At 41.4% G+C, this 218332-nt stretch overlaps 5 protein-coding genes across 15 annotated transcripts; 1 reads left to right on the top strand and 4 right to left on the bottom strand.

Moving 5' to 3' along the window:
• Positions 1-5609: 5609 nt before the first annotated feature.
• Positions 5610-40075, bottom strand: CCDC81 (coiled-coil domain containing 81). The gene is made up of 15 exons (XM_087937009.1): positions 39710-40075; positions 34844-34905; positions 32911-33067; positions 29721-29977; positions 28629-28708; positions 27194-27285; positions 25581-25701; positions 21852-21972; positions 19353-19499; positions 17280-17387; positions 15515-15684; positions 13085-13163; positions 8922-9148; positions 6915-7040; positions 5610-5978 (listed from the first exon to the last, which is right to left on the bottom strand). The coding sequence occupies exons 1-15, from the start codon at positions 39786-39788 to the stop codon at positions 5837-5839; spliced, it is 1968 nt and encodes a 655-aa protein (XP_087793135.1). The 5' UTR covers positions 39789-40075; the 3' UTR covers positions 5610-5836.
• A 4292-nt stretch (positions 40076-44367) lies between these two features.
• HIKESHI (heat shock protein nuclear import factor hikeshi) lies at positions 44368-51214 on the bottom strand. Its single transcript, XM_026706812.2, has 5 exons — positions 49931-51214; positions 47067-47304; positions 46280-46431; positions 45651-45769; positions 44368-44613 (listed from the first exon to the last, which is right to left on the bottom strand). Exons 1-5 carry the CDS (start codon positions 49958-49960, stop codon positions 44559-44561), a joined length of 594 nt encoding a protein of 197 aa, XP_026562597.1. The 5' UTR covers positions 49961-51214; the 3' UTR covers positions 44368-44558.
• Positions 51215-51223: 9 nt separating this feature from the next.
• On the bottom strand, positions 51224-73116 carry EED (embryonic ectoderm development). The gene is made up of 12 exons (XM_026706811.2): positions 72723-73116; positions 70235-70387; positions 65844-65936; positions 64447-64512; positions 62650-62775; positions 61399-61480; positions 59800-59891; positions 59434-59567; positions 57492-57597; positions 57070-57228; positions 53637-53710; positions 51224-52498 (listed from the first exon to the last, which is right to left on the bottom strand). Exons 1-12 carry the CDS (start codon positions 73002-73004, stop codon positions 52372-52374), a joined length of 1494 nt encoding a protein of 497 aa, XP_026562596.2. The 5' UTR covers positions 73005-73116; the 3' UTR covers positions 51224-52371.
• Positions 73117-102207: 29091 nt separating this feature from the next.
• PICALM (phosphatidylinositol binding clathrin assembly protein) lies at positions 102208-179698 on the top strand. Of its 9 annotated transcripts, XM_087937007.1 has the most exons (24): positions 102208-102629; positions 125721-125863; positions 128011-128086; positions 129990-130092; positions 131597-131690; positions 134364-134475; positions 137395-137501; positions 142532-142573; positions 144001-144086; positions 145631-145754; positions 148049-148185; positions 149223-149326; positions 154387-154538; positions 154763-154778; positions 156178-156237; positions 161375-161482; positions 162537-162668; positions 162758-162788; positions 163499-163598; positions 165312-165335; positions 168641-168700; positions 169622-169726; positions 176485-176590; positions 178062-178301. In XM_087937007.1, the coding sequence occupies exons 1-23, from the start codon at positions 102500-102502 to the stop codon at positions 176578-176580; spliced, it is 2142 nt and encodes a 713-aa protein (XP_087793133.1). In that variant the 5' UTR covers positions 102208-102499; the 3' UTR covers positions 176581-176590; positions 178062-178301. The 9 variants fall into 9 exon arrangements, with proteins under 9 accessions (XP_087793133.1, XP_087793124.1, XP_087793129.1 ...); XM_087936998.1 differs by lacking the exons at positions 154763-154778; positions 156178-156237 and having other exon boundaries at positions 154387-154533; XM_087937003.1 differs by lacking the exons at positions 154387-154538; positions 154763-154778; positions 156178-156237 and having other exon boundaries at positions 178062-179698.
• A 2919-nt stretch (positions 179699-182617) lies between these two features.
• On the bottom strand, positions 182618-216150 carry CCDC83 (coiled-coil domain containing 83). 3 transcript variants are annotated; one of them, XM_026706801.2, is made up of 11 exons: positions 216042-216150; positions 213510-213636; positions 208525-208609; positions 204634-204802; positions 202394-202561; positions 200033-200124; positions 198290-198358; positions 192718-192839; positions 190253-190317; positions 185653-185831; positions 182618-183049 (listed from the first exon to the last, which is right to left on the bottom strand). In XM_026706801.2, the coding sequence occupies exons 2-11, from the start codon at positions 213605-213607 to the stop codon at positions 182873-182875; spliced, it is 1224 nt and encodes a 407-aa protein (XP_026562586.2). In that variant the 5' UTR covers positions 213608-213636; positions 216042-216150; the 3' UTR covers positions 182618-182872. The 3 variants fall into 3 exon arrangements, with proteins under 3 accessions (XP_026562586.2, XP_087793122.1, XP_087793123.1); XM_087936996.1 differs by having other exon boundaries at positions 213510-213616; positions 216042-216093; XM_087936997.1 differs by lacking the exon at positions 202394-202561 and having other exon boundaries at positions 182744-183049.
• Between the last annotated feature and the right edge of the window lie 2182 nt (positions 216151-218332).

Here is a 218332-nt window from a genome sequence, read left to right as displayed (position 1 = left end):
CCACTTCTCTGGTTGGCTGGACCCCATCAGAGGAAATGTGCCTAGGAAGAAGTTTTCCCCAACCTTGGCAACTTTAGGATGTGTGCACTTCAACTCCCAGAATTCCCCAGCTTGCCAAGGAATTCTGGGAGTTGAAGTCCACAGGCCTTAAAGGTTGCCAAAGTTGGGAGAACCTGCTCTAAAGGAAAAAAAAAAAAACAGCAGATACTTCTGCCAAAGTTAAAAGCTTTATGAACCCTTCTCAGGTGATGCTTCACCGCATTGGTCATTCATCGAAAGTTGGCAGTCATTCTTTCCAATGGATCTTGCTGAACCAGGCCCAAAGTCCATAATATCTAGCTGGTATCATGTATTTAACCATCCTAGGCATGGCTTTTTAAAAGAACTGTTTTTCTTCACTGTTTCACGTGCAGCTAAAGTTATCAGCAAATGGTCTTCCATTTTTGTTCTATTCCTGAAGGCCACAGGAAGTTCAAAATTCATGGAATCATTGTCTGCCTGTATTCTTCACAGCCTTCCTGTGGCAGACGAAAGACTTGAGTTAATTTGTGAGTCAACAGGCTACCTTTCACAGTTAGTAAAACTTCCCGTTGTGGTTGTGCATGCACACATATGGGTGTATCTATCGCTTTTTGGAAGGGACAGTAGTATCAAATAAAAAAGGTACAGAATATACCTCTTTCTTGTGTCACAGGTAGTCCTCAACTACAACCATTGGTTTAGCGACTATTCAAAATTAAAATGGCTCTGAAAAAAAGGGACATGATTGGTCCTCACACGTACAACCTTGGCAGTCACAGAATCAAAATCTGGTTGTTTGACCACCCAAATGAATTTAAGGAGTGTTGCAATTTGCCAGAATGACTTGCCAGAATGACGCAATATTTGTGACTTTCTCAATGGCTGCAGCCATGGCAACAAAGGTTATAAAATTGGGTTTGACTCATTTAACACTACTTAGCAGTGGAAATTCTGTTCCCGATTGTGGTCATAAGTTGAGGACTACCTATATAATAGGCAACCCTTTTCCCTACAGTCTTCTGATTTATTGGATCCATGGAGACAGCAGTAAATTCTTTATTTTCCTGCCGTGAACAGTGGAGTTTGCTTCCCATTGATTCTCAGCTACAACATTAAATCCCAACTTTTACCTCAAAATATCTGGGATCTTCCCTGCTTTACCTCAGTGGGAATGAAGATATTGATGAGCTTTAAAAATCCAAATCGAGCAATGTCCTTTTTACTAAATATATTCAGCAGTTCTGGTGGCGCAGTGGTTAGAATGCAGTATTGCAGGCAAACTCTCCCCAGTCTGGAGTTCAATCCTGACGGGGTTTTAAGGTTGACTCAGCCTTCCATCCTTCCGAGGTCACTAAAATGAGGACCCCAGATTGTTTGGGGTGATATGCTGACTCATGTGAACCGCTCAGAGGGGGGCCATAAAACATTATGAAGCGGTCTATAAGTCTAAATGCTGTTGCTGTTGTTATATTTGTAACTGCTGCTTATTCTTCATATTTAACACCTAGAGCAATTGCATACTTTCTATTTACCAAGCATGTTAAGAAATCTAGAAAAAAAGGGTGGGGGGAGAAAGTCTGTAAGAAAGCACTATAACTTTGGAATCACCTCACAACCATGTCTCCCAAATGGAGGGACAGATTGACTCTATATACCAGAATTTATCTAATTACTAAATTAAGATCTGTGGCGCTAATCTTGCTCGCTCTGAATTTTGATAAGGAAACGAATGGGTTTGAATACTGAGGCCACCCTCAAAGCAATAGTTGATTTCCAGCTCCTTTGAGGAAAGCCTTTGAAGGCCAAAAAATTGGCCTATTTTGTCACTTCCTGTATTTCCGGAAATACAGGAAGTGACAAAATAGGCTAATTTTCCGGCCTGCAAAGCCTGCAGAAGTTTTCCTCCAGCCTTTGGGAGGCCAAAAAAGGCCTCAAACAGGCCAAAAATCAGCTAGGAGGCGCAGTGCAGGCAAGGGGGGAGGATTGCGCATGCATGCGCGGGGTACAGGGGAGCGTGTGCATTGCCTTCTGGGTGCTGGCACATGAGCGTGCACAGGCAAGCAGCCTAAAAAGGTTAGCCACCACTGTCCTAGAAAATGATTCTACTGTTTTATCTGCCGTTGGAGCATAAAGCTCGCTTCTGCCTTCAAAACTGTTGACCATCTTCTCCTGTAACCCTGGAAAGGGGCCCTTATGAGGTGCTACCAGTCAGGACCAGCTGAACCAAGGTTTTTTTAAGGAGGTATTACTCCTCCGGCACTCCTCCTCATTCTAGGATGCCCAGCTCAGCTCCATTTGCAGTGTCCATTATCTCCTGATTGTTTTTATATACTGTCACATAAGTGCAGAGACTTGGTGAGGCGGTCAAGTCTAGTAACCGGGGTGCTATTTTTTATTATTTTTAATTAAGACATCTCCATGATTCTTCCCTCACCTCATATCCTGAACACACATCCAGCCATTTTATTTCAGTAGTCCTCAACTTGCAACGGTTCCTTTGGTGACCATTCAAAGTTACATCAGCACTGAAAAAGTGACTTATGGTGGTTTTGCACACCTACAACTATTGCAGCATCCCCATGATATGTGATCAAAATTCAGATGTTCGGCAACGGATTCATATTTATGATGGTGGCAGTATCCCGAGGTCACATGATCCCCTTTTGCGACCTTCTGACGAACAAAAGTCGTCAACGGGGAAGCCAGATTCGCTGAACAACCATGTGACTCACTTAACAGCCGTGGTAATTCAACTGTACAACTGTGGCAAGAAAGGTTGTAAAATGGTTAAGTTCACTTAACAATGATCTCGCTTAGCAATAGAAGTGTTTGGCTCAATTGTGGCCATACGTCGAGGACTACCTGAACCTTAAATGTTCTTTGTTAATATTCTTGAAAAATAGAATAGAATAACAGAGTTGGAAGGGACCTTGGAGATCTTCTAGTCCAGTGATGGCTAACATTTTTGGGCTCCTGTGCCGCGTGCGCGCTTGCCTGTCGTGTTTGCCTGCTGTTGTCCTGTTTAAGCAGGGGGTTGGACTAGAAGACCTCCAAGGTCCCGTACAATGCTTTGGTTATTCTGACCCAAATGAGCTGCTTGGAGATCTTGCCTTAGGTGACGGAAACCAAACTGAACTTGCTGTGGAAGTTGGATCCTGCACTTCTCCATGATTAATGCACTTTCTAGATATCATAAGGGGCCTTAAGATGCAGGTTAGAGTTAGGCTGTTGGTCTTCAGATCTGCTCAACAATAGGTCTATCAAATACCAGGTTAAGGTTGTCCCACATGCCATTTTCCCAAAGGCAATTGGACTTTCTTGGTTTTCTCCCTGAAAACATTTTGCTTCTCATTCAAGAGGCGTGTTCAGTTCTTCAATTACCGCAAAAAAATATAAATCCTTCCCTTCAGTTAGAACTGAAGAAGCTTCTTGGATGAGAAGTGAAACATTTTCAAGAGGAAAAAAACCAAGAAAGTCCAGTTGTCTTTTGGAAAAGCACAGGTGTATTGAATGTTTGCAATTTAGGCATCAACCCATTATCATTATGCGCTCTGTGTCATCTGCAATCAAACATCTAGAATGTGTGTCCTCACTGGTTAAGCCAAACCGTCCAAAATGAATGTGTTGTTCCTAAATAACTGAGAAAGCACAATATCAATAAATGCCTATGCCAGAGGTCTCCAAACTTGACAACCTTAGGACTTGTGGACTTCAACTCCCAGAAATGGAGAATTCTGGGAGTTGAAGTCCACAACTCTTAAAGTTGCTAAGTTTGGGGACCCCTGGCCTATGCTGTGGGACTTTTGCATTACAGAGAAAAAATGCTGTGTATGTCATGTGATGAAACCCTAGCGTGCTCTTTTGCTCCTGTTAAAATCTACTTCAGCAATGCCCGTGAATCTGGCACTGTTAAAGGTCCCCATTTGGTATGTATTAGCTAAAGCTACAATAAAGATTTCCCCATAATTTAAAAAAATGACTAATTGTCTTATTTTAGCTAAAGCTGTCAGGAGACTATGAGATTCAGCACAGCAATTTCTGTGTGGGACACACGGAAAACAGGAGGAAGCAGCTGTGTATTGGTTTGTATCTTACCTGTATTATTTTTACAAATAACTCAAGGTGGAGAACGCACACATATCCAACACAGTGTCTTCCTTGTATTTTCCCCACAACAACAACCCTGTGAGGTGTGTTGGGCTGAGAGGGAGCGACTGGACCAAAGTCACCCAGCTGGCTTTCATGGCTAAGTCGGGATTAGAACTCATGGCCTCCTAGTGATTGGCCCCATCCATCCTACCGGTTCGGCGAACCAGATGTAAATTTAACATTCAGTTCGTCCAAGCCAGCCTGAACCGGATGAATCCCACCCCTGGATACAATACTTAGAAACAAATATAACAAAGATCTCAGAAAATGTGGCCTGTGGACAGAGGTGGACAAAGCATGAGTGGCTAACATCTGATGACAGGTGGACACACTGGCCTCAACGCTGGACCCGTAAGAAGCAGCAAGTGTAACCATCTCTATCCATGCCGTTTCTTCAAGGGTCCTAAAGTTTTCACCATCGATGGTGCTCCATTTCTCTAACTGGCTACCTGACTATCAAAATCCTCTCTCTTCTCTCAGTCCCAGGTCTTTTGCTGTATTTGAACAACAGATGCTTTAAAACAGCGGTCACCAACTGGTCCATGGCCCGTGGACCACTGGTGGTCCGTGAGAACATTTTGTAGTCTGCAGAAAAATGATTTGCATTTTTTATATTGCACTAAATCAGGGCTCCTCAAACTACGGACCCTGGGACGGATACGTACAATGAACGTTTGTGTTGCTACAGAGAGTCTCCCCCTTTGGGGTCTTTTTGTGCAGGTCGGAGGGGGGGCCACAAGTTCTGACCTGGGGTCTGCTTCAGCCTCCTAGTGTGGGGCTTTAGAGGAAGGCTAGAAGGAAGAGCCACTGGTGGCAAAGGGCTGGAGCGCCTTGTTCCAGTGGGACTGCATTATGGCCTGGAACTGGCTGACCATCTCAGCCCGCTGAGCCTCCAGGCTACTACCTGGCCTTGAACTCCTGCAGGTCTTCCCTCTGCTTGGAAAGCCTATGCTCGTAGTCCTCAGTGAGGTGCTTCTGCTGAGCCTCCTTCTTGCTCAGATCCAATTTGAACCGAGACAGCTTTTTTGCCAACTCTTTCTCGTGGCGGCTGCTTGGCTCCAACAACTGCTTCCTGTTGGGGCGCTAAGGAACACAGGCGGGCAGGCGGGGAGGGGCTGGGAGGGGAGGGGCAAGTAGAGGCCTCGCCGTGAGAGTGACATCAAGTTGGTCATGCCCAGCCAGTCACATGATCATCTATCCACGCCCACCCAACCAGTCGTCAGGCAGATCATACTAGTGATCCGCGGGATTTAAAATTATGAATTTAGTGGTCCCTGAGGTCCAAAAGTTGGGTGAGCCCTGGTTTAAAATACAAACAAACAAAAATGTACAAAAAGACAGTCAGTCCCTGTAAATCAAATATGCCGCCTTCTCATTCCTGCCTGAGCAGATCAACCCGCCCACTTTCTAAAAAGTAATAGATGCATATTTTATGGAATGGGGGGCGGGGGGTAGTTTATTCCATAATACACACTCATACATATGTCTCTTTAATGCAGAAAAACATATTCTTATCACCAGAAAAGAAAAGAAAAATAGACATTTATATCACAGGGCTACAAGAATCAAATCATAAGCACGTTCATACAATCAGCTTTTCTTTAGAAAAAAAAAACAATTTAAAAAGCACTTATAAGAAGAAAAGGCACAAACAAACAGCGCTGCTTCAAACGATTAACCGAGATCCAGGGATATATTTACTGTCTGTCCATATATTGGTTTTCCCAAAATGGTTGAGGCCTTTCTTGCACTGGTAACAACGACGATACCTTGCACACTGATCCAGGAGCATAAGTTTGTCTCCCGCCCTGCCATTCAAGGAGACAGAAATGAGTTTATTTTTTAAACCAGCTTCTTGGGAAGAAAGAACCAATAATTCACTTTTTCTCACTTATATCTTCCAGCTCAAAAATCCAAGGGTTTTTCCCTGAATTTGAGTCAAAGATGGAAGGCTCTGTAAATCGGGAGTCCCCAATCCCCAGACTGTGGGCCCACTCCTGGGCCGTGAGCTGTTGGGAACCAGGCTGCAGAAGCGGTGATTGAGTATGCATGCAAATGGAGTGGCATGCGTGCATGTGCTTGCCTATTGCTTGTGTGGAACTACCATGTTTCCCCGAAAATAAGACCCTGTCTTATATATTTTTTGCCACCAAAAAAGGCACCAGGTCTTATTTTCGGGGGATGTCATCCACTGACTAACTTCACTTGCGCGCATCGCCCCCCAGCCTCCTCAGCCACTTGTGCGCGTTGCCCCCTAGCCCAGCCTCCTTTTTGCTGTCTGAGACCTTCAGGAAATTCTTCTTCTGTGGCCGGCAAGGCTTTCCTGAAGGCCTCGGCAGCCAATAACAGAGCTCTGGATCAATCCAGAGTTTTGTTATCAGCTACAAAGGCCTTCAGGAAAGCCTTGCCGGCTGCAGAAGAAATGAGCCAGCAAGGCAGGTGTTGGGGTGTGTGCAAAACCTGGCTATAACTATCCAAAGATAAGTAGTAGGGCAGCTCCACCACCACCCATTCCCACCCTAGCTTAATTTTTACCCATGCACTCTGGAGTGGGTGGGATCTGAATTAGGGCTTATTTTGGGGTTAGGGCTTATATTGGGTGCACGTATAAAAATCAAGCTAGGACTTACTTTCAGGGTAAGTCCTATTTTCAGGGAAACGGGGTATCTCTTCTCCCCCCCCCACCTGCCACCGGTCTGCAAAGCCAGAAAGGTTGGGGCACTCTGCTCTAGATGGAGGCTTACCGCTGGAAGAGCTTCTCCTCGTAATCTCGCTGTCGCTTCAGCCCTGCGCTTTTTCGCCAGTCCTCTTGAATAGCCAAATTCATCTGGAAGAGCCTCTCCATTCGCTCACCCTTCTCCGCTATCCACCTAGAAGAATATCCAAAGGGTTTTAAGGCGAGGAGAATACGGGTAGTCCTCGAATTAACAACAGTTTGTTTAGTGACTGTTCGAAGTTACAACAGCACTGGAAAAAAAAATGACCTATGACCATTTTTCACGCTTACAATCTCATTGGTCACGTGATGAAAATTCAAATCATTGGCAAACTGGTTCATATCTATGAAGGTTGCAGTGTCCTGGGGTCATGTGATCAATTTTTTGAGACTTTCTGACAATTGGGAATCCAGATTTACTTAACAATCACGCTACTAACGTAACAACTGCAGTGTTTCGCTTAAACAACTGTGGCAAGAAAGGTTCTAAAATGGGGCAAAATTCACTTAACAAATGTCTCACTTAGCAACATAAATTTTAGGCCCGTATTGTCATAATCCATCTGGATTTTGGAGCATGCCCAGGATGGGACACCTTCTTAAGAAGCACAACCACCAAGAAATGGCCACGTAACCTATCAGAGGAGCTGAATTTCTTCAGAAAAGCTTCAGCACATCAGTTAACAGAATAACAGAGTAACAGAGTTGGAAGGGACTTTGGAGGTCTTCTACTCCAACCCCTTGCCTAGGCAGGATACCCTACACCATTTCAGACAATCGGTTATCCAACATCTTTTTAAAAACTTCCAATGTTGGAGCATTCACCACTTTCGGAGGCAAGTTGTTCCACTGATTAATTGTTCTAACTGTCTGGAAATTTCTCCTTAGTTCTAAGTTGCTTCTCTCCTTGATGAGTTTCCACCCGTTGCTCCTTGGCCTACCCTCAAGTGCTTTGGAGAATAGCTTGACTCCCTCTTCTTTGGGGCAGCCCCTGAGATATTGGAAGACTGCTATCATGTCTCCCCTAGTCCTTCTTTTCATCAAACTAGACATACCCAATTCCTGCAACCGTTCATTATATGTTTCAGTCAGGGGTAGGCTTCAAAAATTTCAGCAACTGCTTCTCTGCCCGGTGGCTGGGTGGGCGTGGCCATGGTGGGTGTGGCCTAGTCATCCTCCGGCACCATAGTTGGGGTGGGCATTTTCACCCTCCCCCACGTTGCGGAGGTTTTCATCGAGCCTACAGGAGGGTAAAAATGGCCTCCCCGGGCTTCGGAGGCGCTCTGGAGGCCAGAAACAGGCCCATTTCTGACCTTCTGGAACCTCAAAGTGGCCTGTTTTTCACCCTCCCCATGCTTCCACACAGGCCCTGTACTTACCTGGCATCCAAAACGGGCCGTGTGGGGACTCCTGGGAGGAGTGGAGTGTGGCAGGCAGGGTCAGCCAGGGATGGGATTTAGCGGTTTGCCAAACTGGGCAGAATGTTAGCTAGAGGATCGCTCAAACCCGTGCGAACCAGTAGCAGCCCACCCCTGGTTTTAGCCTTCTAATCATCTTTGTTGCTCTACTCTTCCCTCTTTCCAGAGTCTCAACCGGTGGTGGTATGCTACCAGTTCGGCCCAGTTCTGCCGAGCCAGTAGCAGCGATGAGCAGCGGAGACCGAACCGGTTTTCTCCATCGGTCTGCTGTTGGGCCCACCCGCCCGCCTGTGGTCCCATACTCACCTTTATCCTCTGAATTTGAAGCGCACGTGCTTTGCGTGGCACAGAAGAGTGCCGCGCGGCAGCTGCGGAAGCAAATGGGAGAGTGCAGGCTTGCAGGAGGCAAGTTCGAATGCCTCTATGCCTGCGCAAATGCACTTGCACCTGCGGGCCCACCAAGCCACCAAACCGGTGGTAAAAAATATTTGAATCCCACCACTGGTCTCAACATTTTTTTTATATGTCATGGAGACCAAAACTGGATGCAACATTCCAAGTGTGATCTTATCAAGGCATTATAAAGTGGTATTAACTCTTTACGGTTTCCATCTTACTGTTTCTTAGCTCTCTGAATCATGTCGGTAGCTCTCCTCTGATCCACCAGCTGGTTAAGAATGGCAGTCCTTTTGCGGTCGGCAACTGCTTGCAACTGGTACTTGGAATATTCCCGAGCACGCTTCCTTCTCTCCCCCATTTTCTCCTCATTCATGTCATTCTTCCCAAAAATGATCTCCGTCGAATCAGGTACGTACTCCGGCAAGGGAGCCGGCCTTAATTTTATCTAGGTACAAAAAGGAGGGAGAAATCTAATTTTTTTTTAAAAAGACACTTTGCTCAGAGCAATTCATTCTTAGGAAGGTTGTTTTGTGTACAGGTAGTCCTCAAGTTACGGCCACAATTGAGCCCGAAATTTCTGTTGCTAAGTCATTAAATAATTAAATTAAACTCAATAAATTAAATTGAACTCATTAAATGATTCATTAAATGAATTTTGCCCAGTTTTATGACCATTCTTGCCACAGTGGATAACTGAATCAATGCAGTTGTTAGGTTAGCAACACGGTTGTTAAGTTAATCTGGCTTCCCAATTCTGACCTTTGCTTGTCAGAAGGTCACAAAACGGGATCACATGACCGCGGGTTAGGGCAAACATCATATATAGATGCTGGTTGCTAAGCAGCTGAATTTTGATCACATGACCAGGGGATGTTGTAATGATCATAAGTGAGCAAAATGGTCACAAGTCACTTTTTTCAGAGCCATTGTAACTTCAGTCAGTAAACAAACTGTTGTAAGTTGAGGACTGCCTGTTTAACATCTTTTTCTCCCTGCCCGGAATCCTTGTGGAATGAAGGAGACCAGGGGTGTCAAACTTGATTTCATTGTGAGCCGCATTAGGGTTGTGCAGAGGTGGTATTCAGTAGGTTCTGGCCACTTCTGGAGAACCGGTAGCGGAAATTTTGAGTAGTTCAGAGAACCGGCAAATACCACCTCTGACTGGCCCCGCCTCCATCTATTCTCTGCCTCCTGAATCCCAGCTGATCGGCTGGGTCTTATTTTGTTGCTCTGCACAGGAGAACGGAGCTGGAAAGCAGGTTAGTGGGGTGGGGAGGGAACGGGATTTTGCAGTAACCTTCCCCCAGGAATAGGGTGGAAATGGAGATTTTACAGTATATCCTTCCCCTGCCACACTCACCAAGCAATGCCCACCAAGTCACACCACGCCTACCAAGCCATGCCCTCTGAACCGGTAGTAAAAAAAAATGAATCCCATTACTAGGGTTGTGTTTGACCCGGGGTGTGTGTGTGGCCAGTGTGGGTGTGGCCAGCATGATATCACTCATGTCAGGGCGGGCGCCTGTGGTAGCTCGAGAACTCTGCCAGCGAAAATGGGCTCCCGAGCTCCATTTTCAGCTGTGACGGCCTCCTGCAACCCTCTGCCAGCAAAAACGGAGCTCAGGAGAAACCCTTGCAAGCTCCATTTTAACTGGCAGAGGCACCACAGGCCAGTCTTTCGCTGTTTCAAAGGCGGCCTCGCAGTCCAGATCCAAGCACCCTGTGGGCTGGCTCTGGCTCCGGCCCGCAGGCCCTGAGTTTGACACCCCCAAAGTAGACTATAAATATTGGAAATAAATAAATAAGCCACCATAAAGTTGCAGTCCAGAACATCTGGAAAACCCTAGGCTGATGACGGTATTACAGATATCTTTACAAAGTAAAAAACATCCCATTTTAAAATGAAGCACTTAAACGGGAACATGAAAAAGAAATGTTAAAGATGTAAAGATTATAACTAACATTAATGATAGAGCTGAATTGGAATAGAATAAGTATTTTATTTATTATTGTTATATATATATTTTCTCTTTAAGAATTTAGTGCATATTTCAAGAATGTACCAAGCAGAATTCGACTAGAAGTTATGTGTTATATTGAATGTTAAAATTGTAAAGGCATAAATTGAAGTTTAAGTAAGAGTTGCATGGATAAAAATTAAAAGATACAAAGGTGTCATACTCCAATTAGTAACTACAGGGAAAAAGTTTGTTTAATGAGAAAAGAAAATATGAAATTGAAACAGGACAGACAAAATATAATAACTAGAAAAGTATTGAAACTTAGAAAAAGATATATATACTTGAATTTAGAAAGGAACGAGATAATTAAAAGTAAGATTGCGAAAACTCAGGGAAGGGAAAAATTATTGTGAAAATGTTAAAATAGTAATAAGATATGGAATAGAACACAAAGATGAATATGAAATTGAATTTGTGTCTGTATGGAGAAGTGATAACTCGTGACCATGCTATTCTCAAAAAAAAAAAAAAGAAATTTTACTTGTACTATGTTTTGTGAAAACCCAAATAATTTTTTTATTTAAAAAAATGGGAGAATTTGGAGGTTGGTTTTGTGTAGCAAATATGATTATCTTAAGCAGAGTAATGAAAACATAAGTCTCTTGGAGTCTAGCAGGGTCTACTTCCAGGCAAACTTAATTTGGATTACATTGTAATCTTACACCAAATAAATTGTAATGCCTGCAAATATTTTGATGGTGGAGGCCAAAACAGGCTTTGAAATAGTTTTAAGAACATCTGCCTCCTCTTTTTCTACTGACAGCCTGAATATCTGGGCTGGATCGTGATGGGGCTTCCTTCTAAGATTCGCTAATTAAATTTCCAAGAATTAATTCATCAGCTAGCCTTACCCTCAGAGTCAGCATCCTTCTTGGTTCCACTCTAAAGGAACTTTTAATCAGCAATGGTAAACCTATACAGGTAGTCCTTGACTTACAACAGCGAAAGACAAGGAATAATAGATGGAAACTGAACAAGGAGAGATTTAACCTGGAAATAAGGAGAAACTTTCTGACAGAGAGAACAATCAACCAATGGAACAGAAGTTGCCTTCGGAAGTTATGGGAGCTTCATCACTGGAGGCTTTCAAGAAGAGATTGGACTGCCATTTGTCAGAAATGGTGTAGGCTCTCTCGCTTGGATAGGGGGTTGGACTAGATGACCTACAGGATCCCTCCCAACTTTGATTATCTGTATCTGTCTCTGTGTCCAAAATTTCTGTTGCTCATTGAAACATTTGATAAGTGTGTTTTGCCTCATTTTACGTTCTTGCCACATTTGTTAAGTAAATCACTGCAGTGAAGTTAGTAACACGGTTATTAAGTGCATCTGGTTGACTTTGCTTGTCAGAAAGTCACAAAAGAGGAGCACATAATCCTGGGACACTGAAACCATCATAAATATGAGTCAATTGCATCTGGATTTTGATCATGTGATAATGGAAATGCTGCAACGGTTATAAGCGTGAAGAACGATCACAAGTCAGTATCATTTGTGTTCTGAACTAGGCTTCACAAAATCACGATGTGGACTCTTCATCCTGACAAAAACCCCTTTTATTAGGCTAATGTGAATTCCTATCATTCACATCCAGCAAAGTCCTGGCAAATAGTCTTTCAAGGGTGAATTGCAACCACAGACCTTATCAGGCTTGGAGAGCTGCCAGGCCATTAGCTTCCAAGTGCAATGCTGTACAAGAAAATACTTGGCAAGGAGTCTCTGAGAGTCACCAACAAATCTCCACCCTAATTAAATGAACTAATTGTCTCCTACAAACACCACTCCTCTTTATTCCCTGTGGGAGGGGCCATTCACCATCCATCTGTGACTTTATTCCCAAGTCGCCCTTGTTCTTTAACTGTTCCCTTCTCCTGGCAGCTCTGTGCATGCGCACATCAGGAACAGGCTCCAGCTGTTCTTCAGCCTCACTGATCTCCAACTCCAAAGGCAACTGATAACTGTCAGACAGCCCTGGCCCCATCTCTGCCTCCGACGCAGAGCACTCATCAGAGCCTTCCCCAGACTCCAGGACTGTCCCATGTTCCTCCCCGCAACTCAGTTTGAATGCTCTGATAAATTATCTTTTTCTCTACATTCCACATTCAATCTTCACTAAAGGGAAGAGACCAACCACTTTCTTTTCAGCCACACAACTTATAACTGAACATGAATTATCAGCTGCTTTTATGATTCATTTAGACTGTGATGCTACAGTTGCTTACATAAAAGTTATAGTAATCCCACTAAATTTAATGAGGTGTGGGTGTGGGTGTTAGAAAAGAGACTTCCTTTCATGATCACAAACTCATACACACTTGTTCTGGGTTAAAACTGCTTGCGTTGGCAACTAGCCGATTTACCTGTGTATCAAGGGCCGTCTTATAAGTTTGGTTTTCTTCCAGCTTCTCTCTTAAATACTTTGCTCTTTGGGCAGCTAATCTAGAAAGTAGACAGAAGACTAGGAATCAGTATGATTTCAGTAAGAAATGGGTGGTCATCAACATAGTATGTTTTGATTTTATTTTTAAGTTAGCCGTCACTTATGACCCAGCAGATGTGTTAAGATTGGGTTGCCCAAATCTACAGCCTTTCCTCAGATCTTGAAATCCCCAATTATGTTAATAGCTGAGCTTCTACTGTAAATCACGTTTAGTGAGTCCATTGGTGACTACAACTGGGACCACTAAGTCCGTCCTTAAGCAAAGCAGCCACTAAGCGAGGAAGCACATTAATACAACTGTGCTTACAATTTGATTTCAGCTTCAGAAGGATACGACTCCAAACAACTGGATGAGCCTAAATCAAGGGTGTCAAACTTGTCATTACATGATGTATCACAATGTTTTTCCCCTTCGCTAAACTGGGGGTGGGCGTGGACAGTGCATAATGCATCTGGCCCACGGGCCATGAGTTTGACACCCCTGGGCTAAATGATGAGGAAGATTTCCAGAACTCGACTCATCAGAACACTGGGTAAAAGAGCAACTCTTATAGTCCTTTTCCCCCAATCCCCAATCCTTTCAAATACTCACCCAGTGTTGGGATAATTAACAAAAAGATAAATATTTGTAATCTATTATTCTGATATAATATTTGTATTATATTCATTGGAGAAAAAGGGATCACAAGAGAGTAATCTGATACACAATGGGGAATACACTTTGAAAGGAATGCCCTGTTCCCTAGCTGTGAACTTCTTAATGAAAAAAAAAAGATGTCAGTGTAAAACCAATTAGAGTCTTGTCCGTTTTAGGCAGCAGCTGTGAGCCACCCAGCATTCTAATCAACTAAATATGTCACAGAGCTGAATTTGTTAACTTGGGGTTAGCATTTTGGGGAACTGCTGGAGAAAAGCAACTCAGGAAGAAATAGTTTGTTTAGGCAATTTCTCCACTTGTGAAAAAGAAAAAAAAATGGACCAACATGTATTAACAGAAATACAATAGCAAAAACATGACTGAAAGAGAAAGGTTGCAAACATTAATATAGGACCTCTGGTGGCGCAGTGGTTAGAATGCAGTATTGCAGGCTAATCCTACCCACAGCCTGGAGTTGGATTGCTAGGAGCAATATGATGACTCTGTAAATTGCTCAGACAGTTTTATAAAGCACTATGAAGCAGTGAATAAGTGCTGTAGCTATTGGTAGCGAAGTTATTTTCCCATCCTTGCTGTAACTTCAAACAGTATCTAAAGCAGTCACTAAACAAGGACTGTAAAGTGAAGACATAGCTTGCAATTCTTTACGTTAGGCACTGAAGGGAATAAGGGAATAAGGGAAGATAATAAGGGAATGGAGAAGGAAAAGCACTCTGCATGTTTGAGATAAAGATTGCATTACTACTTCAATGTGTATTCCATGATAGAGCTCAGGTTTTGGTGCTGTACCGCAAGGGTGGGATTCTACTCATTCAGGCCGGTTCGGGAGAACTGGATGCTATGTTTTAATCTGGTTTGCCGAACCGGTATTTCAACCAACTGGCTGGCCCCATCCACCTCACCCCGCCCCACCCAGGAATCTCCACATGGCCCATTTTCGACTGAGGTAAGTGCGGGATCCGCGTGGAGGCTCTGGGAGGGGGAAAAAAACGGGCCTTCTGGAAGTCTGGAAACGGGCCTGTTTCCAGCTTCCAGTGGGCCTCTAGAGCCCAGGGGAGCCTGTTTTTTGCTACATGAGGATACATACAAGGAAGAAGTTGTGGAATGAGCAATCATGAACAATTGAGTGGAAGAAGCTTCCTAAACTGTACATCCCTCTGAATGAGTCCGCTTATAACTCCCATCATCCTTATCCGGTTGAGAATAATGGTAGTCAAATATATCTACAATATTCCAGTCTTTTAGTAGGGCTAATCTAAACAATTCAACTGTGAAATCTGAATCTGAATCACAAGCCCTTCCGACCAGGTGACCCTGTTGATTCTGCAGGACATAATTATGACCATTAGAAGGCACCAGACTGCATTTAAAACTTGGAATCAATAAATACTGAAGAAGGAGTGGGCAGGAGGAGTGGGATTCTACCAGTTCAGCCTGCTTTGGCTGAACCAGTAGCTCCAACGATCAGCTGTTGGGCCCACCCGCCTGCCCAGGCTCTAGACTGTGCTTTATATCCTGTTTTTCAAGCTCAGCTGATTCGCGCGGCAGAACGGATTGCTGCGTGTCAGCTGTTTTAACGCACAGGGATTGCTGGAGAAGGTCAGCAGCAAATGCTCTGTGCGTGCGCAAAGCACACGCTCACTGAACCGGTTGTTACACCGGTTGAATCGCACCCCTGCTCAAAGTTCTCACTCTTCTGCCAGCTGGACTTGCTGCAAGCGGTCAATGAAATCCTGTTCCTGTTTTTGCTTTGCATCTCTGGCTTTTTTGGTCTCCAGCTGTTTGTCCAAGTGCTGGGCATATTCCTCTTGCTTCTCATGAGGGGTAGAACTGGGCGGCCTCTTCTCAAAAATGAAGGACCTCTGAAAAGCAAGCACAAATCTTGACATGAATAAAAGCAACACTGGATCAGTGGGTGTTTAACACAATGGGAAGTGCATGCTGGCCATTATCTGATGCTCATAGAACATAAAATAATAGGTTTAGGGAGGGACCTTGGAGATCTTCTATTCCAACCTCCTACACATGGTAGGAAATCCTATGGTTCTGAGGTAGGCTTCCCCAACGCCACAAAGTCAACTCCTCGTCCTGATAAATCCCTTCTATTGAGTTCACAGTGAATTCCTCTCCAGCAAAGTCCCGGCCAACAATCTTTCAAGATATTTCCCAATTACCGACCTTGGAGAGTTACCAGACCAATATCTTTCAGGTGCCACAACTGTAGCAAGAATGCAGGAACAGATTATTCACTCAAATGAACTAATTGGCTCCTGCAAAACCCCACTCCCCTTTCGGTCCTCTTTTATTCCCTGTGGGAGGGGCCATTCAACATCCATCTGTGGCTTTACTCCCAAGTGGACCCTTGTTCCTTAGAGCTGTTCCCTTTTCCTGGCAGTTCTGCGCATGCGCACATTGGGAACAGGCTCCAGCTGTTCTTCTGCCTCACTAATGTCCGACTCCGAAGGCAGCTGATAACTGGCCCTGGCCCCATCTCTGCCTCCCACGCAGAGCCCTCGTCAGAGCCTTCCCCAGACTCCAGGACTGGCCCGTGTTCCTCCCCAGCCATCTCACTGTCCGAATCTGCTGCCAACTCCACTGGCCGCTGGTGGGCCACAACACCTATACCATTCAGGACAAATGGCTGTCCTGTCCCTTTTTTCTTGAAAACCTCCAGTAAAGGAGCATCCATAACACTAGGAAGCAAGCAATTCCATCAATTAATTGTTCTCACTGTCAGAAAATTTGTTCTTACCTCTACCTTGGATCTCTCTTTAACAAGATTCCACCCATTATTTCTTGTCCTGCCCTCTGGTGCTTTGGAAAATAAGCCAATTTCCTCTTTTCTCTGGCTGTCCCTCAAGCACTGGAAGAGTGTCATCGTAGCATCCCTAGTTCTTCTCTTCAATAGGCTAGCTAGACATACCTAGGTCCCTCAACCATTCATCATACAATTGAGATCATGGGACGCATAGTCAGGGGAGGGCTTGTGGGGGTTCGCAGGGGTTTGGGAGAGCCCATAGTTAAGATTCTCTGCAGTTCGGAGAACCCCCAAATCCCACTCCTGGCTGGCCCTGCCCACCCCTTTCCTCCACGCGGCCAGTTTTGGATGCAAGTAAGTGTAGGGTGCACGTGGAGCTCAGGGAGGGTGAAAAACGGGCCTCCTGGAAGTTCAGGAAGGCTGGAAATGGGCCTGTTTCTGGATTCCAGAGAGCCTCCGGAGCCCAGGGAGGCCATTTTCACCCTCCCAGAGGCTCAAGAAAGCCTCCGGAGCCCAGGGAAGGCAAGAATGCCCCTCCCGGCCATGGTTCAGGAGGCCAACCAGGCCACGCCCACCCAGCAACCAGGCAGAGAACCCTTTGCTAAAAAAATTTAAGCCCCACCCCTGCTTGTAAGTCCAACGGATCCAAAAAGCCTAAGATAGGGAAAAGGGGCAAGCTATAGTTATGGGAGATCTTACAAAAGGTTCCACCAGCTTTTCGTTCTTCTGTTTCCGCATGGCTTCCGCTACGCCCAAGTTATAAGATGCCACTTTCTGATTCTGTTCCCGATTCTGCTCCCTTTTCATCTGTAGTTCGGAAAAAGAATGAAATGCTTCTGAGCAGGAAAGGACAGGAAAGGAGAGAAGAACTGGACCAAATTGGAGAAACCATGATTCAGAATCAATAATGGGTGTCCCATCCTCTGTGAATGGCGCATATCACTCTTGGAAACATCTTCTATACAGGTAGTCCTCAGCATAGCAACATAAACCTTGGGCTCAATTGTGGTTGTGAGACATTTGCTAAAGGAATTTTGCCCCATTTTGCAACCTTTCTTGCCAAGTTGTTAAGTGAATCATTGCAATTGTTGAGTTAGTAACACAGTTGATAAGTGTATCTGGCTTCCCATTAACTTTCCTTGTCAGTTGGTTGCAAAAGGGGATTACGAGACCCCGGGTCACTGCAACAGTCATAAATGTGAGTCAGTTGACAACTGTCTGAATTTTGATCACATGACCTTGGGGATGTTGCAATGGACATAAATGTGAAATACAGTTATCAGTCACTAAATGAACTTGTAGCGTTCGAAATGGACTAAGCCGAAGTCTTCACTCCGGTCCGTCTTTCCAGTGGGAACATGGACTGCTCCTATTGGCTGATGCCGTTTGACAGCTCCCTTTTATAGCCGGCTGTCAAACGGCATCAGCCAATAGGAGCGGTCCATATTCCCACTGGAAACACGGACCGGAGTCCGCCAGCTGGCTGCCTTGTTAGCGCGGAAGCCGCGGCAACCCTTTATTGTCTCAATAAAGTAACAGCTGAAGTTCGCTCCGAGTTTGCCTCAGGTTTTTCCGCCGCTCTACAACAGAACTGTTATAAGTCAAAGACTATCTATATTCACCAGAACTACAGGACTACACAAAGATATCGTTCCAAATGCTTCCGTGAGGCCCAGGATCAGTGGTGGGATTCAAATAATTTAACAACCGGTTGGCCTAGGCTCAGGTTGACTGTTGTGGGAGGCGTGGCCCATCCCCATCCTCCAGCTTTGCCGCATTTGTGGGACAAGCTTCCCATGACAGCCAATCTGACTCCAAGCAAATTGGGAGTTAAATTACCCCTCCCCTATCAAAGTGGATCCCGGGCGCTGTGCTGCTCCATTGCAGTGCAGCGCAGCCCCCAGGATCAGGGGTGAGATTCTACCAGTTCGTACCAGTTTGGACGAACCAAATGGTAAAGTTACAGCTGGTTTGCCAAACTGGTATTTCAACCAACTGGCTGGCCCCTCCCCTCTCCTCCCACCAGGCCCCTCTCAGGACTCTCCATGTGGCCTGTTTTCGATGGAGGCTCTGGGAGGGGGAAAAAATAGGCCTTCTGGAAGTTCAGAACTGGGCCTGTTTCCGGCTTCTGGAGGGCCTTCAGAGGCCAGGGGAGGCTGTTTCCAGCCTTCCTGGAAAAAACTGGAAGTTGCAAAGCAGGCCTATTTCTGGCTTCCGGTGGACCTCCAGAGGCTGGGGGAGGCGGTTTTCGCCCTCCCAAAGCCCTGGGGGAGGCCTCTGTACTCTTGGGAGGGTGAAAATGGCCTCTACTGGGCTCTGGAGGCCCACTGGAAGCCAGAAACAGAAAGTTCCAGGAGGCCCAGCCTACCATGGCCACGCCCACCCAGCAACCGGGGAGTGAATCCCGCCCATGCCCGGGATCCACTTTGATAGCGGGCGGGGGTAGAATGGGGTGTTAATTTAACAACCGGTTCTCTCAAACTGGTGCAAACCGGCTGAAGCCCACCACTGGCCAGGACTATTACCAAAAAAACCATAATAATAATTTGGGGGATTCTTCTTTGGCACAGAATTCTTCTCCTTGACTTCAGACCAACTCATTCAGTCACATGAATGAATACTGACAGACCCGGGATTAGGAAGGGAAGAACAAGAACACGTGAATTGGTCATGAATAAAATGAGCATGGCCCCTTCTAGTTCCCAAAGTCCTGCTTTTCCAGAAAGAAAGCAAATATATATATATATCAATTTTTCAGTCTAGTCCTAATACCAGTTCCTTCTGAAGGGCTTCATGATCTTTTATGGCTTGGTACTGGGCCAGGATGCAGTCGTCTGCTTTTTCCTTCCTTCTTCTTTCTTCCCCCAAGTAGACCGGAATATTCCTCTGAGCACGCTGCATGCATAGGTAGCACATCTCCTGCAGGCACAGAAGGCAAAGAATTTGTAACCTCTATACCCGACTGCCTCTCTACTCCAATTCTACAGAAGAGGGAAAATCTCTGGTTTCAAACATTTGTAACCAAATCTAATCAAGAGATCAAAATCCTCTAAATTGCAATTTAGACATGTTTGTTTTTATTTTTACTTCCATCTGATTGCATGCTTAAGTGGAGGAATAATTAGTCGGAACAGGCTACCTGTAGAGGGAATGGCCTTGAAAGACAGGAGAAAGAGCCAGCCCCAAGGCAATAATTAGATAAGCGGGGCTTGAGCCCAGACCAAGAAAATCAGTCAGGGAAGGGAAAGCATATTCAAAGTTGCAAGATTATGTTACTATCTGTTACAATAAAAATAGTCTTGGCCTATAGGACACAGGTTTCTTAATATGAACTGACACTATGTCTATAGAAAGAGAGAGAACTGACAGATTCCGATCTATAAACAATAAAAAGAAATCCTCACTGCTAATATGTCAATCACTGCCACGAGGGGACCAGATTATTCTATCCAATTTTCCACATAAACACTGGGTGGATAACAAGTGGGTCTGCAAATCAGGACTGGGAGATAGTGAGTTCTAGTCCCACCTTAGGTATAATAGCCAGTTGGGGGCTTGAGATGGTGATTATATTGACATACTTGGTTATTAATATATTAACTGCAGCAAGAATTGTATTTTCCCAAAATTGGAAAAATGAGAAAATTCGCATGGAGGAGGAAGTAATTAAGAAAATAATGGAATGTACAGAAATGAGCAGATTAACATTAACAATTAGAGAGCAAGAAGAAAAAGAGTATTATAAAATATGGGATTTATTCTATCAATGGTTAAATAGAAAAGTAGGAAATTGAAATATATTATTGTAGTAATGATATGCTGTAACTGATTATTTTTAAATAGAATATAACACAAATAAAAATTAGTGAGGATTGAGATGTGCTCTAAAGGATAACATGGAATTGAAATTAAAGTCTAATGATTGTATAGTAATAATATAACATTATATGGAAAGTTAATTAATGCAATATGAAGGTAAATTTAAGAGGAAAAGAAGGTTTTATTTGTTGCTTTATGTATTATGTTTTGCATTTATGATTGTTGTTAAAAATAAAAAACTTTTTAAAAAAGAGAGGTGGTGATTCTAGTCCTGCCTTAAGCATGAAAGCTGGCTGGATAACTGTGCGCCAATCACCAGGAGATGGTGAGTTCTAGTTCCACCTGAGACATGAAAGCCAGTTGTACGACTGTTTTGACCCACGCCCTTTTCCGACAAATCAAACACAATCCAAAAGGAACAGAAACCTTGTAATGCTTTTACAAAATAATTAGCTGTGATAAGCACAAGCCTTGCCAAACTGTGTGAGACTTGCCAAAAGATAACAGACAAGAAATAATTTGCAAGACAAAAATGTTCAAATACAAACTCAGGATACTGGAATATCCACGAGGCTGTAGTTTCAAAACGTCTTTGCCTTCTGCAAAGTACATTCATTTCACAGCTGGCTTTTATCTTCTTGAAGGAGGGGCCATTACCTTGCAGCCTTACTCATGAGTCGCCCCTGCTGTTGTAACTGCTCTTTCCTACGAACAATCCTGCGTGCACACGCACTTGGCCCAGGCTCCTCAGGAACCTCCTCATCGCTGCTGCCAGCCCCCACAATTTCTGAAGGCAGCAGTCCACTCCCTAATGGTCCTGGCCCCTCATCTATGTCCTTGCTCTCCTCAGCTGTCTGCACCTGCTGCCGGCTAACCACAACAATGACTTTGGGTCAGTCCCTCTTACCTCAACTCATGTCACAGGGTTGTAAATATGAGGAAAATAGAAGGAGGAAGGTTTGTTGGATATGTTCACCACCTTGTTTACAAAAATTAATAAAGGAAAGATATTAAATAAAATTGCTGAGTGGTAAGGGTGGCCTCTCATCTCTCACCTCACAATCAGGAGGCTGTGAATTCGATCCTAGGTGGAGGCAGATATTTCTGTCTCTGGGCACAATGAAAATATATCTGCTGAACAAAACTCTGCATTGGTGACAGGAAGGGCATCCAGCCATTAAACACTCTGCCAGCGCCATTCAGTTGCCTAGACTCCACCTTCAAGGGATTATGGGGTGGTTAAAAGATGATGATGTTTAAATAAAATTGGCTGGAGCTCAGAATCATATTTCATTGGCTAAATAATTGTAGAGAATGGTGGGCCAAGAGCCAAGCATGGCTCAGGGATCACAACTGCCCAGTTCTACCTAGTGGCAAACATCATTTTCAGAGTTGTTAAAACTAACCACACAAATAAAATACAAAAAATACAAAAGGAACTACATCTGATACCTGTCCTGCCCTACCATGCTCATCACAAATTGGAGATGAAGTCTGCGATCTGGGGGCAGGAGTTTGGATGCGGTTCACTTCCTGTTCTGACTTCAAGGCATCCGAAGCGGGTGTTGGTTGCCTGCAGAACACAATAGGCAGTGTATGAGTGTGCAATAAAGAGCACAGAGTTTAAAGTTTGCCACTGTTGATGTCAGAGAAGAGCAGGAGAAGCTGGAAGACGGAGTTAAATGTGTCATCAGTTTAGAGACTTCGTGTTGCCAAAAGAGACTCAACGGCACAAAAGACTGTTAGTTGACTAGATTCTTGCGTATAGGCTGGAATAATAAATCCTTTGTGCTTGAACTCAACATATGATCTCGATTCTTTACACCTGTCATTAATCTAGTCAACTGATGGTCAGCATTAAGTCAGTGCTACCTAAGGATCCACGGAGCTGGTTTTGGATCTCTTGTGGCAATGCAAGGACTCTAAACCAATGATGCATTTAACTCCACCTTCCAGAGCTGTATGCACTCGTACAGTTCCCTCACGCTACAGGACACTGTAGATAGTCCTCAGTTTATGACTGGTCATTTAGTCATTTAACCCCATGATCCACATCATAGGTGGTATTCAGCAGGTTCTGACCAGTTCTGGAGAACCGGTAGCAGAAATTTTGAGTAGTTTGGAAAACCGGCAAATACTACCTCTGACTGGAGATTTTACAGTGTCTTTTCTTTTTCCCCTGCTATGACCACCAAGCCATGCCCACAGAACTGGTAGTAAAAAAAATTGAATCCTACCACTGGTCCAAGTCTCAGAAAGCAAGCAATATGGATCCAGGGATTCCATTTTTAATGCACACCTTTTATATTAACTATTGTGCACAAAATGTGGCTTAATCCTTGGTAAATTCCATTGCTGTGCTTTGGTCCTTTACCATCAAATTTAGCAGCCCAGCCTTGGGAGATTCCAGAGGCCTGTAAACAGGGGGACCCAAGATTATTTGTTTGGGGAAAAAGAGGGCTCCAAATGAACTGAAAACTGTTCCCGTGTATAAAGAACGGAAGTGGATTTGGTTTATTTTCACTTCACTCCTCCCTTTCAAAGCGGGTACGATGGCTCAGTAGTTAGAAATGCTGAGCTAGGGAGCTGACAGCCTAGGTTCGAAACCTGAGCTCTGTGCATTGGGGTGAGCTCCTGTTAGTTGCCACAGCTCCTGCCCACACAGCAATTTGAAAGCATGCAATTGTGAGATTACAGGTAGACTGCAATTACAACATGAATGGTGCATTTAGTGCAGTGATAGTGAACCTTTTCAGCACAAAGTGTCCAAACTGGAGCGTGCATGCATGTGTGCATGCTGGAGCACCGGAAACCTGAAGACCAGCTGGCTGGTGCAACGCGTGTCTGGTTTTTTGCCCATTTCTGCCCATTTTGGGACTGTTTTCAGGAGATTTTGGGGGCATTTTAGGCCTGAAAACATCCTGAAAAACAGTCTGAAAATGGCCTGGAAAACGGCCTGAAAACAGCCCCAAAACGACTTAAAAACAGCCCCAAAATGCCCTGGTTTGGAGGCATTTTCCAGGCTGTTTTCCAATGCTTTAACAGCTGCAAAGATCAGCTGGCTGGTGCACATGTGCGTGCCAGAAACCAGGAGAGCAGTTGGCGATGGCGCGCATGCCCACAGAAAGGGCTGCCAGAGATTCACCATCACAGATTTAGTGAGTGTTCAGTGTTATAATAGCACTGAAAAAAGTGACATGAGTTATAAGTCAAGGACTACCTGTAATAGGTACCACTTTGGCAGGAAGGTAACAGCATTCTGTGCAGTGGTGTGTTTCAAAATAATTTTCCTACCACTTTGGAGCTTACTTCAGAGCTTGCATTGCGCATGCATGCTCAGTACTCAAACTCCATCCTTTGAATCAACGCTGGTGAGCTGTGTAGGTGCGCCTATTGCAAGTGCACACCAAACCTGTGAATTGCGCCATGCAGAGCTTAGAGACAGCCCTTCCCTGGTGAGCTGTGCTGTGCTGTTTTTTAGCTCAGCTGAGGCGCGGCAATCTGCTGTGCTGCGCGAATCAGCTGAGCTAATAAACAGCAGAATATAGGAGAGGTGAGAGGTAAGAGCAGGGACAGGTGGGCGGGGCCAGTCAAAATTTTCCCTACCGGTTCTCTGAACCAGTCAAAGTTTTCCCTACCAGCCCACCAGGACCGGTCAGAACCAGCTGAAATCACCTCTGATTCCGTGCATCTTTGGCATATAGCCATCCTGGCCACATGACCATGGAAAATTTCTTCGGACAATGCTGGCTTCCTCGGTCAAGAAACAGAGATGAGCACTGTGCCCTACAGCAGGACATGACTGACAGATAAACCTTTACCTTTTACCTCCCATTAGAAAGCTGTGCCTCTAACTAAAAAAATCCAAGGTGTCCCTACATATTGAATGGCCTGCAAGTCAGCTTTTCAGGGATACCTTCCAACGGACAAAAGATCAACAGCTGGCAGGCTGTGTTACTCAAGATGATCCTCTAAAATATTTAAAAGCCAAGCAGCATACGATATGTTGGCTCAACAATTGCTTGCAATGAGGAGGAAGGATAGAATTCAACTGGACACCATTAATAATGCTAATCACTACCAAACCTGAATTGAAAAGCAACAAATGAAAATGAATTATGCAAGGTGAAATATGTGATTCCAAGCCTTGTCTGTCATATACATATACATAAACATATACATAAACACACACACACACACACACACACACACATACAGATATTCTGTTCCCCATCTTAAATAAAATACAACCTTTTTAATCAGCAGAACCCAAAATCAAAGCTTCGGGTTTTTTTTCCAGCTCAAGAACAAAATCCAGAAGTGGTTTCTCCAAATAGAAACAAAAGTAATTATATTCTTTGCTTTAATCAGAGCAGTCATAGATTGTGGGAATTGAAGAGTTATTCCATTTTGGGGCATAAAGTAATCTTGCTGCCATCAACTTATATAACATCAAAGATCCATTTTTTTTTTCTCCCAAATCTTGTTCCATTAAATCCAAAGAGAAGGCTTTGGTTTTATCTTTATACTAGCTCGATACCTGTGCTTCTCTATGAAACTTTGTGGTCGGGCTTAGTTTTTTGGGGAGGAAAATAAGGGGGCGAGGGAATTCTGCCTCTGCCTACCAACATTCATCAGTATTCATCTGGCTAGCGTCCTGTCTGTGTGTGAGAGAGTTGAGGGCTGTTTGGAAACTGAAACAGCATTTGCTGTGTGAGCAAGAACGAGACAGCAAGGAGCCTGGGCATGGCTTAGCTCAACTGTTCTGAACTAAAGCTGCTTGGTGCTCTGAAATTGAAATTGAAACTGCTCTCCTCTGCTTGTGTTTTGCATTTGGGACAGATTTCTTTTCAGGTGGGGAGGGGGAGTAGAACTCTTTAGCATCAGAGCATGTTAATAATAATAATATAGGAAATACTAATGCTCTGATGGTCATTTTGAAAAATCCTTCCTTAGTGAGCACCTAGAATCCAAGAGGAACATACGTGCCTCCAGCAAGAATTCTTTATGCACAGAGATGGAAGGATGCGTCAATCCTCCAACAGAAAAATGGATGGGAAAAGTGATGGGAGCTAGCAGAGATGGCAAAAATGACTTTTAATTAGAGAAAATAAGATATCCAGCTTTATTTTTTTAAAAAAGAAAAAAGTCTCACCGACGCTTTCAGATTTAAGAACTCACCTTGAAGAAGGTGGCGGTTTGGGCTTCCGGTTTTTCTCGAGTTCCTCGGTTAAACTAATCCCGGACACTTTGGCTGGAAAAATTGCTTGACGGGAGAGAAAGCGTTTGGAGAACGTATTTTCTGTAAATAAAGCAGAGGTTATCTGAGAACTTTAGGACACAACTGCAGGTTGTCAACGGAAGAGCTTTCAAGCCAACCATGGATAATTGTCAATCTTTTCCGAGGACTTTTTAGCTCTAAGAAGCACAGAGATGAAACAAGGATGAGAGCAGAGTCCAAAACAAGTTTTTCTTTTACAGTCTGCCCACAACACCTCTATGTGATTTCCTCTTTTAACTTAAGTCTTCTTCCAACCCAACCAGTGCCAAAGTGGTCCATTCGGGAACGGGTGTTTTGGAACTGGGCTGCCATTTAAAAATTCAAATCTTGTCAAAGTCTCTCAGCATCACTTATTCTCTTCTAGTGCCAGATAACTTCCATCACCCTTCCACAAAAGTGTGTCATTAGAAGGGGACTTCGGGGGCAAACGTTTAGGACTCCCTCAACAAAAATAAGAAAAGGCAGAATTAAAAGAATTAAAATAAGTGGACAGCCACCTAAAAGCACCCTTATTCTCAAGGCCAAACTGCCGGCCTTTCTGATCAACAAGCTCAGCGTCTTAGCCACTGAACAGGGTGCAAAACCCACAGTCAGTAGCTTAGATGATGTTACCTAGTGAGGTAATGAAACAACCAAGCTCAGAGACCAAGGACATCACTTAGTTACACGTATTCTCTTCTAGTGACACTTTATTCTCCTAAGTAGAACAGCATGTTTGGTAACTGAAATATTTCAAATATCTTTTTTTCCCCTTAAAACTTCCAGTAAAAAGAAGAGCACACCAGAACAGGGATGGAAAGATCACTTATTCCTTGCCTTGCATCATGAGCCATGATTTAAGTTAGAAATTATAGAGAATATTCATAGCTTGGGTTGCAGATTTAGGGCAGAGGTCTCCAAACTTGGCAACTTTAAGATTTGTGGACTTCAACAGGCTGAGGAATTCTGGGAGTTGACGTCCACAAGTCTTAAAGTTGTCAAGTTTGGGGACCCCTGATTTAGGCAAAGGTATGTCCTCCAAGTTTGCTGCTCGACTCCCGGATGTTTTGCTACCAAACTAGGTAACATCTTCAGTGGCAGGGGGCGGGGTGAAGTGTCTTGTTTGTTTGTGCAGGTCCTGGGTGGTTGGTTGGTCTTGTGACTGATTGAATCACAAGACTGAATCACAAGGCTGGTTGATTCACAAGGCTGGTTCCGGTCTTGTGACTTCTGATTGGTTGCCGCGAGGTGTGGAATTCCGCGGGTGAGAGGGAGGTCATTCTGTCACGGATTGGTGGTTCAGATGGTCTGCTTCCTTATTGGTTCATATGCTGGCTCAAAGTGAATGTGTTTATTGACTTAGGTTGATGATTTAGGTTTTTCAGAGATTTTACAAGAACTTACTTGATTTTCTCTACAGCCCAGTTCCAAGCAGATCTCAGGAAAAAAAGAGCATCTACACATGCTTATCCTTACTACTTGTGAAGTAAAAAAACAGTAACACAGCTCACAAAAATGTACATTCTCCGCCAACCTTTTTTAGAGCTCTCTTTGTCCAGTTGCTCTGGCTCTTTGCTCGACTTTTCACCTTCTTCAGCAATGGTTTCCATTTCTTTGACCTCAAGCCTACCAGGAAAAAAAAAACACCATGAGTCAATCAAACTAAAAAGGTTCAGGGGATGCTTTGTCTCAAAATACCAGCTCTACAAAATGGACCAGACAAGCAAACTAAAGTTGTGTACGCTAATTTTTCTTTTCACAACCTTTAATCCCTTTATTCGGGAGCTGAATGGAGCTTGAGGATTTACTGGCCAGAGGCTCTTCCTGATGCCTTCTTGGAACGGATGAAAGGACTGAGTTGTAGACTGGAGATGGATGAGGTTGTATCCATCCCAGTGGTGGGATTCAAAAAAATTTTTTTACTACCGGTTCTGTGGGTGTGGCTAGGTGGGCGTGACACGGCTTGGTAGGCATGGCTTGGTGGGCATGTCAGGGGAAGGTTACTGCAAAATCTCCATTTCCTCCCCATCCCACTAACCTGCTTTCCAGCTCCGTTCTTCTGTGCAGGGCAACAAAAGAAGACCCAGCCAATCAGCTGGGACTCGGGAGGCAGGAATAGATAGGGGCGGGGCCAGTCAGAGATGGGATTTGCCGGTTCTCGGAACTACTCAAAATTTCTGCTATTGGTTCTCTAGAACCGGTCAGAACCTGTCAAATACCACCTCTGATCCCTCCCCTCTGTTGAGAAATGGCTGTTCGATGTTGACATAGATGGACTCTTTAACTCCTCTTTCAAACCAGTGGTCGTCTCGGTCCAGAATGTGGACTTTACTGTCTTCAAAAAAGTGGACTTTGTCTTTTAAAAATGCAGACGGCCTGCTGAATCTTGCCCTGATGGGTTTGTTTTCCTATGTTGTGCCATGTGTTTGTGAAGTGATTGTTTTGTTTCCGCAAAGTACAGATCAGCACGTGGCTCACTGCATTCTGCTGCATATACCATGTTGCTCAGTTTCCATCTGGGTGTTTTATCCTTGGGGTGGATAAGCTTTTGACTTACTATATTCTTGTCAAAACTGAAGAGCTTTCTCTCAACAGAGAAGGAAGGTGTGGCATCACATCTGTCTCCTGCCTACGACACAGTCCTTTCAGCAGTTCCAAGAAGGCTACACACCCATTTGCACTACTCAGGGACCCTGAGGATAGAGATAAACCTCCAAGTGGCCTCAACGACCCTCTAAAAGGATGCAAATGACCAGCTGCCTGCAAGGAATATAAATCCTTCCATTCTCCCACCATCCAGTCAGAACTGAAGAAGCTTCTTGGGTGAGAAGTGAAACGTCTTCAAAGAAAAACAAGAAAGTCCAGCTGCCTCTTGGAAAAGCACCTTTGGGACTTGGCTTGCCTGTCTTATTCTGCAGATGAATTTGTAGATTAGAGAATTTGTGGACTGATTATTAAAGCACACCCACCTTGGAAACACTGCAGTGTTGGAAGGGGGAAATGGTGGAGTGTCTTTGGATGACACTACGGAGTCCACAGTTCCTGGCCTCTGTTGAAGAAAAGGAGAATCAACATGGCATCCTGAGAATGATAAAAACTATGGTTAGCCTTACAAGATAGACTAGACTGCAAACGTGACCAGAAGAGCTAATTTTACTTCATTGTAAAGTTACTTTAACAGTGTTGGTACCACTTTATAAGATCGGATGGATAGATGGATATCTATAATCTTCCTCCTTCTAGTATTCATACAGAACAAAAACGCCCATAGCCATCCAGAAACATCACATTCCCACTTTCATTCTCTTTATTTATTTAATTTTTATGGCCATCTATTTCAGGCATGTGAGTTTAGGTAGTAAACAAGTATTGAAAACAATTAAAATATAGTAGAAAAATAAACATATTAGAAAAATTATAACATTGTCTTTATAAACATAACAAACATGCTATGTTAATTTCATTATATTAATTTTATATTTTATTATATCAATTTTTAAAATATATATATTAATGTAATCAATTATACCTAATTGTTAAAAAATGGGATGTGGTAGCTCAGTGGCTAAGCCGCTGAGCTTGTCGATCAGAAAGGTCAGCAGTTCGGTGGTTTGAATCCCCAGTGCTGCGTAACGGAGTGAGCTCCCGTTACTTGTCCCAGTTTCTGCCAACCTAATATTTCAAAAGCATGTAAAAATGCAAGTAGAAAAATAGGGACCATTTTGATGGGAAGGTAACAGCATTCCGTGCACCTTCAGCATTTGGTCATGCCGGCCACATGACCACGGAGACGTCTACGGACAGTGCTGGCTCTTTGGCTTTGTAACAGAGATGCGCACCACCCCCTAGAGCCGGGAATGACTAGCACATATGTGTGAGGGGAACTTTGACCTTTTTAATTGTTACAAAAATGCAAACACAGGCATCTCAGACAGATAGTGGTCCTGATTTGCTTGAACCTATCACTTGGTTATTTTTGTTCCATTGAATTTATCATTAGCAGGTTTTTATTAAGATAGGCCAACAAGTCTTAGGACATAATGAACGCCTAACCAACTTACATTTGTCAGGGCTTTTAAGAGCGTCCCGCTTCCATCCATGGTGTGAAGAAAATCTTTATAAAACTTCATTTTCACCTTGTTATCTCGGACAATCAGGACACCAATCCCTTTGAAAGTGAACTCGACCGTCTGTTTGGTGGCAATGGACCTCGAGAAAGACAGGAGGGTCTCTCGGACACATCCTTCCACCATCTCCCTGTTGAAGGGGCTGTCCAGGGATAACACAATGAAATTCAGCTGGACAATTGGGATATCACCTAGGAAGGTACAGAAGGGAGAAATACTCTATAGGCAAGCTGATAACATAGCAATAGCACTTAGACCACAGGGGTCAAACTCACCACGTCATGTTGCCGTCACATGACGTTTCACGACGTTTTTCCCCTTCGCAGATCTGGGGTGGGCGTGGCCTGCACTTGACACCCCTAACTTAGACTTATATATCACCCTATAATGCTTTACAGCCCTTTATTGGTGGTTTACAGAGTCGGCCTGTCACCCCCAACAATCTGGGTCCTCATTTTACCAATCTCCAAAGAATGGAAGGCTGAGTGAACCTCAAGCCTTCAAGGATCGAACTCCAGGCTGTAGGCAGAGTTAGCCTGGGCTTCGAACATTTTAGCAAAGGGTTCTCTGCCTGGTTGCTGGGTGGGCGTGGCCATAGTGGGCATGGCCTAGTCAGCCTCCAGCACCATGGCAGGGCGGGGGCGTTTTTGCCCTCCCCAGGCTCCTGAGGCTTTCCTTAAGACTCTGGGAGGGTGAAAATGGCCTCTCCAGGCTCCAGAGGCTGTCTGGAAGCCGTAAAGGGGCCCATTTCCAGCCTCCCCAAACTTCTGGGAGGCCTCGACGTGCATCCTGCACTTACCTGCATCCAAAAGGGGCCACGTGAGGACTCTTGGGAGGGGCAGGGCAGGGTGAGCGTTGACAGCCAGGAGTGGGATTTGGGGGTTCTTTGAACTGCACAGAATACTTAGCTAGGGGATCTCCCAAACCCCTGCGAACCCCCAGCAGCCCACCCTTGTTGCAATGCTGCAATGTGCGACCACAGCTCCTTGTTAACTTACAGGAAACATGTTAGCAGAATAACATTAAGATCCCAAAGGTGCTTTTCTTAAATGCAGGTGGGAGTTCTTGGGGGTTTTTTTTCCTTGAAAACATCTCCCTTCTCATCCAAGAAGTTTCTTGGATGGGAAGCGAAACGTTTTCAAGGGGGAAAAAAATTTAGAAAGTTCACCTGCCTTTTGGAAAAGTATCTTTGGGACAATCATGACCTGGATGATTTAGAATCTCCGTAGACAATAATAGCATTAAGGGTTCGTTCACACACTTCTCTCAGCTAGTCTAGTCTACCCAGTTTCTGAATATGGAACCGTGGCAGAATCTTGCTTTTGACTCAGACAAGAAGATATCATGAAACCCTCTTAATACTTTGGCAGCTGACATCATAAATATACCAACACCACATTTGATATTGGAGGATGATCCAGTAGTAGTTCTGGGACCAAGTTTGTAAGCAGTCTAAGCCTGTGTCGAAGGTGTTATTTTCAAAAGGCAACTAGACTGTTTTTTTGAGGAACAATTAGAAGATGTTTCACTTTTTATCCAAGAAGCTTCATCCGTTGTGATGATGGCTGTGTGTGTGTGTGTGGAAGGATACTTATCCTTCCATCCCCCCACCATCACAGCGGATGAAGCTTCTTGGATGAGAAGCGAAATGGCTTCCTGTTCCTCAAAAAAGAAAAAGAAAAACCAATCCAGCTCCCTTTAGAAAAAGCAACTTTGAGACAACTATGATCTGGATGATTGAGAATCTCTATAGATACTGTCAGGCAATTGCGCAGCAGGTATCCAAATGAAGTCGTTGATGCTGAAACGAACTTGTAGTTTTATATAAATAAATATATTTACAGCTATATTTAAGTCAGTCAAGATAGTCAAGGCAAACAGAAGCATAAAATAAATCCCCACAGGAAAATCATTGTGAGGTAAATCATAGAGCACACAGGAGAAAAAGGCGGGAAACAAGGACACTCCCTCTTTTACCCACAACAACCAATCACAGCATAGATTGCCTCACGGAGGAGACAGCTCTTTCTCTCTGACCAGTCAGCTACAACTGCATGTTATGATTCATCGTACCACTCCGCTGTTCGAGCTACTAAATTTAAATATTGTAACGGACACGTAGAGCCTCTGCTGGTGGCAGAGCGATCCAGTCAATTAATAACCATAATGGTATGGAGGAATGACCTTGGGAGACAGAAAAAGGAACCGTAACTTAGTCAACAGGCTGATATGATAAATAAATAATCCTTTTTAAATGATTTATATTGTTCGGTGATTAACTGGATTGCATAAAGCAAAGAGTTTGGATTTGAATGTCTATGGCAGGGGTGTCAAACTCAAGGTCCATGGGCCAGATCTGGCCTGCAGGGTGCTTAAATCTGGCCTGTGGGGTCGGCCTGGAAATATCAAAGGACCAGCTCTCTGGTCAGTTACCTCTGGCAATTAAAACGGCGGGGCCCCTCATGCCTCGTTTTCACCCTCCATGGCCTCCTGCAACACTCTGCCGATCGAAAATGGCCTGAAAACAAGTTGGAAAATAGCCTAAAAACAGGCTGAAAATTGCCCCAAAAGCGGGGTGAAAAATGGGCCCCAAAACAGACTGAAAAACAGCCCCCAAACTGGCTGAAAACAGGCCAAACACAGCCCAAAAATGGGTGAAAAAAACTGGCTGAAAACAAGCTGAAATACACGCTGAAAATGGCCCTAAAACAGCCGGAAGAATGGGCTGAAACAGGCCCCAAAATGGGCCCAAAACTGGTTGAAAATGGGCTGAAAAACGGGCTGAAAACTGACCCCAGCAGAGTGCTTCAGGAGTCCATGGGGGTGAAAACGAGGCACCGGGGGGATCCCTCGCACCCTGTTTTGGCCTGCAGGATGCTGCAAGAGGCATCTGTCCCACCCACCCCCGCCCCCACCTCCCTCCGGCCCATGAAGGAGAACTACAATGCTGATCCGGCCCTCCAAGAAATCCAGTTTGACATCCCTAGTCTATGGAAATGTTCAGTCCTCCAAGTCATGGTTGTCCCGAAGGTGCTTTTTCAAGAGGCAACTGGGCTTCCTGTTTTTTTCTTTGAAGAGATTTAGATTTGAAGGAAGAAGAAAACCTTGAAAGTGAATTTCTCACCCGGAATGCGTATTTTGTTGAATTTTAGTCCGTGGATCTGGGCAAGTTTTTCCGATAGAAGGAAGACAGGCCGCTGAAGGTGGATGGATTTGTTGCTGCCAATGTGCAGTTTCTCTCTAAGGAAGGAGAAGGTCCCAAGTCCAGGAATTTGGACACCCTGCAAAAGAAGACGACCTACGTGAAAAGATGGAACAGCAACACGGTGAAGGCTCCCAACCTACGTTATGCATAGTCCTCGAATTACAACAATTGAGCCCAACCTTTCAGCTGCAAAGCAAGACAGTTGTTAAGTGTATTTTGCCCCATTTTATGACCTTTCTTTCCACAGTTGTTAAGCAAAGCACTGCCATTAAGTGAATCACCACAGTGATTTAGCAAATCTAGCTTTCCCGTTTATTTTTTTCTTTGCCGGAAGCCAGCTGAGAAGGTTACAAATGGTGATCATGTGACCTCAGGACACTGCAACTGTCATCATAAATACAAGTCAGTTGCCAAGCACCCCAATTTTGATCATGTGATCATGGAGATGCTGCAGTGGTTGTAAGTGTGTAAACTGGTCACTTTTTTCAGTGCCTTTGTAACTTTAAATGGCCATTAAATGAATGGTTGCAAGTTAAGGACTATCCATACAGTACAAGCTGAAAGTTACATTATAAATGTTATATTAGGCACAGATGTAACTCAATACACCAGTGTTGTTCCCTATAAACATCAGCAAAATAAGGATATTAACAGTGTTCTGTTGTGAAAATGTAGAGAAAACGTAACATTCGTGAATCAGGCAGCTAAAAAGATAGAATTGGAAGGCTTACGCTTAAGGAACACTGAATCACAGTTAGAACAAAAGAATTTTAATACTGTAACCCAAGCTGAGTCACTGATGAATCTGAATAGAAGTGAAATATTTTTAAGAAAAAAAAATCTTGATTGCTCGGAATGAGAGACCCGGGATGGATGAACTAAGCAAGCCTTTGGTATGAATTAACATGGTTTGCATTTTTATACTCTTAACCCCTTATCTTCCGCCTGAGAGAAGATCTTAAAATCTGTGTGGGAAAGAAAAAGAAAAGAAAGAAAGAAAGAAAGAAAGAAAGAAAGAAAGAAAGAAAGAAAGAAAGAAAGAAAGAAAGAAAGAAAGAAAGAAAGAAAGAAAGAAGAGGAGGAGGGAGGGAGGGAGGGAGGAGGAGGAGGAAGGAAGGAAGGAAGAAAGAACCCTACTTTCAGGATGGAGGGAGGGAGGGAAAAGGAAGAAGGAAGGGAAGGAAGGAAGGAAGGAAGGAAGGAAGGAAGGAAGGAAGGAAGGAAGAAAGAAAGAAAGAAAGAAAGAAAGAAAGAAAGAAAGAAAGAAAGAAAGAAAGAAAGAAAGAAAGAAAGAAAGAACCCTCCTTTTGGGATTGAGGGAGGGAAGGAGAAAGGGAAGGAGGGAGGGAGGGAAGGAAGGAAAAATTGAGAAATAGATGAGATAAATGCTCAGTTTGTCTTTAACTGGTGGTCATATCTCTGGTTTGAAGATACATGAGGCTTCCTACTAGTCTCTAGTAACTCCTATTTCTCTAGGAAGCCAATCACAGTTAACTCTGAGTATGGAATTCCTTACCACCTAATCTTATCAACAAAAGAGTGTTGCCTTCCTATACATTTGATAAAAGAAAATGTCTGGAGTCTTGGTTAAGGCACCTGTCTAGAAAACAAGATTGTGAGTTCAAGCCCACCTGAGCCATAAAAACTAGCCCGTAACTTTGAGGCACTTTCTCTAAGCCAGACTACCTTACAGGGTTGTTGTTGTTGTGGGGAAAATAGGAGGAAGAAGTTATGCTGGATACTTTTGCTGCCTTGAGTTATTTGTAAAAGATAATAAAGGCAGGATACAACCAAAAGTAATACATACCAAGATCTGAAGAGTGCAAGTAGAAAAATGTGCAAAACGTCCTACCTTATTCATTGATAGTTGCTTCTCAACAAACTCAGAAACGGCGTCCCAAATATTAACAACATCTGAAACGTAAAGCACACATATTTTTGAGCACACTTTTTACACAACAATTGAGGAGGAAGCTCAATCCTGGGTAGAAGTTCACTAAACTGATTTATTGCTGGATAGATTTTATTTATATCCATGACAATCAGTCAGACTCTTGATGGTTTATAAGTAGAGGTGGTCCTCGACTTATGACAACATTTGAGCCCAAAATTTCTGTTGTTAAGCAAGACAGTTGTCAACTGAGTTTTGTCCCATTTTACAATTTTTCTTGCCACCGTTGTTAAGTGAGTCACTGCCACGGTTGTTAAGTGAATCCAGCTCCCCCACTGACTTTGCTTGTCAGAAGGTCGCAAAAGTTGATCACATGATCCCGGGACTCTACAACCATCATAAATATGAGTCAATTGCCAAGCGTCCGAATTTTGATCACGTGGCTATGGGGATTCTGCAACGTTCGTAAGTGTGAAAAATAATCATGTTACTTTTTTCAGTGCTGTTGTAACTTTGAACAGTTATTAAATGAACTGTACTAAGTTCAGGACTATCTGTATACATAATGACAACTCAAGACAACATTCATGGCAAAAACAGCATTATAAAAATGCAGCAATCAACCAATTTCTCACTAGTTCTTACTTCTCAATTGCCACCGACCGCATGAAACAATTTAGCATTTAAGTTTCCAGATGGTCAGTCATATGGGAACAATCTCAACTGCACAGGGAGATTATTTCACACAGCAGGGACTGACCCTGAAAAATAAGCCCCTGCAATCCTCACAGGAGGTGAGCTGTTCCAAAGAAAGCCGCCTTTTGCAATTGACCAATAGTTATTTTTGTCAACGCCGATGCTGTTTAAGTGGTCAGTTGTTTGGGGATTGCATCCAAGGCACCCAATTACACTGATACTATCTTTGCTCTCTTTTGCTACAGTTATTGTACTTCTATTTGTGTTCAGACCCAGGCTTTGTTCAAATTAAGAAAACACACGCTGTGTGTAAAAGCAAACCTTTTTTAATGTGACGCTGGGAATTATTTGCATTCCCAGCCAAAATTCATTGTCTGAGATAAGAGCATGACTTTCAGAATTGTAAAAGGCTGCCAAGAAACAGACGTCCACTTCATTAGAAGATCAACTGACAGAAACTCCAGCAAAGACAAACCAGAGTCCACAGGGCTTCGATGAGGAATCAGAATCTAATGAACTTCTTTGCTTCCAGCAAAGAGCACATCACCAAGGGCTGGCTTTTATCCCTTATGGGCAATCACCTCCCAGCCTTACTCCCAAGTCGCTCCTGCTGCTTCAGTTGCTCTTGCCTTCTAGCAGCTCTGTGCACATGCACACTGGGAACAGGCTTCCCTTGTTCCTTTGCCTCGCTGCTGCCAGACTCTGAAAGCTCCAAAAGCAGCATCCCACTCTCAGATAGTCCTGGCTCCATCCCTGCATCAGATGCAGGACCCTCATCTGAGTCCTCACCAGACTCCCTGACTGGTTCCCTTTCGTCCTCACTGTCCGATACCTCTGCCGTCTGCATCAGCTGCCGGCGAACCACAACAATTTGTATTACTTTCTCCAATTATGATTATAAAATATTATCAAATGATTGTCAAATATTCATTATGATTATGGTTCATTGCACAGTCAACCAGATGTTTAGACTGGATTTGGCATTTGACTCCTTTCTCAAGGACCTGAGACAGGTAGCCCTTTTAGACTTATATACGACTTCACGGTGCTTTACAGACCTCTCTAAGCAGTTTTACAGAGTCAGCATATTGCCCCCAACAATCTGGGTCCACATTTTACCCACCTCATTGGAAGAATGAGTCAACCTTGAGCCTGGTGGGATTTGAACTGCCCAATTGCAGGCAGCCGGAAGGCAGGCAGCAGAAGTAGCCTACAGTACTGCACTCTAACCACTGCCCCACAGTGGCTCAGATAGATCTTATTTGATGGTGTCTAAGGCATCACTACACAGGGTATTGGCAGCTCCAGGTAAAGCTACCTTTTGCAATTGGCTGATGTGGAATTTGTCGATGCTGAAGGTGTTCAAGAGGTGTTCCAGAGGTTTTGGGATTGCAACCAAGGTGACAATAAACCCAATAAAGACAGTTTGGAGTAGTGGTTAAGGCACCAGGCTACAGAAAGCACGAGACCGAGAGTTCATGTCCTGCCCTTAGCCATGAAAGCCAGCTGAGTGACTTTGGACTGTAGAGTTGTAATTGCAGGAAAGTCATTATCTTGATGGCAAACCTCAGATAAGGACAAAAGCAAATACAACTCAGGCAAACAAAATGACTAATACAAAGAAGGATTAGAGAGAGGAAGTAAGCACGTGTTAGACTTTGACTAGAGATAATTAGTTGTGTTAATTACTATGCTAAACAGTAACGAAAGTTGAGCAATAACTAAAGTTAACCAATGTTAGAGGATTACTGAAAACGTGTATAAATGCAAGACTAGATTCCAATGAAGTTCATCATGATTCAGTTGATCATGATCAAACACCTCGACTGCCTCGTCATTACAACATTGGACCAATCCCTGTCTCTCAGCCCACCACACAGGGTTGCTGTGTTGAGGAAAATGGGAGGAGGAAGGTGTGCCAGATGTGTTCTCCTCCTTCAGTGTCAGGCCCCTGGTGGAGACTGACTCTGAGGAAGAGGAGGAACAGCCAACAGGGAGTGGGAGTGTGGCTCCAGAGGTGGTGGAGGAGGCTGGGGAAGGGTAGAGGCCGGCTGAGCAGACAGAAGAGGATCCAGGCCCATCCCCTCTCCATCCTAGGTCACGCAGGGAGGAGAGGATCAGGGAAAAGCGAGGTCTACTCAAGAGGAGATTACCATGATCCTCCTCGTGGCTTGCAACTGGGAGCTATGTATATAAGTTTGCAACCGCGCAGTTTGCAACTGCAGGAGTCAATTTAGTGTCCAGCTTGAAAGAGGTTTATCTGTGCTGGCGTTCTTCCCATGGACTTTTCTTGGTTATTTTCCTGGAGTTTATGATTAGTTATCTCAGCTTGCTTCAGAACTCTCATCAATGCGGTTTGTTTTGGTTTTCTGTTTGCCTCATTAGTTACTTTTGTGACTTTAAACTGTGCCAAATAAAACAGGGAAGTTAAGTTGAAGGCCTTGCCGGACTTTAATATATATTTTGGGTTTGGGGTTATTTTGAGAGACTACGGGTCATCACATTCAGTTATTTGTAAAGATAATAAAGGCTGGATACAAATAAACAAAATTAATAAAATATATAAAACCCTCCTTCAAATTAAACTCAACTCCTGGTAAGTATGGCGTGCAGCTATCTACTGAGAAGCCTTTATCTTCCTGCAGTCTAATTTGCAGCCCTGAAATCTCCCTGTTGTCTCCCACCCAATATTATCCAGGACTGACCCTGCTTAGCTTTTCTGAGAGCAGCCAAAATAGCTTGCTGCTGCCATCTAGTGGAAAACTAAGGCAAACTTTCCTGAGTTCTCTGCTTTTCAAGGTACTGAAAGAGGAGAGAGAAATTAAGAAAATTAAACTAGCAGAAGAGATAAAGTAATAATAGCTAAATAGATAAGTACGTAAATATTTTAATAATTTTCATCAAAGACTTATAGCACCAGTAATAGAATAGAATAGAATAGAATAGAATAGAATAGAATAGAATAGAATAGAATAGAATAGAATAGAATAGAATAGAATAGAATAGAATAGAATAGAATTCTTTATTGGCCAACTGTGATTGGACACACAAGGAATTTGTCTTTGGTGCATATGCTGTCAGCACACATAAGAAAAAAATAAAATAAATTCATCAAGAATCATAAGCTACAATGTTTAGTGATAGTCATAGGTTACTCATAAGCAATCAAATCATACTATGGAACAAATAAAATATAAATTGTAAAGATACAAGCAACATGGTTATAGTCATAAGTGGAAAGAGATAGGTACTAGGAAGGATGAGAAGAATACTAGTAATACAGTCTCACTAAGTATTGTGCAAATTAGTTGTTTAGCAGAGTGATGGCATTCAGGAAAACCCCTAACTGGCAATTAGAACCACCATCCAATTCCTTCAGATTTTGGAAAGGAACAAACTTCATCCTTCGCTTAAGCTTGGCTTAAGCAGGCCATGCTTTTACTTTTTACCTGAAGAAATATTTCCATGTCGTATTCTTAGAAACTTCCTGTCATACCAACCTGCCTTCCATCGAGGACCTGTACACAGCACGAGTCAAAAAGAGGACTGTGAAAATGTGTTGAGGACATAAACTGTTTCAATTCCTACCCTTAAAATGACGCTATAGAGCCCTGCACACCAGAACAACTAGACACAAGGACAGTTTTTTCCCCCCAAATGGCATCACTCTGCTAAACAAATAATTCCCTCAACACTGTCCAACTATTTACAAAGTCTGCACTACTATTACTGTTAATCTTCTCTCACTCCTTATCACCCATCGGCTTCCACTTGTGACTGTATGAATCTAACTTTTTGCTTGTATCCTTATGATCTATATTGACTGTCTCATAGTATGATTTGATTGCTGATTGTACCCTATGACTATTATTAAGTGTTGTACTTGATGATTCTTGACTCTTGACGAATGTATCTTTTCTTTTATGTACACTGAGAGCATTTGCACCAGGACAAATTCCTTGTGTGTCCAATCATAGTTGGCCAATAAAGTGTTCTGTTCTATACCGAGAGAGTTAAAAACTAGGGTTTGTTTTTTTTTATAACATATATACCCAGAAAAGGCATTCAAATCCCTGCAGTATTTTTTCTTTTTTTCTTTTTTTTTAATGCAATAATTTAAATGAACTTTACCTTCGGAAGTGAGCTTGGGAAGGGTTATGAATAGGTTCTTGCCCGCCTGGGTGATTGCATTTTGGATCATATCCAACATTTTTGCATCCTCGGCCCCAATTTATCTCAACGAAGTCAAAAAGCCGGGCAGGGATGGAGGCACCGAAGAGGATCCTTTAATTCGCGGAGGGGGGGAAAGTTGCGGTCACATTCTTCTTAAGTTTCGTCTTCCTTGATTTTCTTTTTAAAGCACGGCCTTAGCGAGCTCGCCCCATTTCCCTTCTCTTGCTCTCCTCCTCCCCATCAATGCAAGGAGGGAAACTTCGGTGCCTCGAAGGAGAGAGAAGGGCCGAGAGAGAGAAACTCTGCGAAACGCAGGACATTCACAGCGCCGGGGGAGAGGGAGGGGCTGATGGAAGGGAGGGGAGGGGCTCGTCGCTAGGACGCGCGTTTCCCTCACTCGTTACCAGGAGTGACGTCACAATCGAGGGGGTAGTCGCCCGGCTTTTGTGTGAAGTTGTCCAGCGTGGTTTTTTTAGACGTTCACTTCAAGGCTGGACTGGATGGGATGTTCTCCAGGGCGATCTGGTCCTTCCCGTCTTCCAAAGCAGCTTCTCCACCCAGCTTCTGGTTGTCCCCTCCTTCTGTCTGTCTGCCTATCATCTCTCTCCACCCACCCATCTATCGATCATCTACCTACCTATCATCTATCTATCCATTTATCTACCTACCTACCCACCCATTCCTCCCTCCCTCCCTCCCTCCCTCCCTCCCTCCATCCATCCATCCATCCATCTATCTATCTATCTATCTATCTATCTATCTATCTCCATTTAACATCCTATCATCTATATCCACAGTATCATCTCCTATCTATCTATCTATCTATCTATCTATCTATCTATCTATCTATCTATCATACCTATATCTAATCTATCTATCTCTATTTAACATCCTATCATTTATATCCACAGCATCATCTATCTCTCTTTCTGTCATCTATCTATCTAATCTATTTTCTCTGTCTCTCTCTCATATACACACACACATATACATACATACATATATACATATATATATATATATATATATATATATATATATATATATATATATATATATATACATACATACATATACATACATACATACATACATACATACATACATATATATATATATATATATATATATATATATATATATATATATATAGGAATTCAGTTTTGTTCAGCAGGCTTTCACAGACGAACACAATACAGAAGCCTGATGATGGCAGATGAGATTCTGCCGAAACGTTGCTACAACTTTAAAAGCACAACTACAATGACGTGGGAAAATACCCGAACAAGTACCTGAACAAATACCTGAACAAATACCTGAACAAAGCTGAATACCACACACACACACACACATATATATATATTCTATCCATTATATATATAATCCTATCTATCATCTATATCTAATGTATCCTATCTAATCTATCATCTATCTCTATTTTTCATCCTATCATCTATACCCACAGTATCATCTCTTTCTATCATGTATCTGTCTATCCTTCCTCCCTCTCTCTCCCTCCTTCCCTCCCTCTCTCTCCCCCCTCCATTTATCTAATTTGTTTGTTTGCCATCCACCTCACCTAGAAGCTACTCTGGGCAGCTTGCAAACATTAAAGGGCAATAAATAGTTTTCACATCTAGGAAGACCTAGATGACAGCTTGAATTGGGGACTACTACAGGAGTGTGGCTGTGTTGCTCCATGCAGCAAAAACAAACCCAAAATGATAGTGTTGGGGTACCTTAAAAACTAAAATTGTTATGATACTTTATGTTTTCCTGACCCCAGTTGTGTGGATGACCGAGGTAGATTTTATATGAAAAGTGTGTTTTTAAAGTGCAGCATTTTGCCTGCTCGTTGATTTAATTAGTTGAATGGCAGGGTAATAAAAAACCTGCATAAAATGAGAGTTACCATGGAATATGTGAGATGTAAGTTTATTACAGCCTGGAGAATCCACTGTTTAGGATACGTTTTGATTCTGCCGGCAGAAGCTAGGGCTTCATCATGAATCCTCTTGTGTGGATTCTAATTTATAATCTCTTAAAAGAAAAGTCACTCAGAATTATCTAAAATGAGCAGCCCTATATACTATCTAAATAAATATCTCATTCTGATCCACCTTGGCCCATCATGAACATGGCCAAGGTAGATTTCCCAGTGTAACATGAAGATCTTTTTTTCTGGAATGTTTTTTTCAACTTCCTGGTTTAATCTACACACTTGTCCTTGTACTAGTGGTCTTCTATCCATTAACGAAACCCACATTTTAATTTTTTTTGAGACTAGCCAAGGTTTGCTTGCTGTTGCCATCTGTTGTGACATACCAGCAAACCTAGACTAAGATGCTGATGTTCTCTTCTAAAGAATATTTAACTGGAATTTTAAAAAAAGCCTCTTGTGATTATTGACACTCTCACTATATTTTTATGTTACCAAGAAAACACGGAGCTTAACATAAAGGTAGTTGCTAACAAACTGAAACTTCCAAGTCTTCTTTCAATAGAAACAAGATGAGGGCAGTCATGCATCAGCTCGGTATGAATAAATTAATTGTAATAGGTAACAATTATTTCAGAAAATGGAAACTTGCCCAGACTTTATATGACAAATGAAGTGGAACAAAATATGAGAAATCTAAAATCTAAAATTAGAAACACTAATTTCATAGCTGTTAATTACCTTACCTATTCGTTTTTGTTCCACATACTAGTTTCATCCTCTCTTTAAATCAATTTGATGTGTGTTTCATTAATGAGGATAAATTCTTTGAAATATTCAGATATTCAAGATTAAGCTAAGACCACTACATTTTTGCCCCTCTTGAATTACTCAGATGAGATGACAGTATCAAAATTAGGTGGATGGATAGATAAGATAGACAGGCAAAGCTCTTTATTGTTTGGTTCTGCTGGAAAAAGCACTTAAACTTTTGAGTAACCCTATGCTGCAGATGCAAAAGTTAGGAGACATCACACTGTAGGTTTCAAATTATATTCTTCCATCAGCATCCTGAGTTTAAAAAAGAATACTTGTGTATTTATCTTTATTCGTGATTGCCTATTCCATACATAAAAATAGGGCTGTCCCAAATGATTATAACAGCTTGGCTTTTAAATCTTACCTTCTGATATTCTGTTTTAAAGTGGGGGGATGGACTGAAGAGTAAGATGTGAAAACTTAGCAAGAATTCTCTCCTGCTGCCATTAGTGAAACCTTCCAATGAATCTCAACTTCACTTATGAATTTGAGTGTATGCCAAAAGAATGAGAATTGGAACATTTCAAGAAACAGCAAGGTTTCATTGATAACTCTCAAAGCAACACTGAAGGCAGCTGAATTTAATGTTCAGAATTCAGAAATACATTATTCAGTCCACCCACATTAAAATCTTAAGCGGCAATGAGAAATACATGGCAGGACAGGAGGCTGGTTTGAAAATGAGGCTGGAAAAAAATTTCCTCAAGGATTATAAAAGAGTGGGACAGTATCTAGTCTTCTGCTGTTGATATCCTTCCCTCCTTCATAAAAGCTTCCATGGTGGCTGGGGAATTCTGGGAATTGAAGCCCACAAGTCTTTAAGTTGTCAAGGTTGGACACCCCTGCTCTATAGCTTTTAAGATGCTGGGCCAAATTTATGGACAACAGCTAGAACCTGCTTCACTTTTGAAGAGGCAGAGTGACCTTCATGCAAAGATCAGTTTCCCTGTTCCTCTAATCAAGAGGCACTTTGATGCCCTCTCCTCAGAGAAAATACCCACTGCGTTTTAGAGGTGGCTCCTAGTTGCTCCCCCCAAAACTGAATCAATAGCCATTACACATCAGGCTTCTGCATTGTACGAATAAAACTTGGAGAAATCTTGATCAACAGGTTGAGTCAACAACTGCAGCTTTCTACAATCTCAAAGAGGAAAGAATTTATGGGACAGTTCTCAGATTATCAGCCACTCCTTCAGAGCAGGCTGTACGATAGATGTCCCATTGGCCCATACTCCACCTGTTTATGCTAAAGAAGTATTCAGGTAGAATTACTGTAATCAGGAATATGTAGTCAGAAGGATATATGTTTGTCATGGCCACTGATGAAACTACTTGTCCTGAACATGAAAACCAAAGTAATCAAATCAACTATTGTAAGAAGAATTAGCTGAACGGGACATCTAGAAGTCATACAAGCTATTATACAAAGCATAAACAAACATAGAATAGAATAGAATAGAATAGAATAGAATAGAATAGAATAGAATAGAATAGAATAGAATAGAATAGAATAACAGATTTGGAAGGGACCTTGGAGGTCTTCTAGTCCAACCCCCTGCCTGGGCAGGAAACCCTACACTTCAGACAAATGGTTATCCAACATCTTTTAAAAAAACCTCCAGTGTTGGAGCATTCACAACTTCTGGAGGCAAGTAGTTCCACTGATTAATTGTTCTAACTGTCAGGAAATTTCTCCTTAGTTCTAAGTTGCTTAGATGTTCCATAACAACTTCAGTCTGGGGGGAAAAAAAGCCAAATCAAAATATTTATTCTTGTTAATATTATTGATCATGTTTTCTGTACACATTGTAGTTTTCCCAGGTTATAGTTTTTAACTTGCAAACAGAACATGCTGCAATGATTACTCATTCAGGTTTAATTTTAAATCCAAGTCCCAGAAGTATTACAAAAGCTAAGGTATTTTATTTTTCTCCTCCCTTCATCTCAAATTTAGGCATTCATCCGGATGTCCTTCAGCAGGCTCGGCATATGGCATCTTTTAAGCTCTGTCTGCTTGTTCGAGTGAACTCCCAAGAAACTGACTCGGGATTATGTTTTCCAAAAAAAAGGGTTTTGAGTTAGTCTTCTTTGGAAATTCTCGTACCTGAAAGAAAGGGGGAGAAACAAAAAAATGTGGATAAATTAAAATTTTATAATAAAACTATTTTGTATGTTTCAGTTGGTGGCAATCTCAAGTTAAGGATAATTAACATTCCTCTTTCCAATATCTATGGGGCTGCCACCAAGAAGAGTGGGTCAACCTGTTCTCCAAAGCACCTGAAGGCAGAACAAGAAACAACAGATGGAAACTAATCAAGGAGAGAAGCAACCTAGAACTAAGGAGAAATTTCCAGATAGATAGAACAAATAATCTGTGGAACAACTTGTCTGCAGAAGTTGTGGGTGCACCAACATTGGAGGTTTTAAAGAAGAGATTGAACAATCATTTGTCTGAAATAGCATAGGATTTCCTGCTTGAGCTGGTAATTGGACTAGAGGACCTCTAAGGTCCCTTCCAATTCTGTTATTCTGTAAAAGATTTCTGCTAAGACTTCTCTTAATCTCCAGCACTGAAATTCAATTGCCTACTGCATAGGCAAGCTGATATCATAACAATAGCACATAGACTTATATATCACCCCATAATGCTTTACAATACTCTTGGAAGGATGAAAGGATGAGTCAACCTTGAGCCAGTCAGAATCGAACTGCTGGCAATTGGCAGAATCAGCCTCAATATGATATAATGCTATAATAATAGCAAACCCCCTGGGTATTATTAAGCTAAAAAAATATCCAGTTCCTATCATCATTTCTTGGTGACAAAAATACTAATATGCAATTTAAATGAATTTGTGCAAATCTGCAGAAGAGGATATCCACTATTAAAAAGGGAAAATATATCAGGTATTTTACTTTCCTTTACTTAGGGAGGGAGTGACTTGTCACAACATACTTGCTATCTGCAATCCTAACAGTAAATAGAACTGAAAAATAAAGAGCTCAAGATTTGCTGATACAGAACTTAAAGTTGATCAAACATCAACTCGATTAACCAGATTAATACTCTGTAATTATGATTATTCTGGTTTGTTGCAGGAATGGGAAAACATCTACTGCTTAAGAAATAGTGTATCTTACCATTTCAGAACTACGTTTGCAGGAATAAAAGCTTCTGATGGGTTGGGTCTCATTTGGGCCTGAGTAACAGCAAAGGATGACGCGAAGTTATAAAAATTGTCCAACATCTTTTGAGTGAACTGAAAAAAATAATCAAAACATATTAACAGTTTCAACCTATGAATCATCTCTACTGCAATTCTTAGAACAGACTGAGCGATTTTTAATGTATTTGAACATTGCCATAGGGACTTCTCATGGTTAATAGGAAGAGCAAAACAAAACAAAACACCTTTCAATAATAAAAACAATAATAAACCAAATAATACACGGTAAAAAACCAACAGTAACAGGTAACACCGTCCCTATTCTCAAAATGCTGTTCAAAATATCTTCTGCTCTGTTTTGTTCTGTTCCACCCTGTTCCTTTCCATTCCATTCTATTTTCCACTCTACATTCTATTCCATTTGATTCTATTCTGTTCTGTTCTGTTCCATTTCCTATTCTACATTCTATTGTTCCGTTCTGTTCTGTTCTGCTTTGCTCTGCTCTGTTCTGCTCTGCCAAGGTTCTGGTATTGTTCTAGAAAGTTTTCAGTTTTCTAGAAAACACTGTTTACTGAGAGAGAGAAAACTATACTTGCAATTACCTCCGTGAATGAATTGACCGACGATACGGCAGCACTTGCTATAGGAGTCTGTTGAGCTAAGAGTTCGAGCATCTCCACAGAAATCCCAATCTGGGCCACAGAAGGCATTTGGGGGATAGTCATGGCTCCAAACGGATGCTGACTGCCTTTACCTAAAAGGAGAACACATCACAGCTACCCTAAAGAATTGGTCTGCTTCTCAACGCCAAGAACAGTTCTGAGGTAACCGCAAATATACACAAGACTGTGTGGGAGGGAAACGCATCAGTTACTGTAATGGTACGAAATAAAGAACAATGAAACATTAAAACACAGGTAGTTCTCGACTTAACACCCAGTTCTTATAAAATAACTATCTGAAAACTAAACCTCACTGTCAGGAAGCATACCTAAAAAGTCCCCGTAAAGATGAATATTTAAAAAATAGGAGAAAAAATGCAATCCATTATTTATATTTGCTTTCAATAGAAAATAGAAATAGAATAGAAAAGCGCAAGTAACAAGCCCAAGATTCTAAACCCTAGCAGCTGATACTAAATTAATTTTCATGCAGCTATGTCATGGAACAGGGTTCTGGAGATAAAAACATTGTTTGAAAAAGAAAAATACTCCTCTCTGTGATAGTAAGGATTGGTTTAAAATGGGCTTAAACTTCTTCAGTTAAAAGCACAATACAGGGAAGAATAAGTACAAATGAGTTTTGGAATCTCTCTTGCGTCTCAGATTTCAAGATGTAAATAGGCTAATATTTCTTCTGATCACACACACTTATATTCCGCTCTCTTACCCGATTTTAGACCAGAAATTTTAAAAATGGCACTTGGTTTGTCATTCGTGACAAACCCAAGGAGCTGCCACACGGCCACGCCATTCTCGTCGGGATAGCAGAAGTAGACTGATCCACCCATACCCTCCGGAAAGGGCACAGTTCCCAGCATGAAGACCACCACATGATTGATTTTCTCGTAGTCGGGCAAGTTAAACACAAATTTGTCCTCTGCTACTTGCTGCGCCACTGTTTGAACCTGTAAAAAGAAGTTTGTTTAGAAAATGTATGTGGCTGCCCAATTCATGGTTGACTCCAAACCGTTTACAGAAATAAAACCTTAATACAAAACTCCATAAACCCCCCCATCCTCTGACAACAATAATCAATCAGCTACTTGACAGGCTCCATATCACCCTGGGGGCTCCTGGCCACTTGGCAAAACCATGTCTTCGGGGCCTTTTAAAATGGTGTCAGGGTAGGGTCCCATCTTATTTCCGCAGGTGTTATGTTCCACAGGGAGTGATCCACTACAGAGGAGATTCCCTTTTTTTTGGTCCCACTTGATCAATCTCCCTGAGATAGAGGACCTGTAAAATCCTCCCTGCTCTGGTGGGTCAGGAAGATGTAGTTGGGAAAAGATGGTCCTTGAAATAACCCAACCCAAAGCTATGAAGGGCTTTAAAGATTAAAAAAAAACAGCATCTTGAATTGGACCTGGAAGCAAACTGGTAGCCAATGCGGCTCTCACAGGAGAGGTGATACATGTGCAAATGTGTGAAGAAAAAACATTACTACCAACCTGCCTTCCATCGAGGACTTGTACACTGCACGAGTCAAAAAGAGGGCTGTGAAAATCTCTACAGCCCCTCACATCCCGGACATAAACTGTTTCAACTCCTTCCCTCAAAACGACGCTATAGAGCCCTGCACACCGGAACAACTAGACCAGAGGTCCCCAAACTTGCCAACTTTAAGATTTGTGGACTTCAACTCCCAGAATTCTCCAGCTAGTATAGCTGGCTGGAGACTTCTGGGAGTTGAAGTCCACAAGTCTTCAAGTTGCCAAGTTTGGAGACCACTGAACTAGACACAAGGGGAGTTTTTTCCCAAATGCCATCACTCTGCTAAACGAATAATTCCCTCAACACTGTCAAACTATTTACTAAGTCTGCATTACTATTACTATTAATCCTACCATCCTTCCTATCACCCATCTCCTTCCACTTATGACTATATGACTGTAACCTTGTTGCTTGTATCCTAACGATTTTTATTGACTATTTCCTAGTATGGTTTGATTGCTTATTGGACCCTGTGACTATTATTAAGTGTTGTATCTTATGATTCTTGACTCTTGACGAATGTATCTTTTCTTTTATGTACAATGAGAGCCTATACACCAAGTGTATCCAATCATACTTGGCCAATAAAGAATTCTATTCTATTCTATATCTAGACCTGCATATAACTATGTGGGCTGCCATATTTTGAAACAATTGAAGCTTCCAGATACTTTTCAAGGGCAGCTCCATGTAGAGCATTAAATGGGAACCCGCTTTCCCCCTGAGCAAATGTTTAGACGGGTAACTGGTTCATATCGCAATGCATCGTTTTGTGCAATTTGGTTCATTCCCCGCCCTAGCCTTCTGCACAGAACATTCTGCTCAATGGAATCCATATGTATATATATAGCACCACACTTCTCGATTAGCAGGTTCAGCATCTCTGACATGCTAAGCCACCTGATAAATCAGTCTGACTGATGCCAAAGGTGCTTTTTTCAAGAAGCAACTGGACTTGTTTTTCTTTTGAGGATGTTTTGCTTTTCATCCAAGAAAGTTTCTTCAGTTGCCTCATGAAAAAAGCACCTTTGGGACAACCATGATTGGATGACTGAGAATCTCCATAGATAATCAACCCTACTCATTAAAAAAAAGTGATTTCCACTGAAAATACAATGTATCAAAATGAATGAGGAAAGCACCACTGGAAGTAATGGCCACATCTGCAACGACCACAAGTTGTAGTTCGCTGTTTAGACACGGTTTGTATAGTGAAATTAAAGTAGAATGCAAGCCTTGGGTTCACAACTTGAAAAAGTAGGTTTTGCATGAAAGATTGCAGCCCAACATCCAGTTGCAAATATTGGGCTGCAACCTTTCATGCAAAACCCCAATTTGCAATATAAACTGTGCAAATAGTGGTGAAGGGTGTCATTTTTTAAAATTCATCCCTGAAGGATGAATTTGGACTCGGGTAGCTCTATGAAAAGGCTGAGAGGAAGAGCTGAGAGGAAGCAGGCAGCTTCATGGAGAGCCACAGAAGGATAAAATGAGTATTTTTTTTCTTCTTGAAATAGGAGCCTCATGTCTGATGTACAAGTTTTCCCTCAGAAATAGACAACAATAAGGGGCTGCATGTTTTGAGCTGGTTTTTTTTTAAATCACACTCAGCTGAGGAAGGCATAAGGTCTGTTGAAAACTTCCATAAATGCAATTTTAAGTTTGTAAATTCCCGTCACGAGTTGCACAACACTTCAAACCCACCCCCGCAGTCTACCCCTTCAGGCACCATTTGATGCACTGGGGACTACAGCTCCCAGCAACCCACAATAGCCTCGGCTGCCCAAGGGGTGATGGGAGTTGTAGTTTCAAGACATCAGATCGGCGCCTCGCCATCACCTCGAGCCGCAAACCGCAGGAGGCGATGCCTAGAGTCGCCCCGCACATCGCTCACCATAGAAACCCCAAAGGGCCAGCCGGCCCTCTCGTTTCCATAGTCACCTCTTCTTCTCCTCTCCCCCTCCCCTTCGTTGCCATGGAGTTCCAGGCCAAAGAACCCGCCCACTCCATCCCCCGCGGCCACAGGCGGGAGCCACTCACCAGCCTCCCCGCAACCAAGCAACCAAACATGGCGGCGGCGCCAGCACCTCGGCTTGGTCCTCCGAGGTGGCCTTTCTAGATATCTACAACCCGCCCGGACGAAAACCCCAAGGCCCCTCCGTGACGCCCCCCCACTCCGCCCCAAGAAAGTACATCCGGGGCAGGCGGAAAGAGGACATTTTTAGAAACATAGGTGGTGGCGAAAAGGACTTTATGTCCCAGGATGCAGCGCGGCAGAACAAGTCGGTCCGTTTCTACAGAAATCTCCGCAGCGGAGGCCGAAGAGTCTGTTGGGAAATGTAGGCTACGGTGAAGGATGCGTGCGCGCACGAAAATAATGATATGAAGTTGCTTTGTAAAACTATTTTGCTTTTAAGCTTCGACTTGGGACTTGTAGTTCTTCCTTCCTGCAGAAGAAACTTACGGAATGCAGGTTTATCCCCCTTTCTACTCTCAAGGGAATGCACAAGCTTTCAGATTTCGCAGAATTCTTTAGGTGCACAAAAAGCATCAACACTTGAAGTCTCCACATTTACCCATGTTTTTCCTGTGCCATTAAAATATTTCTGCCTCGGTGAAAGTAGGCTGTCAAAAAGCAGACCTACTGATCCATTTGTTTGTTCATTCTCCTGAAGCAAAATGAAGATAGGGTTTGTGTAAAAAGATAACATCTATGGTATCCTCGACTCACAACCATTCATTTTAGTGACCATTTGGAGTTACAACGGCACTGAAAAAAACATTGACTTATCAAGAGTTTTCACTTCTTGCCATGGCAGCATCCTCATCATCACATGACTAAAATTCAGACACTTATGAGGTAGTGTCCTCACATCATCGCCATTTGTAACCTTCCAAAAGGTAAAGTCAATGGGAGAAGCCAGATTCCCTTAATGACTGCATGATTTATTTAACAACTGCAGTGATTTGCTTAACAACTGTGCTGAGAAAGGTTGTAAAACAAGTCAAAATTCACTTAACTGTCTTGCTTAACAATGGAAATTTTGGGCTCAATTGTAGTCGTTAAATCAAGGACTGCTTGTAGTTAAATGCATTAGAAAAGGTTACCCTAAAACCTAAAAATTGTAGTCTTTTTTCAATTTAATTCCCAATTTAAGCAATAAAGATAATATTTTAATGAATTAATGTTCTGATATATTTGGGCTAACCACACGGCTAGTTTACACTGCTTGTTCTGCTTTATCCACAGCCAAAAAGGTAAAAGAAAAATTGATGTGAATACAAGTGTTCAAAACAAGCCCTTTTAAGATTAAAAATTATACATGCTATTCCAATTTATTTTTATTTAATCGTCAAATTACACACATTCACATTTTCTTCCGGGCAAGTAGCTTATCTTACATGTTATCTGTAACATCTCTCAGCCCAATCAATCTTACAGGGTTGTTGCTGTGGGTGGGGAGGGAGGAGGGAGTTGGAGTAATAAGTGCCATATATTGCATGTATTACATTTGAGTTGCTTGACAAAAATAGAATATAAATATATAGAAAATAGAACCGTACCTCTTATTTTGGGTATCTTCCCAAATATATTGAGAAGTTGATTCCATAGTGCAACTACTAACACAGCTACATCTTTTCTTTCAAGTTCATATGGAAGCTTCAAAACATTTTAAGTTACTTTCATAAATACGTTGCATTTCTGTAAAGTCCTTATCCCTGCTTCCTGATATTTTTTGACAAAATGCACAACTTTCAGAAAAACTGGAGGAGGGAATGAAATAAAGAGGGGCTGCAGGAGAGGAATGAGATAAACCTGATCAGTCCAATCAGTTTGTTTCTACATGCCAATTCATATTAAAATAAAACTCTATCCTTCACATTCATTCCTACAAAAGAAAACTAAATGCTGGAGTCTGTATACATTATAGACAAGTGTGTGTGTATGTGTGTGTGGTTTTTTAAGTCATAAAGGCAAAGAGACATGAGTGGAACCTTGCTAGAATTATGGTAAGCCTGATTCAGTTACAATATCTGACTTTTCAAATAACACAATGTTTTCAAGCAAGTTTTGATCGTTAAAATTAGCTACTTGAAAATAATGAAGCCCACATGTGAAGGAACTGTTGGTAGAATGCTGCATAAAACAATGTTCTCTTTATCTTACCAAATCTGTCTCTGTCATGCACAAACTTTTATCTGTTTTCTTCACAAACATACAAAATAGCAAATATCTATTTAACACAGAGGAAGTTCTCCAGCTTTCAAACACCAAAAGTAAAATATTTTTTTCAAACGTACAAAAATATTTTTTATTAAAAAAAATGATTTTTTAAAAAAAGGACAATGCTACCAAATCAAATGTAACCATCTCTAAGTTCAGCTGTTGACAGAAGCAAGGAAAGATTACTCTGAAAGCATTTCAGCAGGTAAGAAATTATTATGGCAAAAAAGCAGTATGAGTCTCAGGAAGCTGTAACTTATCGAAGTCTGTCCCAGCGCCAAATGCTGGCATCATCACACACAGCTATAAGGATACTACTGTCTCTGCTAAAGCTGGTTTGTCGGATAGCAGCAGCGCACTTTGGATGAGTAAGAGTTGTGCACCTATTAAAGAAATTAAAGTGTTAATTTTCTTTGCAAGAAAGAAAGCATCTTGGACAAGGTAGGAAAGGAGGTAAATGATTTAAACTTCGTTTTAAAAAGTCATCATCCCACCTCACAGAATACTATGCCCACACATCAAGATCTAATGAAGTTTAAAAAATGGATCCTAGTTAAATAACTTCAGACTAAAGAAATGGATTCTTTCAAAAAGAAATATTTCTCCAGGCTAAAAAAAAAGCTGATGCAAGAAAGAATTGGGGGGTGGGAAATACTTCTACCTTGTCGTTTCTGTAATCTAGGCTTAAATTTTTGGAGTTGTGATAAAGGTATGCTCTGGTAAATGACCATGAGAGGCTTACATCAGGTAAATTTATGCCACCTATATAAAGGTACAGGTTCTGAAAATCCTTAATTTTTTACAGGCATGTTAGAAAATCATGAAGTGCTGGTTTTTAATCTGTCAAATATTTGTTTAGAAATTCAGATGCAATAGCCAAAATATACTGTATATTCCCATGCATTCTTGAAGCCCATTCACTAATTTAAACATATGTAAAAGGTGAAAAATCATGAACAAAATCCCATTCCCATTTTACATATGCATAAATGCATTACATATGCATGTATAAAACTGTTTCAATTTAATGGTGCCTTGCTTTAACAGACATTGTTTCCCTCCGTCAACTCATGTCAATTCCCTCCATCAACTCTGTCAACAATGAGAGTTTACTGTACATTCTTAATTGGAAATCAAAGGGAGATCATACATAAATTAAGTTATTAAGGGGTCCAATAGGTGCCTGTATCCCAGCTATTTTATAGTGGTAATCCTAACCCTAACCCTTTCATTTTCAAACAAAAGGCGTACCACTTAATATTTCCAACTGCAATTTTAAACATTACACTATCCCCACAATCCTGTCAGAGCTGAAGCAGCTTCTTGGATGAGAAGCGAAACATCTTCAAAAGAAAAAACAAGTAAGTCCAGTTGCTTCTTGGAAAAAAGGACCTTTGGGGCAACCATGACCTGGGTGATTGAGAATCTCTACTCTTAAACATTCAAATTTAAAAGATTTCTGTGCATGCTTCACAGTGCTTACAAGAACTGCAACAGTACCAAAGATTTATACATACTTACTTTGCTTTATGCGGGTCTTCTACTTCTAAGTCCCATACGTAGAGTTTGCCAACTTGATTGCCCAATGCCAGCATCTGGAAAATACATGCAGTCAATCCTGTACCACAGACACAGGGGTCAAAGAATCTAAAATGCATTGTTCAATATCACAGCCTACTACCATGGGTTAGAGATGTTGTAATTCATATTCACCTCAACAAACATATATTCAAACCCTTCCTATTCAGGCAACTCAAGAAATGCCTGGAGCTTAATTCCTGCCCCAATTAAATTGTTCAAGCTGTATACTACATTTTAGTAATAGAATCATCACTCCACATTTGTGAGTATTTTAGGGTAAGGGCTTTCTCCATGGTCCTGAAGTAAGGTTTAGTAATGTACAGGTAGTTCTCAATTAACCATCTTTCATTTAGTGACCAAAGTTATAGCGGCACTGAAAAAAGTGACCTAGGACCATTTTCCACACAACCATTGCAGCATCTCCATGGTCACATGATCAAAATTTGCATATATTTATGACAGTTGCAGTGTTCCTGGGATTATGTGATCACCTTTCGCGACCATCTGACATAGTCAATGGGAAGGCCAAATGCTCTTAAAATTCGTATTGATAACTGCAGTGATTCACTGAACTGTGGCAAGATAGATTGTAAAATGGGGCAAAAACTTACTTGTCTTGCTTAACAACATAAATCTTGAGCTCAACAACTTTGAACTCTGGTGCTGGAGAAGACTCCTGCAAGACCCTTGGACTGCAAGGCGATCAAACCGGCCAGTCCTAGAGATCAATCCTGACTGGTCTTCAGAAGACCAGATCCTTAAAGACTTTGGCCACCTAATGAGAAGGAAGGACTCACTGGAGAAGAGCCTCATGCTGGAAATCATTGAGGGCAAAAGAAGGGGACAGCAGAGAATGAGGTAGCTGAATGGAGTCACTGAATCAGTCGGTGTGAGCTTAAATGGACTCCAGAAGATTGTAGAGGACAGGAAGGCCTGGAGGAACATTGTCCATGGCACTGCAATGGGTCGGACATGACTTTGCAACTAACAACAAATGGTTGTAAGTTGAGGACAGTCTGTATGAATGAAATTTATGCTGATGCTCTCTCTTCTTCTCTAGCAAGGCTATAAGAATAAAATACCACTGAATATTTTTTATGGAAGTAATTCATAAAACCCTACACCATTGTGGTTTAGGTCACTCTTCCCATTTAGTCATCTCCAAATGTGAAGACTACAGCCTTGAAAATTGTAGCTTAACACATCTGTAACACGCCACATTGCATAAGAGTCTGCAAAGAAGCCGTTGTAATTAACACCACTTTTGGGGTGTGAATATAGTTAAGTTACAGAGGCAGTTCGGTCTAGTGGTTCAGGCACTGGACTAGGAATGAGGAAGCCCGAGTTCTAGATCTGCCATGAGCATGGAAACTGGCTGGGTGACTTTGGGCCAATCACTCTCTCTCGTCCTACGAGTGAAGCAATGGCAAACTGCTTACAAATAGTGTTGCCAAGGAAGCTGTAGAAACTTGTGAAGGCTGACTCAAAGGCTTCCATTATATAAAACTAGGTCATCGTGTACTAATAAGGTCATAGCTTGCTACAGCCAAGCATGTTCTCTATTAAGAACATGTGTAGATTCTCAACTGCAGAAACCATTTACATTGTGTGTGTTCTTTAAAAAAAAAAAGTTTGGAAACCTCTAGCATTCTTCATTCCAGAAAAATTCCATTCCCGTCATGAAAATGTACTGTACTAAGCTTTCTTTTCCATAGTGGAAATACTTATAGTCATCCAAGAGACTGAATTCTTCACGTTAGAAATACATTGCAAACCACAGGATTGGCACAACAGCAAGCATTGCTGACTGGTGAGAATGAAGTCTGACTGAATTATCTCTTGTCTGTGTCCAGTTACCTCTTGAAAAAGCACCTTTGGGATATCTGCCCTGTTGACTTACTGTTCTCATTCCATTGCCGATATTATTTTTATTAAACACTTGAAATTGCTTTTCCTGTTTCCCAGAAAAATAACCTGAATTTACATCAATGAAATTAAAATGATCCCTCCTGCAACTCGCGTTTGGCCCTCGCTTGGCCTCTCATACCTTCCTGGAGCATCCCCGTGTTCCTTACCTGTGGCTCTCACTACGTTCCGCTTAACAACTGTGCCTCTCAGGGTTATGATGGCAATTAGGATGGCTTGGATTTCCGTTGCTATGTGAAGCGGTCACGTGACGTCCCAGTCCCAATGACCATCATAACCTGAAGGCTACCTTTAGTTTCTCATTCACCCGTATCGCCCAGAGGCATTCGGTAACACACCATCTAATCATGACAGGTTCAAAAAACCTGTCTTTTCTTCTCCAGGACCATAGCACATTACAGTTGATGGACGCCATCACTCGCCCCATTTCTCCCATTCAACGTTAATCCTTATACATTTAATCCCCATGAACCCTTCATACACTCAAGCTGCTTCACAATACCTTACCGTCAATTAAAAAAATACTTATTTGGTCTTTTTAGTTGCCAGCAGAAAAGGATTGGGGAAAGTAAGGCATTCCTGAAATGCTTCAGATAATTGCTAGGCAGCCGAAGCTGTTGGCGCGCAAGATTATTACTGGAGAGCATGATTGATGACTCTTGGCTATGGATGTGTCCCATTGGAGAATATACATCCAGGGGGTGGGGGGAAAACCAGGGTCAAGGGAAAAATAAATGATGTGTCTTAGTGTTGGCTGCACCCAGGTAATGCCGACATAGTCACTCCTAATAAATCTTTTTTTTTTTTTTACTTTGAGAGATGCGGCTAGAGACTTGATTTGAATGGAGGTGGATTTGTCGGAGCCCTGGGTTGCTCCTTATACAGATAGTTCTCGACCTACAACAGTTTGTTTAGTGACTGTTCAAAGTGAACTGTTCAACTTGTGCAAAACCCACATAACTGGTTTATATCAATCTGAACAATGTGCACCTGTTCACACGTTCCACATTCCGTTTTTAAAATATAGGTAGTCCTCAACTTAAAACAGTTCGTTTAGTGACCAAAGTTACAATGGCACTGAAAAAAGTGGCTTATGGCTGTTTTTCACACTTATGACTGTTGCAGCATCTCCATGGTCACATTACTGAAATTCAGGCGCAACTGACTCGTATTTATGATGGTCGCAATGTCCCAGGGTCATGTGATCACCTTTTGTGACCTTCTGACCAGCAAAGGCAACGAGGGAGCCAGATTCACATCCCCACCGTGTTACCAATGTTAACAAGTGCAATGATTCACTTAACAATTGTGGCAAGAAAGGTCATACAGTGGGGCAAAACTCACTTAACAAATGTTTCGCTTAGCAACAGGAATCTGGGGCTCAATTGTGGTTGCAAGTTGAGGACTACTTGTACTATTCTACTGCTCAATCGTATATGATTTTTACCTTTTGCCAGAAATCCATAGAAAACCTCATATACCAAATATCACATTGACTATAATCAAATCGCCCTAAAATAGTCACATTTGACTCGCTGGGCTTAATTTTATCTATGTTGTCTTCCATTTTGCCTGGTTTCCAGCATACAATGGCATTTTCACAAGACTGCAGAGAGAAATAGGGAGGAAAAAAGCAATATTAGTGACAAAAACGTTCTCACTAACCCAAACTGCAGCTAAGATGAAATGTTTAACCTAATATTCTGTTGACAACTGTGTTTTATTTTGGAAAGAAATAACAACAGGGCATGGATCTATACTCTACAATTTATTTACCTCAGACAGTAAACTGTTTTTAAGCTGCCTTCCAGATATTAAAACATGCCTAATGAAAACCAAACAAAAGTAATTTTGAAATGCAAGAAATACCTTGGAAAGGATCAGATCACCCAGCCATCGCACACAGTCTACATAATTTCTATGTATGTCTCTTGTAGAGAAGTCAGGAAAATGAATCTTTTGAGAAACAAAGGGCCTGCAGACAAAAGAAGGGAGACATGAAAAAACAGGAAAAATTGGGAGAAGAGGTCTGCACTGAATGCAACAATTACCGGTATGTTTAAATACAATTATTATTGGTCTCTGATTAAACACAGTACATACAGGTAGTCCTCAACTTACAACAGTTCATTTAGTGACCATTCAAAGTTACAATGGTACTGTGAAAAAGTGGCTTTCACCCTTACCACTCTTGCAGCATCCCCATGATCCCCTTATTGAAATTCAGATGTTGGCAACTGACTCATATTTATGATGGTTGCAGTGGGCCGGGGTCATGTGATCATCTTCTGATAAAGTCAGTGAGGAAGTCGGATTCCCTTAGCAATCGTGTTACTAACTTCACAACTGCAGTGATTCACTTAACAACTTTGGCAAGGAAGATTGTAAAATGGGGCAAAAATCACTTAACAACTCTCGCTTAGCAACAGAAATGTTGGGCTCAATTGTGGTCATATGTCAAGAACTACCCGTAATGTATAAAAACAAAGCAAACATTGGTGCAATTCCTCTTATGCCCCAGGTTCGGTGATGCTATTCTAGTTTCTTGAATATCTAAGAAAAGTGATACGTCAGAAGAAAAGTATAAGTAAGTTGAATGCACTAGCAATGAAATACTTAAGTGATCTTCAGGAAGCGGTTAAGGACTTTAAAAAACAAAAGGTAATGTAAAGTACGTGATAGAAATAAGGATACTTGGAAATGACGAAAAGGCATGGAGAGACAAAGAATGGTATTGATAAATTAGTCTTTTGTCTTTTTTTCCCCTTATTTTTTTCCACGACTTCTTACTCCTTTTCTGTCTCTGCATAACACTGCTTGCCCCCAAAGGCAACACGCAATGCGTATATATTTATACATGGAATACAGTTTCCTTTACATATGAGCTAAGGGATTGATTTAAGGATTAAACGAAAGTATAAAAACCACCACCACATTATTTTTGCTGGTTTTTAATGCTGATATTGACTTATAAAGCTTTGCCCTTTCAGTGTTTCAGCATAGGACATTTCTATAAAAATTCTACAAAAGGTGACATACAACCAAATAAAATGAAATACAGATGCAAACGTCTGAATCCTACGCACATCATACTAGTATAAATCCACTGAATTCTCCTCCGATTCCCCAACAACCACACCCCCGTAAGAAACGTTGAGCAGAGAGAGAGTGTTTGATCCAGATCAAACCAATGTACTTCTGTGGCTGTCATTGGATAAGAACTGTGGACGTCCTTACTCCTAATCCAGCCCCTTAACGGGGGTGGGCTGCTGGGGGTTCGCGAGAGCCCCTAGATAAGACTCTGTGCAGAGAACCCCCAAATCTCACTCCTGGCTGGCCCCGCCCACCCCTCTCCTCCCAGGAGTCCCCACGCAGCCCGTTTTCGATGCAGGTAAGTGCAGGGCGCATGCAGAGGCTTGGGGAGGGCGAAAAACGGGCCTCCTGGAAGTTCAGGAAGGCCGGAAATGGGCCTGTTTCCATCTTCCAGAGTCTCCGGAGCCCGGGGAGGCCATTTTCGCCCTCCCAAGGCTCAAGGGAAGTCTCCGGAGCCCAGGGAGGGCAAAAATGACCCCGCCACCTGGCGTGGTGCAGGAGGCCAACTAGGCCACACCCACCATGGCCACACCACCGAGCAACCAGGCAGAGAACTTTGAAGCTCACCCCTGCCCTTAACCATTACACCACATGGACTCTTAGTTTTGATATTAACTCGTTCCTAAATCCATGCCCTTACCAGTTTTAGATTGGAGGATACATGATTTCCTAAGGAGACTTTGAGACTCAAAAGGGAAGCATAACACTGGGTTCTTACCTATTCGTTTTATTGGGGTTGTACTCATAGGATTCTTTGATGGCATTTATCATTCTCTTTGAGTTGATGCGCCAGAGCTTTAGAGAGTGATCCATGCCACAGGACATTATCTTTTCCCCAAGCAGGTCATAATCCTGTATGCAAAACACACAAAATCACAGCTTTTAAGTTTTGCATCTAATATGCAAAGCAAAGCAAAACAGCACCTCCGAAAACACTCTCCTCTCCAAATAAACCTCATCACAAAGTGTTCGTAATTGTTTTTAAGTTTTCTAAAGTTTATAAAGTTTGATTTTCTGTAGAAAAAACAAGGTCAAAGTGATTTCCAAAAGAGTTTCTCAAACCACGTAACAATATTGGACTTACAGCACTTAAAACTTCATCTCTGTGTCCTTCAACCCCTCCAAATATCGCAACCAAAGTGTCTGTCTGAATGTTCCATAATCGGAGCGCATGATCTAGTAAAATACAAGAAACCAGATTAGATTGTGCAACCCATACCTAACTCACCATTAACATATTTCTCATTTATAACTACTGTACATATTATAGTGAACTACATCAAAGATTACTTAGAGATGACAGAGAGATATAAATGCTTAATGAAAAGAAATAGGCCCAGATCTCACATCAAGCATTTATGCTGCCAAAGAGCTTCCATCTAAGGGTCTGTCTGTCTGTCTGTCTGTCTGTCTGTCTCTTCAGGCTTATTTAATAACCATAGTTTACTTCTTTAAAAAAAAAAACTTCAATGGTATAAATCTTCAGTGCAGCTACAAGAAGAAAGCATCTGTTATCTCTTGGAAAATAAAGCAAGCTTTTCAATAATTTCAAGTTTGACTTTGAAAAAAAAAATGTATCATTTGCTGTAAACACACAAGATTCCAGGCTGTAGTTTGAGTCTATCTTATTTCACTAGCCTAAAGGACAGCAACCGACAGCTCTCCTGATATTGCAGAGTGCATATCCCAGCATCCCCCAGCAGTGACCCTGCTTCCTAGAAAAATGTAAACAAGCAACATTTGGAGTAGCCTTGCAGAACATGTGGTCTGCTGGTGGGGTTTTAAAAACGTCAGTAAATTCACTGCCACCCCTAAAGATGCACTAATGAGTGCCTCTAATACCTCAAGGCCCCACCACTGCCAGCCCCAGCATTACTGCCATTACCCTAGCCACCAAACAACTGATTGGAGTGCCAGGTATTCTTCTGTGGCTCATAGTGACTTTTCATTTACCAAGGTGGCCTTTTCTCTTTTACAAGCTGTGCAGGCCTAGAATAACGACGTTTGTGTAATAAACCATAGTCTGCCCATAGCTCACAATAGGAAACAAAATAATAAACATTAAAGGGTAACATTGTTTTCTTGTGCCTTGTGATCAAGAAATCCACATTCTTTGTAAACTGATAAATTTCAAACTGTCTTTAAACTGTTGCTGATCTTTGTAGTGTTATTAAACTACTTTGTAGTGTTATTAAACTATAGGGTAATTAAACTAAGGGTTATTAAACCAGAACAAAGTAGAAGTGGGACATATCTATGTCAAATGAGAAAACATTCTTTCAACAATTTCACACTTTCAGTATAATGAACCTGGCAGTCAATTACATTTTAAAGGTACCCAATAATCTTGCAATACAATCTTTTATTGGATTAAACTAATTTCAAAGTCATCAGAAGCATACTGTTCTTGAAAATCCTTAACCAATATTTTGTTATAACTGAATCTTCTGTTTTCTCAAGTTCTAACCAATAATAAATCTCTCTCTTAACAGCACTCTTTATAAAACAATGGATAATATGCTTTTTCTAATACAGTCTCTATCCACCATTAAAGGTTTATAACTTTTTAACATGATGCGTCCTTCATTTCACAGCCATCCTTGTTCTTCTTGCTGGTACAAAAAAAGGGCCACTAATACAGTGTATTACTAATAAAAACTGTTTAAAAAATGTATTCTTCTACCTTTGCTAACAGACAAAAGAAGATTTGGATCCCTTGGGTGAAATTTCAATTCATTTATTGCATTTCCGTGGCCCACATAGTGCTGCAATAAAATTCAGAGATTAGTTTCCTTGATGCAACACACAATCCTGACATATCCCGTGCCAGAATTTTAATGCAACTAGACCAACCAGTACAGATAGTCCTTGATTTATGACTGTTCAAAGTTATGACAGGTTTCCCTGGGGATACTTATGACCTGGTTCAGAAGTTCCAATAGTCAGCCCCGCCCCCCCACACACACATTGGACACTCAACAACAGGCCTGAATTTACAGTTGTTTGCAGCATCCCAGTAACATGACCACATCTTAACAAATGATTTGCCAAGAACCAGCACATATTTCAGCAAAAATGGCCCATAGTAAACCATTGGTTCACTTAATGATTGTGGTAACTACTTTAACCGTGCTTCAAAAAAGGTATAAAATAAGGTCAGTCATGACTATCACAAATTATGACATTATGACACTGCACAAGTCAAAAAGAGGGCTGTGAAAATCTCTACAGCCCCTCACATCCCAGACATAAACTGTTTCAACTCCTTCCCTCAAAACAATGCTATAGAGCACTGCACACCAGAACAACTAGACACAAGGACAGTTTTTTCCCAAATGCCATCCCTCTGCTAAACAAATAATTCCCTCAACACTGTCCAACTATTTACTAAGTCTGCACTAGTATTACTATTAATCTTCTCATCACTCCTTATCACCCATCCCCTCCCACTTGTGACTGTATGACTGTAACTTTGTCGCTTGTATCCTTACGAGTTTTATTGAGTGTTTCCTAGTATGATTTGATTGCTTATTGTACCCTGTGACTATCATTAAGTGTTGAACCTTATGATTCTTGACTCTTGACGAATGTCTCTTTTCTTTTTTATGTACACTGACAGCATTTGCACCAAGACAAATTCCTTGCATGTCCAATTACACTTGGCCAATAAAGAATTCTATTCTATTCTATTCTATTCTATTCTATTCTATTCTATTCTATTCTATTCTATTCTATTCTATTCGTAACTCAAGGATTATCTGTAATTAATCTTTAAGTGTTTAAGACAGGATTATTTCACAGATTTTCCTGGAGAGGCTGAACTTCTTTGCATGCTAAGCATGACCTCTCTGGTCCCCATCTCACCCTACATATTTTCTACTTAGATGCCGGAGGCAATATTTGAACCTCATATTTACCTCTGGGATCAACTCACCTTTATACACTGCATCGTAATGGGGTTAATTATTCGAATAATGCCTCGGGAGCCAGCCACTGCCAGAAGAGGATGGCTTGTATTGCTGTCATAAGTCCACGCACAAGTATAAAAGTTTTCATCTGCCTGAAGCATATAGTTAAGTACAGTGCACACAACTGCGGACTTTCCACCGACGGGGATAGAAAAATGCTTGCACAATTTAAGACACTCATTTGGGAAAAGTGGCAATTTAAAAAGTATGTTAGGGATAGTTTATTCCTTCAACCGTTTGCACAAATGATTGGCTATTTGACATAAAAATCAGTTATGAGCCAAAGGACGATTATGTTCAGTATGTGCAGCAGCCATTAAAACATTAACAGCCCGCAGCTCTACAGCAGCTTTCTCTGGCTTAGTTCTCTCTAGATGTTTTTGGAGAACATTTCCCATAAATTCCCTGCATAGTTACTGACTCGCTGCAAGGACACCAGATGGAGGCGGCTATTCCAGGGAGCTAAAAGGGGAGGCAGAGGAGTCCATATGAGGTCAAGGGAATGGATAAAATCTGGAGGCAGCAGAGGCTGGAAATTGCAAAACAGCTATTCAACCGTTCCCTTGGTGTCATTTCAATCCTTCTGAAACCCGTTTCTCTAAATCGCAGTCCTGATCCCGTTCTTGACTATAGCTCCTACTAGCCGTGCTTCCACTCTCAGAACTCTGAAATACAGAGGGGTTCATCACATACTCCAATCTGTAGTATTAGTTTTTAGGCCAGCCTTTCCCCATTTGGGAAATTGACATGCAGATCTTAAGCTCCCACAATTACACCTGGCACAGCAACTCTGCATGGAATAACAGAGTTGGAAGGGACCTCTGTCTTCTATTCCAGCATTCCCCAACTGGGTTGGCAGCCCGGGGTGGGGGGTGGGGGGAGGGGGAAGGTGTTGTTCTATTGTTTTGACATCCTGGGTCTTGTGCTGTAATCTCCTGGGTCGTTACTCAGGTCGTTACAACACAGGGGGCTGATAGACACGCAGACAATACCTCAGCCACACATGTCCTTACGAAAAAGCCAGACAATCTGCAAACATCCACTCCATCAACCAATCAAGAAATTACAACACAGCCAACCTCCCCACCAGTTTCTAGGGAGGTTGGCTTTGCTCGCACAAGCACAAAGCCGAAAGCACCAGCCTGAAGATGGCGAGTGGGACCTCGTCGAAACATCACCAAGATGCACTCAATCTTACACAGGAAAAGACCCAAACACGCCAAGACATAGATACATACACACACACACACACACACACACACACACACACACACACTTACATATATGGCAAAGCATTCAAAATACTTAAATAGCATCTTGAATACAGAACAAGTGATATAGCCTATTTCTGATTGTTTATATACCCTTATCACTACTACAGTCTACAGAACCTAATGAAATGACCCTTTCTTCCAGGTGGTTTCAGAGAGTGTGATGTGCTGAAAACCACCCTAGGAGACCATACCAGGAAACTGCAGTGATGCTGTCATCAATCCCTTTGGAACCACAACTGATGCAAAGGAAACTATGAGTCATGGAAAAATGAGAAAAGGGGACAAAAGGGGGAAAGAAAACCGACATCATTATGTAGTTGGGCCTAATATGCAATAAGATCCAAAATCCCATAGGACAGAACATTTTAGTTCACCCCCTCTGGAGATTTTTTTTTTTTTTAAATCAACAGATCTTGTGAAAAAGATTTTAAAAAGAGAGAAATATGTCTCCCCAAAAACAGTTCTAGAAATGTATGTAATAAAGGATACATCAGCATCCACATACGATTGCAATAACCGTATTTCTCCTTGGGAATGGCATTCATATAAAGTTACCTGCAGATGGACAAAACACAAGAGGTCAAAGCGAAGCCCTTCCATACCAAAGTCGAAAACTTTGAAGTTAACTTTTCTCAGCAGCAGGAAGGAAATAAACAGTACACAAACAGCTTAATTTAAACAGGCCCACAATGTCATAGGTCCAGCCATAATCTATTTCACCTGTTGCAGATCTGCTTCGGCTCTATCGATGTAATCTTGAATATCTATGTGTGTATGGATGCATACGTTTAACAACAGATACAATATAAGTCTTCGAGGAGCCAAGCAAACCTATGATCCTGCAAAATTATATCATACAGTATAATAAAAAAACACAGAAAATCAACTAAAACAAGACAGCCAATTTGGTCTAGCGTAGGGATCGGCAACCTTAAACACTCAAAGAGCCATTTGGACCCGTTTCCCACAGAAAACACTGGGAGCCACAAAGGTCCTAACAGGAAGCCCCCCTGTTCAATTCTAGAGCCAATAGGAAGTCCGGTGCCCCCACCATAGAGTCTCCTCCTAGTGCGGCGTCCTTTTTCCTCTACTTGTCCTAACCAAAAGCCGTATCAATTGTGGAGCCGACTGGAAAACCTGCCCCTTGCCATAGAGTCTCCTCCTGGCACGCCGTGCTTCCCCCCGCCCAAAAAACCCGGAAGCTCCTCTCAAAATTGTGGTGCTGCAGAGGGATAAAAGTGCCTCATGAGGCTCCAGAGCTGCGGGTTGCTGACTCCTGGTCTAGCGGTTAAAACACCAGATACATTTGCTGCCTTGAGTTACTTGTAAAAATAATTTTAAAAGATGGGATTCAAATAAATAACAAGTCACAATTCAATCAGCTTATTTTTAAACTCCGGTGAAATTCTCTGCTCCCCACATCCCAAGTGGAACGAAGTCCACTGCTTTTCATTTAAAAGCCTATGCTTCCGAGGCACATAGCACAGGCTTCAGGCAGCAACCTACTGCTGCCTCAACTCATCACAAGTTCCAAGAGTCAACTCATAAATTCAAAAGCACTGTTCAACTTTTCCCAAAAAAACGGCACTCTATAATCTTCAAAAGTGGGACAGCAGACCCCCAGGAAGCAAAAAGAAAAGAAGCTGTGGAGTTTGTTGTGCTCTCTGAGCTTGGTTGTTTGCTTGCAGATGTTTCATTACCTAACCAGGTAACATTACTGCAAGTGAGTGTGGGGTTTGCTGCTAGCTGATGTTACCTAGTTCAGTAATGAAACATCTGCAAGCACACAATTGTTCTCAGAGAGTACCAAGTTCCACCCTAAGCTATAGATAATCTATTATATTGGAAAGAAAGATGCCCAAAATGAGTTTTAAGAAGCTACTTACTCGGTTGCTGCCAACAGTGGCGAATACCAGAGGATCGCCTTCCTTGCTGTGCCAATTAAACTGCACCCCAAATAACGGTTGGCTGTGATCCTCCTGAAAAGGAAACCGAAAGACAAGTTCAAACCATAGCATTTCATCCAGTATTAAAACCAGTTCAGCAGGGACATAAATAGGCTTAACAAAATTATTGTACAGGTTATAACCATTATTTTTTGTCGAGCTATAACCATTTTTCAGGAACCCTTCAAAATTATGACAGTGCAGAACAAGGGGGACTTATGACCAGTCCTTGGTGTCTGGCTGTTGCAATGTCGCAATTACGTCATTATCATGAGCTGCGGCCACATGATTACCATTTGTGACCTTTCCTGTTGGCTTCCCACAAAGTCCTGTAAGTCGCTCCTACTACATTTTCTCCCAAGAAGCCCCACTATGGAGTACTGGATCCCAGGGACTTCATACTCCATAGTATACTTCTGCCCATTCCTGCTCCGTAACTGCTCCCATTGGCCTTCCCACACTCCTTATTGTCCAACTTTGCCCTTCACAGGCTTGTTTACCCTGAGTAGTGTTTCCCTGCAGTACCCATCACCAACCCTGCCCTTCCATCCACATCCCTTTCCCACTGGCCTGCTTGTACAGGACTCCCATCCCATGAGCACCTCCCTTAACAACCTGTGTGGTGTCTGGGTTATGACAGCAACCAGGACTCCTGGGATTGCGTCATTTCAAGTCATACTTTAAAACCGCATTTCTTAGTGACCGAAATTCATTTTCTGATCTCTTTTTTAATAACGTTCCATAATATAAAAAAGATACCTCATCCCACGAATGGCATGAATGGCCTAATACTGAACGGCCACCTATAGTTACAAAATGACTAATCTACCGAAGTAAAAACTTGTGAGCCCTTCCCCAAAGTGTTAAGATGGAAAGGTGCATTATCAGAGGGAGAACGCTAGAATTTGCTTTCCTTCCAGACACCCGTCAAATCATCTTTAGATCTGAATCCAGAGGCAGGAAGATTTGGGTTGTCTCTGGGGCATTTGGCAATATTAACAAATGTGTCCCGAGCATAAAATGGTCAAAAAGTCATGGCTAATCATCCACTGGCTTTTACACTGATGTACACTTATTCCTAAAAAGCTGGAAGCATTCCCACTACTTCTAAATGTTAGGGCTTGATAACCATCAATTAATACCGATGTTCACAAACAAAGGACCTCTATCAATTTCCACCGTCCTCCAACTTAACAGCTTTTATAAAACAGTGCCTAAATTGCACTTCTTACACCATTTGGAAGCACTTCAAATTTAAATAAAGAACTAGTGGCAGTCAATGCAACTGATAGAATAGCATCATGCCCTGCAAGAACTTAAGCACTTAACATTTTTTTTAGGAATTTCCTTCCAATGGAGGAGGAACTAATTAAGAAAATAATGGAATGTGCAGAAATGAGTAATTAACATTAGCAATTAAAGAGCAAGAAAAGGAGTATTATAAGATACTGAGAAAGTGAAAAAAGAAGCATGAAGAAACAGCTTGGGAGTATTTGGATTATTTGGTGATCTCTGGATTTTTGGTTATTGCATCTGAATGACTAAAATCAATCGGGTGGTTGTTTAAAAGTGTTTAAAATGGCACTACTTATAGAAGAACTGAAAACGGAACTTAAAAAGTACAAAGAAGATGCACAAGAAGGGAGAGGTTCTTTTGGCTTCGTATTTCAATTCTTAGAAATGGAGATTTGGAACTATGAGAAACAACAAGAAATGCCTGCAGAACAAGAAGATTGGGATAAAGAAAAAGCCATCTTTAATGAACAAGTAATTTTATGTGGGGGAACAAAAGGAAAGGGGGAAAAGAGAATGAAAAGTTTAAGATTTGAAAAAACAACCAAGAAAAGGAAGAATAGTTTGAAAAATAAGTATAATATTAGATAGAAACAGAAGAGAGGAATACAGAAGAAAGAATTAGAAGTAGAGAGACAAGGGGGTAAAAAGGGGAGGGAGAAGAAGAAAGGGAAGAAGGAAAGGAAAAGAAGTTATAAAGGACAGAAACAAGATATGGAGAAACAGGGCCTATTTAGAGATAATGGATGAAAATTTAATTGAAAAAAGGATTCTGCAAACGTACATAAGATAGTATTGTTATATTAGAAATAAAAATAATTTTAGAAAATATGAAACAATGTATGATTAAAATGATGGATAAAGTAGTTATTGTAATCTAGTGAAATGTTTGTTATTAAATAAATGAAATAAAATGACTGAGAGAATTGAATTAGGAAAGGATGGGAACATTTTAATTATTTAATGTTTTATAAAATATAAGGGAAGAGAAATAGGGGAAAATATAAAATTAATTACGGAAAGCTTATGAGTGTTCCCAAGGAAGTATGATATTTAATTGAAAAGAAATGTTAAAGATGTTAAGATTTTAATGAATATTAATTATAGGACTGAATTGGAAGGGAATGAGTGTTTTAATTACATATATTTATAATCACTTTTTAAGAATATAGTGTGTATTTTAAGAATGTACCAAGCAGAATTCAATTGGAAGTTATGTATTATATTGAATGTTATAACCTCAAGGTATATATTGAAGCTTAAATAAGAGTTGAATGGATAAAATTAAAAGATATAAAGGTGTCATACTCCAATTAGTAACTACAGGAGAAAATTTGTTTAATGAGAAAAGAAAATATGAAATTGAAACAGGACAGACAAAAGTATAAATACAATGATTTGAATTGAGATAATTAAAATAAAATTGAGAAAATTAAGAGGAGAAAAACTATGTAGAAAATGTAAAACAGTAATAAGATATGGAAAAGAACATAAAAGTGAGCATGAAATTGAGTTTCTGTCTGTATGAAGAAGTGTAACCCAGGACCATGCTATTTTCAAAAAAAGATGTTTTATTTGTATTATGTTTTTGTATGTGTGTGTGAAAACCCAAATAAAATTTTCAAAAAGATAAATAAATAAAGTTACAGTGGCACTGAAAAACTACTTACATTTGGGTATGTTAAGTTTGCTTGCACTTAACAATCATGACAGCATTCCCCAAGTCATGTGACCAAAATTCAGGCGCTTGGCAACCAGCATGTATTTATGATGATTTCAGCATCCTGGAGTCGTGACACTCAGTAAGGGAAGCTAGATTTGCTGAACAAGCACCTGATTCAGTTAATTGCAATTATTTGCTTAACAGCCCTAACAAGAAAGGTTATAAACTTGGGTGTAACTCGCTTAACAACCACCTTGTTTAGCAACAAAATTTATGGTTTAAATTGTGGTCATAAGTCAAGGACTAATAGTATTTGGATGAAAGACAACTAGGGGATAACAAGGTAGCAGCCTTTTTGGAGACAAAGAAAAGCAGTAGTGAGCCAATTCCAAACTCTATATATATGTTCCTGAAATGCCAGAGGCAAAGTCATCTTTAGGGCATTTTCATATTATATATAAAAAAAATTAGGTAGCATTTCAGAAACAGGAAGGAAAGGTTTAAGAAAGGGAGGCTAAAATGAAAAGAGTGGGTGCTGAATTCAACAACTGAGTCTAGAAACAACTCCAGAATCTGTTTTGATTAAATATCTTTTATCCAAAATAAAAACAACTGCTTTAGCTTTTGTATTGTGAATGGGGGCTATGCTTCTACAGTCCTCGCTAAGAGCATGTCATGAAGTAAACCCAAGTTGTAATGTTCAGCTGCTGTTCTTAGCCATTGCCCCAAAAGAAAGTGCACCCTTCAATTTCCTGTCAACAGCTAAAATACAATTTCCTGTTGTTCCAGTTATATCTAGGTATGCCTTCCGTAAAAGTAAGTGCATCTGAACTTGTAACAAAGATATTTAAAAAAACTATGAAGAGAGATGGATTTCCTGAAAATGTAACAATAATGTGCGACAACTAACTTTAGTATGTGGGAGGATGTATCTTGAACAACCTTATTATCTCACAAAGAGAATGCACTATGAGTACACTAAAAAATTTTAAAAAGATTTTCCTATTTTGGGGAACAAGAAGCTGCTTTCTACCAAGTCGGACCAGTATACATTTTAAGGAGGTGTGGGAGAATCAAAGCCCTGTTTTGTGGTGATAAGGCTGACCCTCTGAAGTGACTTTCTGTTCATTTGTTTCCAAGATTGCCTGTCATCCAGAAAAGAAGCTCAATATGGAACTTTTCAAGAGAGCTTCGGCAAGATCTGATGCTGTACATTACTTTTGAGCTTTTACCTGTCTCAGGATTTTTGTATTTATTGTGTTTTTATATCTTGTTAACCATCGAAATATGTTGTGGCATGCAAATTTGATTAAAAAATAAACAATATTTAATCAGGCATCAGCAAACACCATGGAATACTTAAGCCTGGAAATACCTTGAGGCTGTTCACACACTTAAATGAATATTTGCATTTCTTTGACTTCCATTTTCCTTTTCCCCAACTTTTCCTTCCTGGAGCATTCGGAGTGTTCGTAGGAGTATCAGGGCGTTCAGTATTAGTACCACTCTCTATACTAACAGCATCATCCTGGAAACAAAAAACAAGATGCATTTCATAACTAACCAAAACCAGCAAGAGCAATGTCTGAATTGCAAAAATTTTCCAGAATGATTGGAAAAACACAAGTTTCTGAATAGTTTAGCTAAGAGTATTCTACAAACAACAGATATTCAGCCTTTTATAATCCTGCTTTGGCATTTATAAACAAACAACTAAAAATAATAATGTACCCAGTAGGGACTAGCATGTTTGCAAATAGGCACTTTTTGTTTAATTTTATAAAACTGTCATTATGGCACGTGGAAGTTTAAGCAATAAATTCTAGCATCTTTTTCAGACTCTGGGCACCAAGCTTTGGTAGAAAATAAAAACAATGGATGGCTTTGCTAGAAAATATGCAGCAAGAAAGAAAAACTAGGCAAAAGATTTCCTTTTTAAAAATATATTTTAGGAGAAAATATTTGAGGGAGATTCATTACGCTGATAAAAGTGTTCTTTTTAATTAGTGATGCCCTTGTGGTGGGCAGTGTTTTTCAAACTAGGCAAATTTGAGATGTCGGACTTCAATTCCCAGAATTCCCCAGCCAACATGGAAGGCTAGGGAATACTGGGGGTTAAACTGTACACATCTTCAAATTGCCAAGTTTGAAAAACACGGATGGTGAGTCACATTTGTTCATGAGCAAAACTAGCACATCTTACATTGTATACTTAAAATTCTCTGTTGTGTCAACCAATTAAAAAAAACTTCAGAATCCTTCTGGAAAAAGGAAGAAAAAGAACACTTTACAGAAGAAAATCTATAATCTTAGGTAACCTCACACAAGAAAAACTGCTCTTCCCCAATCCTTCTCAATATTGGCCAATAAATTGGTTTGACTGGGTGGCTAAACTCTCACTAGGGCAGAAACCCTCTGTCTGGGGAGTGCTACCTCTGAATTCAAGAATGACCATTTATGCTTGAATATTCTGACAATAGAATAGAGACAAATTAAGAAGCTTATCGCTGACATGTTTATTTTCTATTTCAATAATTTAATTTTGACATAGTCTTATTACCTATGAAAATAATATCTATTACCAGGCAATGCCCATTGTCCCCACGTGATAACTTAACGGAGGATTATATTTCAACATACCTGATGGAGCACAGCTAGTCCCCTTCCAAACTGGTGCTTCCAGACCCATCATCCCCAATCATCACGTGCAAATGATTATAGGAACTGCAACTCTGCAACTTTAATGTCCACAGTCAAGATACAAGTAATCCTCAATTTACAACCTCAATTGAGCCCAACATTTATGTTGTTGAGAAATGTGTTAAATGAGTTTTGCCCCATTTTATGACTTTGCCTGCTAGATTTGTTAAGTGAATTGCTGCAGTTGTTGAATTAGTAAGCCGGTTAAGTGAATCTGGCTTCCTTCCCCATTGGCTTTGCTTGTCAGAAGGTTGCAAAAAGTGATCACATGACTCCGTCATCATAAATATGAACCAGATGCCGAGTTTGATCACATGACCATGGGGATGCTGCAATGGTTGTAACTGTGAAAAATGGTCATAAGTCACTTTTTTCAGAGCCGTTTTAACTCATTACTAAATGAACTGTTGTAAATCAAGGACTACCTGTATTTGAGGAATGGGGTTAGAGTTGCACTTTAACTCTGCAATCATATCATCCCCAGATTATATAAAAAGGCTGGGAATGATAGGATTACAGTTCCACCTCTTTTTCCAGCCCTATCATCCCCAGCCAACATAACAAGGCAGGGAATGATGGGATGTATAGTTCCACCTTCTTTTTCCAACCCTACCAACACTATAAGGCTGGGAATGATAGGGTTACATTTCCATCTTCTCTTTCTAGCCCTATCATCCCCACAATCCCATCACAAGGCTGGGAATGATGGGATTTACCGATCAACCTTCTCTTTCCAATCCTATCAACCCCACCAACACAATGAGGCTGGGAATGATGGGAATTACACTTCCATCTTCTTTTTCCAGCCCTATAATCCCCAGCCAACATAACAAGGCTGGGAATGATGGGATTACAATCCCGTCATTCTCTTTCCAGCCCTATCAACCCCACAAGCCCATCACAAGGCTGGGGATAATGAAGTTGGAAGTCCCTTTTTCCCTCTCCTGGTCTATCATCCCCAGAGCTGGGGGCGGGAATGATGGGAATTGGCAGCCCCATCTCTCTGAGGGGCTAGAAGGGCTGTCCCCAGCACCCACGCCCCCATGGTTGCTAGGAGACGCGCTAGGCCCGGGCCTCGACCACCTTCGACCTTCCCAAGGAGGCCGGGAAGGCGAAAAGCCCCGTGGCGGCGGCCATCCGACTTTCTCGCAGGGGCCGCTCACATTTTCGTCTCCCGAGAGGTCACCGGGGTTGCTGTTCTCGTCGCTGCTGAGCTTCTGCTTCTTGGTCGGCATCTCTGTTGCCGCCGCCGCCGCCCCCGCCGCCGCCGTTGTTGTTTCGGGCGCCTCGTTTCTCCCGCCGGTTCCACGCCTCCTCTCAGACATCTTCCCCGCCGCTCGCGCCTGACCGTAAAGCGCGGACGAGGACCGCGCCGAGGCAAAAAGACCTGCCGGGCGCGCTAGTACGGTGGTTCTTCCGCCGTAAAGCGCAAACGGCTTTCGCATCTTCTGCCGTCGCAAAATCAACCCCACTCTCTCCCAATCCCACCCCTAAAAATAAAAGCCACGCCGTCGGAAAATAGCCAAAGCGGCCCCCGTGCGCAGGCGCAGCGACCGCAAGTTGGCGGGCCGCCAAGTGTCCGCGTCCTGTTTTTTTTTTTTTTCCTTCCCCCGATGTAGGTTTTGGGGGACGGGCTGCTTTCAAAGAAAGCGTTTATTTGGGGGCTCAGAAGGAACAAACCCTGTATTTGTCAGTTTTAGGAACTGATTTTTGGAAGGAATGTTTAAAAAACATGCAAACCTTAGGATAGCGATAAGGATAGATAGAATAGGAATAGAATAGAAATAGGAATACAGGTGAAACTCGAAAAATTAGAATATCATGCAAAAGTTCATTTATTTCAGTAGAGTTTCATCTGTAGAATGAGAATAGAACAGAACAGAGAATAATGAGTAGAATAGGAATAGGGAATAGGATAGAATAGAATAGGAATAAGAACAGAATAGAAAATAGAATTGGGAATAAAACAAGAATAGGGGATAGCATAGAATAGGAATTAGAATAGAATAGAAAAGAGAATAGAGAATAGAATAGGAATAAGAATAGAATAGAAAATAGAACAGGGAACAGAATAGGAATAAGGAATAGAATAGGAATTAGAATAGAGAATAGAATAGGAATAGGGAATAGGATAGACTAGGAATAAGAATAGAATAGAAAATAGAATAGATTAGGGAACAGAATAGAGAATAGAATAGGAATAGGGAACAGGATAGAATAGGAATTAGAATAGAATAGAATTCTTTATTGGCCAATTGTGATTGTGTTGGAAGAAATATCCTTGTAGGTTCAGTTCCCAGTGCAGAAAAAGACACTGGAAACATGGATGCTGTTTGGAAGGTTTAATGGTGGGCAGGAACACATGGCTTAGAGCTCCAAAGTGAAAAGGATGATCACATGCGTCAAGGTGTTGAGTGAAGGTAAAGAAGGGAGGGCTGAGATGCTGAGAGACCCTTAGTTTTATACCCTCTGTTGGGCCCCACCTTAGTGTTTCCTGTTCTTGTGTAAGAAATGCATCCCATTGGCTGTAAGACTCCCAGGAGCGATGGGGGGGGGTGTTCTTAGCTGGACCACATGGTTTCACCATAGTGGTGGCTGATGCAAACTTACCAGGCCAGGTGGTGAGATGGGTAGAGGGTTTTGTTATGTAGAATACTCTGGCCCAGGTCTTAATGGCCCACCCATTAACAAAGGGGGGGGGGAGGGGTTGAGCTGCCGCTGAGGTGGGTTTCTGCATCTGAGTTTCTACTTCCCTTTTAGGGAAATATTCTGCCTTTTTAATATTTCCTAGGATATTTCATTTTTTTTAGGAGAGGGATGGGTGCTAACTTCCTACAATTGGACACACAAGGAATTTGTCTTTGGTGCATAGGCTCTCAGTGTACATAAAAATACATTCATCAAGAATAATAAGATGCAACAGAGTGTCGCAAGTGCAATGAAGTAAGGATCTAAATCTAATCTCACAGGTTTATTTATGATATATTTATGTATTATCACACTTATAGTTGTGAGGAAAATGCAGTAGGAGGAAGGAGTATGTTCACTGCCTTCAATTATTTATAAAAATAATAAAGAGGAGATCTAAATAAATAAACTCTGATTGATAGAAACCTTGAAATTATGCAATTAGAGACAATAATTAAGGATACCGTGAACTATAAGAAGGATCAATCCATTTTGGGGTACCCAAAGCTAACAGATCCCATGAGAAACACTCAGTTGTTTGGGGCACATGATGATGTTGCCCTGGAAAGACTTTAAATTAATGTAGCTAAGTTTAAATTCAACCTTAGTGAAGAAAGCCTTTGAATGTTGTTCCAGTATGCGTGGAAAGTGGCACAAAACAAAAAAGGCTTTAGAGATAGTCCTTGATTTATGACTCTTTGCTTAGTGACCATTCGAAGCTCCAGTGGACCTACCTGGGTGGTACTTACAACCTGGATTCGAAGTGCCAACAGTTGCACCTCCTGTGATGTGACCCCACTTTGGGTGCTTAATCATTTGCAGCATCCTGCAGTCATGTGGCTGCATTTTACAATGGTTTTGCCAAAAATCAGCCTTTGCTACTGGCTTTTGGGGAAACCTCCCCATAGCAAACCATTGGTTTGCTTAATATTTAACCACAATATTTGCTTAACAACTGTGGCATTCACTTTACCACTGCAAAAAAAAAGGTTATGAAATCAAGTCACTCATGTGACCAGCTTGCTTTACTACTATCATGAGTTACAACGACTCCATTATGGCTCTAATTTATCCCTTTTTTAAGGAGCTGTGGTGGCACAGTGATTAGAATGCAGCATTGCAGGCAAATTCCATTCACTGCCAGGAATTCAATCCTCACCGGCTCAAGATGGACTCAGCCTTCCATCTTTGCAAGGTCGGTAAAATGAGGATTCAAATTGTTGGAGGCAATAGGTTGACTCTTTAAACCAGGGGTCGCCAACCTTTTGGACTTCAGGGATCACCAAACTCATAATTTTAAATCCCGCAGACTATTAATATGAATTTTGACTGATGGTGGCTTGCTGACGTTTTCCCAGGGTCTCTGAAGAAAGCAACAGAGACCCTGGGAAAATCCCCAAAAAAGTCTGCAGGAAAATTCCCCACCCTGTTTTCCTACCGATCGATCATTGTTTATTTGGGATCGCAGGATACCGTCTCCAGCTCCGTTCTCAGCGGGGGAGAGAGAGACTTTTGGCTTCATGCGAGGAAAGCAGCAGAAGCAACAGAAGTCTTTCTTTCTCTCCCCCAAACTCCTCCCGAAATGAGTCTTTGTGAGACTTCTTGTGCCGGCTCAGCCTCTTGGAGCAGGAGGCCTTGCAGGGTCCCAAAGACTCATTTCAGGCAGAGTTTTGGGGAGAGAAAGAAAGACTTTTGCTGCTTTCCTTGCGTTCAGCCAAAATGAAGCGTTCAGCCAGAAGAAGAAAGAAGCAGCCGGTGGCCAGGCAAGGCACGTGGGGTGAGTTCCCCTCCCCGCCCTTCCCCCCTTCCCTCACTACCTCATGTTGCTTGCAATACAAGCAACACAAGCCTTGTGCTCCCGCGGGTCATGTGGGCAGCACAGCCCTATGTTCCCTCAGAGCCTAGATTAATTGCTTTGGGGGTAACATTTCTCTGCAGACCATCAAAATTTTCTCACAGACCTCCAGTGGTCCCTGGCCCATTGGTTGGTGACCCCCGCTTTAAACCACTTAAAAATGGCTGTAAAGCACCGTGAAGCGGCATATAATTCTAAGTGCTATTGCTATAATTTGTCTACTATATTCATTTAGTGGTAGCTGGGCTTCCAGGCACAGGCCTATATGAGTAGAGCAAGAGATGAGTGATGCTAGATGTCCCTTACTGAGAAAAATCTCTGCGACGTTTCTTGCCTGTGGCAAAAGACAAGATGTGCGAGACGTTATGTACTGAGAGCAACTGGTTTGGCCTGCATTGAAAATGTGGCAGTGGTAGCCTCCATTACACCTGAGGGCAGCAAGTTTTAACCAATGGGCTTAAATAGATGCCACACATTATCTCCCTGTTCCCCTCATCATTATCCTCAAGCCCCCAGCATTCGCTATCTTAAAAGAAAGTGTCATAACAATGAGTTCCTTCTTGCTCTGGGCTATAGTTTGCAGCAGAACCTGACAAGGCATTGTTTAGATTCACAACAATGGTAAGGAAGCTTGGGCATGTCTTGTGCAGACCTTGGCACATAACCAGCAGCGCTGGTCTTCCTGCATCAACATTGTTTGAAATAATTTGGTTATAATAAAACCTCAGGGGAGAGCCACAGAATTCAATTCAACATTCCACAAGTGTAATTTTTTGCTCAGCAATAAACACGGCCGATGCACATATCGCCAAGCATAATCAGTCAAAAAAATGTTTCAGGCAGATGTTTCTGTCTTTCCTTCCTCAAACAGAAGAAGATGGCATAGCCCTTTATGGATCACTGACTTGTCGTGGCAAAAGGCGCTTTGCCCAGCTAAATGAAGCTGTGAGCTATGCCAATCAAAACGGACAAGTCATCGTGGAATGTTCTGACAAAATACAGTCCACTGGAGAAGGAAATGGCAGCCCACTCCAGGATCCTTGCCAAGAAAACCGCATGGAGAGGACCAAAATGCTAACATGAACATGAATTTGGGCAAAACGTGGGAGAGGAGTGGAAGACAGAGGGGCCTGGCATGCTATAGCGATGGGGTCGCTAAGAATCAGACATGACTTAGCGACTGAACAACAAGAAGGTGTGGTACAGATGCCGGCTATAGACTATCCTTTGCATTTTCTATATATAATAAAATCCCCATATAGCTGCACATTTTTGGACTTATCACATGACCACTGGTAGATCTCGACCTACAGTGGTTCATTCAACAACCACTCCAAGTTACAGTGGCACTGAACAAAGAGAATTACGACCAGCCCCCAAAGTTATAGTTCTTGCAGTGGCCGCCGTGGTAATGTGATCAAAACTTGGATGCTTGTCAGACTGCCCTCAGTTATGACCTCAGGGGCACTGCGACTCTCCCCATCTGCCTATAACCCCCTTCTATGCCTATACAGATTCCCAGTCATCCAGGTCATGGTTGCCCCAAAGGTGTTTTTTCAAAAGGCAACTGGACTTCCTTTGTTTTTTCCTTGAAGATGTTTTGCTTCTCATCCAAGAAGCTGAAGAAGCTTCTCAACCAAGAACTAATGTTTTTTTCCAGTTTTGGTCTCCACGATGTAAAAAAGATGTTGAGACTCTAGAAAGAGTACAGTAGAAGAGCAACAAAGATGATTAGGGGACTGGAGGCTAAAACGTATAAAGAGCAGTTGCTGGAACTGCGTATGTCTCGTTTGATGACAAGAAGGACTAGGGGTGACATGATAGTGTTCCAATATCTCAGAGGTTGCCACAAAGAGGGAGTCAAGCTATTCCCCAAAGCAGTGGCCCCCAACCTTTTTTGAACCAAGGACCGGTTTCACAATTATTTATTCTTCCACGGACTGGTACCTGAGTAACGTGAGACTCCACCGCCATCGGGACAGCTTTTCGTTTGAAGCCGCCCCCCCTTCGACAAAACTAAGACGCGAGCACCCAAACACCGCTTTCCAACCGAAAACCTGGAAGCAATCAAAAACCCGGAAGTGCCATTGAAACAAGATGGCGGCGCCCAAGCTTTGTGGCCCAGTAAAAAACGATCTACGGACCGGTACCGGTCCAGGGACCGGTGGTTGGGGACCCCTGCTCCAAAGCACCTGTAAAGATAAAGGTTCCCCTCACAGATACGTGCTAGTCATTTCCGGCTCTAGGGGGCGGTGGTCATCTCTGTTACAAAGCCAAAGAACCAGTGCTGTCCAAAGACATCTCTGTGGTCATGTGGCCAGCATGACTGAATGCCAAAGGCTTACAGAACACTGTTACCTTCCCACCAAAGGCGGTCCCTATTTTTCTACTTGCATTTTTTAGGTGCTTTCGAACTGCTAGGTTGGCAGAAGCTGGGACAAGTAACGGGAGCTCACTCCGTTACATGGCGCTAGGCATTTGAACCGCCGAACTGCCGACCTTTCTGATCAACAAGCTCAGCATCTTAGCCACTGAATCCCTAAAGCACCTGAGTGTAGGACAAGAAGCAATGGGTGGAAACTAATCAAAGAGAGAAGCAACTTAGAACTAAGGAGAAATTTCCTGACAGTTAGAACAATTAATCAGTGGAACAGCTTCCCTGCAGAAGTTGTAAATGCTTCAACACTGGAAGTTTTTAAGAAGAGATTGGACAACCATTTGTCTCAAGTGGTGTAGGGTTTCCTGCCTAAGCAGGGGGCTGGACTAGAAGACCTCCAAGGTCCCTCTCAACTCTGTTATTCTATTTTATTGTATTCCTATTCCTATTCTATTCTACTCTATTCAAGCTTCTTTGATAAGAAACAAAATATCTTCAAGGAAAAAGAACATAGAAAGTCCAGTTGCCTTTTGAAAAACACCTTTGGGACACCTTCTATGCTTATTTGGTCACCTGTACTCTGCATCCTTTAGCACCTGAGCTGACTTTTACCATCTTCTTGCTCCTTGCTATGCTAACCAAGGATTCCCAGCCTAGCCCTTCACAAGGCCACATCAGGGTTTCTTCTGTAATGGAATGTGTGAATGGCCTTGTGGGATAAGGAAAAGAAAAGCTGCCTAGGAAGTCATCAGATAAGAGAGGTGGGGCCCCAAATGGATTAACAGTCAGAGGAAGAAATTTAGGAAACACCCTAACCTAACCTGATTAGATTAAAAGTAGCAACGGTAAGTTTGCATCATCAGACTTAAAAGATTCTTTAAATGTAGCCTTACAATAAAATAGAATTAGCTCATCTAAATTATGTTTCCTGTGTGATTTATCCAATAGGACTGACATCAATTTTGCACTTCTCAAGTTTGGATGATTCTTATTTTCATTGGGGGTTTTTTGGCTTATAAAAACAGTTCAACAAAAAAAATCTCCAGCACAATTATTGATGGGCTGACATTTGAGAGATAGATTACCATCAGCTGGCATCTTACAAAACACACAAGATGATCAAAGAAGTGTTTATAAAACACTGAAAGAAACATGCTGGAATGTGAAAACCCACCCAAGTTGTAGACAATCATCGCATTCCTAGATCTACGCTCTACACATCCGCAGAGGGAATAGTTTATAGAAGGATTCAAAGGGATTTAAAGAAATAGGTGAAAAAAAACACTTATCTCTGATCAAGTGCAATGAAGAAACTATAACTGGTGCAAAAATAAGAATAAATATATATATCTGGATTTAGATATGCCATCAAGAGGTAGAGTTGTTTGAAAACCAGGCCAATATGTGGATTTTTTCTGATTCTTGTGTAAAAAAATGAACTTGTACTTCTTGGGAACATCCAGAAATTGAAACTGTTATATAGATAGAAAGGTAGCTTTGTGAAGACTAGGCAAGGGATCCTTTATGCTTGCAGTAAAACTTAAGATATCCTATTTGTGCTGTTTTTCTTTCTTCTGTTTGTTGTGAGGCAACAAAACGTAGGACAATGAAATTTCTGTTCAGAGTTTAGCAACGTTAATTCAATGCCAGAAAAATAAACACAGATGGCTGATGCTTCATTTAGCATCTTTATAAACATAATAAGTAGATTTTAGATACCGGTTGTAGATTTCTCCAACATGGAGCAAACTCAGATAGAAACATGTTGCAAGTAACTTCAGTAGCAACTCAGGAACTCAGAAATAGACATAAGTTTCACTTTAGTTCAGCAGGCAAACAAGCAAGCAAGTTAGTTAATTTCATCTTCGGTAGACTCAGAGCTTAACATAGCTTCAGAGCTTAATATAGAGCCACGCCTAGGCTACTTCTAGTTTCAGTTTCCAGCCTAGGCTTTTATCTGGTTTCAATTTCCAAATTGTCTTCACTGGCTGACCTTGTTATCATGCTCTGTTCCAGTTCATGAATACACTCTGACAATTTCCACTTGCTGAGGAGCAGCCAAAGATAAAACTTTAGGCTGAAGAGATAGAATAAAGATATACAAGTAGTCTTCAATTTACAACCATTCATTTAATAATAATCATCATCATCTTCATTGTATGTATATTCACAGTATACACATACAACGAAAATCACATAACACCCAGACCCAACACGCACACACACATGACAATTCCCAAACTCACCCCCACCCCTCAAAATTCTCCACCCCCTAAAAATACATAAGCATCCACACAACAGACCAAGTGATACCGTCTAACAGCTCACTGATGGTGCTCCTTAAGTTCATTGTTAAGTGCTGTTGGAAGAAATATCCTTCTGGGTTCAGTTCCAAGTTGGGGGAAAGACACTGGAAACACGGAGACTGTTTAGAAAGATGGTTTAATGGTGGGCAGGATCAGATGGCCTGGAGCTCCAAAGTGAAAAGAATCATAAAGGTTACATGCTTCAAGGTGAAGGAAAAGAAGGAAGGCTGATATGCTGAGTGTGCCTGGGTTTTATACCCTCTGTTGGGATTTGAATTTGAGCTTGTATTCTGATTGGTTGTCAGATGCAGGGGCAACACTATAGGATGTCCTGAGTCCCAGGCTTGGTTGAGCCTTGCTGGATCATGATGTAATGAAAGGGCTTTGGGCAATTCCTATAGCTCTACCTGGAGATCTTTGTTATGTAAAATAGGCTGGCCTAGGCTAGACTAGTGGCCCATTAGCAAAGGTGGTGGGGTTGAGTTTCTACTCTTTTTAGGGAAAATATCCTGCCTTTTAAAATATTTCCTAGGATATTTCATTTTTCTAGGAAAGAGGTGGGTGATAACTTCCTACAGTGCAACAATTATAGCTCTGGGATAAAAACTATTCAGAAAACGTGGTCTGAGTTTTAATTGTTCTATTCAGTGACCATTCAAAGTTGCAACGGCTTTGTAAGTAACTTGTGATCGATTTTCACACTGACAACCATTGCAATATCCCAACAGCCACATGATCAAAAGTTAGATGCTTGGCAACTGGCACATATTTATGACGGTTGCAGCATTCCAGGTTCATGTGATCCGCTTTTGCGACCTTCTGACAAGCAAAGTCAACAGAGAAGCCAGAGAATTCCCTTAACAACCAGGTTACTAACTTAACTGCAGTGATTTGCGTAACAACTGTGGCATGAAAGGTCTCAAAACAGGGCAAAACTCAATAACTGCCTTGATTAGCGACAGAAATTTCACGCTCAATTGTGATCATAAATTAAGTTCACTACCTAGACTGTATGTCTTAATTAGAATTTGTCATCTTAGGAGTATAGGAAGTTATCACTCACCCCTCTCCTGGAAAATTGAAATAGCCTAGGAGATATTAAAAGGGCAGAATATTTCCTCTAAAAAGAGTAGAAAGTCAGAAGCAGAAACTCACCCCCACCTTCGTTAATGGGTGGGACATTAAGGCCTGGACCAGAATACTTTACATAACAAAGATCTCCAGGTAAAGCTATAGCAATTGCCAAAACCCCTTTTAAGGGCATAATCATCCAGCAAGGCTCAACCAAGCCTGGAAGTCAGGACAGCCTACAGAGTTGCCCCAGCATGGAGCAATGGGGGTCTGACAACCAATCAGAATACAAGCTCCAATTCAAATCCTGACAGAGGGTATAAAACCCAGGCACCCTCAGCACCTCAGTCCTTTTTTCTTGATCTCTTCCTTCACCTTGAAGCATGTGATCATCCTTCCTTTTCACTCTGGAGCTCCAGGCCATGTGGTCCTGTTTACCATTAAACCTTCCAAAGAAGCCTCCATGTTTCCAGTGTCTTTTTCCCCCACTTGGAACTGGACCCAGAAGGATATTTCTCCCGACAGGAGTAATTTTGGAACCATCTGGCAATTAAAAAAAAAAAAAAAGTTGTACTTAATACCTCCTTTTTCCCTACAAGGCCCACTCCAAGGCACAATTAAAACAGGATATAAATATTAAACCTCCAGGTTTTGCCTGGAAAATATTTATCGAGAGGCCTCTTTGTAAAGAATGGAAGCAATAACATAGTAATTTGAGGTCTTGATCTCCTTCGGATGTGATTCAGAAAGAGACACATTAATTGCCCAGCTGCTCCGCTGCAATTTGTAAACTGCTACCTTCCTTCTCAAATCTTCTTCGTTGGAGGTCTGCAACGCCTTTTCAGAATCTTATCTTTTCTCGAGATAGAGGGGTGGTTTTTTTAGTGGTTTTTTTTTTTAGTGTTTATTTGATTTGTCAATTGCTTACAAGATACAGGTATAAATAAATATAGTTTTGAATACATGAGATAGATACTTATCAGAAAAATAAAAGAAACAATAGGACAGGGATGGTAGGCACCATTTGTGTGCTTATGCACGCCCCTTACAGACCTCTTAGGAAAGGGGTGAAGTCAACAGTAGACAGTCTAAGGTTAAAGTTTTTGGGGTTCGGGGAAGAAACTACAGAGTCAGGGTAGAGTATTCCAAACATTGTATATCAAACATTGTATTTCCGCTACAGGTAGTCCTCGATTTAAGACCACAATTGAGCCCAAGATTTTTTGTTGCTAAGCGAGATGTTTGTTAAGCAAGTTTTGCCCCATTGTATGACTTTTCTTCCCACCGTTGCTAAGTGAATCCCTGCAGTTGTTAAGTTGGCAATTTTGGAAGAAATATCCTTCTGGGTTCAGTTCCAAGTGGGGGGGAAAAGACACTAGAAACATGGAGGCTGTTTGGAAAGTTTTATGGTAGACAGGACCGCGTGGCCTGGAGCTCCACAGTGAAAAGGAAGGATGATCACATGCTTCAGGGTGAAGGAGGAGATCAAGAAAGGAGGGGGGGAAAAGGATTGAGGTGATGAGAGTGCCTGAGTTTTATACCCTCTGTTGGGATTCGAATTTGAACTTGTATTCTGATTGGTTGTCAGACTCCCAGAGGTAGCTGTCCTGAGTTCCAGGCTTGGTTGAGCCTTTCTGGATGATTATGCCCTTAAAAGGGGTTTTGGCAATTGCTATAGCTTTACCTGGAGATCTTTGTTATGTAAAGTATTCTGGTCCACGCCTTGATGGCCCACCCATTAACAAAGGTGGGGGTAAGTTTCTGCTTCTGAGGTGAGTTTCTGCTTCTAAGTTTCTACTCTTTTTAGAGGAAATATTCTGCCTTTTTAATATTTCCTAGGCTATTTCTATTTTCTAGCAGAGGGGTGGGTGCTAACTTCCTACAGTAACATGGTGGTTAAGGGAATCTGGCTTTCCTGTTGACTTTGCTCATCAGAAGATGGCCGAAGGTGACCTTGGGACACTGCAACGGACATAAATACGAGTCTGTTGCCAAGCATCTGAATTTTGATCATGTGACAACAGTTATAATATGAAAAACAGTCATAAATCACTTTTTTCAGTGCCCTTGTAACTACGAACGGTCACTAAATGAACTGTTGTAAGTTGAGGGCTACCTGAGGTCAAAGATGCTACTCTTCTTTACTCTTCTTCACGCAATGGCTGATGGCACCCAGCTCCTTATTATCAGAGCTTGGCTGTCTCTGACTATGAAGACTCTTCCAATATTTTGTTCCCTCATGATCAAATTGTATGTTTCTGTCTATCCCCAAAAGCTGACACAATGTCCACATGGTGCAAAGGGAAACAGCACATCTCTGCAAATCTGAGTACCGGCTTATACAAATAGTCCTTGAATAATGGCCAATCGCTTAGTGTCCAAAGTTACAACTGACCCAAGAAAAGGGGTCTTTTTGACCTGGATATGAATTTCCAAGGGTGGTTTCTGCAGTTATGAGATTGACTTTGGGCATTCAGCAACATGGCCGGATTGACAGGTGTTTGCAGCATCCCACGGTCATGTGACCAGCAGTGGGATTCCATTTTGTTTTTAACTACCAGTTCTGTGGGCGTGGCTTGGTGGGCATAGCAGGGGAAGGATACTGCAAAATCCCCATTCCCTCCCCACCCCACTAACCTGCTTTCCAGCTCCGTTCTCCTGTGCAGGGCAACCAAAGAAGACCCAGCCGATCAGCTGGGACTCGGGAGGCAGAGAATAGATGGGGGTGGGGCCAGTCAGAGGTGGGATTTGCCGGTTCTCCCAACTACTCAAAATTTCCGCTACCGGTTCTCCAGAACCTGTCGGAACGTGCTGAATACCACCTCTGCATGTGATCACGTTGCATGATGCCTTTGGCGAAAACTGACAGCTGCTTCCGTTTTTTGGCGAAACCATGCCCACCGCAAACCATTGGTTTGCTCTAACAATGATGCCATTTGCTTAATCACTGCCACAGAAAATGTAAAACCAGGTCAGTCATGTGATCAACGACTGTCATAAGAGTAGGCTCCGTTACCGTCATACGTGTGAGACTACCTGTGTGCAGTTGTTTAAAGATGCAAAATAAAAAAAAACCGAATGTATTTATTTATATATCACATTTTGAGGCTGCCAATTTCACTCTCACTGTAACCATAGCAGAAAAAAAAAATGACCCTCCCCAAATTTAATAAGTACTGTATAGTATGTCCTTGGACAGAAATATAGCTTTCCTACATTTTTATGTAGCTAAGAATCTTTCGCTTCTTGATTTTAGAATTATTCCTCATTGCAGAATATTTTTCCCCATTCAAATGTTTCTGATTCTTAGAGATTGTTTGGTCAAGTGACAAGTCCCTGCAGTTTTCTTGGCAAGGTTTTTCAGAAGTGGTTTGCCATTGCCTCCTTCCTCGAGCTGACAATGACTGGCTCAAGGTCACCCAGCTGGCTTTGTGCTTAAGGTAGAACTAGAATTCACAGTCTCCCTGTTTCTAGTCTGATGCCCTAATCCAGGCATCTCCAAACTTGACAACTTTGAGACTTGTGGACTTCAATTCTCCAGCCAATGTGGCTGGCTGAGGAATTCTGGGAGTTGAAGTCCACAAGTCTTAAAGTTGCCAAGTTTGGAGACCTCTGCCTTAACCACTAAACCAAACTGGCTGAATTCTTGGTATTATCTCAATTTGGTTTTCTTCCTCTGAACATTTCATGACCTGACTCATTCATTCATTCATTCATTCATTTATTCATTCATTCATTCATTAGATGTGAGTTGACTTTTTCACCATTTCATCTGTGGCTTCTGTTTTCTAGATATGATATGAGCAATTTTTGAGGGATGCTATTTATTGGTCTCCCAGATCTTGCTTGACTTCCATGTTTCTGTGTAATTTCCGCTTCTCGCTGTTTGTCTCAGCTGAAATTTCTGGCTGGAAGCATTAGAGGTTTTTTCAAGATTGGTACAGGTGAATTATTTTCATTATTAAATGGCCTGAAAATAAAGAAGCCAACAGGGAGGATGCATTTTCAAATTTACCCAGCATGGCACTTTGATAGCTTAGCTTGGCAAAGCTAATTATTTCACAGGACAAGAACGCTCAGCATAATATTTTGAGGCACGGCATTGAGGTGAAATAAGGCCACTATGATGTAAATAAAGAGCTGTCAACTCATAAAATATTTCTGTGGTCTTTAGAGTTGGCAACAGAAAGGGAGGGGAGAAAGGGGTTTGAGAGAGCAATGCGGCAGCTTGGAAATTGACAGTGCATTCCATAAATAGTTTTCCAAAGATAGTAACTAGGTGACTGAAGTTTCTACTGTGCAAAATTCTAACTGGAGAACATGATTGATGACTCTTGGCTATGGATATGTCCCATTGGAGAATATGAATTATGATACGCCAGAGGGGTGGGGGGAAACCAGGGTCAAGGGTGACAGTGAATTATGTGTCTCAGAGTCAGCTACACCCGGGCAGTGCTGGACATGTTAACTTCCAATAAATCCTTTTGAAGTTTTGAAAGTTTGGCTTGAGACTCATTATTTAATTGGGTGTAACTGCCGGAATCCTGACAAGAGCAATATTGGAATTTTCACAGCCTTCTGGTGCCATGTAAACACCCACTGAGGAAAGACTAAGAAATTAGGTATTCTTAAGTGAACGGCTTTTTCGTAATTCTAATCCTAATGTAATGTCATGTGGAAGTGGTGGCAGTCCCTATGGGGTCTTCATTGTGTGCCTGTGGGAATCTTCATCATTGGGTCTACTAGCCCAAATAAGAATAAGTTATAGCAGAACAGAATCATAGAATTGGACCTTGGAGGTCTTCTAGAACAATCCCCTGCTCAAATAAGATACCCTATACCAGTGATGGCTAACCATTTAGGGCTCCTGTGCCGAAAAATGGGCCTGTTTTGTCACTTCCGCCATTTCTGGAAATACAGGAAGTGATGAAACAGGCCTGTTTTTCGGCCTCCAAAGGCTGCAGAGGCTTCCCTCCAGCCTTTGGGAGGCCGAAAAAGGCCTCAAACGGGTCAAAAATCAGCTGGCAGGCACACACATTTGCAGTGAGGTAAGTTTGGCTGGGGCTCGCATGCCTGCACAAATGGCTCTGCGTGCCACCTGTGGCATGCGTGCCATAGGTTCACCATCCCAGCCCTATCCCATTTCAGACAAGTGGCTGTCAATCCTCTTCTTAAAAACTTCCAATGATGGAGCACCCATTATAACTTCTGGAGGCAAGCTGTTCCACTGATTAATTTTTCTCATTGTCAGGAAATCACTCCTTGTTTCTAGTTTCAATCTCTCTTTGATAAGCTTCCGCCCATTTCTTCTTGTCCTGACCTCAGGTGCTTTGGAGAATAGGTCAATCCCATCTCTGTAGTAGTCCATCCAATATTGGGAGACAGTTTTGAAAGTAGGCAGAATGTATCCTTAGAAAAATCAATAAAGTCCACCTTCCTTTAAATTTCAGAGCCGTGGAAATCGTGACAATCTTGAACATAAGGACAGGATATTGTTAGAAGAAAATTCTGTGTCATGCCTTGGTAGAGTTGGACTCTGAGGGAGAGGAGGAACAGCTGACAGGGAGTGGAGGTGTGGCTGCGGAGCTTGTGGAGGAGGCTGGGAAATGGCAGAGGCCGGCTAGGCAATCAGAGGAAGAACCAGGCCCATCGTTTCTTCATCCTAGGACAAACAGGGAGGAACGGAGAAGAGAACAACTTGCCTTGTGAGAGAGGAGGTGGCCATGATCCTCCTCATTGGTTACACCTGGGGAGATGAGTATATAAGAGAAACGGTTAAAACACAGGTTGCCAGAAGCAAACGTGTTTTATTTTGGTTTGAAGTTATCTTGGTTGGCATCCTTCCAACAGACTGTGCCTTGTTATCTCCTTGAATTTGGTAAATACTTATCCTATTCCGTTGTGGACATTTCATCATTGTAGTTTGTTAGGTTTTTTATTTCACCTTTATCTGCTCATTAAATTCAGACTGTATTGCTTTCTTTTGAAGACTATTTTTGAGTACGTTTTCTCTCCAAGTGAGTATTATTGAACAATGGGGCCAAGTTGGAGGCATTTATTTACATTTTGGATTTTGTTATGTTTGTGTTACACTCTGGGTCATCACAATCTGATTTTGTTCTAGGTAACGTTCAAAGAACACAGGGAAACTGTGGTTTGAACAGGGATCAAGCCATTCAAGCTACAGGTAGTCCTTGACTTACAACGGTTCGTTTAGTGATCGTTCAAAGTTACAACAGCACTGAACAAAGTGACTTATGACCATTTTTCAGACTTATGACTGTTGAAGCATCCCTACAGTCACGTGAATAGAATTCATACTCTTGGCAACTGACCAGAGGTGGGATTCTACCGGTTCGAACTGGTTCTATAGAACCGGTTGTCATGATTCTGCGCAGTTCGGAGAACCAAGAAATCATGCCCCTGGCTGACCCCGCCCCTCTCCGTCTACCTCTCCCCTCCCCGACCGTTCAGTCCTTATTGTGCATGTTCCGATGATCAGCTGTGCCGGGATCCCCCATGCTGCCTTACTGCTTTGCCCAGGAGGCTGCCCTGAGGCCCAGGAAGCAAAAAGGGGCATGCGGGGGGTGGGGTGGGGGCAAGGGGGTACTGCGTGCCCCCCTGCATTCCATTTTTTGCCTTCCTGGACCCCAGGGAAGCATTCTGGGAGCAAAAACGCCCCCCTCCCCAGGAGGTTTCCCTGAGGCCTAAATGGCAAAAAAAAGGCGGAGCTGCAAAAAAAAAAAGGCCATGCCCATCCAGTCACATGGTCACGCCCACCTAGTCACGCCCACCTAGCCATGCCCACAGAACCAGCTGTTAAAAAATTTGAATCCCACCCCTGCAACTGACTCCTATTTATGACGATCGCAGCATCCCGGGGTCATGTGATCCCCCTTTTGCGACCTTCTGACAAGCAAAGTCAATGGGAAAGCAGATTCACTTAACAATCATGTTATTAACTTAATAACTACAGTGATTCACTTACAAATATGGCAAGAAAAGCTGTAAAATGAGGCTAAATTCACTTAATGACTCGCGTAGCAACAAAAATTTTGGGCTCAGTTGTGGTCGTAAGTCAAGGTCTATTATATGAGACAGTTTGTATGTGTGTTGTGATCTGGTGGGTATGCTAAGGAAGCAGGAGACTTCTGCTCTGGACTACCCATAGCTGAGAAACCTGTACACATAGTCCTTGACTTACAACCATAATTGGGCCCGAGAGATTTGTTAAGTGAGTTTTGTCACATTTTACGGCCTTTCTTGCCACCGTTTGTTAAGTGAATCACTGCAGTTGTGAAGTTGGTAACAAGGCTGTTAAGTGAATTTGGTTTCCCCATTGATTTTGCTGATCAGAAAGCTGATCACATGATTCCTGGATATGGCAACCATCATAAATATGAACCAGTTGTGAAGCATCCGAATTTTGATCAGGCGACTATGGGGATGCTGGAGTGAAAAACAGTCATAAGTCACTTTTTTCAGTGTTGTCATAACTTTGAACAATTGAACAATTGACTAAATGAATTGTTGTATGTCGATGGCTACCTGTAAACCATTTTTGCAATCTGTTCAACTTGGTGTTGTTGTTGAGTACATGCATTATATTTCACCAGCAAAGAGGCCCAGCCAGGGTTTTGATAGTTGAAAATTAAAGAAGTGTTTTCCAGCACAGAAACAGCAGCTCTAAATCGTTTCTGCCTTTTTAATTTTGCAGAGTAAATGTTGGGCCACATCTTGATGGGAAAAGAACATACCCAGTTCAACATCCTCAAATGACAGGGTTGATTTAGGTGAAATCAGAAACAAAGGCAACAAGATATAATCCAAGAGAGAACAGATGCTCTTTTTTTTATCCTGTCCTAATGCCACTTGGTTTTAGGGATTTCCTCGTATATATATATATATTTAGAACTCCTGCCTTAATTTCTTTGTATAATTCTTAGGATCAAACTGCATGCGTTCTACAGAATGGCAAGGATCCAGCGGCCATCTTTAATCCTGTCCTTGGCAGAGTGATGCTACTGTCACCCTTGCAATTCTCATTAAGTTGAAAGAAAAAAGGAAAACAGGAAACCAAGGTTATTACAGAATATTTGCCAGCACTGGAATGTAGTCCATTCTGTGGGAGGAAATATAGCAGACTTGCTTCATAGGCCAGCAAGTTTGCAGAGTGTCAAGGATTAGGAAACGGGACATCACACTTTTATAATGGCTAGGGAAACCAGGAAATTGCATCCTACTAGAAATAATGAGAAATAAGGTGCTTTATTTGCACATTATGTAAGTGATAGAAAATAATACGAAAGCTCCAAAGTGTTCTGCAATGTTTTGGTACGTCAGTAGTGTACAGCACGACTCTGAAAAACTGTAAAACAAAAATTTCCATTAGATGAGAACATATGCAGCTCAGCATTGAACTGGGGAGTCCTTGATGCTCTCTGAGCTTGGTTGTTTGCTTGCAGACATTTCATTACCTCCCTAGGTAATATTCCCAGTGTGTGTGGATGTGCAGTTTGCTCTTTGTTTATATACAATAGTTCGTCCTGCCAGTGTCAATGGGGTGTGGTTTTCTCCTTAGTGGTTCCTTGAGAAGGATGCTTTTTTCTGCTTGATTGCTGGTCTGGTGTTAACCTACTACAACCCAATCAACAGAAGCTAGGAAAAGGATAACACTACCATACACTAAAACACTTCAGAACTACCACCTATCAAACTACCATCAGACACACAGCATTATCCTAGCATATAAACCAACTGCAGATAATGGAATGGAATGGAATGGAATAGAATAGAATAGAATAGAATAGAATAGAATAGAATAGAATAGAATAGAATAGAATAGAATAGAATTCTTTTATTGGCCAAGTGTGATTAGACACACAAGGGATTTGTCTTGGTGCAAATGCTCTCAGTGTACATAAAAGATACATTTGTCAAGAGTCAAGAATCATAAGGTACAACACTTAATAATAGTCATAGGGTACAATAAGCAATCAAATCATACTAGGAAACAGTCAATATAAATTATGAGGATACAAGCAACAAGTTAGTCTTACAGTCATAAGTGGGAGGGGATGAGTAATTAGGAGTGATGAGAAGATTACTAGTAATAGTAGTGCAGACTTTGTAAATAGTTGAACAGTGTTGAGGGAATTATTTGTTTAGCAGAGTGATGGTTTTCGGGGGAAAACTGTCCTTGTGTCTAGTTGTTCTGGTGTGCAGTGCTCTATAGCGTCGTTTTGAGGGAAGGAGTTGAAACAGTTTATGGCCAGGATGTGAGGGTTGTGTAGATATTTTCACAGCCCGCTTTTTGACTCGTGCAGTATACAGGTCCTCGATGGAAGGCAGGTTGGTACGACAGGAAGTTTCTGAGAATACGACATGGAAATATTTCTTCAGGTAAAAACATGGCCTGCTTAAGCCAAGCTTAAACCAAGGATGAGGTTTGTTCCTTTTCAAAATCTGTGGAAATTGGATTGGCTCTAATTGCCAATTAGGGGTTAGGGTAAATATTTTCACTCCAAATAATTTCAATCCAAGACTTACAACCAATCATTGGACAGCCATGTGTTCGGAAAGTTACAAAATCTCCTGCTTGAGCAGGGAGTTAGACTAGAAGACCTCCAAGGTCCCTTCCAACTCTGTCTTTCTGTTATTCTGTTATTTAGTAACTGTATCAAGTTGCAACAGCACTAAGAAAAGTGACTTATGTCCATTTTTCACACTCGCAGCATCTCTGTGATCACATGATCAGAATTCAGAGGCTTGACAACTGACTCATATTTATGACGGTTGCAGTGTCCCGGGATCATGGGATCCCCTTTCATGACCTTCTGACAAGTAAAGTCAATGGGGATGCCAGATCCACTTGACAACCGTGTTACTAACTTAACTCAGACTTTGAACTCAGAATAACTTGGTTGTCCCTTCTAATTCTGATTGTCTGTTCTCTGAATGTACACTAATCGGCATATGTTAAAATAGCAACAGCACTTAGACCGCTTCACATTGCTTTACAGCCCTCTCTAAGTGGTTTACAGAGTCAGCCTCTTGCCCCCAAACAATTTGGGTCCTCATTTTACCCACCTCGGAAGGATGGAAGGCTGAGTCAAACCTTGAGCCTGGTGGGGTTTGAACTGCCAAATTGTAGGCAGCTGGCTAGAGCAGAAGTAGCTTGCAATTCTGCACTCTAACCACTGCGCCACAGAGGCTCATGAAATGTTGTTGCATACAGCTCTCAAAGGGTCTCCACCTCTAAAATACTCTAGATCAGGGGTCCCCAACCACCGGGCCCTGGACCAGTATTGGTCCGTGGAACATTTTCTACCAGGCCGCCAGTTTGCTGGGCGCTGCCATCTTGTTTTGATGAGAAAGTGCTTCCGGTGAGCTTTTCCGGTTGGAAAGTGGCGTTTGGGTCCTGAAGGAATCCTCGCGCCTTAGTTTCATCGAAGTGGGGGCGGCTTCAAACGAAACTAAGGTGCGAGGATTCTTTCAGCACCCAAGGCAAGGCGAGCCGAGCAACTGTCCCGAAGCCCATCGACAAAGGTACAAAGGAGGAGTTGAAGGTGGCGGGGAGAAGCAGGGGACGGCTAGCTGGCCGGTCGCTCGGCTCTCCTTGCCATGCATGCTGATGCCGGTACCGGGCCGCGGATCATTTTGTGATGCCGGTTCCAGGCCGTGGCACAAAAAAGGTTGGGGGCCACTGCTCTAGATAAACATGACATCACTGTCAGCCCTGAAGCCATATTGGAGCATCTTCAGCTCTCCTGGGCTCCATATTGGGCTGTGATGGCCTCCTGCAACCTTCTGCCAGCAAAAACGGAGCCCGGGATGGCTGTCATGGATGAAAATGGAGCCTCAATGAATGACATTGAGTTGGCCATGCCCACCCTGACCATGCCCCCCCTTCCCCACCGAGGTCAAACACAACCCTGATGCAGCCCTCAAGGAAAATGAGTTTAACACCCGACTTAGAACTAGAGAAAAAAGTTTATTTCAAACACCAAAACTCGGCCTCTAGAACAGGAATTCTGGATCTTTTAAGTACAGTAACAGGTTCTGTTACCTGAAAATTTTTGAAAACTGACATTATAACTTAAAACACTGAGGGATTGTATAATCTCTTCCCCACACCAGGAGGAAGTCAAACTGGCCTTTTTCTTTTAGTTACGTCTCATGTTTTTAAAACAGACAATCAAGTTCTATGGTTTCATAGGAAGGTGCAAAGGAGACGGAGGAGGGTTTGAGATGGCCAGAAGAGGGTGACACAATATCCTAACTACGTCACAATATCCTAACTATGTCACCTAACTAGGTCACTTTGGGAGGGGACTAGAGAAAATGGCTTCCAATACTTGAAAATGAAAGAAAGCAATGTGGTTTGCATGGTTATGAATATATGTATGTATGTATGTATGTATGTATGTATGTATGGTATTCAGCTTTGTTTGGGTATTTTCCCACGTCATTGTAGTTGTGCTTTTAAAGTTGTAGCAACGTTTCGGCAGAATCTCATCTGCCATCATCAGGCTTCTGTATTGTGTTCGTCTGTGACATATATATTTATATATATATATGTATATGTATATGTATATATGTATATATATACATATATATACTGCAGCTGCATCACTACCCACTTCAAACCCCTCCGAGCCATACATGAAGCAAACCGACACCCACTATGAAGATGCAGCACGACCACAAACTCAAAGCCAAACAGCAAGATCACAGCTCACCAACTCAAATCCCCCAGCAACTAAGAATAACCTGAGCACAACCAAGCCCCCACCTGAACAGAACACGCCTCCAGCCAATCAGAAAACGACCAACCCCCCAACCAATCAGAACACAGCCAACCCCCCTACCAATGAGAACACACCCCCACCCAATCAGAACACAGCCAAGCCCCCACCCAATCAAGTCACACCCCCACTAGCAGTTAAAAGGAAGAAGCAGCTGCAATCTCACATCACTCTGAGGAAGCACAGAGCCGAAGACAGAAGCCTGAAGATGATGAATGAGACTTCATCAAAACGTTGCCTAGATACTTCGAATCTTACGCGGGAGAAAACCTGAACAACCAAAGATACACACACACACACACACACACACGTATGTATGTATGTATGTATGTATGTATATGTATGTGTATGTGTATGTGTATATGTGTATATATATATATATATATATATATATATATATATATATATATATATATATATATATATATATATATCTTCCCCACCCCTCCAGTTGCAACTAAATTGGTTCAAAATCAGAAGGAAAATGACTCAATTTGTCTGCTATAACATCTAAATTGTCTGCTATAACATCTAAATTGTCTGCTATAACATTTTGCCTGTCAACAACTTCTTCAGCCTCAACCACAATAACACACGGGCAAACCAATACAAACTCAAGGTAAATCGCTCCAAACTCGATGGCAGAAAATACAACTTCAGCAACAGAGTGGTCAACGCCTGGAACGCCTTCCCTGACTCCATTGTTACAGCCTCAACCCCTCGCAGCTTCAACCTCAAACTGTCTACCATGGACCTCACCCCATTCCTATGAGGTCCTTAAAGGGGCCGTGCATAAGCGCACCAGCGTGCCTACCATCCCTGTCTTACTGTCCCCATTTATCTGTATTTACTCCCTTGTTGATATTTGTACTTGTTATCTTGTACATTTGACAAAATAAAAAATAAATAAAATTTAATGGCAACAGTGGTCGTAAGAAAGGCAGAATGAGGGACAAAGCAGAGCTGCTTCCAAAATGGAGTATAAACTTAGGCAGAAATGCCCTTCAGAGCCTACAATCTCTTGCACACAAAAAGATATTCGAAGAAATTTTAGCCACATCTTAGTCCTTGTGACCTAGTTTTCGCTGTCTAGAATTTCCCACTGGGGCTATTAAGGAAGAGTGCGGTTGTTCTGCCAGAAAAAAGTTACAGTACATTGTGTGAGTCAACTCCAAGCATAGATCAGTTTTAAGTCCAGAGATGAACTTTTTATTACTATATAATGAATTTATAGCAACAGGGGTCACGTTTAAAACATGGGAAGCTACTAATACTACTCCTCATATTACTAGGATGTTATTTGGCATGATTCTTAGGCTTTTTTCATGGAGGGAATATGAGCTAATTCGTCTTTTCCAAAATGTAGACTTTTGGAGAGTCAGTTTGGTCTAGTGGTTAGGTTAGAGCATGAGGCTACAAACCAGGAGACTGTGAGTTCTAGCCCCTCCTTAGCCATAAAAGCCTGCTGTGTGATTTGAGGTCAGTCAGCAGGAGACTGTGAGTTCTAGGCCTGCCTTAGGCATGACTTTTAGCCAGTCACCAGTTCTAGTCCTGCCTCAGGCCTGAAAGACAGCTGGGTGACTTGATGTTAATCACCAGGAGACTGTGAGTTCTAGTCCTGCCTCAGCCTTGAAAGACAGCTGGGTGATTGTGGACCAATCACCAGAGACTGTGAGTTCTAGTCCTGCCTCAGCCTTGAAAGACAGCTGGGTGATTGTGGACCAATCACCAGGAGACTGTGAGTTCTAGTCCTGCCTCAGGCTTGAAAGCCAGCTGGGTGATTTTAGGCCAATCACCAGGAGACTGTGAGTTCTAGTCCTGCTTCAGGCTTGAAAGACAGCTGGGTGATTTTGGGCCAATCACCAGGAGACTGTGAGTTCTAGTCCTGCTTCAGGCTTGAAAGACAGCTGGGTGATTTTAGGCCAATCACCAGGAGACTGTGAGTTCTAGTCAAGCCTCAGGCTTGAAAGACAGCTGCGTGATTTTGGGCCAATGACCTTGGGACATTGCAGCCATCATAACTATGAACCAGTTGCCAAGCATCTGAATTTTAATCATGTGACCAGGGGGTTCTAGAACAGTCATTGAATGTGAAAAACAGTCAGTGCCGTTGTAACTTCGAACGGTCACCAATGAATGGTTGTAAAGTCGAGTGCACTGTGCTATAAAAGATGATTCTTTTCGTCCATGCAGCCAGCCAGAAGTCTTTGGTCCCAGGTGACCCGATAGCTTCCCATTTAAATTCTGAATCAGTGCAGTTGAATTATGGATATGTCACTTGGGGCTGCTGACAGCATGTTTTGTTTCTGACTCAAAGCCTCTCCCAACAGCCCTTTTCAAAGCAACCTCTGAAGAGATGTTTTCCATCCCTTCTTCTGCACAATCCAGATGTTCTCTCAAAAGTTACCGCTTCGGTTGTGGAGAAGTGACATTTTCCATAACGCTTGGATGGTAGTTTCTTCTTGCTCTGAAATACAAGGTAGTCCTGGATGTACAACAGCTCGTTTAGTGACCGTTCGAAGTTCCAATAGCCCTGGGGGGAAAAAATGACTGTTTTTCACACTTACAACCATTGTAGCATCCCCATGGTGGTGTGATCAAAATTCAGTCGTTTGGCAACTTGGTTCTTATTTATGATGGTTGCAGTGTCCAAGGGTCACATAGTCACCTTTTGGGACCTTGTGACAAGGAAAATCAATGGGGAAGCCAGATTCACTTAACAATGGTATTACTTACTTAACAGTGGCAGTGATTCACTTAACAACTGCAAGAAAGATTGTAAAATGGGGTAAAATTCACTGAATAACGGTCTGTCTTAGCAACAAAAATTCTGGGCTCAATGGTGGTCATAAGTAGAGGACTGTCTGCAGAGATGATATTCAGCCGGTTCTAGAGAATCAGTACTGGAAAGTTTGAGTAGTTCGGAAAACTGGCAAATACCACTTCTGACTGGCCCCGCCCCCATCTATTCTCTGCCTCCCGAGTCCCAGCTGATTGGCTGGGTCTTCTTTGGTTGCCCTGCGCAGGAGAACGGAGCTGGAAAGCAGGTTAGTGGGGTGGGGAAGGAATCAGGATTTTGCAATAACCTTCCCCCAGGAGTGGTGAGGGGATGGAGAGTTTGTAATATCCTTCCCCTGCCACACCCACCAAGCCACACCCACAGAACCAGTAGTAAAAAATTTTGAATCCCACCACTGATTGTATGGCTACTCCATACAGCTCTCTATCTATGCATTAGAATCCTTTTAAATTCCAGATATCTGATGTATTAGGCATTCTTGAAACATCTATCCAGCAAAGATGGAAATATAATTCTGGACCAGAGATGTTTGTTTTGAGCAAGATGTTTTATCATATTTCCTGGTTCTTGTTTTTGAAAGAAATGCAAACCCAAGGTCAAAACCCATTGCTCCGGTTCATCTAACTCCTTTGTCAGGATGCTTAGCTTAAGCTCTGATAAAGCCAATATATTTTGCTCTGCACATCCTATTTAAAAACATAGGTTTGGTTAAAATGACTTTTTTATCTGCCAAATATTGCATTTTCCTCCTCTTTTTTGCTTTTTTCATAATATTAGGACACGTTTTGTAGGCCTGTTGATAGCTAAGAATCTGCTGGCAAGCACTCAGCTTTCCCTCCTAATATAAAAGATAAAATCAGCCATTCCATTTCATTTTAAAACAAATTTGAAAGACTTATCTAGCAATAGATATGTCCAATAGAATAGAATCATATATTGGTCGCTCTGAGGTGAAGGTAGTGAGATTTTAAAGTTTACTTACTTATGCTAAAAATAAATATGAAATAAATCTTGTTCTTCTGACTAAATAGACCTAGATTGGCCATATGACTCGTTTACAAGGATCTTATAGGATCAAAGCCCATGCAAGTTTTTTTTACCATGTATGTCTGGAGTCATGCTTCAAGCAAAGCCATAATGTGCTTGGGTTGGCTTTGTTTTTACATAATGTGCAAGCATATTCAATTGCAGCTTGTTGTCAATCTATGATTTTTGGATCAGCCATTTGTATGGAACAAACCATCATAGCTTTTCAAACAAACCACGATTGAAGCATGATTACTGTTATTATTACGGTACTTTCACAGTTAACTAGTCTGTCTGAATAGTGTGACATCCCTCTTTATTTATGCTAATATTTTTGCTTGATGCAAGTCAAGACTTCAGCTGTAACATTTTTATGTTTGGGATGCACTTGAAATTTTCAAGTAGGTTTTTAAAATATTCAAAATATATTTGCATTGAGAGATCTTTCTGGTTTTTTTAAAAAAAGTTGTTTCATTTTCCTGAAAAATTAAGCGAATAGCCGGCTGTATAATGAAATTTAGAATTAAAGATGACATTTTATTTTATACTGCAAGATGGGGAGGACTTAAATATGACAAATAAATAAATGAATAAATAAGATGCCCTATGTTTAGTCTTTGAATGAAGTCATATCCAAATATTATCAACATAACAATAATGGCTTTTCCCAGTGCTGCCCATTTTAAAATCCCAGCATAACTTTATTTTTTTTATCTACATGCAGCATTCATGGGCTTAATCACAAAGTTGTGATTTATGTTCTACCAGGAGGAAGTGAACATTAACTAGCAATAACCATAAGACAATAATTGCAGATGAAAGTTAAAGGGTGGTTTAAATAACTTTTCCCTTTCCCCCAATTTAAATGGGTCGGATTGTTCATTTTTTTTAACAAACCCATACATAAACCCATGGTACACATAATTTATGCTAACATGATCAATCAATCACAGCTGATTTGCACGACGCATAAGAAATAAACCATGGTTTCAAAAGTGCACTTTATAGAATCTGCTTGTTTCTACTGTAGAAAGTTAGCATCTACCCCTTCTAGAAGAATGAAATATTTTGGGAAATATTAAAAAAGGCAGAATATTATATTTCCCCAAAAGGAGAAACACGGTCTTGGAAAGCAGCCACCTTTCTTAATAGCCCCAGCAGGACTGGGCCAGCAAATCTACAAGACAAAAAAACCTTCAGCTCCAGGGTGACGGGATTAAGACATGACCCAAGGACATAATAGGGTTAGCCCTCAACCATCTAGCAGCAGAGCTCACCACATGGCACAACAAGCCCATTCATTGCATCACCCAGCAAGCTTCAACCAAGCCTGGAACTCAGACAGCCTACAAAGTTAACAGTGACCCTCTACAACAACCAATAGAATACATTTCTTGCACAGGAACAGGAAGCTCAAGAGCTAGGCCCAACAGAGGGTATAAATAACCCTCACTCTCCACTCCATGTAGTAAGCTGCCCAGGACCTCAAACCCAGTTTAGTTCACCACTAAACATCTTTCCAATCAGCCTCCATGTTTCCAGTGTTTTTCTCCCCACTTGGAACTGAACCAGACGGCCTTTTCTTCTAACGCTGCTAAAATCTACGCTATAATTCATGGCTACACATCATCTGATCTCTTCCTAATGAGAGATTATTATTCCTAATAATAACATTGTCAAGAACTGTTTTGTCGGAATAACACTGGGAGGGAAGAGACATAAGACTGCTGGACCAAAACCACTGTGGATTAGGCTGAAGCCAAAGCAAATAGGAAAAAATGTTATTTAGCTTTCAATGGTCATATTTTTCTGATGTCTTTTCTCCTCTCTCTCTCTCTTGACCAGCAGATAACTGGGAAAAATATCTCGCCAGAAACCTGCTTGTAGTAACTATATAGTCCAGTGTTCCTTAATCTCAGCAATTTTAAATTGTATGGACTTCGACTCCCAGAATTCAGCAAAATGATAAAGGTCCTGCACAAAATCAGAAACGTTCCTTCTCAATTACTTCTGAAGTGAGCACAACCCTAACATAATTCTTCCTTAGCCTGAAACTTAGCCAAGTCTTATCAACCTTGATTGGCAGATCCCCAGTGTCACAGATGGAAGTTTTTCATATCACCTGCTACCTTAATTCTTTTTAAACTAGAGATTCTGGGAGTTTCGTTCTGGAATCATGCCCGTGCCAAGCAGGTGCTTTGAGCTGTGGCCAATCTGCAATAAAATTCGAAGACTGAAATCTGACAGACAATATCTTGATGTGCGTAAATTGGCAGGATAAACCTAGGAATGGTTATACGCACTATTTGCATGGGACTACTAAGACTACATACACAAAAACACCCACGCTGCCAAATAAAACAGCAGGATGTAAAATTGAAATTTGTTTCCCGTGTAAGGAGGACTTCGATCTTCCATAATATAAATGTAAATCTATATAAATTTTAGGTTGGGAATTTGGGAATGGAATTAAAGATATATCCAGGACATATTGCCCTCAACACACATCTGTATCTATGAAAATCTTTCTACAGTATCAGGAAAAGTTTAAAAATGGCAGAGGACCTCAAAACAAGTAATCCTCAACTTACAACAGTTCATTTAAGGACCATTCGAAGTTACAACAGCACTGGAAAAAATGACTTATCACCGTTTTTCACACTTATGACCTTTGTAGCATCCCGACGATCATGTGATCAAAAAAAAATCAGACACTTGGCAACCGATTCATATTTATGACGGTTGTAGTGTCCTGGGGTCACATGATCCCCTTTTGTGACCTTCTGACAAGCGAAGTCAATGGGGAAGCCAGATTCCCTTAATCACCACGTTACCAGCTGCAGTGATTCACTTAATAAATGTGGCAAGCTAGGTTGTAAAATGGGGCAAAACTCACTTAACAACTCACAATTAGCAACAGAAATGTTGGGTTCAATTGTGGTCATAAGTCAAGAACTCCCTGTACTACATTTAATAGTGACTGGAAATCCTTCTGAACTTTTTGCTGAAAAACATGGAATGTATGATTTAGGAATTTCCTGATTAAAAGGGTAGATTATGGAAAGAAACTTATATGGAACCTTAAAGAGATAAGAATTAAATATAAATGTACATATTATTGCTGTTAAGATTAGAAACTACTTATTCATTATTCTTTCCCCCCTTTTTTCCTACTTCTTTTTACTGAACAAACTTTCCTTTTTTACTTTTAATTTAATATACAAGTACAAATTAATTTGATGAATGTATTTTATTTTTTTCTTTATGTACATTGAGAGCTTATGCACCAAAGACAAATTCCTTGTGTGTCCTATCACACTTGGCCAATAAAGAATTCTATTCTATTCTATTCTATTCTATTCTATTCTATTCTATTCTTTTCTATTCTATTCTCTTCTCTTCTCTTCTATTCCATTCTCTTCTTATTCCTATTCTATTCTTTTCTATTCTAATGAAACGGACGATAGATAGAACCAGCTCGTTCTCTTCCTGAAGTTTTCCTAGTAATGCTAAAGAAGTGATTTCCTATGTCTATTCTGAAAAATTTTCTTACAATCTTTTCCTGCCTCCCTGGCATTTCCCCGTGGTCTCTCGTTCAAATACAAAACAGATCAGATTCTTCTAGAGATCAGCCAACTTTGTGCCAGAGGCCTCAGGGCATGATTAAAAATGGATGGGAATTCTCTGAAGGAACCTTGCAGCCTGAACATCAAAAGTATATCTTTATCTCAGGAAACTCCCTTTAGGACTGCAGCAACTGGTGGAAAAACCATGTCTTTGCTTCATACAATGTGAACGATGCGCTCCTGTTCACACATTCCACATTTCGACCATTTTTAAAATACCTGTAGTCCTCCACTTATGAACGGTTCATTTAGTGACCAAAGTTACATAAAGCATTAAAAAAGTGACTTGTGACGCTTTTTCACAATTACGACCAACGGAGCAGCCCCATGATCCAGCTGATCAAAACGCAGACACTTGGCAATTGACTCATATTTATGATGGTTGCAGCATCCCCAGGATTATGTGATCCCCTTTTGTGACCTTCTGACAAGCCACAGTCAATGGGGAAGCCAGATTCACTTAACAACCATGTTACCAACTCAGCAATCACAATGATTCACTTAACGACTGTGGCGAGAAGAGTTGTAAAAAGGAGGCAAAATCCACTTCGCTGCCTCGCTTAACAACATAAATGTTGGGCGGGCTTAGTTGTGGTCGTTAAAGTCGAGGACTACCTGCAGTGGGGGGGGAAAAAGACACCAAAGCACCCACGGAAGGGAACGGTCCACGAGAGATTTCCCCTCCCGCTCCCACCCCTCAGGAATGCCGGTGACGTCATCGCCCATGATAGAAGATGCGGGGGAGGGAGGGGGGAAGAAGACCGGGCGGAGGAAAAGGAAAAAAAAAAAAACGCAGCGCCCTCGACCGATTGCGTCACCGCATTCTTCCTTGTGACGCAGCACCGGCTGGGCGGCGGCGAGGAAAAGGGGCGTGGCGCGAGGGGTTAAAAAAAAAAAAGCATGACGGTACATCACGTGCAAGGGGCGTCAGGGGTGTGTGGCCCCGCCACCTCCACCCCACTCTCTGCTCTCAAGGTGGAGCGCGTCACGTGGCATAGATTTTTTTTAAAAAAAGAGAGAGACAGGCCCCGTTTAAAGAGAATGGTGTCTGTCACGTGATCCGGGCGTCCCGGAAAGACCTCGGAGGCGGCTTCTTCGGCGACCATTTTCCCGCGCGTGTGGCGTCGGCGTCTGAGGGGGATTGGGAAAAGGCGACGCCCCCTCGGGCGGGAGCGGAGGCGGCCTTCTCCCGGGTGATAAGCCCGGCCCTTCCGGAAGGCGGAGCTCGCAGTCGGGCGTCTAAGGGCTGGGTGGCGGCGTGAGGGCCGGTCGGCCGGGGCTGCCCGCCCTCCTTTTTTTCCTCCTCCTCCCTCCTCCTTTCCTCTTTCCCATCCCCGCTTCCCCGCCAGGATCAGCCGCGGCCGCGCAAGGGAGCTGGGCAACCATGTCGGGGCAGAGCCTGACCGATCGCATCACGGCGGCGCAGCACAGCGTGACGGGCTCGGCCGTCTCGAAGACCGTCTGTAAGGCCACCACGCACGAGGTGATGGGCCCCAAGAAGAAGCACCTCGACTGTGAGTCCGACGCCGCCGCCGCCGCCTCCCTCTTCTCGGGGCTGCCCTTTTCCCCTCCGGCCGAGCCTCCTTCACGGCTTTTCTTTCCCCCGCTTAGGGTCGGGCGGGGCGGGGCGGGGGGGAAGGAAGGGACGCCTCCTCGGCGGGCCCTTTTGGGGCGATGGAGCCCCTCTTTCCCTCAGGGCTCCTCCCGCGCCCTCGTCGCGGTGAACGACGGAGGGTGGCAAACTTTCTTAGGGCAGCCCTTGTCAAGCCCTCTGGATTTCTTTTCCTCCCTTCCTATCCGCCTTCTCTTTCATTCCCCCCCCCCCCTCAAACTCTTGAAGGAATTTGCCTTGGAAAAAGCGTAGCGTTCCTGTTTGATTTGGCCGCAAGGAATGAGGCCCCTTCGTTAAGGCATTATTTCAAAATAATAATTAATAATGATGATGATGATGTACTTGGTTGATACCTAGGATGCCGTATCAACCATTGGCACCAGTCAGTGGTATTTGTGATGCATTTTTGAATGTTCAGTTGAGTTTCACGGTTAATGAAGTAAATCATCATCATCATCTTACCTACATTGATACCTAAGATGCTAGCATCAATCCATTACTGCCAGTCAGTTATATTTGTGATACATTTTTCAATGTTCAGTTGACTGAGTTTCAGGTTTAATGAATAAAAGTTTGTGTAATAAAATGTTCAGTTGATTTTCATGTTTAATTAATCAAAGTATAATTATCATGAAGTAATGATATTTGTGATACGTTTTTTAAATGTTCAGTTGACAGTTTCACGTTTAATGAATAAAAGAATAATAAAAAGCCCTTTAAAACAATTCAGCACCATTAGGCTGATTAAGTCCCTTTCTGATGCCAAGCTGTTCCTTGAGCTTTCTGTGGGTTTTCCTTCCCTGCTTGACGGGGCTGCCTTTTAATTTTGGCTTTTAAATGAATTTTCCCTGTGCTTTCCTCCCCTCTTCTCCTCCTTAATGTCTGAAATCTGCATTTTTGTGGCAGCTTCTGCCACAGAGTTTGTAACTTAATCCTGCACCACCACCTCTGAGTTTTAACTGATTCAGAAGTTTTACCTCCTTTCAACTGTTCTTTTGATCTATTTGTAGGTATGCAGGTGTGGTCCTTGACTTATAACAGTTTGTTTAATGACTGTTTGAAGTTTACAACGGCACTGAAAGAAGTGACTTATCACTGTTTTTCACCCTGAACCACCACCGTGGTGTCCCCATGGTTATGGGATTAAAATTCACAAAAACACTTGACAACTGACTCTTATTTATGATGGTTGTTGTATCTCGGGGTCATGTGATCCCCTTTTGTAGCCTTCAGACAAGTAAAGTCAACTGGGAAGCCAGTTTGACTTAACAACCATGTGACTAACTTAACAACTGCACTGATTCACTTAATGGTAGCAAGAAAAGTAGTAAAATGGATCAAAATTCACTTAACAGAAATTTTGGGCTTGATTGAGGTCATAAGTTGAGGATCACCTTTACAGAGTTACCTGACTGCGAGATGGGCTGCCTATAAATTTAATAAATATTGTGGGAAGTTTAACCATTCTTTCCCTCCCTTCCACAATTTTAGTTTAGTCTTGGTTGTTTGTGAAAGTTGAGAAGCTGAAACCACTTTTCTGGTTTTGCCCTGGTCCCGCCTTCCGCACAATAGGTATAAATTTCAATTGGGTGTCTCTAACTCTTAACTGCAAAGGCAGTATAAATGATAATTTAAAATTTAAGAGATTAAGCAGTAGTAGTAGGAAGCCAACAGTAGTAATTCTTCACCTATTAGCAAGACTTTTGCTTTCCTCTGAATTGAATATTTTACTGAAATATTTAGTAGTTTTTAATGAAGTCATGTGGAGGGATTTGGTCTATGTATTGGGTATCCATTAACAATGAGAGGAAGGCTTTTTGACGTTGTGTGATGATCCTTGTTGTTGCCTGTATTGCCCCTCAAGAGTTTTAATACAAAAATGTCTTTGTTTCCCTTTTCATGCCATTTCATAACCTAGGCTGCATTGCAACATTATGATAATTTCATTTACAGCACTCTCAATTTAACAAGTGATACTAGATAGATTTAAGGGCTTCTTCCTGTTAATATGTGGGATCTGCTAAATGGGTTACATGTGACAGGGAAAGCTAACATTCAGTAAAACCACAGTTTATTGACTGACTTTTCTGGCTTAAAATTGGGACCATGGCTGTCACAAACTTGCATGAAATTGCCTTGTGGTGTTACATAAAGTAGATCTTTGATTCTGAGAACTTAATTGTAATTCTGAACCATCTCTCCAGCATTTTTTGCTCAATTTTTAATCTAGATCAAACTTGAATGATTTCATATGATTAATTTTCCACAGATTCCATGTCTGTTCATTATAGTTCAATGACCCCAAACATGTTATTTCCTTCACTTTCTTTTGGTTCCTTGCTCCATATAAAATGTCTGAAAAATGAGGAGAAATAGCATTTCTGGCAAATAAAATATTTTGACCTGTTTCAGGGTTTTAAAAAATATTTATTAGATATAATTGTTAGTAAATGTTCTTAGGTGTTGGCTTAAAGTAGTGTTTCGCAACCTCAGCAACTTCAAAATGTGTGGATTTCAATTCCCAGAATTCCCTAGCCTGCAAGGCTGACTGAGGAATTCTGGGAGTGGAAACCTGCACATCTTTTTGCTGAGGTCAAAAAACACTGCTTTAAATAATTATTGGAAAAGTCTGTTACCATTGTGTACTTTCGTGTGGGACTTAAGAATCTCAGTTTTATGTACACTTGAACACTAGGCACATTTTCTGAAAAGAAAGCACTCAATACCTGTGTTGAACACAGTTCTTTAGTCAGAAAGAGCTGAGGGTTTTTTTTTCCTGCACTACCTTCATTATTTTGAACCATAATTTAGAGCTTTTTGCCTTGAGAAGAATACATTGATTGCTCTCCTCAGGATCCAGTGATAGGGAACTGAGCCTAATGTTTTGTGTTTGACTAATTCATTAAGGTAGCAAAGAAGCAAATTTTGCTGTAGCTAGGAATAATGAAAGCAATCACTTCAGATTTCTTACATGCCACAATATTTATGAGGAAGGCTAGATTTTGTTAATGCATGTGGTCTTACAACCCTACGTAATGCCAGAAAGGAACTTTCAGCTAAGTCAGATTGGCAAGCAAGTTAATAGAACAGTCGGACCTTTACCATATAATTTGGCCTATTGAAGCATTGAAAGCTATTTCTGCCATTTATTCAAGATGCAGTTACATATATCTTCTAAAGATTTGGATTTCTTGTTTTTAATCTGCCAAGTGGTTCTATTCTTAAGAAAGAGTTCAGAATGCTTAGCCCCTTAATCCCCATTGAACTGTTCCCACCTATCATCCATAACTAACTGATGAACATAATATAGTTGGAAGGGATTTTCTAGTCCAACCCCCTATTCAAACAGGAAACCATCGCAGACAAATGGTTGTCTAATTTCTTCTTAAAAACTTCCAGTGATGGAGCACCCACAACTTCTGAAGGCAAGCCATTCCACTGGTTCATTGTTCTCACTGTCAGGAAATTTATCTTTAGTTCTAGGTTGGTTCACTAGACATACCCAATTCTTGCACCCATTCCTGCAATTGGGCTAATAAGGTCTTGGCTACTTTATTATATAAACAAAAGCCTGGATTCAACATTTTCTCTGCTAAACTTTAGATATAATTTTCAGCTTTATGCCTTATCACTTCCCAAGCTAATATGGTATAGTGGTCGAAGTATCATAGAGAAAGTTTGAGTTGTTCACTGTAACAGAAGTTGTGTTCTTACATTAATTACAATGGGGAAAATCTAGGGTTTTTTTTTTAACATAGGTTAAATTTATGCTGCGTCTATAAGATTCAGGGAGAAAACACCTGGAATTTTGAGTGCTGCAGCCTTCAAATGCTTGATTGCATCTGTCCTTCCTGTGATTTGCCTAGTTGTTTTCTGTGAGCAGCATCTGTATACTAAATCCTTTAACTGACATTTATTTGACACTAGGAACACTGCAGCTTCCCAGTAATGCTTTTACCATACACTCTGCTGTCTCTTTGGAATCCCAGGGCTGAAAAATCCCCTGCTATGCTATTTTATAATTCCCAACACTCATTCTTTTTTTTAATAACTCAACTCATTAATATAATAAACATAACTATAGCGGCTCTGTATGCTCACATTATTGTAATCTCAGTTATAATTGTCTTGTGGGTTGGACTTGAACAAAATCTCAGTCTGGACATGATAATCTCATGGAGACAGGGCTGTAGGAGATGACCAGGTGGAGCCTGAGGGAGGGGTCAAGCACATTATCAGTCTCAAGGCCTTTCTACCCACATGAGATCTAAGTCCAGATAACCTTGAATTCTTTTGATTCTTATCTAGTGCCAATTTTTTTTTTACTATTAGTTCAGATTCCTGTGTGTTGCCAATAAACCTGTTTTTATTTGAACCTGCCTTGGTTCCCGATTTCCTGTGCTTGACAGAGGCTTTGGCTGAGACAATTGCATTGGCAAGATCCTACCATTTGTCTCACAGGGCTTTTCTACAATGAAGGCCAGATTTGAACCGTGCAATTTGGTTGCAGCTACTGAAGTCTAGATGGATTGTATGAAGTGAGACCTCACACTAAAGTGTGCAGAATGATTCTGAAGTTATCATTTTTCCATTTAGTGATTCTGAAGCTTTCTAGAAGGCTTATAAAAACTGTTGTGCATTTTTAAGCAGCTTTCAGAGTTTCATGATGGTTTTGGGCTTGAAGATGCCAGCATGTACTTTAGCCAAAATGCCGCTTCACTGCTGAGATCTTAATTATTCTTGTATTTATTACAGGTAGTCCTTGATTTACAACCACAATTGACCCCAAAATTTCTATAGCCTAGCAAATTTTGCCCAATTTTACAACCTCTCTTGCCACAGTTAAGTTAGTAACATCATTGTTAAATGAATCTGGCTTCCCCATTGACTTTGCTTGTCAGAAGGGGAATCACGTGACTGTGGGACACTCCTCTTCTTCTTCTTCTTTTTCTTCAGCGTTTGTCTCGCGCTCGGGCGAGGTCCGCTAATGTCCTAACTCCAACCATTATAAATACATGCCAGTTGTCAAGCATCTGAATTTTAATCACATGACCACAGGCATGCTGTTACTGTCGTAAGTGTGAAAATGCTCAAGTCATTTCTTTCAGTAGGATTGTAACTGTGAACGGTCAAATGGTGGTAAGTTGAGGACTATTTATAGTGATGCTATGTGAAATATGGTTTATTGTTCTGTGGAGCCAATGTCATTATTCAGGTCAAGAATGATCTAGGATATCCCAGTTGGTGTATCTTTTGCATAAAACTTGGTGCTTTGCATATCCCCAAAATTCCATCTTCATCTGTTGCTTAAAGCAATATTTCTCAACTTGCCAGCTTTAAGATGTGTGGACTTCAACTCCCAGAATTTCCCAGCTATACTTTGAATTTTCCAGGTGTTTTTCTGTATTGCTTTTATATTTGCATTATCTTATAGCTTCGTGGTAATTTTGTAAACTACCCTGTTTATTCATGGCGGGTGGCATATATATCCAATTAATACATGCATTCTTTCTCCGCATCAGGATTATACCGTAGTTAATCAGTTTCTAACTGGTATTGCACACCTAAGTGCTTAGGTGCTGTGTTAAACATTTCCCTAAACGAGGTCATGTAAAAAAAATTGCAAGCTTGAATTTTTTTTTAGATTGACAATAGTGCCTTTCAAATGAACTCACTTGGGGGTTGAAATAATTTGGAACAAAGTTATTGCAGTTGAATTACCTTGTTTTGAAGACTTATTTACAGATTTGGGTTGCAATTTGTTTTAGAAATTCTGAAACAATTCTCTACAAATTTTACAAATTTAGCTTAGCAAATTTTACTTTATCACTTTAACTTGTGTTGTCACAGAAACCAATTTATTTCATGGGAGGCTGATTTCAATGAATATTTGGGTTGTTTATTGATGCTGGACAAACAGCTGAACAGTCAACACCACTTTCTCATCCTAAGTAGGAATAAAAATAGCCACCTGGTATTTTTATGTGTGCCTATACAGCCATGTGGAAATCTGTTTGCAGATTAAATGTTCTGACTGAATGTTAAATTTTAGTAACCACACTGTTACATGAACAGCTGTCTGTAGTATAATCATTCCACCTCGCCCTTATACATTATGTGGGGTGCTTCTTATTTCCAACCTTAACATTAAAATTTTGTCCTGCTTAAAACCTTCCTTTTATTCTAAAATAGCTAATTTTAGAATGGTCTGTGTTTTTCATAAAATAGCAACTGTCTGAATTCAAAATTGGTTTTGTGGCATTAATAGCAAGTGACTAAAATACCTTTCTCATGTGTTTTAGATTACAACTCCTTTCATGTATTATCAATGCTGCCTGGCATTTATGGAGACTTTACTGTAGTCCTGATATCTTAATTGGATGAGATTGGTATATTTGTGTTAAAAAGGAATCTCAGTTAAAGGGACTTGCATACTATGGTTTTCCTATTATGCCAGAAGCAGATGTGCTTGAGTTTAAGGATTGACCAGCATTATTGCTGTCATACAGAAATCTTGAGCAGAGACATTGATATCATTTTTATCATAATGTACCTGCTGAATAAAGAAGTGTAATAAAAAAATACTAATCCTTCTTTGAACTTTAGGATGACACATTAGCTTTCACATGGATGGAAAGTCCAGCTTGGCAATCTTGAGGGAGAATGTATATGACTTATTTATATTTATTTAATTTGTATTCTGCCTTTATTATTTTTGTAAAAAACTTGAGGTTGTGAACATATCCAATCCACATTCCTCCTATTTTCCCACGTGGAGATGTCCACATGGCCGCACGACAGATCTCCTCCAAGGGTACTTGGGTTGCCCAGGCAGCCGAAGTGGCCGCGTTTCTGGTAGAGTGCACTGTCAGACCTCGAGGAACCGGAAGGGCCGCAGCTTGGTAGGCCTGCTCAATGCAAGATCTGACCCACCTTGCTAATAGTAGGAGAAGAGGCCTTGTGCCCCAAGTGAGAAGGGAAAAGGAAACAAACATGGTTTCTGACTTCCTGAAGGAGGAAGTGCACTTCATGTATATTCTAAGAGCCCTACCTACGTCTAGCGAGTGCCACTGCTGCTCTAAGTCATGGTGCAGGAGGGGGCAGAAGCCAGGCAACATAATATCCTGGGACCTGTAAAACAGGTGTTAACCCTTGGAATAAATGAGGGGTCCAGACTGAGGACAACCCTATCATCGTGAAAGGTCCTGTCTGATGAAAAGAGCAGTGAGCTCGGATACCCGCCTGGCTGAAGTGATGGAAATGGGGAACACTACCTTCAGAGTCAGGAAACGGAGAGACAATGTTCTAAGGGATTCAAAAGGGGGCTTTGTAAGGGCATAAAGGACCACATGAAGATCCCAGGAAGGATACCTGTGAACCACCGGAGGGTGCAGGTTGGAAGTCCCTTTCGAAAACCTCCTGACTGAAGGGTGATGGGATAAGGAAGGAAGCAAACCACATGAAAGAACCGAGGAGAGGGCCTCAACCTGCCTGCGTAAGGTGTTGGGGGCCAAACCTTTCTCCAGATCATGCTGAAGGTATCTAAGAACCTCTGCCAACTGGGCTAAAGCGGGAGAGAGAGACCTTCCCTAAGGCACCATCGGGAAGGGCCGGCCAGGTGGCATCATAGATGCTCCTTGTGGGAGGTTTGCAAGATGCCAGGATAGTGATGATGATCCTTTCAGGAAGATCAGCCACCTCTAGTGCCACATGGTCAGCTTGAGCCACCAGGGCTCCGGGTGGAGCAGAATCCCCTGATGAAGGGAGATTAGATGGGCTGGGATACTCCAAGGAGAAGACACCTGATAGGTTGACCAGGTCCGCAAACCAGGGCGTCCTTGGCCAATAGGGTGTCAGGAGGAGCTCCGCTCGTTCCTCCAACATCTTCCGAATTACTGCCGGAATTATGGGAGCGGGGGAAAGGCATAGAGGAGACTTTTGGGCCATCTGCACCGAAGGGCATTGGTCCCCTCCACTCCCTGGCAAGGAAACCTGTTGAAGAATCTGGTGACCTGGGCAATTTGAGGAGTGGAGAAGATCCACCTCCGGCATTCCGAATCTGAGGGAAAGGTCCCTGAATAGAAAAGAAGGAATAGACCATTCTGCCTGGTCAACTAGGCTCCTGCTGAGCCAGTCGGCCTGGGAATTGTTGATCCCGAAGAAGTGGTCCGCCGAGATCGACAACAGGTGTTGCTCTGCCCATAACCCCAACCGTAGAGCCTCTCCCGTGAGGGCTCTGGACCTCGTCCCCCCTGCCGGTTGACATGAGCCATGGTGGCCATGTTGTCCATAAGGACTAGAACATGAGAGCCGGTCACTGAGTGCCTGAAATGCTTGAGAGCTAGAAAAATGGCTCTGAGCTCTAGCCAATTTATGGGAAGGGCTTGCTCTGACCTGGACCAAGGTTCTGAGCTATCTGGCCCTGCATATGGGAACCCAGGAGGCTGGCATTGGTGGTTATCACTAGCCTGTCTGGGACCCTGAAAAGGAGTCCCTTCCAGATTAACGGGGAACACCACCAATTGAGAGATCTCTGGATTTGTGGCGGGAGCGGGGTCTTAATGGATAAGTGGCTGGTTCCTGCTCGTTGGTAGGGAAGCAGGAACCATTAGAGTGGACAGGAGTGGAAAAATCCGTGGCTCTGGAGATATGACAGGGTAATTTGCAGATCCCGATGGGCTGCATGGATGAAGGAGGACAGAATCAAAATGTCCAAGTAGCACTGGATTCTCACTGGAACAGAAAGCAGAGATGCCATCAGTGCTGCCAGAACCTTTGTGAAGACCCTTGAAGCCGGTTAGAGGCCGAAGGGAAGTGCTCGATACTGGTAATGGGTATTCTGATAATAGAAACGGAAAAACTGGCAATGATGAGGCCAAATGGGGATGTGGAGGTAAGCCTCCATGAGATCAGTGGAAGATGTCTGCATTTTAAATAGCCTGTATTTTACAAATTGGATGAGAAATTTTAGATCCAGGATGGTTCGCTACTCCCCCGAGGCTTTGGGAACAATGAAAGGCGAGAATAAAGCCCATGTCCCCATTGAGGGGCGGGGGGAAACAGGTTTGAATAGCTCGGATTTCAAGAAGGAGTTGAATGGCCTGATTCATGAGGTCTTGCCTTGAAATGTCCCAAGAGACAGGACAGATCAAAATTGGGGGGGGGGTGCATTAGGAGGTCCAGTTGTAATCCTGACCTAATAGTGCTGAGCACGCAGGCATCCGTCGTTGACTCCTCCCATTTGGAGGCAAAGAAGGCTAAGCGACCTCCGATGGGTGGAGAGAACGAGGGACTACTTAGAGTGACGGCAGGAACAACCCCCACCCTCCCAAAAGGGCTGTTTACCAGTATAAGGAGCTGGGCAATAGTCGGCTCTCTTCCCAGAGGAAGAGAGAAGTTTACGTTTATCTCTGGTTTCGATGAAATAAGGTTCCAGAGCATCGCCAAAAAGCTTATCACCTGAATGGAACTGAAACCAGCTTCCATTTACGGCGTGACTCCACCTGCCAATTTCTGAGCCATAACAGTCTTCTTGCTGCTACTGAAGATGCCATGTCCCTAGATGCAAATTTGGCAGAATTGAGAATGGCATCTGCAGTGAATTCCGCCACTGCGATAATCTTATTAAGCCCTTGGTGAGACCGAAGGTCAGATGTAAGCAATCTAATCTGGAGTTGGTGCAGCCACCGTATGGATGCCCACGTGAGAGTGCCAGAAAATGGGAACGAGGCCAGAACTGGAATGTCAACAGAAGACACTGCCAGGGAATTGTCCAGGGCTGCGCTGATGTTGTAGAAATGCTTATCCAGAGAAGATGGGTGAGGACCTGCCGAAGGGGAAGCGCACTGTTCCTTGACCATGTCCAGGAACAAAGTGGGAGAAGGCAAAACCCCTACATGCACTAGAGGCTTGGAGAAGAATGAGTCTCCCTGGCTAGAGGGAATTCCTTGTGGCTCAGGAGCCACTTCCTCTGGCGACAGCTTGGCAGTGACCAAGGCCATGCTGAGTAATGGCCTGAAGAGAGAAGGACTGAAGACCAATGCAGAGGATGTCTGCTCTGGGCGAGAGTCCTCTTCCTCTGAAAGATTTTGGTCAAAGGTCTCGCCCTCTTCACGTTCTGAACGAGAGGAGTAACTATGTTCAGATGGTGAAGCCCTTCCCTCCTCATCAACCTCCTCCCATTCTAGTAGAGAAGAATGGACCCTGAGGTCCTGGGGCCTGTGTCAATCAGGGTGATGAAGCAACGTATAGATTGAGAAGGGAGAAGGGCCTGAACCCTTTCTGGAGGTCGAAGGATTTGCTTGAAGCCTTCAGCCAATGCCAGCCTAATGGCCAAAGAGACAACATCTTGGATATCCCCTGGTCTATGCTCAAAGATAGGGGCAGAAGGCCGAAGGCCCACTGCTGAGGGAGTGAAAGTGGCTTCAGGCCTAGATTGAGAAGAGGTTCAAGGCCTGGAGAGAGGGGGAGGAGCATAGGGCCCAGAAGCCTGTTGGAAATAAGGCCCAGATCTGCTTAGATCCTGAGGATCATTGTACTGCAAAAGCCTCAGGAGACAGGCTCATAGATAACTTCTCCTCCCCTGGGAGGGCTTGGCTGGTGCCCACAGGTATCACCTGAAACATGCTGTAGTTGCACTCCCTTCTGTTGAATAGTTCTGTTGAACTGCCTCTCTAAGGCTGCATGTCTGCACTTTTCTGCCCTCAACTCAGCCTGAGTTGCCTCCTTAGGGGCTAGAGCCTTAGCTCTGATTTTAGCAGCCCCCCGGACTGATTGGGTGCGTTGCCTACAACTTTTTCTCTTATTGGCTTAAGAGACTGTTCCACTTGGGGGTGGGGGGGACTCTGCCTGACCCTTATCTTGCTCCATTTGAAGAATAAAGGCTCTTATGATGGAAAGAAACTGTAAATTTTTTGTATTAAGCCCCATAGGGTATAAATTGGCCCCCAGGCTTACAAAATGGCCTCTCACCTTGTGGTGGAAGGCTTCAATCCAAGATGGCCACTGACTATGGGAAACAGGCGCTGAGATCGAAGAATTTCTCCTTAGGCGATAAAGAGCCCCGAGTGAAGTCAGCAAAGGAAAGGGCAGCCTCTGGCCACACGATCAGCTGGCTGACGCTGGTATTGGTTTGCCGATCGCTTTTTACGACCGCTCAAACTGCAGGTGTGGGGAAGGTCTACAGACGCTGCCCAGCTTGCCTGAACACTGCTCCCAATGTTGCAGGAGAGAGAGAGCCCTGCTCTCCTGGAAGAGCAGCTGCCCAGATCCTGGGAGCTGCTGAAGTGAGGGGAAAAGGTACTAAAGATCGCTGGGGAGTGCTATCTACAGAACCTCAGCTGGCTGAAGCTGTTATCGGTTTGCCAATTGCTTTTTATGACCGCTCAAACCGCAGGCGTGGGGGAGGTCTACAGACGCTGCCCAACTTGCCTGAACAGCGCTCTGGCAACGCTACTCCCAACCTTACTTGAAATGAGGAAAAATGGCACTGAAGATGGCTGGTGGGTGTTATCTAATAGAAGCTTTCAGAGACACAGCTACTGACTGAAAGGAGCTGAGTCAAAAGCTGAGGTCTCTTCCGAGGCTGGCTTTTATATTTTAGTACAGACTCAGCTAAATGACATCATAGGAAGGAGTCAACCCATCCTGGGCTCTCAATGCAGCATGGAGGAGAATGAGTTATCTTCCAATTACTTCTCCAATACCACTTCTAGGTAATCTGATCAGTCTTGTTTCAGTGAGAGCTCTAGGTTTTTAAAGATGATTGATCACTGGTGCTATCTTTGGAATTTGGAATAAAGCATGGATCAGCAACCAGGTACTATGTGCTATGAGTTCTGCCGTACTCCTAAATAATGCTCAAAAATAAAATAGAAACATTTTAATGTCACAAATCTCAAGGAATTGCCAGCACTATTATAACATTAATTCCACCAAATATTAGGAATGAGATGTTGAGTTATGTTGAGTCCTGATGTTTTAAACGGGTGTGGGGAATAGATATGCTATCTTACAGTAAGCAGCAAAGGCTACTTTATGATAGCATATTTATCTCCCCCCACCATTTCTACTGGGAAAGATTGCTGAGCGTCCTAAAATATTAAGTATTGGAAATATATGAAACATTTATCTCCAGTTAGTCACGTTCACAAAGCATACTAACTAACCAACCTCCCTCCCTCCCTCATACAAACCTCTATTAATTCTGCTCCTCTATATGAGACACACTGATCTGTCTCATCCTTTGACCTTGGCTCTGTTTATGGAGTTAGATGCCCCTATAGTGTTATCTTATCTCTAAACTAGTTAGTGTTAGTTACTGACAGCTGTGACCTTGGAGAGACCATATACCATAGAATAATTTTAGCTCTGCCTATTTTAAAACAAAATGTTTTATATCTTAAAAATCAACAAATAATGCTTTTATTTACTCTGTTTAAGAAGCCTAACACAAATGTACCAAGATGGTGTAACTCTGTGATACCCACAATAATGGAGCAATATCATACATAATGTGCTGTGAATCCATATGCATCTTTTAGATTATAAACATGTTTCAGGCTAAGCACATTTATGATTGCCACTTTGATATAATTCCAGTTCCTGTTATAGAACAAAGCAGGATAGGTTTGTTTCAAAATATATAGTCAAATTTAATCTCTTTGACTCTTTCTAATGATAGTTTGATTCCAGCTATACTTATGGATTGCAGTTTTATTTGCCAAATATTGTTCCAGCTAGTTCATATTTCAGTAATCCTCATGAAAATAAAATTCTAGGATTCTGTTTCAAAACTAATAACAGGGAGGGAAATATGTGGGTTTAAGTTGACATGCTGTGTAGCAGCCATTTAAATAAAACCTGCTTGTCTCATAAACCATATAGACTGTAAAAATATATTCTTTGGTACTATTCCGGATACTTATAAGTAACCTTGAAATATATCCATACTAACTACAATACAGAAGAGACTTAATTTGCAGTGAGCTAAATTGATACCCATACTCTTTCCAAAGAGGTAGTTAGCTATTATTTCTCATAATCTATCGGTCTGTTTTTGGACAGTAGGTTGAGATAAAGTACTTGGTGGTTTGCTAGGTTTTTTTACATGTATATTCAGTCTGTGCTAAAAGTTTCAGAAAGCTCAGCTGAGGCTCAGATGACACACATTTGAGTCTGTCTGGAAATTCATTTCTCAGGCACATGGGTGAATTGCTGATTACAGTGGGTTTTCCCCCCATAATTATGTCTACAGCTTTTTTGTGTTTAATGCAAATTGGGATTACTGATGAGATGCTGGTTATCTCTTGAGAAAAGATTCAGAACATGTTATTCTGTTGATTATTTGTGATGTAAACTGATGTAGAATATGATAAAGCTAACAATACAATTGATATTTGGGGTGCTTCTTGTCAAACAGATCTGAAATGCAAATGGGTTTTCCCCTGGCATAAAGAACAGTTGAGAGAGATGAGGGACTGAAACTGGCTATCTCCAATTGGAAAAGCAGGAAAGTACTTTTTGATATTTGCATATAAAATGAAGAAATGTAAAAACTAGTTAAAGCCAGTTCATCATGTGCTTTCTAGTAAGCAGTTCACAGTGGGAAAGGTTACCTGAGAACTAACTGCAAACAACTGAGCCAATGCCTCATTCCCTTTCAAAATTGTATTTACATTTCCTGCTCAAGAAGATGGAAGCATCAGGAGTGGTCAGTGCACAAATGTGGTGTTTTCACAACTGTGCTTGTAAGACTGGCTGTTGAGTGCAAAAAAGTATCACTTGCTAGGACCAGTACATAATTGTGCATAACATTGTAGAAAACATGAATTGGTGAGTTGGTTATGTTCATATTTTTCAGTGGTGATTTATTAAGCTATTCCTGTAAAAATAACATGAACTTAATACAGGATATTGCATCAGTGAGAGGTCATTTGTCACATTCTTTTTAGTTTTATTAAAGTTCTTGAATGAGAGCTTGGCTAATATTCTTCTATCATTGACCCTTGGCTCTACAAGATATTTAAAGAACAAATGGAACAAATGAAAAAAAAATGGAATTAGGTTTTCCCAGAAAAGGACATGAATCTGAAGAACAGCAGTGGAAATGTCAGGAGATCTGAAACAGTAGCTACAAAATATATTTCCTGTTACAGCTTAACTTTCTCAGTTTCAGAGCTTCATAGTTTTAAGTTGGCCTCTATCATTAATCCTAGGTAGCATTACAGTCCCATTGCAATTTATGTCAATGAAATGATGCAATTAATGTGTTTCTTTCATGATATTGAATACTATCTAAAGATCGAAGATAGTTCATATAGACTTGTATATCTTCAGTTTAATAATATTTCAGTTATTTCAACAATGCGATAGTATTTAAGCCTTGACAATTTCTTGGTTGACTTGACCCTGTGCCATGAGGGTTTTATGGATGACAACCAGTAAACCAGTTTCTTGAATTAAATCAGGGAACTTATTGCTAACCATGCAGCTTACAGTCCAGGGGTGTTACTTTGAGATTTGCCCATAACTGCTTGCATTAGCATATGAAATAGTGCAGAGTAGGTTATTGCCTGCTTTGGATAAACCTATATCAAAAACTTTGGAAACAGACAGTTTTTAATAAAGGCATTTGGGTTGCCTCCGATTTATGGATCACAACTCTTTATCAGTGAATTGATTATAATAGCTAAATGGAGTCTCTTACATTCAGAGATGGTGTGAGTACCTGGGAAAAGTAAGTGCAGTAAACAAATCAAGGTTGGCAACTGGCTACTTAGTGAAAGAGAACAGGGATGTGGTTCTTGCTTTAATAATGCATTCAGAGCATCTGCAGTAGAGATGGGCAACCTTAAGTCTGTTGGGACACGCTTCTAAATAAGATTTTTGGCCAGCTGAAGACCACAAGATTTCCACCTACAGTAGTAAACTAGAGACCATTGCTTTATGAATGCCTGAAGTCAACGCAGTAACAATCCTCTATGCTGCCCATATTTTATTTCCCTGTAAGTTCATAATTGAGCACACCCCTTCCCACTGATGCCCATCAGATAAATGCCTCCATTTAGGAAAATTCATGCTGCAATAAATGCATTTTAAGCTGCTTTGCAATTTTGCTGCAGTACATCAAAATGGCTGGGAATCCAGTGGAACAAGTAAGAATACACATTTAGGTCTCTTAAAGTGCATTGGTCCTCTGTGAGGCTCCTATAATATCCTCCTCTTACAGCAGCAGTACAGCAGCAGTATAGCATTGCAGTGATAGGAATTTGAATTTGAATCTAGATTTGGCAGATCTTAGTATGGTACGGTGCCCATTGTGCACTTAGAAGGCCATTGCATGCCCCCCCTCCATGAGGCTCTGCCACTTGGGCACATACATACTTAAAGCAATAAACCAAACTAGATAGTAAATTTAAGGAGATCAGAGGCAGCATTATTTGTGGAAGCTGCCCTCCTAGGAATAGCTTTGCACCCATCAAAGTTTCCACATTTAGCTTTGCAGTAATTAGCAAAAGCAGCTCTGTTTTAGAAGGCCTTTGGGTCTTGATGGATGGAAATGATTGATGCCAGATATGTAGATCTGTTGCAATATTCATATAAACAACCCTGTTGTACTTTACAAGAATCTTTGATGTACAACCTCATTTGAGCCCCAAATTTCTGTTACTAAGCAAGACAATTATTAAGTTTTGCCCCATTTTACAACCTTTCTGGCTATAGTTATTAAATGAACAACTGCAGTACTTAATAATATGGTTAAGTGAATTGGCTTCTCAATTGACTTTGACAGAAGGTTGCAAAAAGTAATTATGTGATCCCAGGACAGTGCAGCCATCAATTAATATATGCCAGTTGCTAAGTTGGTCTGAATTTTGATTGCATAACTACAGGGATGCTGCAGTGATTGTAAGTGTGAAAAACAAGTCACTTTTTTCAGGGTCGTAACTTTGAATGGCCACTGAATGAATTGTTGTAAGTTGGGGATTACCTGTATTTCTCTATTGACCTTATTATTTGGGCCCCACCTAAGACTTGAACCATTTACAAATTTTAGCGATAAGTAATAAATAAAAGCAAACATCAGATCTTGTACTCGATACAGTGAAGACTATTTAATGTGCCTGCTGAGAATGTGCAGGATGATAATTAGCAGAAAGGTTATAATTATAACTAAGGCCTTCATTCCCTCTTTTTTAATAACAGGAAGAAAATGTAACTTTGATCAGCTACACGCTTTGACATCTTAAGCTTCTGGTGCTTTTAGAACTTGATTTCCAAACTTGTATTGTCTCTTAATACTTCATTTGTCAGAATGTTTTTCTCATCTATCGATATAAGATTTAATCTGAGGATATATCCGGTGACATCACTTTATAGGGAATGTGTATTGTTGTTATTTGCAACATGCTGCTGAAATACTAAACTGTCAGGATTCCTTTCTTTTTCCTTTATATTTCTGTTTTGGGATTATTTTTCTTACTAGTGGGCATATTGAAAATACTGTTAAAGGGATTGGAATACAGTGACACAGTTGATAGATCACATACATCACAACTTTGTTGTATATTAATAACAGGAAAGTGCCTTCCCAAGGGCCATTACTTCTTTTATGTGTCCCCAAAACAGAATTAGCCACACTTGGTAATTTTATTTTAGGATGCTTTGAACTCCCAAGATCCCTGGTTTGTGCAAAATTGGCATTGTGGTTTAAATTCTAGTTTATAAACAAATCCATATTTAAGGCTGGTTTCTCTAGTATTTTATTATACTTTTCCTTTACATGATAATTCCTGCTTCCTATCTAATGACAAATAGGAATGTCAAGAAAATGTACATTATAATTTGAGGATAGAAAGATAATCACATTGCCTGTTGCCATTTTATTTTAAAAGAAAAGAATTCTTACATGCAGCATAACAAAGCTGGTGATTTTGAATTGATGCATATTAACTTTTGTTCAGTTATTTTTGTTGGAATAAAAATCTGGTCTGGTTCCAAGCTGGGAGAAAGACTCTGGAAATAAAATGCAGGCTGGTGCAGGAAAGAAGGCCTCTGTTTATTTGGTTTTCCAGAAACTTCAGTGACAGCAGCATGTTTCTAGGGTGGCTGACCAAATGGGGTTGGGATAGGTGGGCTTTTATACATTCTTTGGGGCTTCGCTATTGGGATGCCTGTTCCTGTATAAGAATGTGTCCCTTAATATTTTAATGGCTGTTGCCAGACTCCTATGAGGTCATGTACTGATCAGGCAAAAAGGGAAGTGCAAATCCTAGGTGTTTGTCTGAGCTAATCTTGTCAGGTTTGGCTTCTTGTGTTGTTTATTTGGAGTCTCTTTGCTTATGAATAGATTGGCCCAATGTTTTTGAATGGATACAAAATCTCCATTCCAAAATTACCAACCTCTTAAAGTTTCTGCTTGAGGCTATTTTCCTATGGCAGGAAGAATGAAGCTGCTTTCTGCCTCTAAGATCCTGTCTCTTTTAATATTCCCCAAAATATTTCATTCTCATGGGTGGGTGGGGGGCTTCCGACACCGTTGAGTGAAAAACCGATAACTGGAAGTTTCCTTTAAGTTAAGTGACTCTGATAACTTAATGGGCGTGTGAATGTAATTATTTTGGCAACAATATAGAAGTAGTTACTGCCTTTTCTAAGGGGCATTGTTTGGTTTCCCAATTTCTTTTCAGGACATGATATTTCTAGTGGCATCAATATAAAGTCCAATTGTAAATGTATTTTTCTATTATTTCTATTTTAAAAATGGTTGCTGTACTTTGTGGAGTTATTGTTATTATTCTTGTTATTATTCTTGTTATTCTTGAGCAGCATGCAATTATCAGTATTTGTACTACTTCATGTAACTCAAATATTAACTGTATTTCTTTATGAGTAATTGCATTCATTTGATGTACAATATGCTTTCTTTGTTTTTGTCAACGCATCTCCATTTAGTATTGTATGACATCCTTTTAAAAAACATTAGAAAAGTTTATAAAAGGATATCACACTCCATTGCTACTTCCCAACTTGTATTGGTTGTCTGGTGACTAGTAGGAATTGAAGACTGAATAGTTGAGGCTTTCTTGCAGAATTACAGTTAAAACACAACAGTACTTTATTGCTTGATTAAAAAAAGCAAGACTTAAAAAGTTGCAACACAGATATTCTGGTTCACAGGACAATGCTGTTACCGAGGTTGTGTGACCTTTGTACATTTCATCTTGCTCTCAACTCATGCTGTTGGATATCTGGCCTACTTACAAGTCTAGTGAATGCCTGTTAAAATTGGATTTTTATTGCTGTATTCTCCCCAGGTGGACCCAGACTACTAGAAAATCAGTATGTGTTTCCTGTAGACTGAAAATTTACTTAGTTTTGTCTTGATGCTTATAAGCACGAGCGCATGGAAAAAACCCTGCTGAATCGGACTAACGTTCCTCCAAATCACAATTCTGATTTCTAGTGCCCAATCAGATGGTTTTAAGAAATGGAGAGGCATTTTGTGAAAACAGCAGTCCCACTTTCTCTGAGTAGTATTCAGAGGCATATAGCCTCACAATAAGGAATACTTAATTCAGCCATCATAATAATGTTGATGGCAACTATATGTTTGGAAGGATCTATCTATCTATCTATTTATTTTTATTTTTATTTGTCAATTGCTTACAAGATAATAGGTATAAGTAAAAACATAGTTATGAATACATGGATACATATAAGAAAAATAATAATAGAAAAATATAAAAGAAACAATAGGACAGGGACAGCAGGCACGTTGGTGCGCTTATGCTACTCAACTTCTAGCCAAAAGAATGTCTTAGAAAATGTGCAGTAAAACTTACTTTATATAAGAGAGAAAAAAAACCTGCTACAAACTTACAATAGACCCCCCCCCCCCAAAAAAAAGATAGTTATACCCCAGTTCTGGTGTTCCAACTATATTTAAGATGGCTCACTTTTAACTGGCTCACTTTTAAGATACGGTTGCAGCATTCTATGGTCACATGATGCAATTTATGATTTATTTATTTTTACTGGAAACAGGCCCTTTTAGCTGGTTTCTGCAAAAAAAACAAAAAACCAATCATAGGAATGCTTTAACTTGTTTAATAACCATGGAATTCACTTAATAACCACTGCCAAAGAGGTTGTAAAAACTAAAAGTCAGATGGGTGACTTTGGGCCAGTCACATTCTCTCTCTTCCCATCTTTTCTCACAGAGCTGTTGTGAGAAAATCAGGAGGAAGGAGAAATATTAGGTATGTTTGCTGCCTTGAGTTATGTCTAAAAATAGTAACGGCTGGGTGTAAATAATACAGTTGGTCATGAGGGTGCTCAACTTAGTGTTTCTCGTGACACATGATGAAAATTTTGGGCTCCTTTAAGGTGAGAAGTCAAGGATGAAATAATAAAGCATATGGAAAAGTTGGAAATCTGTGTGGTTTTAACCACTTTTTGCATCTACCCTTTGAACAATTGGTATATTACACTGTGTTGCCTGGCTTAATGATTGCTCTCAGAGATGATTACATGCTCAGATAAACTTTAAGGTGTAAGCAAATTATTAGGAGTCATAAAGTTCAAAGAGCCAAAGAGAAAAAGGCAACGATAAGTGAAATGGGTCATCAGTTTCCTTGCTTTGTTCTATCTAGATTATATTGTCTCTCTGCTGGGCTAAGAAAAACAAACTTTCATACTGAATGTTTCTGTGTTCAGAAGCATTTTGAATTTGAACTATTTTAAATTCGCAGAGCTTCATTTTGAGTTTAAAGCAGCTGTTTTTGCATCTGGAGGGTGTGCTTTGGTCAGCTTGGAAATTTCTTGAATTATTTCAGCATTCCACTCATTTTTGTTCATCCCATAAATTGCCTTGTCCAGATAGTGCCTTGACATAGAATCAAATGCAGGTTGAATTTGAGATGTTCCTTTTAATTTTGAATAACTGTAAGCCCTTACATTGCAAGCTAATAAACTTCAGTTTGGTTTAATTGAAATTATAAATTTAGTTCACAATCACTTTTCTTATAAACTGATCTAAACTAAAGAAGACGGAAAACTGAAAAGCCAAATCTAAATTAGTCTTGGGAAACTAATTGCATATTAAAGCATTTTTATTTAAGCAAGTCTTTGTGGAAGCAGACATGAATGCTAAAATTCTGAGACATACTGGACATTGCTTTTTATTCATTGTGTTTTAATATGTTTATGTATCTAATTGTGTTTAATAATAGAGCTCCATTGTTTGGTTAGTCTTTGAACATATTTGGGAAAAAGGCAGGATATAAATTCCATAAATGAACAAAGCCAGCCTTTTCAATGAGTTGTGTGGTTGACCAAGATCGAAAGCTAGCATTTAGTCATGAGAATCAGAGGCAGGAAGCAATTTGGTCTCGTTCAGGAAGTGGTGACAATGTATATTTCCAATACTTCATTTGTGGAAACAAAAATCATCCACATAAAGAAATTTCATCCAAATAAGATATTAAGAATAAGGTTTTCCTGTAAATAGTTGCATATACACATTTCCTCCTTTTCTTATTGACCCCCCCTCCCTTTCTGACATTAAAACCATTAAACTAAACTTGGCAATGCAACTGTCTTAAATGGTTGTAATGCTTCTTTAACATTTTAACCAGCTCAATCACTTAAGTAAATCACTGGCTGCAAGTCTCTAACCTTGTTATAGAGTAACTTGATTCTTTTTAGTGGTCTCTGTGTAAACCAGCTTAATTATTCCTAATTGTCAAGACTGCTTTTTCTCTATTCATCTACTTTGTGGAGGCAGGTTCTAGTAAAGCCCTGATACTCATGGATAATACTGAGCAATTTCATAAACTAGAAGTTACTAACACTTAGAACATTAGTATTAGGGGCTGAAGCAAAGAAGCACTTTGGAGTAGGGTGTAGATGTGTGATTTGCTGTATTTGTCTGTACTTCCTTAAGGTAGCCTTGACTGTTTTTTGGCCTTGTGTGGGAGCTATATGGAACCAGAATGGCAGATATTTAAATTAAAAATTAAGTGCTGACAGAGGGCCAGAAACCTGTTTTTCTAACTATCAAGTTGCTAACAAGGCTCTAAAAGGTGTTTGCCTCCTTAGACCTACAGTTAGCCACATGAAGACAGTTCCATAAGAGACCAAAAACTCTGATTCTTCTTCTACCTTCTTGTAAATGTAATTCTCAGCTTTCAACAAGCTTTTCTAAGCAGATGTCTGAGTGAATAATTCATTTTTACAAGCAGTAGCATGATAGATGTTATCATAATAGATATTAGATGTCTAAAAAGCTGTCTTTTGTTGATATAAATTTAAAACAGTCTTTTAGGAAGGTGTTGAGAAATTATCTGAAGATAATGATCCACTGGTTGAGCTTCCTGTTTTAAACTCTTTTTCTCCCTGTAAATTTCATCATCCCTGTTAATTTAGCAGTAAAAATTAGAGCAGTAAAGTTCATGATTTTACTTAATTTTTGTCTTCCTACTATTACAGTGCTGCAACAGTTCATTTAGTGACTGTTTGAAGTTAGAGCGGCACTGAAAAAAGTGACTTATGACCATTTTTATACACTTCTGATTTTTCACACTGCAGCATCCCCATGGTCACATGATTTACATTCAGATGCCAGACAACTGACTCATATTTATGATGGTTGCAATGTCCTGGAGTTATGTGCAACCTTCTGACAAGCAAAGTCAGTGGGATTCACTTAACAACCGTGTTACTAATTCAACAACTGCAGTGATTCATTTAAAAATATGGCAAGAAGAGTCATAAAATGGGGCAAAACTCACTTAAGAAATAATCTCCCTTAGTGACATCAATTTTGGGCTCAATTGTGGTCATAAGTTGAGGACTACCCGTACGACTTTTCTAAACATTATTTCTTGAATGTCTTAGGTCATTGCTTTGCAGATTCCTTCTTTTCTTTTGTAGATGTTCTGTAGAGCATTGTATAGATAATCCTTGGCTTAACAATGGTTCGTTTAGTGTTGGTTCAAAGTTACAACAGCAATGAAAAGATTGACTTATGACCTGCTATCACACTTGCAACAATTGCAAGCATCACCTGATCAAAATTTAGATGCTTGGCAACTAACTCACATTTCTGACCGTTGCAGTGTCCCTGGGGTCACATGATTCCCCTTTTAAGACCTTCTGACAAGCAAACTCATTGGGGAAGCCAGATTAACTTAACAACCATGTTACTAAACCTAAATGGTTGAAGTTTGGACTGTTCTGAGATGATGCAATGACTGAAATAAACTTTGGACAGTGTTGATGAACCTTTTCGGCACCAAGTGCTGAAATGGGAGCGCATACATGCGGGCATGGGAGTGTCAGAAACTGGAAGAGCAGCTCCCCGGTGCACATGCTGGGAAACTGAGCTTCCGGTTTCTGGCACGTATGCATGCACGAAGACCAGAACCCAGAAGAGCAATGGGCAACAGCTGGTGTGCCCGGAGAGATGGCTTTGCATACCATTTCTGGCTTTCATGCTATAGGTTCGCCATAAGGGCCTTAGGAGATTGTGCAATGTAGTGAGTTCTGTGTCTTCTGCTAAATGGTAGTGGGTTAATCCTATTATGTCTTGAAGGGTCGTGTCCTCTTCTTCTTAACCCTATCACCCTGGAGCCGAAAGTCTTTTATTTTGTAGATAGTCTGGCCCTGTCTTTCTTAATGGGCACAAAATATCTGCTGGAGGCGAGGGGCTATTAAGATTGAGTCTGCTTCCTGCCTCTAAAAAAACACGTTTCTCCATTTCTCATTTAGGAAAATACAGTATTCTGCCTTTTTTAAAATATACCTCAAAATATTTCATTCTTCTAGGAGGAAGGATGATGGCTCCCCACACATGGGATCTAGAATGTAAGAGGCACAGTTAGATCCAGTTGTGCTCTTCATATACCTGGAGGAACAAGAAGCTTTTTCCTAATTGAATGGAGCTTGTTTGGCTTGAAATATCAATATGCATTTTCCTTCTTTTTTGCAGATTTAATCCTGTGTACAAATGACATGAACGTAAACATCCCACAGTTGGCAGACAGCCTATTTGAAAGGACAACCAACAGTAGCTGGGTAGTAGTCTTCAAATCTCTCATCACAACTCACCATCTCATGGTTCATGGAAATGAGGTAACACCTGCTTCTCTTATACTTCAATTAGTGCCTGTGAAACATGCTGGACCCCCCTTTCCTATAATTACCAGCAATTATGGCCAGTTGCTAGGCCTGGGAATATTGCTTCAGAGATACGTGTGGGTCCTTTTTCTCTCCCTGGTGGCTTTCCTTTCCATCAGGGAGTAAAAAAAAATAGTTCAAAAATAATAAATAAGACAAAGAAAGGGCTAGCAAATACATATCGGAGAGCAAAACACCAGAATATATCACAATCCAATTTACACACGAAGGAAGACTGGTATATTTTGGTATCACAAGCGTATTTGCACCTTAAGTTTAAAAGGGCTAAGTCTGCTAGTTTCAAAACAAAAAGCAGCCTGGAAGGACATTATATTTTAAATGATACTTGTTAGTTATTATATGATTAAACCATAGTAAGCAAAAGAGGGGACAAGGTTCAGGAAAAGCAGTAACTTTGAAAAATTGCTCATCCATAATTACTAAAGATATACAGACTTAGCAACATCCATATACTGTATAATATGAAGGTAACCATAGATGTTAATCCTGTACATAATTCCATACAAATTTATCTGAGAAAATGATGTGCCTTACGCTCCTTGACTTTAAGGATTTCCGCCGGCTGTATATTTTGTGTCCATGTACATGCACCTATGGTTCTTGGTAAGTGATCCCTTGTCTCTTTATCTCTAAAGGAGGTATTTAAGTATACCCTCATCTTGAAAGACAAACTGGTAAAACTTTACATGGGGGCTATAGGTTGATTCCTACTTCCACTCAGTTTTTATGTTTAGTTCAATCTTCATATACAATCTTCATATACTATGCACTATGATATACTGTTGGGGGGGAAAAAAGATGAATTTTGAAATCTCTTAATGCCACTACAGATAGTCCTCGACTTACAGTTGTTCGCTTAGTGACCGATCAAAGTTATGGCCTACCTTTAAAAAAAGGGAATTGTAACATGTTTCTGAAGTTCTGATGGTCATGCCACCCTGCTGTGCAGTCATGTGACTACATCTTGGGTGCTTACCAACTCGGCCACATTTGCAGCATCCTTCAATCACATGACTGTGTTTTATGACTGTTTTGCCAGAAATTGACAGCTGTAGCAAACACTGGGTTCACTTAATGACTGCCATGTTGGTTTAATGATGCCACAAAAAAGGCCATAAAATTGGGTTGGTCACATGACCGACCTGTTTTATGGGCCATCATGACATGCCACCTTAATGGGCAGGCTCTGTTATATCTTGAGGACTACCTGTATTCAGAATATATTCTGAGGTGTAATGTGAATTGTGCCTTTTCATGAATTTTGGCTTCCATTCTCCTAAAGAATAGTGTTTCTTAAACCCTTTTAACTAAAAACAATTTCCAATTGTCCCAATTAAAAGTAGAGCAATGCTCCAATTATAATCCTCTTCTGTGAGCAGAAACAATGCTTTTTGGTTTGCCTATTTAATATTGCCTGTACTAACTTGTGTCTCAGGTATATAATTTTCCTAGGAAAAGGGGTGGGGCAGACCAGTATATTTACAGAACAATGATGCTATATCATTCTGAGAAATATATTTGGAGTATTAAACTAGCTCTTTTCCTCATACTTCTATACTACAATACTTTTATTTATACCATGCAATTCATGTCTTTGGCATTAGTGAGAACTTTATCAGTAAAGAAACAGGAAGCTGTGGGCTAGACAAGACTGAGAAATTAATGGGCTAGGTATGAGTCATCCAAAATGAGCATCATTAACCACATGGTTAAATCGTGACTGATTAAATGACTAAAATGGCTTTCCATACAGTTGTCTGCATTGTTCTAAGTAGGCCAGTGGAGAAACGATCCAGTTTTTAAAGCAAATTAGCCGTGTTTCTTAACTTTTAGAGAAAGTTTTAGTTACTCTGACAAGATTTGCAATCAGTGTCACTTTTTATGGGATTACAGGCTAGCAGTTCTTCTCCTAATATTCATTTCCAGAGGAATCTGTTGGCTCACAATGGTTTTCATTAACCTGATGAACAGACTGCATTTATATACTGGATTATCAGAATATTAAACTCCATTCGCTATGAGAAATATATTGAGCCGTGTACAATTCCAGATGAATAACTGAATCATTTTATTCCTTCCAGCGTTTTACCCAGTACCTGGCTTCCAGAAACACATTGTTTAACTTGAGCAATTTCTTGGACAAAAGTGGTTTGCAAGGTAAATTATTCAATCTGTGTCAAATAATCTCTAACTTGTTTTATAGTTTTAGTTCTCAGTCTTTTGTGTCTTACATCTAATGAAACTTTCTAGCAAGAAAAGCTGAATTGCACTATGACAGAAACTAAAAGCCCCCTTTTTTTCTCCATGAAGAACATGTTCATATGTTTACAAATATTTTTACTTCATTAGTTGCCTTGAGTGCTTGTGTCAGGGCTCCAACAAATCCACCCTCATTTAAATCAAAAGTCTCTAGCCATCTTGAATCTATATATATAAAAGCAAAATACTGCTCACGCATCATCACAAAATCTCCAGAACAGTAAAGCCTACAAACTTTGAAATTTGGCACATATGTTCCTCTTGGCTTCTAAGTGCTCATTAAGAAAGGATTTTTTGAAATGACCATCAGAGCATTAGCATTTCGTATATTGTTATTAACATGCTCTGATGCTAAGGAGTTCTACTTCCCCTCCCAACCTGAAAAGAAATCTGTTCCAAATGCAAAACACAAGCAGAGGAGAGGAGTTTCAGTTTAGTTTCATAGCAGCAAGCAGCTTTAGTACAGAACAGTTGAGCTAAGCCACGCCCAGGCTCCTTACTCCTTGCTCACACAGCAAATACGTTTCAGTTTCCATGTTTCAGTTTCCAAACAGTCCTCAACTCTCTCACACACTGACAGGATGCTGGTAGGCAGAGGCAGAATTCCCCCTCACCTTATTTTCCTCCTCACAAATTAAACCCAATCATATAGTGAAGCACGGGTATAGAGTTAGTAGAAAAATAGAATATAAATTAAAATAACTAATCCATAAAACAAAAAGATTATTTTTATTAAGTTATTTTCTCTCATATGTCAGGATATTTTTTCCTATGTCTGATCAGTTTTAAGATTAATTTTCTACCCTCAGTTCAATATAGATTCAATGACAGCCAGTAAAAAGCACCAGTCTCAAAACCAGTAAATTAACAAGAAACAGCAAGGAAAATTTTTGCTGCATCACTCACCAAGGCTTACGTGTGGCTTCTTGCTTTCTAGCAATTACTCAGAAACTAGGAAAAAGTTAGATCCTGGGAAAGCTTGAAGGTTAAATAGAAAAAGATTGAAGGCAACTACTGTAATGTTGGATAAAGGCAGCAGTGGTGAAGGAAGCCGGCCACAGCTCCAAATCACCCATTATTATTATTATTTTTGCTTTACAAAAATACATTGAGAAGGAGAAAGATGTCAGACTTTATAAAGATGGTCCATGACTTGTGACCATTCACTTAGTGACTGTTTAAACTTAGAATGCACCATCCCAGGGGTTCTTATGGCCCGATTCGGAACTTCCAACAGCTCCCCCCCCCCTCCTGCCCCCCCAGGTCACATGACTATTCGGCAGTTAGTCCATATTTAAAGCTATTTGCAACATCTCCCAATCATGTGACTGCATTTTAGGATGTTTTTGCCCAAGTTTTCATGTCCAGTTTTCAGCAAAGTACCCCACGATGAAAAATGGGTTTGCTTTTATAATTGCCATGTTTTTTCTGAATGACTGCGACATAAAACGATGTAAAAATTGAGTTGGTCACATGAGTGACCCGCTTTACCAGTGTTACAACTTATGACCATAATGGGCAGGTCCATTATAGTTATCAGTTGAGGGTTGCATGTATTGCAGTTTTATTCAAGCTAATCAATAACCCACGACTCGTAGTCCCAGTTTTTGACGTCAGTAAGCAAAATGAAGGTGGAGTGAGGGAACTCAAGGCATAATATCTGACGTGGTCCATAGCAAAACATATGCTGCTGATAATTATCTTACTGATTCAAACACATAATACGTTGGCAAGCCTTCAAATATCATAGTGTACCCCTTTAATAGTAAGAAATAACTTGCTTTCTGTTTGCTTCCTTTAGGATATGATATGTCCACATTTATCAGGAGATATAGCAGATATTTGAATGAGAAGGCAGTTTCCTACAGACAAGTAGCTTTTGACTTTACAAAAGTAAAAAGAGGGTAAGTATTTCACACGGATAAATCCATCACTTCTTTGCAGCATCTGCTTTAAATATGCGGAATAATTTAGAATATAAAAGTTCAAAGGGTGTGAAATAATTTTCAAAGCTTCAGGGATCTGATCCTTTCTGAAAACTGGTCACGAAATTGCTTAAACAATTTAAACATTAGTACTATTGTAGTTAACTGTTATATCACCCCTGCTAAAAATCCCTGACAATATGCAACAATTCGAAAACAAAACAATAATAGCATACAAGCAGTGAAAACCAACAGCAAAATTAGCCTCCAAAAATTAATATACAATGAAATGTATAATTTTTGCTAAAATTAGAAATGGAGACAAATAAATAAATGGACCAAGAATTTTGGACGTATTGTTGTAATGGGGAAAAAAGAATAATAACAATAATTCAGTGACTTTATGAGTTTTTGATAAGCAAGTCAATGGGGAAGCCAAATTCACTTAACAGTCATGTTACTAACTTAACAACTGCAGTGATTCATTTAACACCTGGCAAGAAAAGTCATAAAGTGGGGCAACATTCATTTAACAAGTGTCTCAATTAGCAACAGAAATTTTGAGCTCAGTTGTGGTCGTAAGTCGAGGATTCCCTGTACTACATTTAGTAGCGACTGGAAATCCTTCTGAACTTTTTGCTGAAAAACATGGAATTTTGGTTTATGAATTTCCTGGTTAAAGGGGTAGATTATGGAAAGAAAGTAATTTATATGGAGCCTTAAAGAGATTGAGTAAAATATAAACATACATATTATTGCTGTTAAGATTAGAAGCCACTTTATTATTATTATTTTCTATCTATTTCTTTTTCACTTTTTTATTTTTTCTCTATTTTACTTTAGCTTAATTGTATTGTTTTTGCTCTCTGGAGAAATTTATTTAATTAAAATTTTAAATGCACATACACAACTGATCAATGCAGAGTGAACACAGAGGGATTTTTTTTTTAAGCTGTGGTGTATTCTATTAAGCAATGACTCAGTTCTCAAGCACTTTCATTTTTCTTGTGTTTGCTTCAAGGAAAGTAAACACTTGTTTCAGGGAAAGTAATAAAAAACCCGTTGATGATTAGATTCATGATGTACTGATCCGGGTAGTTGGCACAATTGATCTGAAAATAAGTGGCATCAGAAAACATGCATGTGCAAAATTTATATGTTGTAGGCTAACAGCCAGAGCTTCTAATTGGATGGAAGTTGAAGAATGTGGAGGATAATTTTTGAAAATCTACTAGCATATCTGGTTCTTAAAACCCCAAACTAGCTTCCAGTTTGTTTATGTTAGAAATTCCAACGCAAACTACATCGCTAAATAATTTCATTGGGAAAAAGCAGGGTAGTTCAGAAATTAAGCCCAGTCCAATTTGCTACCTTATGAGAAAAAGGAAGTGAAAAAAAACCCAGAGCAGTCTTAAATATGTGTGGCGGGTATTATACCAAATCCATTTAGTGATCTAACCATTTTTATTTTCTTTTTTAATAGAGCTGATGGAGTCATGAGGACAATGAATACTGAAAAACTGATAAAAACTGTACCAATTATTCAAAACCAGATGGATGCACTGCTTGATTTCAACGTAAAGTCATTTTATCTACTTACAAAGGAATATTATACAGGAGCTTTTAAATGATCAGAATTAATCTTGTATTGCTTTCAGCTTATTGAATTAATCTGATTTAACTTATGTCTCTTTAATGGCATCTAAACACCTGTTAAATTTGCATAAGGTAGTAAAAATCTATGTTTGCCTAATATATATGTTAGAACGTACATATTGCATGATACAAAAATATGCATGTAACTAAATATATTCATGAAGTATTTAAAACACACTGTTGTGTTAGAGAAAATAGACTTTGTATCAACAGTAGTTCGGAACTAATAGCTGGGTGAAATGTATTCAAACATGGTTTGTGTTACCACTGTTTAGAATCCATACCCTGGTTTGAATTTCAAAATGTAAGGGGGAGCATTCTTAACAGTTGTTTCAGCTTCTTTAAACATGGTTAACTTGATATCTGAATGGAGTAGAAGCCCAGAACTGTTAGTAGGTCCAGGTAGAAAGACCACACTTCGTTCCACTGAGTTCTTCTGTTAATTGTACAGATGAGAACAATCAAAGCTGGGAAATGTTATTCCTTTGGGCCAGTATTTTTCAAGCATGACAACTTTTGAGTTGCGTGAACTTCAACTTCCAGAATTCTAGGGGTTGAAGTCCACTTATCTTAAAATTGACAAGTTGAACATGGCTCTGGAAACATTGGAGGGCCCTTTAGCAGTTAGGTGCTATGCCTGCCTTTTGTTCATTAGAACCAGATTTGAAATTGGGGGATGAAACCTGCTTCAATTTTCTCTCGGCAAAATAGCCCAGAAGAAATGCCATCATTAGTTTGTGTTAGATAGCCGTCAATCCCCCTGGCTAAACAAGACAGAAAATACAACCAGATGGGCTAAATCTACTTTATTGAAAGACTTCATTAACAGAATCTTTCAAGTCTGAAGGTACAACTTCCTGCCACCAACTTTTAACCCCATGATCAATTAGGGCAAGTCCTTCCTCAGTTTCTTCCTCTGAGCATTAAGCCTTTGGCAGCTTCCCCTTCTCTTGTCTGATTGATTCCAAGGCAGCATATCTCTTTCTCTCAGGCTTGTTTGTATCTCGCCTTTATTATCTTTACAAACAATCCAAGACAGCAAACATACGCAACATGTCTTCCTCTTATTTCCCCACAATAACTACCCTACGAGGTCAGTTGGGCTGAGAAACACTGACTGATCTAAAGTCACTCAGCTGGCTTATTCATGACTAAGGCAGGCCTTGAACTCACAATCTCCCGTGTTTTTTTAGCCTGGTGCCTTAACCATTAGACCAAACTGGCTCTTTCCCAAGGTTACCCACACGTTCCATTACTACAGCAGAATGTTGGCAGAACCACTTAAACTTATGAGAAAAGGGCAGGTTTTTTTTCCCCTCTCTCTCCATAATTACATTGTACATAGTTGCATTATTCTGGATGAATAACTGCAAATCAGTTTCCCAATATGGCATAATATTTATGCAAGGATATTTTAATGTGATTTTTTTTTTTTTTTGCTGAATTGTGAAGTTTGGGAAGGGCTACAGGTGAGAATGGAAATTTGCCATCTTGTTTTCATCAGTAAAAGAGCCTAAAGTTAAGGATAAATCACCCTGTTGAAAATAAGCTCATTCGCTGCCAAATTTCTGAGGCATGAGCAGAGGGTGTTTTGTGAGATGCCTGTCTGAGAACATCGGTGCAACTATGGGAGAAGACTTTTGTCTCTGCAAAAATGCAAAGAGGGAATGGGTGCCCTTCAACTCTTCTTCAGGAGAAGGGTCAAGTAGGATTGTGTCTACCAGATGCAGGTAGTCCTCCACTTTAGACCACAATTGAGCCCAAAATTTATGTTGCTAAGTGAGAAATTTGTTCAGTGAATTTTGCCCCATTTTACGACTTTTCCTGCCACATTTGTTAAGGGAATTACTTCAGTTGTTATAACACAGTTGTTAAGTGAATCTGGTTTCCCCATTGACTTTACTTGTCAGAAGGTCGCAAAAGGGGATCTTATGAGCATGAGCCATGTTGGCCCAGTGGTTAGAATACAGTATTGCAGGCTAACTCCCCCCAGTGCTAGGAGTTTGATCCTGACTAGCTCAAGGTTAACCTTCCAAAGTCCTTCCAAGGTCAGTAAAATGAGGACCCAGATTGTTGGGGGGCAATATACTGACTCTGTAAACCGCTTAGAGAGGGCTGTAAAGCACTGTGAAGCGGTATATAAGTCTAAGTCAAGGGTCTTCAAACTTGGCAAGTTTAAGACTTGTGAACTTCAACTCCCAGAATTCCTGAGCTAACATGACTGGAGGAGGAATTCTGGGAGTTGAAGTCCACAAGCCTTAAAGCAGTCAAGCTTGAAGACCCCCGGTCTAAGTGCTATTGCTACATGACCCCAGGACACTGCAACTGTCATAAATAAGTAGCATTGTCCAGAATGTCAATCGCATGACCATGGGGTCGCTGCAACAGTCATTAAGTATGAAAAGTGATCATCTCGCTTTTTTTCAGTGCTATTGTAGCTTCAAATAGTCACTAAATGAACTGTTATAAATCAAGGACTACCTGATTGAGTTTATCTGCAATATGAAGTAGAAGATAGTGTGGATGGGCTTTTTCCCAGTTTACTTAACTTCTCTCTCTCTCTCCGTCTCCCCCCCTTTTCTTTCTTTTTATAGGTCAACAGCAATGAACTCACAAATGGTGTAATTAATGCAGCCTTTATGCTCCTTTTCAAAGATACCATTAGACTTTTTGCAGCATATAATGAAGGGATAATTAATTTGCTGGGTAAGAACTTTCTCAACCACTCAACTCCTTATACTTACTTAGTAAGGTTGTGAATTTCATTTTCATTGTTTTTCAAGACGATTTCACATCAGCCTTTAAGAACAGCTTTCTTTACATATAAACAGAAATAATCCTGAATGCAAGCTGATTCAGAATAATTTTGGCACATTCGGTTCTTTAAATTATTATTTTTCTGTAAAACCATTCACCACACAATCAAATTACACTTTTCTCTCTGTTCCTTCTTTATGGAATGTGGCAATGTTGGTAATAGATTTGACCTTAACTCAAGTTTTGTTGTCATAACTTACGTTTGTTAGATTGATTTAAGGATAAATGTTAAGTCCCTGAATAGAGTAAGCAGGCCAGACATGTCCATTTAATACAGTGTATTGATTTTAATGTTATAATCAAAATTCATACTTCACTAGTCACTATGAATCAATTCCATGTGAAGAAGAAATGAAGGCTAGAATATATGTCAAATCAATTTGTAGTTTGTCTTGTTCTTGATAAATTAAATTTCTACTTTTTAGACTACAGGTAGTCCTCGACTTATGAATGTAATTGTGCCTGGCAATTATATTGGTAAGGTGGGACACCCATGACCAGACCTGTTATTGAAACTTTTTTGCAATGGTTGAACCCATTGTTCGCTATTGGCTGAATTTTCATGAAAACTGGAAGTAAACACCAGTTCTGGCTAAAATGTCGTAAATCATGATCATGTGACTGCAGGGCACTGCAGATGCCATAAATGTGGATCGGTTGCCGAGTGTCCAAAATGCAGTCATGTGACCATTAGCAGGAAGCAACTTGTAACTTCAAAAGTGGGTTGTAAATCCCTTTTGGGGAGGGTTGTTTGTTGGAACTTTGGCCTGTCATAAGTCGAATACTACCTGTATATGCAGAGCAACAATAATGGAAATTAAATATCTTCCTGCCCTGTTCTTGATATTCTCCGAATTGTTGCAGAATTGGTACATTCATCACTTACTAATTATTCTGCAGCTGGACAGGTCTGGGGTACAATAAGGCATAAGCTTAGCATTGTAAAATTAAGTTCAATGGCGCTGCCTGCCAGCAAGGTACATGCATGCTCCTTGGTGCTGTAAAATCACAAATGCATAAATGGGAATCAGGCAACATCAAAACTAAAAGTCTTGGGTTAAACAGAGTAAATAATGTGTGTGACAAATTATTTAATTCTTAATCGTGGCTGTAGGCTGCCCTTATGTGTATGGGAAGACATGCAGAACAGGTATGGACAACCAGAGAACTCTGTGAGTTATCTCACTATGCCCAGACTTCCTTCCATAATTGTTTTTCTTCATAATTTCCGAAAGTCACTCTTAACAGCAGCCTGGTTTAAACATGAGCTGCAGTGATCCCATTTTATTATTTGAAAAGGATAGGTGATTGATTTTGACGGACATAAATTTTGTTTTGAAAGCAGCAAAGAGGACGAAACAAGGAGCCTCCAGCTGCATGAGTAAGATTCGGATTCTTAAAATTTTAAATTAAGATTTATTTAAATTCTTTGGCAGCCCAGTTCCAGTTACATTAAAAGTTTGAAATGAAAGTGATAACGTTGTTTTGAGATGACTGAAGTGAGGGGATATATAATTTAGAGATTGGCATTAGAATGTTCATGTTTTGAAGAGTAGAATCAAAACGGTATACTGAAACAATGAAAAGGCGCGAAAATATTGATCATAAGAATGTGGACAAATAATGAGGTGTAAATGTAACTGGAAAACATTTGTTAACCTATAAATTGTTTTTAAATGATATTACTCTGGTTTGCCTAGAAAGAAGTAGTCTGGGTTGTTTAACATGCATGAAGGCTGAATCTCTTTCTGATTACTGGAAAAATTCTGTTACTGTTCTCTTAAACAAGAAGGCAGTAGAAATGAATGCAAAACTACAGAGGAACTAAATGGTTAAGCGTATTTAGGAAGCATATTTGTTTAAAATTGTAAAAAGGTGAGAATGAACACAATTTAAGAACTACAGTTCTACTCTATACCAGACATTGGTTGTGCAGATCAGACTTTTGCCTTTCAAGCTGGTCATTCAAAAATTTATAGATATAAAAGTGTACTGTATATTTAGTGAAAGCGTCTGACAAACTGAATAGGCTTGAATTATGGAACATTCGACATGAATGTGGATCGAATGTTGGTTATGGAATAGAGCAGTATATGAAAAAGCATGTATGTAATTGAACATTTAGAAAGCAATTCAGTGTGGAGAAGGGAGCAAGGCAAGAGTATGAGATGTCCCCTTCGTTGTTCATGTCCCCTTCGTGTTTTTGAATAGGTGAATGTAGCTTGGTGTTTGTGAAGAACCTATGATTTGCCACCAATGTTAGATTGTATGCTGCAAAATAGGGATCTCGAAATTGATGTTTTAAAGACCAGGGTGGTAGTTGTGATTGACAAAAAAATGGAACAAGATACAAGCCACACACACACAAATGATAAAAACTAGGGCAAGTAGTTTTAATGTAGCCTTGAATAAAGGAAATTCAATTTGTTATATATATAGCATTTTTATTTAAGGGTAACCTTGGTGATGTTTTTAGAGCAGCTCAAATATACATTTATGCTGTGGGATTTCATTTTAGTATTTAGTATAAACACAGGCTTTTTTAGAGTTCTAATTTTAAGTAATTACCTGTTTGAATTTAATTCCAGCTCACATCCCACTCTTTCTTATTTTGGGATTGTTGTTGGTGTATCAGACCTTCATAATACATTGACAGGCTGCAAGGAAATTATTGTGATGTTTAAAATTTAATACAGTGAACAGCTGTAAACATCTCTAACCTTTATAACTGTGTAATAGACAGATTTTTTTGCTGTAAACAAGATGATTATCATGACCATTCTCATTTTAAAAAATTTCCTTCTGCAGAAAAATACTTTGACATGAAAAAGAATCAATGCAAGGAAGCCCTTGACATATATAAGAAGTTTCTGACTAGAATGGCAAGAATTTCTGAGTTTCTCAAAGTTGCGGAGGTAAAAATTGCTTAGTCCGTAAAGAATATTCTTACTGTTTTATTATTTACTATATTTTGACTGGATATTATTGCCAATAATTTATGGAATGTTTAAAAATTTCATTGAAAGCTTCCATCGGTGCTTCTCAATCTTGGCCATTTTAAGATAGGTTGACTTAAATTCCCAGAGTTCCCCAGCCATTGCTGGCTGGGGAATTCTGGGAGTTGAAGTCCACCTTTCTTAAAATGGCCACAATTGAGAAACACCAATCTAAGCTTAGATTAAACCACACTGAAGAGAAATCCAATGGAAGTACTGGGAAGATTAATATTGGTGCAGATACAGATTTTGTGAATATTTCATTCACATTGGCTGCTTTCCAACACTGTTGATATACTGTATATGAACTAAGTCTTCTTACATAGTTAGGAATCATTTAAAAAAATATTGTCATATTCTCTGGGTAACTTGTAGACTGAAAAATCAGTGGTTGAAAAGCATAGAATGTTAAAGTGAGGGTCTAGAAAAAAGTATGAAGGAAATGAAGGAAAAAATTAAAAGATTGGTTACAAAACAGGAATATTATTTGCTAATGTGCCTAACCTCATTTGATAAAGGCCCTTGGAATCTTTACCTTCTACTGATAGCCCTCAACCTATGACTAATGAAACGAGCTTATCACTATCGTAAATCGTGACGGTTTTAAAATGGATTGGTCACATGACCGACCCAATTTTATGAGCTTTTTCGTGGCAGTTGTTAAGCAAACATCTGGGTACAGTTTTACCAAAACCCAGAAGTAAGTTCAGTTTTCGGCAGAACTGTCATAAAACCTGGTCATGTGACTAGAGGATGCTGCAGTTAGTCCTAAAAATGACTTTTGAACTTCTGACAGTTGTGTTCTATGACTGAATTCAGTCACAGGAACCCAACTGTCAGAAGTTCAAAACCAGGTCGTAACTGCTCCAAGAAAGATCTGATGTACATTCGAAGGGTCGTTAAGCAATTGGTCATAGATTGAGGACGACTATATTGTATTGGATCTGTACAGATAGGCAATAATTATAACCAACAACTCTATAGCCATTTTTACTTGGCTGCACCTGTGTGTTCATCTTCATCTAATCTAACCTCCGTGGCCAAAGTCTTACTTAGAATAGCTTTAGCTGTGACTGGAAAAAGAGAAATCTTTGTTAATTAGAAGTCAGATTACAGGCCATCCTTGATTCTCAACCATTTGTTTAGTGACCATTTAAAGTTACGACAGCACTGAAAATTTTTCAACTTCTATCTGTTTTTCACACTTACAACTATTGCAGCATATCTGTGGTCACGTGACCAAAACTAGGACACTTGGCAATAGGCCTGTTTTTATGATGGTTGCAGTGCCCCAGGGTTGCGTGATCTCCTTTTGTGACCTTCTGACAAGCCAAATCCATGGGGAAGCCAGATTCACTTAACAACCACATTACTAACTTAACAGCTGCAACGATTCCCTTAATAATTGCGACAAGAAAAGTAATAAAAAAGGGCCAAATTTGCTTAATAGCTGTCTTGCTTAGCAGTGGAAATGTTGGGCTCAATTATAGTCATAAGTTGAGGACTAGCTGTACACCTCTGCGTAAAATCTTGAGCTCCGACTTAGGTACAAAGCTGTTGGAAAGATTGTATGTTAACTGAATGGATCTTTCACAATTGGTGTTCCTCCATGTACTTTGTCTTTACTTGTATTACATGAGAAGGCTGTTATCAGGGAAGGTCAGAACATAGCTGCTTCTTCCAAGAAATTTGATAACTCTACACTGGTTGGGTGAGGTAACTGCTGTTCAGGCGTTATATAGTATAATCTGATAAAATTTTGTTGACTAACCACCAGGTTAATTTTATGGAACAATTTTATGGTGTGGGTGATAAGAATGAAATGCATATCCTCTTACTGTCCTGTTCCCCAAGATCTAAATCAGGGGTCTTCAAACTTGGCAAGTTTAAGACTTGTGGACTTCAACTCCCAGAATTCCTCCTTCAGTCATGTTAGCTTAGGAATTCTGAGAGTTGAAGTCCACAAGTCTTAAATGAAGACCCTTGATCTAAGTTATGGGCTGTAGCATCTGTCTACAGGTCTCCTTTTCCTTACATTTTTGCCGTGAAAAGCCTTAATAAGTTTATTTAGAATTCTGTCCTTGAGTGATTGCCCAGAAAGGCAGGAGGTAAAACTGCAAAAGTCCTTTCGTTTAATTTTTCTGAGCCTCTATGCTAGAGGAAGTTTGTCTCCCCCCCCACCCCCAAGAGTTGATTTAATTTGTCAGAATTAATTAATTACTTTAAAAGATCCATGCTACCAATTTGCATATTATTTGTACAGGCAGTCCTTCCCTTACAGCAGATCATTTAGTGACCATTCAAAGTTACAATGGCCCTGAAAAAAAAAGGTGTTTTACGGTCATTTTTCACACTTAACGACCGTTGCAGCATCCCCGTGGTCACAAGATCAAAATTCAGACACTGGGCACCTGACTCGTATTTATGATGGTTGCAGTGTCCTGGGCTCACATGATCCCCTCTTGCGACCTTCTGACCAGCAAAGGTCAAGGGGGAAGCCGGATTCTCTTAACAGCTGCGTGACTAACTGAACAGCTGCAGTGATTCACTTAACAACCGTGGCAAGAAAGGTCGTAAAATGGGGCAAAAGTCACTTGAGAAATGTTACGCTTAGCAAACAGAAATTTTGGGCTCAGTTGTGGCCGTGAGTCGAGAACTACCCATATTCACATTTTAGTACTGTCCCATCCCATTTCTAAGCCACTGAAGGCTTTTGACCGAGAAGAAGTAAACCATCATAATAATGGTTTTGGTCAAGCTCTTAATGAACATATTAGTCAGCTCCATCATTCACACTGAGAATTCATTGGGACAATATGGTTTGGTCTCCTTAGCAGCAGTGAAGGGGCCTGCAGACTCCAGTCCACCACAATAAAGTGCCGCACCGTAAGAAATAAAAAAAGCAGATGTTTCGATTGCCGTTTAATGCAGCGTGGTGGGATTTGCAGAAGATTTTTCATGGGGGAATCCAGTGAATGCGAAGCAGATTGTCAGGGAGTTTAAAATGTTCTCCCTGAGTTGTTTAACCAATCTGTGGAAAAGAAGTTTGGCAAAGGAAAGGAAAAAGAAGAAGAAAAATGTTTTCTTCCCTGTCTGTTATTTATTCCCACAGTTTTTTGTAGGTTATTGACCTCAGAGCAGCAATCCAAAGAAATGTGCACATTTGCAATTCCGCCAGTATTATCGCTCCAGGATCTGTTGGGTTTTTAATCTGAATGCGCCTGTTTGCTTAAGACGAGTCATCTTGCTCACAAAAAATCCACCTTTTTATTATTTTGAAGAATTAAGAAATGTTGATCTGTACGGCGTATCTGTGTTAAAAATATTAAATGTAACGGATAGTAGAACTTTCAAGACTACAATAGTTTTGTAGTTGTCAGCATGTACACTGGTGGTTGTAGTGTAGCTGCAATGCATTACAGGTAGTCTTCGCCTTACAATAATTCATTTAGTGACCGGAATTACTGTTAGGGATATACCCTAGCAAGGATCTGCAGGGCAGTCAGGCAGGCAGGCAAAATATGTGAGATAAGTGTTGTGTAGCTTACACTCAGTAAACCATACACAGTGCCAATTAAAGTAGTTTTATTCCAGCAAGAGTTAAAGCATAGTCAAAAAACAGTCCATATATCATACACTTATTTCAGTCCGTCCAGGGATTATCCAGTTGCAAATTTCCAATGTCAGAAATGAGAGGTCGGTACACTTACAAAATAACAGTCCGGTAATTTATCTCCTCGCAGTAGAAAGAGATATGCACAAACTCAGAAAACTCCTCTCTTCCGTTTGCAACTCCAGTAATTGCCAGCAAAGCGTAAGGGAAATCGTCAGCTTCTCGTCAGCGTCTCTTGCTCCCTCTTATGGTGGTTTCACACCACACCCAAAACACATGCTTTGCATTTAAAGTAACACACACTTTAAACTAAGAATCATAGCTTATATATATATTATCTTACCCAAACTAGTTAGGTGACCAATGCTATACCTAACAATTACAGTGGTACTGAAAAAAGTGACGTATAACCATTTTTCACACTTAACGACCATTGCAGCATCTCTGTGGTCACATGACTCCTTGGCAACTGACTCCTATTTATGACGGTTGCAGTGTCCTTATGGCCATGTGATCCCCTTTTGCAAACTTCTGACAAGCCAAGTCAATGGGGAAGCCCGATTCACATAACAACCTTCTTACTAAGTTAAGTGATTCACTTAAGAACTGTAGCAAGAAAGGTCGTAAAATGGGGCAAAACTCACTGTGCTGTCTCGCTTAGCAACAACTTGTTGGCTCAACTGTGGTCGTAAATCGAGGACTACTTTTACATTGCAATACATTTAAAAGGTAAAGGTTTCCCTCACACATACGTGCTAGTTGTTTCCGGCTCTAGGGGGCGGTGCTCATCTCCATTACAAAGCCGAAGAACCAGGGCTGTCTGAAGACATCGCCATGGTCACGTGGACAGTATGACTAAACTCCAAAGGCACACGGAACACTGTGACCTTACCACCAAAGTGGTCCCTATTTTTCTACTTGCATTTTTACATGCTTTCAAACTGCTAGGTTGGCAGAAGCTGGGACAAGTAATGGGAGCTCACTCCGTGACGCGCCACTAGGGATTCGAACTGTCAAACTGCCGACCTTTCTGATCGACAAGCTCAGTGTCTTAGCCACTGAGCCACTGCAATACATTATAATATATTAATTGTAGTATACTGTAATATATTGCAGAGCACTACAACAGGGATTGCAAATACAGGTACTTCGTCTGATATACTGAAAAGTTTGTTTGCTTCCACTGTAGTTGTGTTCACTGTGTCAACCATCAATTCTGTTCACTGTGTCAACCATCCTTCTTTTATGATGTTATAATCACCAATGAACTTCCTTCATTGTTTTTAGCCAAATGTTGCTGAAGCCTTTATCTCATTAAATCTCTTTGTTCTTGCAGCAAGTGGGGATAGACAGAGGAGATATACCAGATCTTTCTCAGGTAAATTCATTATGATTAATTATTATCTTTCTTGTACATGCCATCTTGAGTTGTCAGAAAGACAATTTTGATGTAATTTGATCATACTTAACAGAATGGAGAATTTTTTTGGTATAAAAACCGTAAGTTTAAAACCTGCAGTTTTACCCATGGTTCAACTTTTGCATAAACAATTTTTACATTTTTCAGGATTGATCTTTGATAAGCTGGGGAGTTTGATAGTTTTTATTCTCTTCTGCCATTTTTCCCCTTTTGGTTTATATTTTGTGGCTTTAAGCTATTGATATTTTTGTTTTATTTTAAACCTTTGTTGCCACATAAGTCACTGTGGTAAGAGGGGGGGGGGTAATATCTGTTTTTAAATTTTTCCTTAAAGTACTATGTACTTGAATGTAAATAATATTTTGAATTTTCTTATTAAGCTAAAAAAATACCTCAGTAGAGTACACGATTGCCAAGAACCAAGGAAGGATAAAAGATTTACAGTAATTAATATACTGATTTGGCTAAAGTAGTAACTGCTTTAAAATTGTATTCCTTGGAATGTGGAATAAATGCCAGTTCTTAAATGTACCATTTGATCTGCTTTTTTCTGAAATTTATGATCGCTTTTTAATCCGTGTCTGATAACATAATGGAATCCTACCTGCTACTTAATACATTTTAATCACTGGAGAATGATGATGATGGTATGATATCATATTGCTGCCAATCTTGCAATTACAATTAGGCAGTAAGAATAGGGTTACAAAACTAGATAATCCTGAAGATTATGCTTTTTTAATGATTTTTAATGTTTTTTATGTTTTTTCATTATTTTTGTTAAAGTTTGGTCATTTCTGTACCATAAAAATATATACATTCATAACAACAGACTTGCCATTTCCCAGGGAACAACCCAGATCTTCAAGGATTTACAACAGCAATAGCACTTAGACTTATATACCGCTTCATGGTGCTTTACAGCCCTCTCTAAGCGGTTTACAGAGTCAGCCTATTGCCCCCCAACAATCTGGGTCCTCATTTTACCTACCTTGGAAGGATGGAAGGCTGAGTCAACCTTGAGCCGGTCAGGATTGAACTCCTGGCATTTGGCAGAATTAGCCTGCAATACTGCATTCTAACCACTGCGCCACCACGGCTCATGCTCATACAATCCCCTTTTGCAACCTGCTGGGGAAAAAAGTGACTTATGACCATTTTTCACAATGACTGCTTGCAGTATCCCCATGGTCATGTGATTTACATTCAGATACTTAACAATGGTATATATTTATGACGGTTGCAATGCCTTGGAGTCATAGCCTGAAATATTGCATTCTAACCACTGCACCACCGCAACTTCCAAAATGTCCACAGACTGGAGGCTGGGAAGGTTGGCACTAAATGTTTTGGATTTTCTAACCAATCGATGAATTGTCTTGTAGGCACCAAGTAGTCTTCTGGATGCTTTAGAACAGCACCTCGCCTCCTTGGAAGGAAAGAAAATAAAAGATTCTACCGCTGCTAGCAGGTATGTGTCAGAGGCTTTTTATAACCAACTGGGCACTGGGTAGCATGCGAGCTTCTTCGGATATGCTTTGTATATTTAATATTGTGTGGCCAATTCCTTTGCCTGATAAAATTTGACACCCGCTGCTCTGCTTTGTAATAACAAAGGGAAAATTACATGTGACACTCCCTTAGAGGGAAAAACCAGTCTCAGTCCTCGTGTTTGTATATATAAAGAGGTTATGTGGACATATTAAACATGAAACTCTGAAATGGTGTCTATGGAGATTCTCAATTATCAAGGTCATGGTTGTCCCAAAGGTACTTTTTTAAAAGGGAGGTGGACTTTTTTTTTTTTTTCTCATTGGAGACGTTTCGCTTCTCATCCAGGAAATTTCTTCAGTTCTTCTTCAGAAAATCCACTTGCCACTTGAAAAAGCACCTTTGGGATATCTGAAATGGTGTAGTGTAGAAATAGTTTCTACCCTTGTATCTGTAGAAACACGATTGCTGTAGTTTACTGTTGTGCTTCCATATCTGTAGTGATCCTCCTAGGCTTTAATTTTGGATTTCCTACAAAAAGATGTCTGAACGAAGATGAAATTGCTAATAGCATGTTAGCGCTGGATACTATTTTCCCTTTAAAACAGCTTGGAATTTTGTGTCTGCTTATTTCTGCAATGAATAATTCTTCCTGAAGAAAAAAATCCATTGACTTTTGCAGGAAATACCTCTGGCTGATCTTATTCTTCAGTCATTGTCTTTATTTAGCAAAACATTTAGCATTGCTTTCCTGCTGTGATACAGAGTAATCACTATTTCAGAGCCTTGGTTGCTGATTATTTTACTAAATTCCTGATACAAGCTTATATAAGGCGTTCCTACCTTACAGTTTGGAGTGACACAATTCTTATCTTTCTGATTTTCCCTTTGGCACTACTGGGACCAAAATAGTTCATTAAAAACATTCCTAGGAGACGGGAAAGGGTAGGGGAGGTTAAAAAGGGGGCGGGGAGGGGGGAGAAAAATTAATAGTCCCTATTTACTCTAGGAAAAAGTGCCTCACCATTGTTCCCAACAGCAGTAAATCTGTGGGATAGGTTTGACTGCAAGTAACTGGTTGAAATGCACCCTGTGAATGTTCATGTCTCAGAGTGGATGAGAAACTGGTCTCGCCAGGTTACTCCAACATCACAGTGGCATAACCACAGTACTAAATCTTCTATAATTTACTGCATGTAAGCAACGAAAACAATATCTATAAAGTTCTCAAGGCTGGACTGGTGATTTTGCTCTGTTTAATCCCCCTGAAGCCTCTTGTTATCTTGAATAACTTAGTTAAAGTCATGCCTGTGAGGCACATAACTGGGAATGAACAAAGCCTAGTCAATAAGCAGTCTATTAATCTAATATAAAATGTAATTAAACTTCAGTTACCAGCATTGCCTTGAAGGAAATATTAATAAATGCATTGTTTGTTGAATGCTGAACAAATGAAGTACAACAGAATCCCTTTTCCTAACTACAGTGTATAATAGTCAGTTCCCTATTGTCACATTTTCCTAGGGCTACCACGCTTTCCAATGCTGTTTCTTCCCTTGCAAGTACTGGCCTCTCTCTCACCAAAGTCGATGAAAGGGAAAAACAAGCTGCACTAGAGGAAGAACAGGCCCGTTTAAAAACTCTGAAGGTTGGTGCGTTTTTCTTCCTTTAGACAGGGGTGTCAAACTCGACTTCAGGGTTGTGTTTGACCTCGGGGGTAGGGGCGCGTAACCAGCTCGACATCACTCGTGTCAGAGGCACTTGTGGTGGCCAAGTGCTAAGGCAGGACTTCCCTCAGACTCTTCCTACCTCTCATATAATCTTCCTTCCTTCCCCTGGCCCTATTTTTGATCACGACGGCCTCCTGTAGCCCTCTGGCAGCAAAAATGGAGCTCCATTTTTGCTGGCAGAGGCACTGCGGGCCAGTCCTTTGCTGTGTCTAGGGCAGCCCTGCAGGCCAGATCTAAGCACCCCGTGGCCCCTGAGTTGATAGCAATAGCACTTAGACTTATATACCCCTTTATAGTGCTTTATAGCCCTCTCAGAGCAGTTTACAGAGTCAACCTCTTGCCCCCAACAATCTGGGTCCTCATTTTACGCACCTCGGAAGGATGAAAGGCTGAGTCAACCTTGAGCCTGGTGGGATTCGGTCTGCCAAATTGCACTCTAACCACTGCGCCACCAAGGCTCCTCCAATTGATAGCCATGCTTTTGACCAGTGCATCTCAACCTTGGCAAATTTAAGATGCGAGGACTTAACTCATGCTGGGAATTCAAGTGTGTGCAATTAAAGTTGCCGTGATTGAGAAGTACTGCATTTTAAATCGGTTTCTGTATGTTCAATGTCCCTTTGGTTGCAGAAAGATTTAAAAAAATGGGCTGAATGGGATACCTTTTCAAGTTTGGGAACCAATTTTTTTTTTAAAAAAATGCCCAGGACACCGGATCAGGACGCAAAATGCCACGGATAAGAAAACTGGTTGCAGTCTCTGCCTTACTTTGTCATGAAATCTCATCAGATACACTTTGAAAAACCCTACTGTCAGTGATTGGGACTTCAGTTTCCATCATCCCCAAATAGCATACTAACAGCAAGGGAATATGTGAGGGAATATTCCAGAATTCTCATGGTCAGAACACAGAAGCTAATTTACAAACCATATGTAGCTTACTACGGATAGTAAAGCAATATTTAAAATTGTCAGTTGGTAATAGAAATGGAAAAACAGGGCTGCCCCACTAGTGATACTAAAGAACAGATCTCTCCGATTTTCCCTTCCCTGTGGTGGTTTGTCCTTACAGCCAGTCATTCTAAATAATTTTGTGATATTGAGAATTTGACTGTGTTTTCTTCTCTTCCTCTCCTGGAGTAAAGAAGAGGATGGAGAACAGCAGGGCAACTGGGATTGCTAACTGACCACTTCCTCAGTATAGTCTGAACTTTCTTTATTAGTTCCCCACACATCTCAGTGGGGTTTACACTCATTGCAAGCAGTCCACCCAGGAGTTGGGCTTGTGTGGGTGCACGTGGGAAGACGGAAGAGGGGTGGGAAGCTAGTGATCACTTGCACAGGACACTTGCTAACACTGGTGTTGTGATAAATGAGATGTCAAGAACAGCTTTGAGACGGAAGTGGATGGTTAAATGCATTTGAGGTTCTCTTCCCCATTCCTTGTGGAGTTTTTTTTGCCCATTATCCTCTGGCAGAGAGGTTATTTTTTCCCTTAGTCTTTTCCTTTGCAGAAAGAGTCTTTTTCCGTCTTTGTCTCTGCCTCTCTCTCTCTCTCTTTTTTTGTCGGTCTGTCTGTCTGTCTCTCTCTCTCTCTGTCTCTCTCTCTCTGTCTCTCCCTCACTCACCTACACACACACACACACACACACACACACACATGCCTTAATCCCTCGCAGAGATTTCTGCACACACACACACCCGCCCCCAAATTCTGTGGAACTTGTTCAAGTTCCCAAGAACTCAGTTTTGGAAAAAAAAAACTCCACACCAGTGGACAAGGTAGGTTATTTTCAATATCAAAAGTATTTAGGAACAACTGCGTTGTTTGGGAAATAATACAGTATATAAATGCCACAGTATTTATAATATCCACTTCAAACTCATTGTTTGAAACAGCAGTGGGCAAAACATTTAGCATCAAACTGGTAAATGTTTTGTAGCCTCCTGTTTGAAACCAAAGAGTTTCATGCACAAGGTCATTATAAACCAGTGTAGAAACAGTAATAATGTATGTATGCTTGGATAGTATTTCATGCTTATGCCTTGGGGTGTTTTAACAGGGTTTTTGTTTCTGGTGGTCAAAAACAAAGGTTGCTTAGGCCTTTGTTTATTTCGTGTATCATTGAAGAGAAAAAAAAATATGACTTGTTCTTGGCCATCAAATCACCTGATTTTTTTTAAAAAAAATCTGGTTTTATTCTTCCAACAGGAACAGCGTCTAAAAGAGCTTGCAAAGAAACCCCACTCGTCTTTAACCACAGCCTCTTCCCCTGTGTCTAATGCTGCAGGAAGTATAATGACCACCCCAGCTATCGATATTTTTTCCACACCCAGCTCTTCAAACAGGTAAGATTCAGAAGAGGTGTTTTGCCAAGCGCTAATTTGAGGGAAGTCCCACTCTTTCAGAGCAACTGTGAGACAGAAAACCGAAAGCTGGACCAATGACTTTGGGCCGGTCACAATCTCTCAGTCCCATTCACCTCGCAGGGTTACTGTGGTAGAGACAACAGGAAGGGGGAAGGTACATTGGATATGTTCGCCAGGTTATTTGTAAAAATAAAAATAAAAATAAAAGTGGGATACAAATAAATAATAAATAAAAAGAGGCCATAATGGCCCTGTTTCTTCAGCACCATTCCTCGCCCCTGAAGTACATTGCAGGCAGAGGTTTTTGGTCCAGAGGGGATACTAAGAACTAAGATAGAACGATGAGCGAAAGTCTCCTTTGGGCATGGCAGCTTCCTTGAATTTGATGAACTGCCTCTTCAAGTTTTGATTTCCTGATATTTAATTTTACACGTGATAAATGGCAGCAAGAATTGTGTTGTGCAACAATGGAAAATTGAGGAGATCCCTACAGAGGAAAGTGTTATAAAAAAATATTAGAACGTGCTGAGATGGGTAGATTAACACTTAAAAGAAAAGAAAAGGAAGAAACAATAATTTTTAACATGGGACTTATTTTACCAATGGCTAACTAACAGAAACAGAGGTTAGAAACTAAAAAGAATAAAAAGATAATTAAAATATTTGTATTGAAATTTTTTCAAGATGGATAAACTAATTGTATTATTACATTTTGATTAATATTGATATGTTTATTATGATTACTATTATGATTATTGCTGTATCTCTACTCAAAACTAACTGTGCCCAGACTACACGCTGTTCAGACAGATATGGAATTTTTGTTTATTAAAGAAAATGTATCAATAATACATTTTAAAAGAGTTCTGATTTTGGTTTCTCAGGAAGTGAATTCTGAATCCATGCGTCAGTCTGGGTGTGTACACAGGGGCTGTTCTGAAAAGGTTCTTAAATAAAACAATGGCGCTGTTGTTTAAATATTTACCACGCTCTTCTATGTGTTATTGTTTCTGTAGTTCATCAAAGCTGCCAAATGACTTGCTTGATTTACAGCCAGCTTTTCACCCAGGTGTGCATCCGATATGCTCTGCACCACAAGTGGGAGGGACCTGGGGAGGAGGTAAGAGATTTTGTTGTGATTATTATATAGCCACCCTTACTCTTGGTAAAAATTCACAATCCCTGCTGTATTTGGTTGATAAACGTTATTATTTTAATACTTCTAAACGTGTGGGATTTCTTTAAAGCCTTAGAATTTCATGGATCAGAAGAAGCTTTGTTTTGAATTTCCAGCACGATTATTGAATTGCTGTTTATTTTATTGGGCTGCTGTGTTGTATAAGTCTCCAGCATAATCGGCTGATTTGCCTCTGTTTTTTTGAGCAATATTTGCAAACATAGGTGGGATTTCAATAGCAGGACCAAATATATGGCTAATAAGAAAAGCAAAAGCAAACTAGCATCATGTCGGCTTATTTCCAGTCTCCAAACTGTGAGCTCTGGGTTCAGCTCTACTGGTGCTTTGGGAAGTGATAGATCTTATTTAGCCAGGATTAAGCAGAGATTTGAATATGTATGTAGGTATTTTAGATACCTAAATTTATAGATTAAAATTTGAGAAGGCGTCTGTCAGATTTGAATAAAACAATTTTAAAATAATTCAAGAGAATGGCATGTAGGATGGAAGTTAATGGATCACTCTTAAGGAAGTTACGCTTACTCATTACAATTCTATTCTAAGACATAAAAGGGTTATTGGTATCTTCCTTCACCCCTCTTTCCCATCACCATTTCCCAGTAATGACCAGTCTTCATTTTTGCATCAAACCAGAGGGAGTAGGGCTTGAACTGTCGAGTTGATTTAACAAGAGTAATAAGTAAGTTTCAGTCTATGTATAGAAAAAAGATTATTTGTAGAAACAAGTATGATAAAAACAGGAAAGTTCCCTATACTATATAAAGGTTGATCCTTTCAAAATCCAATTTTAGGATTATTTCAGCTACACAGTCTATAATTCGTGAAACCATTTGATGTAAACATATTACGTCCCATATTTATTTATTTGTTGCATTTGCCTTTCCATCAGGAACTCAAAGTGACATTCATACTGCTTCCCAGCTAGTAAAGGAATTAGATGTAGCTCTTCCACAGTGCTTTTCCAGAAAAATCTTCAGTTTTGCCTCATTAAATATGCAGTCAAAAGACTAAGCTATTGTAAAAAAAAAAAAAAGCAGAATTCTCTGCAAGAATAAAATCTTGAACATGAACTTGATATTGTAGCTTACCACAATTTTAAGAATTAAAAACTGTAAACATCACGATTCTGTATTACATTTGCTGCTTTGCTATTCGAATGGAATCGTGGAAGGTCGAGAGAATATTAAAAGCTCCTTACATTAGCATTTCATTTCCTCTTTAATCTATCTTCCCCCCCACCCCCAATAACAATTCAGTTCTTTATCCTGCTCGCTTTTTCTATCTGATCTGCCTTTCCCGTTGCAATGAAATTGCTGTGTGCTTTCTTTTAAGCTGTAGTGTATCATATGGTATGAATCAGAGTAACCCTGTTTCAGTTGGTAGCTGTTCATTGAGAGGGAAGGGGGCTGAAGCAAAATCCACCCCCCCCTTTTAAAGCAACACCCTGTCTAAAATTGTTAAGTACATGGATGAAAATCTGTACGAAGGCCATAATTATAGTTCCGATGGTTTTCCTGGGGAAAATGATAAGCCACAGTAAGGTTTTTACTCAATCTGTCATTTGATACACATGTTCAGCTTTGTCTTCTATCACCTACCCCATAATGCTGAGCTGAAATGGACCTAGGATTATACTCACTGAGAATTATGGAAGTTGAAGTCTAACTCACCTGGAGAACAAAAATTTGGGGAAAGCTGTGTAGCCTTTTGGGGGAGGGGAAGCTGCTTTTGGCCTTGAAGCAGCGTGTTGAAGTAATGGAGAAGCTCTGGATGAAAATAGGTTTTATTTCAATTAGTGTTAAAATTGGTTAAATGCATTTATTAGGATCATTCCCCTTTTTTTCTTTCTATGATGCTGAAAGTATCATTCAAAATGAAACTCTGGGGTCCTGAGCCTTATTTTGGAAGAGGCACAGGCAGCTTCGGAGTTCATTTCTGCTCTGAGATTGGGATTGGAACCTGAACCAAAGGTGCTTTTTTCAAGAGGCAACTGGACTTTCTTTGCTTTTCCTTGAAGATGTTTCCCTTCTCATCCAAGCAGCGTCTTCAGTTCTGACTTGTGAATAGAGTTAGATTGAGTCAGAACTGAAGACGCTTCTTGGATGAGAAGGGAAACATTTTCAAGGAAAAGCAAAGAAAGTCCAGTTGCCTCTTGAAAAAAGCACTTTAGGAACAAACATGACCTGTATGAAGTTAGAAATATTTGCTAGAGGGCATTAAGGTTATGTTTGCAATTTCATTCATAGAGAAGAAAGCTAAAAGACCACCAACCACCACCCCACTCCCCACCACCACCAACTTGAGGCTTTGTTTTGTGCTACCTGCATTTAGTCTCCATATTGATCTGAGAAAACTCCTGTCTAACCTTTAAAAAGACTAGAAAAAGGCTTTCAATTTTTACAGGTGCTTATTCTGCTTTGATTTTTTTTTAATAAGCCTTTATAAGCCAACAGTATAAAATAAGAAATATTACTGTATACTGTGAGCCACTCAGAATGTTAGGAAATGGGGCACAAAAATCATTGAACAAATAAATTAGCTCTACGGAATTCATATTCAAAACCCTTACGGATCGGAATGAGCTCCTGGTTTACTTGCCTCTGATCTCAAATAGTATATCGGGGTTCTCTGATAGTTGCTATATAAGGCCATGATGGCGAACCTATGCCACACACGCCGGAAGTCGCATGCTGAACCATCTCTCCAGGCACGCCAGCTGTTGCTGCATATGCACTCTGGCCAGCTGGCCTTTGCGCATGAGGGAGCGCCGGAAACTGGAGAGCAGCTCCCCGGCACGTATGCGTGTGCTGATCAACTGATCTTCACACCTGCATGCATGTTAGGAACCAGAAGACCAGGTGGCTTGCGCACATGCACACGCTGGTAAGCCAACCTTCCGGTTTTTGGCATTCCCGCATTAGGGAGTTCTTCTTCTGGTTTACATGTACACGCGCTCCTGTTTCGGCACTCGGTGCCGAAAAGGTTAGCCACCACTGGTATAAGGTATTTGAAAGAGGTAATGTTGCAAACATGAGTGGTGATGGCCTGTGATGGAGAAAAACTTGGCATTTCAACCAGGGTGTCTTCTAACAGCAGCTAAGAAGAATATTTCATAGGGTTCATAAAATGGGCCCTAATCTTTAGACTGATTTGTACTGTAATACATTTGTTAATCTTTAAGGAGATGCAAGACTCAAATCAGTGTGCTATTTGACAATAGAAGCTGGTTGTACAATAGACATTTTGAACGATGTCGGTACCATTGTACAGTTTCAAACAAAAGGTGCTTGTGTTGGACATACCAGTTCAGTATCTAACACACTGATGTGGCAGTAGACAAAGATTATTTGCATGCACATATGGTAAAAGTCCAAAGTACAAATTGATTGCGGGACTTTCCTTCCAACATTGATGGGAGTACACATACCTTGAAGAGCTGGCATTTACTTTCCATTTATTGATTGACTGGTGATCCAGTCCAGTCAAGTCACTGTTGACTCTTACCGTAGAAACCACATACTGTAGATAAATTGAATTTCTTATTTCATTTTTGAAGCTCCTTGAGATTTGTTTAGGTATTAGTAAATTTCTAGGTTAAATAGATAACTGTATAAAAGGAAACTTCTGCTGTATTCTAGCTCAGCTTGGAGATAACATCTAGCCAGTCTCAAATCAGCTTTGACAAACCAAGTACGGTCAGACCTGATTCGTGCTTGAGTGGGAGACTGACAGGAATTCCCTAGGCTATAAACTAGACTGGAAAATTTGAAGAAGAAAAAAAATTCACAAAAAGAGCAGTGCAAATCACTTCAATGTTGTTGTCACGAAAATCACAAAAATATGTTCATGAAGTCATCAGGAGCTGAAGAGACCTGTATATACACTCAACAAATTAACTAATTTAGCTTGATCAGGATAGCTATTTTGATTTGAAGACAAAAGACATGATTCAGAGCTCATGGGGTTATGAACACAGCATCCATTTGCAGCTCTTAAAATCATTTCCCAGAATTGCTAAACAGCGATGCTGGCTAGTCACGCAGTCTCCGGAAAAAAGCAGAGCTGTTTTTTCTGTTTGAAAGTATCTACAAAATAGCAAACTTGTTAAGATGTTGATTTCCAAAAGAAATTGTTTTCCTTTTAATAGACTATGCTTGTATGGGTAGTCCTCGACTTAACGACCACAATGGAACCCAGAATTGATGTCGCTAAGTGAGAAATTTGTTACGTGAAGTTTCCCTCCATGTTACGACTTTCCTTGCCACGTTTGTTAAATGAATCACTGCAGTTGTTAAGTTAGTCACATGGTTGTTAAGTGAATCTGGCTTCCTCATTAACTTTGCTTGTCAGATGGTCACAAAAGGGGATCACATGACCCCAGGACAACCATCATAAATACGAACCAGCTTGTCAAGCATCCAAAGGTCAATCGCCTGACCGTGGAGATGCCGCAGTGGTCATAAGTGTGAAAATGGTCATACGTCACTTTTTCCAATGCTGTTGTAACTTAGAACAGTCATTTAACGAACTGTTGTAAGTCGAGGACTACCTATATAGTACCCTGTGTTTTGATTAATATGAATGCACATACCATCTCCTTGTAAGTGTAATTAGTAGCTCTTTTTTTTAGCTAAGGATAGTATGCAAACCACTGAACGGTCACATCTTCTATTAGCCAGTATTCGCAACTCATAATTGTAGCTTAGCATTCCACTTAACTAGACATAGCAACCATTCTGCCCCTTATAAAAGGGTTGCTGATTTTTATTCGAGCCATGAAGTAGAACGAGGATGAAAACTTATTGCATGCAATAGCCCAGGCTAATTTAAATCTATCAAATGTGCCCCATGTATGATCTTGGATGCAAAGTGAGAACCGTCAACAATTAAGTCGTATTCTTCTTATGTTCTTCCTGGATACTAACGCACCACTAATTTGGTTCCCCTTCCTTTTCCTTCTTGCTCCACCTGGACTGTGGCAGATCCTTTTGCGTCCACTCCCGATGCCGTCGACGATGCCATTCCAAACTTAAATCCTTTCCTCACCAAATCTAGCGATCACCTCTCTGTCTCCTCTGATGTACTCTCTTCTTTCACTTCTAGGACGCCAACTCATGAGATGTTTGTTGGTAAAGTACTGGGCTGGCTAGCTAGCCGGCTTTTCTTTTTCTCCGACGGGTCTGGTCAATCTTAAACAAATCTGAGGTTTTTCAGTGGGAGGAGTGGGGGGAAGAGTCCATTTCTGAACATCTTTCTTAATATTTGCTAGCGATTTAATTTTGGGGGGTCTCCAAACCAGGCGCATTTCTACTCCCAGAATTCCTCCGCTGACTGGCTGAGGACTTCCAGGAGTTCAAGTTCACCAGTCCTAAAAGTTGCCAAATTGAGAGACCCCCCGATTTAGTTTACCCACAGGTAGTCCTCGACTTATGACCACAATTGGGACCGGAATTTTGGTCGCTAAGCAATATGTTCCTTAGGCAAAGGCATCACTTGCCCAGAATGACTTGATGAGCCGTTTTTGCCATGGTGGTTAAGTGAATCACATGGTGGTTCAGTGAATCCCACTGTCGTTAAGCCAGATCCAGCTTCCCCAATTGACTTCGCTTACCAATAATCCAGTGGCGGATTGTGATCACGTGACCTCAAGATGCAGCAACCATCTTGGCAAGCACCAGAATGGCAATCACATGGCCAAGTGTCATAACAGTGTAACTTTGAACAATTGTTAACAAAGACTTGTAAGCTGAGGACTACCTGTATGATCAAATTTTCGAAGACGAGTGAGTGATGGGAGGGGGTTACGTTACATTCCTTTCCATCTACCCATCTGTCTTCTCTCTGTTTGACTCAATATCGGTTAGTTTTTCTCATTGATTTTCCTCTCTGGAAGATGTTAAGCTTTGTTTCAGTCAATCATTAATATTGTGGTGCCAGAAACCCAAATGGCCCTACCATAGGGAGCGTCCCAGTGGTCTTTACCAGTTCATATCCTACTCCACTATGAGTTTTCATGGATGCCCTTAATCTTTTTGTCACTTTGGTCTGTAAGATATGGGAGGTGCAGTGCTATCTGATCTGAGAAACGTAACCCCTAAATCTTTTGTGCCCAAACCTGTGACTTTAACTTTTGTGGTTATCTCCATGACTTCAGTCTGTTTTTTTGTTTTGTTTTTTTAAATCTTACTCCCTGGAAACACCCATGTAATCATCCACTACAGATAGTCCTCGGCTTAAGATCACAATTGAGCCCCAAATTTTTGTTGTTAAGTCAGACATTTGTTAAGTGAGGTTTGCCCCATTTTACGACCTTTCTTGCCACAGTTGGTAAGTTAGTAACTCAGTTGCTAAATGAATCTGGCTTCCCCCGTTGACTTTTCTCATTGCCAAGCATCTGAATTTTATGGGGATGCTGCAAAGGCAGTAACTGTGAAAAACTGTGGTAAGTCACATTTTTCAGTGCGTGAACCGTCACTAAACAAGCGATTATAGGTCGAGGACTACTTGTAATCAGCTCTCCCACTTTACTTTTTCCCACTTTTGAGATATAAAATGTAACATTTAACCTTCTTGTCTTTGTATAGAATAAAACCTTTACTATTTAAGAAAATCCTAAGTTGTGTTTCTCTCTACGTTGGATGTCATGTAGTTACAGTCTTAACTTGGTGTCTGAATGTTTGGTTAACCATATAATAGTGTGCACTGGGTTTTTTTTAATTTTCTTTTTCCATAACATTCCTTTTTTGCTCTTCTGCTTCACATGCTTCTATCAGCTTATCCTAATGCTTCCCATTTCTGCAGCGAACCCTCAACTGTAGCTGGTCTATTTGGAGGTAGGTTAAAAAAAAATTAGAGAACGGAGTTTTTGTCCCTTGTGCAGAAGGAGGAATATAGCTGTATCAGTTTCAGAATTCTTACGTTTTTAAACCACCTGCTGAATAAATTCTGAGTTCTAGTCCTGCCTTATGCACAAAGCCAGCTGGATAACCTTGGACCAGTCACTCTCTCTCAGCCCTAGGAAGGAGGCAATGGCAAATCACTTCTGAAATCTTGTCAAACTGCAGGGATACGTTCAAACAGTCGCCCAGATTCAACACTGACTCAAAAGACATTTTTAAAAAGGAAAAAAAAATGTTGATATTCTTCGAACATCAAAGGGCTTTTTCATTCCCTCTTTTGAAAAGCAATAAATTGTTGTCCAAAACATTATAAATACCAGTTATGCTTATTAGTTTCCGCTGTTGTTCAGTCATAAATCATAATGGCATATCTTCTGGTGATGTCCTAAAGGTGCTTTTCTAAAAGACAACTTGGACTTTCTTTCTTTTGCTTGAAGACGTTTCGCTTCTCATCCAAGAACTAAAGAAGCTTCTTGGACAAGAAGTGAAATGTCTTCAAGCAAAACAAAGTCCAAGTTGTCTTTTGAAAAAAAACACCCTTGGGACAACCATGACTTGCATGACTGAGAATCTCCATAGATATTATTCTGGTGATGGTTTTCCTAAATAAGCCCACTGCCTTTATAAATTTGATTTATTTTATGTCCTTGAGATAAAAGTTCAGCATGTATAAAAAGCACGTTGGTTGGTGTTTTCTTAAATAGGAAAACTGACATGCAGATGATATCAGTTTTGGTTTTATAGCAGTTTTAAAATGGAGAATGGAGAATAGAATACTTTATTGGCCAAGTGTGATTCGACAGACAAGGAAGTTGGCTTGGTGTAAAGACTCTCAGTATACATAAAAGAAAAGGTACTTTCGTTAAGAATCAAGAATCACAACACTTAATGACAGTCATAGGGTACAATCAACAATCAAATCATACTAGGAAACAGTCAAGTGGGAGGGAATGGGTGATAAGGAGAAGATTAACAGTAATAGTAGTGTACACTTTGTAAATAGTTGAGCAGTGTTGAGGGAATTATTTGTTTAGATGGTGGAGTGGTGGTTTTCGGGGGAAAAACTGTTCTTGTGTCTAGTTGTTCTGGTGTGCAGGGCTCTAAGTCTGTACTATTTAAGTAACTCTAGGCATGCTGTGGAAAAGTCTGGTGGTGGTGTTTTTTTCAGACTGGTGCTAGTTGTGTTAGAAGCTGCTTAGTACAATATCATTATCCCACTTGGAATAAAGTACATATAGTTACGTTTTGAGTTGTTATCAGCCCTGTGATGACACATGGATCACACGGTTATGTGAAAAAGTATTCTTCCTTTGGATTTTTGGATTGTTTTCTGGCCTAAACCTCTTAAAAACACAACAAGACCAAAAACGAGCAGTTCATGCTAGTAAACCTCAGTTAAGGCTGTGAAATAATTTGCCATGCAGGAAGGGACCAGAATTCGTTCAGAGCCCCATCACAGATTAATCACCAGTTACAGAAAGCATTGGTTGCAATTATTATAGCTAGAGGTGGTAAATTACTAGAATTTCTGAATCTAAGGAGGTGATGACTTCTTATCATTCAACAGTGGTGTTACATGTTCTGTTGGATTCTCCTACTATGTTTTAGTAACACAAGAACTAGTAATGTGAAGTTTAACGTTCCATACAAAGATGTGGAAAAATTAGGAGAATTTAAAATGGAGTAAATGTGTTCTTTCCCTCCCCCACCCCACCCCCAGAAGTGTGTCAGGAATATAAGATCCACTTTAATCAGCTCAACATTTCATCTTGTTCATCCTGGGTTTGCTGGAGACGCCCTTCGTTATTTTGTTTATAGAATCTTAGTCAACATCCTTTTACAGCTAACTACCGTTTCTGACTAACAGCAAGCAAATGGTGTCTTGATAAGCAAATAACTGGGAATATCAATCAGTCTTTATTATGGTCATAAACCAGCAATAATGGGATGAGTTACAGTCATATAAAAGAAGCATCAAATGCACGCCAGACGTCAAAAGTGAAATATCTGAAAAGAGTTATAAAATGCACATCTACACACAAAGAGAGTATAAAAGGCATAAGGTAAGGCTCCAAAAAGGTATATGGGAGCCTTAGATGGCTATAGAGGAGGCAAAAGACTTAATATGAGGAAATCTGTTGGGTTACAAAGCACCCCGACATGATACATTTGGTGCCCATTGGCTTAAATTTATAATGTGGGCTACTACAAAGAAGAGGAGGTCAAGCTACTCTCCAAAGCACCTGAAGGCAGGACAAGAATCAACGGATGGAAACTAATCAAGGAGAGAAGCAACATAGAACTAAGGAGAAATTTCCTGACCGTTAGAACAATTAACCAGTGGAACAGCTTGCTGCCTCCAGAAGCTGTGGATGCTCCAACACTGGCGGTTTTTAAGAAGAGATTGGACAACCTTCGTCTGAAATGGTATAAGGTTTTCTGCTCAAGCAGGGGGTTGGACTAGAAGACCTCCAGGGTTTCCAACTCTGTTACTTTGTGATCCTGATCGCTAACATACACCAGAATTCATTATCTGAATTTTGATAAGTGCTGTACAGTTTATCTCCAATTGTAATGTGGTGTAAGAAACCCAGTTAGGAACCTGAAGCTCTTCTATGATTGGGGGTAGAAGAGTAAAAAAAAAAATTTTCAACAGAGCCAAACCTTTAGATAGAATTGAAACTGATTGGATAATTAAGTTAAGGAAATATTTGGAAGAAAGATTCTGATCTTTATTTTTTTTCCTGTTTACCGTGTTTGCTTTTTTGTCTGATTGGTCTTCCTAAAAAATAACAAGCTGTCATGTTTTAGTTCAGAAACTTGCAATAAAATTCTGAAATCATGATATGTTTTTCCGAAGTTAGTTTACTTTATTGTCATTGCACCTCGTACAATGAAATCAAAAACCATCTTCAGTGCACATCATGACCATGAAAATAAACACAAACACACTTCCTTCACCCTCCACACATTGAATTGAAAACCCCTGCACCACACCAACACTGCACTATACAGTAGAATTCAACAGAGCTACTGTCCTGGGATAGAAGCTGTTCTTCAGTCTATTTGTCCTTGTTTTTATTATCCTGTACCATCTGCCAGGTGGTAATAGATCAAAAAAAGGGTGCCCAGGATGAGATGGATCTTTGAGAATGTTTTGAGCTTTCTTAAGGCAGCGGGAGCTATAAAACTCTTCCAAAGAGGGGAGAGGGCAACCCATGATCTTCTGGGCAATGATGTTAACCCTCTGAAGTGCTGTCCTATCTGCCACTGTGCAATTGGCAAACCATACAGAGGTGCAGTATTGTTAAGATACTCTCTATGGTGCAGTGGTAGAAGGTCACCAGCAGTTTCCCATTCAGTGGTTGTTTTCTGAGAAGTCTCAGGTAGTATAATCTCTGCTGGGCCCTTTTGACCAGGGCTGCAATGTGGGCACCCCAGTTCAGGTCCTCTTTTAGGGTAACACCCAGAAACTTAAAAGTGGCCACTTGCTCCACTCGGTCTCCCTTGATAAGCAAGGGCCGGATGTCTGATCTGGTCCTTCTATAATCCACTATAAGCTCCTTGGTCTTATTGGTGTTGAGAACCAAGTTATTGTCTCCACCACCATGAAAACAACCAGTCCACTTCATCCCAGTAGGCAGATTCATCCCCCTCCCCCACCCCCGGAGATGAGTCCCACCACTCATAGATGGAATACAATAGAAGTTCTATTTCCTGAATATATTGCTATGTTTTTCATTTGATGACTTAAGATTTCGGATCAAGCATTTGCCTTTTTGACATTTTGCCACTCTGCGGCATCCTATTACGACTATAAATAACTATCCATCTATCTCATTTTCTAACCAAAAAAGTGTCACCTTGTCAGGCTTCATTTTCAAATAAAATAATTGTGTGTAAAGTTTTAGTGCTTGTATGCCATTTCCAGGCCTACAAAAATAATAATACTTTTGAGGCGCTTGAATTCAACTAACCAATTATACAATACAATACAAGCTGTATGTTTCCATGCTGGAATTGTATTTTCTTCTCTGCTTTCTTGCTCTGCTATTTCTAATACCACGTTTATTGTTGTCACTATTGCAAAATTAATATCAGCAAACTGATCGCTCTTGTATTTCACATTATGGTCCCTCTTGATTTAGTCCTGGTGCTGAAATATCAGTAGATTCGGCATACAAAAAGTGGCATAGCTATTTCTTTAAAAATTGGTCCCTATTCCCAACCATTTTGCGGGGGTGGTTGTTGTTGTAAGAGGCTTAATAAAAGGCAAGTCATAAAATATATGGATATCTGTGGAACACGTAGCATGACTGCTTGATGGAAACGGAGTGTAAAACATGCTTGGCTTCTATGGCTGACAAATATTTGTGGGAACTTAATTTAAAAACCCAAGGTTGAGGTAGATATAATGTAGGTTCTAAATGCCATTTAAATGCTTGTGATTCGGATACAGGAATCTTTATGAATTGGTCAACGGTAGAAATAAGTCAGGAATACTATTCGGAGGAATTCTTAAAAACTGTTTTACAAGTTGTGAATTGAAATAGAAAATTACAATGACACCAGCTCCATAGTAATGCTAAAATTATTTAAAATACATAAAAGTATATTTTAGTATGACATTATAGGCAGGCAGATATGGAAGGGAGGGGGGAAAGGAAGGAAGGGAGATTACCTCAGGTCATCTTGTTTAGGGAATACGTGTCAAATAATAAATAATGTATTCCTTCTGTACTTTTCTAGATACGAAAAATGGCTCATGCAGTACTTTCATTTACTTTTGCTGTCAAGCTGAAGTTGAATGGCCATCTGTTAAAAATATTTTGATTTATATTTCTGAAATGGGCAAAGTGTTGTCTCAGTGAACTCTAGGACTGCTTCCAGTTCTATGATTTTTCTGAATTTTTCACTGTTTGAATCATGGAACTTTCCTCCAGTTTTTGATTTGTCATTCAGTGTTTGAATTTTCTTGGTCATCACAATAATTTAGGGCAATTTTTCTTGTCTTCAAACAGAGAGTTTATGTATACTGCATATAAGTAATTTTCCCCATTTTTGTTGGCAGGGTTTACATCATCTCCTGTTGCCCCATCGCAGCCATCAGCCGGCCTTAATGTGGACTTTGAGTCTGTGTTTGGAAACAAAAGTTCAAATGCATTAGTGGATTCTGGTGGTAAGTCTTTCAAGTAGCCCTTATTTAACCCTGTTGTGATAAAGGAGAATATTTTTAGATCAGGGTTAAAAAGAAGGGGTTCTTGGTGCTTTCTGAGCGGGATTGTTTTCTTGCAGATGTTTCATTACCCAACTAGATAACATCATCAGTGCAATGATATACAATGAAACGTCTGCAAGAAAACAACCCACCTCAGAGAGGATCAAAGGCCCCTTAATCCTGTTCAGAGAGTAAAGAAAAATGGCACACAAATGCATGAAGATCTCCGAGTTTTCCTAAAAGGAGCCTGTTAAATGCCATGTTTCCCAAGGATGAACAGACTGAGTTTCATCTCATGAAATCTATGAATTCTCTCACCCTCGGTGAAGTGATTTTTGTTGTTGTTCACCAAGGTTAATTCTGGAAGAGCTTGCAAGTTATAATCAGCTTTTTCAGATGTAAGATTCCTTTTACTCCTGTTTCGGTTTTGACCCCAGAATTTCTGGAATGGTCAAACTTTATTTTACAGAAGAAAGATGGCAATATTTTAGTTTTCTTTTTATCCCCCTTTGAAGCATAGAAGCAGAACTCCTAAAGTGTTTTTAGCTGTACAGGTAGTCCTCGACTTACAGCAGTTCAGTTAGTGATCTTTCGAAGTTACAACAGCACTAAAAAAGTGACTTTATGATGATTTTTCACACAACAACCATTGTGGCATCCCCCATGCTCACATGATCAAAATTCAGATTCTTGGCAACTGCCTCGTATTTACGACGGTTACAGTATCCTGGAGACATGTGATCACCTATTGCAGCTTTCTGAAAAGCAATGTCATTGGGGAGCTCAAATCACTTAACCCTATGACTAACTTCAGTGATTCACTTAACAAATGTGGCAAAAAATGGGTCGTAGAATGGACAAAATTCACTTAACAAATGTCTCATTTCGCAACAGAAATGTGGGGTTCGATTGTGGGCACAAGTCGAGGACGATCTGTATTATGCTAAGATATTAAAATAACCTATGTGTTGATATCTGATTCAATAATTGAAAAAGTTTATGTGTTGTTTTTAAGGCTTTGATGAATTAGGTGGACTCCTAAAACCAACAGTGGCTTTTCAGAACCAGAATCTTCCAACTTGCAAAGCGCCACCCAATAAGTTAGTATTAGATGACTTGGATTCATCTCTAGCCAACCTCGTAGGCAGTAAGTATTTGTACGGGTCTTATATATGAAAATCAAAAATTTAAAAGAAATGAACTTGTTTCCTAACCGTTTTCTTGTTTTGTTTACAGATTTGGGCATTGGAAATGGGACAGCAAAAAAGTGAGTTTTTTTAAATAGCTTTTTCTTCTTCTAAATATATGTTCACAGGAGCTTTACATGACTTACCAGATTCAAATTTTAATGGTGTGGATAAGGACGGTGTTGCTGATTGGGAGAGTGCTGTAAATGAGCCAGCTGTGACTGAACAACCAATATTTAGCATTTTCCATCTACCCCAATAATATCCATGCTGGGGGTGGCTACTGAACTAATGGCAGACTTCACTTCCCCCAGTTGTTCTCTGCTCTCTACCCACCCACCCCTAGACAGGCAGTCCTTAACTTAATTGAGCCACAAATTTATGTTGCTAACTGAAACAGTTAAGTGAGTTTTGCCCCGTTTTACAAACTTTCTTGCCACAGTTGTTAAGTGAATCACTGCCGTTAAGTTAGCAACAAAGATGTAAAGTGAAACTGGCTTTGCGTGTCAGAAGGTCTCAAAAGCTGCTTCACATGATCCCAGGACACTCCCAACCGTCGTAAATATGAACCAGTTGCCAAGCACCCAAATTTTGATCACTTGACTACGGGGAGGGTGCAGATCATAAGTCTCTTTTTTCCAGTGCCGTTGTAACTTTGAACAGTCACTAAATGAATGGTTGTAAGTCAAGGACTACCTGTAGAGATGGAGGATGCAAAACCTCATGCTTTGCGGGGTGTTTTTTAACATGAGTACTTGTGAGTGTTAATACTTTGAACATTTATTTATAGTGATGTAAACTGGACCCAGCCAGGAGAAAAGAAACTAACAGGCGGTTCCAACTGGCAACCCAAAATTGCACCCACCACTGCTTGGAATGCTCCAACCATGGTAAGCAGTTATCATAGGGCAGGGGTCCCAATCCCTGGGCTGCAACCCCCTACTGGGCCATGGCCTATTTGAAATTCAGCTGTGCAACTTGCAGGCCGGTGCACAAGCATGTGTGCACAGCTTGACTTGTGTGAACATTGGGCCGATGCACGTGCACCCACGTGTGCAACTCAACTTCAGCAAGTAGCAGTGTGCGCTGGCCCGCCGCTTATGCAGCCCAGTTCCCCTCCCCACGCTCCAGCCAGGCCACCAAGCCGCAAAGGTTAGGGCCAACAGTCACGTGGGACTTCATAAATCCAGCGGCTTAGGTTGCATCATGGGTAGATAAGGTACCATCAAGAATTCTAGTATGTGTTCTAGAAAGCCTGGATATCCAATATTCTCTTTTGGATTAGATTCAAATCACTTCATAGTGGCTGATAAAATACCCAATTTGAGGTTAACATCAGCCATAGTCTTAAAAGGTGCAACATTCAATATCTTTTGTTTAAAAAGCTGGAGGAGGTGACTCGTGACTTTCTTGTGGAAAGTTGGCAGGGAAGGTCACAAATCACAATCGTATGGCTGTGGGATGCTGTGACAGTCAGAAATGCAGGCCAGGATCACAATCACACTACCATGGGATTGTTGCAATGGCTGGTTGTAAGTACCACTGTCATAAAATCAAACGCTGGCTGAAAGAGTGGCCATTAAGCAAGAACCAGTTGTATCTGAATATTCTTCAGGCAGTTTTTGTTCTAAGAATACAATATACAGTATCTAATGAGTAGAACAAGGAAAGAGGAGTCAGAAAAACACAAGGCATCAGAGAATCATGAAAGAACTCTGTAAGAGCAAGCCATCATCCTACTTCTGTTTCAGTATGAAGGCCTAACTAAAAAAACCTTCCAGGCATGTTTTGCTTAAAAAAAAAAATGAAACTGTGGTTTGGGGAAACCTCCCCTTCTTAAACCTATCTGTTTCCCTTGACCTCCCCAACTCTTGGGTCAAGAAATATTTCTAAACCATTTCAGAAAGAGAAATTTAGCTGTGGAAGCAGTCGTGATGTGCCCCTTCCAACTTCTCTGGGTCAGGATCCAGTTTTTGTAGGACTTAATATGACAAAAGAAATCCTTGTAATCATCACATTTAGCGCTGCCCTAACTTTTCATACCTGAATAAAGACTGAGGCTTCCAAATAAATTGCACAATAACTTTAAATTTAAAACCCAGTCTTTTTTTTTAAAAAAAACAACCCAATATTCTTATAGATCACCAATATATGGAATGGCAATTTCGAAATAGGTTTCTAGGTAGCATGGTGTAATCTGAGGAGATTTAGGCTTTGGGTTATACCATACACAGCGTTTTGAGTTTTCGTGATCTGTTGGGATCGGAAAAAGCAGTGTTCTGTTTTAATCTTCTGCTTTAGCACTGTGTTGTCTCATTTTCTCCTCAGTCTTTTGTCACAAATTACTGGAGTCCAGTGTGTTAAGAAATACATGAAATGTGACAGACTTGCCTAGAGTAGATTACATTATATGTTTTGTCACAGACTTATCAAATCTTAATTTTCTTTGTCACTCAACGTCTTACTGGTTTACAAGAATGTGTCATCAGAGTCGTTAAGCACACTTGTAACCAAAATGCTTTTGTGTATATTCTGTTGTGTAAGCAATCATTTCTAATCCAGTGTTATTGCATTGTGTAACTGTTCTTCCGGGGGAAAAACAGAATGGCATGCATTTTCCACAATACGTAAGTGAACAAAACCTGCAGCCTCTTTTTTTTTTCCCTTTTTTTTGTGCAATCAGATTGGCATGCTGATATTAATCACTACAGCCAAATCTCATAATCCCGCTAATCCACACTTCTGGGCATGATGGAAATTTCGAGCAGTTTCTAATCCGCCCAGATTTTAAGGGCACCCTTTTGAAGCCAAGAACGGCATGAAGAAATGTTCACAATTATTTTCCTGCTTTTGCTGCCCAATTACTGGCGTGCTGCATCTGCCTTGCCTTTTTTAAATATGCATTTGAATTTGAATAAATGAAATGGAAAAAAAATGGTGTTTGTGCATACAAATAATTGCATGGAACCTCACAAGCTTCTTTCCACTCCCACTTACCATAGAGTTGATTTCAAAGAGGGAGAGACCAATATGTTCTAAAACAAACAGGTTTCCAAACTTGGCAACTTTTAAGTCTTCTGGACTTCAACTCTATGCCGACTGGAGAATTCTGGGAGTTGAAATCCGCAAGTCTTAAAGTTGCTAAGTTTGGGGACCTCTGTTCTAAAATATCACTGAATGGGGTGATATTTCCCGTGCTGGGTCAATTGATTAAAATAATGTCTGAACTGCAGTGCTATCTCATTCCACTCAAAAAACATAATTTTTTTTTTAAAAAAACCCACAAATGGCCTATCTAGTTGTTCATAAGTATCGATAAGAGCTAAAGAATAAAGTCTCTATATACTTTTATACTGTAAATCCCTGCAGGTAGTCCTCAACTTACGACCACAATTGCACCCAAAATTTCGGTTGCTAAGTGAGTTTTGCCCCCCCTTTTGCAACCTTTCTTGCCACAGTTGTTCAGTGAATCACTGCAGTTGTTAAGTTAGTAACACAGTTGTTAAGCAAATCTGGCTTCCCCATCGACTTTGCTTGTCCGAAGGTCATGAAAGCACATCACATGACCCTGGGACCCTGCAACTGTCATAAATACATGTCAGTTGCCAAGCACACGAATTTATTTGATCCTGTGACTGTGGGGATGCTGCAACAGTTGTACGTGTACAAAAATGCTTATAGGTCCCCTTTTTTCGATGCCGTTTTGAACAGTCACTAAACAAATGGTTGTAAGTTGAGCACTACCTGTTTTTGAGGTAAGTTTAACTGAGAGAAGTTTTTAACCTTTAGATTATCTTTCTGGTTTGTTCAATCTGCTCTATATATGACGCTTACGACTGAATTTCCATACATCAAAAATCATAGTAACTTTAATTCTTCAGCTCTTTCTTTTGAAATATCCTACTTCAGCCCGTTCGGTTTTACTTCCCATATCATTATTGGTCTTTCCCTATAATCTTTTCATGGAGAAGAAAATCTTAGACCACCTTAAACAGTTAAAAAAATGAGCAAACCTATGGCCATGTATACGCATATATACAGTGATGGGCTTCTACCGGTTTCACAACTGGTTCAGTGAGCGCGCACTTTGCGCGCAGAACATTACAAAACCACCATTTTATAGCTTTGCTACTTCCTGCAATTCTGGTGAATACAACAGCTGAGGCGCGGTAATCCGCTGTGCTGTGCCTCAGCCGAGCTTCAAAACTGCCGAAATAAAGGACAGACTAAGGCAGGGGTGGGTTGGCAGGAGACAACCGATTGCCAGAGCTAAGGGTTCTCCCGAACCCACGCAAACCCTAGGCAGCCCACCCCTGCATATATACCATCTTTTGCTATGTTAATATTAATCGCTGCCATTTCATCAATCATAGTAAACAATAGCCAATTGGATCCCATTGTCCTGCGTAACAGTGTAGTCCATAGGAAAAACAGTGTGGCTTTCCTTCATTCACTTCTATCTTTTTAGAAAATCTTTTTCAGACAGTTGGATTTCTTATAAAACAATGGGTATGACATTGCATAGCAGGATGAGTCTAGTGCCTATACCACACACGTGTTTTTCTGCTTGCCATTTTATGGAGCAATTGGCCTCTTCCTAGGATTTTTGCATGAAAGATCATTAAAGTTCATTGAGCAAAAATTGCATTATTATTATTATTAATTGATTATTGCTCATCAGAAGGAGGAAGAAGTGACATACGTTAAGTTACTCGTAAGCACAATTGCTTGCAAAGATATAGATATAGATCAGTGGGGATATGCTACTTGTTCGGCTCAGTTCTGGCCAAGCCAGTAGCGGCGATGCGCAGCAGAGACCGAACCGATTCTCCGGCGCTCTGCTGTTGGGCCCGCCCACCCGCCTGGGCTCCCATACTCACCTTTATCCTCTGAATTTGAAGCGCAGCTGCTTTGTGTGGCCCAGGAGAGTGCTGTGCGGCAGCTGCTGAGGTGACAGGGAGAGTGGAGGCTTGCAGGAGGCAAGTGGGAACGCCTCTGCGCCTGCGCAAAGTGCGTGTTTGGTGCGGCCGTAGCAGATGTCACAAAATTAATATAAAATTAAGGATATTCTTGCCTAAGTTGTGTAGGTTAAAAATGCTAAAAAAAAAACACCATAAAGGAATACATCTTACAAAACACCTCGTCAATATTAACTGGCAGCGACGTGGAGAAAAAACTCAGAATATATGTATGCTGGCATATAGTTGTTGAACTGCGTGCAAATATCTAGCACGTTCCCAGTAATCTAATAATTGTCTGAAGTCCATCAAATTTGGAGTTCATTTTCATGAAGTTTTAGGGATTCATTGAGCTATTGTTAATGTTTTGGTAAACCTCCTACCTAAAATTTAATGATTTAAGGTAGTTCGTTGGAGTTGCCAGCTCTCTGAGATCCCCATATTAACCTGGACCAGCTCTAACCTGTAGATACCTCAGGTATCTGCAACTATGCTTTAGTGCTTAAAGAGAGCAGCAGTCTGAAACTGCTCATTTTAATCAGTAATTGGTTATTCTAATAAATTATGTAGTTGCCAATTAGGCTTCAGCTGGTAATGGAGGTCATACAAGAGTATTGTCAGTTAAATAGTTCATTAATTGTGATAATTAACAGTTCTTTTATCTTGTCCCAGTTGAGAGGCTTTGGGGGCAGCGATCTCCCTTCAAAAAATATCAGAGCCATAGTTAATAACAAAAACATAAAATCAGCTCTGTCTTTGATCAAGGTACAAAAGAATCATTTGTTCTTTGGGGATTTATTTATTTATCCATTCATTCATCACGTTTATATGGTTTATGTTGCCGATCTCAAACGATTGTAGGTGTATATTCTTAAGATATACAGAACAATGGTTATCGTTTTAAAAAATGTAAAAACTTATAAAGCACAAGGCTAAAAAAAGAGAATAAAATAATGTTGTGCTTTTCCGATTAGGCACCCCCTGTCATGGCCTACCCCGCTACAACGCCAACAGGAATGATGGGATATGGAATGGTCAGTAAAGTTTGTATTTTAAGTCCTTTTGAGGAGCATTAATTCGTCAGACATCCCTTCCCAATACATTCATTATGCTTGTTTGTGTGTTTATGGGAGAAGACTGTTCCGAGATGAATCTGTTTGAATTCTGTCCCATTCTCTCTCCCTCCCCCTCTCCTCCCTTTTCTCTCCTCTTCTCTTCCCTCCCCCCTTTGTGATCTCAGTTTGCTAGGAAAATCACTCATGGTAAACTACTCTGAGCACATTAAGGTAGAAAAGTGGGAGACAAATTGTAACCCCAAAGAAATAATAGACTCTTTTGCTTCCAGTTTTCTAATACCTTCCAGATGTGCTGCAGAATTTGCACAAAAGTACAGTTAAAATTAGAGTTAACTTAAAACAGATGGGTGATGTAAGAAACATTAACAATCAGGCCCAGTTATTACAACTGAAATGAAAAGGGTGCTTTCTGAATAAGAATACCTTAAAATGATGCAAGAACAGATGTGGTGAAAGAATTTTGTATGTATCCTCTGGGCTGGAGCTTTTGTTGGGCTGGAGCCCACCTGGAACAAAAAGCAGACTCTCGTTGGCCATTTCTAAAAGCAGGGGTCTTTAAACTTGGCCACTTTTAAGACTCGTGGACTTCAACTCCCAGAATTCTTCACCCAGCATGAAGTCCATGAGTCTTAAAATGGTCAAGTTTGGAGTCCCCTGCCTAAAAGGACAGAGAGGTCATGTAGGGAAAATCCCTCCAGCAAAAATGACACTAAAGTATTTCCAGTGACTTCTTTGTGGTAGCTCTGATGGCTAACCCATCCTGCTATTTCATAAATGTTCTACTGTCTTGTTTACAGAAGATGATGGTTGAAAGCATACTCTTAATGGTTGTCATCATTAATTTCATAACATTAATTCTGTGCTATTCTGGATTTTTAGCCATCCCAAATGGGAGGAGTACCAGTAATGACACAGCCAACTTTAATATACAGCCAACCTGTCATGAGACCTCCAAATCCTTTTGGTCCTATATCAGGAGCACAGGTAGGTTTTAATTTGTACTCTGGAGCCCTGAAAGTACAAGGAAGGTCCTCTGTTGAGAATGAAATCAGTTAAAATAGTTTTAATTGTTAGTGGCAAGCAGATGTATCTGGTTCAGATGTTAAGCTAGTTTCACATCCAAGACAGCTTTCATTCTGAGCCAGATGGAATTGTCCAAATTGTTCATAGGAACAATTGTTCCTATTCCTTGTTCAAGGAATTATACACCAGAGGACTCCAAAAATCTGAGGTGTGAGTTCTTCAAAGGAAGTCCTACTGAAGCAAGTTTTGAGATGACAATCAAATTGGGTAATTCATCAGTGAATCCATAAATAAAAATAGTATTTTTTCTTCTGTCAGAGAAGTTGAAGCTGAGGAGGCGCCAGAAGAGTTACTAAAAAGACTGAATAATACATGTTTCCAGGGGGTGTATTAGAAGGAAAGTTACAAAGAAATGTGTTTCACTATCCAGATTAAATATAAGATTTCTACTTCTGAGGCTTAAAGTATTAAGCTGGTTTTGATGCCTACAGCATATTCTCATTGTACTGATGTCATTGCACACTTTGTTTTTTTTTTAATCTATAACAAAGGAAATGTTCCATTTTTGTTCTTCCCTTACATGAGAATTTGAAAATGTTCCCCTTGGATGCATTCTGAAATCAAGACAGTACTGAAGACTGTAATGTCTCTATGTCCACAAACTTGCTTTCTTAAGCAAGAGAATGATTTTATAAGATACAGATTCCGGTGCACATTGGGAGAGCTTGTGTCTATTTAGATCAGAGGTCTCCAAACTTGGCAACTTTAAGATTTGTGGACTTCAACTCCCAGAATTCCTCAGCTGGTTATGCTGGCTAAGGAATTCTGGGAGTTGAAGTCTACAAAACTTAAAGTTGCCAAGTTTGGAGACCTCTGCCTTAGGCTATCCAAAAAGCAAGCAAACAAACAAACAAAAAGATTTGAGGCCAGCAGTATTTTCACAGATAGGACATACTTTGAAGAGTTCAACCTTGAGTTATTCCTTCCCCTCTATCCCTAAATGGCACGGCAGCAGAAGAATTTGTAACCTGTGCCCTTTCTGAACGCTTGGATTGATCTTGGCCATGTAGCTAAGAATGAGGAAATCAACTGTTGTCATTAGCAACCCACCCTCCGTGTAAGCATTCTCTGGGTTTGCCCCTGAATTAAACCATTTGTGGTTTAATTCGTTGCTCTTGGCTTGGCTTTACCGATGTCAGATTTATTAGAGTTTCTCGCTGAGGGAACAAAGGCTTGTTGTGAAGGCCTGTTTGCTAGCCAGGTGTCACCTCTGCTTGGCCTGCCTTAGCGTTTTGAAGGAATAGTTGTTCCTTTTGGGTCACCTGTTGGCGTTGGCAAGCCTTTTGTTAGTTAAGCTGCACGCACGGGCAAACACTTTACGTTACGTGAACTAAATACGTTAACCACAGCAACTGGAGTGAATGAGCCTGGACTTTCACCGTTTGCCATGGATCTGAAAGGGACCCATTCATGGCATGTCCCTGCCTCTTCCCTCATTAAACCCCACATAGTTTCCTCATTCTGTTCTTTTCCATATCCACCTGTTTCTCTCCAGACACAAAGTACAGGTTATGGACCCAAAGATAGGTTTTTGTGCTTAAAGGGTGCTTCTCAGAGGGTGTAAATGGGACCAGTTTTAGTAACTGCTGCTGTCAGAGCTTCACCCAGAGCAAAAGAGAAAATATCTCAACTAGGAAATTTATGTTAGGGAGAGTAGAGATGAGAGAGCAGAGCAGAGCATATAAGAAGTAAGACTGTTCTATAGGAAATACACAAGGAAGTTGTGTCAATTACTGAACTCTAAGCAAGTAATTTTGGCTAATGTAAGCTTGTTTATTCATTTAACAAATTTCTACGGCTGTGCAACTCCCTAAAGGCTCTGGATGGTATAGAACAGGGCCCCTCAAACTTGGCAACTTTTAAGACTTGTGGAATTCTGGGAGTTGAAGTCCACAAGTCTCAACCTCTGGTATAGAATATTAAACAGTCAAAAACATAGCCAAGAGAAAAGAGCAATAATCCTCCAGGTCAGGGTTCTCAAGGGAATTTCCAGGACTTCAGTTCCCAGAATTCCAAATCCAGCAGGACCATTGATGAGAATTCTGGAGGCTGAAGTCCACGTTACTGGAAATTCCCAAGGTTGCTCCAGACAGTAATAGAACCATTGCCTTTAACACGGCATTTTTACCCCAATGGGTCTGCTCCATTCCCTAGACCAGGGCACGGGGTCAAAACCAGGTTTTCATGGCTAACTTAAACCAGGTTGAGGTACACTGGCGTGCTTTTGCTTCCTTTGAGGGAAAATTTCCTCATCTGAGGGAAAATGCCTGGATGAAAGAAACTTCATACAAGCATTAATACTATCATCAAAGGCAAAGGAACAGATGCATTTAATTTTATTTTAACTCTCTGATGAAGTTGATATCCTGTGCTGGAACCAGAACATGGAAGGAATTAAAATCCTATGGGAAAGCTTGGATCAGAGTGATATTTTAGGCATTGGTGGGAATCTTGAGTGCTTTTAATAGAATTTTGTTCTACCTTCCTACATTCAGTGTGACTGAACTATTGTGTATACGTATGACTAAAATATTTACTTTTTTTTTTTTTTAAAAAAAGCAATTTGGCGCTGCTGTTTGGAAGACAGTTTCCATGGTAGGAAGAATTCGCTAGACTTTTAAGTATCTTGGGCTCACTTGTAGATTATATTCTAAACATAACGAGTCTATTTTTAGCAAAAAGCAAATTCTGTCGTGACAGTTGATATGGAACAGACAGCCACTTTCCCATATTGATAATATTTATTTACTTATGGTTTTGAACAGAATTTAAACATAATGGGGACTGTCTTAAAAAGGCCCCAGAACAGTAACAGGGAAGAAAAATTCCCTTCACCTAATTTGTGCAGCCAATCTAATAACATGTTAATCTGAGAAGTACAGAGATATGTTAGTATATATAATAACAGAATAATATGATTGGAAGGGACCTTAGGAGGTGGGCTAGTCCAACCCCAGTTGTCTCCAGTTGTATTGTGAAAGTGTCTCTCAGGAAATATCTGAGTAAGCACTATGTAGGCTTAGGCATGTAGATGTGCCAAAACTGGAAATAAGGGTTTTAATTATAATTAAAGGTTTAGAAATTGCAGTAAATCCAGTAGGATTGCTTATCTCTTCGCCAGTATTGCTACTCTTGGGTAAAGAGTTTTGTCCTCTGTGCTGTATGTATTCCTTAACCTCCCTTTGAATTCTTAATAACAAGGCTTATTCAGAACTGATGAAAACTGTGGTGTAAACCCTAAAATAAGGCATATCACAGTGAATGCAGGTCACCCTTAACTTACAACTAGTTGCTTAGTGACCATTTGAAATTAAAAATGGACCTTCCCGGGGGAGGGGCAGTGCTTACGACCCAAATTGAAAGTTCTGATGCTTACACTTACACAAACACACAGACACACACACACACACACACACACACACACACACACACACACACACACACACACACACACACAGAGTCACATGACCTTTGAGCATTGGGCAGCCAGCCTAGATATACGGCCATTTTGCAACATCCTGTAGTCAGTCACGTGACTGCATTTTGCAACACTTTTGTCAAAAACCCAGCATTCGCTTCCAGTTTTACGACCCTGGCTTCGGCTTAACAACTACCACCAAAAAGGGTTGTGAAATCGGATAGGACATTGTGACGCCGTGGTTATAAAATGCAGTGCTGCAGGAAAACTCTTACCCACTGCCAGCAGTTCGATCCTGACCGGCTCAAGGTGGACTCAGCCTTCCCTCCTTCCAAGGTGGGTAAAATGAGGACCCAGCGTGTTGAGGGCAAGATGCCGGCTCTAAACCGCTTAGAAAGAGCTGTAAAGTATTGTGAAGTGGTATATAAGTCTTAAAGCGCTATTGCTAGGTCACATAGATGACCCGAGTTATGCTTCTCAGGACTTACCACCATAATGAGCAGGCTCCATTACGGTCGTAACTCAAGGACTCCTCTGCTGTGTAGCTGTACCCAGATTTTGCAGCCTTTGATTCCCAGAAGGAACCTTGAGTTGTATCTTTTGGCAATCAAAATGCTGTCCAACTCAGCTCATCTGTCTAGTGGCAAATCTTTCAGGCAGTTTTGTTCCTTTGAACATGACTTGCCAAACACTGAGCCTGGAATCCATTCAAATGAGACCAGCCACTTCACTGTAATTCTGGCTCCATTTAAAAATAAAAACCCACTCCTTTCTTTCCAGAATTTTATGCCTGACCTCTATTTAAAAAGAAAAAAAAATTCCTTCCCAGAACGAACGCACACATAGGACCAATACTTTAGGCTACGGTCAAAGGTGGGAAGTGATTGTAAAGGCCTTTTTGTTGATAGGCTGCTGTCTCCGCCTGTAATTTAAAGAGAATTAGTAGAGAATGTTACTAATGTTACTGCTAGGTATGAAGAATCCTCAATATAAAATAAAAAAAGCAGAGCTGGAGTAGTCAGAAGAAATCATTGCAAAGAGCCCCCTTGAGGGGACAAAACCAAAATGAGCAATTAGAATTAGAATTCCTTTATTGGCCAAGTGGGATTGGACACACAAGGAATTTTGTCCTGGTGCAAATGCTCTCAGTGTACATTAAAAGAAAAGATACATTCGTCAAGAGTCAAGAAACATAAAGTACAAACACTTAATAATAGTCATAGGGTCCAACAAGTGGAAGGGGATGAGGTGATAGGAGCGATGAGAAGATTAATAGTAATAGTAGTGCAGACTTTGTAAATAGTTGGACAGTGTTGAGAGAATTATTTGTTTAGCAGAGTGATGGCATTCGGGGAAAAACTGTCCTTGTGTCTAGCTGTTCTGGTGTGCTTTATTGTTAACTCCGTTGCATTATTCATGTTCCATTTTTGGTGGATTTACTCCAGAGCACAATAGATAACCGATCCTTAGCCAGGCTGGTATCAGCCCTCTTATTGCTGATGCAGCTGATCCTCAACTTACTGCCACAATTGAGCCTGAACTTTCCATTGTTAAGTGAGACATTCGTTAAGTGAGTTTCCCCCCACTTTTATGACCTAGGTTTCCACGGTTGTTAAGTGAATCGCTGCAGTTGATAAATTAGTAGCGCGGTTGTGAAATGACTCTGGCTTCCCCCATTGACTTTGCTTGTCAGAAGGTCGCCAAAGGGACAAAGCAACGGGTCATAAGCGTGAACCAATTGCCAGGCATCTGAATTTTGATCACGTGATCATGGGGATGCTACAAAGGTGGTAACCGGGAACAACGGTCATAAATCACTTTTCCCAGTGCCGTTGTAACTTTGAACGGTCACTAAATGAACTGTTGTAAGTCGAGGACTACCTGTACAAGTACATTATTTGTCTGTATAAGTAAAGGCTCAGGTCTGAATATCTGAGGCAGTTTTGAAATTGTAACACCACATTAGGCAACTGGTGAAAGACAGAAAGTGAATCTCTGATTTTTGGCCTTGTTGAGAGAATTAGCCAGACCACTAAGGGGTTGTTCTCGACTTATGACCACAACTGAGCCCACTGCTAAGCAAGACAGTTGTTAAGTGAGCTTTGTTCCACTTTACAAGATTTCTGGCCGCAGTTGTTAAGTGAATCACCGCAGCTGTTAAGTTAGTAACGCAATTGTTAAGTGACTGTCTGGCTCCCCTGTGGACTTTGCTTGTCTGAAGGTGCAAATGGTGATCACGTGACCTCAAGGTACTGCAACCATCATAAATACACGCCAGTTGCCCCGCATCTGAATCTCGATCACATGACCATGGGGAAGCTTCAAGAGTCCTGAGGGCAGGACAAGAAGCAATGGGTGGACACTAATCAAGGAGAGAAGCAACCTAGAATTAAGGAGAAATTTCCCGACAGTCAGAACAATTAACCAGTGGAACAACTTGCCTCCAGAAGCTGTGAATGCTCCAACACTGGAGGTGTTTAAGAAGAGATCGGACAACCATTTGTCTGAAGTGGTGTAGGGTTTCCTGCCTAAGCAGGGTGGGGTTGGACTAGAAGACCTCCCAGGTCCCTTCCAACTCTGTTATTCTATTCTGTAATAATCACAGTTGTTAACGTGAAAACTAAGTCATAAGCCCCTTTTTTTCAGTGCCATTGTAACTTCGAACAGCCACTAAACAAATGGCTGTAAGTCAAGGACCAGTTGTGAATGGCTGAGATGCCAACATTTTCTTCCAGACACATCCAAATACTGAGTTCCCTGTTTCTAGGGGAATCTATGAGCCACGGTGGCACAGTGGTTAGAGTGCAGTACTGCAGGCTACTTCTGCTGCCTGCAGCTTAGCAGTTCGAATCTCACCAGGCTGCAGTTTGATTCAGCCTTTCCCTCCTTCCGAAGTGGATAAAATGGGGACCCAGATCGTTGGGGGCAACAGGCTGACTCTGTAAACTGTTCAGAGAGGGCTGTAAAGCACTGTGAAGCGGTATATAAGTCTAAATGCTATTGCTATCTTTATTTTGGACATCTACCATACCATTGGAGCAGAAATGGCATTTTCCATGCCATGGTTCTTCCCTCCTCCCTATTAACCAGCCCACCTCAGCTGTAACTACCTTTTCTCCTAACTGCCTTCTCCATCATTACATTTCCCGCCTTTCTGGTTCTGTCATTGAGGCTTTCTTTTTCTCTCTCCTTCCCTCTCCCTCCCTCTCTCTCTCTCCCTCTCTGCCATCTTCTCTCCCAGTTGTCTGCTGCCTCCAGCCCATCCACTACTCAGAGTCCACACAGACCTTCAGGAAAGGACCCCTTTGCAGAGGTCTCCCTGCAGGATTTCTTGTAGGATCCTTTAGGTATTGCATGTTCATTTTGGGGAGGGTGGGAGGGCGTTGGCCACCTGGGAACAACCTCTTTCGGCGTCCCAGAGAGCCACTCCCTGCCACAATTGCATCGAAATATCGTTCATGTTGGCGAGGTCTGTGCAGAATTGCACGTTTGAATGCTTTGATTGGATGAGCAAACTTTCCCTGATGGAGCAAAATTTTAGCATCGCCACTAAAACTCTGAAAACAATGTTACGTTGGTTGAAACTAATGAAATACGCACGTTTGTATGCTGGATGTGGAGAGACATCTGAATCAGATCAGCACCTGGTCTCTTGAGGTGCCTCTTTTGCTACGTCTCCAGGTGTGATAAGTGAGCCACGTGTCCCACAGATCTGAATCTCTCCAGTTGTGTGCGTTGAGCTACACGGAGATCGTAAATGGCTGGATTCAAGTATTAATGTCATTCTTCAAGTATTAAATCTTTTTCTTGTGTTATTGGGATCCCAGAAGAACATTTTGGTTTTTTTTGTTTACCCTTCCCTCACAATTTTGGATTTGCTTTGCGTTACATTTTTGGTCTAAAGTCTCTTGACCATCAACCATGGCCTTTGAAAGAAAATTACTATTTTTAAAAATCCAGTTTGTGTTGTAGTTGCCATAAAGCCATTTTACAGTCGACCTCTCTAGTGCTTTGATAAGTTGCCCCATTTTGCCTGCAATTCCATTTTTGCATCTATCAAAGTTGCCACCCGTATTTTAAATCCCATATTGGGCTGAAGCGTGGCATAAATACAGCTGTCACAGCTATGCCACATCCTCCATCTTTGTTGAATGGAAACCATTTGTGTGACTTAGGGCAGTTCTCCCTAATAATTTATCCTTCATTGAAGAGTGATGTTGGAGGGGTAGGATGGCCTAGAGGTGAAGCTCTCGCCTCACAATCAGGGGGCTGTGAATTTGATCCTATGTAGAGGCAGATATTTCTCTTTCTGGGCACAGTGAGAATATATCTGCTGAACAAAACTCCGCCTTGGCAACAGGAAGGGCATCTGGCCCTTAAACACCCTGCTAGCTCCATTCAGTTTCCCGGACTCCACCGCGCAATGGGTTATCAGGTTGTTAAGAGGAAATGGTGATGATTGCAGAGTGATGTTGGCTGCATCAGAGATATTTTGGAGGCTTCCTTTAGGTTTTAAACGTAGCTAGCAAAGGGATGAGATCAGAAGAAATTAAGACAGAGTTGTGTGCTGACATTGTTAAGGTGATCTATGACTTCCTTAGTGCGCTCTGGAACGTTGCTTTCTTGCAGACGTTTCATCAGGCAACTGGGTAGCATCAGTGCAGCCCTGATGATGTTACCAAGTTGGGTAATGAAATGTCTTCCACAAGAAAGCAACCACATTCAGCGGGCACCAAGAACCCCACAGTTCACCCCCAAGCTATGGCTATCCTCTTCCTGTCGACGAGCTAACCTTGATTTCATCTTTTATTTTCTCAGATCCAGTTTATGTAATCATACCAGACGGAGTGGAGCGAGAGAGAGAAAAAATTCCCAGAAAGACACGTGCTCAGTGACCAACCCCTTTTTTTGCAGCTCAGTCCAAAACGGAAGTCTCTCCAGCTCTCCAGTAGAACAGACTCAAATCATGCAAAGCCCACAACAAAGTTGCGAGTCTCTCGGCCAACCTAAGGAAATCTCAGCACCCTGCAAGCGTGGTATAAAGCCAAGAATTGCCACAAATTTGGTGTGGGATCTTTTTTCTATTCCCCCCCCACCCCTTTCCCGCGGTAACTTAACACGTTAGTAACTCCCGTCCCCTATTTTATAACATTGATTGGTAACCCATGAAAGAAGCTACCTATCCCGCTAATCAATGTTCTGGAAAGTGCTCTTGGGAATGAAGAGCTGGACACCTTGGTTTTTCTCCTTAACTTCAGCGGCTTTTCTCTCTAGAGGATCAAATCCTAACTCTCTGATTCTACAGCTTCCTCTCTCCGTTTCATCACCAATGTTAGTCTCCATACTGCAAAGTTTTAACTTAAAAAGGAGAACAAAAAACAAAACGAAACAAAAAAACCCCAACAACCAACCCACCGAATTATATATTCCGTTCGCATAGACATTCCTTTATGTATTATTTGTTTGTATTTATTTATGATTATCCGTTTAAAATAACAAATATATCACAAAGCCTCCTCTACAGAGGAACGAATGCCGATGTATCCTATGAGTCTCCCATTAAGGGGTCCGTCTCCTTTTATTATTATTTTTTTTTATCCACCGGAACAATTTCTTAGACAATTTTCAATCCATACTCCTGCCGTGCAGAATATCGGGCACGTACCAAGGTCTGAAAAAATGCCCCTTGTTGAATACACAACACCCCCCCTCCCCACACCCTCCAAGGAATTAAGAGCGACCGACAGACGAAGCTGCCAGTTCTGCTAAAGATTTGGCGAAAGGGTGGGAGTGTGCGAAACAGCTGGCTGGTGGGAGCATGGTATTTTTTTCAACCAGGCGTCCTCGGTGCTTTGAGAAAGCTTTTCCTTGCTTTGTGCTTGGCATGGCATTTATCTAACACTTGACATAACAGCCTTTTCCAAATGAATGTGAGGAATTGCTTTCACTTTCAGAGACTTTCCTTCTCTGTATAAAAGAAAAACAAAACAAGCAACTATGGACAGTTCTGGTGGTGGGGCGGGGGCGTGGAGAAGACATTCTTTTCTGCGTTGGAATCATGTACCAAGAAAACAGAATGAAAATCTCGGAAGGGAAGTCGTGTCTTTTTGCTATGGGCAACCCATCCATGAAGTTCTCCAGGGGAAGCTCCATCGAATCGTGTTCGGGATGGCTTCCTGGTGCCCTGGATTTCTCAGCGCATAGGAATCCTTTTTGTTCTTTGGTGAATTTGAAAACAGCACTGTGGATCGGTGCTATATGTAAATACATCCTATCGGTTTTAGGTGGCATTTGGGGCCTTAAAAGGAGGATAGTCTGGGGCATGAAAGCAATTCTGTACATGAATTAAGCATATTTGCTGCATTGTCTCTGCAGATTCTATTTTTGTTTAAAATGTTATAAAATGTATGTTAGCAAAAAAGGTGGATTTTCAAATAAAACGCAGCTTCCACAAACTTGTTTGAGTTGCGGTATGAATCTCTGAGGGTGTGAGGTGTTATTTCTGTAGGGATGCAGGGCAAAAATAGCCGCTTTTAATTATTGTATAAATTCAGTAAGCGAGAAGAAAAATTCTCACCAGTTGCTGCAGGTGATATACTGTGTTTGGTTTTTGGACTGAGGTCTTCGTGAATAGACCTAAACTATTGCCAATACTTACAGACAGCTACACTAGACTTCCGTGTCGGAAGCACAAAAGCACTTCTGTTGTGAAAGGATCAAATGGTGAAATCATTGTTCCTCGGGTCACGCCCAGTTGGGGGCTCTTTTTTGTGTCCCCCCCCCCTTAAGTTGCTCACTGAAGTGGTACCCATCTATCCGTGGCCTGCTTTTGAATAGCTGGGTTGTCAGGAGCTGGAGTTAGTGACAGGAGCTTGCCCTACTGCACGGCAGCAACCAGGTCTCAAACACAAGCCTGCCGATTGTCAACCAGACCAGGTGTTCTCTTTAGAAATAGCTACGTTCTGCTTTGAACGCTATTCTGTTACCTTCAAATATGATTGATTTTGCCTGATCTTTCTAAGCTTTGATTTAGTCTTGAGAGTGGAGGGATTCCCACTTGCATGTAGGTGCCAGATTCAAATATGGTTTATATTGGTGGTGTGGTCTGCCAACAGCCAGCAGAGCTGGCAGCAGACTCAGATAGTGAGGTTGGGGAGGAACACGGGCCAGTCCTGGAGTCTGGGGAAGGCCCCGATGAGTGCTCTGCATCGGAGGCAGAGATGGGGCCAGGGCCATCTGATGGTTATCAGCTGCCTTCAGAGTTGGACATCAGTGAGGCAGAAGAACAGCTGGAGCCTGTTCCCAGTGTGCACACGTGCAGAGCTGCCAGAAGAAGGGAACAGCTAAGGAACAAGGGTCAACTCGGGAGTAAAGCCACAAGTGGACGGTGAACGGCCCCTCCCATAGGGAATAAATAGGAGCAAAAGGGGGGGGGTTGCAGGAGACAATTAGTTCAATTCATTAGGGTGAACTGTTCCTGACTTCTTGCCAAATCTTGTCTGCTACAGAGTGGCGTTTGGAAGATATCGGCCTGGCAGCTCTCCAAACCCGATAAAGGTCTGTAATTGTGAAATCTCTTGAAAGACTGTTGGCCAGAACTTTACTGGAGAGGAATTCGCTGTAAACTAAATAAAAGGGGTTTTATCGGAATGAGGAGTCAGTTTCGTGCTTTTGGGGGAAGCCTAGATCAGAACAATTGGATGGGAGAAACATCAAGAAGCCCCAGATCTGGGAAATAACCAACTACAAAGACAATTGCATGGATACCTGTCTCTGGGAATTGAACTCAATAGGAGTCCCAAAGGGTGCTTTTTCCAAAAGGCACCCGGACTTTCTTGGTTTTTTTCCTTGAAAACATTTCACTTCACATCCAAGAAGCTTCTTCAGTTTCCAAGGGGAAAAAAAAAAAAAAAGGAAAGTCCACCTGCCTTTTGGAAAAGCACCTGTGGGACAATATGACCTGGATGATTGAGAATCTCCATAGACAAAGAAGATTTTTCCCAATTAATATGGTACAATTCTTGCTTGGTTTTGCTTTGATTTAATAATTGATCCCATTTAAGTTTCAGAAAAACATCTGATAATGATGGATACAATTTCCATTTGGACAACATTCTGAAATGACAGGTTTTATTGCATCCGAAATAATCTTGACGAGGCAGTTCAATTAATAATATGATATCTGGGAGTTTATGCTGTTTGTGTTAACATTGGTATGCCTATCCTGTCAATGTGCACAGTTTGTGTTGTGTAATCCGCAAACAAACTGAAGCAAGTGTTTCATTCTACCTGTCTATTTTGAGCAAATTAAGGCGTGCGAATTTTTATACTAGAGAAATACTAATAGTCCTCGACTTGTGACTACAATGGACCCCAACATTTATGTTGCTAGTTGAGACAGTTAGGTGAGTCTTGCCCACTTTATGATTTTTCTTGCAACAGTTCTTCAGTGAATCCCTGCAGTCGATAAGTTAGTAACCTGGTTGCAAAAGGTGATTATATAACCCAGGGACTCTGCAATTGTCATAACTATGAGTCAGTTTGCCAAGGGGCTGAATTTTGATCATGTGACCATGGGGATGCTATGGGTCATAAGTCACATTTTCCCAGTGCTGTTGTAACTTCAAACGGTCACTAAATGGAATGGTTGCAGGTTGAAGATTACTCTGTACTTGGGAGTTGCGAATTCAGAGTCCAGTTCATTTAATGGAAAACTTATAAAATGTGCTTAGTACTTAGAGCGTCGATGGTGCAGTGGTTAGAGTGCAGTACTGCAGGCTACTTCTGCTGACTGCCGGCTGACTGCAATTTGGCAGGTTGAATCCCACCAGGCTGAAGGTTGACTCAGCCTTCCATCCTTCCAAAGTGGGTAAAATGACCCAGATTGTTGGGGACAAGAGGCTGAATCTGTAAACTGCTTAGAGAGGGCTGGAAAGCACCATAAAGTGGTATATAAGTCTAAGTGTTATTGCTATTAGTACTTTTAGTGACTCTGTTGAGTGTTGTGACTATCAAATCAGTTTTGGTCTCTCCCTATTTTTTTGATGGAAATTATTTTCCGTCAGAAAATATTTAAAAGCATACCAGTTCCTTTTTCCAGAGAATATTTATTTATGCAAGTATGTATGCCAAGCACAGCTAGAACTGGTTTATTTGTTGATTAAAAACTATCAAAAAGTAGGAACATGGGACACAACTGCAAGTAAAAAAAAATCCAGCCCTTTTATTTCATCATCTAGAAAAATGGCAGGATTTTCTTAAGAACTATAGCTTTGGGGGCAGGATGGAAAAAGCTTCCCTCTTTTTGTAGACCACCCAAAACTTCATTGGAAGTTTTCATTTACCAGACAGGAACAAATTCATACACTTTGTTTCCGTAACAATCAAGTTTATATCTGATGGGAACAAATGTCAGGAACTCAACAAATAACAACATGTATTTTTTTTCCGGGTGCGTCCAAAGCAAATATGTTTAATTTGTAGATCGGTTGCAAAGAAAGTCTCAACAATTGACAGCCAATATTTTAAATTCTTCTTCCACTTTTTCCTGCCCCCACCCCAGTACCGAAAGGGAATCTATACGATGTTCCAAGTCTCTAAAAGGACATTCCCCTTAGTCTTTCTCTCTTTTAAGGAAATACGGATTTGATCATACGGTAAGTGATATGCTGTGCAGATTTATTTGGGTCGTACCTCTCCTCAAATTGAGTTTTGCTGGGCATTTCTTTGATGTCTTCGTGAATTGGCATCTGCTCGCCCACGGTGCACATTAATTTCAAATCCAAAGGACCCAGCTCCTTATATTCCTTCATTCAGAGCAAAAAACAAAAAAAAAGATATTATTTGATGGTAAGTATGCTTGAATAACTCCAATTTCCCCTAAACCTACATGCATATGCCCCGTGTGTGTAAATAATATGGATAATAAAGTATTTTATTAAAAAAGGCAGTGGTTGTCATTACCATGTTTTCCGGAAAATAAGACCCTGTCTTATGGTATTTTTTTGGCCACCAAAAAGGCACCAGGTCTTATTTTCAGGGGGATGTCATCCATTGACTAACCTCACTTGTGTGCGTCACCCCCCGGCCTCCTTTTTGCGCTCAGAGGCCTTCAGGAACTTCTTTTGCGCCCAGCAAGTCTTTCCTGAAGGCCTCTGCAGATGATAAAAGAGCTCTGGATCGATCCGGAGCTTTGTTATCAGCTACAGAGGCCTTCAGGATAGTCTTGCCAGCCTTGCCAGCTGCAGAAGAAATGGGCTGGCAAGGCCAGTGCAAGGCCTGGTTTCAACTGTCCAAAGATAAGTAGTAGGGCAGCTCCCCCACCACCACCCATCCTTACCTTAGCTTAATTTTTACCCATGCACTCTGGAGTGGGTGGGATCTTAATCAGGGCTTAATTTGGAGGTAGGACTTATTTGGGGGGCTTATATTGGGTGCACGTGTAAAAAAAAATCAAGCTAGGACTTACTTTCAGAGTAAGTCATATTTTGGGGGAAACAGGGTAGTAACTTACACACTGGTTAGAAGGCTGGGAAAATACAGGTAGTCCTTGACTTACAACTCATTTAGCGACCAAAGGTACAACAGCACTGAAAAATGTGACTTATGATCATTTTTTTTCACAGTTATGACTTTTGCCCCAGGATCAACTGATCAAAATTCTGATGCATGGCAGCTGGCTCATATTTATGATCACGGCTGTGTCGAAAGGTCACGTGATCCCCTTTTGCGACCTTCCGACAAGCAAAGTCAATGGGGAAGCCAGATACACTTAACCAGGTTACCAACTTAACAACTGTAGCGATTCCCTTAACGGTGGGGGGAAAAAAGGCTGTTAAATGGGACAAAACTCACTTTACAACTATCTCAACTTGACAACCGGGTCACTAATATTAACTGCAATGATTCAGTCAACAACTCTGGCAAGAAAGGTCATAAAATGGGGCAAAATTCACTTAACAACAGAAATTTTGGCCTTTTGGTTGTGGTCATAAGTCAAGAACTATCTGCATATTGCAAGTAATTCAGGCACTCTCGGGAGGGTGCAGGATGAAGCCAAGTCAGCCTTGAATAAGCTAAGTTGCCTTCAAGCATTCTTGGAAAAATGAAAGCGGAGGTAGAAGACGGAAGTTCCTTGTAGAAGAGGCTAATCTTTTTTGCTGTTTGTTTTAATCTCTACAGTATGTAAGAAAATAAAAGTTGTAGGATTTTATGGCAATAGAAGACCACCTACCTTAACCCGGAAGGCAGGTGTGTCCCTTGCCAATATCTTAAATCCTGGATCTAGTATAGTGTTTTTCAAACTTGGCCACATTGAAGATGGCCAAGTTCCAACTCCCAGATTTCCCCAGTCACGCTGCATACTGGGAGTTGAAGTCCACCCATCTTAAAGTGGCCAAGATTGAAAAACACTGTTCCTCTGACTGTGGGATGGTCAGCAGAGATGGAAGAGTTAAGGTCACTGGACTTGCATCCCCAACAACATACATGGTGATGTTCTTATTAATCCTAATCAGAATAACAACAGAATGTTGAAAGGGACTTTGGAGGTCTTCTAGTCCAATCACCCCATGCTCAGGCAGGAAACCCCGTACCATTTCAGAAAATGGTTGTCAAAACTCTTCCCAGTGTTGGAACATCCACAGTGTCATGCCCCTGTCGGAGTCTGAATCCGAGGAAGAAGACAGGGAGTGGGGGTGTGGTTCTGTTGGCTATGCAGGAATCTGGGGAAGGGCACAGTCCGGCTGGGCAGAGCAGGAGAGAGGTAGAACAAGGGAGAGGGAGTTCAGAGGAAGACCCAGACCCACCCCCTCCTCATCCTAGGGCACGCAGAGGGGAATGGAGAAGGGAGCAACATGGATTGCTTGGCTTACGGGGGAGGAAAGAGCCCTGATTCCCTTCATTAGCCACAGCTGGGAAGAGAGCTTAAAAGAGATGCATGCTGATTGCGGCAGCTGCTGGGAACAAATGTTTGTTTAACTTGTGTTGACTTTGGTTATCTATGTTCCTGGTGTTCTCCCAACCGTATTGAGTTATTGCTGTGCCATCACATCTGGAATTTTTGTTCCTGCCCTGCTGGACTAATTACCTCATGTTGCCTTGATTGGACAGTTTTTGTTGACCGCGTTTTGGACTTGGTTCTCTGCAGCCCAAGGTTGTTCCTGGGAGAGTTTTTCTCCAGTCAGAAGGTAACCAGGAGATTGGGTGCAAAGTTGGAGCTAATAAAGGGACTCCTACTGATTATCCGACTGTGTTGCCTTTGTGCCACACTCCTTTGGGTCATCACACACAGCTTCTGGAGGCAAGTCTATCCAAAAGGGATGGTAGACTGAACGTCCATAATTCTCAACCCATCTAGTTCTCCTTTTCCACCACCACCAAATCACGGAGGAGGAAGATTAATCTTTACCTTGAAGTCATTTGCATCTTCATAAAGCAGAGGAGGTAGAAACTGATTGGCCGTCATTCCCCGCAAATAAACCACTTCAAAGTCCTTCCACGATGCCTTCTCCAATTCTCGTTTCTCCTCGCTTGACTTGGGGTCCACAGAAATGACTAGCTCCCTTGCTGGCATCCCATCTTCCTCGGCTACAAAATAAATTATACATTATTATTATTTTTGTTTCTATCCTTCAGGGTTGATTTTACATTTCATTACAAGACGACCAGTAGAAGAACAGAGCTGGAAGGGACCTTGGAGGTCTTCTAGTCCAACCCCTTGCTCAAGCAGGAAACCCTGTACCATTTCAGACAAATGGATGACCGAACTCTTCTTAAAAACCTCCAGTGTTGAAGCACCCACAACTTCTGGAGGGAAGAGATTCCACTGAAGAAGCGTTCTGTCCAGAAATTTCTCCTTAGTTTTACATTGATTCTCTCTCCATGCTTCTTGTCTGCCCTCAGGTGCTCTAGAGAATAGCTTGACTAGCCTCTTCTTTGTGGCAGCCCCTGAGGCAGAGGTGGTCATTCAGAAGGTTCTGACCGGTTCTGGAGAACCGGTCGCGGAAATTTTGAGTAGTTGGGAGAACTGGCAAATGCCACCTCTGACTGGCCCCGCCCCCATCTATTCTCTGCCTCTTGAGTCCCAGCTGATTGGCTGGGTCTTCTTTGGTTGCCCTGCACAGGAGAACGGAGCTGGAAAGCAGGTTAGTGGGGTGGGGAGGGAATGGGGACTTTGCAGTATCTTTCCCCACCACGCCCACCAAGCCAAGCCACGCCCACCAAGCCAAGCCACGCCCACCAAGCCATGCCCACAGAACCACTGGTAAAAAAAATTTGAATCCCACCACTGCCCTGAGATATTGGAAGACTGATATCATTTCACCCCAGTCCTTCTTTTCATTAAACTAGACATATCCAATTCCTGCAACCGTTCATCATATGTTTTAGCCTCCAGTCCCCTGATCATCTTTGTTGCTCTTCTCTGCACTCTTTCTAGAGTCTCAACCCTCTTTTTTACATGGTGGGGACCAGAACTGGATGCAATATTCCAAGTGTGGTCTTACCAAGGCATTATAAAGTGATATTAACACTTCCATGTTGATCTTGATTCTATCCCTGTATTAATGCAGCCTAGGATTGCGTTGGCTTTTTTGGCTGCCACCACACACTGTTAGCTCATAAATGAATTCTTTATGAATCCTTTTATTGGCCAAGTGTGATTGGACACACAAGGAATTTGTCTTGGGTGCAAATGCTCTCAGTGTACATAAAAAGAAAAGATACATTCGTCAAGAATCATAAGGTTCAACACTTAATATAGTCATAGGGTACAAAGAAGCAATCAAATCATACTAGGAAACAGTCAATATAATTAAATGATTGTCTACTAGGACAGTGGTCCCCAACCTTTGGGGGATGGGAGGGAGAAGGGCACCAGAGCGCACAAGAGGTGGCCTGGTGCGCATGAATGCGCGCATGCAGCTCCACTCACACAAGAGAGAAGCCTTTGGGAGGTAGTTTTGTGCTCCTTCGGGCTTCTACACGCACATCGGCCTGCCTCTCGTGTGGCCCAATTCCAAATAGGCCATGGCCCAGAGGGGGCGGTTGGGTACCCCTGCATTAGGACTCCAAGATCCCGCTCACAGTTACTACTATTGATCCGGGTTCTTTGCATATGTCACAATTCTCCCCACCCACCCCAAAAAAGCCTTCTTCTTCAGTTTTGAAACTGGGGGCGAGAGGTTTGTTTGCAAGTTTAGTAACCGGGACAGGCGTTTAGCTATTGCAGATGTTTAGATATTGCAAGCAGGGACAGGAGGAACAGATTTCAGTCTAGCGCACAAGTGGTTTGCCAGAAGAAGTGAGAGTGCATGTAAGAAAATGCATCTCAAACCATAAATCTCTTATTACAGTTAAAACATTAAAATATGAAAATAAAGCCACTCAAAGCATAATAGCGATACTTGGATTACAGTCGGTGATGAGATAACGGAGGGGCAGCCAAAGACCGTCTAATTTTGCAGACGGTATAAAGAGACAGTATGGATAGATTCAAAGAAACTATTATACCGAGCCAATAGTAACAGCTGTACATTTAAAAGAGACCAGAATTTTCTGGCTATTTTGTCAGCTAAAGAGTCCGAAAATAAGTTTGTGAATCCTTACAGAGGGTACAATATAACAGGACAGTAGCTGTCCTGGTTTCAGTAGCCCCCTTGCCCACATCTCCCTAACTTAGGACTCCCCAAACTCCGGCTCATCAGTTCATGAAGTTTCATGAATTTCGGCAAATCCCAAACCTACATTATATCAGGGGTGGGATTCTACCTGGTCGGACCAGTTCTATAGAACCAGTTGTTATGATTCTGCGCAGTTGGGAGAACCAGGAAATCTCACCACTGGCTGGCCCCCACCCCGCCTACTCCTTATCTGGCATGCATGCCATCAAACCTGCTTGGGTTTGGTAGGTTGCTATTTTTCCTGGGTTTTTTTCCCCCAGCCATCAGTTGTTGTGCTGTGCCAGGAGATTTAGATTAGCTAGAAAGCAGGCAATTGTTGGATTTCTTGCTTTCTAGCTGATCTAAAAGCAGAGCTGAACCTTCCTTAGGACTGAAGCTTCTATTTTTCAGTGCAGACTCGGGTAGCAGATTGCAGAATGGTAGATCTCTGAGGGAATCTGTGATTCTGTGAGCAACTCAATCTGTCTGCCTGCTTTTGGGTAAAAGTTGCTCTTTTTTAAATAAAAAATTCGACATTCACATACAGGGTGTGTTGTGAGTTAATTTTGTGAGCTTGCTTGCTAGCAAATTTTATGAGTTTGCTTGCAAGCAAATTTTGTGACAGACTCAGGTAGTAGATTGCAGAAAGATAGACCTCTGAGTGAATCTGTGATTCTGCGAGCAATCTGCCTGCTTGCTTTGCCTGATTTGGGGTAAAAGTTGCTTTTTTGTAATACAAGAATTCAATATTTACATAAATATTTATAATATTTACATACAAGGCACGCCCAGCCAGTCACATGACTACCAAGCCATGCCCAATCAGCAAGCCATGACCACCCACTCACATGACCACCAAGCCACACCCACAAATTAGGCCACGCCCACAGAACCAGTTGTTAAGAAATTTGATTCCCACCCCTGCATTATATGAAAAAAAATAAATAAACACTAACTAATAAATCAGTTAGGTCTAGAGCAGGGGTGTCAGACTCAAGGCCCGTGGACTGGATCTGGCTCGCAAGGTGCTTAGATCTGGCGCACGGCACCACCCTCGGAGCTCACGAGGGCCTTGTGTGGCCCTCCAAGCTCCATTTTCACTGGCAGAGAGCTGCAGGAGGCCGTCGCAGCCTAAAATGGAGCTCAGGAGCCTGTTTTCACTGGCAGAGCCCTCGCGCCCCCACAGGTGCGGCCCCCCCGACATAAGTGACATCATGCTGGCCATGCCCACCCTGGCCACCAACACCCCTGATGTCAAACACAATCCTGTTGCAGCCCTCAATGAAATCAAGTTTGACACCCCTGGTCTAAAGGTTATAGCACCCGACTAGAAATCAGGAGATTGTGAATTCTAGTTCCATCTTACGCATGAAAGCCAATTGGATGATTTTTGGGCCAGTCTCCCAGCGACTGTGAGTTCTAGGCCCACTTGAGGCATGAAATTCTGCTGGGTGAATTTGGGTCAATGACCAGGAGACGGTGAGTTCTAGTCCTGTCTTAGGCATGAATGCCAGCTGGGTGACTTTTAGCCGGTCCCTCTCTCTCTGAGCTCGACTCACCTCACAAGGTTGTTATTGTGGAGAAAATAGCAGAAGAAAGGATTGGCTTTGCTTGCTGTCTTGAGTTACTTATAAAAACAATAAAGGCGGGATATAAATAAATATATAGCCATGCTTCACTACGAAACTATGTGGTCGGGCTTAATTTTGGGGGAGGAAAATTATAAAAAACAAAAAAATCTGCCTCTGCCTAGCAGCATCCATCGGTATTCATCTGGCTGGTGTCCTGTCAGTGTGTGAGAGAGTTGAGGGCTGTTTGGAAAGAGCAAGAAGGACACAGCAAGGAACCTGGGCGTGGCTTAGCTCAACTGTTCTGTACTAAAGCTGCTTGGTGCTGGGAAACTAAAATGGAAGGAAACTCCTCTCCTCTGCTTGTGTTTTGCATTTGGAAGAGATTTCTTTTCAGGTGGGGAGGGGGAGTGGAACTCCTTAGCATCAGAGAGTGTTAATAACAATATAGTTCTGATGTTCTGATGGTCATTTTGAAAAATCCTTTCTTAGTGAGCACCTAGAAGCCAAGAGAAAGATAAGTGGCAAATTTCAAGTTTGTAGGCTTTATGGATCTGGAGATTTTGTGATGATGCATGAGTGGTATTTCACTTTTATAAATATAGATAAATAAATAAATAAATAAATATGGTAAAGAAAATAGGGTTGAGGACAGGATGGCAGCTTCATTCCCCAAATTTGCCATTACCACTTCCAGTGCCTTTCTTTCATAATTCCCAGCTGCAAGACTTAGGCAGATCAATCTGATTCTGACAACAGTAACAAAAAGAGGTATAACTACCTTCTTCTTGATCCAGGTTTTTCCCAGGAACCTGCAAACCAGCTCCTTGGGTAAGAAACAGCTTCCTGGAAAATGCAAAACATAGCAAAAGTAGCACCCAGATTCATAACAGTAATCGTAACCCACCGGAAAAGAATGGGGAAAGCCAGTTTGTGGGGAAAGCTTCTGGCTAGAAACTGGGAAACTGAGTTCCAGTTCCACTTTAGGCATGAAACCAGTTAGATCAGTGGTCCCCAACCTTTTTTGTACCAGGGACCAGTTTCACGATTATTCATTCTTTGCAGCCCGGTACAAAATGATCCACGGACTGGTACCAGCATCAGCACAGACGACCAAGGCAAGGCGAACCGAGTGACCGGCCAGCCAACTGTCTCCCGCTTCTCCCCGCCACCTTCAACTCCTCCTTTGTACCTTTTCGCGGTCGATTGGCTTTTCGGGCTCTTTCTTAATTTCCTCCTGAGTAACATGAGACTCCACCGCCATCGGGATGGCTCTTCATTCGAAGTCGCCCCCCCCTTCAACGAAACTAAGGTGCGAGGATTCCTCCAGCACCCAAACGGGCGCTTTCCAACCGACGACCAACAAGCTCACCCGGAAGCACTTTCTCAAGCGCCATCGAAACAAGATGGCGGCGCCCAAGCAAAGTAGGTCCCTACTTTCATTCTTTGTGGCCCGGTACAAAATGATCCACGGACCGGTACCGGTCCGGGTCCTGGTGGTTGGGGACCCCTCAGTTAGATGACCTTGGGCCAGATGCTCTCTTTCAGTCCTAGGATGCAGGCAATGGCAAACCACTTTCAAAAAAAAAAATCTTGCCAAGAAAACTGCAGGGACTACTTCAAGAAATCCCTTCAAGGAGGTTAAAAGCAACAACACCCAACAACCAGGACGTAAACCTTTGACCCTTAAGTACCAAAAATTTCAACTTTGAGGAATTCTGGGTTTGAAAAACCCTGGTCTAATGCAAGGGTCTCCAAATTTGGCAACTTTAAGGCTTGTGGGCTTCAACTCCCAGAATTCCTTTGCCAGCCATTCAGATTGGGGAATTCTGGGAGTTGAAGTTGCCAAGTTGGGAGACACCCGTGGTCTTTCTTTGCTGAAGGGAAGTTTCCGACAATACAAAAGGCTCAAGAAATTCAAGGAACGCTAACCAAAAAGCATTCACATTTCCTTTTTCCTATTGCAGAAACTTCCAATCTCCAGAGATTTTCAATCGCCCATTTCTTTACACCCCAGAATTTGTCAGGACAACTGGGGATGATGGGAGTTACATTCAACATAATCCCCCTCAAGATCCGTTTAGTTGTTGTTTTTCAAAAGTTACCTTTGGAAAAAGGGGGCAGCGGGAAACAACTAAAAATGTTGGCCTCACCTTTTTGTTATATCTACTCGCTGGAGTGGGGCGAGGTTAAAAGTGGGGGGGAAAATAAAATGGTGAGGTCCGGGGTGGGATTCCACCGGTTTGGACCCGTTCTATAGAACTGGTTGTTGTGATTCTGCACAGTTTGGAGAACCGGCAAAGCGAGCCCCTGGCTGGGCCCACCCCTCTCCACCTGCCCCTCCCCTCCCCCACCCAATCCTTATCGCGTAGGCGTGACATTGCACGCATGCCCGATATCACTATGTTCACCCCGACTCAGTCACTCCTTAAGGTATTTCTTTTTGTCCCCTCTCTCCTGACTGACGATCAGCTGTTCTGATGATCAGCGGTGCTGGGTCCCCCTTGCTGTCTTACTGCTTCACCCAGGTGGCTTCCCTGAGGCCCAGGAGGCAAAAGGGGGCACGTTGTGGGGAAACTGCGCCCCCTGACCTCCATTTTTTGCCTTCCTGGGGCCCCAGGGAAGCCTTCTGGGAACAAAAACGCCTCCCAGGAGGACTCCCTGAGGCCAAGGAGGAAAAAAAAAAGCTGTGTGTGTGTGTGTGTGTGCTACAAAAAAAAGCCACGCCTACCCAGTCACATGGCCATGCGCATCCAGCGACACCCACAGAACTGGTTGTTAAAATTTTTGAATCCTACCCCTGGTTAGGCCCATTGCCAGAAAAACTTAGCCAATTATTGGGTTATGCCTGCCTGTACAAATAATGAGCATTTCTTAAATATTCTTCTTATATCTTAGAAGGGTTATGTCATGCCCCTGTTGGAGACTGACTCTGAGGGAGTGGAGGAACAGCCGGCAGGGAGTGGAAAAGTGGCTCTGGAGGTTGTGGAGGAGACTGGGGAAGGGCAGAGGCCGGCTGGGCAGTCAGAGAAAGACCCAGACCCATCCCCTCTCCATCCTAGGGCATGCAGGGAGGAGAGGACAAGGGAGAGACGTGGTCGACTGGGGAGGAGAGGGCCTTGATCCTTTTCATGGGCTGCAGCTGTGACAACTGAATAAGAGGATGGACTTGCGTACGGGCCAGTGCTGGAAACAAAGCATGGAAATATCTCTGGTTTGTCGTTCCTCTCTGAGCCTTTTTTTTACCTGGGTACTTTAAGAAACTGCAATCTCCGCTCAAACAGTTTATTGATGAGATAGATGTTTTCCTCCTCCATTTCATGGACAGCTTCCTCTAAAGCAGCCACTTCCTTTCGATAAGCTTCAACCTGCCATAAAAGAGGAAACCTAATTCTGAGATTCGAAGAAGTTACACGCGTAACTTAACAGAGCAGAAGCTTCATTTTTCTCTCTCCAAAATGAGTCGCAGTGCAAGACGTTTTGTTCAAGAATGGAGTTGAAGGTTGCTTGCTGAATATAGAAAAAGCCAGAAAAACAAGGGAAGGCCACCTGAACTCTCGGCTGAATGTTCCAATACTAAACAAGGTAGAGAAACAAGGATGTGGGATGTCTCCAGGAGTGTTTAATTTTAAGACATGTAAATGAGAGTATGGCCTCATCCAAGGAATGAATATTTGTCCAAAGAAACAAAAACAGCTGAGTATAACAGCAAACTTCTGTTCACCTTGTTATAGGGAAGTGAAAAATTAGATGCAGTAGGAATACATTACTTAACAACTGTATAAGCAATACAGTTATGTCAATACAGGTAACCCTCAATTTACAACAGTTCATTTGGTGACTGTTCAAAGTTACAACCGCACTGAAAAAAGTGACCTAACAGCACTGAAAAAAAAGGGTGCGATTCAACCAGTGTAACAACCGGTTTGGTGAGCACACACTTTGCGCTCACACAGAGCATTTGCTACTGACCTTCTCCAGCAATCTCTGTATATGTTAAACAGCTGATGTGCAGCAATCTGCTGTACCACGCAAATCAGCTGAGCTTGAAAAACGGAATATAAAGCACAGACTAGACCTGGGGCAGATGGGTGGGCCCAACAGCTGATCATCGGAACGAACCAGTTTGCTCACAGCTGATCCTCGGAGTTACCAGTTCGCCTGAACTGGCCTGAACCGGAAAAATCCCACTCCTGCCTAGGACCATTTTTCACGCTTACAACCATTGCAGCATCTCCATGGTCAAAATTCACACTCTTGGCAACTGACTCATATTTATGATGGTTGCAGTGTCCCTTAGCAATGGAAATTTTGGGTTCAGTTGTGGTTGAAAGTTGAGGACTACCTGTAAAAAGTCTTCTACTCTCAACCCAATCCACCTCACAGACTTCTTTTTCGGGGAGGGAGATAGGAGACCTTAGATATGTATGCTGCCTTGAATTGGCCAAAAATAAAACCAGGATAAGAATCCAGTGCACGCATGCATTTATACAGATGAGGTCAAGGCGAATGAATGTTGAATGAAAACCTTAGTTGATTAACTGGTATGAAAGAAGGAGTTGAAATGGTTTTGATCTTAAAGGTAAAGGTTCCCCTCGCGCATATATACTAGTCGTTTCCGGATCTAGGGGGCGGTGCTCATCTCTGTTACAAAGCCGAAGAGCCAGTGCTGTCCAAAGATGTCTCTGTGGTCATGTGGCCAGCCTGACTAAATGCCAAAGGCACACGGAACGCTACAACCTCCCGCCAAAGTGGTCCCTATTTTTCTACTTGCATTTTTTAACATGCTTTCAAATTGCTACATTGGCAGAAGCTGGGACAAGTAACGGGAGCTCACTCCGTTACGCAGCACTAGGGATTCAAACCGCCAAACTGCCGACCTTTCTGATCAACAAGCTCAGTGTCTTAGCCACTGAGCCACCACGTCCCTGTGGTTTTGATCTTAGCAGAGAATAAAAGCGCTTCAAACACCAACACAAATACTATACATGAAAGAAGAGTGGATGAGTTGGAATCAAAGGAAAGACCAAGAAAGTAGCAGTTGGATGTTCTTGAAATCCTAAACAAAACAAAAAAATACAGAACAGGTAGTCTTCAACTTATGACCACAACTGAGCCCAAAATTTCTGTTGCTGAGCAAGATGGTTATTAAGTGAATGTTGTCCCATTTTACCCTCCTTTCTTGCTATGGTTGTTAAATGAATCACTGCCATTGTTACATTTGTAACACAGAAATGTCATAAAGGCATGACACTATACAGGAAAACTGACCCATCAAAACTAGAATCCACAGTTCATCTACATTTACAAGACAGTCTGCTCTTTTGAAGACAACAAAGCCCACATTTTGGACAGAGGGGACATCTGGTTTGAAAGAGAGGTCGAAGAGGCCATCTATGTCAAAATTGAACAGCCCTCTCTCCAAAGAGGAGGAGGGATACGACATAATCTCTCTCCAGTCTACAACACCGTCCTTTCAACAGTTCCAAGAAGGCTCCACATCCATCAGCTGTTCCTGAGGTGACAGATAAACCTCCAAGTGGCCTCAATGACCCTCTAAAAGATGCAAATGACCAGCTGTCTGCAAGGAGTATAAATCCTTCCCTTCCCCACCATCTGGTCAGAGCTGAAGAAGCTTCTTGGATGAGAAGTGAAACGTCTTCAAAGAAAAACCAAGAAAGTCCAGTTGCCTCTTGAAAAAGCACCTTTGGGTAATAACACAGTAGTTAAGTGAATCTGGCTTCTCCATTGACTTCACTTATCAGAAGGGTGTGAGTACATGACTCTGGGACACTACAACCATCATAAATATGGCTGTCATGCCCCTGTTGGAATCTGATTCCGAGGGAGAGGTGGAACAGCTGATAGAGAGTGGGAGTTGTGGCTCTGGTGGCTGTGGAAGAAACTGAGGAAGGGCACAGTCTGGCTGGGCATTCAGAGGAAAACCCAGGCCTACCCCCTCTGCATCCTAGGGCAGAGAGGGAGGAACGGATAAGGAAGCAATGTGGGTTACGGGGGAGAAAAAGGCCCTGATTCCCTTAATTAGCTGCAGCTGGGAAAACAGGATAAAGAGGGTGTTTGAGTACAGCTCCTTGCTGGAAGCAAAGCATGAATTATTTTGGTTTGTCAAGTCTTATCTGGGTTCTGCCATCCTCCCAACTGTATGTGTTTCGTTATCTTTTGAAGTCTTCAATTCCTTATCCTGCCCTGTCTCATTAATTGCTGCAGCGTGGTTTGTGTTGGCTTTTATTTCTAATTTAGATGTACTTTGAGTTCGGACGGAATTTCTTCCCTTTAAAAACTGTTCTTGGGAGAGTTTTCTCTCCATCCGATGATAACTGGACATTGGAGGCCAAGTTGGAGGTAGTAAACGGACTTTACCTACTTTTGTGACTTGGTTGCTTTTGTGCCACGCCCCGGGTCATCACAATGGGGATGCTGCAACATTTTTCACGTGTATGACTTTACGACTCACTCACTTTTTTTCACTGCCGTTTTAACTTGGAGCGGTCCGTAAATGAACAAGTTTACAAGTTGAAGACCCGTCGTGAGAAACGTACTTAACCAAAGACACCGTATTAAGAGGCCTACGGACTTAGGCAGAAATCAGACTGGCTTTCAAGGAGGGGAAGAAGATCCAGACAGATATAGGAGGCGGTGATGGAGTCAGCTTGATTTCAGTTCGCTAATTGAGTTTTCTGTTTCTTTTTGTCTGCCTTCTCCCCCCTGCCCTTTTTTCTTCTTCTGCACTCTGCATTAACGCGGCTTCCCACAGGATGGGAAGGTTACGTACAGTAAGCAGGCCTGCCAAAACTCTTTTAGCTGGAAATGTTGGGCTCTCGGCCAGCCCTGCCATCAGTAAAAGGGATGTGGGTGCCTCAGGTGATGGATACTGGAGGGAAGTGGAGGCCGCAGCCCTCCCTTCTCCTGGTCTTTACTCCTAGGAGCCAAAATCACAGCACTGATTATGTTTACGTGTTGCTGGACTGAATATTTAGCAATCCAGACGGTGCTGTTGGAAGGGGCCCCGAGGAGAGCCATCGGGCAGGGCCAGGAGCTATACAATGGTTCGAAAGGGGAAGATTCCCTTGGGTTAATTTCTTGGTAAATCCATATGCACCGTAGTCCTCAATCTACGACCATGACTAAGGCCAAAATGTATGTTGCTGAGTGAGAAATCAGTTGAGTAAGTTTTGCTTGACTTTTCTTGCCGCCTTTGTTAAGTGAATCACTGCCGTTGTTAAATTAGTAACCCGGCTGTTAAGTGAATCTGGCTTCTCCGTTGACTTTGCTTGTCGCAAAAAGAGGAATCCCATGAACCCAGGGACACCGCCACCGTCATAAGTGTGAGTCAGTTGTCAAACCTCTGAACGTAAATCAGGTGACCATGGGGATGTTAACATGGTCGTCAGTCTGAAAAAAATGATCATGTCACTTTTTCAGTGCTGTTGTAACGTTGAATGGTCACTAAGTGAATTGCTGTAAGTTGAGGACTCTCTTCGATCTTCTTGAAAGCCACAAGGAAGCCCTGAGATCTCCTGATGGACTTCTACACAAGTATAGTTAGTTCTTGACTTATGACCACAACGGGGCCCAAACGTTTCATTGCTGAATGAGACGCTTTTCAAGTGAGTTGTGCACCATTTTACGATGTTTGTTTTGCCGCAGCTCTTAAGTAAATCACTGCAGTTGTTAAGTGAAACATGGAGTTGTTAAGTGCATCTGGCTTCCCCCATTGACTTTGCTTGTCTGAAGTCGGCTGGGAAGGTTACAAATAGTGATCACACAACCCTGGGACAGAACAACTGTCATAAATGCACGCCAGTTGTCAAGTGTCTGATTTTCCCAACATGATTCTTGGGATGCTGCAGTCAGGGTTGGGATTCTACCGGTTAGGCCCGATTCGGGCGAACCGGTAACTCCTAAGTTCAGCTGGGAGAGAACCAGTTAGCTCCGACTATCAGCTGTTGGGTTTGCCCCAGCACCAGTCTGTGCTTTATTTCCCGGTTTTCCAGCTCAGCTGCTTCGCGTGGCACAGCAGACTGCCACGCGTCAGCTGTTTTACACACACGGCTTGCAGCACAAGGCGAGTTGTAAACACTGCATGCGCAAGCGAAGCGCACGCTCACCGAACCGGTTGTTACACCAGTTCAATCCCACCCCTGGCTGCAGTGGTCGTTAAATGTGAAAACAGTCCTAAGTCTCTTTCTTCAGTGCCGTTATAACTTTGAACAGCCACTAAACAAATGGTTGTTAAGTTGAGGATTAGCTGCACTCATAAGCTCCTCTCTTGCTTAGATGATTTTTCAAAACCAACCAGAATTAGACAAATGCGCACCCAATTTCAAATGACATTTTGAAGAACTGTCGCACAGGTAGCAAGGGCGCTTAGACTTATATACCGCTTTGTAGTGCTTCACGGCCCTGTCCAAGCGGTTTATAGAGTCAGCCCATTGCCCCACAGCAATCTGGACCCTCGTTTTACCCACCTCGGAAGGATGGAAGGCTGAGTCAACCTTGAGCCGGTGAGGATCGAACTCCTGGCAGTGGGCAGAGTCGGCCTGCAATACTGGATTTGAACTACTGGCAGTGAGCAGAGTTAGCCTGGAATGCTGCAAGACTGCATTCTAACTACCGCGGCTCTAACTGTGTGGTAGCAATTTTGCTGCCCTTAATTTCTGCCTTGCAAAACCTAACAGTCAAATATGGGCCCCGATGCTCAGTGGACCCCTTAGCCTCCTTCTGCAAGCATTCGACTTCCTGGCCACCAAAGGATCTGCTTTTCCAATTGTTTGCTGTCCTGCAGAAATCAACTTACTTCTTCTTTTAGCCATTCATATTCTTTAATCTCCCTGCGGCTGATCTTGTCAATGTGCTTAACGGCATTCTGGGAAAATAACCCCAATACACCAAAATTAAAATGGTAACCTTTACATTGAAGGAAGCAAGAAAACAAAGGTTTAGACATATCACATGATACCAAGTCAGTTTTATGTTTTCCTACACCCGTTAATTTTCCAGAAGATCCTTTTAGTAGCTGATGACATGTAATACAGGTAGTCCTCAATTTATGACCATAATGGAACCCGCCCATCATGGTCGTAAAGCACAATGGTCATAAATTGGATCACCCAACCTGATTTTACAACCTTTTTTTGCAGCTGTTGTTAAGTGAACACTGTGTTCACTGTGTGACTAGTGCGGTCATTAAATGAACGCCACAATTGTTAACTGAATTAATGGTTCACTATAGACTGGTTTTGCTGAAGTGCAAATGCCAGTTTCTGGTGAACCTGTCATAAAACTGAGCATCAGAAATATGATCACATGACAATGGGAGGGTCAGCTGTTGAAACCTTGGAACTGGAGGAGGCCCGTCATAATACTGAACAGTCTTGAGTTCAAAACTATTTGTATAAAAGCATTATAGAGTTCTAGAATAAAGTATCAATATCGATAGTACATTTAACAACATCAGCTGTTGAAAAGCTCAAAGCAATTTGTCAGTACCTTTTCCAGGTAACAAATGTTCTTAAAAGACATAAGCTTTTGTGTTGCATCTTTTTTATAGGCCTATGAATAAAATGTTATTAAATATATCCTGTTTCCCCCAAAATACAACCTACCCTGAGAGTAAGACCTAGCTTGATTTTTACACATGCGCCCAATATAAGCCCTACCCCCCAAATAAACCCTAATTAAGATCCCACCCACTCCAGAGTGGACAGGTAAAAATTAAGCTAGGGTGTGGATGGGGGGGTGGAGCTGCCCTACTGCTTAGCTTTGGACAGTTGTAGCCAGTCCTCGCATACCCCGACACCTGCCCAGCCGGCCTATTTCTTTAGAAGCCGGCAAGGCTAGCAAGGCTTTCCTGAAGGCCTCTGTAGCAGATAACAAAGCTCTGGATCGATCCAGAGCTCTGTTATCAGCTGAAGAGGCCTTCAAGAAAGCCTTGCTGGCCACAGAAGTTCCTGACGGCCTCTGACAGCGAAAAGGAGGCCGGGGGTGACACATGCAAGTGAGGTTAGTCAGTGGATGACATCCCCCGAAAATAAGACCTGGTCCCTTTTGTGGTGGCAAAAAAATACGTCAGGGTCTTATTTTCGGGAAAACACGGTAGTAAAATCAAGATTCCTCCTGATTATCACCACCATAGATAAACACAGCTTTCCCATCAAGTTTGCTAAAGTTAAACATAAAATGCAAACTAAGAGGATGAAAGAACTGCTAAGAAAAAATGTGTTGCTAAGTGGCTGAAGTGTGATTGTGTGACTGGAGGGGTAGGGTGAAGTAACTGTAACTTTGAAGAGTGTTCATAAAAATGTTTTTTTGAGTCTGTTGTAACCTTGAACAGTTGTTAAGTGATCAGTCATCAGTCAAAGCTACTCTATGCCATCCTTTTCTACAAAATTTCTCCCAGCCCCGTCGAGATTTCAAGTCATCAGTGTGACTGGGGCATTCTGGGAAATTTCAGAATGTATCAGGCCCCAGTTAACTCTGAAAAAAAACAGATGAGAAGACGCCACTAAAAGCATCTGAAATGGCAAAAATCAAAACGTACCTCGGTGGCCCATTCTTTCTTTAACTCCAGCTGTCTCAAAGTGGTTTTGTCAATTCTTTCCTTTGCTTCTTCCAAAGAAATTCTAAAAAATTCTAAAAAAGGAGAAGACGGTGTTGAGGAGACATACAGAAAAGAGGCCTATTTTAGCCTTTTTAAAATGCCATCCCGAATGTAAATTACAGGAAGTCTTCAACTTATGACCACAATTGAGACCCAAAATTATGTTGGTAAGTGAGAAATTTGTTGAGTGAATTTTCTCGCATTATATGACTTTTTCTTGCCACATTCGTTAAGGGAGTCGCTGCAATAGTTAAATTAGTAACACGGTTGTTAAGCGAATCTGGCTTCCCCACTGACTTTGTGTCAAGCTTTGGAACTGTTATTAAAAGCTGCCACACAGCTGCGGAGGATTGGAGCGGGCTGATGTTGTTTGAGTAGCTCTCAGCAGACAAAATAGATTCTTTAGTAATTCAAGGTCATTGTGAATTGCGCAGCAAGAATTGGGACGGAAGGGGGATTGGTTCACGTGATGTGGGGTAAAGGGGGTGGTTTGTAGGTTGGGTCCTTGTGGGAAGTCTGGGGTGGAAACTTTACTTTCGGAATTCCACAGAGGTACCAAGTTTCTATTCTAATAAAAGTACTTTGATCACTTTATGGTTGTCTTGGAGTTACTGGCTAGAATGGATAATCTCTGGAACGCTGACACTTTGCTTGTCGGTAGGTCGCAATAGGGGATCACGTGATTTCCCCAAGGAACGCGGCAATCATCATAAAGGTGAGTCAGTTGTCAAGCATCCAAATGTAAATTCATGGACTGTGGGGATGCTGCAATGGTCATAACTGTGAAAAACGGTCATAAGTCACTTTTTCCATGCTGTTGTAACTTCGAACGGTCACTAAATGAAGAGTTGTAAGTATTCCAGAATTAAAGACAGCAATTCTGGTTTCAGGTTTTGGGGTTACCATACAATTCAGCGTGACTTGAGCAACGATTGTACAGTCTCTCTCTAAAAATGAAGTGCCCATTTTTGTTCTCTTTGGCCGAGACACAAAGCTTTCTTCAACTTAGTCTAGTACTTCCAGATGTTTTCTTTCTGCTGTTCCCAGAGTTTCCCATCAGCGTGGCCAAGAGGCATACAGGCTCCTGAAACATCTGGAAGACGCTATGTTGATTCAGACCTGTGGTTCTATCTGTCCCGAGTTTCTCCAACTAAAAACATCTGGAAATAATTAGGAATGGGAACTTCTTGACTCCACACTTGACATCGCACTGAATCGGCCAACTGGCAATACCGAAACAAGTGGGATGAGGATCTGTTAGGATATTAAATTTAGTAGCTGGAACAGTAAAAGGGTACAATGGGCCAGAACACACCGTTGGAGCTGATTGGTTGGAGAGAGCCGGTCCCTGAGGCCATTAATGCTGTGATTGGTTGCTGGGGGTGCAAAGGGGGGAGTATTGTGGCCCATTAACCCCAGCCCACCCACCCAGCAGCTGAATCAGAGGAGGAGGCGGAGGCGTGGGAGTCAGGGTCAGCATCAAGGCAAGAGCTCTGAGAGGGAAGAGGGAGAGGAGCTGTCAGAGAGATAGAGAGAGACAGAGGCGGAGCCTGGATTGCCCATCAGCCCTCGGATGGAGAGTCAACAGCCCCCAAGTCTGGAGGTGGCTGATGAGGGAAGAGGAGGAACAACTGAAGAGCAGAAGGCAGAGGAGAGGAGAGCAATGGAACTCTATGGGCTGGTCCTTGGGACGGAAGAGCCACCACTGCTTGCGAAGCCCCGCGTTAGCTCTTGGGATAAAAGGCAGGGGGCAGAGATGAATAATGTGGGAGACAACTATTCATCTTCCTGCCGGACAGGCTTATTAGCCTGAGGTGAAAGAGAAACCTTTTGCTGGGGCTGCTCCTAATAAAGGAATCATTGCTTCAACTACAGAGGGTTTGTCGTGTTTGGGGAGCTGGATAAGAACAGGAAGTCTCCCTTTTTTTCCTGCCTTTCTCTTCAGACTTCCCTGTATGCCATTCGATTTATCTCACGATATTCCTGCATTCCTTACTATCTTGTCTGCTGCAACTATAAATGCGAAATATATTTATTTAAATAAAATGACACGTTGGTGCATCAGTGTCTCTAACTAACACCAACTGACTGCAAAGAATATAAATGTTTCCATTCTCCACTATTCAGTCAGAACTGAAGAAGCTCCTTGGATGAGAAGTGAAACCTCTTCAAGCAAAAGAAAGTCCAGTCGCCTTTTGAATAAGCACCCTTGGGACAACCAGGACCTGGATGACTGAGAATCTCCATCGACATGTGTTAGTTTGAAGCCAACTTCTTCGTAGGCCTCTAACAGAACCTTACTTGTCATTTCTTCAAGATCTTCCTTCAACTTTTTAATATCCTGTTCCAAGAACCGAATCTGATTTCCGTGTTCGGTGCTTCCCACATTTTTGTAGGCGGTCCAGTAGTCAATTTCAGTTTGTTTTTGGACAAGTTTCTGTTCAACATAATGTATCTGGAAACGCATATCTAGTGAAAGGCAACAAGGCATCATTTTCAGTACAGTTATAGCAATAATAACACTAGTTGCTTCACAAAAACTATGGATAAATACAGGGACACCTGTAATTTATATTCGACCTCGATGCACCAACTTCCCAAACCAATTAACATCATTTGCATCCTGACTTCCTTCACAAAGGATGCTGTTTAGTTTTTATTTTTATTTTTCCATTTAGTTCCTGCTTGTTCTTCAAAAGCTTAAGGCAGCATCACAGAATTTTCCTTTTCCCATTTTTTCTCGGAAGCCATAGCTCAGGGGTGTCAACTGAAGGCCTGTGGGCCAGATCGTTGCTTAAATCTGAAATATCAGTGCCTTTGCTGGCTAAAACAGGCCATGTAGAGGCCTCATGAGCCCGCCTGTGTGGCCTGTTTTCAGCCTCCCCAGCCTCCAGCAGAACTCTACTGGCCAAAAATGGGCCTCGCGGGGCCTCCACATGGCCCATTTTGGGCTGGGAGAGGCAGGTTGCTGCAGGAGACATCTTCCCCCCCACTCCCCACCCCCGCCTGGCCCACGGAGAACTACAATGCTGATCCGGCCCTTAAAGAAATGCAGTTTGACACCCCTGCCAGTGGTCTCCAAACCTGACCACTTTGTGGGCTCCAACTCCCAGAAATCCCCAGCCGGCATGATGAATTCTGGGAGTTGAAGTCCACATGTCTTAAAGTGGCCATGATGGGAGACACCTGCTCTGGGAGATAAATTGACAAGAATAAGTAGCCCAAGGTCATCCAGTGAATTTATGTGGCTGAAGTTAGACTAAAATTTGAAGATTTCTCCCCTTAACTGCTTCACCAACTATCTTAGTTCTTAGATTCATGCTTGCCTCTCATTCAGGTGCTCAAGATGGAATGGGTACAGATAGTCTTCGACTTACGATCACAATTCAGCTGAACATTTCCGTTGCTAAGCAAGATAGTTGAGTAAGTTTTGCATCAATTACGACCTTTCTTGCCACAATTATTAAGTTGAACCACTGCAGTTGTTAAGTTAATAGTACGGCTGTTAAGTGAATTTGGCTTTCCCATTGATTTTGTTTGTCAGAAGGTCACCAAAGGGGATCACGTGACCTAGTGGTGGGATTCAAATGGTTTTTACCACTGGTTCAGTGGGCCTGGCTTGACGGGCATGCTTTGCCTAACGCTGGCGCACAGCTTTCCCCACACCAGCTGAGACCTGCAGCGCCAATCAGCCGAGAGGATAAAGAAGAGAAAAGCGCAGGGGGGCGGGTAGGAGGGCCGATCTCTTCTTTTTGTCAGGGCTCCAACAAATCCCCCTCATTCAAAGCAAAAGTCTCTAGCCGCATCTCAGAAAAAGTAAATTGGTTTATTAGAAATTGCCATGTTGGCATGTGGCTAGATGCAGCCGGTACTAAATTACACCATACATTTCCCTCTTGACCCTGGTCTTTCCCCCACCCCCTGGATGTGACTTCTCCAATGGGACACATCCATCTCCAAGAGTCATCCATCATGCTCTCCAATAACCTTCTTACACTCTGACAACTTTGGGCTGCTGAGTTGGTTATCTATGCATTTCAAGAATGCCTTGTTTCCCCCCCACTCCCTTTTTCTGGCATCTAAGAAGACCAAAGGAGTATCTTTTTAATTGACACTTTTCCTCTCCGCTGATTGTCTGATTTTTTGTCCTCCTCTCAGCTGATCGTAGGCTTTATTTTACTACCAGTTCAGCTGAACCGGTCTGAACCGGTAGCATACCACCACTGACATGACCCTAGGACATTGCGACCGTCATTAATACTGGCCCAGCATCTGAATTTTGATTAAGTGACCACGGGAGTGCTGCAACGGTCCCAAGTGTGAAAAACAGTCACGACCCCCTTTTTCCAGTGTCGTTGTAACTTTGAACAGGTCAATAAACGAATAGTTGTAAGCCAAGGACTACCTGTACACCTGTCCCATTTTTTTCCCCACCAGGGGAAAAAAGCAGCCAATCAGGAACACCCTGTGAACAAAAATTTCCTTAAAGCCCCCAGAAACGATCCTTGGTCTTCGTCCCTCCTTCGAGAAGTGCAGCTCACCTCTGATAAGTTTCTCCTGGTCTTTGATGTACTGCCATTTGGCCATCATGGCTTTCTCAACATCATCCCGTGTAACGATTTCTACTTTTTCCAGCTCCTTCTCCTGCTCTTTCAGAGCCATCAGCAACGCTCGGATGTGTTCAATCTGTTCGAATTTGAGTTGCAGATTCTGGTGGCAGGATAGAGAAAGGCGTACTTTTGAGGCCTGTGGAGACTCTCAGTCATCCAGGTCACGATTGCCCCAAATGTGCTTTTTTTCAAGAGCCAACCGGACTTTCTGTTTTTTTTTCTCGGAAGATGTTTCATTTTATTTTTTTATTTGTCGAGCAAGTACTAGATAACAGGTACAGAGGTGATATTTAGCAGGTTCTGACCAGTTCTGGAGAACTGGTTCTGGAGAACCTGACCAGTTCTGGAGAAATTTTGAGTAGTTTGGAGAATCGGCAAATCCCACCTCTGACTGGAGATTTTATGGTGTCTTTCTTCTGCCACGCCCACCAAGCCACGCCCACAGAACCAGCAGTAAAAAAATTTGAATCCCACCACTGAACAGATATAAGTATAAACATGATTATGAATACATGAAATGGATATGAATAAAAGGGAACATTAGGACAGGGACGGAAGGCACGTTGGTGCACTTATGCATGCCCCTTAAAGACCTCTTAGGAAAGGGGTGAGGTCAACAGGAGACAGTCTAAGGTTAAAGTTTTGGGGGTTTGGGGAAGAAACCACAGAGTCAGGTAGTGTATTCCAGCACTCTGTTGCTGAAGTTGTATTTCCTGAAATTGAGTTTGGTGCGGTTTACCTTGAGTTTGTATCTATTGTGTGCTCGTGTATTGTTGTGGTTGAAGCTGAAGTAGTCATTGACAGGTAGGACAGTGCAATAGATAATTTTATGTACAACAATTAGGTTGGACTGAAGGCGGCAAAGTTCTAGGTTGTCTAAGCTTAAAATTTCAAGTCTGAGGGTAAAAGGTATTCTGTTGCAAGTAGAGGAGTGGAGGACTCTTCTCGTGAACTATCTCTGGACTTTCTCGACTGTATTAATATCCAATATGTCGTGCGGGTTCCAGACTGATGAGCTGTATTCAAGTATTGGTCTAGCAAATGTTTTGTTTGCTCTAGCTAGTAATATTACCAGAGGAAAAGCTACGTAGGGTTAGGTTAACAACTCTTAATGCCTTTTTGGCTATGTGGTTACAGTGGATTCTAGCACTTAGGAGCTGAAGAAGCTTCTTGGATGAGAAGCGAAACGTCTTCAAAAGAAAAACCAGAAAGTCCAGTTGCCTCTTGGAAAAAAACACCTTTGGGGCGAACTTTTGATGGTTTGAAAAAGTTAAGGCTTGTGCAACTTGTTCAGGCGAGGGCAAGCAAAACCATTTGACATCCAAAGCTATTTAGAACAATGCTCACTCTGGTGATTCTGGTAGAAATAATGGATTCCCTTTGTGCTTTCTTTCTTTAGTTAGCATGCAGTGTTTATATGGCCAACTTTCTCCCAATTGGGGCATCCAACACCATAGTTAAACATTCCATGACTATCTAAAACCAATCAAAAATAAATAGAGAAAACCCAAGAATATGGAATAATAGACTCCTGTAAGAGTAAAGTCCACTCCCTTTGGCACTGATGATGTTTCCTGGTTTGGTAATGAAACGTCTACAAGAAAACCATCAACTTCAGAGAACATCAAGGATCACCACCTCCTCCTCCTCCTTTCCACAAACTCCACTCCCTTCTAGCATCCTCCTCCTCCTCCTCCTTCTAGTACTGATGATGTTACCTAGCTGGGTAATGAAAGGTGAGCAAGAAAATCCCAACTTTAGATAATCAGAGTTGGAAGGGACCTTGTAGGTCATCTAGTCCAGGGGTCGCCAACCTTTTGGACCTCAGCGACCACCAAACTCATAATTTTAGATCCCAGGGACCACTAATTGGTTCTGTGGGCATGGCCTAATTTGAGGGTGTGGCTTAGTGGTCATGTGACTGGCTGGGCATGGCTCGTATGTAAATATTATAAATATTTATATAAATATTTAATTTTTTTTATAAAAAAGAGCAACTTTTATCCCAAATCAGGCAAAGCAGGCAGATTGAGTTGCTCACAGAATCACAGATTCATTCAGAGATTTATCTATCTGCCATTGGCTAGCTCAGTCTGTCACATAAAATTTGCTTGCAAGCAAACTCATAAAATTAACTCACAACACACCATGCACATAAATATTGATTTTTTTTATAAAAAAGAGCAATTTTTACCCAAAATCAGGCAAAGCAGGCAGATTGAGTTGCTCACAGAATCATTCAGTGATCTATCTATCTGCCATTGGCTAGCTCAGTCTCTCAAATTTGCTTGCCGTGAGTCTGCACTGAATTTGCTTGCAAGCAAACTAAGGGAGGTTCAGCTGTGCTGAGCCGAAGATTTAAAGACTAGCTAGAAAGCAAGAAATCCAACCATTTCCTGCTTCCTAGTTTATCTAAATCTCCCGGCACAGCAGAACAGCTGATGGTCGGAAAAAGGAAAAATAGCAATTTAGCAGGCACGTTTACCGGGAAAGGAGTGAGTGGGTGGGGAGGGTTTCTGCGCAGCCTGAATTAATTGCTTTGGGGGACAGGGTGCTTTGGGGGTGAGGTTTCTCTGCAGCCCACCAAAATTTTCTCACGGCCCATCTGTGGGCCGTGGCCCACCGGTTGGCAACCGCTGATCTAGTCCAACCCCCTGCCCAAGTGGGAGACCCAATACCATTTCTGACAAATAGCAGTCCAATCTCTTCTTGAAAGTCTCAAGTGATGACGCTCCCACAACTTCCGAGGGCAAACTGTTCTCACTGTCAGAAAGTTTCTCCTTATTTCCAGGTTAAATCTCTCCTTGTTCAGTTTCCATCCATTGTTTCTTGTCTGGCCTACAGGTGCTTTAGAAAATAGATTGACCCCTTCCTCCTCTCTGTGGCAGCCCGTCAAATATTGCAAGACTGAGAACAGAAACTTCAGAGAGCATCAAGGATCCCACAGTTTGACTATTTTGCCTCAGCGCAGAAATATTATTACCAGTAAGCTGCAGGTCAACTCTAGCCCTACCCGCAAACAATATGTGATCTTCGCTGCTTCGTTAAACAGGATGAACATAAGCCTTATTTATGTATCTAGTTCATTTATATAGCCATCCAATAGTGTCACTGATGCAATGAACATGCATTTTGGGCACATTCTGAAAGACAGGGGAGGACGGGGGCAGGGGGGGGGGGGCTGGCAAGCAATGCTCCATGGAATCTCAAAGAGTCGGACATGATTTTGCACCTAAACAACAAAATATACACACCCATCTCACAAAGACGTGACCCTGGAAAGGCATCCAACACAAAGACAGTTAAAACCTTCATAACAAACAAGATTCATCACAATCTAAAAACAATAAAAAATAAATAAAATTTAAAAAATGCAGAGGTGGGCTTCAAAAATTTTAGCAAAGGGTTCTCTGCCCGGATGCTGGGTGGGCGTGGCCATGGTGGGTGTGGCCTCTAGTTGGCCTTATGCATCAAGGCATTTTTGCCCTCCCCGGACTCCGGAGGATTTCTTCGAGCCTCTGGGAGGGTGAAAATGGCTTCCCTGGACTCCGGAGGCTCTCTGGAAGCCAGAAACAGGCCCATTTCTGGCCTTCCTGAACTTCTGGGAGCCCGTTTTTCTCCCTTCCTGAGCCTCCGTACGCACCCTGCACTTATCTGCATCCAAAACGGGTCGTGTGGGGACTCCTGGGGGGGCGGGGCGGGGCCAACCAGGAGTGGGATTTGGGGGTTCTCTGAACTGCACAGAGTTTTAGTTAGGGGCTCCCCCGAACCCGTGCAAACCCCGAGCAGCCCATCCCTGAAGTAGTTCATTTGCTTGCTTACTCTTTCTTTGTTTCTCTCATTCTCGGCTTCCAGTTGCCTGATTTCACCCAGTAGTTGATCAATGACATCTTCCTTAATTTGAATTCTGAAGGTAAATAAAGACAAAAATAAACTGTCACATTTTCAGAAAGTACATGCTTTTTTTTTTTTTTTTTTGCAAGGAAAAATGGAACACAAGTAGAAGAAACAGGCTGAATATTTGAATTCTTTGCTTCAGGTTTTATTGAAAGGTATTTGTTGTAGTGACGAGGCAGTCGAGTTGTTTGATCATGAACAACTGAATTATGATGATGATCTTTATTGGAGTCTAGTCTTGCATTTATATACATTTTTAGTTATTCTCCATCGTTGGTTAACTTTGGATACTGCTTAACTTTCGTTGCTGTTTAGTACAGTAATCCATACAATTAATTACCTCTAGTTAAAGTCTAACACATGTTTACTTCCTCTCTCTAATCCTCCTTTAGATTACTGACTTTGTTTGCCTGAGTTGTATTTGCTTGGAAACATTCTTTATCTGAGGTTTGCCATCCGAGATTGGAACATTCCTGCAATTAGAACTCTACAGGTATTAATACAGTGAAACCTTGAGTGAATCAATGTTGATCCAACAGACCCAAATCCCAATTTTTGTGGTCATTTTACCACAATATTTATCATTTCCATAATGCAAATGAAGGTACTGTAAGTGATAAAATGAAGTCATTTGCATTGAAACAGATGACATTCTCTCTGACTGAAATGGACAACTGAGAGTAAGTCTTCCCAACTGGTCTACTAAACCAGATTTTTCTGTCAACTGATATTAATCTCCATAAACTGGAAGCACACATCTAATGATGATTTAATCAAGCTTTTAACAACTATTTTTTACAGTTTTTCCCATTATTATATCCCAAAGAAGCTCTTCCTATCCTATTTCTTTGTAGTTTTATGCAGAATTAGATAAATCAGCAATGCACCTCCAAAATGGACATAATCATGGGAAGAACTGTTTTCTGCCGCTTTTTCACTTCTCACTATACTAAAGCAGGGATCCCCAAACTTGACAATATTAAGACTTGTGGACTTCAACTCCCAGAATGACTGGCTGAGGAATTCTGGAAATTGAAGTCCACAACTGCCAACTGAGATGTAATTCCTAGCAGGGCCTTGTTTTGTGTGTACTATCTAGGACTTGGAGCAATCATGAAGTTTGAGTTTCATCATGGGCTGGACAGAATGAATTAACCCAGTGGCCATCAATGGCAATTGAGATGTCATTTCTAGCAGGGCCTTATTTTGTGTGTATCATCTAGGATTTGGAGTGATCATGGAGGCGTAAGGATTAAATGTTGCGGTGGCCTACAGATGGAGCTCTCGCCTCACAATCAGGAGGCTGAGAGTTTGATCCTAGGCAGAGGCAGATATTTCTCTCTCTGGGCGTGAGGAGAATATATCTGCTGATCAAAACTCCTCATTGGTGAGAGGAAGGGCATCCGGCCATTACTCTGCTAGCTCCATTCAGTTGCCCAGACTCCACTCCGCAAGGGATTATGGGGTCGTTAAAAGGTGATGATGACGAATGGTCGGCTGGGGAATTATTTTAACCCAGTCCCGATTGAGGCTAAATCTAACCAGGTTCAATGGTTATTCAGTTGAATCTTTGACTCTGCTTATTTATTTACAGATCAACGCTCGATGCCTGTTGAGTCTCTTGGCCAGTGAGGCAAAAAAAAAACCTATAGAAAAACAATTTTCAAACTTTTTCAGGCTGCAAAAATCATTAGAAAAAAATATATAATCACAGAATCCTCGACCAAGAGGTAAAGTTCTAGAAAACAAATGGGCTGCGTTTTGAGTGAAGTTTTTTCTGTCTCTGGGTCTCTTCCATCAAGTTCATGAGAAACCTGTAGGTTTCCTGCTGTAGAATATATTTCCCAGAACATGTTGATTTATTTGTAACCAAACAATAAAGTCATTATGAAAAAATGCCAGTGACTACTGTATATCAAGAGCAAGCTCTATTTTTAACTGCCAGTGTTTAAATTTTGTGCATTTCCTCCCCTCCTGCCTGCTCTACGTAAAGGCTACCAGCGATTTTGGATAGGAGAAATAATTTCCATCACTGTGTGTGAACCACATTTTATAATTCCTTTCCCTTTAACACTCTCCTCTTAAGTGTTGCATACACATTGGCTCTCTAAATTAAAATATTTACTCTAACTTCAAAGCCCTTTATTATCTTCATGTATATTCTGCTGATTTATAATTTGCCCTTCCAGAGATTAGATTTCCGTTCTGTTCCCTTGGTTGCAAAAGCAGTCTTAAGACTAAACTGTGCATCATAAAGATGGTTTTGAATTGTCCTTCTTAGTTTTGACTGGTTTGGAAAGCTTACAGGATGCTATTCCTTCTACCTCATAGGTCTGAGCTCCTGGAGAAAATATTAGATATAAACCTAATGGATAATTGATAGAAATACATCAATAGATAACTAGGGGAATTCTCACTAACAGCTCAAGGAAAGCTTAGAATGATTATTGGGCATAGAAATTTTAACTGACTATCAAACAACTAAATAACCCTGAAAAAATGGCAGATGGGAGAAGATAAAATGTAATGAAATGTTCTGCAAGAGGTCATGGATGAATGGCAAGAATCATGAATAAGAACATGTTACAACTGTCCTAATAACTAATCACTAAAAAAATAGAGAGAGTCCTTGATTTATAACCGGTATCATAGTGTTGTGGTTGGTCAGCAGCAGGTGCGGATGGCTGAGGGCTCGAAGAGCGAAGACTCAGATGAGGGGCCTGCCTGTGATGCAGGGATGGGACCAGGACTATCAAGGAGCAGAATGCTGCCTTTGGAGATTGTGGAGGCTGGCAGCAGTGATGAAGAGGTCCCCGAGGAGCATGTGCTCAGTGTACATGCATGCAGGGCTGCTTGAAGGAAACAGATAAAAGAGATAAAAGCCAGCTGAGAAACCAGAGTTCCTTGCAGGAAGCAAAGAAGTGTTTGCACTCAAGCCTTGTGGACATTCGGAATATCTTGGTTGGTGTTTGGAGATTCTTTGTGTTTGAAATATTTCTTAGTCACTTTATTTAGTGTTCTTGGCAGCCTTGCACAACCTTATCAAGGCTCGTTCTTATCAGACACAATTAGTTTGAAACAGCCTTTTAATCGGGAAGGAATGAAATTTGTGAAGAATCATTAAAAAGTTTTGTTGTTACCTCTGTTTTGTGTTTGTTTCCTTGGAACAAGATTTGGGTCAGAGCACATAGCAACTACAGGTAGTCCTCACCAGAATTCTTTTAGTTCTAAGTTTCAACAGCATTGAAAAAGGGAACTTTTGACCATTTTTTCACACTTACAACCATTGCAGCATCCCCATGGTCATATATGTGATGACCCAGAGGGTAACACAAACGTCACAAAATCCAAAACATAAATAAATGTCCTTCAATGCCTCCAACTTGGCCCCACTGTTCAATAATACTCCGTTGGAGATAAAACGTACTCAAAAATAGTCTTCAAAAGAAATCAATACAGTCCGAACTTAATGAGTAGATAGAGGTTGAAATAAAAAAACCAAACAAGCTACAATGACGAAATTTCCACAACGGACCAGGATAAGTAATTACCAAATTCAAGGAGATAACAAGACACAGTTTGTTGGAAGGCCGTCAGCCAAGATAACTTCAGACCCAAAGAAAACACGCTTTGTTTCCAGCGTTCGCCAGTACGCAGGTCCAAACTCTTATTCAGTTGTCACAGCTGCAGCCCATGAAGAGGATCAAGGCCCTCTCCCCCCGAATAGATCTCTCCCTTGTCCTCTCCTCCCTGCGTGCCCTAGGATGGAGAGGGGATGGGCCTGGGTCCTCCTCTGACTGCTCAGCCAGCCTCTGCCCTTCTCCAGCCTCCTCCACAACTTAAGGAGCCACACTCCACCCCCTGTTGGCTGTTCCTCGTCTCCCTTGGAGACAGTCTCCACCAGGGGCATGACAATATAATCAAAATTCGGACGCTTGGCAACTGACTCACACTTATGACGGTTGCAGTGTCCCCGGGGTCATATAATCAACTTTTGCAACCTTCTGGCAAGGAAAGTCAATTCACTTAACAACCATGTTACTCATTTAACAACTGCAGTGATTCACTTAACGTAACCGTGGCAAGAAAAATCGTAAAATGAGGACAAAACTCACTGAACAAGTTTATCAATTTGCAACACATCCAATTCTGGGTTCAATTGTGGTTGTAAGTCGAAGATTTACCTGCATTCAAAGTTATGATGGTAACTGAAAAAAATCTAGTTATGACTCGGATTCAAAGTTCAGACAGCCGCCCACCTTCCCTGTAGTCACATGACCACATTTTGGATGCTTGACAACTGTCCTGCATTGCAGCATTCCAAAGTCATTGCGACATCTCACTGTGGGGTTGGACTAGAAGACCTCAAAGGTCCCCTCCCACTCTGTTATTCTGATAGTTTTTAAAAACAGCAGAAAATGGGGTGTTTTTGATGGCATTCGGTCACTGTAAATCCTGTGACTTACAATGGTTTTTTGCTGTAAGAAAGTTTTTTTTTCCAGTAAAAAAATATATCTTTTTTTAATTCTGTAAAAGTAAATAATTGGTATTTACCCCTAGTTTCTGGCAAAAAAACTGCCCATGGGATAGAATCGATTCACTTAATGACCACCATGTACCTTTAAGGACCATTGCCTTTGTTTAATAACTATGGCATTTCTTTAATGGCCAAAGTGTTTGTTTTAACAACCACTGAAAAAAGCTAATAAAACATAACTGTAATTCCAGACGCAATGACAGTCGTAAGTCAAGAACTTCCTCTATAGATCTACTCCTGCCATACTATAAGTTCAACTACTAGATAGAGAATAGTCGTAGTATTGCTACACCCCACTGCCCCCAAAATAGGTAGTCAGTTCACTAAACAGAGCTAAAGTAAAAATTTGAATTTTTTAACGACTTATACATACTGAAATGCCAATAGGGCTTCTGGAAAATAGGTCCTTGGCTCTTTAGGTAGTTGTGAAGTCCCTTTTTTCTTCTTCTCTTTCTTCTTTTCCTTTGCCATGGCTTATGTCTTTATGAGGTCAAACAAATCTCAAGATCAAGAAAGATAACAAATTAGGATAGCACATAAGCAGTGGGTTGATGATTCCAACACACTTAACAATTTCTTACTTAGCAACATAAATTCTGGGCTCAATAGATTTCTTAGAAATCATATCTATTAGGTTCCTTAACACTGATTTCCTGACAATGTGTGGTATAGATAGCAGCCTAAATAATAATTTATTTATCTAGTTTTCCTCGTTATCTTTATAACAGTTCTAGGAGAGAGGCTTATTTATCAATTGAAAGCTAAGTTTTGGAAATGTTTATGGAGATAGTCAGTCATCCCGAAGGTGCTTTTTCAATCGGCAACTGGATTTTCTTTGTTTTTCCTTGAAGACTTTTTCACTTCTCATTCAAAAAGCTTCCTTCAGTTCTTTTTCAGAACTGAAAAGGCTTCTTGGATGAGAAGCGAAACAGTTTCAAGTGGGGAAAAAACCCCAAGAAAATCCAGTTGCCTTTTGAAAAAGCACTTTTCGGATAAGTTTGGAAAGCTAATCTCCAGCAGGTGCAAACTTTAATTATCACAGCTTTGGTTGAATAAACATTTACAATCCATTTTAATCAGAGAAGTTGAGGCAAGGACATATTTGTTAATTCAGGGCTGATATGCTAATATCAATAAGGAATGACAAACGGTGATAGTTTTACACTGTTAATAATGTAAAATAGCTTTTTGTATAACTTCAAAACACCCAGATTTTCCCCAACTAATGAATTCCTTCTATCCTAACTAAAATTAAAGAAGATAAAACTTTTACTCTGTCAAGCTTTTGAAGATTTAAAATGGGTGAAGTCTGGGATAAAAAGAAAGAAAACAAATTCGTATTTCTGACTTGTTGTACATATGAGAGAAAGTGCATTTTTCAAAAAATTCTTTGATTTCTTTCTGATTTCTTCATTACTGGACGTTTTTAAAAAGAGACTGGACACGGTCATTTGTCCAGAATGGTAGAGGGCTTCCTCCTTGAGCACTGGGTTGGACTAGATGACCTCTAACTTCTATCTCTGTTATTCTGTTCTCTTCTTCTTCTCAACCCTTAAGAAGTGCATTTAATGATTCCAGAAGGCTCTGGCTTTTTAAAGTAGAAAAACCATATCTTGGCTGTTGCTCCCAGTTCTTTATTTGTACTAAAGAGCAATCCAAAACTCAAACACGAACCCTGTTTCTGGAATTGAGATACACTCCCCTTTAAAAATATCTTTTCCCAATTAGAAATTAACATGTTCTGTGTCAAAAGCAATCATGATTCTTCCAGATGACAATGAAAAATAAGGGAATGGAATGTGCTACAAATATCTTTGCTGGCCCCTAAAATACCACAGTTATGGAGTTTGCTGTCCAAGTGTGAATGTCCCCAGAAGAATTCCAAAATATGGAACATATGGCAACACTTTAATAAAACATATTACAAATATTAGTTCACGAACAGTGCAGCATTTTATTAGAACACACTAACGTATTCAATGCATTTATTTCATGTAGACATGTAATATTTTTTTTATATTAGAGAAGCTGTTTTATGAGAAACATCCAGATTTGGTCAGCCTTACCCAAGTCCCTCTAAAGTTAAAGGAATTTGAGCTACACATTATAATTTATTGTCTTGTTGCGTTCAGAGTAACATCTCACACATAACTTAGCTTGCATGCTGCTACTCCAAGGAGCAACTAAAAACATTTTAAATACAGCAGAGAATGAAAAGAACTGAGTTAAGAACAAGAAATTCTTCTTTTAAACAGGAATTGGGTTGCTTTTAGGTTTTGCACGAAGGAAGGAAAGTGGGAGAGAGGGAAGGAAGGACGGAAATTAATTAAGGAAGGAAGACAGGCAAAAGAAAGATGGAAGAGTGGATAGAAGGAGAAAGGCAGAAGTGGGCAAGAAAGGGATGAAGGAAAGAAGATCAGAAGGAAAGGAAGGAAGGAAAGGGGAAGGGAGAAAAGAAAGAAGAGAGAGGAAACAAGGAGGATGGATGGATGATGGAAGGAAGAGGAAAAAGAAAGGGGAAGGAAAGAAGGAAAGGATGGATGGATGGATGAGGGAGGGGGGAAGAAGGAAGGAAAGAAAGGAAGACAGACAAAAGGAAGACAGAAGAGTGGATAGAAGGAGAAAGACAGAAGTGAGCAAGAAAGAGGGATGAAGGAAAGAAGATCAAAGAAGGAAGGAAGGAAGGAAAGGGGGAAAGGATAAAAGAAAAGAGAGAGTGGAAGGAGAGAGGATGATGGAAGGAAGAGGAAAGAGGAACAGGAAGAAAGGAAAGGGAGGACTAGCTTTACCATCCTTCCTCTCACCCCCTTCCCCACTTCAGACGCCCCCAACCCCCTTGCCAATGCAGGCGCCCTCCTCCTTGCTCAGCAGCGCCGCCCTCCCGCCCTGCAGGGAACTGCCTTACCCAATTTCTCTCTTCTTGGAGGAAGATGAGGTGGAGGGGTGTCTGCTTCGAGCTGCTGCCTTTTGATTGGCTGCCCCTGCAAACTTTGCTAGTTGCCGGGGTAACCGCGCTAAGACCGACGGCCTCCTCCAGCGAGTCCTTCTCCTTTTGTAACGGGAGAACGGCTCCCCCTTGTGTCACAGTTTAAAAACTGCAGTTAATTTGACACCGATGAAGAAAGCGACCAGCTGGTAAAAATCTCTTAATTGGGTCTTCATAAACGGAGTCATCGTTCTTTTTCTTTCCTCTCTGTATTGTAGAGACCATACAATGTTTTCTTGGAAAAATAAATAAACAACACGTCTGAAAAGGAGGCAAATCTAAAAGCAATTAACGAGGTTAAAACATGTTTACATGCAAAATGTGTTTGTAAATTAACTTACAAAGGTAAATTCAAGAACAAAACCAAGAAAAATAACTCTAAAGGAGTGCTTTCTGAAATAAAGAACTATCCCTTTATAATAAAAGATATGTGGTTGCTGTTCTCCATATACATATTTCAATTATATTCCATGTATTTTTTTTTCTTTTATATTGCTTTTATTGGCTCATTATTTGTTATTGTGTTTCTGTACGTTTTCCTTTCTTTTGTAATTAAATCAGTTAAAAAAAAAAAACTCAGAAGGACAGGAGACACCAGGATCCAGGATGATTTTCTATAAACCGCATAAAGAATTTATATTTTTTAATCATCTCCCTTTGGCTCATTTGCTATAGTATTTTAATTTCTGCTTCAACAACTTTAGGGTATTTGTTAAGAAATTTTAATTCTACCCTTTTGTGGATAGTAGTGTTAGAAATAGACCCAAATGACAAAAACTTGGATGGTTGAAAACACAGAGATTTTATTTGGATGCTTATATCAAAACTAACAAAAGGGAAAACAAAAATAAACAAGCTGTTTGCAAAGCAAAACATCACAGGTCCAGTGATTTGGCATAAACCTCTCCCAAACAGTCCAATTTTCTTATCAAGTCATAACATGTTTAAATATTTATTTAGCAGGAGGAGGAGGTTGTTCTTGTCAGCCGGCTCATGACCTCAATTCTTTTGGGGTGGATTTCTCTTCTACAAAGTTAGCTGAGTTAGCACATGGTTTGGTGAGGCTAAAATGGGAATTGGTGGCTTGTGGGCAGTAATATAACAAAATAAAAGGCAGTAAATTGCTTGTGTTACTAAAACTGGAAGTTTAATCTACACTCACAGCTTTGAGCAAATCCTTCCATCTAATTAAATGAGTTTTCTAAGGCTCAAAAAGCTAGGGGGAAAAACTGGAAGATAAGGAAAGCTTATTTTGCCTCCACACTGAATCAAATTAGTCACACCATTGTGCCAACACACTTTTTTTTTAAAATTTAAAAACAGTTGCACAAAACTCTAAACCCCACAACCAAATAATAGATCTCCTTTTCCCCTTTTTCTTTAGGTATGTCACCAAGATGTCTGAGACTGCCTGTGTCCCTCAAAAGCCAAAATGTTGGGTTCACGAAAAAGAGAATTTGTAACTAATTGTAAGTTAATCTTTTTTTAAAAAAAAAAATCCACTTTCTATAAGCACAAAATTGCAATCACTTCAGGCGGGGATGAGTTGATGAAGCCCAAAGCCTAGAGAAGACCAAGGAATAGTCTTTTTCCAGTGATGAAGCTCCCACAACTTCTGAAGGCAACTGCGGTTCCCTTGGTTGATTGTTCTCACTGTCAGAAAGTTTCTCCTTATTTCCAGGTTAAATCTCTCCTTGTCTAGTTTCCACCCATTACTCCTTGTCTGGCCTTTAGGTGCTTTGGAGAATAGCTTGACCCCTTCCTCCTCTCTGTGGCAGCCCCTCAAATACTGGAAGACTGCTATCATGTCTCCCCTGGTTCTTCTCTTCACTAGACTAGCCAGGCCCAGTTCCTGCAACCATTCTTCATATGTTTTAACCTCCAGTCCCCTAATCCTCTTGGTTGCTCTTCTAGGCACTCTTTCTAGAGTCTCAACATGAACTATGAAAGATAAACTGAGGTTAAACAAGAGGACATATATTTATGTATCCCAAAGCAGAACTCAAACGCTATCAGAGAGAAGGGTTATGAGGTACATGATAACATCTTCCAATATTTGAGGGGCCGTGAGAAGAAGGAATTGACTTATTCTCCAGATCACCAGAGGGCAGGACAGGAAGGGTAGAAGCTTATTAAAGAGAGATCCAACCTAGAAATAAGGAGAAATTTTCTGACAGTGAGGACAGGTAATCAATGGAACAGCTTCCCTC

This window comes from Pseudonaja textilis, chromosome 7 (assembly GCF_049901715.1).
Source record: "Pseudonaja textilis isolate UNSWEBS1 chromosome 7, rPseTex1.2, whole genome shotgun sequence".
Classification (NCBI taxonomy): Eukaryota; Metazoa; Chordata; class Lepidosauria; order Squamata; family Elapidae; genus Pseudonaja; species Pseudonaja textilis.
The sequence above is the reverse complement of the archived record's forward strand: the minus strand, read 5'-3'. Positions and strand labels throughout refer to the sequence as shown.

Excerpts from the sequence above, each read along its gene's own strand:
- CCDC81 (XM_087937009.1), bottom strand. The coding sequence starts at position 39,788 with ATGTTGGATATGATCCAAAATGCAATCACCCAGGCGGGCAAGAACCTA. Across the intron at positions 17,388-19,352 it reads AAGCCCTTCAGAAGGAACTG|ATGAAAAGGGAGCAGAATCG; the intron begins GTATTAGGACTA and ends TCCGAACTACAG. Across the intron at positions 15,685-17,279 it reads AAAAGCTGGTGGAACCTTTT|AGGTCCTTCATTTTTGAGAA; the intron begins GTAAGATCTCCC and ends CTTGCTTTTCAG.
- HIKESHI (XM_026706812.2), bottom strand. The coding sequence starts at position 49,960 with ATGTTTGGTTGCTTGGTTGCGGGGAGGCTG. Across the intron at positions 46,432-47,066 it reads AATTTCTGGTCTAAAATCGG|GTAAAGGCAGTCAGCATCCG; the intron begins GTAAGAGAGCGG and ends TTCTCCTTTTAG. Across the intron at positions 44,614-45,650 it reads GCAAACGTAGTTCTGAAATG|GTACGAGAATTTCCAAAGAA; the intron begins GTAAGATACACT and ends CCTTTCTTTCAG.
- EED (XM_026706811.2), bottom strand. The coding sequence starts at position 73,004 with ATGCGAAAGCCGTTTGCGCTTTACGGCGGAAGAACCACCGTACTAGCG. Across the intron at positions 61,481-62,649 it reads TTACGATGCAGTGTATAAAG|CACTATGTGGGCCACGGAAA; the intron begins GTGAGTTGATCC and ends ATTTTATTGCAG. Across the intron at positions 57,229-57,491 it reads GTGATCTGATCCTTTCCAAG|TCTTGTGAAAATGCCATTGT; the intron begins GTATTTCTTGCA and ends TTCTCTCTGCAG.
- PICALM (XM_087937007.1), top strand. The coding sequence starts at position 102,500 with ATGTCGGGGCAGAGCCTGACCGATCGCATCACGGCGGCGCAGCACAGC. Across the intron at positions 142,574-144,000 it reads ATATACCAGATCTTTCTCAG|GCACCAAGTAGTCTTCTGGA; the intron begins GTAAATTCATTA and ends ATTGTCTTGTAG. Across the intron at positions 162,669-162,757 it reads TCTAGCCAACCTCGTAGGCA|ATTTGGGCATTGGAAATGGG; the intron begins GTAAGTATTTGT and ends TTTTGTTTACAG.
- CCDC83 (XM_026706801.2), bottom strand. The coding sequence starts at position 213,607 with ATGGCAAAGGAAAAGAAGAAAGAGAAGAAGAAAAAAGGGACTTCACAA. Across the intron at positions 208,610-213,509 it reads GAAGCCCTATTGGCATTTCA|AATTCAAATTAAGGAAGATG; the intron begins GTATGTATAAGT and ends ATTTACCTTCAG. Across the intron at positions 202,562-204,633 it reads CCAGGAGAAACTTATCAGAG|ATATGCGTTTCCAGATACAT; the intron begins GTGAGCTGCACT and ends GCCTTTCACTAG.